The following is a 210080-nucleotide window of genomic DNA, read 5'->3' as shown; positions in this document are numbered from 1 at the left end:
CTCATATTATGTTTGGGCAGCTTACAGCCCAGCGGTATGAATATTGATTTCTCTAATTTCAAGTATTGAATTGAATTGAATTTATTTGTCATTCAGACCTTTCGGTCTGAACAAAATTTTGTTTCCCTGCAGTCATACATATAATAAAAAATGACAAAAACACACAATCAACACAAGTTTAACATCCACCACAGTGAGTTCACCAAACACCTCCTCACTGTGATGGAAGGCAAAATCTTAAAGTCTCTGTCTATTCCCTCTTGGTTCTCCCTCTGCGCCGAGGCGATCCAGGCTGGCATTCCGTCTCTTTCTATCACTCCCCCACCCAAGTAGCGCCAGCTTCTCGTTTTCACCCAAAAAACAGCTAACAATGGCCTGCTAACTTTATCATCGTTACTGTTTTGCAAATCTTTGTTTGTTCTCTCCACATCATCATCCATCGCTCATTTCCCTTATTCCTAACTAGTCTGAAGAAGGGTCTCGACCCGAAACGTCACCCATTCCTTCTCTCCAGAGATGCTGCTTGTCCCGCAGAGTTACTCCAGCTTTTTGTGTCTATCTTTGGTTTATACCAGCATCTGCAGTTCCTTCTTACACATTTAGTTCAGTTCAGTTTAAAGATACAGCGTGGAGACAGGCCCTTCGACCCATCAAGTCCGCGCTGACCGCGATCACCCGTATACTAGTTCTATCCTGCACATTAGGGACAATCTACAGAGGCCGATTAAACTACGATCCTGCAAGTCTTTGCAGTGTGGGAGGAAACCGGAGCACCCGGAGGAAACCCACGTGGTCACGGGAAGAACGTACAGACAGCACCCGCAGTCAGGATCGAACCAGGGTCTCTGGCGCTATGAGGCAGCAATTCTACCGCTGCGCCACCGTGCTTTTATAAAGCTAAAGGGGAATTTAAAAGAACAATTCTGAGGACGTGTCAGAGATTTTCACAAGCTACAAGGTATCATTCTCACGGTGTAGATTCAGGGCACAGGCCAATCATCTAGCCGAGAGCACATAGTATTATCAGTGCTGATTAAAATTCAACCATTAAATATGCAGCGGCACAGTTAATTAATGGCAAATCTGGTGCTAATGATGTGTCTATCAGCACTTACTGAACTGATACTCCTAATCAACCTCAATCAAAAATAAAACACTTCTGATTTATAATTGACTGCACCAAGAGGCAGTAAAATATTCTGGAGGAAGATTGTATTGTTTAATGCAGAGGCAATATATATTCCCAAAGTACATCTCTTTGTTAAATGGAGATGGGGCTATGGGGAGGAAATTATACCAAGCCAATTAACCTACAAATCTGTATGTCTTTGGAGTGTGGGAGGAAACCGGACACCCCGGAGAAAACCCACCCGGGTCACAGGGAGAACGTGCAAACTCTGCGCAGACAGCGCCTGTCAACTTAACTGAAAGCACGTACCACCATCTATATTACTAAATCTCCGATCTTGACCGCTTTTGGCCGACTGTGCTGCGATTTCCGAGAGAACGCCGCCACCTACGGCCGTCATTTTTGGCCACCTCGCTCAGAGCCCCCCTCCGCCGTATGAGTGCGGAGGATTTTTTCCGTCGATGAAAAATGAGAGAGATATTAATGTTTTTACAAAATTCCCCATTCTCTCTGCTGCCCCCGCTGGCGGCAGGGGGAGGGACTATAAAACCAGGAAGTGTCGTACCTCACTCATTCTCTGCCAGACCCAGGAAGCGAGAGGGTCACAGCTCTCTGAGCTGCGAATAACACTGAACGCACGTCTACTCCACGGTGAGTCCCCTCGATGCGGCTGTAAAGTGGCTGCAGCCCTTTTTAAAAAGTTTGTGTTCACAAAATGAATTTTGGTTGTCGGGTGGCTGCAGCCCAATTGTTTGCCTTGGCTTGGCTTTTAAAATCGTTGCAACAGTTGGATGCCTGCCCAAGCATCCATACGGCCCACAATGTCTATACTAGCCCTCTGGAAACCAGTACCTTCGGCCCTCAACACCCATACTAGCACAATAGACAGCCCCCCCCCCCACTGGCGAGCAGTATTGTAATTGGTGGAGAGGTGGAATATTGCGTTGGTGACCAGCCCTCCCGTGTGATGCTGGGACCCAACGGGTCCCACTTAGTCTAGTATTCAAGAAAAGCTTCTTCCCTGCTGTTACCAGACTTTGAACAAACTTCTCACATGCTTAGAATATATTCCTGATATGTCTGTATTCACCGTGGTGATTTTATCCACCTTTAAACTTCAGATTTTAGAACTACAGCGGGGAAACAAGCTCTTCGGCCTAGTGGGTAAGTGCCGACCAGCGATAGCCCTGACAATTGGTTCTATCCTACATGCTAGGAACAATTTACAGAAGCCAATCAACCTACAAACCGACACATCTATGGGAAGTGGGAGGAAACCGGAGCATCCATGCGGTCACAGGGAGAACGCACTAACTCCGGCACCCGTTGTCAGGGTGATCGGTCAGGGGGGGAAAGAGAGGGAATGCAGGAGTTACTTGAAATTAGAGAAATCAACGTTCATACCGCTGGGCTGTAGGCTGCCCAAGTGTAATATAAGGTGTACTCATCCCACCTGCCCATAGGCCTCTAAACATGTCCTATCCATCTGTGGAGGGAAATGGACAGAGTCTGAAGGTAGGTCCTGACCCGAGACGTCGTCTATCCGTTTTCCACCACAGATGCTGCCTGACCCGCTGAGTTCTACCGGCATTTTGTGCCTGTAACCGAAACACAATCTGATTTGCGCAATCTATTATCACCACTTATCATGAATTCCAGCACCTGCTAAATATTGGATTATAAGCAATGAGGAATTCTGCCCCAGAGCAGAGGTTCCCATGGAGACTGACTTTGAAGTATATTCTCGGTATGGAATTTCAGACGAGCTATGACAGGTTGGAGCCACTGAGAACGGCTCTGGAGGATGTTTTGTCGTTGTTAAAGTTGATGGAGGATGAAGGATTGATACGAGGCCTGGCTCTCCAATGGGGAGCTTCTGAGGCATGTGTGTGACCCATGTCACATCTAGGCTTATTGTTTCAGACAAGATTTGTTCAATTAAAAATAAAACCATATGTAGACAAGGGGGGGGGGGAATCACACTGCCAAGGTTGGATCTGATCAGACATACGAATGATTAGTTTAGTTTAGAGATACAGCGTGGAAACAGGCCCATCTGCCCATCGAGCCCACGTTGACCAACGCCCACCCGTACACCAGGTCTATCCTACACACTAAGTTTTAATACAAACCTGAGGGGCAGCATTTTCAATCAGAGAGTCCATTACAATTTTACTGAAGCCAATTAACCTACAAACCTGTACGTCTTTGGAGTGTGGGAGGAAATCGGAACACCCAGAGAAAACTCATGTGATCATAGGGAGAACATGCAAACGTGGAAAATCGGTGGTGGACCTGCACAGCGCAGAAACAGGCCCTTCGGCCCACCATGTCCGTGCCGACCATCGATCACCCCTACACTAGTTCAATCCTACACTTTAGGGACAATTTACAGAAGCCAATTAACCAACGAACCCGCACGTCTGGAGTGTGGGAGGACACTGGAGCACCCAGCGAAAACCCACGTGGCCGCAGGGAGAACGTGCAAACTCCGTACAGACAGCACCCGAGGTCAGGATCCAACCAGGGTCACTGACGTTGTAAAGCAACAACTCTGCCGCAGCGCCTCCATGCCGTCCCGTGTCGTTGGCTGTTTTGGGCCCCGGGACCGGAAGGCAGCTCAAAAACGCGCCTTCCTTTTGCTTCCCCGGGTGTTTAGGCACTGGGAGGGAAGATTCACACTCAGGTCTTGCCATGTTTGATAGAGCACGGGCCCAGTCTATATGCTGGGGCCTCTGCTGTCTCTCTGTCTGCCACTCCCACATAACGATGCCAATGAACCGTGACGGCCTGCAGTAATCAATATTAAATGAATTTCCAGACAGTGACAGCTCGAGAGAGCTGGTGGAAATGAAGACGGCAAAGTTGAATGCAATCATCTTTCTGTCACCAAAATAAATCAGGCCACATCTTGTGGAGCGAGCAAACAGGTCTGGAGCTAAGGGGCGGTGGGACAAGTTGGGAGCGTTATTGCCTCTGCTTCAGTCCCAAAGCTCCGAGGAACGTCAGATAGGCAGCAAAGGGAGGGACAGGGATCCCATGCAGGCAGAGGAGATCAGTTTAAAGGCATCATTTTGTGGCACCATCGTTTCAAAATCGTGAGAGGAATGGATCGGGTAGTCGCACAGTTTCTCTTGCCCAGATTTGGGGGAATCGAGAACCGAGGCTGGTCTCCTGCTCAACCACGAAGACCGGGAACCAGGGAGGAGGGTGGAGGGATTTCGTTGTCTCTGTACTGTACACTGACAATGACAATTAAAATTGAATCTGAATCTGAATCTGAGGGAGTCGGCAATGGTGGCAGGCGCTGGGCAAAGGGCAGATTTCAAGAGGAGAGGAGCGATCCTCTGTATCTTTAAGATGAGTGGCGTGCCCTTGTTATGCGGCTGCAAGTAAAGCCGCTGTCCCACTGTATGAGGTAATTCACGAGTTCTCCCGGGTTTCCCCCTCCCCCCGATTCAAACTAGGAGAATGTCTGTAGCGGGTCCGTAGGAGTATGTGGATGACTCGTAGCGACTCGTAATGCTAACGGTAGGTAGTCGGGACATCCGGTAAACTCGTGACGTTTTTTCATCCCTGCAAGAAATGTCCACGAGTAAAAAAATACTCGTGATGAAAAAAATTGTTACTTTTCATACCTACCGTTAGCATTACGAGCCGCTACGAGACATCCACGAACTCCTACGGATCCGCTACGCACATTATCTGAGTTTGAATCATGGGAAAACTCGGGAGAACTCGTGAATTACCTCCTACAGTGGGACAGGGGCTTAAGAATTTCATGGCTCAGCTTTCGGTACAGATGGCAATTAAACACTTGGGTCTTAACTATTTACCCAGCGATCCTTTGGAAAACACATAAATCAGTCCAAGCATCTTTCATTACAAAAGGGTTTATTTTATTCCAAAAAGATCTGTACACAAATGCAATTCTCTTAAACATCATGGAAGATTTTCAAAGCATTGGTTGAAAAAGCATCCAATATTTTGTTTTAAAAAGTCGAAATAAAAATTCATAAATTACAAAAGAATGGTCAGACTGAGCTACAAATATTACACGTGTTACGGGACTGACAGTGACCTCCGTCAGTGAGCGCACATTCCTTATGAAGACATCTCCACCCGCCTGCTAACCCTCCCACACAAACACCTGCTGGAGGTTTATTAAACAGTGGGACGGGGAGTCTGAAAAATACTCAAATATTTTGCCGTCCACGCTGATAATCCCGACGGAAATGCAGGTGCTGGAACCGTGAGCAAAACACTAAGTGCTGGAGGAACTCAGTGGGTCAGGCAGCATCTTAGTTTAGTTCCGGGTCCACCACTGGCTATTTCTGGCAACTGGTGGTCCGGCACCTCCAGCCAATCTCGACCTCATCGGGAATTCCGCGGCCGATCTAATTTGCCACACGTGGCCGGGACTCTGGAACTCCGGCCCGGCCGGAGCCAGCAGATCCAATCCCACTTTGCAAGCCGGCATCTTGGTTGTGACCTCTGTTGGTCCGGAAAAACGGATAATCCAGAAAGGCTGTGGATCCCAAGGGTTCAGGAAAATCGGTGGTGGGCCTGCACAGCGCAGAAACAGGCCCTTCGGCCCACCGAGCCCGCGCCAACCATTGATCCCCCCCCATACACTAGTTCTATTCTACACTTTAGGGACAATTTACAGAAGCCAATTGACCAACAAACCTGGAGTGTGGGAGGAAACCGGAGAGCCCGGAGAAAACCCACGTGGTCACAGGGAGAACGTGCAAACTCTGTACCGGCAGCACCCGAGGTCAGGATGGAATCTGGGTCTGTAGCGCTGTGAGGCAGCGGATCCACTGTTGCGTCACCATGCCACCCACATCTGCGGAGGGAATGTTTTTGGTCGGGATTCAATGTCGCCTGTTCATTCCCTCCACAGATGCTGCCTGAGACGCCGAGCTCCTCCAGCACTTTGTGTTTTACGCTGATAATCCCCCACGATCGTTCCCACTCGGGAATGAATGAACGAACGACGCACCCTCTCTTTTTACAGAATGCTACAAGGAGGAAAATTAAAATAAAAGCAGCCAACTCCAACATTCAGCTGCCGGTCTGTAGCAGACAGGCCCGCTGGCCGCTGGTCCTCCCACGGCAGTCCTCCCAAGCTGCAACGCCTCCTCTCAGCGCTAGTACGCTACTGTAAAAAAAGCACCTTGACTCTGGAGCCAGGGAGTTAGCTGCCTGCATTTTACACACTGCTTCTTCGACAGCTCTGTCCCTCTGTTCATTCAAATTCTCCTTGAAACTTACAGACCATGGAGGAATACTGCGGACATGACAAGTGGCACCAACTTCAAGATCCAGTGATTTGGACCCTGTGATTCACTCTCTCTCTCTCTCTCTCTCTCTCTTTCTCACTCTCTTTCTCTCACTCACTTTCTTCAACCCTACCCCAGTTTGTTCACATTTGTGTGCTAGCTCTGTTTGCTTTACTCCCTCTCACCTCCCCCCCACTCCTCTTTGCTGTCAATACCTGCCTGGCATTTAAGCGGACATTCGAAGGGGTAACTGTTCCCTCTGCCGCTCATGTGCTTGTCTTTCCTCTCCTCTCCACTCCCTTTCCCTGCCCCTCTCCCTTCTCCTTCCTCCCGAAGAGAGGAGGGGCAAGGAAGGGGTGGGGTGAGAGTGGGGGGTCTAGAGCCAGGGGTGCCAGGCTGGGTCCACGGAGGCCAGTGGGCATGGGGTGGGGTAGGAGGGGAGGGTCTTGATCCGGGGTGCCAGGCTGGGTGTTGCAGGGCAATGGGCACAGGGTGGGGTGAGGGGGGGTCTAGAGCCAGGGGTGCCAGGCTGGGTCCATGCGGCACAGATTGTCCAGGCTGTTGGCAGCAGCCACCAGCGTGCTGACCTTGCTCTCTCCGCCCTCAAACAGGGCCAGGCTGTGTAGGCGGGTGACGATGGCGGTCACTGCCTTCTGCACCAGTGACACCAGCTGCTGGCTGTCCATGTTCTCGGGCTGCCCGGCTGCCGACAGTGGTGACGACGTGTCCTCCTGCGTCTTCTTGTGCCAGGCGATGATCTCGTCACGCAGCACCGCCTTCAGGATGCCGTCCACCTGCGGCCCAGGGGAGACAGTGGGTTACACGGGGAGACAGTGTGTTACATGGGGAGGGGGAAGGAGGTGAGGGGGGAAGGAAGAGAGGGGGGAAGGAAGTGAGGGGGGAAGGAAGTGAGGGGGGAAGGAAGAGAGGGGGGGGGAAGGAAGAAAGGGGGGGGAAGGAAGTGAGGGGGGAAGGTAGTGAGGGGGGAAGGAAGTGGGGGGCCGGGAGTGGGGAGGGAAGGGAAGGAAGTGAGGGGGGAAGGAAGAGAGGGGGGAAGGAAAAGTGAGGGGGGAAGGAAGTGAGGGGGGAAGGAAGAGAGGGGGGAAGGAAGAGAGGGGGGAAGGGGGGGGAAGCAAGTGAGGAGGGCACGAGGCTTACCTTGAAGTTGGGTTGAGCAAAGCACCTAGCGACGGCGATCATGGAGGCGGTGAGGGGGCCGGAGACACCGATGGTGGTGAGGAACTCGGAGATGTTTGGCGTGAGCCGGAAGGGCACGGGGCGATTGGCGTCTAGATCACCCGTGGAGTCGTTGATGTCAAACCTGAAGTAGGCAACGTTCAGCTTCCCCGTGTCCTGCAACACATCAATGGGTCAGAACCCGCACACGCACACGGACACGCACACAGACACGCACACACAGACACGGACACGGACACAGACACGGACACGGACACAGCAAAAACAGCAAATATTGTACAGGTCCAACACCGATTCTCCGGCACCCTTGGATTCACAGCCTTGCCGGATTTTTCGTTTTGCCGGACCAAGATCACAGCCTCCGAGACCGGAATGGTCTGACTAGGCCGCCAGAGGGCCAAGATACCGGCTCGCAAAGTTAGCCTTGGACGTCAGCTATGGTAACAGTTGTGGATATGGGTCACGTGAAGGGTAGATTAGTTGAAGTTGGTATCATGTTGGGCACGGACATTGTGGGCAGAATGGCCTGCTCCTGTGCTGTACTGTTCTCTGTTCAATTTTCTTCACATAATGCTGCGTTCCTCTTTCAAATACCTCACGTCGGCGTGGCACGGTGGCGCAGCGGTAGAGTTGCTGCCTTACAGCTCCAGACACAAGGGGTTCAATCCTGACCACGGGTGCTGTCTGTACGGAGTTTGTACATTCTCCCCGTGACCGCGTGGGCTTTCTCCGGGTGCTCCACTTTCCTCCCACACAGGACGTACAGGTTTGTGGATTATTAATTAGTTTCTGTAAATTGTCCCTGGTGTGTAGGATAATGCTAATGTACGGGGTGATAGTTTGTCAGCAGGACTCAGTGGGCCGAAGGGCCTGTGTCCACGCTGTATCTCTAAAGTCTAAAGACAATGGAAGGAACTGTTCCGTAACCCTGAGCATCCTAGAGGTCCGAAACCGTCTTCTGGCTGATCGATTGGTTGTAAGTGTTTAATCGGTGGGATTCAGTGGATTAAGAGATGAAGCTGGATCACAACTGCGATTTGAAATAAAGACACCAGCTCACATTGATCACTGGAGATTTCCATCAGTTTAGTTACTTCTTATAAAATGAAAATTATTGACATTTCTGTTACAAGGAGAGGAGCGGGCAGCTAAGCATTTAGTGCACTGATCCTCCTCGATTGGATAAGCAGTGCCTTGCACTGTATTGATTAAAAAACTCGTCTGTGGTGGACTTTCAGTGTAGACTGGCAGCTACTGTAGAACAGGTGGCAGTGAATGCAGGGAGGAGTGGGATTCGGGGGCTGTGCTAATGCAGGTTCACCGTCGTTGTTATGGCACCCCTTGGTTCTGGAGCCTTTCTGGATTATCCGTTTAGCCGGACAGATGGAGATCACGGCCTCCGACAGGAGTCCAGTGGAACCGGAATGGTCCACCTCGGCCGCCGGGGCGGGGGTGGGGGCGCGCGATAACGGCGGCAAAGTTGACCATGAGAACGGACCTGCCAGCTCTGACTGGGCAAGAGTTCCAGAACCCCGGCCACAGGGGGCAAAATCCACGCGCCTATTGGCCGCGGAAGTCCCGATGAGGTTGAGATCTGTCGGGGTGGGGGGGGTGGGGTTCAAGCGCGCTCTCGTAATTTTGACCAGATTAAAGGACGTGCCAGACCACCAGTTGTGGGGAAAATCAGTGGCGGACCTGTACAATGAAACAGCCTGTGATGATAGACATACAGCTCCTTTAAACTTTCCCCCTCTCACCTTCAATATATTTCTATTCTGGGAAAGAGGTCTGACTGTCTACCCTACCTCTGCTATGGTTTCATCCCACATCCCAAAGATAGTTTAGTTTAGTTTATTGTCACGTGCACCAAGCTACAGTGAAAATGTTGTTTGTTGCGTGCTAACCCGTCAGAGGAACGACTGCACATGATTACAATCGAGCTGTCCACAGTGTAGAGAACAACGTTTAGTGCAAGATAAGGTCCAGTACAGTCAGTCCAATTAAAGATTGTTCGAGGGTCTCCAATGATGTAGATAGTAAATCAGGGCCGCTCTCTATTTGTTGATAGGATGGTTCGGGTTAATAGGCCTCTAAAGTGCCCCTAGTATATAGGATGCGAAAGCAGGTTAAATAGAGTTGGCGTGAATAGGTGATCGATGGTCGGCATGGCGGGCCGAAGGTCCTCTTTCCATGCTGAAAAATGTTCTGACTGTCTACCCTATCTGTGCCAGTAAAATCATACTAGACATCAGCACAATCGTGGAAACATAGACATAGAAAATAGGTGCAGGAGTAGGCCATTCGGCCTTTGATCGTGGGTGATCATCCAAGATCAGTACCACCTCCTCCCTTCCTGCTTTTTCCCCCCATATTCCTTGATTACATAGGTTGATGCCTAGGTACGAGTGCCACAACTGTAGTGTAAGATTAGTCGATTCATGTTTAGTTTAGTTTAGAGACACAGCATGGAAACAGGCCCGTCTGCCCACCGGGTCCGCACTGACCATCGATCACCTGCATTGTTCTACGGTCTTTGTATTGAACTGTAGGCAAGAATAAGAATTGCACTGTATCGAGGTACGTGACAATATTGCACCATTGACAAGGTGGACAAAAGTGCTGGGGAAACTCAGCGGGTGCGGCAGCATCTATGGAGCGAAGGAAATAGGCAACGTTTCGGCACGAAACGGTGCCTATTTCCTTCGCTCCATAGATGCTGCTGCACCCGCTGAGTTTCTCCAGCACTTTTGTCTACCTTCGATTCTCCAGCATCTGCAGTTCCTTCTTAAAACACCATTGACAAGGCAGTGGATATAGTAAGGAGGGACAGAAGGAACTGCAGGTGCTGGTCTACACAAAAGAACACAAAGTGCTGGAGTAACTCTGCGGCAGCATATCTAGAGAACATTGATAGGTGACATTTTGGGCCGGGACCCCTCGTTGGGGGTGGCATAGTGACACAGCGGTCGAGTTGCTGCCATACAGCGCGAGAGACCCAGGTTCGATCCTGACTACGGAGTTTGTTTCTCTCCCTGTGACCGCGTGGGTTTTCTCCGGGTGCTCCGGTTTCCTCCCACACTCCAAAGACGTGCAGGTTTGTACATTAATTGGCTTTGGTAAATTGTAAATTGGCCCTAGTGTGTGGGGATAGTGCTAGTGTAGATCACTAGTTGGCCTGTGACTCGGTGGGCCGAAGGGCCTGTTTCTGCGCTATTAAACCAAACCAAACTAAGCCAAAGCAAGGTGACATCTCGGGTGGGGACCCCTCATACCTGTGCAATCTGCAGCATCTCCGGGTTAAGGCGATTCAGGTGGAGGACAAACTCCGCGAAGCCGATGAGGGCCAGCTGAATGGTGAACATCTTGCGAAAGGTCCAGTAGTCGGTGGCGTTGGGGAATGTGTGCAGCGCCCATTCCTTCAGCATGCTCCGAGGCACCATGTTACCCTGCACCTCCTTCAGGATGTCACGCAGAACCTGCAGGCAGACAGCGGGACATGTCGTTCAGTGCGGTGGCCCCTCGCGCACAAGCAACGGACACAGAGAGACACCAGAAACTACAGATCCTAGACTCCTGAACAAAACACCGAGTGCTGGAGGAACTCAGCGGGTCAGGCAACGTCTGGGGAGGGAACGGCAGACAACCTATAGAATTAATTTACATCATTAACCTATTTCAGGGGTTTTGGGGAGAAGGCAGGGGAATGGGGTTTAGAGGGCAAGATAGATCAGCCATGGAATGGCAGAGTAGACGATGGGCCGAATGGCCAAATTCTACTCTGAGGACTTATGAATTTAGTTTAGTTTGTTGTCACGTGTACCGAAGTACAGTGAAAAGCGTTTTTGTGGCGTGCTATCCGTCAGTCAGGACATGCAGTCAGCGGAAAGACAGTACATGATTACAATCGAGCCGTCCACAGTGTACAGATACACGATAAAGGGAATAACGTTTACTGCAAGATAGTGTCCAGTGAAGTCCGATTAAAGATAGCCCGAGGGTCTCCAGTGAGGTAGATAGTAGCTCTGGACCACTCGCTAGTTGGTGATAGGATGGTTTGCTAAATAACCTTTCGGACCATCCGTTCCTTTCAATGGAGATCGTATATTACTGGTTTCCCCAGTGTATACACCGGTTTGCTTTTGTGTAGTTTTAATTATTTTTCCACACTGGTTACCCCTCCCACCCCAAACCAACTCCCCACCGATGAAGCACAAACCCCCACTCCCCGCAAAGGCACATGCACACTGGAAATGCTCACACACAGCTCTGGTTTAACAACAGCACTAAATGCCAAACAGCACGCAGTGAGACAGATGTACAATTGTACATGGGGCTTCAAGAGGCACTTTGGCCAAACCGCAAATCAGGAACAAAACACACAAGAAAAACTTAAAAAGGCACAATATTTTTGTTTTAACAGTATAGTACGCAGTTCCACTCTAAAACATATATGATCAACAGTCCAGTGATTCAAGTTTAGTTTTTATTTTAAAGATACCACATGGAAACATGCCCTTTGGCCCATCGATCACTCGCTCACGTTAGTTCAAGTCAAGTCAAGTCAAGTCAAGTCAAGTTTATTTGTCACATACACATACGAGAAGTGCAGTGAAATGAAAGTGGCAATGCTCGCGGACTTTTGTGCAAAAGACAAACAACAAAACAGCCAAACAAATTATAAACACAATCATAACACACATATTCTTTTACATAATAAATAATGGAAGGAAAAACGTTCAGTAGAGTTAGTCCCTGGTGAGATAGGCGTTTACAGTCCGAATTGCCTCTGGGAAGAAACTCCTTCTCAACCTCTCAGTTCTCACCGCATGGCAACGGAGGCGTTTGCCTGACCGTAGCAGCTGAAACAGTCCGTTGCAGGGGTGGAAGGGGTCTCCCTTGATTTTATTTGCTCTGGAGTTGCACCTCCTGTTGTATAGTTCCTGCAGGAACTTGTATAGTTCTATGTTATCTCACTTTCTCACCCACTCCTGACACACTGGGGGCAATTTTATCAAAGGCCAATTAACCTAGTCATAGAGTCACACAACGTGGAAACAGGCCCTTCGGCCCAACTTGCCCTGTGCCAACCAAGATGCCTCCACCACTTTGGGATGTGCCGTTTTCAGGCGAGATTCTCATTTGCCCCGTTGCCTGACTGCACATTTTAACTGGCCCTTCTTGTGACAAACACAGGTCCCCAGAAATGTTACAAGGTAAATACTTTTGAGAAAAAATGACAACATTCACCAACAATACTGCATGACAAAACCAGAGGACATGGACTTAAGGTGAGAGGAGCACGATTTTCACTCAGAGAGTGGTGGGTATGTGGAACGAGCAGTCAGAAAACGTAGTTGAGGTAGGTACTGTAACAGCGTTTTAGACATGGAAGATAGACCCAAAATGCTGGAATAACTCAGCGTGTCAGACAGCATCTCTGGAGAAAAAGAATAGGTGACGTTTTGGGTCGAGAACCTTCTTCAGACTGAATCAGGGAAGAGGGAAACTAGAGGGATGAAAAGGTGCAGATCAAATCAGAGCTTGGCACTGATGACAAAGGAATGGTGGAGCCCACAATGGTGCATTGTCTTACATGGACAGGACAGGAAAGGTTCAGAGGGATATGCGGCAAACACGGGCAAATGGGAATAGCTTAGATGGGACATGATGGTCAGCATGGATGAGTTGGACTGAAGGGCCTGTTTCCGTGCTCTATGACATTTCATTGGTTTTAAGCTGCGAGATCGTAATCGACCCGAGACATGAAAGGTCTGTCTTCTTTGATTAAGCGGATCGAGAACAAGATATGTTCGGTAAAACCAGCGACAGATTTTCACAAGCACGAGGTGCAAGTGGCAACGGTACATGATGACATTGGCCTGATTGGGGGCAGCACTGTGGCGCAGCGGGTAGAGCGGGCGCCTGACAGCGCCAGACACCCGGGTTCGATAGGTGCTGCCCATATGGAGTTTGTATGTTCACCCTGTGGCCATGTGGGTTATCCCCGGGTGCTCCAATCTCCTCCACACTCCAGGTTTGCAGGTTAACTGGCTTCAGTAAAAGTGTAAATTGTCCCTAGCGTGTAGGATAGTGCGAGGGCGATCGCTGGGCGGCACCGACTCGGTGGGTCGAAGGGCCTGTTTCCATGCTCTATCTCCAAAGTATAATTCTCAAAGAGCAGGGAGAACTAAATGAAACTAAATTAAACCATCACTCACTGTTCCCTGCTCCACTGTACATGAAGGTCTTCAGCCTGTGATCTACAGCATCTCCCACACCATCGATGCAGATGACAGTGATCATTGTTTTGTTCAGCATTCTCAGAGGATCGTGACTCCAAGACTCCTGAACACCTTGAAGTATGCTGTTAGATTGAACCTTGCTGCTCTTTGAGAATCATGCTTTAGACTAGAGACACAGCAGGGAAACAGGCCCTTCGGCCCACTGCGCCCACGCCGTCCATCGATCACCCGTTCACACTAGTTCTATGTTATCCCACTTTAGCACACTGGGGGGCAATTTACAGAGGGCCGATTAACTCGGAAAACCAACGCGTGTTTGAGACGTGGGAGGAAACGGGAGCACCCGGAGGAAACACAAGGTGTCACTGGGGGAACATGCAACACACACACACACCACACACACACACACACACACACACACACACACAGAGACACACACACACACAGCCCCGGAGGTCAGGATTGAACCCGGGTCTCCAGCATGGTGAGGCAGTGGCTCTGCCAGCTGTGCCGCAGTGCCGATTCAATTTAGTTTAGAGATACAGCACCCAGAGGAGACTCACGCGGTCTCAGGGAGAGCGTGCAAACCAAACACACCTGCAAACTCCACACACACACACACAGGCCCCCGCGATCAGGATTGAACCCGGGTCCCCGGCGTGGCGAGGCAGCAGCTCTACCAGCTGTGCCACAGTGCCGCCCTTCGGCGGGTGGAGAATGAACCGAGAGGGAAAGAAAGGCAGTGAAATACCACCGGCACTCACTGCTGGGGGACCTGTGACTTTGAAACCAGGGCCAGTGCTGAACACTGTGATTCATTGCCGAATATCACGAGGAATGTAATTGATGGGCTGCAAGCTACAGTCTCTCTCCACCAGGAGGAGAGGGTAATATTTCAATCAACCCATAATCTTATCACACAATTGCCAGGCATTCACTCCTCTCTGAAGGTCACTGATCAGGGCACTCCTTAATCAAGTGTGGTCCTTTGCAGTCTGATATCACGCCTGTCGTTATGTTACCCCCCACTCCCTCCCCTTCCCTCCTCTCCTCCCGCCCTCACCACCCCTCCTTTACAATCTGGTCCCATCAACATCTAACACCAAATGCCTTACAACGCCTGGATTATGTATCTATGGTTTATTATTTTTCTCATTATAGCCGTCCTTGCTCCCTGCCCCGTTGACAGACCAAGGTGCCACATTAATCAATCTGGTTGAATCATCACTTTTCAACGTGCAAGCGTAGCAATGCAACTCAAAACCTTCCATTATTCTTATTTCCATATTCAAGGTCCATTTCCCCTTCATTCAAAGTTGCTCATTCCAACTTTGATATAACCAACTTCTCCAACAGGTCGCCTGCACGGCAGCATAATAACAAAATCCTAATATCAAATAATTAGTCAGACAGCATGGAAACAGGCCCTTCGGCCCTACTTGCCCACATGCCCCATCTAAACTAGTCCCACCTGCCTGTTTTTTTGGCCCATATCCCACTAAACTTACCCTATCCACGCACCTGTCCAAATGTTTCTTAAACGCTACAATTCGTTCCCGCAATTCTTTCACAATTCCTATCCAAGTCTTTCTTTCATCACCTTAGGCTGTTAAACACAATCCAATCTTTAGCTGTAACTGTATCTACCAACTCGATATTCAGACTATTCACCTTCATTTCGACTCAGAGTCATACAGCACGGGAACAGCACCTTCGGCCCAACTTGGCCACGCCAACCAACATGTCCCATCTATACTAGTCCCACCTGCCCGTGCTTGGCCCATATCACAGTGAATGGCGGTGCTGGCTCGAAGAGCCGAATGTCCTACTCCTGCACCTATTGGCTATTGTGTGTATGTAAGTGAATTAACAATTACTTCTCTGTGAATTAACAATGACTTCTCAGACAAGACTATCCCCTGTGATGAATGTGGTACCTGATGACTGGCTTGGGTCCCTCTGGCCTGTACGGTGGCCAGCCGGTCGTAGTAACGGGATATCGGGTTGTCATGCTCAATGCCCTTCTTGGCGCAGCGCTGCTTGTAGATCTCCACGAGGGAAAGCGAAGAAGGATTGTCTTCAACCAGCCGCATCTGAGGGGAGACTGCGACCACACGTGGCACTGGGTGAGAAAACAGACAGCAGTCACAGGCTGGACACCAGGTCAAAGCAACTCTATGTGCAGCACTCACCACACTATGCACATGCACACAGCTCCACACACAAACACAGGCAACACACACACAGGCACTACCCACAAGACACACAGGCCCGCCCACCACACAAGGGGATCACACACACAGGCAGGTACCCGCCCTGACACACACATCACACACATTGAATGGCGATGCACCTCACACACACAGACCTCACACACACACAGTCTCTACACACACTACACACACACACAGTCCCACACACACACACACACACACACACACACACACACACACACACACAGATCCCCACACACACACACAGACCTACACACTCAGGCGCATCCAAACAGTCTCACACACTCACACACTCACACACACAGAGATACACACACACACACACACACACAATCACACAGACCTACACACTCAGGCGCATCCAGTCTCACACACACACACACACACAGATCCACACACACACACACACAAACTAACAATCTCACTTAATGTAAAAATGCTGCGCAATAAATAATAGCAAATCAACATCACCAAAACATTCTCTCACAGTTACTAGCTGCATCTCATTACAAGGTCATCCCCAGAATACAAATATGACAAGGTTCCTGAGATATATCATGGAAACAGGCCCTTCTGCCCACCAAGTCCATGCTGACCATCGATCACCCGTTCACATTAGTTCTTCGAATCTCACATTCTCATCCATTCCCTAGGCAGTGGGGGAATTAGCCGAGGTCGGTCAACCTACAGGGGCAGTAATGACACTGCAGGCTGCAGTACCTGTGAAGAAGAGGTGTCGCTTTGTGGTTTCCTTTCTCTTCTCCAGACAGGGGTTCAGCAGTCGTAGCAGCTGCAGAACGCGCTCCTCCCGCCGAGACTCGGTCAGGCAGGCGTCGTTCATCACCAGGTAGGGGTAGATCTTGCCGTTGTGACCGCGGATGTAGAGCCGGCGGGCCGCTGTGTTGTGTTTCTGTACAATCTCCACTCTTGGCATGAACCTGGTGCAAACAAATGGGCGATATTCAGACCAGAACATAAAGACACATTACCGTGGCAAGAAACATTTCACTGTACCTAGTTACATGTGACAATAACGCACTATTGAACCATTGAGTTCTACAGCCATCCTGTAACATTGACCAGACATTGAACATTGTGTTGGAAGGAAATGCTGGTTTATACCGAAGATACATACAAAATGCTGGGGTAAGTCCATGAGTTCTCAGAGCAGAATTAGGCCATTCAGCCCATCAAGTCTATTCTGCCATTCAATCATGGCTGATCTATCTTTCCCTCTCAACCCTATTCTCCAGCCCTTACCCTAGAACCCCTGACATCTTTACTAATCAAGAATCTGTCAATCTCCGCCTTAACAACATCCATTGACTTGGACATGAATTCCACAGATTCACCATCCACTGACTAAAGAAATTCCTCCTCATCTCCTTTCTAAAGGTACATCTTTTCATTCTGAGGCTGTGGCCTCTGGTCCTAGACTCTTGGTCACTCAGCGGGTCAGGCCGCATCTCTGGGTCTGAAGAAGGGCTCCAACCCGAAACGTCACCTATCCATGTTCTCCAGAGATGCTGCCTGACCCGCTGAGTTGCTCCGGCATTTTGTGTCGATCTTCGAGCTGTAATGTGCTGTATTTTCTTTTTGGCGATACAATACCGAAACAGGCCCTTCAGCCCATGGGGTCCACGCAGCCCATCGATCACCCGTGCACACTAGTTCTGTGTCATCTCACTTTCTCACCCTCTCCCTACACGCTCGAAAAGTGTTGTTTTTTTTTTCAAACACGGGTGAGAAGAAAGTTTTGTAAATGTAAAACGTGACAGCAAACGTTGCAAGCATTCTGTCGTCCACTCACCGTGCGATCTTAATGTAATAATGCGTCGGCTTGGGCATGAGGAACTCTCCCGGGATCTCCACGTCTGCCGTCTGTGCTGAGAAGTTACTGAGAAACCGACACTTCTCCTCAATCAGGAAGAATTTAGGGAGCTGCTTGGTTTTGGCTTCCAGGATCTTTATCCATTTCTTCAACTTGGAGATGAGATTGTGAAGCTTCATCGAACCCGGCACACTGAAGTCAAAATCTGGACAATGGAAAGGACAAGCATCAGACAGCAGCCAGATATAGCTTTAGTTTATGTTGCAAGAGCAGTATTAGGCCATTCGGCTCATCACGTCTCTACTCCGCCATTCAATCATGGCTGATCTATCTCTCCCTCGCAACCCCCTTTTCCAGCCTTCTCCCCATAACTCACGACACCCGTACTAATCAAGAATCTGTCAATCTCTGCCATAAAAATATCCATTGACTTGACCTCCACAGCCGTTTGCGGTCATGTTTAGCTTAGTTTAGTTTAGTAGGGAAACCCACCCGGTCACAGGGAGAACGTGCAAACTCCACACACAGAGCACCCGAGGTCAGGATCGAACCCGGGTTTAGTTCACTTTAGAGTTACAGCAGAGAAACAGGTTATTCGGCCCAGTGAGTCTACGCCGACCATCGATCATCTGTTCATATCAGTTCCATGCCATCCCACTCGCATCCATTCCCGACACACCAGAGGCAATTTTACAGAAGACAGTTAAGCTACAAACCCGCACATCTTCGGGATGTGGGAAACCGGAGTATCCGGAGAGGGCCCATGGGGTCGCAGGGAGTACGTGCAAACTCCACACACAGACAGCATCCGGGTTTATTTTAGTTTAGAGATACAGCATGGAAACAGGCCCTTCAGCCCACAAGGTCTATGCCGACCATCGATCACCCATTCGCACCAGTTCTACATGATCCCACTTTTGCATCCACTCCCAACACACTAGGGGAAACTTACAGACAGCCACTGTGTATCTTTAATTCTCTGGGTGGAGACATTTTTCCTCATATCAGTCCTGTATGGCCTACCCCTTATTCAACCCCCCGGTTCTGGACTCCCCAAACATCGGGAACATTTTTCCTGCATCGAACCTGTCCAATCCTTCAAGAAATGTATATGTTTCTATAAGATCCCCTCTCATCCTTCTAAGTTCCAGTGAATACAAGCCCAGTCGACCCATTCTTTCATCATATGTCATGTTAATGTGCGGGACCGCTGATCAGCACAATGGGCCGAAGGGCCTGTTTCCGCACTAAACTAAACTGGTCTAACTGTAAAGCAGGAGGGTGAAGGGTGATCTCTTGCTATACACATGATCTCTTGCCCAGAGTAGGGGAATCGAGAACCAGAGTTTTAAGGTGAGGGGGAAAAGATTCTATGGGAACCTGAGGGTTAACTTTCCCACACAAAGGGTGGTGGGTGGTGGGCGGGATGGTATGTAAGGAGCTGCTGGAGGAGGTAGTGGAGGCAGGTACTACAATAAGATTTATAATTATTTGGAAAGGTACATGGATGGGAAAGTTGTGGAGGATATGGGCCAACCATGGGCAGGTGGGACGTGTAGATGGGGCATCTTTGTCAGCATGGACAAGTTGGGCTGAAGGGCCTGGGTCCATGCTGTATGAGTCTATATCCCCTCCCTCACACTTTATATTTCACTTCTCTTCTCATCTAACACCCGTTTGTCTCCTTTTCATCTCTAGCCTTTGTTACTTACTCCATCCATCAAACCTCCCTCACGTATCCACCAATCACTTCCTAGTCTTTGTCCCGCTCCCAGACATTTTTTCCAGCTGTCTCCCTCCTACTCCCAGTGAGTCTGAAGAAGGGTCCCGACCCAAAATGGTCGCCTGTCCATTCCCCCCACAGATGCTGCCTGACCCGCTAAATTCCTCCAGCAGTTTACACCTTTGCTCAAGATTCCAGCTTCTGCAGTTTCTTGAGTCTTCGTTAATGAATCAGTGTGTTCTTGGCGTGAAGCCACATTCCTTCGATTCAACGGTCGGGCAAGATAATTAAAGCATGGATTTGCTGAACTGGAGTCCAAGGGAGGAGACAGACGGCTGGAGGCCCCATAGCAGGCTGGGATTTGTCTGGAACGGGCACCGCTCATAAGAACTGGAGCGTTGACTTTGAAAATGGCTCCAGTACACGGCGCCTCTTGCATGCGGGCTCAGCAGACTATTTCTGTACACTTGCTAATCGAGGATCGGGGGTATGGCACTACTCCGCTGGACAGGTCACAGGGAGAATGTGCAAAACTGCACACACAGACAGCACCCGAGGTCGGGATCGAACTGGGTTCTCTGGCGCTGCGAGGCAGATCTGGCCTTTGCATTTATGAGCACTAAGCACAGAAATTAAATGACCCTAAACTAGAAGGTTGACTGGTTGAAGTGTTTAGACAATGTCCCGCAGAGCTGCACGGTCACTCATCTCCTTTTTGCCAAGTCCCCTATTTCAATTTTATCTCCCTTTCTCCTGAACAATTCATCTGTATCCCTCCCTCTGGCTTTACATTTCACTTTTCCTCTTCTCTCCCTATCAAACACCTTTTTTGTCTGAAGAAGGGTCCTGACCTCAAACGTCACCGATCAGTTTGATTCAAATCAAGAGCGGACAAAAGGTCGGGCAATAAAATCCCCTAAAAGCGAACTGTGTACAGAAACAAAAGGGCAGCCCAGGCAAGTGCAGGAATTTCACAGCAAGTCGAGCAAATATTCTAACGTTAGCAAACTGTCTCCTGAACGAGATGAAGGAGGGGGGGGACAAAACATCACGATTATTTATAGTTGAAGCGCGTGTGATTTCTGAACAATCACCTCGCGTGCAAACCACTTTGCCATTATTTCTCTGCTGGATTGGCCAGCATTCATTACATTCAATCACATGGCTCAAAACTCGCTGTCATGCCATTGTTGTGCCTCGGAGAGTGCATCACGGAAAATGTGCGCCGGCTATGTAGGTCAACATCACGGTTCCTGGCTCCCCTCCAGAGAATGCGCTCAGCTCCTCCGTTTGCTCAGTCCCTGGGGTGGGAAGGGCCCCCACTCCTAGCTGACTGAGAGCATGGCAGCACACTGATTGGGGGAAGTTTCAGTTTCAAGCTACGCTCCCAGCTACGCTTGTGCTTCTAATTGCTTTTCCTCATTTTCTAGCTGTCATTTTTCATTTCTGTGCTCGTTCCTGACACTTAGGAGAAGCGTCGGCTGATAACGCACAAAGTATTACGTCTGGTACGGCTGCACACACCACCCACTGGCTCCAGTGGAAAGACTGTTCAAACAGAAACACTAACTGCGTTTTCGTTTTCATATTAGAGATAAAGCACGGATACGGATACAGATACAGCACCGAGTCCACACTGCCCGCCCATTCACACTGGTTCTACATCATCCTATTTTCCTATCTTCTACTCCCAACAACGAGGGGCAGTTTACAGAGGCCAATTACCCTCCAAAGGGCGGCACGGTGGCACAGCGAGAGAGTTGCTGGATTACAGCGCCCGATACACGGGTTTGATCCGGACCGTGGGTCTGTCTGTACTCATGGAGTTTGTACGTTTTCCCCGTGACCTGCGTGGGTTCTCCTTGGATGCTCCGGTTTCCACCCACACTCCAAAGATGCGCAGCTTTAGAGGTTAACTGGCTGCTGTAAATTGTCCGCAGCGTGTAGGATAGTGTATGGGCGATCATTGGTTGGCACTGACTCAGTGGGCCGAATGGCCTGTATCCAACTGTATCTCAAGAGTCTAAAGTTCAGGTTTGTAGGTTAATTGTAAATTGTCTCTAGTGTGTAGGATAGTGCTAGTGTACAGGCAAACATCAGTCGATGCGGACATGGTGGGCCAAAGGGCCTTTTGCCAGGCTTTGCCTCTAAACAAAATTATTTGTAATTTTTTGTCATTATAAAGAATAAAGTCTCGATATAATAAAGTATCACGAGCAAAATCTGCTTCTCTATAGAACAATAAAGCCCCATCACCGGGTTATTATTAAACCCTCCCTCTCACTTTAAGGGGTTGCTGAAGCTTTACGCAGCAGATTGGCAGAGAGTTTCTCCTGGATTCCAAAGCCTTTCATCGTGCTTTCTTTGTCAGCACTGTAAACTTAAAATGATGAGGCCGTTTCATTTAAAAATTACACGGCATGGGAATAACATTTGGAACTGGCAATTAATACTTCATCAAAGCAGCGGAGATATTACGCGAGAGACAGGAACAGAAGGGTGAGTGGATGGGATGGGATCGAGCCAGGGGTTTGTGAACTGTATCAGTAAGGCAGAGATTCACACAGCATAGAATAGCACAGGAATAACCCCTTGGGCCCACAATGTTCCTGTGCTGAACTGTCCAATGTTCTTTCTATAAGGTACGGCACAGTGGCTCAGCAGTAGAGTTGCTGCCCCACACACCAAAGACGCAGGTTCGATCCTGACTACGGGTGCTGTCTGCATGGAGTTTATACGTTCTCCCTGTGATTTCCACGTGGGTTTTCTCCGGGTGCTCCGGTTTCATCCCATGCCCCAAAGACGTACAGGTTTGTTGGTTAATTGGCTTCTGTAAATTGTCCCTCGAGTGTAGGACAGTGCTAATGTACGGGGGTGGTTGCTGGTTGGCGCGGACTCGTTGGTGCCGAAAAGCCTGTTTCCACGCTGTATCTCCAAAGTGAAGTAAAGGTAATGAAGCTGAAACGTAAATCCTCTCGTTCCCCACCGGCAACTGGTCCTGTTCAGTTTTTCCACCCATTTCTGAGCCAGAGTTTCAGCACCTGTACTTGTTTTGCTGCTGAATAAAACCGCTGAGTGCCAGGCATGTCGAGGCAGCCAGTATTGATCACCATCCAGTGATCCCGACTGGAAACCTTGCAATGTTTCATTGTCAGTGAGACATCTGATCACTTGCCAGGCTTGGTTGTGAAAGATGTCCACAGCTGGGCAGCAAAACCTCTGGGCTCATGCACAAGGAATGTTCCGGGCAAGAGGAAGGAGAGCACACGCTGAACTGCAGCAGACGTGTGCTGGAGGATGAAAACAAGTAGTCACGTCTGAACAAGGGTCTGAAGAGTCTGAAGAATGGTCTCGACCAGAAATGTCGCCTATTCCTTCTCTCCATAGATCCTACCTCACCTGCTGAGTTTCTCCAGCATTTTTTGTCTACCTTCAATTGTTCCAGCATCTGCAGTTCTTTCTTAAATATGTCTGAACAAATGTCAGAACCTAAAATACAACAGACTTTACTTTAGAGATATAACATGGAAACAGGCCCTTCGGCCCACCGAGTCCGAACTGTACACTAGCACTATTCTACAGACTAGGGACAAATTACACTTGCCTATTAACCTACAAACACACATGTCTTTAGACTGTGGGAGGAAGCTGGAGCACCCGGTGAAAACCCACGTGGTCACAGGGAGAATATACAAACACCGTACAGACAGTACCCTATAGTCAGGATCGAACTTGGTTCTGTGGAGCTGCGGAAACCGCTGTCAAAACAAGGAGGGGACCGCTGCTGACCGACGTCTCTATCCTCCAATCGACGCCCTCGATCATCAGTTCCACCCCCACCGTCTCGCGAAAAGCGGAGATTTCACCGGATTTTTAAACTCCGGTTTACAAAAACTGTGGGATGTCCCCCACCTCTCAAAACATGGAGGGGCACGTCCCCTCTGTCCCCCCCCGGGTTTTCCGCCCCTGCAAGCAGCAACTCCATCTCTGCACCACTGTGTTCCCCAGCCTCACTGTGATTTGGCCGAGAGTCTAACGCACCATTTTAAATGGACAGAATTGTGACAGGAAAGGACACAAAGTATTGAATTAACTCATCGGGTCAGTTCTGGTCGCCCCATTATTGGAAAAATATGGAGGCTTTGGAGAGAGTGTAGAAGACGTTTACCAGAATGATGCCTGATTTAGACGGTACTAGCTATAAGTAGTGGATGGACAAACTTAATAATGTCTTCTCTGGAATGCTGCAAGTCGAATGGAGACCTGAGACGTATATGAAATTATTCGAGGTACAGATAGAGTAGACAGTCAGAACCTTTTCAACTAGGGTGGAAATGTCAAAGACTTCAGTGCATAGCTTTATGGTGTTTAGTTTAGGGATAAGGTGTGGAATCTGAATCTGAATCTGAATCGGAAACAGGCCCTTCGGCCTACCGAGTGTGTGCCGTCCAGCGATCCCCGTACAAGAACACTGTCCTACACTAGGGACAATTTACAACTTTCCCAAGCGAATTAGGCTACAAATCTGTACGTCTTTGGAGTGTGGGAGGAAACCGGAGCATCCGGAGAAAACCCACGCAGTTCACGGGCAGAACGCTCCTGTGCTGGACTGTACCATGTTCTATGTCTAGAGGTGTAATGAAAAAACAGTGCTAACAAACAAACAGTTTGGATCATTGGACAGAATTAGTCTTTCAATTGCCATCTGCTTTTTGCAGAACTCGGAAAGTAACTCTATGCAATTCTAATGAGCTAATTTGCCACCATCAAACTAAAGCTTTCATGAAAAGATTAGATTAGATTAGAAGAAAATTCCTCACATAAAGGGCAGAGATGGTAGCTGGAGATAAGAGTGGAGGACTAGTAAAAACAGCAGGCCTACCCACTGCGCCAAACACGAACACTACTTGTCCTGGACCCAGCCACATCACAGCAATGGCCAAGAAACGACACCAATGCCTCTGTCCTTAGAAGGCTCAGGAGGGTCGGCATGTCCCCAACAACTCTCAGCAGCTTCTACAGATGCACCATAGGAAGCATTTTATCGGGGTGCATCACAGGTTGGTTTGGGAACAGCACCATCCAAAACCCCAAGAAATTGCAGAGACTTGTAGACACAGCCCAGACAAACTAACATCCATTCCACTGACTCCATCTACACTTCACGCTGCCTCGGCAAGGCCACCAGCACAATCAAGGACCTACCCGGCCATTCCCTCCTCTCCCCACCTCCATCAGGCAGGAGGTACAGAATTGTGAAAACGCACACCTCCAGATTCAGGGACAGCTGCTTGCCAGCTGTTATCAGGCAACTGAATCATCCTATCAACAAATAGAGAGCGGTCCTGAACTACCATATACCTCGTTGTGGTCCCTTAGACTATCTTTGATCGGACTTTACTGGCTTTATCTTGCACTAAATATTATTCACGATATTCTCTTGATCCTGTACCTGTACAGTGTGGACGGTTGGATTGTAATCATGCATTGTCCTTCCGCTGGGTAGCATGCAACAAAAGCTTTTCACTGTGCCTCGGTGCACGTGACAATAAACTATACTGACCAATATAGTAGAAACAAAGAACTGTAGATGCTGGTTTATACCAAAGATAGGCTCGATGTACTGGAGTAACTCAGTGAGTCAGGCAGCATCTCTGGGGAGGAAGGATAGGTCATGTTTCCGGTTGGGATCCTTCTTTGGTCCCGACCCGAAAGGTGACCTATCCTTTTTTCTTCAGAGATGCTGTCAGACCCTGATTTACTCCAGCACTTTGGGTCTATCTATAGACCAGTAAACATAGGCAGGTACATTGCAAAGAAATCTAGTGCAAAGAACTGCAATTTTGTTTGGAAAATGTTCAGTGGTGGAGGATAGTGCAACAGTGGTGTAGCGGGTGGAGCTGCTGCATCACATCGCCAGAGACCCCAGTTCGATCCTGACCTTAGGTGCTGTCTGCGTGGAGTTTGCATGTTCTATTGGTACATGTGATAACAAAGAAAGCATTGAGATGATGCCTGGCCCATTGACTTCCTCCCATTGCCCTCCTTTTGTAAGCTAAAGTTTCAAGAACTTTGATCCCGTTGCTGTTCAGATTGGTTGTACGCCATGACTTGTACAAAGAAAAAATGATTAGCGCTTGGAAACGAGAATCTGGGGGTGAAGGCGAATAGCAACGGATGAGGGATAGCTCAGAGGAGATGGGTCAAATGGCAGCTTCTACAGCTGTAACCTAACTAGGCATGCTCAATGCTGACAGCAGGCTTTAAGTGGGGGGTGGGGGAGCATTACAGACTTGTCAGGTTAGCTAGCATTAATATTTGGTCATCTCCAGCATCACACTGCAGGCTGAGGGTTGCTCTAATTTTGTTTTAATAATCCCATTTAAGTTAAAGCATGCAACAGTAACAAGGCAGTGAAAAGAAAAAGCTGAGCTACAAAAACAATCCAGGCTAAAAGCTTTGAAACATGCGAGTGGACTTTTATAATCAATGAGAGCTGGCTTCTGAGGGGAGCTAATGACTAAGTGGAGTTGCTGGAACAGAGAGAGACAGTGGTTGTTAATTGTTATTGTGTTTGCTGCTGCAGTCTGTGTACTGAGTTATTTTCAGAGGTAGTGTTGAGGTTCTCCTCTTTCCCATCCACTCTCTACACACTCGGGGCAATTTTACCGAGGGCCAATTAACCTGCAAACCCCATCGTCTTTGGAGATGTGGGAGGGAAGGCCGACGACGGGCCGTGGAGAACAGAGATGGACCTGGCAGCGGGGAGGATCCGAGATCGAAGAGGGACCAGGCGGGACGGTGGGAGGGCAGCAAGAATGAAGAGCGACCAGCATGACTCCGATGAGTCCTTTTGTAACTATGTCGGCTCCAGATGAAGCTGTCACCTTGTGTGTTGGATGCAGAACAAAGAATTTTACTGTACCCAGGTACACGTGATGAAACCGGAGCACCCGGATGAAACCCACGCGGTAAAAGGCGAACGTGCCAACTCCACACAGACAGCAGTCAAAGTCAAAATCAAACCGGGGTCTCTGGTGCTGTGAGGCAGCAGCTCTACCCGCTGCACTACTGTGCCGCCCCAAAATAGAATAATTACAACACTAGAATAATTCGCTACAATACAAAACTGTACCTAGGTACATGTGACAATACATCATCACTGATGGGCAGCACTGTGGCACAGTGGTAGAGTTGCTGCCCCACACAGCATCACAGACTTTCACTGCAGAGGACCCTGACTTTGTCAGTGCCACAGACTGGTCACCAATAGGACGTGGGCTCAAATGCCAGCCTCCTGTGAACAGGTCCAGCGGATAATGACTGCAAGGCAAACCCAGGCCCGCAAAAACGCAAACAGGAGTAACAGCATCTCACAGTCTGTACGGAGTTTGTACTTTCCCCCCGTGACCACGTGGGCTTTCTCCTGGTGCTCGGGTTTCCTCCCATGCTACAAAGACGTACAGGTTTGTAGATGAATTGGCTTCGGTAAAGACTGTAAATTGTCCCTGGTGTGTAGGGTAGTGCTAGTGTACGGGGTGATTGCAGGTTCCACAGCAATTTAGTTTCCCTCCACTGTCTCTCAACCTGAAATGTCACCTGTACCTTTTTCTCCAGAGATGCTCCTGACCCTCTGTGTTACTCCAGCATTTTGTGTCTATCTTCGGTGTAAACCAGCATCTGCAGTTCCTTCCTACACCTATCCATGTTGTCTGGAGGTGCTGCCTGACCCGCTGAGTTACTCCAGCCCTTTGTGTGTCCATCTCAGGAAGACATTGCCGGCCCCACATGCATACCAGCACTCTGCCAAAACACGGCGCATACACTGGTCAACGCGGCAAGCAGGCGCGTAGTCCTCACCTGTCGTGAACTGTCCCTTCAGCTTCTGGAAGACGGGGTCTTGGGCAGTGGCCTGGGCCCTCCTGGCCAGCGACTCCGATGCTGCGCTCGAGAACATGGTGGACACGTTGGAGACGTTCTCCAGGCCCACCCCAAACGTGCTCACCAGCTTCTTGACGAAGTTCAAGGTGTGCGGCGTGATCTTGGCGTCGGACACGGCTCCGCTCTTCTCGAAAGCCACGGAGTAGCACTTGGCCAGTCCTTGCTGGAGCTGCCTCAGCACCTACGCACAGAAAACACTTTCAGTGGACATTCAGGCAGAATATCAGCGGCATCTTTCCTCAGCTACCTGGGCGGCACGGTGGCGCAGCGGTAGAGTTGCTGCCTTGCAGTGCCAAAGACCAGGGTTCAATCCTGACTATGGGTGTTGCCCCTAGTGTGCAGGATAGTGTTAGTGTGTGGGTCTCTGGGGCAGTGAGGCAGCGACTCTACCACTGCGCCATCCCGTGAAACTCAGCAGTACGACAGTGAAACTAGTACGACGACAAGTGTGGGGGAGGGTCGGAGAGAGTGAGAGTGGGAGAGAGAGTTGGGTGGAGAGTGGGAGAGAGAGCGAGAGAATGAATGAGACAGATATATATTATATAATATAGGACAGACCTCTTCGTGCCAGTTTTCGCGGAACCACACCATCTGATCGACGATGCCCTCGAGGGATGAGAGGAGGGTGGGGTGCAGCTCCCGCTGCATGTGCATGATGCGACTGCAGCGCCACATGGGCGCCGTGGCCCGGATTGGCCCCGGGTCCGAGGCCGAGTGCGACTGGGTGCCCACTGAGCCCGGCTGCTGCTGGCCCGAGTCTGCAACACACAGAGAGACACGACATGTGGCACAGTACAACACGGGAACAGGACATTCAATGCTTCTTCACAAGTTTATGTTCATAAGACATTGCAGCAGAATTAGGCCATTCGGCCCAGCAAGTCTGCCATTCAATCACTGCTCATCCATCTCTCCCTCTCAACCCCAGTATCCTGCCTTTGCCCCATAACCGCTGACACCCGTACTAATCAAGAATCTGTCAATTTCTACCTTAAAAATATCCAATGACTTGGCCTCCACAGCCGCCTGTGGCAATGAATTCCACAGATTCAATACCCTCTGACTAAAGAAATTCTTCCTCGCCTCCTTTCTAAAGTTACATCCTTTTATTCTGAGGCTGTGCCCTCTGGTCCTGGACTCTCCCACTCGTGGAAACACCCTCTCCACATCCACTCTGTCCAGGCCTTTTACTAATCGGTAAGTTTTCCTCCCTCATCCTGCTAAATTGCCTTCTTTATCATCACGCATGCACAGCACAGCGAAAGCCTTTTGCACGACCCACAAATGCACAGTCGCCACAATTTTGGAAACGTTTAAAATAACAGAAAACACAAACTGTCCAAAGTCCAGTCCTAGGAGTGTCCACAATCCAGGAATCCGAGCATGTCTAGGTCCACAATGCTGATCGTGATGCCAAGATCTGTCTGCACATAATCCAAATCCCTCCATGTCCATGTGCCTATCTAAAAGCCTCTTAAACACCACCATCGCATCTGCCTCCACCCCTGGCAGTGCGTTCCACTACCCTCTGCATAATAAAACTTGCCCCACACATCTCCTTTAAACTTTACCCCTCTCAGCTGAAAGTTATTCCCTCTCGCATTTGATTTGTCCAATGTGGGGATAAAGGTTCCGTCTACCATATTCATGTCGCAAATAGGTTCTGAATGTCTACCCTATCTACGTCAAACAAAGGTTCTGACAGGAAAAATGTGCACGTCTCCGGGATGTAGCAGGAAGCTGGACCACTGGAGGAAACCCACGCAGTCACAGGGAAGACCAGCAAACTCCACACAGACAGCATCCGAGTTCAGGATCAAACCCGAGTCTCTGTCGCTGTGAGGCCGCAACACTACTGCTGTGCAACTGTGTCATCCTTCGCCGGTTTCAATGCCTCTTAAATACAGTGATTGCATCTGTTTCCCCCACCCTCTGTGTAATTAAAAAAATGTTCTCCTGAGATCTCATCCGAGCATCAGATGTGCAGCGGTAGAGCTGCTGCCTCACAGTGCCAGAGACCCGGCATCAATCCCGACTATGGGTGCTGCCTGTGCGGAGTTTGCACGGAGTCCCTAGTGTGTAGGATGCGAAACTGGGAATAACATAGAACTAGTGTAAATGGTTGATCGATGGGCTGCGTGGACTCGATGGGCTGATGGGCCTGTTTCCATGCTGTAATAGTAAATTAAACTGAACTCAACGCTCAAGATAGACACAAAATGCTGGAGTAATTCAGCTGGTCAGGCAGCATCTCCGAAGAAAAGGAATAGATGACGTTTTGGGTCGAGACCCTTCTTCAGATTGAGGCGGGAGGGGTGGGGGTGGAAGTAGAGGCATGAAAAGACACAGAACAAATCAGAGCCGGCACTGATGGTCAAGACTCCTTCCTCCCATCTTAAAACTAAACTGATCAGTAAGTATTATAGAGCACTTATCAGTAGATTTAATGTTCCTTCAATCTGGCTGGGTTTTTTTCCCAGAAAGACATCAGCCTTCCCTCCCTGCAAAGATCGTTCTCTATCGCTGACCTATTTAGCTCCATTGACACGAGAGCAACTTGCTCTCATTGCCCACGACGCCTCACTGGCAATAAAGGGCAACGCAGATTATACAAAGGAATTATTAAAAGACTTCTCTGCTTTCAGAATCCAGCTGCAGTCACTTAAGTAAATTAATCTCCATAAGATAAAAGGATGCTGAAGATCTATCTTTGGCATGTGGAGGATTAAAGTAGGGAGAGACACCTCGGGCTAAACTGTCAATCGCTCGGTGTGAATGTATAAACCAGACACAAAATATAATTTATTAACCACTTGAACTCTAGCCCAGGAAAACCACGAAAAATTGATCCTGAAGGGCGTGTTTCCATGCTGCATCTTTCCATCAGTTAATCAGTCATACATTTAGAGACACAAGGAATCTCCAATGATGGAATCTTGCGTTGAATACTAAATGCTGGAGTAACTCAGCAGGCCAGGCAGCATCTCTGGAGGACATGGGTCGGTGACGTTTTGGGTTGGTACACCTCTTCTTACCTGGGCTGAAACGTCACCTATGCATGTTCTCAAGAGATGCTGCTTGACTCACTCAACGTGGACGAAGGAATCCACGTATAGCACAACGGTCTGGAGTAACTCAGCAGGTCGGGCAGCAGAGCTGCTTAAACATGGGTAGGTGGGACGCCTCTTTACACCCAACCTGAAATGTCACTTATGCATGTTCTCCAGATGCTGCTTGACTCATTGAGTTACTCCAGTATTTTAGTGTGAACCAGCATCTGCAGTTTTCTGCTCCATTACTCCGGTCCGGACCATTCTTCAGGCTGATTGAAGTAGGGGAGGGGAGAGAAAGCCGGAATAGCTGTCTTCTCTCTCTCCCCTGTTACGATCAGTCTGGAGATAGGGCCCGATCCAAAACATCGACTATCCACATTCTCCAGAGATGTCCGGTTCTCCAGACCTGCTGAGTTACTCCAGCATTGTGAGTCTTTTTTGGAAAACCAGCATGTGCAGTTCCTCATGTCTAAAACTTGGACCTGATCCTGTCAGTGTACTAAAGGGAAGAGCAATTATGGCACTGAATGGGGATAGCGATTGCCACGAAGGGAAAGACAAAGGGAAAGGAAAGGGGATACCCCGCGGCAGTCGGAGGATCTTTCCCAATCGGATCAAATCCGGTGGGTTGGAGACCCAGGAAGAGCATATGAAGAATGACTGTGTAGGAAGGAACTGCAGATGCTGGTTTACACCGAAGATGCTGGAGTAACTGAGCGGGTACAGGCAGCATCTCTGGATAGAAGGAGTGGTTGATGTGACCGGTCGAGACCCTTCTTGTGCCTGAAGAAGGGTCTCGACCCGAAACGTCACCCATTCCTTCTATCCAGAGATGTTGCCTGTCCCCGCTCAGTTACTCCAGCTTTTTGTGGGTAAGAACGAATGTGGGGCGAGTGAGAGTTTTATGTGTGAGTGCGAGTGGCTGCGTGAGTGAAGTGAAAGCGTAAATGGGGGGGAGAGAGTGTGTAAAAAGGAATTGTCCTGGACCCACCAAGGGACGGCGGTTGCTTATATGTTTATACATTATGCTTGCATCGAAAATATCTCAGTGGGGAAATAAAAAAACCTCGCACCTGAATCATATTGAGATCTGCTTACATTTTCTTTTGGCTTACTTGTGAATACAGGGAGCATCTGCACCAACGCTGGAAACTGATCAAATAATCATTAACCCGGCATCACAGCCTGTTTCAAACGTTTCCAGAGATGAATGCCATTAATTATCAAGTTGTTGTTTCAATACGAGACCAAAGCTTTGAGACAAAAGCTGGAATTAGAATGAGCATTAGCACTGCGGGGTATATATACGATGTGATTAGACAAGCCTGAAAATGCAGCTGAAACATATTCTTCACACCTAAATCCAGAAAATTGAATTACTGTGTTGAATTTTCCAAAGGATGTAATGCAAAGGGGGAATTGAAAGACCCTGAAGGCATGGAGGTTGGGAGTAGATAGAGTGGGACTATTTCTGCTGCTGTGACCTTCATTTATGCATCTCCTCCGCTCAAGAGCAATGCTGGCTGTTGGGGAGATGGGGGGGAGGAATAAAGACCCCTGTCCTAAATGCCCAAAGGCTGTGATGGTACTCGCTCTGGAAACAACAGCGAAGAGATTAAGGCAGCTCACGTTAGCAAAAATCTTACCACTTTTGTATCGCTCACGCTGTTCGATCTTCAGGGTCAAGTAGAGCGTCCTGATTGGGAAGTAGACAGCCTGGGGAAACACTCTTCCCACCTGAGGAGATTAAAAAAAAACCCACGGAGCCGCAATTAAATCAACTAGTTCGCCACCTTCCGTGGAAATATCTTCAATATTTTCAGCGACAAGGCCGCGCTGAATTGCAACATTTCGTGCCGCACGTGATCGCAAAATGAGGCAAACCAAGCCGGATTACCGGAGAGAATCAGTCCAAAGGTCACCTCCAATCACATTGATCATTCACAGGGTACAGTGACAATGGCAACTGTCGGCCGATAAGTGACATCCTAGCAAACCCAGAGGGCCATCCATCACCAATTTCAAGAGATGGCCTGTCATTACGCTGTTTGAAGGCGGCACGGTGGCGCAGCGGTAGATCTTGGGTGAATGCACGAGGAAAATGTCCCGACGACTAGTACAATATAGGCATGGCACTGTGGCGGCAGCGGTAGGGTTGCTGCCTCACAGTGCCAGAGACCTCAGTTCGATCCTGACTACGGGTGCTGTCTGGACGGAGTTTGTACGTTCTCCCTGTGACCCCGTGGGTTTTCCCCGGCTGCTCCGGTTTCCTCCCACACTCCAAAGACCGTGCTGGTTTATAGGTTAATTGGCCTCTGTAAACTGCCCTGTCAATAGTGTGTAGGATAGAACTAGTGTGTGGGTGATTGTTGGTCAGCGCCGACTCAAACTCTTTCTGTCCACAATTCATTCCAACCCCGTTAAGATTCACACAGCCAGGAAACAGGCCCTTGGCCCAGCTTGCCTACACTGACCAACATGCCCCATCTGCACCAGCCTGCATTTGGCCCGTAGCTCTCTAAACCCATCCTATCCATGAGCCTGTCTAAATATTTCTTAAACGTTACTAAAACTGTTTCTTAGACTGGGTGGGTCGAAGGGCCTGCTTCCACACTGTGTCTCTAAAACTAAAAACTAAAACTAAATCTTTCATGTGGAAGTTATGCCTTCGATAAAAACATTACAAAACTGTACATTGTTGTGTCAGCTATTAATTGGTGAAATCGAGCCATCATATTTCCGCACAATTTACTACTTGTGTGATATCAGTACCAACACAGCAGTCATGCAGATAATTGTGAAGGAAAAACAGAAAGCCATAATGACATCAAGCAGTCCTTAAATTAGGCCACAATTCCCTGTGGACCCAACATTACGTTCTGGTTTTTACCTATTACAGAACAATCCCATACACTGCAAACACTGGAACGACAGCGCAAAATGGCCACTTAAGGTATATAAGAAAAATAACAGGCAATAATGGAGGATTTGCAATTGCTGACAAAATGCTGAATTTTGCTGATAATTTTTTTTTCATCTTTCATCCCTAGCTTCCCAGAGTGAGCACAAATGAATTGAAAGCTGCAGCATGGAAACAGTCCCACCGAGTCCACGCTGACCACCGATCACCCGTTCATGTTAGTTCTACATCATCCCACTTCCGCATCCACTCCCTACACACGAGGGGCAATTTACAGAGGCCGATTAACCTACAAACCCACGCGTCTTTGGGACGTGGGAGGAAACCCATGCGGTCACAGGGAGAATGTAAAAACTTCACACAGATCAGAAACAAGATCTGGTCTCTGGCGCTACAAGGTAGCTGCTCTGCCAGCTATACCACTGTAATGACTTACATATCTGCCAGAGGAAGAAAGTATTCATCTACTTGATCCTGCTCTGCCGTTCAACAAAGTAATATCTCATCTCGATAACCACATCTACCCTCCATACACTGTAATAACAGTCTATCTATCTCAGTTCACAAATGCCCATTTATCTTTTCTAAATGGGGGCTGGGGAAAGATGTTTTGCCTGGATTAGAGTGTATTAGCAACAAGGAGAGTGGACACAACGAACTGCAGGTACTGGTTTGTACCAAAGAAAGACACAAAGTGCAGGAGTATCTCAGCAGGCCAGGCAGCATGTCTGGGGTAAAAAGGATGAGTGACGTTTCGGGTTTGGACTCTTCTTTCCAACCCCATCCTTTTTCTCGAGAGTTGCTGCCTGTCCCCCTGAATTACTCCAGCATTTGCACAGTGCCTGAATTACTCCAGCACAGTGTCTATCTTAATTGCAAGGAGAGGTCGGACAAACTTGCGTTATTTTCTCTCGAGCATCAGAGATTGAGGGAAATGTGTATAAAATTATGAGAGGCAAAGAAAGAATAGACAGTCAGAACCTCCCCCCCCAGAGAGGATGGTGAATGCCAGGAACTTGCTGCCAGGGTTGGTGGTGGAGGCAGATACAATAAGGATGTTTACAAGGCTTTCAAGGATTAGTTTGTCTTTGTATCATGTTCTGAACGGACATTGAGGGCCGAAGGGCCTGTTCCCATGCTGTATTGTTCCACATCCTAGGCTTACGTCACCCTGCGTGTGAGACGTTTCCTGTTGTGGCAGCTCCGTGCTACAGCCACGAGAGCTGCTGCCTCAGCAAACCGAGGCTCGATCACCACCTCGGATGCTGCCTTTGTGGAGTTTGCACGTTCTCCATGTGACTGGATCGTTTTCTTCCAGGAGCTTAATCATCCAATAACCCTCACCAACCTCTACAGATGCTCCGTAGAAAGCACTTTATCGGGATGCATCACAGCATGGTTTGGGAACAGCTCAGCCCATGAAAGGCAAGAAATTGCAGCGAATGGTGGTCGCAGCCCAAACCATCACACAAAACCAACCTCCCTTCCATTGACTCCTTCTCCACTTCACGCTGCCTCGGCAAGGCCGCCAGCATAATCGAGGACTCGTCTCACCCCAGTCCTTCTCTTCTCTCCCATCAGGTAGAGGTACAGAAGTGTGAAATCGCTCACCCCCAGTTTCAGGGACAGATTCTTCCCAGCTGTTATCAGGCAACTGAACCATCCTATCACCAACTAGAGAGCCGTCCTCAGCTACTATCCACCTCATTAGAGACCCACGGACTATCTTGAATTGGACTTTACCTTGCGCAAAACATTATTCCCTTTATCCTGGTTTCTGTTTACTGTGGACGGTTTGACTGTAATCATGTTTAGTTTTTCCGCTGAATGGATAGCACTCAACAAAAAATATTTTCACTGTACCTCGGTACACATGGCAGTTATAAACTAAACCTCCCAAAGACGTGCGGGTTGGTAGGTTTACTGCAGCCAGTGCACTGGTGTTGGGAAGAATCGAGGGGGGGGGGGGGGGGAATGTGGTGCTGACAATGTAGGAGGAACGGGTGAGGCGAGGATTAGTATTTGATCACGGCAGGCACTGGAAGGGTCAACAGGCCTGTTTACATGCTCTCATCTCTCTATGAACAATTTGGCTCTGAGGTTATGCTCCTTATTTTTATGGACAGTCCCGACGGAGAAAGTACTTCAAGCAATGAATCCTTTAATCACCTTAAATGTAATTAGACAACTGTTTAATCTTTTACATTAAAGGGAATTTAAACCTAATCTAAGCTGCACAGTAGGCCAGTCAATGCAGAAAAATGGGTTCTTGGGTAGCTCCCATCTCACCAATTATTCATACAGACATCAGCACAGATGCCTATTTTGTACATTAGCCCTGTTCAAACACTCCTGTTCCTTTTTATCCCTCAAATTCACGAAAGGCTAAAATGGAAAGGAATAAATTTGACTCTTTTTCTCCAATTTCTTTTCAGTAACTTGCAGCATGTTGAGCAAATAGACTTGAATTGGAATAATGTTCATCCCCAAAACAGCAAAGCTTTCTTTGGACTTTAGAGGTACAGCGCGGAAACAGGCCCTTCGGCCCACCGAGTCCGGACCCACCACCACTATCCTTTACACACTAGGGACAATTGGCAATTTTTACCAAATCCAATTTATCTACAAACCTGTTCGATTTGGAGTGCGGGGGGAAACCGGAACACCCGGAGAAAATCCACGCGGCCACCAGGAGAACAAACTAACACTTTACAGACAGCACCCGTGGTCAGGATTGAACCGAGGTCTCTGGCGCTGTGAGGCAGCAACAGTACCGATGCGCCACCATGTCCCCCCCTTTATTGGGCTGGTCGTTGGGATGTTTTCCTCGTACATTCACTGCGAACTAATGCACCCATTTACAAACATGTACGTACTTGGCTGATGAGGTTGAGGAGCAGTTTGCCTTCTGAGCCGACCAGACAGGTCAAGAGTTGAGGGATCCATGCCAGCCACTGGATGGGAGGCACACCGATACAGTACTTGTCCACAGCGTCTGCCAACGTGTTCTTTTCATCATCAAAGCTCAGCAGCCAAAGGACCTGGGAAATGTAGGCATTAGTTAGAGGTTGGTGAAGGGTCTCGGCCCCAAACGCCACCTATTCCTTTTCTCCAGAGATACTGCCTGACCCACTGAGTTACTCCAGCACTTTGTGTCCATCTTCTGTACAAACCAGCGACCGCAGTCCCTTTCTACACACTTTCTAAAGATATAATTAGTTTAGTTTAGAGATACAGCATGGACCAAGTCCACATCAACCATCAATCACCCGCTCGCACTAGATCTGTGTTATCCCACTTTCTCATCCACTGCCTACACACTGTAGGCAGTATTACAGAGGCCAATGAACCTGCACGTCTTTTGGATGTGACAGGAAACAGGAGCACCCGGTGGAAACCCACACGATCACAGGGAGAACATGCAAACTCCACACAGACAGCACCCGAGGTCAGCATCAAACCCGGGTCGCTGGTGGTATGAGGCAGCGGATCTACCAAAAATCTTCCCACAGTTTGAAGCTGAGATCTGGAGAGAGGGTTTCCAGCCAGGTTAAGCCACATGATCAGAAGATATGGCTTGTTGTATTTAAACAAAAACTAGTTTATAGCATAGATACAAATTGCTGGAGTAACTCAGTGGGTCAGGAGGCTTCTGCGGAGACGTTTCGAAAGTAGTCTGAAGAAGGCCCCCCGACCCAAAATGTAACCAATGCACGTTCTCCAGAGATGCTGCCTGACCTGCTCAGTTACTCCTGTGTCTGGCATGGTTTATAGCGCTGAGGTTACTGGGCTTTCCATGGCCTCACCTTAGCCAGGTACTTCCTCGATTTGCTCTCGTTCTGATGGCGGCAGGCGTGCAGGTAGCAGGTGATGGCAGAGACACCGAGGTGGAGCTGCCTTTCTTTCACAAAGATGTTCTCCAGGTAATCTCCCCACATGGCCCAAGCCTTCACCAGGACATCGTGCATCTGCACAGCTGCAGAGAACGCTTTGTTGGCCTCCTCCGACCTGCGCAACAAAAACACAAGGAAAAGGAACGTTTGTAGACAAAAACAACTCAGGACACATCATACGTTTAGTTTATGTCACAGAAGGCTGTGGAGGCCAAGTCAATGGATATTATTAAGTCAATGGAGATTAATAGATTCTAAATTTGTTTGGGTGTCAGGGGATATGGGAAGAAGGCAGGAAAATTGGGGTTGCGAGGGAAAGATAGATCAGCCATAATTGAATTGGGGGGGGAATGTAAGACTTGATGGGCCGAATGGCCTAATTCTGCTCCTACAACTTAACATATGAACTTATGAGTAGAACGGAACAACAGATGCTACTTTATACCGAAGATAGACTCAAATTGCTGCTGTAACTCAGTGGGTCAGGCAGCATCGCTGGACAAAAAGGATGGGTGACGTTTTGGGTCAGGGCACTTCTTCAGACCGTTTAGTTTAGTATTATTGTCACGTGTACCGAGATACTGTGAAATGCTTTTGCTTGTGTGCTATTGAGTCATAAGGAAAGGACTACACATGAATACAATCAAGTCGAACCACAGTGCACGGATACAGGATAAATGCTGCAACATTTAAAGCAATAATATTACATTGAAGTCCGATTAAAGATTGTTCAAAGGTCTCCAGTGGGTTTCGGCCCGAAACGTTGCCCATTTCCTTCGCTCCATAGATGCTGCTGCCCCTGCTGAATTTCTCCAGCAGTTTTGTCTATCTCCAGTGAGGGAGATGGGAGGTCCAGACTGCACTCTTATTGAGGATGGTTCAGCTGCCCGATAACAGCTGAGAAGAAACTGTCCTTGAATCTGGAGTCATATATTTTCACACTTCTGTATCTCTTGACTGATGGGAGAGGGGAGAAGAGGGAGTGGTCGGTTATTATGCTGCTGGCCTTGCTGAGGCAGCGTGACGTGTAGATGGAGTCAATGGAAGGAAGGCTGGCTTGTATGATGGTCTGGACTATGTCCACAACTCTCTACAATTTCTTTGCTTAGTTTAGTTTGGAGATACGGAGCGGAAACAGGCCCTTCGGCCCACCGAGTCTGTGCCGACCATACGCTCGCACTATCCAACACACTTGGGACAATTTACAATCTTCGCCAATCGAAGCCAATTCACCTATAAATCTGCACATCTTTGGAATGTGGGAGGAAACCGGAGCAACGGGGGGAAATCCATGCGGTCACTGGGAGAACACACAGTACAAACTCTGCAGAGACAGCACCTGGAGTCAGGATCACACCTCTGGTGCAGTAAGGCAGTAACTCTACTGCTGCCCCACCATGCCACACACTTTCCTTGCGGACAGTGAATTCATTGTACTCGCTGGAAGAGAATGCCAGCATACCTAGAGTCACTGAGTTTAGCACTACCTCCCCTGTGTAGGGCTGTATTTAAGTGCAGCAAGGGAAAAAAATAAGCTTTAATTATTACTTAGCATTTTTGCCTTTGACAACATATGAGGTACATTTGAACACCAAGTTCCACCCCTTGCTGTGAGGGTGAATGAGTATTTAACGATGCAAAACTACGGAGTCTCTGCTCTGCTGAAAATAGCCACAAACAGCCTTCATATTACAGGTCTGCACTTTCAAATCAACACCTCCAATTAAGGATAAGTGCTACTCAGAAAATTGGCAACAGATCATTCTCCTCGGCGATACTGTATCATGTAGCAGCCATTTTGAAGTACATACATACATAGACAATAGGTGCAGGAGTAGGCTATTCGAGCCAGCACTGCCCTCCGTTCCTGTTCCTGCCTTCTTCCCATACCCCTTGATTCCGCCAGCCCTAAGAGCTCTATCTAACTCTCTTTTGAATGCATCCAGTGTATCGGCCTCCACTGCCTTCTGAGGCAGAGAATTCCACAAATTCACAACTCTCTGTGTGAAAAGGTTTTTCCTCATCTCCATTCGAAATGGCCTACCCCTTATTCTTAAACTGTGGCCCCCTAGTTCTGGACTCCCCCAACATCGGGAACATATTTCCTGCATCTGGCGTGTCCAATTCCACAATAATTTTATATGTTTCTATAAGATCCCCTCCCTTCTAAATTCCAGTGAATACAAGCCCAGTTTTTCATCATACGACTGCCCCGCCATCCCGGTAATTAACCTTGTGCACCTAAGCTGCACTCCCTCAATAGCAAGAATGTCCTTCCTCAAATTAGGGAGTATGCTAGCGTGCATCAGGCAGGGAATGGGGAGTTGGGGGATGACTGTTTGGGATGTATATATAAATGACTTGGACACCAATGTGATAACAAGGAACTGCAGATGCTGGTTCCCCAAAGAAAGGCACAAAATGCTGGAGTAACCAAGTGGGTCAGGAGAAGGACGTTGTTAAGCTGGAAAGAGTGCAGGGAAGATACACAAGGATGCTGATTTACGAGGATGTTGCTAGGATTCGAGGGCCTGAGCCATAAGGAGTGGTTGAGCAGGCTAGGACTCTATTCCTTGGAGCGCAGGAGGATGTGGGGGTGATCTTATAGAGGTGTATAAAATCATTAGGAATAGATTGGGTAAATGCACAGTCTTTTGCCTAGAGTAGGGGAATCGAGGACCAGAGGACACAGGCTTACGGTAGTGGGGGGGGGGAAAGATTTAATGGGAACCTGAGAGGTGACTTCTTTTTATACAAATGGTGGTGGGTGTTTGGAACGAGCTGCCGGAAGAGGTAGTTGAGGCAGGTACTAATAAACATTTAAGAAACATTTGGACAGGTACATGGATACAATAGATTTCTAGGGATATGGACCAAGTGCGGGCAGGGGGCATGTTGGTCAGTGTGGGCAAGTTGGGCTGAAGGGTCTGATTCCACCCATTTGCAGTTCTGACAGTATTGTGCCTTGGTTTTGCCTGCAAATTGTCAACATTTAAAACAAATGTACTTAATATAGCTTTCACAAAGAATTATGGAGCGTGAAGGGGTGGGAGGAAAAATCAGATAGTGAGCAACCTTTTGCACATACAAAGTGCGAAGAGTATCAACAAAGAACAGAGGCCACATTGTAATTTCTCCTTGATAGCTTGCAACTATTCACACGTAAAGGACAGCCAAAGACAAGGAAGTGCATTCCAAGCTTGGCACATCAAAGAGTTGACAGCTCGACTCCCAAGCAAGGCCAGGAATCTGAGCTGGTCGTCAAAGTGAGCTCGCTTCAGTTGGCCGAGCTTTTGTCAGCACTCAGCTGGAGTGCACAAGATGAAGGAGAGTTATAGATGCAAGTCCTCACAGTGGGGGGAGCACGAGGGAGAGGCGAGAGAAAGGATGGATGGCCCTCAACCTCTCTGCTGAGGCAGCACTCCCGTCAGAGAGCGAGGAGGGCCGTCGGCAAGCGAGGAGGGGGCCGGCCGAGAGAACAGAGGGACCCAGAGTGGGGGGCCGCCAAGAACAAAGAGGGACTCGGGAGGAAGAGGGACCATCGGGACTACATTGAATACTTTTCTAACTTTGTCCTATACGTGGCGACTCTTTGCAAACTGATGCAGTGTATGCAAAACAAGGAATTTCACTGTACCAAGTACACGTGACAATAAAGTGTTGATCGATAAATCGAAGGTGGAACATCACTACTGGGGGAAGGGCTTACAACTCATGTTCCTCACAGGATATGGGAAAGATGTGAAGCAAACTCTTGCTCCCACACTCAAGATTAACCAACAGACCTGTAGAAACAAGGAACTGCAGATGCTGGTTTATACCACAGCTAGACACAAAGTCCTGCTGTAACCTCTCTGTCCTGGGTCTCCTCCATGGCCAGAGCGAGCACCACCGGAAATCGGAGGAACAGCACCTCATATTCCGCTTGGGGAGTCTGCATCCTGGTGGCATGAACATTGAATTCCCCCAATTTTATTAGCCCTTGCTGTCACCACCCCTTCCTATCTCTCCCTCAGCCCTCGGGCTCCTCCTCCTCCCTTTTTCCTTTCTTCTCCCCGCCCCATCCCCCATCAGTCTGAAGAAGGGTTTCGGCCCGAAACGTTGCCTATTTCCTTCGCTCCATGGATGCTGCTGCACCCACTGAGTTTCTCCAGCATTTTTGTGTACCTGCAGAAACTCAACAGGTCGGGCAGCATCCTCTGGAGAAAAGTGTGGTAGGTGATGCTTCGGGTCGGAACACTTCTTCAGACATATAGAAACATAGAAAATCGGTGCAGGTAGAGGCCATTCGGCCCTTCGAGCCAGCACCGCCATTCAATATGATCATGGCTGATCATCCACAATCTAAATCGAACTGTCAAGAAAACATCCCGTGGTTTGGCCTCCAATTAGTTTAGTTTATTATTGTCACGTATATCAAGGTACAGTGAAAAGTTTCCCTAGGTACAGCAACCCTGTGAAAAAAATATGGATGATAAATTATATTGTGGTTATTAGTTTATTGAATTTTTTTTTATGATCTATTATCCATGTGTATTATGTTTACAGTCTGTAATGCTGCTGCAAGTAAGAATTTCATTGTTCCATTGTCAGTATATATGACAATTAAATACTCTTCAAGTCCCAAATACTTTATAAACAAACACTAAACAATGGAATTCTTGCCCGTGGCAATATAAATTATATAGATTACGTTGTGGCATTTTTTTTTTACTTACTTATTAATCTGAGCCAGGAACATCCCTTTCAATGCATAGAATTCTGCCGTCATCTCCTTGGTGAAATATTTCAGGTTTGTCGATTCAATCACTTCCAAACCCTGCGGAAAACAAAATTGAAGTCTGAGTGAATGATGGTAGACAAAAGTGCTGGAGAAACTCAGCGGGTCAGGCAGCATCTATGGAGCGAAGGAAATAGGCAACGTTTTGGGCCGAAACCCTCCTGAATGATATTTAGTTTTGAATTTTGGAGATACAGCACAGAAATTGGCCCTTAGGCCCATCGAGTCCATGCCGACCAGCAATCACCCGCACACAGGTGTGACACTACGGATGATTTACGGAACCCAATTAACCTACAAACCTGCATGTCTTTGGGATGTGGGAAGAACATTTTGGGAGCACCCAGGAAAAAACCCACACGGTCACAGGGAGAACGTAACGGTACAGACAGCAACCGTAGTCGGGATCGAACCCTCGACGCTATGAGGTGGCAACGCTACATCTGTGTCACTATGATCACGTGAATAGTTCAATCCTCTCCAACTACGTGAAGTACATTTCCACCCACTTCACCCAAGGATGTGGCATTTCCTGATGGATTGATGCAATGATTGGATTAACATATGATGGGCGTTCGACGGCACTGGGCGTGTACTCGCTGGAGTTTAGAAGCATGAAGGGGGACCTCATTGAAACTTACCGAATAGTGAAAGGCCAGGATAGAGTAGATGTGGAGAGGATGTTTTCACTAGTGGCTGAGTCTAGGACCAGAGGCCATAGCCTCAGAATAAAAGGACATACCTTTAGAAAGTAGATGAGGAGGAATTTATTTGAGGGTGATGAATCTGTAGAATTCATTGCCACAGAAGGCTGTGGAGCCCAAGTCAATGGATATTTTCAAGGTGGAGATCGACATATTCTTAATTAGTACTGTTGTCAGGGGTTATGGGGAGAAGGCAGGAGAATGGGGTTGAGAGGGAAATTATAGATCAGCCATGATTGAATGGCGGAGTAGATGTTGGGCCGAATGGCCTAATTCTGCTCCTAGAACTTATGAGCGTTTCCTGGGACATTAAACAAGACTTCATGGTTCAACTCCAAACTGGTGCATAATGGCAGCGAGATGAAGGAGCCAGTTATCACTCCGGCCTTTGGCCGCCCAATGCCCACCTGCATACACTCGTTCTTGCCCATCACTCCAGCCTGCTGGAGGTAGCACTTGACTTGTTGCCGGATCTTCTGGAAGCAGTCGACGATGGGCACGGTGGGGATGGTGTGGATGCGGCTGAGGATGTCCAGGGCCACGTTGACCAGGCCCTGCTTACGGGCAATCTTGCCGTACTGGATGATGGCGGAGGCCGAGGCGTGCACCCCCAGCATGGCATTGTTGGAGTTGGGGTCGTGCTGAGAGCTGTTCTCGTAAGCTGCCACGATCGCTTGGGAAAGAGAGAGAGAAAGAGAATTCAAACTGTCCATTACTTCCAAATTTGAGGTGGCAGGCTTTTTGAAATCCATTTTGAAACAAACAAACTCGACCCGAAATGTCACCCATTCCTTCTCTACAGAGATGCTGCCTGTCCCGCTGAGTCACTCCAGCTTTTTGCGTCTATCTCATGCTACAGTAGGGATTGGGAGTAGTTGGTGTGCATTTAGAACTTGCATTTGATTGAATTTTTAGTTTTAGGTTAGTTTAGAGATACATTGTGGAAACGGGCCCTTTTGGCCCACTGAACAATCACCCGTTCACACTAGTTCTATGTTACCTCACTTTGTTGTCCATTCATCGAGTTATAGTTGTACAGCGTGGAAACGGGCCCTTCAGCCCACGCTGACCAGCGTTCATGCTAGTTCTATCTTATCCCAGTTTTGCATCCTACCCACTAGGGGCAATTTACAGAAGCCAATTTGCCTGTAGAAGCAAGGAACTGCAGATGCTGGTTTATACCACAGATTGCTCCACAAAGTGCTGGAGTAACTAAGTGGATCTGGAAACATCTCTAGAGAAAATGGATGGGAGATGTTTCGGGTCGGGACCCTTCTTCAGAATGAAGGTAGGGGATGGGCAGTGGGCGGGAAGAGCTGCAGGTGAGAAAAGCCCTGGGCAGGCCACAACTGACCTTGAGCTGGGTGGTGCCCTGGTAGGCCCACTGTTGGCTGGGGAAGGTGTGATCTCAAGAGGAAAACAGACCCACATATCTTTGGAACGTGGGAGGGGAAGCGGAGCAATATGATACTCAGTTCTACTGATCTGAAACCATCTAGAACAGGTAAGTAGAACGATGAGTGTGAGGACAATTTGCCCGTCCAACCAGTTCTACTGCTCACTTAGATCACAGCCAATCTCCACCTTCCCACTTTGGATTCATAATCATAGAGTCATATATAGCATGAAAACAGTCCCTTCGGCCCAACTTGCTCATGCCAGCCAAGATGCCCCATCTACGCTAGTCCCACCTGCCCGCGTTTGGCCCGTATCCCTCTAAATCTTTCCTATCCATGGACCTGTCCAAATGTCTTTTAAATGCAGTTATAGTGCCTGCCTCAACTACCTCCTCTTGCAGCTCGTTCCATACTACTTAATACTTTGCCTGAAATAGGTCAGGCAGCATCTGTGGAGAGCCTCTTTCTCATCTTCTCCTTGCATTCGACCCACTCTTCTCCCATTTCCTTTTCTTTGTACAGAGGTACAATAGACTCCTTACAGAAAAGAATCTTTATCGTTTAGTTTAGTTCAGAGATGCAGCATGGAAACAGGCCCTTCGGCCCACCGAGTCCAAGCTAACCAAGTTACGTTCTATGTTATCCCACTTTCTCATCCATTCCCTGCACACTAGGGCTAATTTACAGAGGGCCAATTAACCTACAAACCTGTACGTCTTTAGTAAGAGTGGGGGGATATTAGAACACCCGGAGAAAACCCACGCGGTCACAGGGAGAACGTGCAAACTCCGTACAGACGGCACCCGAGATCAGAGTCGAAGCCGGATCTCCGGCACTGTGAGACAGTGGCTCTATCAGCTGCGATTTTATTTATTCATAGACAAGATGTACGTTTATCTCGCCACAGGGGCGGCACGGTGGCACAGCTGTAGAGCTGCTGCCCCACAGCGCCAGCGACCCAGGTTTGATCCCGACTACAGGTGCTGTCTGTACGGAGTCAGTACGTTCTCCCTGTGACCGCGTGGATTTTCTCCTGGTGCTCTGGTTTCCTCCCACACTCCAAAAACGTACAGGTTTCTAGGTTAATTGGCTTTGGTAAAGATTGTAAATTGTCCCAAGTGTACAGGGATCATTGGTTGGCGCAGATCCGGTAGGCCGAAGGGCCTGGTTCCGCACTGTATCTCTAAACTAAACTAAACACAAGGAACTGTAGATACAGGTGAAAAATAAAGACACAAAGTGGTGGAGTAACTCAGCGGGCCAGACAGCATCTCTGGAGAACATTCTTCAGAGACACTGCCTGGCCCGCTGAGTTACTCCAACACTAGGTGGCCATACAATGAGTTAAACACCCCGTTTCAAAGCTCCGTTGGCAGACACACTAATTACCGAACAGTTTGATCTTCTAACATATGAGCAAGGAGGAATGTTTTCACACATGGAATCATTTTAAACAGGAGCCAAGTTTTTCTTTGAAGCTGGAGCGAGTTCTGATGGTTTACGCAAACATTTCAACGATACACAAGTTCACACCCAAAGTCGCTTTGATTTTTACGAACTCATTCGTTCCCTACCTGGTTTCAGTTTTGTATCTGCTGTGGTCCGTCCCACTGCAATGAATGGAAATGCGAAAAGTAGCAAGTTTCCTGGAGTGTGCCGTGGTCAAACTCTATTCAGTTATAGCTTCTAATCTTACTGCTTTTCTAAAACAAAATCCTTTTCTATTTTTATTGCGTTAACTTCCCTCCAAAAGCTCAACTTGCAAAGTACATGTGAACATGAGAACAGGAAGATGCCATTCATTCAATCCCTCAGGAATGGTCTACATTTCCATTTGATCGAGTATTGATCTGCATCCACATGCCTTGCCCAACATATAACCCGTTCAATCCCATTTTTGAGCAGAAAAAAGGAAGTGCAGATGCTGGTTTACCAAGGAAAGATCAAAATACTGGAGTAACTCAGCAAGTCAGGCAGCATCCCTGCAGAACATGGATAGGTAATGTTTCAGGTTAAGACCCATCTTCAGACTCAGCAGGTCAGGCAGCATTTCTGGAGAACATGGGATAGATGACGTTTCGGGTTGGGACCCAACAATCAGTCTAAAGAAGGATCCTAACCCGAAATGTCCCCTATCCATGTTCTCCAGGTATGTTGCCTGACCTGCTGAGTTACTCCAGTATTTTAGTGTCAATATTTGACATTTTCAATTGACACACATCTTGAACATTCTATCATGGATTCCCATCACCTTGTGTGAAGGACGAAGTCTGTGGATCAAGTTACAATAGAACATTTGACCCTTTCCTACACCTTCTCCCACACCTCTCTGGTTCTTGTTCCTGACCTGTCTCTTAACCCTCAAAATGGCCGCCCTGCTCCCAAACAGCACCCCCATTGGTTTAGGTTTAGTTTTATTCCTGTCAGGTGTACACGCGACAACGAGCTAGAGGCAAGCTGTTAAACTGGAACGGCTGCATGGAAGATTTACGATGATATTGCCAGGACTCGAGGGCCAGAGCTCCTGGGAGAGGTCGGGCAGGCTAGGACTTTATTTTCATGGGGCACGGGAGGCTGAGGAGTGATCTTATAGAGGTGTACAAAATCATGAGAGGAATGGATAGGGGGAATGCACAGTCTTATACTCAGGGTAGGGGAATTGAGTACCAGAGGACATAGGAAGAGTAAGGCCAGAATTGATGTAGGAATTAAGAACTGGCATTTTTTAACCAATTGAAGCACAGAAACAGTCCCTTCGGCCCAACTTGTCCATGCCAACCAAGATGCTAGCTCCATTTGCCCGCACTTGGACCATATTCCTCAAAATCTTTCCTATCAATGTATCTGTACAAGTGTCTTTTAAAAGTTGTTATTGTGCCTGCTTCAACTACCTCCTCTCCCAACTCGTTCCATGTACCTGCCACCCTTTGAGTGAAAACGTTGCCCCTGGATTAACTCTTTCCCCTACCTCGGGTAAAATACTCTGAGCATTCAGCATATCAACTCTCCTCATGATTTTATACACTTAAATAAGATCACTACTCAGCCATCTGCGCTCCTAGGAATGAAGTCCTATCTTGCCCAATTTCTCCCTGTAGCTCAGGCCCTGGCAGTATCCTTGCAAATTTAGTTTTCAGCTTCTGTTTAATCTGTCGGAGGGAGATGAGGTCTTTAGACTTTAGAGATGCAGCATGGAAACAGGCCCTTCGGCCCACTGAATCCGGGCCGACCAGCGATCACTCATACACTAGCACTATCCTACACACTAGGGGCAATTATAATTTTTGCCAAAGCCAATTACCTACAAACGTGCACATTTGTGGAGTGCGAGGGGAAACCGGAGAACACGTGCACACGGTCACGAAGGGAACGTGCAAACTCCATACAGGCAGCACCCGCAGTCAGGATCGAACCCGGATCTCTGGAGCTCTGTGGCAGCAATTCTACTGGTGCGCCCCCAAGTCTTCTTTGTTCTGCACTCAGGTTTAAAAATAGGGAGTGAGCTGACCCAAATGACAAAACAGCAGTCAGCTACGCCTGACTTTCTCTGAGGCTTGCATTTGTACAATGCTTTTTATGACCTCCTGACATTTCCAAATGCTCTGTGCCGGCAGAATGCTTCGAAAGGGTGGTCTCCATTGTGTTGGAGGAAGTGCACAAAATGAATACTGCTGCAGCTATTTGTTTTGCTGGGGGCATAATTTTTCTGGCAAGCAGCACTGTACCTTGTATATTAATTTATGTGTGCTGGAACCTTGAATAACCTCCGCTCCCAATCCCTACTGCAAAGGACTTGGGCAGCTTCTGGATTGGAAAAGAGGAAGGTCTAGGTTTAAAATAGGTTTATTAATGGCACGTGGTAAGGATAGCCCAACTATTGGGCCAAGCAGATGATGGATACAGTCTGGTTCACCTAATTAAGTTAAGTTTAGTTTAGTTAGACAGCATGAAAACATACCCTTTGGCCCACTGAGTCGTGCCGATCAGCAATCACCCATATACTAGTTCTATCCTACACACTAGGGACAGTTTATAGAAGCTAATTAACCTACAAACCTGCATGTCTTTAAAATGTGGGAGGAAACCAGAGAACCTGGCGAAAACCCATGCGGCCACAGGGAGAACATGGAAACTCCACATGGACAGTACCCGTGGGTAGGATCGAACCCCGATTCTGGCGCTGCAAGGCAGCAACTCCACCTCTACACAATTATGAACAATGGACTTTCTCTGTGGAACTGATTTGCTGCAATACGGTGAACTGTATTCTGCACTCTGTATTTTTCCCTTTGTTCCATCTATTGTACTTGAGTTTGATTTGATTGTATTTATGTATATTATTATCTGATCTGTTTGGAGCAAAACAAAGCTATTCACTGTGGAGTCATACAGTATGGAAACTGGCCCCTCAGCCCAACCTGCCCATGCTGTACACGATGCCCCATCTACACTGTCCCCTCTGCCCGCATTTGGCCCATATCCCTCCAAATCTTTCCTATTCATGTACCTGTCCAAATGCCAGGTGTTATAGTGCCTGCCTCAAGCGGTTGGTTGGCAGGGGCGAGTTGGGCAGAAGGGCCACTTCCATGCTGCCTGACTCCATGACCTCCTCTGACAGATCCTTCCATACGCCCACCCTCTATTTTAATCCTTCCTCTCACTTTCCCTCCCACTTTAAATTCCCTTGGACATTCCAACTGATAAGAGCTAGATTACTCAGTGTGGACATGATCAATCACCTTCCTAGCCAGCCCCATTCTTTGTTGGCAAAAACACAAAGTGCTGGAGGAACTCAGTGGGTCAGGCGGCATCTGTGGAGGGATATGGACAGGCAACATTTCAGTTTGGGACCCTCTTCAGACTCGCTGATGGGTGGGGTAATCTTTCCACCCTCTCCTCTCTGGGAAGGAATGTTTCCTGGCACAAACAGAGTATGTCGGTTCTATTTTACCCCGTATTTACATGAAACGTTTTCCCACAATGCAGAGGCCATTCAGCCCATCGAGGCGGTGCCAGCTCTCATCGCAATACCATTTCTCCCATTCCTCATCAGGCACCGCCCTGCCTGAAGCCATTTGTGGCCAGCCCTGATTGGTCCTGGTCTTTTCTTGCCTCCAGCTCTTCACATCCCACCCCCTACTTCAAGTCTGAAGAAGGGTCCCGAACTGAAATGCCACCCTTCCTTTCTCTCCAGAGATTCAGCCTGATCCCACTGAGTAACTCCAGCACTTTGTGTCTATCCTGCTTACATCACCCTTTCACCTAGCACAGAGTCACACAGCAATGATACAGGCCGTTCGGCCCATCATGTCCATGCCGACCAAGATGCTCCCATTTGTCTATGTTGGCCCGTATGCTTCTAAACCTTTACCTGTCCAAGTGGCTTCTAAATGCTATTCTAGTACTTGCTTCAACTACCTCCTCCAGCAGCTCATTCCATATACCCACCACCCTCTGTGCGAAAACGTTGCCCCTCAGGTTCTTATTAAATCTTTCCCCCTCTCATCTTAAAATTATGTTCTCTAGTTCTTGTTTCTCCTACCCTGAGTGAATATCCAGTTCATGCATCCCACCCTCATTTGGCCTCAGGGGAGAAAAAAAATCAAATCAATTAACATTCCACATGACAGAACAACTGCGAATGTAAATATAATCTAACATTTTTACACTTCCACACAATCCACGTGTTTCCTTCATCGTGGAACATTACGGACACCCATATTACCATGAATCACCCAAGAAATAACTGAGGTGCCATACGCTAAACGCAGCAGATCCTAAAATTCTGAAATTAAAAAAATTCTGGCAGGTCAGGCAGCGGCAGTGGAGGGAGAAACCTAGTTAATGTTCCTCACTGATCCAAAATGTTATTTCTGCAGCCCCATCGCCAAGTATTGCCAGCCTACTCTGCTTGTGTGATAAATGAGATCCTCACTGCACTAATGGCATTCAACCTGTGAAAATGCAATTTACTGGGATTTTGATTGAATTGATTGAAAGATACAGCATGGAAACAGGCCCTTCGGCCCACCAAGTCCACGCTGACAATCGATCACCCCCATTCACACGAGTTCCGCTTTATCCCACTATCATCCAAGCCCGACATACTAGAGGCCGTTTACAGAGGTTGATTAACCTACAAACCCACACGTCTTTTGGGATGTGGGAGGAAACTGGAGCATCCGGAGGAAACCCACAGAGTCCGAGGGAGAACGTGCCAATCAGGTTGCTGCATCGGGCCATTAGGAAGCCATCTAGCACTGCCATTTTGATCCTTCATTCAATGAGGACTGAAGTGACCAACTTCACATACCTGACCCCCATTTATCTCATGCAGCTTGACAATATCTTTCCTAGAACATGGTGCCCAAAACTGAACACAATACTCTGGATGGTGCTTCACCAACGTCTTATATAACTGCAACATGACCTCCCAACTTCTATACTCAGCCTCTGTCCTGTTTGTGCCTAAAACATTAGGATTTAATATTTACACTGAAACCTTCCCCAACCCGTGGAAACAAGTTTTGCTCTCTCTGAATCCTGTCTGCTGTCCCCTCAACATCTCGAAAACCTCAATCAGATTATGCCTGAAGGTCCAAAATATTGGGAGATACCTTGGTAATGATGCTGCCTCCACATGAAGATGCTGCTCCAGTGAGACAGGTCGTCGGACACGATGGGCAGGCGGTTCCTCCAAGTCTTCACCACAGTCTTCATGTCGTGCAGGCTGGTGTTCCTCCCCAGATTCGCCGGCTGCAAACCGGCGTTTATTTGCGCTGCTTCCTGCAGCTCGATAATTTGCTGGGCTGCCTGCAAGATGCGCAAAATGCCACGAACGTTACGAAAGGATAAGTCACTCTGCGGGCAAGGCAGCTCACCGACACAGAGTGCCAGTGTCACTCAGCGGCTCTGGCGGCATCTCTGGAGAACATGGATTGGTGACGTTTCGGGTCAAACTAAAGAAGGGTCCCGACCCGAAACATCACCTGCCCATGTTCTTCAAAGATGCTGCCTGACTCGCAGAGTTACTCCAGCAGTTTGCGTCTTTCCTTTGAACAGCAGCCTCGTGGTTACCAAGAGCCAGAATCCACTGGATTCCATGTGGAGTTTCTCCTGCTGCTCCGGTTTCCTCCCACATCCCAAAGAAATGCACGTTTGTTGGTTAATTGGGTCTGTAAATTGGCAGGTAGACAAAAGTGCTGGAGGAACTCAGCGGGTGCAGCAGCGTCTATGGAGCGAAGGAAATAGGCAACGTTTCAGGCCAAAACCCTTCTTCAGACTGTAAATTGCCACTAGTGTGTAGGATACAACTAGCGTGAATGGAAGATCGCTGGTCAGCGTGGACTCAGTGGGCCTTTGTAAATTGCCCCTAATGTGTCGGGAGTGGATGAGAAAGTGGGATAACATAGGGTTGAAGGAAACTAGCGTTTTATGTCTTTTATTTCCAGTGGAGGGTACCAGATAGAGCGGGCCAGGCAGCATCTCTGGAGAATATGGATAGGTAGATGTTTCGGTCGGGACCCTTCTCAGACTCAGTGAGTTATTTTGGGCAGGGGATGGGGACGGTGATTCCAGCTTGTGCACAATCTGACACGTAACTGTTCATGGAACGTAGCCCTTAGGTAAGTTGAGGACTGCCTGACCATTTACAGAAGCCAATTAGCCTACGAACATTCTTTGCACCTCTTTTGAGTGCGAGAGGAAACCGGAGCAATCAGAGGAAACCCACGCGTTTATGGGGAGCGCAGTAAACTCCATCCAGACGGCACCCGTAGTCAGGATCGAACCCGGGTCTCCGGGGCAGTAAGGCAGCAGCTCTACCTGCTGCACCACCATGCGGCAGAGGGCTCTCACCTGAAGCAGCGGCGTGTGCACGTGCGAGACGATGTGCGGGAGTCTCCGCCACTCTCGGATCGCCAGGCTGCTCGCCATCTCCACCAGGCGCTCGATGAAGTTGAGCTGCTGCTCCTCGGGGTGGCAAATGGCCAGGTACCCTCGGTACATGTTTACCTTCCACGCCATCTCCTTAGGGCAACTCAGCTCCACCTAAACGGCACGGAAACAGAACAGTCACACACCACCTCTGTAAATTCTCATCATGGCGACACTTAACACCATTGCTGTACGCTGGGATCTTGGGATCCAAGTCCATAACTCTCTGAAAGTGTCAACGCAAGCAGTTAGTGTTGTAAAGAAGAAATGTGGGGTGCTTGCCTTCATCGGCTGGAGCATTGAAATATAAGAGTCAGGAAGTCAGGCTGCAACCGTGTAGGACTTTGGTTCAGCCGCATTTGGACGATTGTGTGTGGTTCTAGTAGCTCGCAATATAACTCGCAATATAGAAATGAAGTCTCTTCTCGAGGAGACAGGTCAGATTTACTAATTCTCCCCAAACAAAGAAACAGAAGAGGCATTACTGGGGCTAAAGTGCCATCATATTACAGATTTTAAATTACACCTCAGGAGAGTTTTAAATGGAAGAGAGCAGAGATAGAAAGGAAAACATAGTAAGTAGGTGCAGGAGTTGGCCATTCGGCCCTTCGAGCCTGCACCACCTTTCAATATGATCATGGCTGATCATCTAAAATCAGTGCCCTGCTTTTACTCCCAGAAATATCCATGGGCCGAGGCAGAGTTGCCTCTGAATGAGCGTCACGGAGAAAGAAGCTTCCTCGCAGTAAGTATTTAACTTTCACCAGCACCGGCACCTCGTCACAAACAAATTAGTAACGAACAGATGTTCATGCAATTATTCAAGAGCCTTCACATACATACAATCAACTCTCGGATGAGAAACTCAGTGTCAGGGAACACAATCTTCCCTCGAACTGTCTATCTCTATGTCCAGGGGAGCAGGAAAACAAACACATTGGCAGCAGGGTGTGGAGTGGTTCAGAAGGTGCCAACGGTGTTCACCACTAAAGAAAAGGAATCAATGGCCGCTCCCCAATCCAAACTCAGCTCACAACTTGGTGAGGCTGCACGTGGAGTATCCTGTTCATTGTTGCTCACCCTGCATTAGGAAAGATGCCATTTAGCAGCAAAGCGTAGGGTCTCCATCTTCACTTCACGCTGCCTCGGCAAAGCCACCAGCGCAATCAAGGAGCAGTCTCACCCCGGTCACACCCTCTTCTCGCCTCTACCATCAGGCAAGAGGTGGAGAAGCTTCAGGGAGATTCAGGGAGATTCTTCCCAGTTGTGACCAGGCAACTGAACCATCCTATCACCAACTGGAGAGTGATTCTGAGCTACTATCTACCTCATTGGAGACCATCGGACTATCTTTGATCAGACCTTACTGAACTTTATCTTGCACTCCACGTTATTCCCTTCATCATGTATTTCTACACTGCGGCTGGCTCGATTGTAATCACAAATTGTCTCTCTGCTGACTGGTTTAGCACGCAACAAAAGCTTTTCTCTGTAGGTATGACAATAAACTAGACTCAAACTCAAAAGACTATTCAAATATAAATGAGCTTTGGAATGGAACAGGTGCACTGATGTAGAACCATACAGCAATTCACGACTGAAACAGGCCCTTCGGCCCACCTTGCTCATGCTACACTGTGGAGAGCTTACCTGCACCAATGCTTCTTTCATCGCAGTCCAGTTAGACACTCTCCAGGCACACTCCAGCACTAGGTATGGATTGACGTGACCTTTGGACTGGCCATATTCCGTCAGTGCCTCCCACTGGTTTAGTTCCTTTGAGCAGCTGATCGTGACGGGAAAGGATAAAGTCAGCACCAATAATCACCCACCTCAAAAATGGTTCAACTATAATCCCAGATTCCCCAGATCACAAGTTTTAGAGATACAACATGGAAACAGGCCCTTTGGCCCACCAACACACCGACCAGCGACTACACGCTAGTTCTATGTTATCCCACTATCCCGTCCACTCCTTGCAGGCCAGCGGCAATTTACAGAGGACCGATTGACCTACAAACCCGCACGTGTTTGGGGTGGGGGAGGAAACCCAGGCAGTCACTGGGAGAACGTGCAAACTCAACACACAGACAGCAACCGAGGTCAGGATCAAATCGGGGTCTCTGGCACCGTGAGATGGCAGCTCGACCAACTGCGCCTTTACAACATGAACGAGGTGCCGTTTCGTGATCTCAGAGGGAGCCAGGGAGTAACTGAGACACCTACCGGTTCCAATGGTCTTCCCACAGCTGATACTCCGGGAATATGGCGGGCGAGGCATTGTTTCGTTCGTTCTCTTTCCTTGCCTTGTCCATGGCCTTCTCGTAGGTTTCCTGCGCCTTTCCAGATGCATGAAAAACATCCTTGGTTACAAAAGTGCCACGGATGGAACACAACATTCACAAAATCTAACCGCGTGCCACTCGGGTTGAGCTGTTCCTCCCACACAGTTCACATGCAAAGTCATCCAGGCCCTTCGGCCCCACTAATCCATGCTGACCAAGATGGCCCAACTAAGCTAGCAGCCATCTTCAGACTGAGGAAGGGACCCAAACCAAAGCGTCACCTATCCAAGTTCTCCAGAGATGTTGCCGAACCCGCTGAGTTACTCCAGCACTTTGTGATTTTCACTATCGTTCTTGATTCCCCTGGTTCTGTGCATTCACCCTATCTATCTCCTTCACGATTTAAAGATACTCCTCTATAAGATGTCCCTTCAGCCTCCGGCACATTGCCGGGTAAGTAGGTACGAGGTCAGTGTGGACAGCTGTGTTTCAGACAAGCCGACTGCTACATTCTTCTGCCAGCTGTCAGAACAAAACATTGCCTCCCTTCTCCACATGTTTAACTAGATTCATCCGTTTTTCAAGGTGTGGACTCTTGTACGTTGGTGAAACCAAACATAGACCTGGAAATCGTTTTGTTAAACACCTTCGTTCAATCCGCATGGACCTACCTGATCTCCCGGCTGCCAAACACTTAAACTCCCCTTCCCACTCCCACGCTGACCTTTCTGTCCTGCAACCCAGTGGCCAGATCAGTCCTGCTGAAGCTTGCAAACTATTAATTGAGTTTACAGATACAGCATGCAAACAGGCCCTTTGGCTCTCTGTGTCCATGCCGTTCACCCCTTCACAAAGTGGGATAACACTGAACTGGTGTTAACGGGTGAGCGATGGTCAGCATGGACTCGGTGGGCCTAAAGGCCTGCTTTCACGCTGTATTTCTAAACTAAAATAAACCACACCAACCAACTCTTACCTGCCTGCACGTGGTCCACCTGCCGCCATTCCCAATGTAAACAGAGCAAGGCAGCAATGGTTCAGTGGTGCATTATTGTCACATGTGCAAAGTGCAAGCGCACAGTGACATTATTTTCTTGCAAACAGTCCAGTAGAGTATTGCTATACCTAAGCACATTGCCAATGAGCAAATTGTACAGAAATTGTTCATCAGGTCATAAGTGATAGGAGCAGAATTAGGCCATTCGGCCCATCAAGTCTCCTCCACCATTCAATCATGGCTGATCTATCTCTCCCTGCTAACCCCATTCTCCTGCCTTCTCCCCATAACACCTGACACCCGAACTATTCAAGAGTCTGTTTATCATCTACATCAATGATTTGGATGAGAACATGCAGGGCAAGATTAGCAGGTTTGCTGATGATACAAAAGTGGGTGGTTCTGCCAATAGTGAAGATGGTCGTGAAAGATTGCAGCAGGATGTGGATCGATTGGCCAGGTGGGCTGAGGAATGGCTGATAGAATTTAATACGGAGAAATGTGAGGTGTTGCATTTTGGGACGTCGAACAAGGGCAGGGCCTACACAATGGATGGTAGGCCTCTGGGGAGTGTTGTAGAGCAGAGGGATCTAGGAGTACAGGTACATGGTTCCTTGAAGGTCAAGTCCATCCTGCATTTTAAATTCATCTCCCACCCATCCAGGAAACCTGGCATCCTGCCTGCCAGCAGCTTCCCAAAGCACTGAGGGAAAAGTGGTGGTAAAATGGCACGAAGGAATCCAAGCGTTCTATCGTTCTCAAGCAGTACTGATAAGACGTGCCTGCCTTCGGACTGATTTTCCACTTTTCTTTTGGCTGTGAAACAAACTTTCCACTACAACATTGCAATCCTAATCTGAACGCTTGATATGAAAAAAAAAAGTTGTTAATATGCATTGAGCAGGGTGTGGGAAGCATTGACTGTGAAATGAAGGCAGACTGGTAAATTGAAGCACTTGCTGCAGGTTGAATCTCAAGGCCCGTGAACGGGTTTGGAGGAGGTACCTGCTCAAAGAAGCCATGCTGCTCGTAGGCGATCGCTGTCGCTGTCTCTGGAAACTTGCACCGCTTTTGCCAGAGTCCGGCCCACATGTCCTCCTCTTGCAGCAACGAGTAGAGTTCTGCCAGCGAATCCAGAATTTCCTGAAAACAGAATTGTCGTCACTGACTCCAGCTCTGTGTAATTTTGACCCGACCCCAAGCTCCCGTTAATCGCGTAACCGTGCCCGTGCTGACCATCGAACACCCGTTCGCACCAGCTCAGTCTTATCCCATTGTGTGAAGGGCTGATCGAAGGTCGGCGTGGACTCGGTGAGCCGAAGGGCCTGTTTCCATGCTGTCTTTGTAAACTAAACTAATAGCTTGCAAGCTTCAGTAGGATTGATCTGGCCAATAAGAGCTTCATCGCATTTACCACTTAAAGCATTTAATCGGGATGCATCACAGCCTGGTTTGGGAACAGCTCCACCCGAGACTGCAAGAAATCGCTCAGAGTTGTGGACGTAGCCCAGACCATCACACAAACCAACCTCCCTTCCACTGACTCCATTTACACCTCACGCTGCCACGGCAAGGCCACCCAGGGGTGGCACAGTGGTAGAATTGCTGTTTTACAGCGCCAGAGACCCAGGTTCGATCCTGACTACGGGTGCTGAATTTGTACCTCCCTGTGACGACGTGTGTTTTCTTTAGGTGCTCTGGTTTCCTTCCTCACTCCAAAGACGTACAGGTTTGTAGGTTAATTGGCTCAGATCAGATCAAGATTGTGTTCGTGTACGGGGTGATCGCTGGTTAGTACGGAATCGGTGGGCTGAAGGGCCTGTTTGCATGCTGTGTCGTTAAAGTCTAAACCTCTAAAGTGAGATTGAGTCAATGAAAGGGAGGTCGGCTTGCATGATGGTCTGTGTTACGTCCACAACTCTTTGCAATTCCTAAGAACGACACAAAATGCTGGCGTAACTCAGCGGGAAGGCAGCATCTCTGGAGAAAAGGAATAGATGACTTTTCGGGTCGAAACCCTTCTTCAGACAAATAATTTTCTCCAGGGATCCTACCTGACCGGCTGGGGTCCAGCATATTGTGTCTATCTGTGGCGTAAACCAGCATCTGCAGTTCCATCCTACACATTTCCTCTGCAATTTCTTGCGGGTCTTGGATGGAGCCGTTCCCAAAGCGGGCTGTGATGCATCCTTTCTAGGGCACATCTGTGTTGCGAGTGGAAGGGGGAGAGCGCATCTGCTGCTCACTGATATCGCTGTCCACAGTCTCACCACAAAGGAAGTGAAAGGGCAGAATGGAGTTAAATTTTCCAGCGCGTTATGACTGAGCACTTGCTGATAACCACAAGATCTTCATGATATTATACAGCAGGAGAAACAAACGACAGCTTTTCTCCAGACTCTGTCAAGCAAAGAATAAAGTGCGCACTTGGGACTGACATCAACAGAAGGACCCACAGTGAAACATGTCAGTTGGCAGAAACTAGCAAAGCCCCGCTGTGTTTTCAGACATAAATATCCTTCCGGAGGTGCAGAACCAGCTCCTTATTTCCAGTTGCATTTTAAACAACTGAAAGAAGTGTTGAACACAAAGACGTGCAGATGTTGGAATCTGATGCATAACAATGCTTGACTCTGCATCTTCCACTTTGCTTTATCTATTGCACATGAGTTTGGCTTGATTGTGTTTACCTGATCTTTATCTGATCTGTTCAGATATCATTCAAAACAAAGCTTTGGAAAAAATTAGATATGTCTTAATTGACAAACCAGAAGTATTCATTCGAATATGGTCTCCATTTATAGATTACTTGAAGGGGTAGATTGGACCGGCACGGAGGCTGGACTGAAGCCTGAACCCAGGACTAGATGACTAGATATGTTCTCTGACCTACGGACCTATAACCCAAGTTGTATAGTTTATCCTATTTTTCTAATTTCTTTCTTTCTTTCTTTCTTTCTTTCTTTCTTTCTTTTCTATCTATAAATATAAATAAATAATTAGAGGCAATGTTAATAGGTAACCGATAAAGGAGGATCCCAGCTACTTTGGTAACTGGGTCCCTGGAAACCTGGATATTTAACATGTAACCGTTAAACAAAGTCTGTACTGGTTTGGATTATGATATGCAGATGCCTCTAATAAAAATTTATTAAAAAAACAAAACAAAAAAAAACAAAGCTTTTCACTGTACCTCGGGTTCCTCCGGGTGTTCCGGTTTCCCCCACAACCCAAATTCGTGCGGGTTTGTAGGTTTGATTAGCCCTCTGTAATATTGCCTCTCGTGTGTAGGGACTACACTGGTTTTAAGTTATCCCATTTTCACTTCCACTCTCGACACACAAGAGGCAATTTACACAGGGCCCATTAAATCTACAAACCTGCACGTCTTTGGGATCTGGGAGGAAACCGTAGCACCTGGAGGAGACCCACGTGGTCACGGGGAGAACGTGCAAACTCCACACACAGCAGGGAACCTGGATCTCTGGCGCTGTGAGGCAGCGGCTCTGCCCACTGCGTCACATCACACGTATAAGACGACTAGAAGCGCTTACCTGTGGCGGTGGAGTTATGCTCTCTTGCTCGTAGAACTCCGAAGTCTGGCGTGGTTTGATCTGAAGACTCAAGCCTTTTTCAAAGGCCTGGTGTTCCAGCATGAGTGTGGAGCGGAACCACAGGTTGTGGGTCTTGCCCAGGTACTTCAGCACACACGGCCGGATGGAAATGTGGGGAACGCACTGCGACATTGACTCCACAAAACAGTTCAGGGCACTTGGCTGGCAGTCCCTCTGTACCTGGTGGCTCCCGCTGCACAGGAAGGGGCTGATCTCTCCCGCCAGTGCCTGCAAAATTAAAATAAACACACATTTACAAAAGGACACAGAGTGCTGGAGTAACTCAGCGGGTCAGGCAGCATCTCTGGAGAACATGGTTAGGTGACACTTCAGGTCGGGAGCTTTCTTCAGTCTGAATATATCTCCTTATCTCACAGCCATTTGTCTTTTCATTTTTGCCCTTTGTCCACCCATCTACTAATCAAACCCTTACCTGTATCCACCTATCACTTATAGACACAAAATACTGAGTAATTCAGCAGGTCAGGCAGCATCGGGACCTAGCCCATCAAGTCTACACCGTCGTTCAAGCATAGCTGAACTATTTTTCCTTTTCAACCCCATTCTCCTGCCAGCTTTGAAGCCCTTACAAATCAAGAAACTATCAATTTCTACCTGAAAAATTACCCAATGACGGCCTCCACAGGCGTCTTCCACAGATTCACCACCCTCTGGCCAAAGAATTCCTTCTCATCTCCATTTTGAAGGTATGTCCTCAGAAAACGAGATGTGCCCACAAAACAGGCACTGATGCAAGGATTGCATCCCATCTCTGACGTTTGACCATACGTTTGACCAAATTTCCAACCAAGGTTGCTTCTACGAGCAAGTGGCTTGTTGGATTAGCAAGCTCCTCTTAATTTAGTTTAGCTTATTCAGTTTAGAGATACAGTGCGGAAACACAGGAGCATCACTGATGCCTCGACAAACTGTAAGATCTTGCAAGATGTAAGATGAATGCACAGGGTCTTTAACCCAGGGTACGGAAATGAAGAACCAGGGCATAGAGGTTTAAGGTGGGATCAGAAAGGAATAGGAAACCTTTTCACTCAGAGGTTGGCGGGTATACGGAACAAACTGCCAGAGGAGGTAGTTGAGGAAGGTACTATACCAGCATGTAAAGGCCGGGTAAATGGATACGAAAGCTTTAGAGGGTGAGGGGCCAAACACAGGCAATTTGGACTAGTTTAGATGGGGGCATCTTGGTCGGCATGGACGAGTTGGGCTGAAGGGCCTGTTTCTATGTGTGCGACTATGAATTTGAGCGAGTAGAGGTTTCTTTGCAACGCAAACTACCAGCAAGGATTTCTGGTGGAGTTGCTGCATTACAGTGCCAGAGACGCGGGTTCTATTCCGACTATGGAGTTTGTATGTTCTGTGTCTGCGTGGGTTTTCTCCGGGTGCTCCGGTTTCTTCCCACACTCCAAAGACATACAGGTTTGTACATTATTTGGCGACAGGAAATTGTAAATTGTCCCTTGTGTGTAGGGTAGTGCTAGTGTACGGGGCGATCGCTGGTCGGCGTGGACTGGGTGGACCGAAGTGCCTGTTTCAGCGCTGTATCTCTAAAGTCTAAAGACTCCAAAGACTGTTAAAGATTAAACAGAAGATGAAAACAAAATATACAGATTAAGACTAAGTGGGCCGAATGGCCTTATTTTGTGCTGATGAGCTTGAGAGGCACCGTGGAACAGATTTGACCTGGGCTCCACCTGCCCTGATCAGTGAATCGGTTAGCATTTTGGATCGTCTCACGATTTAATTCCCATCGATCTGCCCGCACACAACTATGAAAAGCAATGCATTCAGAAGAACAGTGAAAACCCTGATTGCGATTCGTAACACAACTGCCTTCTTCAACAAGAAAGAAAAATCAAATGCAAAATGCTTTTCAAAGAAACACTTGCACAAAATCTGTTCACTTAGAAGGCGTTTCAACTTGTCCCCAGAGCGGCCAAGTGAGCAGCATCAGTGACAAAACCCCACAACATTGATCTTGAGAGACATCTCTCTGTGGAACCGATTGCCATTGTTCAGCTTTTTCTTCCACGTACTCTCTGATGTTGTATTTGGGAACAACTTGATATCGAAGGACAAATGCAAAATCTTTCCACTACTCGGTTGAGCTGCTGAAGCAAGTTGCCCTTGAAGCCGTGGCTATTGTGGTCCGGGCCCAAGGAGGCTGAGAGAAGCCCTTCTTGTGACAATGCTTCTCTACAACACGCCCTTCAGCCCAGCTTACCCATGCCAACCAAGGTTCCCCCATCTACACTCGTCCCACCTGCCCGCATTTGGCCCACTTCCCTCTAAACCCTTCCTATCCAACTTGTTGCGACCTTGGAGTTAAGGAAAGCTGGAAAGTGTTTTGACACGATTGTATTTCAGTATTAACATAGAAAATAGGTGCAGGAGGAGGCCGTTTGGCCCTTCAAGGTACAGGTCCACCAAAGATTTTCCAGCAACTGTGTGCCAGAAAATCAGTGGTGGACCTATAATAGACAACTGTACATGGGCTTTAATTCCTTAACACAAAGGTAGATATTCAAAACTACCTAAGAAATTCCCTGCCATGTACCTATCTAAAAGCCTCTTAAACACCACTATCGTATCTGCCTCCACCATCGTCCATGGCAATGCATTCCAGGCACCCACCACTCTCTGTGCAAAAATAAATCTGCCACGCAAAGTCATAGAGTCATTCATAGATTCATAGAAAATAGGTGCAGGAGTAGGCCATTCGGCCCTTCGAGCCTGCACCGCCATTCAATATGATCATGGCTGATCATCCAACTCAGTATCCTGTACCTGCCTTCTGCCCCTGATCCCTTTAGCCACTAGGGCCACATCTAACTCCCTCTTAAATATAGCCAATGAACTGGCCTCAACTACCTTCTGTGGCAGAGAGTTCCAGCGATTCACCACTCTCTGTGTGAAAAATGCTTTTCTCATCTCGGTCCCAAAGTATTTCCCCTTTATCCTTAAACTGTGACCCTTTGTCCTGGACTTCCCCAACATCGGGAACAATCTTCCTGCATCTAGCCTGTCCAACCCCTTAAGAAATTTGTAAGTTTCTATAAGGTCCCCCCTCAATCTCCTAAATTCTAGCGAGTACAAGCCGAGTCTATCCAGTCTTTCTTCATATGAAAGTCCTGACATCCCAGGAATCAGTCTGGTGAACCTTCTCTGTACTCCCTCTATGGCAAGAATGTATTTCCTCAGATTTGGAGACCAAAACTGTACGCAATACTCCAGGTGTGGTCTCACCAAGACCCTGTACAACTGCAGTAGATCCTCCCTGCGTGGAAACAGGCCCTTCGGCCCACCAAGTCCGTTCTGATCAGCGATCACCCCGCACACTAGGGACTGGGCCACCAATGATTTTCCGACAACTGATGGTCCAGCCCCCACTTTGATTTGGACAAATCCCTCGCAGGAAGTCACCCCGACTAGTACACACCAGGGACAGTATTGGACATCTTTGAAATGTAGGAGAAAACCGGAGCAGCTAGGGAAAACCCACATGGTCACGGAGACTCCATACAGACAGCACAAACTCTCTACAGACAGCACCCGAGGTCAGGATCAAACCCTGGTCTCTGGCGCTGTAAGGAAGCTACGCTACCGCTGTGCCACTGTGGGTGAGGCAGCAACTCTGGAGAACATGGATAGGTGACGTTTCAAGTCGGGTCAGACTTCTTTAGAAAGGCCCTGACCCGAAGTGTCACCTATCCATGCTCTCCAAATATGCTGCATGACCCGCTGAGTTACTCCAGCATTTTGTGCCTTTTGTTTTGTAAACTAGCACCTGCTGTTCCTTACTTCTACCCTTTGTTCAAATGTTTCCTTGAGTTTACAGTCACAACACAACAGGTCTCCCTTACATATAAAACAATCATATTCACATCAATGCCATAACACAATTGTGGGGAGTGAGGTTTGATGACTGAAGACTCACGTGCTGTTGCCTGTCAGATAGAATCTTCCAGAGTCTGGGAAAGAGTTGAATCCAGGTCTTCTCTGCTAAAGCTGTGCTAATATGACACAGCTGTACATAGGCACTCAGCAGGGCTCCAGTCTATCAAAGGTGAAACAAGAGGAGGATGCTCAGAATTATAAAAACATGATTCCTCCCTCTCCTTTCTTAATTAAAAGCTCTATTTTCCGTAATAATCAGCCATGCAAATAAAAACAGGTCCACCACCACCGATCTTTCGTGCTAGGCCTTTGGAGCAGATTTAGTCTCTAACACGGGTCCACCACCAATTTTCCGGCAACTGATGGTCTGGCTCCCCCCCTTCAAAATACCCACCCCCGGAAGCTCCCCCGAAAATGCGCCGTCTAGGCTGAATGAGGCGGCCGATCCCGACCTCTTTGGGACTTCCACGGCCGATCAGCGAGTCAAATTTCCCACGGCAGCCGGGGCTCTGGAACCCCAGCCCAGCCGGAGCCGGCAAATCCGTTCCCCCAGCCAACCTTGCGGGCCGGTATCTCGGCTCCCCGAAGGCCGTGACCTCTGCTGGTTCTGGAACCAAGGGTGCTGGAAAATCGGTGGTGGTCATGTAATTGGAAAACTGCACCCGGCCTTTAATCCCTGAAATCAAAGGCAGATATTTAAAACTATTTGCAGTCTGGTTAAGGAATTGAAAGGCCTGGATAGGAGAGGAATGTGGAGAGGGTGGATGTGGAGAGGAAGTTTCCAGCGGTGGGAGAGTCTAGGACCAGAGGGCACAGCCTCGGAATAAAAGGACGTACCTTTTGAAAGGAGATGGGGAGGAATTTCTTCAGCCAAAGGGTGGTGAATCTGTGGAGGAAGAAACTGCAGATGCTGGTTTATACCAAGGATAGACACAAAATGCTGGATTAACTCAGCGAGTCAGGCAGCATTTCTGGGGAAAAAGAACAGGTGACGTCTCGGGTCTGAATTGAGTCTGAAGAAGGGTTTCGACCCGAAATGTCACCTATTCTTTTTCTCCAGAGATGCTGCCTGACCTGCTGGGTTGCTCCAGCATTTAGTTGTTTATCTTCGGTGAACCTGTGGCATTCATTGCCACGGATAGCCTGTGGAGGCCAAGTCATTGAGTATTTGTAAAGTGGAGATTGACAGGTTCTTTATTAGTCAGGGTGTCAAAGGTTATGGGGAGAAGGCAGGAGAATGGGTTTGAGCGGGAAAGGTCGATCATCCATGATTAGATGGCGGAGTAGACTGGGTGGACCGAATGGTTTAATTCTGCAGCCATGACTAATGAATATAGTGAAATTCTGACAAGATGGGGAATGCAGTACAGAACACCACAGGATATGTTTTTTTTTGGCCTTCCATCACAGCAATGTGATGGATGTTTATGTAAAATGTAAATTATGTTGTGTCTGGGGTCTATTTGTGTGTAATGTATGGCTGCAGAAACGGCATTTCGTTTGGACCTCCAGGGGTCCAAATGACAATTAAATAGACTATTGACTATTGACTATTGATATCCTTCTTCCCTGTGGCTAGCAAACTGTACAGCTCCTAGTCATGGGTTAGATTGGCCCCTCCCCCTTCAGTCATGGAGTAGACTGACTCTCCCCCCCCCCCCCGCCCCAATCTTTGCACATCCCAAATCCTTTCCACTCGTCACTTTAACTTCATGTTTCATGTATCTTGTGTTTTATGACTGTGGGCAGATCAATTTCACCTCCTGGGATAAATGACGTCTTATCGTATCATATTGTATTGTATCCCTTTGTTTTTAATAATACAAAATGCTTTTATTCAAAACAAACAAAAATACAGGGTAGTAATACGAACAGAGAGGGCCTATATTGGCAGTTTACAAACAAACAGTTATCAAATTAAAATATCGCCAACTTTATCAACAATACACGCGACCTCGCGCGCTTAATTGTATCCCCGCGTGTCTTGCAGCATTTCAACTCTGCTGGAACACGCCACAATCAGCGATTGGTGATACAAGCATCAACTATGCTCACTCATCATATCTACAGCTGAAAAATATGTTGTTTCTGCTTTTTAAATTTAGATCTGAATAGGCACCTGAGGGGGAATAATTTCCAGGGCTACAGGGAAAGGATGGGCTACTGCGCACAGGGCTAGCATGGGCACGACGGGCAGAATGGCCATCCTTTGTTACAAACAACATATGATGCTATATCTCGGGTAAGGTGGATTTTTATTATCAAAGTGATAGACGTTACAACAATGCCTCACGGCGCCAGAGACCTGGGTTCGATCCTGACTACGAGTGTTGTCCATGAGTGGAGTTTGCACGTTCTCCCTGTGACTGCGTGGGTTTCCTCCAGGTGCCCTGGTTTCCTCCCACATCCCAAAAACATGCGGGTTTGTAGGTTAATTGGCCCTCTGTAAATTGCCCCTCGTGTGCAGGGAATGGATGAGAAAGTGGGATAACATTGAACTGGTGTGAGCGATGGTCGGCGTAGACCACTAGATGGGGCAACTTACAGATGGGGTTGGGCCGAAGGGCCTGTTTCCGTGCCCTATCTCTAAACTAAACGAAGGTGAACGGCAACCATCAACGAAGCGCTGAGTTGCTGCTTTTGGCTTCTTCAAAATTGGTGCTCTTGCAACAACAACGTCTCGCAATTGCACCAAGTGCGGTGAAACCATGCAGGCAAAATAATCTCGAAACTCGTGATTAACTCATCAACCTTGGGTTGGGTAAAATGACACAATAAAGACTATGTAACTAAGTGAGACTGCTTCAACAGAAGCCATTAACACATCATTCATAGCCATTAATAGCTTTTATTTGCATAAGCAGGCCATCTGTGCCAATTTAATTAAGTGTACCTCTCAAATATCACTACACATGCACACATCACACGTTACCTTTTCACTCTGCACACAACAGTGGGTTGGTAAATGGAGCCTGTTGTCATAAACTTCAAATCTGTGCCAGCTCTCGACAAAAAGCTATCAAATTAGTCCGGCCTCTCCATTATTTCTCCGCACACCTTCATTTTCCATTACCTATCCAATTTCCTTTTAAAAGTTGCTATTCTAACTGATTCTAATGCCCTTTCAATAACCCTGGCTTCAAATCAAAACCGTGTCAAAGCATAAAAGGCAAGGATAGACACAAAGTGCTGGAGTAACTCAGTGCATCAGGCAGCATCTCTGGAGAAAAATGACCTGGAACTTTAATTTATAAGTTCTCGGCCAGCATCATCAAAGACCCACACCATCCTGGCCACACAGGAGCCTGAAATCTGGTACATCCAGGTTCATGAATAGCTTCTTCCCCACAGCCATCAGGCTATTAAACTCACCATCAAACAAACTCTGCACCAAATCTATAACAGCCTATTGCACTTTATCTGTTTATTTAAGTGTATATATGTAGTCTTTGCTATATAGGCACACTGGACTGTTCTGTATTTATGCTTACTATATTCTGTTGTGCTGCAGCAAGCAAGAGTTTCATTGTCCTATCTGGGACACATGACAATAAATTCTCTTGACTTGACGACTTGACTTGGAGCAGAATTAGGACGTTCAGCCCATCAAGTCTACCCCGCCATTCAATCATGGCTGACCTATCTTTTTGCCTCTCAGCACCACTCTCGTGCCTTCTCTCCATAACCCCTGACACCCTTACTAATCAACATCACCCATTCTTTTTTCTCCAGAGATACTGCCTGACCCGCTGAGTTACTCCAACACTCTGTGTCTATCTTTGGAATCAACCAGCATCCACAGTTCTTTGCTTCTACGTGAAAGACTAAGAGTTGGAAACTTCATAAAACGTGGTCTCCTGATTCAGATTGGTGAAAAAATAAATAATTCACCGCATGTTGGATTTAGTTACCCCTGTTTCTTCACATGAACATTGCATTAAAACAACTACACTGTAAATCAAACTGCACGCCATCGGTACACTGCACACAGTGAATATCAGTGATACAGGGAGTTTAAGAGGGAACTGCAGATGCTGGAGAATCGAAGGTTACACAGAAAAGCTGGAGAAACTCAGCGGGTGCAGCAGCATCTATGGAGCGAAGGAAATAGGCAACGTTTCGGGCCGAAACCCTTCTTGACTGATCAGGGGTGGGGTTGTGGTTAGCCGGAAGGAACTGGAGAGAAGGCTGGAGGGTGGACTAACAGAATTGGGAGAAGTCGATGTTCATGACGGGGGCATGATAGGCATAAAAAGCTGGAGTAACTCAATGGGTCAGACAGCATCTCCAGAGAAGAGGAATAGGTGACGTTTCAGGACGGGACCCTTCTTCAGGCTTGTGCTGGTTGAGGCACGGGACTAGTGGTGAGAGTGCAGAACCACTGATCTACATCAGAATTTACAAGGTATTCTACAGACGCTGGTTTACAAAGAAAGACATCAGTCTGAAGAAGAGTCCCAATCCAAAACGTTACCCATCCACATTCCCAGAGAATCTGTTTGACCCCCTGAGTTACTCCAGCACTTTATGTCTTTTTTTGTAAGCAGCATATGCAGTTCATTACATCTACAACAATGGACTGTCTTTGTTATTATAAGGACTTTGGGATTATTTGCTCTAGTATGGAGGTTATTAATTTATTGCATTTGATTTATTTCATATTATCTATAATGATATCATGAAAGGTTTATACAGAATGGACGAGGAAAGGATGTTTCCAGTAATGGGAGTCTTGAATCAGAGGGCATAGCCTCAGAATAAAGGGACACACCTTTAGAAAGGAGATGAGGAGGGATTTTTTTAGTTTGAGGGTGGTTACTCTGTGAAATCCATTGTCACAGACAGCAGTGGAGGCCAAGTTATTGGGTATTTTTAAAGTGCAGATTGATAGGTTCTTAGTAAGGGCATCAAAGGTTTTTGGAAGAAGGCAGGAAAATGGGGTTGAGAGAAAAATAGATCAGCCATGATTGGCTATCCTACCACAACTAGAGAGCAGTCCTGAACTGCCATCTACCTCATTGGAGACCCTCAGACTATCTTTGATCGGACTTTACTGGCTTTACCTGGCACTGAATGTTATTCCCATATCATGTGACTATATACTGTAAATGGCTCGATTGTAATCATGTACAGCTGCTCTTCGACCTACGATGGGGTTACGTTCCGATAAACCCATCGTAAACCGAAAATATCGCAAGTCGAAAACGCATTGCAAAATATTGCGATAACGTGGCCGGACGTGATGTGCGGCTCGCTGCCGTTGCCGAGTGTTTGCCGATCATAAAGTCGAAATATCGCAAGTCAAAGCATCGTAAATTGGGGAGCACCTGTATTGTCTTTCCGCTGACAGGTTAGCATTCAAAAAAGCTTTTCACTGTACCTCGATACACGTGACAATATACTAAACTCAAACTGAATGGTGGAGCAAACTCTTGGCCTACCTTTGCTCATATGTCGTGTGGTCTGTGTATTGTGTTTACAGGCCTGTTATGTTGCTGCAAATAAGAATGTCATTGTTCCGTTGTTGGTACTTAGGACAATGAGACACTCTTGCCACACTGTGCTCACCTTTACTTCCCTGAGCGAGTCGAGGAATTTATCATGCCTATTTGTCAGCATGTGCAGCTGGTTCCCCGCATCTTTCTCGGACTGCTCCTTGGTTTTTGGCGTGCTGCTCTGATCCCCAGGTGCCAACTCAATATCGATTTCCACATCCTAGATGAGAACCATTGAAGAATGGGTTAAAATTCACATTCCCACTGGAGACAAAACACCAACGCTGATTGTCACAGGTGACGTTTCACCAGGATCGGGATATCTGTGAGAACCGCTGTGCAATAATACCATTTCATATCGGAAACAATCTACCCGACGGTCTTGGATCTATGAAAAAAATATTTAGCAACAAATTGGAGGAGGGAATCCATCTATGTTTTAGGCTTTGTGCATCACCAATTCACTGTACCTTGTGACAATAAAGTACCACTGAACAACTGAATTGGTTCTCTCACTTCACCATTGACACCTTCACCTGTCTAGAACCCAAGCAATGTCTTATTGAGTATATTCTTTGCTTTAAAAAATGGATCTCATGACAGGTCCATGCCCCTTGGCTCCAGAGCCTTTCTGGATGATCCATTTTCCCAGACCAGCAGAGGTCACGGCCTTTGGGGGGGGGGGGGAAGCCGAGCTACTGGCCCGCAAGTCGTCCTCGGATGCCGAGCTATGGGAAGGTATCTGCCGGCTGCAGTCCGGTCGGAGTTCCAGAGCCCTGGTCGCGGGCGGGAAAATTCGACCTGCCGATTGGCGGGGAAGACCCACCCGATGAGGTCAAGATCAGAGAGATCGAGAAAGGGGAGACGGAAAGAATGTCAGTTGATTGTCTAAACAAAAAGATAGTCGATAGTCACAACATTTGGAGTCATAGTCATACAGTGTGGAAACAGGCCCTTCGGCCCAACTTGCCCATGCTGACCAGCATGTCCCATCTCCACTAGTCCCACTTGCCAGCATTTGGCCCATATCCCTCTAAACCTGTCCTATCCATGTAGCTGTCAATAGACAATAGGTGCAGGAGTAGGCCATTCGGCCCTTCGAGCCAGCACTGCCATCATGGCTGATCATCCACAATCAATATCCCGTTCTTTCCTTCTCACCATATCCCCTGACTCCACTATCTTGAAGAGCTTTATCTAACTCTCTCTTGAAACCATCCAGAGAATTGGCCTCCACTGCTTTCTGAGGCAGAGAATTCCACAGATGTTTCTTAAATGTTGTAATAGCACTTGCCTCAACTACTTCCTCCGGCAGCTCATTCCATACACCCACCTGTGTAAAGGTTACCCCTCAGGTTCATATTAAACATTCCCCCCCTCACCTTAAACCCATGTTCTCTGGTTCTCGATTCCCCTAACTCTGGGCAAGAAACTCTGTGCCCCGTTTGCCCCATCTATTCCCTTCATGACTTTGTACACCTCCATAACATCACCCCCTCATCCTCCTGCGCTCCAAGGAATAGAGCCTGGGAATTTATATCATACACGGAGTTTCCAACATTAAGCAACAAAAAGAAAAGATAGATTTTTTCACAAGGCCCACTCCAGTTAAGAAAGAGAAAGAGTAACTATTCAAACACTCAATTAATATGCGCTGTTTAATTAAGATATATGTTAGATATATAGAGTTAAGATAACTCTATGCCACAATATCTGTCCAACTGAATGCGGGGATGCATTTCATGTTTTGTGTGTGGTGTCCTAAGGCGTGGTGGACTGTTGATGGGTTATTTAATAAACTGGTTCTCTTAAAACAAAATCATGTTGTATTTCATTAATCAATCATTTATCTCATTTAAAAAGGAAAAGACAGTGTTCACCTTCGAGAGCGCTTGCGTTTCACAGCGTTCTCTCTCTCTCTCTCTCTCTCTCTCTCTCTGCTGCAGTGATGTGTAGTAGGCCAACCATACGAGGTTCAATTTCATCATCATAAAATGATGTTGGCTTTTTAACAGAAATTTAGCCCAGGGCTGGGTGGTCACGTGGGTCTGAAGGTCCCAATTCACAACGGAAGACCTTATTACAAGAACTGTGGTGTGCCTGAGGCAAATCAGATTTTTCTCACACTATAACATCCCCTTTCCTCCGTCACAAGGGACAGACTATCGACTGACAGTTTATTTTTCTCTGGACTAGTTTCTTTCTCTCCTTCCTTTCTCGATCTCTCCGTCGCCATCACAGGGGACAGACTAGAGCTTAGACTTTAGAGATGCAGCTCGGAAACGGGCGCTTCTGCCCACCGAGTCCACGCCGACCAGCAATCACCCCGTACACTCGTATGATCCTCCATACTACGGATAATTTAGAATGAACCTACAAATCTGTACGCCTGGAGCATGGGAGGAAACTGGAACACCCGCAGAAAACCCACGTGGTCGCAGGGAGAACGTACACACTCCGTACAGACAGCGGCAGTAGTCAGGGTTGAAGCCGAGTCTCTGCCGCTGCAAGGCAGTTATTTTACCGCTGCGCCACCGTGCCGCCCTTAACCATCCTTTGAAAAAAATCTAACACGTTACACAGTTGTGCTAAAGTGCTGTTATAAATTAAATCTATAATGCTGACTGATCACCTTGCACTGGCACAGAATGGACACACATCAGCAGGGATTTCCGAGAAGGAACAAGGTGTTAACTTCAACGTTAATTGTTGAACCAGAATCGGAGGGAAAGGCAAGTCAAATTCAGCGACAAATTACCTCCTCTTTGCTCTCGCTGTTCTCCCTCTCCCTGGGCTCCTGTTTCACGTGCGTTACCATGGCAAAGGCTGCGCGGTCATGGCTGTCAGCGAGGTTAATGACGTTGGTGATAGATGGCAGCATGGCACCTTGGCAATTGGTGCCAATGGTTGTGTTTTTCTCACACACCGCGAGCAGCAGCTGCAGGGTTGGGGTAGGAACGCAATAATCAACAGACGGGGCACGTCAGCGCGACACATCATCATTAGCCGTTCCTCCACACGTAACGTTACTTTCAGACGTTGGAGATACAGGCGGAAACAGGCCCTTCGGCGCCGACCAGCAATCACCCATACACTAGTTTGATGTTTAGAGATACAGCGTGGAAACAGGCCCTTCAGCCCACCAAGTTCGCCCCGACCAGCGATCACCCCGTATACTAGCACTAACCTACACACTAAGGGCAATTCACAATTTATAATGAAGCCAATTAACCTACAAACCTACACGTCTTTGGAGTGCGGGAGGAAATCGGAGCACCCAGAGAAAACCCACGCGGTCACGGGGAGAACGTGCAAACTCCATACAGACAGCACCCGTTGTCAGAATCAAATCCGGATCTCGGCTGCCGTAAGGCTGCAACTCTCCCGCTAGGCCACTGTGCCGCCCACATACTTTAAAGCTGTAAACATAACAAAGACATCAGTTGATGTGGAGGGGCGCACTTAGAGAAGCTAATGAAGCAACAATGTGAGGGAACTGAACTAACAAACTCTGCTGAAGTGACTACTGGCCTCGAGGGCCTGAGCTGCAGGGAGCAGTCAGGCAGATTAGGACCTAGTTCCTTGGAGAGCAGGAGGATAAGGGGTGATGTGATATAGTTGAATAAGATCATGAGGCGAATAGATTGGGTAAATGCACAGTTTTTTACCCAGAGTTCCCAAGGTGGCACGGTGGCGCATCAGTAGAGTTGCTGCCTTATAGCGCCAGAGACCTGAGTTCGATCCTGACTATGCCTGCTGTCTGTGCGGAGTTTGTACGTTCCGCCCATGACTGCATGGGTTTTCCCCGGGTGCTCCAGTTTCCTCACACATTCCAAAGACGTACAGTTTTTTAGGTTAATTTGGCTTTGGTAAATTTGTAAATTATCCCTAGTGCGTAGGATGGTGTTAGTGTACGGGGATCACCGGTCAGCGTGGACTCCACGCACGGCCTGTTTCCGCACTGTATCTCTAAACTAAACTAAGAAAGGTAGGGGAATCAAAAACGAGTGGACATAGTGTTAGGGTGAGGGGGGAAAGATTTAATAGGAACCCATGGAGCAACAATTTTTTTACACAAAGGGTGGCATGTATATCGAACAAGGTAGAATGGAGGAGGTAGTTAAGGCAAGCACTATCACAACATATAAGAAACATTTAGGCAGGTACATGGATAGGATAGGTTTGGAGGGATTAGTGCCAAACACAGGCAGGGACTAGTGTAGATGGGACATGCTGGACAACATGGGCAAGTTGGGCCGAAAGGTCCCTTTCCACGCTTGTATGACTATGATTAGATTCTAGGTTGGAGAACATAGGTTAAGGTGAGAAGGGAAAGATTTAATGGGAACCCGAGGAGCAACTTTTTCACACAGGTGGTGCGTATATGCAACGAGCTGCCAGAGGAGGTAGTTGAGGCAGGTACGATCACAACATTTAAAAGACATTTGGACAGGGAAAGTTTAGGGGGATACGGGCCAAACGCAAGCATGTAGAACTAGTGTAGATGAGGCATCTTGGTCAGCATGAAAGAGTTGGGCTAAAGGGCCTGCTTCCCTGCTGCATAACTGCGGCATGTGCAGGGAGGAGCTGCAGATGCTGGTTTAAACTAAAGATAAACACAAAAAGCTGGAGTAACTCAGCGGGACAGGCAGCATCTCTGGAGAGAAGGAATGGGTGACGTTTCGGGTCTAGACCCTACTTCAGAATGAAGAAGTTTTATGATATTCAATAGATGAGGCAGAGAAAGAGATACCCAAAGGGCAAAAGAACATTCTGTACTGAGACTGCTGTGTCTGTAAACCCTCTGAAACATTATAAGCTCTGCACAGACAGTGATTTTTGAGCAGGCCTTCGGGCTCAGTGAAACTGGAGCGATCCGCAGCAGTTAAAGACGTCTCTCACACTGGGTAAAATCGGTGCCTCAACTACATACTGCTTTGGAAATGCCAGACAGCAACATTAAAGGCAGATTATACAAAACTAAATCTACTTCAAAAAGTACAAAACCTTAACCCGAAGCAGTCGTTTCGTCAATGTGCTTATTTCGACTTCAACTCAAAATTAAAATTGCACACCTTAACAACTTATTGTATTTGTTGTTCAGTTGGTCATTCAATGTATCCCTGGGTTCTAATCTCAGTTCACACTTTGGAGCTAAAGTGCGGAAACAGGTCTTTTGGCCCAGGGAGTCGGCACCAACCAGTGATCCCCTCGTACACTAGCACTATCCTGCACACGAGCGACAATTTCACCAAAGCCAATTAACCTACAAAGCTGTATGTCTTGGGATTGTGGCGTCTGTACATAGTTTGTACGTTCCCCCCGTGACTTGGGTGGGTTTTCTCCGGGTACTCCGCTTTCCTCCCACATTCCAAAGACGTGCAGGTTTGTAGGTTAATTGGCTTTGGTGAAATTGTAAATTGTCCCCAGTGTGAAGATAGTGCTAGTGTACGGGGTGATCATTGGTCAGCGTAGTCTCAGTAGGCCAAAGGCCTGTTTCTGCACTGTATCTCTAGACTCAACTAAACTAAATCTCTGCAGTATTTTGTAATGCAAAATGACTGCGTAACTAAAAAGTCTCAAACAAATCTGCAGTGAAAGGTAAAATAACAAGGTGATGGTGATGACTAAATAGACATTCGACTAAATAGGTTTCCGCTAAATAGACACAAAAAGCTGGAGTAACTCAGCGGGACATGCAAAGGACAAAGGACAAGGACAAAAGACATTTATTGTCACATACACCAATTGGTGTAGTGAAATTTGAGTTGCCATTGCAGCATACAAATAAAATAAACACAACACTATAGAATTTAACATTAAACATAAAAATCATCCCCCCCACAGCGGGATCAACTTTCCCACTGTGAGGGAAGGCAGCAAAGTTCAGTCCACATCCTCAATGTTCCCCCTTGGTCGGGGCCTATCGAGGTCTCCGCAGTCGCCGCATTTAAAGTCAGCGCCGCTGCAGCTTGAACCTCCGCAGACCACAGCTCCACGATGTTGAAGTCGGCAGGCCCAGAGCTCCACATGGCAATCCGGGTACCTCAGTGCTGCGCCGCCGCTGAAGCTGCAGCTCGAAGCTCTGACCCGTCTCCGGCAGGAAAAGCCGCGCCAATCAAGATAGTAGGCCGCGAGGAGGGGACGAAGATGCGGCTCGGAGGAAACACGTATCCTCGACCAGGTAGGGACGGGGAAAAAACGGTTTCCCCCCCTTCGCCCCCCACCGCCCCGTCCCCCACATAAAACAGACTAAAAGGCCTCCAGAACAAAACATTTTAACAAACTAAAAATGAAAAAAAGGGTGAAAAACGAACAGCTGCAGGCGAGGCTGCCACACTATATTGGGCCACCCCTGGTTCATCTCGGCTGCATCTCTGGAGAGAAGCAATGGATGACCCGACTGGTTAGCAGACTACAAAAGCTTTTCACTGTACCTCAGTACACATGACAGTAAACTAAACTAAAGACAGTTTGTTCCTCACCTCGATGCACTGCTTGATCCAGAAGTGACTGCCCATGGCCTCCCAGTTCTGGGAGCAGGTAATGTAGAGCAGCCGGTCGTACACGCGCCGCCTCATGGAGTTGTCGAAGACCTCGAAGAACTTGGCCCGAATGTGCGGCTGGCAACATCGCAATCCAGCCAAGAACGCCGGCTCCAGCTTGGCCGTCAGTTCACTGCCGGAGAGGTTCTCATCCCTGCATGAGACCACAAGTACAGAGGACTCAATGTGTATCAGCCGATTCACCTCTACCCCATTGCCAAGATTGAACTTTGTCTCTGGAACTGATGCGCTACGATGCTGACCACTGTATTCTGCACTCTGTATCTTCCCTTTGCTCTACCTATTGTACTTAAGCTTGGCTTGAACGTATTTATGCTTGAAAGCAAATCCCGCCAGACTCAGGAAAAAGTTTCTTCCCCTCTTCCCCTCTTCCCCATCTTAGACTGCAGATCCAAACTGGATTTATTGCCTTATCCAAAGATAGCAACTATTAAAACGCAGCAGTCCTGCACCAACATAATCAAAGACTTGTCCTACCATAGTCATCCCTTCTTCTCCCTGCTCCCATCTGGCAGAATGTACAGAAACTTGAATGTTTGCACAACCAGACTCTGGAACAGCTTCTTCCCCCTTCTGTACTGTCCTTCCATAAGCCTGGGTACTGTCCAATTCACCGCTACCTCATTGCAGACATCGGACTTTGATTATGGAACTGGTGCGCTACAATGTTAATAACTATATTCTGCACTCTGTATCTTCCCCTGAGCCTATTGTACTTGAGTTTGACCTCATTGTATTTATATATCGTTTAACCTGAACGGTTTGGATAGCATGCAAAACAAAGCTTGACATTTTACACATGACAATAATAAACCTAAGCCTGAACATTGGACTTTATCTATGGAACTCATGCGCTCCAATGCTGAGAACTAGATTTTGCACTCTGTATTCAGATTCAGATTCAATTTTAATTGTCATTGTCAGTGTACAGTACAGACAACGAAATGCATTTAGCATCTCCCTGGAAGAGCGACATAGCAAACGATTTGAATAAATAATAATAAGTGTCCAGGGGGGGGGGGGGGTGGTGATTGGCAGTCACCGAGGTACGTTGTTGAGTAGAGTGACAGCCGCCGGAAAGAAGCTGTTCCTACCTTTCCACAGTGCAGAAACAGGCCCTTCGGCCCACCCACACTAACCAGCGATCCCCATACACTAGCATTATCCTACACACTAGGGAGAATTTTACCAAAGCCAATTAACCTGCAAACATACGAGTCTTTGGCATGTGGGGGGAAAACTGGAGCACCTGGAGAAAACCCACACTGTCACAGGAAGAACGTTCAAACTCCGTAGACAGTATCCATAGTCAGGATTGAACCAGGGTCTCTGGCACTAAGGCAGCATCTCTGTGCCACCCTGTACCTATTGTACTTGAGATTTGATTGTATCTATGTATGATATATCTGATCTGTTTGGGTAGCATACAAAATAAAACTTTAAAAGGCAGGAGAGGGGGGGCAGGGAGAGGGGGGGGCAGGAGAGGGGGGGGGCAGAGGGGGGGGCAGAGAGGGGGGGGGCAGGAGAGGGGGGGGGCAGGAGAGGGGGGGGCAGGAGGGCTGGGGGGGAGAGGGGGGGCAGAGGGGGGGCAGGAGGAGAGGGGGGGGAGGAGAGGAGGGGGGGGGGGCAGGAGAGGGGGGGGGAGAGGAGAGGGGGGGGCAGATGTGTATGGGTCTAACGGGCTGTTATAACTAAAGGGACAAAGTGTAGAAGGGAGGAGATATTAGAAAGATAAAGAAAAACAAGACATGTAGAACCTCTCTACAGTCAGAAAATGAAACTGGCTTTCTTTCATCACAGCATTATGTTCCGACATGTTTGATACCAGAGCACCTGGGACTTAAGAACCTTTCAAAGTTGATCAACTGATAATGTTTAAAGACATAAAACGCATCCTCCAGGAGATGTTGGGATATTTTAGTGGGCTTATCCCCCCCCCCCCCCACATATAGTGATCAGTGCATGAACTAGCTGGCACCACAGTGCACCACAAACCAGAGGCCGCACACCTGGAAGCATGCATTAGCATTTATAAAATGATTTATTTTCATTAGTTTTAAGATGGATTTCAAAAATACATTTATATTTTCTTCGGTGCCAATCTCTTTTAGTTTTTACTTTAGAAATACAGTGAGGAAACAGGCCCTTCGGCCCACTGAGATGTTAGCGTTGACTAATGATCACCCTGTGCTCCAGTGTTATCCTACGCACTGAGAACGTTTTGTTTACATTTTACAGAAACCAATTAACCTACAACCCTGCACATCTTTGCAACGTGGGAGGAAACTAGAGAGCGTTGAGAAAACCCATGCGGTCACAGGGAGAACGTACGAACTCCGTACAGACAGCACCTGTGGTCGGGATCGAATCCGGGTCTCTGCCACTGCGCCACCCAGTTGGCAGCAGAGGGCTCTCATCTGAAGCAACAGCGTGTGCCACTCACCACTCCTGACACACTCGGGACAATTTACAACTTACAGAAGCCAATTTGCCTACAAACCTGCACATCATTTGCATGTGGGAGGAAGCCGGAGGACCCAGAGGAAACCCACACAGTCACAGGGAAAACGTGCAAACTCCACACAGACAGCACCCAGAGGCAGGATCGAACCCCGGCCCCTGGCGCTGCAAGGCAGAAACTCTACCGCTGCGCCGCCCATCTCGTTCAAAAGATGACGTGCAAACACGCAATCCAGTCTGCTCGCACTTGGGTAACTTTGAGATTTATTAAATAAGTTGCTTGCTTCTGAAATATGGACCATTGTGTTCGACACAATGAGTATAGAAAACCGCACAAACCGTATTGGTTTCTCAAATGGAATAAATCTGCATGGATCTCCCGGGAGGGTAGTGCAAAGAGAAGTGTGCAAACTAATGAACTGTACATTTTGATTAATTACACCAATTACCTATAGACAAAGTTAACGAGGTCCAAGAATTGAGCATTTAACTCAAGGTCATCTGCAAAGCGTTTTTCAATGTAGGTCATCATTTTAACCAATAAAATGGACTTCTCCCTCAGTGTAGGTGTCTGCAGAGAAAAGAGAAATCATTCAGAGATTAGAGGAATTGCAAATGCTGGTTTACTAAATCAAAAGACACAAAGTTCACAAGAATTAGGCCATTGAGCCCATCAAATCTACTTTCAATCAAAGCTGATCTATTTCCCTCTCAACCCTATTCTCCTGCCTTCTCCCTGGCACCCATACCAATCAAGAATCTGCCAATCTTCACCTTAAAAATATCCATTGACTTGGCCTCCACAGCCGCCTGTGGAAATGAATTCCACAGATTCACCACCATCTGACGAAGAAAAATCCTCCCCACCTCCTTTTTTAAAGGTATGTTCATTTATTCTGAGGCTGTGCCCTCTGGTCCTAGACTCTCCCACCAGTGCTGGAGCAACTCAGTGGGTCAGGCATCATCTCGGGGAGACATAGATAGGTAAAGATTTGGGTCGGGACCATTCTTCAGACTGATTGAGGAGGTGGGGCGGGGAAGAAAGCTGAATCGGAGGACAGGCAGGACAATGCCTGGCAAGTGACAAGTAGAGATGCAAGGATCTGCACACGCAAGTTGAGAAAAAAGTGCTGGAGTAACTCAGCGGATCAGGCAGCATCTCTGGAGAGCATGGATAAGCAAGGTTTTGGCTTCTTCTTTCAGGCAGGCTGATAAATCATTCAGCCAGCCAGTGTTTCTGCATCTCTCTCTCTCCTACTCCCCACCTTCAACTCCTTCCTCTCTCCCTCTCAAATAACATTAGCCCAGTGGCAACATAATCAAAGACTTGTCTCATCCCAATCATTCCCTCTTCTCCCTGCTCCCGTCAGCCAGAAGGCACAGAAGCTTGAAACTGCACACCACCAGACTCAAGAACAGCTTCTTCCCCTCTGTTATCAGGATTCTGAATGTTCCTTCCATAAGCTAGGGTACTGTCCGATTCACCTCTACCCCATTTTGGACATTGGACTTTGTCCCTGTGACCAATGCGCTACAATGCTGAGAACTATGTTCTGCACTCTGGAACTTTTCCCGTGCTCTATCTGTTGTACTTGAGTTTGACATGATTGCATTTACGTATAGTATTAACTGAGCTGATTGGATAGCATGCAAAACAAAGCGTTTCCCTGTTCTGAAATACAACGGCACAGTGGTGCAGCTGGTAGAGTTGCTGCCTCACAGCATCAGAGGCCCGGGTTTGATCATGACCTCAGGTGCCGTCTCTGTGGAGTTTGCACGTTCTCCCTGTGACCGAATGGGTTTCCTCCTACATCCCAAAGACATGCGGGTTTGTTGGTTAGTTGGCCTCTGTAAATTGTCCCTGGTATGTAGGGTCTGAAGGAGGGTCTCGACTCGAAACGTCATCTATTCCTTTTCTCCAGAGATGCTGTATGACCCGCTGAGTAACGCCAGCTTTTTGTGTCTATCCTAGTATGTAGGGAGTGAATGGGAAAGTGGAATAACATAGAACTAGTATGAATGGGTGATCGACGGTCGGCATGGAATCGGTGGACCGAAGGGACTGTTTCCGCACTGTATCTCTAAGCTAAAGTTAGGTTTACTGTTGTCACATGTACTAAGGTCCAGTGAAAAGCTTGGTTTTCAAGTCAAACTCAACTACAATAAGTAGAGAAAAGGGGAGGATCCAGAATGCAGAATATGGTTCTCAGCATGGTAGCGCATCAGTCCCATAGACTGCTTTCAAACCAGAAAATAATTGGTTATGTTTAACGAAAAGTTAAATCCTCGTGACGGCATCATCGCAATGCCAAGAGATAATTTCTAGATCGCAAACAATGACTTAATATCACACATTTTACTTCTGTCCAGTTAATTATTCATACTGGATCAGAATCCATTCTAAAATATTAATGCACAACATATGTTGTAACCGGCAATTTGCAAATGTTAATGATCCGACTCCATCCATTTCCCATGTGCTAAGTGAAGAGATTGGTGATCACTTCTGCTGAGGTCAGGAATACTGAGTGAGTGGGAATTCACTTAGTCTACTGTTACTCAACCATGGCACAGCGGTAGAGACCTGGGTTCAATCCTGACTATGGGTACTGTCTGTACGGAGTTTGTACATTCTCCCCGTGAACTGCGTGGGTTTTCTCCAGGTGCTCCGGTCTCCTGCCACACTCCAACGACGTACAGGTTTGTAGACTGATTGTAGGCTTGGTATAATTGTAAATTGTCCCTAGTCTGTAGGGTAGTGCTAGCGTGTGGGGATCGCTGGTTGGCAAGGACTCGATGGGCCGAAGGGCCTGGCGCCGTGCTGTATCTCTAAACTAAACTAAATGCAGTATAACGGGTTGAATATTCAATCATATGATGAGGTACTGGACAACTTGAGCAAGCAGGTTGGCTTCCAACCCAATAATTTCAACACTGAATTCTCTAATTTCAATACTCCACAAACCCCTTTGTTTCCTGTTGCTCCCTCCCCCTTCCTGCCCTGGAGAATAAACAGTGGTTCTTCACTTTATCTACACCCCTCATAATTTTATAAACCTGCATAAGATCACCCCTCAGCCTCCTATACTCCAGTACAACCATTTCGCCCACTATCCTGCGCCCTTCCACCCCACCTATCCCATCCTCATCACCCCCCCTCCCCCCCCCACCTCCATTTACACCCATATCACTCCCTCTGGCTTTGTTTCATCTCTCCTTATCAAGCACCCTTTGGTCTCCGTTTCACCTCTAGCCGTTGCCACTTATTCCACCAGTCTACAAATCAAACCCCCCTCCCCCTTTACTTGTATCCACCCACATTCCTTCCTCTGGCTTCACATTTCACCTCTTCTATCCTTGTCCTTATCTCATAGCTTTAGTCTTCTCATCTCTGGTCCTTGTCTGGTCCATCTGCAAAATCAACCCCTCTCCCCTCTCACCTGTATCCACCTATCACACGCCAGGCTCGGCCCTGCCCCACTTCGATTCCAGCTTTCTCCCCCCTTTGCATTCAGTCTGAAGAAGGGTCACTTGTCCATTCCCTGCACAGATGCTGCCTAACCCGCTGAGTTCCTCCAGCATTTTGTGTTTTGCTCATGATTCTCGGCCTGTGCTGTGCTCCAGAGTGTGGTGGACACTGCCCGGTCCATCACCGGTTCTGACCTCCCCGCCATCAATGGGATCTATACGAGTCGCTGCCTTAAAAAGGCAGCCGTGATCATCAGAGGCCCACACCAGCCTGGCCACACTCTCATTTCACTCCTACCATCGGAAAGAAGGTACAGGAGTCTGAAAACCATGACCTCCGGCTTCAATGATAGCTTTTTTTCCCACAACTATCAGGCTCTTGAACACTAATGTGGGCCTTCACCTGGAGTACGCGCTGACCTCCTGTTAATCGAACTTTATCGAACTTCAATGTTGTATCCTGCACTAAATGTTGTACCTTGTATCCTTTATCTGTGCAGTGTGAATGGCTTGATTGTATTCAAGTGTGAAAACGCACACCGCAAGATTCAATATGGGCAGTCTGCACCCTAGCGGCATAAACATTGAATTCTCCAATTTCCGGTAGCCCTTGCTGTCTCCTCCCCTTCTCAGCTCTCCCTCAGCCCTCGGGGTCCTCCTCTTCCTTTTTCCTTTCTTCTCCCCACCCTCCATCAGTCTGAAGAAGGGTTTCGGCCCGAAACGTTGCCTATTTCCTTTGCTCCATATATGCTGCTGCACCCGTTGAGTTTCCCAAGCACTTTTGTCTACCTTCAAGATTCAGGGACAGTTTCTCCCTGCCATTATCAGGAAACTGAACTGTCCTCTCACCAGCTAGAGAGCGGTCCTGACCTCCCATCCACCTCATTCGAGATCTTTGAACTACCTTTAATCTGATTTTCAATGTTATATGTTGCAGTCAATGGTGTGCCCTTTATCTGAACACTGTGGGTGGCTTGTAGGGTCTTTTCGTGTATTGTCTTTTTGGTGACTAGATAACACACAAACAAAAGCTTTTGACTGTACCTTGGAACACGTGACAATAATAAACTAAACTAAACTAGTGCCTCTGTGCTGCCCATTGCTGAAGACTTGACATTCATAAGCTCTAGGAGCAGAATATAGGCCGATCGGCCCATCAAGTCTACTCCAGCATACACTCATGGCTGATCTATCTTTTCCTCTCAACCTCATTCTCCTGCCTTCTCCACATAATCCCCAAAACCCTTACTGATCAAAAATCTGTCAATCTCCACCTTACAAATGCCCATTGACTTGGCCTCCACAGCCGTCTGCAATGAATTCCACAGATTCACCACCCTCTGACAAAAGAAATTCCTCCTCATCTCCCTTTTAAAGGTATGTCCTTTTATTCTGAGGCTGTGCCCTCCAGTCCTAGACTCTCCCACTAGTGGAAATTTAACAGTCAAATGCGGGTCAGTCAACCAAAAGGCACTGCGAGACCTTCCAGAAAACACGCAAATAAGCTGATGAATTAAACCAAGGTTGAGAAGGCTTTGCCATCGCTAGGTTGGGGGAAATTACCATGCGTAGTTAATATTGCAGTAACTGAAGCAACAGTGATATTGTGAAACAGTGCCTGGAACATTAATAATGATTGGACCCGCCAGTGGTTGTGGTCACAATGCATTAGCGGATGCAAGGGCCGCATACAATAGCACAACACGGGCTCGGAGACACGCTCTGTTCTCTCATTTCCACCAGCATTATGGAACGAGTGTCCCTTTCAATAACCAGAAACTTGACTCAATTAAATATGGTCTTCTTCTTCAAGAAACATCACAAAATATAATCAAGATGTTGTGAATTATGAAACGTAACATCATCTTCCCCCAATTAAGTATTACAAAATGTGCACGAGTCATTTATAAAAAATAATTACTTAAAATTTAGGCTTCTATTTAATTATGCAGTTTTAATTAATTTTCTACACATAGACATGTAATATTTAATAAGTGTAAAGATTAATTTATATATAATCGTGCGCATTCTAGCAGAAAGTCATTTGGCGGCATTTATGTTAAAATTCCTTGACTCATTTACTTCCAGGACGTTGTTAGCGAATTCTTAAAGCCCCTTCGGTCCACTGAATCCGTGCTAACCACTGTAAGAGCAGTGTAAATGGAGCTTGGTGTTTGGCTAAAGATGTGTTTAGTTTAGAGATACCGCATGAAAATAGGCCGTTCGGCTCACTGAGCCTGCGCTGAGCAGCGCTCACCCAAAACACGACACACGGGACAATTTAGTTTTGATTGCCTCAAAGCCATGTGGTGGGGCTAAAGGGTCAGTTTCCATCATGTACGACTCAAATATTTTTCCTGTGCACATTGGGATTAAATACAATTTATGACAGAAAATAAACTTTCTTAGAAGAGTGAGTAAATTCTACGTTTTCAGTTGAGAACATATTGACTTCACGGCCTGGTTCGTCAACTTAAAAACCCAGGAATGAAGAAGAATACAGAGGGTGGTGGTCACTGCCCAGTCCATCATAAGTACTGACCTCCCCACCATCAAAGCGATCTATAGGATATCAAAATGGCAGCCAATATCATCAAAGACCCTGGCCACGCACTCATTTAGCTCCTACCATCAGGAAGAAGGTATTGGAGCCTGAAAACCTGATGAGCTTGTTCAAAAACAACTTCTTCCCAACAATCATCAGGCTCTTGAACCAATACCCAATACCAATCTCAGTAACTATGAAATTCCATGGACTGTCTTTAGTTGCACTAAGGATTTCCGTTTATGCACTAGTATTGTGATTCTTCATTTATTGATTTAAAAAAAAAATGTATCTGTCTGTATTGCGTTTAGGAGCCTGTTAAATTGCTGCAAGTAAGAATTCCAATATTCCATTGATGGTACATATTAAAGTTGAACTGTCGAGACTTCATCTAGAATCCATCTACACTTCACGCTGCCTCAACAAGGGCACCAGCATAATCATGGACCGTTCTTACCCCGGTCACTCCCTCTACTCCGCTCTCCCATCAGGCAAGAGGTACAGACGCATGAAAACGCAAACCTCCAGATTCAGGGACTGTTTTTCCCCCAGTTATTATCAGGCAACTGAAGCATCATCTCACCAACGAGAGAGCAGTCCTGACCTCCCATCCGCATCATTGGAAACCCTTAGACTGTTTTTAATCGGAAGTTACTGGCCTTCATCTAAACGTTATTCCCTATATCCTGCATTTGTGGACAGCTTGATTGTAATCGTGTATTGTTTTTGTGCTGACTGAACATCACACAACAACAATAACGTTTTTACTGTAGCTCGGTACACATGACATTAACTAGGCTTGGAAAAGTCTGTAAATGATTGTAGCCAGGCCACTCTGACTTTGACTGCAATTGTATGTAGCCCGTCTGTATTGTTCTCACCTGGTTTATTGCCATGGCAGAATTGTTCTTCACCCACTCCTCGACTATCTTCACCACAGCCCTCAAAATTTTGGCATCGGGTGACTTCTCAATGAGAGAGGTCAAGATGACTTGGATGAAGTTCTTCCGCATTTCCATGCTCATTACAGCAAGGCGGGTTTTCACGAGCTCCAGGCTTAGCATGATCAACTCAATCGTGACTGCGAGAGAGAAATACATTTCCCCGTGTTAATACCATGCAGGAAAAGTAGCACGATAGGTGTAGGAAGCCCTACTTCATGTGTGTTACCAAACGACAGGAAAATCATATAGATCGCAAAACAGTACCTTTTTGGGTGCCAGTGGGCGGCACGGTGGCGCAGCGGTAGAGTTGCTGCCTTACAGCACCAGAGACACGGGTTTGATCCTGACTATGGGTGCTGTCTGTACGGAGTTTGTACATTTTCCCTGTGACCGTGTGGGTTTTCTCCGGGACCTCCGGTTTCCTCACACGCTCAAAAGACGTACAGGTTTGTAGGTTAATTGGCTTTGGTAAAATTGTCCCTACTGTGTAAGTCTTAGCGTAGACTCAGTCGGCCGAAGGGCCTGTTTCCAAGCTGTGTCTGTAAAGTTTTCATGTCAGAAATTCCGTGCCAAACATGATGGCAAGATAATCTCCTCAGCCTCCACATGCTCCATATCCCTCCATATCCATGTGCCGATCTAAAAGCCTCTTAAACACCACATTTGTATCTGCCTCCACCACCACCTTGTTCCAGGCTCCCACCATCCGCTGTATAAAAATACTTGCAGAAACAAGGAACTGCTTTGGCTGGTATACAAAACAAGACACAGAGTGCTGGATTAACTCACTGGGTCAGGCAGCATTTCAGGAGAACTCACGCACTCACAGAGAAATTGTGCAAACTCCATGCAGACAGCACCCGTGGCCAGGATAGAACCTGGGTCTCTGGCGCTGTGAGCAAGCAAGTCCATCGCAACACTGTGCTGCCCTGACCTGTTGAGCTACTCCACCACTCTGTGTCCTGTTTTGTAAACCAGCAAAAATACTTGCCCCGCACATCTCCCTGAAGCTTTCAGCCTGAAGCTCTGCCCTCTAGCCTGACATTTCCACCCTGGGAGGGGAAAGATTCTGACCGTCTTCTCAAAGACATGTACACTTTTGACTATTGGAAATGGAACACAATATTCTGCTTGGAGCACCATCTAGTGGTGTCATGTTTAGTGTGTGGTCATTGCTTTGTACAGCAACGGGACACAGGCGTTGCGAGCAAGGGCAGTGTTTATCGTCCATCCCTAATTTCTCCCAAAAAGGTGGCATTGAGCTGCCTTCTTGAAACACACAGTCCACAGCAGTCCAGTGGTGGATGTGCTCCAAACTAAAGTTGTAGTTAGACTGTTCAATGAGAGCAGCATCGAGATTGTGTCGTTTCTAGCTGAGTTTACTGTCACGTGTACTGAGGTACAGTGAAAGCTTCCAGCTATCACTAACCAGTCAGAGGAAAGACTACACAAGATTACACTCATGTAATAGAGTCTTACCCAACTTGCCAACACCGGCCAACATGTCCCATCTACACTAGTCCCACCTGCCTGCAATTGGCCTATATCCCTCTAAACCTGTCCTATCCACGTACCTGTCTAAATGTTTCTTCACATTTGTGATAGTACCTTCAACTACCTCCTCCAGCAGCTCGTTCCATATAACACCACCCATTGTGGGAAAAAGTTATCCCTCAGGTTCCTATTAAATCTTCAGATCCCTTCAGACTCTGGGATTTGAAGAAGGCCCCACCAGTCCCATTACAGGTGCTGTCTCGCCTGCCGAGCTACTCCAGCACTTTGTGTCTTTTTTTAAAAGAAATAGGTTGCAGTTAGATGCGTAATTTAACTCTCTGTGAAGGCAGTATCGAGAGTGTGTTAATATACTAACCAATCAATATTCAGTTAACACACAACGTGCTGGAGTCACTCAGCGGGTCAGGAGACATCTGTGAAGGGAAGTTACAGGCAACGTTTCGGGTGGGAAGAAGGATCCCGATGCTGCCTAAGCCGTTGAGTTAGTCCGGCACCTTGAGTTTTGCTCAAGATTCCAGCTTCTTGTGCCTCGAATATAACTCAGTAACCAGGTGTGAAAGACAACTGCAGCTGCTATAAAACCAAAAGGTTCCAAAGCCTTTCGCCAAGAACCACGTTGCAACACAAGTTCAGGCTTATCGTGGAGCCCTGCAAACTTTATAGAGTTGAATGGAGTCTTTAAAAGCTACAATAGTGGCCAACCCAGACTACAGTGGAGCAGGCAGGATACAAAGAAGAATGACTTGGAATTTGAGACTGAGCATAATCAAGGACCAGTCTCACTCCGGTCATTCCCTCTTCTCCCCTCTCCCATCAGGCAAGAGTTTCAGTTCAGTTTAGTTTATTGTCACGTGTACTGAGGTACAGTGAAAAGCTTATTGTTGCGAGCTAACCAGTCAGCAGAAAGACAATACATGATTACAATCAATCCATTTACAGTGTACACAGTTTTAAGAGTGTGGAGCAATTATAATACGAGTTTGTAGGTCTGCTTCTGTGTCTAGGATGCAAATAGTCGCCTGTGTTGGGCACCATCTTGGATTCATGCCCGTTGGAAGAGGTACGGAAGTGTGAAAAGAACACACCTCCAGATTCAGGGACAGTTCCTTCCCAGCTATCATCAGCAACTGAACTGCCTGAAATTGTACTCATGGATGGCAATAATCTTACTGATTCAATGAACCTTGTACCTTGATACATGCAAAAACACAGCATCATTAAACATGGATAGCATAGTCAGCAAGGACGAGTTGGGCTGAAGGGCCTGTTTATGTACCGTCTGACATGCAAAGGCACAGCTAGTAGAATGCAAAGCTTTCAGTAAGACTTTAGAGATGCAGTGCGGAAACAGACCCTTTGGCCCAACGAGTCCGCGCCCACCAGCCCGATCACCCCGTACATTAGCACTATCCTTCACACAAGGGGCACCCGGAGAAAACCCACGCGGTCACAGGGAGAACGTACAAACTCCGTATAGACAGCATCCTTAATCAGGATAAACCTGGGTCTCTGGCGCAGTGAGGCAGCAGCTCTACCGCTGCGCCACCGTGCACGCCCCTTTGAAGTCATGCATTTAGGCTTTGGCATGCCAGCATCTTTTAATTGCATCTTTTATTCCATTTCCCAGGCAATTAGCATGTAAAGACACAGCACAGGGGTCGTGACAGTAAATGTCACTACCAGGTAACTTCTTAAACATCTTCAAGGTCGGAGCTGCTTCGATAATTGCAATACATGGTGAAGAAACACAAAAGCAAATTAGCACTCCTGCAAATTAAATTCCTGCCTCACACTTCTGGCCAAGAAAACACAAATTAGTGAGGAGATGGAACTGTTTTCACTCCGTGGCACGAGTGTACCATGTTGAACAGCCGTTCTTCAGACACGCCGAGCCAATTACAGAGATTGCCGCCGACCCTTAAAAAAGGATCCCGCGCTGCCTCTCATCCGTGAATGGAAGCTGCTGCCCCTCATCCACTCTTTAGACGTTAGACACCTGGCTACTGAGCTATAATGGAGACACAAGGAGCTGCCGATGCTGGTGGCCTTGCTGAGACAGAGTGGAGTGTAGATGGGAGTCAATGGAAGGGAGATAGACTCAAAAAGCTGGAGTGACTCAGCGGGAAGTCTGAATAAACGTCACCCATTCCTTCTCTCCAGCGATGCTGCCTGTCCCGCTGAGTTACTCCAGCTTTTCGTGTATCTTCCGGTTTATTCAGGTTGGTTTATTGTAGTTTAAAGATTCAACACAGAAAAAGGCCCTTCGGCCCACCAAGTCTGCGTCGCCCAGTGATCCCCACATACTAGCACTATCCTGCACACCAGGGATAATTTACAATTTTACCAAGCCAATTAGTTTACAATCCTAGATGTCTTTGGAGAGTGGGAGGAAACCTGAGCACCCAGAGAAAACCCATGCAGGTCACGGGGAGAACGTACAAACTCCATACAGACATCACCCGTAGTCAGGATCGAACCGGGGTCTCTGACGCTGAAAGGCAGCAAGTCTACTGCTGCGCCACCATGCCGCCCTTGTATATAAACTCCCTTCTGCCATCATCCTCTGCTTCCCTCCAGGATGTCAGTTAGCACTCCCTGGATCCCATGCATTCTAACCATCCAGTGCAGCCCAGGTATAGAAACTTACAAATCGTATAGAAACTTACAAACTTCTTAAGGGGTTGGACAGGCTAGATGCAGGAAGATTATTTCTGATGTTGGGGAAGTCCAGAACTAGGGGTCACAGTTTAAGGATAAGGGGGAAATCTTTTAGGACCGAGATGAGAAAATCATTTTTTACACAGAGAGCGGTGAATCTGTGGAATTCTCTGCCACAGAAGGTAGTTGAGGCCAATTCATTGGCTATATTTAAGAGGGAGTTAGATGTGGCCCTTGTGGCTAAAGGGATCAGGGAGTATGGACAGAAGGCAGGGATGGGATACGAGTTGGATGATCAGCCATGATCATATTGAATGGCTGTGCAGGCTCGAAGGGCTGAATGACCTACTCCTGCACCTATTTTCTATGTTTCTATAGTATCACGGCTCTCTCTTACTGTTTCTTAAGTATACTCCTGCATTCCCTCTGCTCCAGGGATTCATGTGATCCCAGCTGCCCATACCTGTCCCAAGCCTCTATTTTTTGACCAGAGCCTCAATTTAATTTCAGATTTTCAGAATTTCCAGTGTTCAGTTGTTCTGCTGTGGAAGAATGGCCTGGTGGGTTGGAACAGAGCAGAGAGTATGCAATGCATTAATAACACGAGGGTAGTGAGCTCCACCTGCTGGCCATTAAGAGCCCGAGAGACTGCAGATGCTAGAATCGTGAGAAAGCACAGAGTGTTTCAGGAACGGAGAGGTGCAGCAGGTAGAGCCGCTGCCACCCGGCGCCAGAGACTCGGGTTCGATCCTGACCACGGGCACTGTCTGTGTAGAATTTACACATTCTCCCTGTGACCACACGGGTTTTCTCCCTGTGCTCCGGTTTCATAAGTTCATAATTAGGGGGAGCAGAATTAGGCAATTTGGTCCATCAAGTCTACTCCGCCATTCCATCATGGCTGATTTATCTTTCCCTCTCAGCCCCGTTCTCCTGCCTTCTCCACGTAACCCCTGACACCCTCACTAATCAAGTACGGGTTTCCTCCCACGTCCCAAAGACGTGTGGGTTTGTAGGTTAACTGGCCCTGTGTTAAACTGCCCCTAATGTGTAGGAGTGGATGCGAATGTGGGATAACATAGAACTAATGTGAACTGGTGATCAAAGGTCGGCACGGACTCGGTGGGCCGAAGGGCCTGCTTCCTTCCATGCTGCACCTTTCAATCAATCAACTCAGTTGATCAGGCAGTACTGTGAAGGGAATGGCCAGAACTGGGTATATTCAAAGCAGAGTTTGAAAGATTTTTGATTAGTAAGGGTCGCAAAGGTTATGGGGAGAAGGCAGGCGAATGGGGTTGAGAGGATAAAGAGATCAGCCATGATCGAATGGCGGAGTATTCTTGATGGGCCGAATGGCTTACTTCTGCATGGGGAAGGGTACCATGATACCAGCGTGGGGAAGGGTCCACACTCCTAACACTAACATGAGCTCCTAGCTCGTAGGTTTTCAACCTGCTAACATAACAATGGAATAACTCAGTGGGCCACATGAACATGTATAGGCAACATTTTGGGTCGCGACCCTTCTTCACACTCTTAAGACTGGTAGTTACTAAGATTTTTTTTAAGTGTGCTTGATGGCAGGGCCCTGACTAGCCTCATTTATTTAATCTTGTATCACAATTAATCCCCGTTTAATGTGGGTGGCGTGCTGAATCTTTGATTTTCAAGAATCCTTGACCTATCCTAGAATTCAATTGTAATTCATCGCAGTGTCAGAGAATTAAAAAGGTCCTTCGGCCCAACTCGTCCATGCCGACCAAATTGGCCCATCTACGCAAATGTCCCATTTGCCCACGTTTGACCCCTATCCCCCTAAACCTTTCCTACCCATGAACCGATATGTCAATATGCCCGTGTTTTTAAAATGCTTTTAAAGTACCTGTCTCAACTATCTCATCTGGCAGCTTGTTCCATACACCCGCCTCCCTCCGAGTCAAAAGGTTGCCTCCCAGGTTCCCATTAAATCTCTTCCCCTCTTCCTCTGTCCTCTGGTTCTTGATTCCCCTCGGATGCAATCACTTTATCCATTCTCCTCATGATTTTATACACCTCTCTTAAGATAACTACATTAATAATTCACTGCAATTTGCCTCTGCGCAAAAGATTTAACTTTAGCTGAATATTAATTACCACAGAGGAGATTTTACAACCAAAAATTTAATGGGTTATGCATAGGTTTCTGAATCTCAGCAATGACTGAATAAAGCTCAAGGTAGCAGCAATGTTGAATCCTTGGGGCAGGGTATCTTTTGATTGCAGGGAAGGGGAAGAAATCTATGTAAAACGAGTTCTGAAGACAGCATTCGATTCAATTATTACAACACGAAATTTAAATTTAAAAGCATGTTGAATTTTCACTATCTTTGTAACATGATAGAGTGTATTTGCAATAACTGCAATTTAATTAACACTTAGGGTTGATATATCACTTGAATTTGCTCCAGGCACATTAATCTTCTTGCAAACATGGTTGAAAATCTTAAATTAACTACCTTGTTTCAGAGCTGTTTGGGAAGTTTAAACGGTGTTCATCTACCCTTCATCTCCACAAACTTTAACTTTCCACAGCCATTCATTCCTCCAATATTCAATCTTCTTGCCGGACACGCGCTCAGTCCGCCCGCCAAGGCCTGGTGGATCTCCCGGTTGCTAACCATTTTAATCTCCTTCCCATTCCCATGCCCTGGGCCTCCTCCATTGCCAGTGAGGCCACATACAAAATGGAGGATCAGCACCTCATATTCCCCTTGGTAGCTTACAACCCAACGTATGAACATTGAATTCTCCAGTTTTAAGCAATACTTCCCCAAACTCATTTTTAAAAACATTTTGCACCCCCACCTGTCTGTCAACCCCCACCTCAATGTGCTCCCATTTCTCCCACCAGGGCAGCAAAGTGGCACAGCTGGTAGAGCTGCCACCACACCGCGCCAGAGAACCGCGTTCGCTCCAGACCTCGGGTGGTGGTTATGTGGAGTTTGCACGCTCTCCCTATGAACACGTGGGTTTCCTCCGGGTGCTCCGGTTTCCTCCCACATCCCAAAGACGTGTGCGTTTGTTGGTTAATTGGCCCTCTGTAAAGTGCTCCAAGTGTGTTGGGAGTGGATGTGAAAGTGGGAGAACATAGAACTAGTGTGAATGGATGATCGATGGTCGGCGTGGACTCGACGGGCCGAAGGACCCGTTTCCATAGTGTATCTCCAAACTAAACTAATTGTACTTTAAATGCGATGGGATCGCGGCCACCATGCAGGCACAGTCACCTTTACCACGGTCAACAAGGACACGGTCACACTGCAACTCTGCTCCTCCACTAAACAATATTTTCACAGCAGGAAACCTCAACACTGGAAATTCTGAATTGAATCGAAATCAATTCAATCTCCCACTAATTCCCCTGCTCCTTCCTCCTCCTACACTCATCTTGTCACCGAGCTCCAGATAGTCATGGAATTAACATGCCAGACTCCCCATCTATCTATTTGCCAATCTGCCAAGTCATCTTAAAAACAAGCCACAAAGTACTGGAATAACTCAGCGTGTCAGGCAGGCAGCATCTCTGGAGAACATGGATAAGTGCAGTGGTGGAGTTGCTGCCTTACAGCGCCAGCAGAGCCAGAGACCTGGGTGCGATCCCGACTACGGGTGCTGTCTGTACGGAGTTATACGTTCTCCCCGTGACCACGTGGGTTTGCTCCGAGATCTTCGGTTTCCTCCCACACCAAAGACGGACAGGTTTGTAGGGTTGATTGGCTTGGTAAATTGTCCCTAGTGTGTGTAGGATAGTGTTAATGTGTGAGGATCACGGTGTGGACTCAATGGGCCAAAGGGCCTGTATCTGCACTGAATCGCTAAACTAAACTAAAGTGACGTTTCGTTTCGAGACCCTTCTTCAGAAGAACCTTCTTCTTCTGGGAACCTCAATGGAAGCACACCATGTTCCCTTCACTCCACAAATATCACCCTGACATCAGAGAGATACATTTGCCGACGTATAATGAAAGTGTGGAGCGTGCTGGCTGAGATCTATTTCAGCACTGATGTTTGAGCATTTTTCAGACGTTTTTTTGAAGTAGTGCATTGATCCAATATCAAGCCCGTCATTCTTAAACATCAATGGAGAAAAGAAGTCTTGAAATATATATTTTGAAGGGCACCTTGAAGTCTGAAATGTTTATTATCTAACTGCTACATTATCTAACTCCTACATTTTTTTCCTTCACATCTTTCCACCTGTATAAAAAAATATATTGGACCGCAAATCAAACTGACCTGCTGTTAAAAGCAAGACTGGTTATTACCAACAGGGGCACCGCACGATTGGCAGCCCCGCCAGCAGTCTGTTTGTTTTTTCGTCTTTTTTTTAATTTTTAGTGTGTGTTAAAAGTTTGTGTAAATGTTCTTCGGTTTGTTTTATGTGAGAGGAGGGGGAGGGGTCGGAGGAACATTTGTTTTCAGTTTCTTACCTTGCCGGAGATGCAATTAATTTTCAGATCGCATTCTCCGGTCGATCTGCAGCCTACCATCGATGGAGCTGGAGGCCTCCTCGGACTGACCTTGGGCCCCACCACGAGGCGTGGACTTGCATTGTAGTCGATCCCTTGCCTGGGATGGGTCCAACGCCTGCGGACTTTACATCGGGAGCTCGCAGTCACGGGAGAGGCCGTGGATGTCGGGAGCTACAACGTCGCGGAAGGTTCGACCAGCCCCGACGCGGGGTCCGATCGTCCGGCGCGGGGGAACAGACATCCCCCCGATGCAGGAGCTAATTGCCTCGTCGTGGAGGGCCCGAACGCTGCCGGCTACGAGAATCACGATCATCCCGTCAACAGAGGCCTCGAGGCCCCCGACCGCGGGAGAACAAAGGGAAGAGATTGAACTTTTTGCGCCTTCCATCACAGAGAGGAATGTGGAGGAGTCACTGTGATGGATGTTTATGTTAAAATGTGTTTCGTGTGTTCCGTTGCTTTTTATGCGTATGATTGACTTGGCAAATGAAATTCCTCGTATGTTGCAAAACATACTTGGCTAATGAAATATTATTGTGATTGTGATAGATTGTTTAGTTCAGAGCTACAGCGTGGAAACAGGCCCTTTGGCCTCCCGAGTTCACGCTGACCAGCAATCACCCTTACACTAGTTCTACCCTACACACTAGGGACAATTTACAAATGTCAATTAACCTACAAACCTGCACGTCTTTGGGATGTAGGAGGAAACCGAAGCAGCTGGAGAAAACCCACACGGTCACAGGGAGAACATGCAAACTCCGTACAGACAGCACCCGTTTGCAGAATCAAAACCTGGATTCTGGCACTGTGAGGCAGCAGCTTTTACCCGTTGCGCCACCATGCCACTCTCTGCTGTAAGCTCAGGAGCTGAATGACATTTTTATCCCATTCTCTGTGGAATTGCATTCAATTTTATTCCAACAAAGTAGCAAAATTAAAATAAAAGTGAAATGTAGCAGCATTACTAATGATAGACACAAAAACCTGGATTAACTCAGCGGTTCAGGCAGCATATCTGGAGAAAAGGAATAGGTGACGTTTCGGGTCGAGGCCCTACTTCAGACTGAGAGCCAGGTTTCTCTCCCTCTCTTATCACCTCTTCCACAGCCAACATCAGTGCCGGCTCCGATTTGTTCTGAATCTTTTCATACCTCCTGTTGCCCTCCCCACTGACTCTCAGTCTGAAGAAGGGTCTCGACCCGAAAAGTCACCTATTCCTTTTCTCCAGAGATGCCACCTGACCAGCGTTCTGTGCTTATCTTCAATGTAAACCAGCAGCTGCAGTTCCTTCCAAGGCATTACCTGTGCTAGTTTCCGATGCCCCGGGAGTGGTCTGTGGGTTGAGATGATCTCTGACCATCTTCTGGAGGGAGCGCATGAAGACAGAGATGAGGCGGTCGATGTAGCTGGGGTTGTTGCTGCAAGCCGACTTCAGGATCATCAGTGTACCTGCATGGTTTAAAGATAAAGATAAGAAGCCAAAACATTTCAGACAAGCTCAATAAAACAGGGTCCACCCACCTCACCTTCAATAGGATATGGCCCAGCGAAGCACAGTGGCGCAGCGGTAGAGTTGCTGCCTTACAGCGCAGGGACCTGGGTGCGATCCTGACTACGGCTGCTGACCGTACGGAGTTTGTACGTTCTCCCTGTGACCGCATGGGTTTTGACCGGGTGCTCTGGTTTCCGCCCACTTTCCAAAGGTGTGCAGGTTTGTAGGTTAATTGGCGACGATAAAATTGTAAATTGTCCCTAGTGTGTAGGATAGTGCTAGTGTACGGGGTGATCGCTGGTCAGCGCAGACTCGGTGGGCCGTAGGGCCTGTTTCTATGCTGCATATACTAAAGTATAAAGTTCCTAGTGTGTAGGTTAGTGCTAGTGTCCAGGGGTGATTGTTGGTCGGCACAGATTCGGTGGGCCGAAGAGCCTCGTTCTGTGTTGTATCTCTAAAGTCTAAAATTAAAGAGTCCTTCAACCAGCCAGTAAACCCCCATTAATACTTTGCAAACGACAAAGGCTGCCTTTTGTTTGTGAACGCTGGCTCTTGTGAGGCTGCATTTGGAGCACTCTTTTCAGCTCTGGTCTCCCTGCTGTAGGAAGGATGTCATTCAGCTGGAAGTGCAGGTGGAAAGATTTACAAGGATGTTTCCAGTACTCGCGGTCCTGAGCTAGGGGGGTAGGTTAGGTGGGGCATTTTGGTCGGCACAGACAAGTTGAGCTGAAGGGCCTGTTCCACACCCCCACTGTACGACAATGACATGCACTCCGCAAAAATTGCATCTCGCCTTAAAGCTTAATTAGGAGAAAGAAAGGGTTGCTGTTGCTCTGCACGACTCACCAAAGAGCTGATTGGGATTGGCATTGGTTGCTTTCTCATAGTTAGTGAGGCCTTCGTAAATGACTTTCCCCACGGCCGCGTAGAGGCATTCCAGCTCCTCGTACTTCGATGCCACGCTCGACGTGCCTGGGTGGGGTTAGCGAGGAAGGTGACACTAGCAACGTGTGGCATCAATATGGCGCCCATCCCCTTAACCTCCCGAAGGCCCCACCCCGGCCACGCTCCTTCACTCCACCATCCACATCTGCCCCTCACTCCAGCACACCGATTATCTCCCTCCCTCTCTCTTCCCGCCCACTCTCCCCTGGCCCTCTCTCCTTCGCCTCCTCTTCTCCCCGTCCGGCTCTCTGCCGCACACAACTGCCCCCGCCCCACCCCTTACACCTTCTGTCTCTCCCCTCCACACATCCAGCCATCCCACCGCGACTCTTCCTGCCCTCCAGCCCATTCTCTCCATCACTTCCAGTGCTCTCCCTCCAAACTCACCCAGCCCTCCCTCCAACCCCCATTCTATCGCACCCCCTCCCCCCTCTCCACTCCCCGATCACCTCTCTCCCCCACACCACTGGCCTTCACACAAACACCACCCTCCAGCCCTCTCTCCCCCAACTCCCCCAGTCCTCTGTCTCCCCATTGTCGCAGCTCTCACATCATCCCCACTGCTCCAGCCCCTTCTCTCTCCTCTTCAGGTCCTGTCCCTCTCCCCACATCCCCTGGCCCTCTCTTCATCTCCACACCCGCCTTCAGCACTCTTTCTCCCCAAACTACTCCGGACCGCTCACCCCCCCCATCCCCCGGCCCTCTCTCTCACCCCCCCCCCCCCATCCCCGGCCCTCTCACCCCTCACATCCCCCTCCTCCCCCCCCCCCCCCTCCCCCCCCCCCCCTCATCCCCCCTCTCCCCCCATCCCCGGCCCTCTCTCCCCCCCCCATCCCCCCGGCCCTCTCTCACCCCCCCCCCATCCCCCCGGCCCTCTCTCACCCCCCCCCCCCCCCCCGGCCCTCTCTCACCCCCCCCCCATCCCCCGGCCCTCTCTCACCCCCCCCATCCCCCCGGCCAGCTCTCTCACACCCCCCCCCCATCCCCCCCCCCCCATCCCCCAGCCCTCTCTCACCCACGTGCGACGTACTTGGCTCTGTGGGGAAGACGCTCATCAGTCGGGATAGCAGGGTGTGGACGGCCCGAAGGACTTTGTTGTTGCCGCAGGTCATGCAGGCCGCGATCCCCCGCTGCAGCGGCTTGAAGCTGCTGAGGATTGCTGGCGACTGGAGCACGGTGAGGAGGAAGCTCAGCACCTCCAGCCCCGTGCAGATGTTGGCCATGTTCGCCTGGTTGGGCTGCTCCTGAAACAGGCATGAAGTTGATTATTGTAGAAACAAAGAACTGCACATGCTGGTTCATACACAAAGTGCTGGAGTAGCTCAGCGGGTCAGGTAGCATCTCTGGGGAACATGGGTCGGGTCGATACCTTTCTTAAGGCAGCGCGTCTCCTGGGATATAGAGACGTTGGTGTGCCTTCATGATTGTCGCAACAATGTGGTTGGTCCACGAGAGATAATTGGTGATATCAGCACCAGGGAACAAAGCTTTCAGCCATTTCCACTTTACAATTAACAGTAAAGTGCCTCCTTGTGTCTCCTTAAAACTAGGTGATCGCTGGTCGGTGCGGACTCAGTGGGTGAAAGGGCCCGTTTCCATGCTGTATCTCTGAGCTAAACTAAAGTCATCAGGTCTGTGTAGATAGCAACTCTCTATCGCTCCCTAAAAGGACTTCTCTCAAATTATTTCTTTTTTTTAAATTACATGCAATTTCACCTCATCAAATGTCAATTATATGGCACTAAATGTCCTGCAAAATCAAAGCCTTCCTCATCTAACCTACGTCTGAGTCTACACTCCGCATAAAAATGCATTAAATGTTCAGTCATTTCTGCAGTGTGCATCACGCCCCTTGATTACAGCGACCACTCATGCAGGACAACTATGCAAACTGAACTAATACCATTTAGGAAATTCACTGTGTACGGCGTTTATTTCATGGCTGAGCTGAATCGAGGGGTTGACTTTAAGATTATAAAAATCAGAGCAAATCTGAAGGCAGTATCCTTATCCTGCCAGTCTGAAGAAGGCTCCAGACCCGAATCGTCACACATCCTTTCTCTCCACAGATGCTGCCTGACCCGCTGGGTTACTCTAGCGTATTGTGTCTATCTTTTCCCTCAAGTTCTTTTGGTGCGGAGGCCACGTGATTGGGTATTTTCAAAGCAGAGATCAATAGGCTTGTGATTAGTAAAGGCGTCAAAGATTATAGGGCAAAGTCAGGGAGATGGGGTTGAGACTGGGCGGCACGGTGACGCAGCGGTAGAGTTGCTGCCTTACAGTGCCAGAGACCCGGGTACGATCCTGACTACGGGTGCTGTCTGTACGGAATTTGTATGTTCTCCCTGTGACCGCGTGGGTTTCTTTGGTTGCTCCAGTTTCCTCCACACTCCAAAGATGTACAGGTTTGTAGGTCAACAGGCTTCTGTAAACTGTCCCTAGTTTGCACGATAACGCTAGTGTACGGGGTGATCGCTGGTCAGCGCGGACTCAGTGGGCTAAAGGGCCCGTTTCCACGCCCTAGCTCTAAAATCATAACTCTAAAGGAAAAGATAGATTGGCCATGATCGAATGGTAGCACAGACACAGGGGGCCGAATGGCCTAATTCTGCTCCTCTGTCGTATGAAATATCCTGCGCTGAATAGCTCATGGTTTGTGTCAGAGGAGATCAGGTAGTATCAGGGGTGCAACTGGTAGAGCTACTGCCTCATAGCTCCAACAACCCAGGTTCCATCCTCACCTCTAGTGCTGTCTGTGTGAAGTTTGAAAGTTCCTCCTGTCACTTTCCTTTGAGTTTCCTCCCACATCACAAAGAGGTGCAGGTTTGTAGATTAAATGGCTTTGGCGAAATTGTAAACTGTTCTTACTGTGTAGGATAGTGCTGGTGTACGGGGGGGGAGGGGGAGGGGGGGATCACTGGTCGGCACAAACTTGGTGGGCCGAAGGGTCTGTCCCCTTGCTGTATTTCAGTCTGGGTGTATGTTCAACTCCCTCATGCAGCCCACGGCTACAGCTACAACTGGTGACGCTGCTCCACATATCTTAGCCTGTGATCCACACTGCATCGATTTCCCACTCATTCCCAATCCAACAGAGGTTTGTAACCTTAATGTTCTTTAAAGTAATAACCCAGGTTAATTTATCTGCAGTGTTCAATATTCAGGGAGGATAATCTCTTTAGCTTTTAATCTTATAGTGCAGCAATTTGAGCTTCCATGTATCAAAACGTAGTTGCACCTATATTATTGATTGCTTGAAAAATACAGCATGCAAACAGGGCCCTTCGGCCCACCTAGTCCATGCCGACCGTCGATCACCCGTTCACACTAGTTCTATGTTATCTCACTTTCTCATCTACACTCTGCATCCTCCCTACAATTTACAGAGGCCCATTAACCTACAAACCCACACGTCTTTGGAACATGGGGAGGAAACCTGAACACCCGGAGGAAACCCACGCGGTCACAGGGAGAGTGTGTAAACTCCATACAGGCAGCAGCCGAGGTCAGGATCGAACCAGGGCCTCTAGCGCTGTGAGGCAGCAGCTCTACCAGTTGCGTCACTGTGCTCTTCCTAATGGGTAGTCCCACAAGAGAGAATATATTTAGATATTATCTATGTCAGGCTGGAATGTATCTCGGCTGCAAGATAGAATGATTAAACATACAAATAGTATGATTAAACATACAAATAGGACACAAAATTATGGAGTAACTCAGTGGGTCAGGCAGCAACTCTGGAGAAAAGGGAAAGGTGATGTTTGGGTCGAGACCCTGCTTCGGACTGAGAGTCAGGGGAGAGGGAAACTAGAGGTATGAAAAGGTTCAAAACAAATCAGAGCCGGCACCGATGACCAAGGAACGATGGAGCCCACAATGGTCCATTGTTGGCTGTGGACGAGGTGATAATGAAGGGAGCTGTGGAAGGGCTACAAATAGTACAGTATGTTGCTCCCCGAAAAGTCGCTCTCTGCAAGATTAACTGTTTGCAAAATTCATACCACTGTCATCAGCAACTTGTCAAACCACTGAAGCTTCAGTTCAGCTTTTGGCCACACGTCGGATCGAAGGGCCATCTTCAGGAGGCTGACACATCGCCTGGACAACATTTCCCCCGGTGAGCCCGCTGTGTTGGAGGAATCGTTCACCTGGGAATCAAACACCACATGTATCAGACAGAGCTGAAAGCAACTGCATCTCACATACCACTATCAACAGCGAGAGAGTGGTCCTGATCTACCATCTATCTCATTGGAGGCCCTCGGACTATCTTTAATCACTTTATCCACTGATCCCCTTTAACCTGTATCCGTACATTGTGGACAGCTCAATTGTAATCATGTATCGTCTTTCCACGGACGGGTCAGCACACAACTGAAGCTTTTCACTGTGACAATAAACCAAACTTTAACTGAGATCACGCAAAGTCTATCCTTCCTTATTACGTCGCAAGAAACTAATGCCAAATTGAATTTTTCTTTAATCCAAGGAAATGATCACAATATTTTTAGCATTGACAGCATCTGCAAGCGAAGGAGCGAGCTATTGGAGAAAATAATTACCTAGCATGATAACCAAGCAATCTTAGTTTCATTTAGAGATACAGCGGGGAAACGGGTCCTTCATGGAGAGAGTTTAGTGTCATGTGTCCCAGATAGGACAATGAAATTATTGCTTGCTGCAGCACAACAGAATATTGTAGGCATAAATACAGAACAGTTCAATATACACATATATAAGAAGATAAAGTGGAATAGGCTGTTATAGTTCAGAGTTTGTTTGATGGTGAGTTTAATAGCCTGATGTCTGTGGGGAAGAAGCTGTTCCTGAACCTGGATGTACCAGATTTCAGGCTCCTGTACCTTCTACCTGATGGCAGCAGAGAGATGAGTGTGTGGCCAGGATGGTGTGGATCCTTGATGATGCTGGCAGCCTTTTTGAGGCAGCGACTGCGATAGATCCCTTCGATGGTGGGGAGGTCAGAGCCGATGATGGACTGGGCACTGACTGGTCACAACTTTGTGCATTCGTTTCCGCTCTTGGACGTTCAAGTTGCCGAACCAAGCCATGATGCAACCAGTCAGTATGCTCTCTACTGTGCACCTGTAGAGGTTCGAGAGAGTCCTCTTTGACATACCGACTCTCCGTAATCTTCTCAGGAAGTAGAGGTGCTGATGTGCAGGGCCAGGGGTGGTGGTGGAGGCAGATACAATAGTGGCGTTTAAGAGGCTTTTAGATAGGCACATGGAACTGCAGGGAATTGAGGGATATGGATCACGTGCAGGCAGAGATCAGTTTAAATTCAGGTCATAAGATCATGTGATCGGAGCAGAATTAGGCCCTTCAGCCCATCAAGTCTACTCCGCCATTCAATCATGACTGATTTATCTCTCCCTCCTAACCCCATTCTCCTGCCTTCTCCCAATATCCCCCGACGCCCACACTAAACAAGAATCTATCTATCTCTGCTTTAAAAATATCCATTGACGGCCTCCCACAGCCTTCTGTGGCAAAGAATTTCACAGATTCACCACCCTCTGACAAAATAAATTCCTTCTCATCTCCTTCCTAAAAGAACATCCTTTAATTCTGAGGCTGTGACCTCTAGTCCTAGACTCCCCCACTAGAGGAAAAGTTAGGTGAGAGGAAAACTAGAGGTATGAAAAGGTTCGGAACAATTCAGAGCCGGCACCGATGACTCAGCAGAGGTGGAGCCCACAATGGTCCATTGTTGGCTGTGGAAGCGGTGATAATGAAGGGATACAAAGAGTGAAACTAGCAAGACGACCAGGGTGGGGGGGGGGGGGGGGTGGGAAGGACACAGAGAGAGGGAAGGCAAGGGTTACTTGAAATTAGCTAAATTAATATTCGTGTCAGCTGCCCAAGCAAAATATGAGGTGCTGTTCCACCAATTTGCGATTCCTCACTGACGTTCCCAATTGGAAGTCACTAGGAATGACAAGCAACAAATTCTCCCTACCTCCAAAGATGGGAAATTAATAATGAAGGCTTTAAATCTCTCACCCTGCTCACAGTAACCATGCATATAAATGGAATCACTCTGAAATGTTGTGGCTGCTGATATCTTCCTCACAGCTTGATCCACAAGTGGCACTTGGATGGCGGAGAAAATAATCTGGTGTTTTCGCTCTCCCTTTCTGACTGAACAACAGACTACTTTGTACACAATATCGCATCAATCTTAATTCGCAGCAGCAGCCAGGAAACTGTGGTTTAACATAGTGCTTAAAAGACGGTTCATCTTGTGGTGCCGTGCTGCTGTGAAGGGGCGCTGCTGGATTATTAATGCAGGTAATGTATATCAGTACATCGATCTTGACGACAGAGTCCTTGAGTTCCATGGCTTTCTACAAGAAAAGTACTTTACACATGCGATTACTACAATTCACCTCGACCCCATTGCTGAGACCTATATCCTGCACTTTGTACCTTCATCCTTTGTTCTATCCATTGTACATGAGTTTAACTTGATTATATCTATGTATGGAATATGGATGTGTTTCCCTTTGCTCCACCTATTTTTAGGTTAGATTTAGGGATTACAGCGGGAAAACAGGGCGATCGGCCCACCGAGTCCATGTTGACCATCAACCACCATTCACACTCGTTCTATACTTTCCCACTTTACAGAAGCCAATTAACCTACAAGCCCATACCGACATTCAATCACCCATCTACTAGTTCTGGTAGAGAATTCGGTAGAGTTGCTGCCATAAGGGCCTGACCCACTTAGGCGATTTTTTAGGTGACTACAGGTGACTAGGCTGTTGCCACATGGACACCGGGGTGTCGCCTGTATGGTCATGAATGGTCTCCATAGTCACCCAAAGAGTTGTAGTGTCTTTCTGGTTGCCACTGGGTTTTCAACTTGTTGAAAATTTTTCGCCGACAGTGGGTCGACTTCACCCGACGTAGGTGCTGTCGTAGGTTGTCGCCAGGTGATGCAAGTTGTGACCGGTGCAGACTTTGGTGAATTCCATTGGCGGCTACCTACGTAGACTACAGGTACCGGCGACTAAATTGTCTTCAGTTGTTGCCGACCGGGTCATAGCTTCGCGTAGCTTGTCGCGGGTGGACGTAGGTTGATTCGGTTGTCGTAGGTTGTCGCCTGTGTGGTCGTAGGTTGGCGTAGGTGGATGTCCTAATGGGCCGCCGGTTGTGGGTAGCTTGTTGTAGACATTGTCGTAGGGGGAGATTTTCAGAGACCTGCTACAACTATGACAGTCGGCCAAAAAATCGCCTAAGTGGGACATCCCCCCCTACGACAATGTCTACAAAAAGCTACCAGAGACCCGGGTGCAGTTGGTATGTTCTCTCCCTCTGACCGTGCGGGTTTTACCTGGGTGCTCCAGTTTCCTCCCACACTCCAAGGACGTGCAGGTTTGTAGGTTAAGTGGCTTCTGTAAATTGTCCCTAGTGTGTAGAGTAGTCCTAGTGTACGGGGTGATCGCTGGTCGGTGTGAACTCGGTGGGAGGAAGGGCCTGTTTCCACACTGTATCTCTGAACTAAACTAAACCAAAGTACTTTAGACTTGTAGTTACCATAATTCACCTCTACCCCATTGCGGACATTGGACTTTATCTCTGGAACTGATGCGCTACAATGCTGAGAACTGTATTCTGCACTCTGTGTCTTCCCCTTTTCTTTATCCATTTTTAGTTTAGTTTAGTTGGGGCACGGTCTGTATGGTGTTTGCATGTTCGCCTTGTGACTACATGGGTTTTCCCCAGGTGCTCTGGTTTCCTCCAACACTCCAAAGACGTGCCGATTTGAAAGTTAATTAGCTTCTGTAAATTGTAAATTGCACCTGGTGTGAAGGATAGTGTACAGGGTGATCGCTGGTCGGCACACACTCGGTGGGCCGAAGGGCCTGTTTCCAAGCTGTATCGCTAAAACTAAACTAAATGCCAGAGGGTCAAGAAAGGAGAAGAACTGGTGTTAGAAAAATAATTATAATCGGGTATGTAGATAGAGGTCAGCTCCAGCACTTTTTGTGTCTCTTTGGTATAAACCAGCATCCGCTGTACCTTGATTCTACTAATTATCACCCTGTAATATGTTCACATTCATTCAGGTCGTACCTCAGACCCGACAGTGCGGAACAGCTCTTAGATGAAGCTAAAAGTGGAACCACAAAGTGCAGCCATTACCTGACAAGCGATTCTGATGAGGAAATTGACGACGGTGTCAGTGTGCTGCTTGTCAATGGGCTTTGAAAGCAGGTGATCAGCTCCAGTCAGTGACTGGCTTCGGCCAAATACCTGTCAACGATAAAAGAAAATAATAGCTCGAGGCTATTTCTGCGACTAGATACAAATTTCAATGCTTAGAAAACCAAATCCATCAGTCACAACTTAGTGAAACGACCTGCAGAAAGAAGGTCTCTGCCAGTACAGTGAGATGCAGGACCCTGGGGAGTGTTGTGGAGCAGGGGGGATCCAGGAGTGCGGAGTTCCCTGAAAGTGGCGTCACAGGTAGATAGGGTGGTCAAGAAGGCTTTTGGTTCATTGACCTACATCAGACAGGGGAACATGCATAGAAGAAGGGTCCTGAACCGAAAAGTCATCCATCCTTTTTCTACAGAGATGCTGCTTGACCTATTGAGTTATTCCAGCACTTTGTGTCTATAAACCAGCATCTGCAGTTCTTTATTTCTACGCCAATGAGTACAGAAGTTGAGATGTTATGTTACAGCTGTACCAGATGCCGGTGAGGTCGCATTTGGAGTATTGTGTTCAGTTTCTGTCACCTTCTATGTTATTTAACTGGAAAGGGTGCAGAGCAGATTTAAACGGATGTTGCCAAGCCTCAAGGGCCTGAGCTACAGGGACACATTAGGCAGGCTACGACATTATTCCTTGAAGTGCAGGAGGCTGAGAGGGGATCTATAAGATGGTAAATCTTATAGATCCGTGATGGTAAACCTCTATGTGGTAAATCATGAGGGGAATAGATAGAGTGAGTACATAGTCGTTTACCTAGAGTAACTAATCATCTGTTACCAAGATGAAATCAATTTTAAGACCTGAGGGCGGCGCGGTGGCGCAGCGATAGAGTTGCTGCCTTACAGCGCCAGAGACCCAGGTTCATTCCTGATTACGGTTGCTGTCGGTACGGAGTTTGTACGTTCTCCTGCGATTGCCTGGGTTTTCCCCAGGTCTTCCGGTTTCCTCCCACACTCCAAAGATGTGCAGGTTTGTAGGCTAATTGGCTTTGGTAAGAATTGTAAATTGTCCCTGGTATGTGGGGATAGTGCAGGTGCATGGGGCGATCACTGGTTGGCATGGACTCGATGGGCCGAAGGGCCTATTTCCGCACTATCTCTGAAGTCTAAAGATGCTCGAAATATCTTCAGACTTTAGGGAGATACAGCACGGGACCAGGCCATTTGGCCCACTGTGTCTATGCCGACCGGCGATCACCCCATACCCCACACACTAGGGACGATTTACCAGTTTTACAAACCCGCACAAGTTTGGAGTGTGGTGCACCCGGAGAAAACCCATGCGGTCGCAGGGAGAATGGACAAACTCTATACAGACAGCATCCTTAGTCGGGATTGAACCTGCGTCTCTGCCGCTGCAAGGCAGCAACTATACTGCTGCGCCACCGTGCCACTCTCGTGGCCATAGGCCAATCACTGGAAATATATTATGCTGGAGTAACTCAGTGCTTTGCGTGCTTTTCGTAAACCAGCATGCATCTGTAGTCCTTGGTGTCTGCTGAAAATATATCGGCAACTAGAATTTCCCAGCGAGACCAGGGAGATGAAATGAACTTTAATACTGTTTGAAAGTCGCCATAAATGCTGTTTTGCAAAATCCAACCTAACATCCAAAGCTTCACCTGTGGAAGTTCCCCAATAATCCAAAAGTCAACATCACAGCCCAATGTGACAGGAAATGCTTGCACACATCTAATAGGACAGAAAATTGGATTCCACAACGTATTAAATCCAAGTCGCGTCTGGGCGCTACTCACATTTCCAGCATTTGTCCGGAGACGCTTCACATCCTGGGCGGAATCCATGGACAGACCACGTTTCACGTTGCCGTTGGCAGCACTGGTTCCCTCTCCACCACCATTCATGTCAGGGTCGGACTCAGGCTATGGGGGGGGGGGGGGGGGGGGGGGGGGGAGTAGGGAGAAGAGACAAAGGTCAAGATGTGTTTTAAGGTGCTGGCTCGATGGGCCGAATGGCCTCCTCCTGCACCTAATTTTTCTAAGACCATGAAACCAAAAGACATATTACCAAATGTAGACACGATGTGCTGGAGTAACTCAGCAGGTCCGGCAGAATCTCTGGAGAGCATGTATAAGATCATAACAAAGAGGAGGAGAATTTGGCCATTTGGCCCATTGAGTCGACTCCACTATTCAAACATGTACATACTCTCCAACCCCTTTCTCCCGCCTTTTCCTCATACGCTGTAACACCCGTACAAATTTCAGGGCATATTGTCATATGTCCCGAAACGAGACAATAAAATTCTTACTTGCAGCTGTTTTCTTAACACAGTACTCAGTAGATGCCACAATAAACAATAAAAACGTTGGAATAGATTTGTAAAAAATAGTGCAAAAACAAAAGCAAATCCATAGTCCCTAGTGCAACCAAGACAGTTTGTGGTTGGGGGTTTAGTTGGAGGTCGGAGTGTTCAATAGTCTGATGGTTGTTGGGAAGAAGCTGCTCCTGAACCTGGAATTTAGTTTTCAGGCTCCCAGCAAAAATATTCAATGGCTGGATGATTTTAATATCAAAAAAACGTTGCATAACAAAAGGGTGGTGGGTGCTTGGAAAGCGCTGCCAGAGGTTGTGGTGGGGCCTGATCCAATCATGGCATTTGAGGCTTTTGTACAGTCATATGGATACACAGGGAATGGATGGATATTGGCTATGCACAGGCAGACAAGAGTTGGTCATGTTCAGCACTGATATTGTGGGCCGAAGGGCCAGTTCCCATCCTGTACTATACTAATGATCTATGATCTATAGCAAGCTATATTTATATAGTGTAAAAGATAAAGTGCTGGAGGAACTCAACGGGTCAGTCAGCTTCTGGGGAGGGAATGGACAGGCAACGTTTTGTGTCATAAACCTTCTTCAGACTGACAAAAGAAACACAATTCAATACCCAAGAACACTAAATGTATGTTACTAACTGCTCTTTTTTTAAAAGCTGGAATTTAACATTATACATTGAATTGCTTTCAAAGACGGGGCCATATATGTAGCATGTTTGCTTTCTCGCCAAAGATGGACACAAAGTGCTGGAGTAACTCAGCGGATCAGGCCGCGTCTCTGGAGAACAAGGATAGGTGACATTTTGGATTGGGACCCTTCTTCAGACTGATTGTAGGGTGGAGGGGCGGGAAACTGGAACAGGACAAAGCGTGGCTCTGTATCTTCCCCATGGCTCTATCAATATTGTTCTTGAGTTCGAGTTGATTGAATCCAATATGTGACCTGTCCATTTTGGATGACCTGTTCCACTGAGTCACTCCAGCACTATGTGTCTATCTTTGGTATAAACCAGCACCTGCAGGTCCCCATTTCCACGTCCTTGCTTTCTCACCTGCTGGTCTTTGATCCGCTGCAGCTCCCACTTGATGACGACTTCCGCCAGATCGACGGCCAGCTTCCGCTGCTCGATGGTGACGCTGGGCGTGAAGCCCAGGCGCTGCATGGCGCTGACCATGTGCTGCACCAGGTGGTGTCGCACCGGGAAGTAGACCTGAACAAAGACGTCACCCTTGACACAGTCACCATCACAAACCGTGCAGCAGGCAATACACAGGGCAACAGGCTATCAGGCAACTGAACCATCCTCTCACCAACTAATGAGCGGTCCTGACCTCCCATTTACCTCATTGGAGACCCTCGGACTATCTTTAACCGGACTTTATGGACTTTATCATGCACTAAACGTTTAACCTGTATCTGTACACTGTGGACAGCTCAAATTGTAATCATGTACGGTCTTTCTGCTGACTGGATAGCAGGCAACAAAAGCCTTTCACTGTACACGTGAGAATAATTAACTAAATTAAACCACAAACAGGAGAAAGGGCTCCAAGATCTACCTCTTGGGCAGCGCAGTAGCGAGTGGTAGAGTTACTGCCTTACAGCACCAGAGACCTGGGTTCGATCCCGACCATGGGTGCTGTTGGCACAGAGTTTATTCATTCTCCCTGTGACCGTTTGGGTTTTCTCCGAGTGCTCCGGTATTCTCCCACACTCCAAAGACGTGCAGGTTTGTAAGTTAATTGGTTTCTGTAGATTGTCACTGGCATGTATGATAGAATTAGTGTATGGGTGATCATAGGTCGGCATATACTCGATTTACCAAAGGGCCTGTTTCCATGCTGTATCTCAGAACTAAACTCTCGTAGGTTACTGTTTAGTTTAGAGAGTGGAAGCAGGCCCTTCTGCCCACCAAGTCCATGCTGGCCATTGATCACCCATTCACACTTGTTCTGTAATATCTCACTTTACAGAAGCCAACCCACCTACAAATCTGCACGCCTCTGACATGCGGGAGGAAACCGGAGCACCCGGACGAAACCCACGCAGGTCACGGGGAAAACATACACACTCAAGTCAAGAGTGTTTTATTGTCATATGTCCCGATGGGACAATGAAATTCTTACTTGCTGCAGCACAACAGAATATGTGAATATGTAAACATTGTACATAATGGACGAAGGGACAATAAATAAAAAGTTAAATAAATAACAAATATAGTGCAATCCGTACGGACAGCTCCCGAGGTCAGGATCGAACCCGGGCTCCCTGGCGCTGTGACGCATGACAATGGACAATGACACCTTGGCCAGTCTTAAACAATTCATGCACTTTAATTGGATCACGTCAGAAACGCACTAGTCTTAAAATTGGCACTTACCCTGAAATGCTGAACAATCAGATGCAGGATATGGACCAACTGGGGCACCGTGTACCCCTCCTCCACGATGATTTTCCGTGTCCAATGAGTAAGCATCTGATGCCCGTCTTCCATTCGAGCGGGAACAGCCGGAGTGAGAATGGCCATCGCTTGCCTCACCACCAACCGAGCCTCCATGGCGTGGGCTTTCAACAGACTCAGGAAGACCTGTGGAACATTGCGTATGAGCCTTAGCGTAGGAATCCTCGGCCAGACAATGAGTCAGAACAAGTTTCCCTCAAATTCATCAAATAAAATTGGACACAAAATGCTGGAGTAACTCAGCGGCTCAGACAGCATCTCTGGAGGACGAGCATAAGATCATAAGCCATAGGAACAGAATTAGGCCATTCTGCCCATCGAGTCTGCTCTGCCATTCAACCATGGCTTATCTATCTTTCTCTCTCAACCTCATTCCCCTGCCTTTCCCCCCCACAACCTTTGACAATCAAGAACCTGCCAATCTCTGCTTTAAAAGTCCCCAATAACGGCGTCCACAGCTGTCTGCTGAATTCCACAGATTCATCACCCTCGGACTAAAAAAATTCCTCCTCCTCTCCATTCTCAAGGTACATCCTTTTATTCAGAAGCTGTGCCCTCTGGGCCTAGGCTCTCCCACTAGTGGAAGCATCCTCTCCACATCCATTCTATCTAGGCCTTTATTTTGGAGCATAGGAGTCCGAGGTACAAGACCCTATTAAGTTGTACAAGATCATGTACAAAAGTATATTCTTGCACTCCATATCTTCCCGTTTGCTCCATCTATTGTACTTGAATTTGTATTGTATTTAGGTACGTTATTATTTGACCTAAGAGATGCAAAATGCTGGAGTAACTCAGCGGGTCAGGCAGCATCTCTAGAGTCCCTTTTCTCCAGAGATGCTGCCTGACCTGCTGAGTTCCTCCGGCATTTTGGGTCCATCTTCGGTGTAAACCAGCATCTGCAGTTCCTTCGTACACTTATCTGACTTGATTGCATAGCATGTCACACAAACCTTTTCAGCATCCGTCGGTACACACACGGCAACAATAAACCTACCCGCAAGAAACAAACCTACCTATAAACCTACCGGCCTCTAACCCACTCCCAGATATCTGTTACAGACACAAAAAGCTGAAGCAGAACAGGCAGCATCTCTGGAGAGAACTAATGGGTGAAGTTTTGGGCCGAGACCCTTCTTCAGTCTCCAGATATCTGTTATGGCCCTGTCCCGCTGTACGAGTTCATTCCAAGAGCTGCCCGAGTTTGCCCTGAATTGAACTCGAAGATTTACGGTAATGGCCGCTCGTCAGTACTCGGGGCTCTCGTGGACATTTTTCAACATGTTGAAAAGTCTTCACGAGTCTTCCCGAGCTTACCTGCCGTTAGCAAGTCTTCCCGAGTACCTGCCGTTAGCGTTACGAGCCGCTAAGAGACGTCCCCGAGCTCCGACGTACCCACTACGTTCATTCTCCATGATTACCACGAGCTCTTGGAATGAACTCGTACCGTGGGACAGGGCCATGATTCTGTATATAAACCCTCCTGAAACTATTCCAGCCTGTAACCTACTCCCGGGGGATGTGTTATTCTATATATAAACCCTGCCAAACCCCTGGTTGAGATCCTAGCCTGTAACCCACTCATGTTAAACAACGTTTTGCACCATACCTCGGTGCACAGGGCAATAATAAACCCACCTGCAAGACGATCTTTTTATGGATGGCAAACTTGGCGATGATGTGTGCGAGCAGCAGATGGCCGCTGTACTTGCAGGCCGGGTCCACGCAAGTCTTGGAGAGCAGGCAGGGCCAGGCGAAGGTCATCAGGCGCCTCAGCTTGCTGTTGCGGCTCTTGTTGTTGTCGTGGATGTGGTGAGGGGCGTGCTCCACCAGCAGCGTGGCGAACTGCAGCAGGTAAATCCTCAGCGCGTCCAGCATCTCCGCGTGCTTCTCCGGGTCCAGCACCTGGGGGCGGGCGGGGAGAACATCGACACATTCACCGACTGACGGATCATAGGGAAGGGGCGGGCACGGTGGCGCAGCGGCAAAGTTGCCACCCTATAGGGCCAGAGACCAGGGTTCGATCCTGACTGATGGATCATAGGGAGGGGCAGCACGGTGGCGCAGCAGTAGAGTTGCCATCACTTTACAGCCTTACAGCGCTTGAGACCCGGGTTCGATCCTGACTACAGGTGCTGTTTGTACGGAGTTTGTACGTTCTCACTGTGACCATGTGGGTAGTCTCCTGGTGCTCCGGTTTCCTCCCACACTCCAAAGGCATGCAGGTTTGTAGGTTAATTGGCTTCAGTAAAATTGTTAATTGGCCCCAGTGTGTAGGATAGTGCTAGTGTACAGGGTCAGCATGGACAAAGGCCCGTTGCCGCGCTATATGACTTTATGACTCTATGCTCGACCATCTTACCTTGGTGATGAAAACACTGGTGATACTTTCTGGGTTGTCTCCCTCAGGGTTCGGAGGCCCCAACAGTTGCTCCCCTTCTCCTTTATCAAAACTGGATTGGAATGCAGGGATCAAGATATGCTGCAAAGCCTGGAGAGGTACAACAGTAAAAATAGTCAGTACATATCCGCAGATCTGCACCATTGCATCATCTGTTTCGCAGCAGAAGAGTTGTGGATTTACAGCGCTAGAGACCTGGGTTCGATCCCGACTACGGGTGCTGTCTGTACAGAGTTTGTTCCTTCTCCCCGTGACTGCATGGGTTTTCTACGGGTGCTCCAGTTTCCTCGCACGCTCCAAAGACGTGTGGATTTGTAGGTTAATTGGCTTCTGTAAATTGTCCCTAGTGTGAAGGATAGAGTGTGCGGGTGATTGTGGGTCAGCATAGACTCAGTGGACCGAAGGGCCTGTTTCCATGCTGTATCTGTAAACTAAACTAAATGAAACTAATGCAAGTTGGAGACTTAAATATGCATGCACAATATGTCCGAAGAAGGGTCTCGACCCGAAACGTCACCCATTCCTTCGCTCCATAGAAGCTGCCTCACCCGCTGAGTTTCACCAGCATTTTTATCTACCTTCGACCTTTCCAGCATCTGCAGTTCCTTCTTAAACAATACGCATGAATGCACTTAATGAGGTCATTCGACTTTGTTCACATCCCAGCCTTTTAAAAAAAATGCAAGATATACATTTGTGGCTTTGTTTGGTCTACACTGTCATCCGATCATGGCTGATCTATTTTTCCCTCAATCCCATTTCCCCTGCCTTCCCTCCACAGACATTTGCGGCAACGAATTCCACAGATTCATCACCCTCCGGTTAAAGAAATTCCTCATCATCTTTATTCTAAAGGGTACGTTCTTTTATTCTGCGGCTGTGCCCTCTGGTCCTGGACTCTCCCACTCGTGGCGACATCCTCTCCACATCCACTCCATCTCGGCCAATGTTTCAGATCAGGACACTTCTTCAGGCCAGCATTCGCACTTCCTTATGCTCGGCATATACCTCATTTATCTGCATTTTAATTGCACTTAAAACTTTATTACTGATTTGATGTGCAAAGATATCCTCAGGAAATGTTCTTTCTTCTCACATTTTACAGCAAACTAATTAACCCTGATTGAAAAGGTCATTGTGTGCTACCACAGTGAAATCTGGGGACACTGATATCATACCAGAGGACACAGATTTAAAAGCCAATGGCAAAAGATATTCATAACATTGTAACACATAGAAACGGGCGCTTTTAGCTCAACTCATCCATGCCGACCATTTCTTTCGACTACACTCTGGACGATACAGGCCCTTCGGCCCACCGAGTCAGCGCCAACCAGGGGTTACCCCAGACACTAACACTGTCCTACACACTGGGGACAAATTACAATTTACAGAAGCCAATTAACCTACCAATCTGAGGTACACAAAAATGCTGGAGAAACTCAGCGGGTGCAGCAGTATCTTTGGAGCGAAGGAAATAGGCAACGTTTCGGGCTGAAACCCTTCTTCAGACCCTTCTTCTGACCCTTTGATTTTCCAGCATCTGCAGTTCCTTCTTAAACCTACCAATCTGTACGTTTTCAGGATGTGGGAGGAAACCAGAGAACCTGGAGAAAACCCATGGGGTCACCGGGAGAACATACAAACTCCTTACAGGCAGCACCCGTGGTCAGGATGGAGCCCAGGTCTCTGGCAACTACGCCACTGCATTCTACTCTGATATGGATCCAACAAATGGGCAGACTTTGACTTCAGTCTGAATCTAAATACATCGTTCCACTCGGTTCCACTTGGACTCGGTGGGCTGAAGGGCCTGTTTCCGCGCTGTATCTCAAAACTAAATTGAAAATAAGTACAGTTTCGACAGCACCGCAGGCAATAGTCACCTTCGCCTTGAGTTCATCTCCAAAGTTTGGGTCGTAAAACTCCACGAATCGGAAGAAAAGGGCGCGTTTCTGCGACACGCTGTAGTTTCTTGGGGATCTCTTCCTCCATGTACTCCTTGAGGAAGGTCATGTTGCTGAGGAAACGTCCGGTGAAGGCCCGCAGCAGCTGAAACAGCAGCTCGATCTCCGCAAAGTTACGTCTGGAGGGGAGGTGGATAGCAATCAATAAACTGGTCAATTTATCAGAAACAAACAACTACAGGTCCTGGTTCAGGCCAAAGACAAACACTAAGTGCTGGCGTAACTCAGCGGGTCATGTAACGCAGCAAGGGTGACGTTTCGGTTCCAACCATCTGACAACCAAGCCCCTCCCACGCCTGTGTTCACCTATTACCTGCTACGCTTTGTCTGCCCCCCTGCCCCCCCCCCCCCCCCCCCCAGCCTGTTGCCCCGCCCCCCCCCCTCTTCCAGCTTTCTGTTGCCCCCCCCCCCCCCCCCTATAATCAGTCCGATCAAGGTTCCCGATCACCTTTAGACTTTACAGATACAATGGGAAACTGGCCCTTCGGCCCACCAAGTCCGCACTATCCCATACACTTCGGGCAATTTATATATTTTAGCAAAGCCAATTAACCTACAACCTGTACGTCTTTGGAGTGTGGATGGAAACCAAAGTACCTGGAAATGGTCACAGAAAGAATGTACGAGATCCTTATCATGGCACCTTACAAAATGCATTACAATAGATCCACTCTTCATAATCCTTACTCCAACGGCACTAATGTTATTCACGCTGTTCCCTGTATCTGTACACTGTGGGTGGCTTGATTGTAATCATGTAGTCTCTCCGCAGACTGGTTAGTAAGCAACAAAGGCTTTTCACTGTATCCTTCACTGCTGCCATGTAGATAGGACTTTTTGGTGAATGTTTGTAACTGTCGGCGCCAGAAACGTGGCGATACGTGTAATGCTGCCTCGGTGAAGTCTGCTGTATGACCGTACCAGGTTGTATGTGTAACAAAGCATCTCACTGTCCCTAGGTACATGTGACTATAATGTACGACTGAATCATTGACTTGACCGTGACAATAAAACTGAACTCAAACTCTGTACACGTGCCAATAAATAAACTAAACATCTCAACATTAGGAGCAAACAGATGACTCTCTTTTGAGAAGCAGCGCGTCTCGTACTTGCAGTAATTCAGCAGGCAGAAGGCGAGGAGTTTGGGCTCCTTCCAGTGTGTGGCCACCATGCTCTCCTTGCGATGCCTCTCCTGGAAGGCCTCGCTCACCCACACCCGTCGCAGGTGGCTAACCAGCTGCTGCTGGCCGGACAGCCAGTGGCCATCGTTCTTCACGATGATGCTGATGATCTGTGGGACAAAGCAAGGCGCCGGTCAGAGGGCTGGCAGCACCGACGCACAGGAACCAAGCGCAGAACCCATCGAGGTTAACCAGAGAGAGGAAGAGAGGTTCATATGTTATAGGAGTAGAATTAGGCTTTCGATTTAGCACCATTCGCAGTGAGCTATCATTACACGAAAGGTCATACTTTATGCTCAGTAGCATGATAACTCTGCCGCCTCCGACTTGCATTAAATTATGTTCGTACGTTATAGGACCAGTATTATGCCATTCGGCCCATCATGTCTACCCCGCCATTCAATCATGGCTGGTCTCTCAATCCCTGCCCCACCCAAGTCACACCAGCTTTCCTTTCTCACCTAGCAAATGGCTAATGACGGCCCGTTTCCTTTATAATTGTTCCATCTCTCCATATTGTTCTCTGTATCTCTCGTTTCCCTTTCCCGTGACTTTCAGTCTGAAGAAGGGTCTCGACCTGAAGCGTCACCCATTCCTTCTCTCCAGAAATGATACCTGTGCTTCTGAGTTACTTCAGCATTTTGTGTCTATCTACGGTTTAAACCAGCATCTTCAGTTTCTTCTGACACATGGCTAATCTGTCTTTCCCTCCCAACCCCATTCTTCTGCTTTCTCCCCATAACCCCTGACACCCATTCTAATCAAGAATGTCAATCTCTGCCTTAAAAATATCCAATGACATAGTCTCCACTGTCGCCTGTGGCAATGAATTCCACCGATTCACCACCTTCTGACTAAAGAAATTCGTCCTCATCTCCTTTCTAAAGGTAATTCCTTACATTCTGAGGCTGTGGCCTCTGGTTCTAGACTCTCCCACTAGTGGAAACATTTATAAAACTGGAAGAGCAACATAGTTCAACGTAGCAAGCACATATCAGGGCGGATGCAGGGAGACGGCAGCAGACCGAGGAGGGTGTGAGCACCTTGATGGCTTGGAACTGGAGGTCGAGGCGGATGGTGCTGGAACTGGGGGAGCCGGGCCTGACGGCATTCTGTGCTCCGGGGAACAGCAGGTTGACGAAGCGCCCTGGCGTGGCGGCCAGGACATCGCGCAGCGGCTTGGCGTCTTTGTGCTTCAGAAAACTCTGCAAATATGGAAACATGAGAAGAAATTATTTGAATCTGAAAGAATGAAAGATTGAATCATTGAAAGACAGCCAAGAACAAAGGGGGGGTGAGCCACGTGCGGCGGCAGGCAGAAGGTACGACAGTTCTGTGAACTTTTATAACTTTGTCTGCACCAGAATCGAGACGCCTCTTTGTGTACTGACCGGGAGAGGTCTGCTGTATAATTTTATCAGGTTGTATGCAAATTACAGCTTGGAAACAGGCCCTTCGGCCCACGCCGACCACCGATCACCCGTTCATACTAGTTCACGTTAGAGAAACAGAGTGGAAACAGGCCCGTGGGCCCACCAATCGCCCTTACACTGGTTCTATCCCACACACTAGGGACAATTTACAGAAGCCAATTAGTGTGGGAGGAAACTGGAGCAACAGGAGAAAACCCACGTGATCACAGGGAGAACGTACAAACTCCGTATGGACAGCACCCGTAGTCAGGATTGAACCTGGGTCTCTGGTGCTATGAGGAAGCAACTTTACCACTGTGCCGCCACAATAGTACTTCTATTCTACTCAACAACATACCTCGGTGACTGCCAATCACCACCCCCCCCCCCCCCCGGACACTTATTTTTATTTATTCAAATCGTTTGCTATGTCGCTCTTCCAGGGAGATGCTAAATGCATTTTGTTGTCTCTGTACTGTACACTGACAAGGACAATTAAAATTGAATCTGAATCTATGTTATCCCAATATCTCATCCACTCCCCACACACGGAGGACAAGTTACAGAGGCCGACTGGCCTACAAAAACCAGCATGTCTTCGGGGTGCGGGAGGAAGCCCATGCAGTCACAGGGAAAACGTGCAAACTTCACACAGACAGCCTCCGAGGCCAGGATCCAAGCAAGATCTCTAGCGCTGTGAGGCGACAGCTCCACCAGCTGTGCCACCCTTGAAAACGCACAACTCCATAAGCGGTGGCGGAGTACTGCAGGGATGGGTGCTGGTTACTAGCAGTCCACAATCTCTATCAGTGACCCAGGGAAAACATAAATGTGCTGGAGGAACTCAGCGGGTCAGGCAGCATCCATGGAGGAAATGGACATACGGCTTTACCAGAGCGGGGTGGTGCAGCGGCAGAGCCGCTACCTTACGCCCCGTCCGTCCCACTTAGGAGACCGAAACAGCAACCTCTGGTGACCTTGCCCGCCATCCAAGGTTTCCATGAGGTCACCGGAGGTTTTGGTCACTCTCCCTAATGGTCTAAAGTGGTTTCCGCGTGGTCGAGGCTTCATCTAGGTTGCTGCTATTTTTTTCATCATGATTAAAACCGGCCTCGACTAAAAATAGGTTGCAGTTTTAAAAATCGATGATTTTTTAGTCGCAGGTCTAGTCGAAGCCGATTTCCTTCATAGTCGAGGAAGGTTTTCAACATTTGCGTGGGAGGTGGTAGGAGGTTGCAGGTCACCTCGACGTTGATTTCTTTTCTGGGTGGCGGGCAAGGTCACCAGAGGTTGCTGTTTAGGTCTCCTAAGTGGGACAGGAGCTTTACAGCGCCAGGAACCGTGTTCAATCCTAACTGCGGGAGTTTGTACATTCTCCTTGGGTTTTCTCCGGGTGTTCCGGTCTTCTCCAAACTCCAAAGACGTACGGGTTTGTAGGTTAGTTGGCTTCTGTAAATTGTTCCTGGTGTTAGTGATTGCTGTCGAAGTCGAAGCAAACTCGGTGGGCCCAAGGGTATGTTTCCTCGCTGCGTCTCTAAAGTCTAAAGAGAGTGACTTGGAGAAGCACGACGACAGAGGGTTATTGAACATTACCATAAACATTCTGCTCCATTGAGGGTCGTTCAACGTGGCTTCCATCATGAACAGCTCAACGGTCTGTGCTGGGTAACGTGTCAAAAACTTTATCAGGGGTTCACGGAATGGACTTCCAGCCTGAGAAAAAGGTGACAATAATCAGGCTTTAAGTTAGAACATTGAACAGTACAATAGGGGCAGCACAGTGGCGCAGTGGTAGAGTTAATGCCTCACAGCGCCAGAGACTCGGGTTCGATCCTGACCACAGGTGCTGTCTATACGGAGTTTGCATGTTCCCCACATGACCTGTGTGGATTTTCTCCGGGTGCTCTGGTTTTTCATCTACTCTCCAAAGGCATATAGGTTTGTAGGTTAATTGGCTTGGTATAATTGTAAATTGTCTCGTGTGTGTGTGGGATGGTGTTAGTGTACGGGGATTGCTGGTCGGTGCGGACTCGGTGATCTGGAGGGCCTTTTTTCCACGCTGTATCTCCAAACTAAACTGAACTGAGAAACAGGCCCTTTGGCCCACAATGTCAGTGCCAAGACAGTGTGCGCTTAATTATTTGTTAACCAAATGTTCCTGAGAGTGTAAGTGCAATACTGTTGATTAAAGATAGTCACTGCTTTCTGGTCTCTGATATTTCGGCAGAGCCCCCCCCCCACTTCTATTTCTCTTCCACATCTCAGAGAATCATAATACTAATCTCCTCTACATGCACGTTATCCATATCCCTCCATTCCCAGCATTTCCATGGCCCTATCTAAAAGCCTCCTAAACACCGTTGTCGAATCTGCCTCCAGCACCACCCCTGGCAGTGCATTCCAGGCACCCACCAGTGTTAAAAAGCTTGCCCCACACATCTACTTTAAACTTTGCATCTAGTCTTTGACATTTTCACCTTGGGGGGGAAAAGGTTCTGACTGTCTACCCTGCCCTATAAAGACCAAATCCAATTGTCCAGCTAATGCAGCAGGCCCTTCGGCCCACCGAGTCCACACCAAGCAACGATCACCCGTTCACACTAGTTCTATGTTGTCCTATGTTCCCATCCACTCCCTGCACAGAAGATGCAAATTATCAAGGCTGATTAAACTAAAAACTGCACGTCTTTTGGTTGTGGCAGTATACCTGGTGAAAGCTCACGGGTTACAGGGAGAACGTGCAACCTCCTCACACAGACAGCACCGAGGTCAGGATCGAACCCGGGACGTTGTGCGGAGCAGCTCTACCAGCTGAACCACTGTGCCGCCATTTAACCTGCAAACCCGCGCATGTTTGGGACATGGATGGAAACCGGAGCACCTGGAGGAAACCCACGCAGTCACAGGGAAAATGTGTAGGGGCACGTTCGTTACCTCGATGAGCATGGCCCTCTCGGTTTTCATCACCACCTCCAGCAGGGGCTTCACCAGCGTCTGGGGAGCTGCCGGTATCAGGTGAAACAGATTAATGATGGCCGAGCAGATCTTCATTTCCTGTGAACACAAAAATTAGGAAAAAATAGATGAGAAAAGGGCTGGAGGCACAAGGAATGCAGATGCAGATTAAAACTTGTCGGCGTAACTGCAGCGGGTCCGGCAGCATATCTGGAGAATATAGAGAGGTGACGTTTTGGATCAGGACCTTTCTTCAGACTGATAGTGGGGAGAGAAAAGCTGGAGGAGATGAGGGGCAGGACAAAGCCAGGCCAGTAATAGGTGGATACAGGTGAGGAGGGAGAATGTTTGGATAAAGGCTGGAGATGAAAAGACAAAAGGTGTGAGATAAGGTGATAGGAGGCAAGAATTGTGAAGCTAGAGGAAGGAATACAGATGGAAGGGGAGGGGTTACGAGAGAAATGCAAATCTTCTTCTTCACGAGATGGTTTGAGAGCTATTTGTTGTCGGGTTATTTTATTTAAACAAGTTCTCAGCAGGTTGGAGGGCAAGAATAAAGGGCCGTACTTGTGGCATGGCAAGATCCCATGAATGGGAGCGATTGGTTAGTTTTGGCAGTGATCAGGTAGATGCACCAAGTCTCTTGCCCAGAGTAGGGGAATCGAGGACCAGAGGAGATAGGTTCAAGGTGAAGGGGAAAAGATTTAATAGGAATCCAAGGGGAAACTTTTTCACACAAAGGGTGGTGGGTGTATTGGAACAAGTTGCCAGAGGAGGTAGTTGAGGCTGGGACTATCCCATCGTTTAAGAAACAGTTAGAAGGGTACATGGATAGGACAGGTTTGGAGGGATGTGGACCAAGCACATGCAAGTGGGACTAGTGTAGCTGGGCCATTGTTGGCCGGTGTGGGCAAGTTGGGCTGAATGGCCTCTTTCCACACTCCATGGTTCTATGATGGCAGAGGAGCGGTTGCTTTGACCAAGGGGACAGGCAAGGTATTCCTCAAAGCATCATTGCTGGATCTTTTACATCCACTTAATTTCAGTTCCAAAGATTAATTTCTCCCACATCGGCTCAAGGGAGGGATGTGGAGAATGTGAGCATCTGAGGGAGGGTGAGAATGGAGGAGGAACTCATCTAAAAAGCAAGTTTTTAGCATTGTCAGCACTTTTCTCTGCCTCTCTCCGTTTTGAAATATTACATCTGTCAAGGGACTTTCATTCCTTGAATTAGAAACCTTCAAATCATTCTTCAGGAACGGATCATTTGCAAATTTCTCACGTTAATTGTTCTAAAAAGTCAAAGGGCTCAAAATTAGTCAGAAGTTTAGCATTTAATTAAGGCATCCTTGAAATATTAAAACACAGAGGTTTTGCCAATTATAATCCCTCGTTACAACTTTCTCAAGGTTGTCTGTCATTAAGAAAGAACCGTCAACTCTACAAGCTTCATTATACTGCACCCATTAGACTTCAGAGACACAGTGTGGAAACAGACCCTTCGGCCCACCAAGTCCGTGCCGACCAGCGATCACCCCGCACACGAGCACTATCCTACACACTAGGGACAATTTACAATTTACAGAATCCAATTAACCTACAAACTTGCATGTCTTTGGAGTGTGGGAGGAAATTGGGGCACCCGGAGAAAACCCACGTGGTCACAGGGAGAACGTACAATCTCCATACAGACAGCACCCGTAGTCAAGATGGAGCCCGGGTCTCTGGTGCTGCGAGGCAGCAGCTCCACCGCTGCGCCATCGTGCTACCCGTTAATCACAGATAGTCACAATAGATGCCGGTGAGCGGGCTGGGATCTCACCTCCCGCACCCTCACAGACGCTCTTGAATCGGTTGCGGGAGTCGCCCTGTGGCACAAAGATTGTGCGATGGCCATGGGAAGCGAAGGACAGCACGTTCACTGGTCGGTTCTGACGCATCGGAGTTGGCCGCTGGAGGCCCTGCTGCAGCCTGGGGCTCGGTTGGCTCAGGTGCCGCTCCAAGAGGCGGAGCACACGGATCGGACCAGACGCGGCACGGAGCTGTGTGGTGGAGGACACCGACAACATTGTCTGGCCAGGCCGACCACTGCAACTCCGACCCAATGCCATCGCCAGGACAACAAGCCTTACGGCCAAGTTAAGGCTCTAAGTTTTTTTTTAACTTTGGACTTGAAGGGTACAAGATGGCGCCTTGAACTGTGGCATCTCTTGTGAAATGAAGACTGACAAAAAGTGCTGGATTAACTCAGCCAGGAAGCATCTCTGGAGAAAAGGAACAGGCGTACTTGTTTATATTTGTTCATACTTGTGCACTGACTCAGTGTGGTCCACTCTCTCTAGGATTGGGCAAATACACAGAATCTTTTACCCAGAGTAGAGGAAGCAAGAACCAGAGGATGTAGGTTTACGGTGAGGGAGAGGGGTAAGATTTAATAGGAGCCTGAGGGGCAACTTTTATTTTTTTTACCCAAGCGGTGGTAGGTATATGGAACGAGCTGCCAGAGTAGGTAGTTGAGGCAGGTTTAAAAGGCATTTGGACAGGTACATGGATAGGATAGGTTTAGAGGGATATGGGCCAATCATAGGCAGGTGGGACTAGTGAGGATGGGGCTTGGTGAGACGGCGTGGGCAAGACGGGCCAAAGGGCCTGTTTCCACACTGTATAACTCTATGACTCTACACTCTCACACTTAGTATGATTGTGCCTAATGTACAGCAGGATTGTCTCTGAACTGTATCCAACATTTTATTTCCCTGTTCTTAGTTACACGTGAGAACAAAGTACCATTGAACCATTGATGGATTGTCTTCAGCATCATTTGTTCAAACAGGCACCAGAGGTTTGTGACTGGTTTGGAAGTCGATGTATCCCATAATGGACTTTGTTACGAGACTTACGTTGCCATCGCTTCTCTGCCCTCCTTTGTGTGTGAGCACCACCACCTCCATCCACTTGCGCAGATGTTGCTGTTGTTGAAAACAAAAGCGTTACCCATTAGAATAGTTTTACACACTGAATTCATTAGCTCCTTTAATAAAACACAGAACCCAGGCTGCACAGTGGTAGAGCTGCTGCCTCACAGCGCCAGAGACCCGGGTTCGATCCTGACCTCAGATGCTGTCTGTACGGAGTTTGCATGTTCTCCTCCTGACCACACGGGTTTCCCCTGGGTATCTCCCACATTCCAAAGATGTGCAGGTTTGTAGGTTAATTGGCTTGTGTAAATTGTCCCTGGTGTGCAGGATAGAACTAGTGTTTGTGTGGTCACTAGTTGGCACAGTGGGCCGAAGGGCCTGTTTCAATGCTGTATCGCTAAAACAAATAAACTAGAACTAGCATAGAAACAGGCTCATCTGTCCACAATGTACGTGCCGGACACGATGCCAAGTTAAACTAATCTCCTCTGCATGCACATGACTCTTATTCCTCCATTCCTGCATTTCACAAAAGCCTCTTAAACGCTACTATCCTACCTGACCCACCATCAGTCCCGGCAACGCGTTCCAGGCACCCACCACTCAGACTGTAAAAATACTTGCCCCGCCGTACATTTGCTTTAAACATTTGCCCCCATCTAGTATTCATTACCCTCTACTCTTGACATTTCCACCCTAGCAAAAAGGTTCTGACTCTCTACCCTGTCTATACCTCTCAAAATGAATCGACTGGCATTAAAATGGTATTTGCAATTCTAGGACGCCTTGCTTCATCTGATGAGTGACTGAATTGTGGAAATGAAATTTTTTTAAATCCCAGATCCAAAACGCCTGACCCGCTGAGTTACTCCAGCACTTTGTGTCTTTTTAAGTTAAAAGACCGGCTCACTTGCAGGATTCATTTTATAATGCCGTGATTGAAAAAAAATCAGATCGCCGAATTCTTAAGTTACTTAGGTGCAATAATTCCTGGAGGAACAGACCAGAGGTTGAAAGTTTAAATCCCAGCATGGGAATTTCTGTATTTGAAATCAGTTAGTTAAATAATTAAATAAATGCAATTGGAGTCAGTGAAATAATCATAATGCACTCGGATTATTGAAAAAAAGAGCAATATTAATTGAATTTGAGAGCAGAACCCAGACCAGACCTACAAGTGACTCCAGTCCTGCACCAAAATAATTGATCAAAAGTGCTGAGTAACTCAGCGGGTCAGGTAGCATCTCTGGCGAACAGGGATAGGTGATATTTCGGGTCGGGACCCCTCTTCTTCCTGACTCCAAATGTCACCTATCCATTTTCTCCAGAGATGCTGTTTGGCCCACCAGTATTTTGAGCCTACCTTTGGCCTATTATTACATTTATGTGTTCATACCGTTGGGTTGTAAGCTACCCAAGCAGAATATGAGCAGAATTTGGTTACAGGGAGTTTGGAAACAGCAAAGACATCTTGTTTGAAAAGCTGAGACATTGGATGCCCTTTCTAAATTTACATTTTTCCTCGCCAAATTTTAAGCCATTGTGTACAATTGTCCTTCACAACAGAATCATTCGCTAGGTTGATTATCACAGAGGCTTTCACTACAGTTCAGGGTCATCTCATTAATTTCTATAAGCAAGATAATTATATATCACAAAAGTACAGCCACAGAGGAGATTAAGATGAACAGAATGATACAATGCATCTCACCAGGTTCAGAAAGTTTAATTAAACTGGCAAAATGTATAACTTGCATCCCTTCAATTATTTCAAAGAAGTTCAACCTGAATGCATTGGATCACTGCTGCTGAAAAACCCTACCATACCAGTTTTAAAATCAATACACAGGCAGCAATTAATAACCCAACCATAGTGCCCAAGTTATCAACACTCAGCCAGCAGATGACTAACATCTGAAGAAGGGTTCCGACCCAAAACGTCACCTTTCTTTTTCCTCAGAGATGCTGCCTGACCTGCTGAGTTACTTGCTCCAGCACTGTGTGCCTATCTTCAGTATCAACCAGCATCCGCAGTTCCTTCCTACGCATTCCTTAACATTTATGAGGATATTTTCAATAGTCCTCTCGTCCCCATCTTTGCTCAGGCCCTTTTGGTCCCCATTATTTATGAAGTGTCCGTATGCCAAATCTCCCCTGTCATTGCAGTTCCGGCATTTTTCCAGAAACAAGGAACCCCAGATGCTGGTTTATACCAAAGACAGACACAAAATGTTGGAGCAACTCAGCGGGTCAAGCAGCATCTCTGGAGAAAAAGAAGAGGTGACGTTCCGGGTCAGGAGTTACTCTGCACTTTGTCTGCATTTTCTGTTCTTGTTCTAGGTTTTTGTAAGTGTCCACACCAGGAGCAGAAAATTGATTAAGTTATCCGTCGTTCTATTGCGCAGCTAAATCAAACTCTGGCACTCAAATAGTTGAACACTTTTCTTCATCCGACATCGAAAATAAGCTGTAAAATCACCACACATTTTTCACTCAATTGAATAGAACGAACAACTTACCCAATAATTATACATTATTCTCAGTGGCTGGTTTGGGCAATTTTCCAATTTATAATTATTTCCAATTTAGAAATTGCTGACCAATTATGATGGAATATTCAGCAGCATTATCCATATCATTCCATTTAGCACTACCCTCAGCAAGCTATAATTACACGAAAGATCATACTTTATTCTTAATATTATGGTATCTCTGGCGCTTCCTCCCTGCATTCAATTATATGTTTTAGTTTTTACAGATACAGCATGAAGCCGGGCCCTTCAGCCCACCGAGTCCACGCTGACCATTGATCCCGTGTCACGTTTGTTCAACGTTATCTCAATTTCGCATCCACTCCCTGCGTGCAAGGCGCAATTTACAGAGGCCAATTCACCTACAAACCTGTACGCCTTTTGGATGTGGGAGGAAACTATTCTACCAACAGCCAGAGAGCAGTTCTGAACTGCTATCTACCTTATTGGAGACCCTCGGACTACCTTTAATCACTTTACTGGACTTGATCTTGCACTAAACATTATTCCCTTTATCATGTATCTGTACTCTGTGGACAGCTCGATTCATGCATAGTCTTTTCACTGACTGGTTAGCATGCAACAAAAAAGCTTTTCACTGTACCTCGGTACCCGGAGGAAACCCAAGAGATCACAGGGAGGACATGCAAACTCCACACAGCAGCACCCAGAGGTCGGGATCAAATCCGGGTCTCTGGTGCTGAGGCAGCGGCTCCACCCGCTGCGCCACTGTGACCGCCATAAAGTCAGGGAGGCCAGGAGCGAACGTGTGCAGGTTTAAATTCTATCCTGACCACAAGCAAGTGTGAAGGCAGGTTTACAAGCCGGATAGTGTTTGTATTTCCGAGACTGGGGCAGTGAGAAGAGGGAATGGGTCATTTAAGGTTTAAAGAGAGACAAACCTACACGTCTTTGGGATGTGGGAGGAAATGTGTAGGGAGTGGATGAGAAAGTGGGGGAATCGAGAACCAGTGTGAACGGATGCTTGATCGTCCGTGTGGACTTGATGGGCCAAAAGGCCTGTTTCCGTGCTGTTTCTTTAAACTAAACTAAAACTCAAAAGTGTTAATTACCAATATCCACTATCTCTGTCCATGTCACTGTACAAATCGTTCTTCCATTATTTACTCCTATTAATAGTTTGCTTCATTTTAGTTTAGTTTAGTTTAGTATTACAGCGTGGAAACAGGCCTTTCGGCCCACCAAGTCCATGCCGACCCCTGTACACTAGCACAGTCCTACACACTAGGGACAATTTACAAATCTTACCAAAGACAATTCACCTACAAACCTGAACGTCTTTGGAGTGTGGAAGGCAACTGGAGCACCCAGGGAAAACCCACGCGGTCACAGGGAGAACGTACAAACTCGGTACAGACAGCACCCGTAAGGCAGGATGGAACCACTGTCTCTGGTGTTGTAAGGCAGCAGCTCTACCGGTGTGCTGCCCCATCTTCAACGTGTTGTGCTTTGTAATGCTGCAGCCACTGGTGTGACGTGGTTGCAGCGGGTCAGTGTCCTTTAAAATCAGTAACCATTTACTGGAAATATCAAAGCTTTAGCTGCGCATAAGCAATGAAGACCAAGCGACCACAGACTTGCCCAGTCAATCGTAACGTGTTTGAAATTTTTCAGCTGGGGAACTAGCTGAGGGTTTTTGATGCCTTCCAGTCCTAATATAACCAGACTGACGATCTAGCTGGTTGCTTGTCCAGAGAGGAATAGTGTCAGGAAATCAGGAAAACTCACTGCCACTACAATTAGTGCATGACAGATCACCCAGTGCCTTGAATGCCAATTGAATGGACGGATGCCCCTGACGTTCTCAGCAGCTCGCGGTGGGCAACTTTACTCCGAGGGCAATGTTACAGAGGGCTGATTAACCTACAGACCTTCACGTCTGTGGGATGTGGGAGGAGACCAAAGAAAACCATCACAGTCACAGGGAAAACATGGAATCTCCGCACATAGACAGCGCCCCAGGTCAGGATTGAACCCTGGTCTCCAGCGGTGCGGGGCAGCAGCTGCACCATTTGCCACTGCACTATCATTCGAATACTTACTTTAGTTTAGATTAGAGATACAGCGTGGAAACAGGTCTTTCGGCCCACTGAGTCCATGCCAACCAGCGATCATCCAAACACTAGTTCTATCCTACAGACCAGGGACAGTTTACACAGGCCAATTAACCTACAAACCTGCACATCTTTGGGGTGTGGGAGGAAACCAGAGCACCCGGAGAAAACCCACGTGGTCACAGTGAGAACATACAAACTCAGTCTCTCATTCTGACGACGGGTCTTGACCCGAAAAGTCACCTATTCCTTTTCTCCAGAGATGCTGCCTGACCCGCTGACTTACTCCAGCACTCCATCTATCTGCGGTACAAACTGCACACACAGTCAGCATCCGAGGTCAGGATTAAACCCAGGTCTCCAGCACCATGAGGCAGTGGCTCTACCATGTGCCACTCTGCCACCCTTCCAATTCTGTTCATTAATCAGATTGATCATCGACTTACCATCATCTGGTCACAAAATTTGTCGTTAAAGGAGTTGGGGAAAAGCCTTGTGACGGACGTGAGGCGGTTGACAACGTTCAGGGTCAGGCTGCGATAGTCACCCAGCATCATCAGCAGTGGCCGCATGTGCGTGTGGATCTGATCCACTTCTATTGTGGCTCCCTCCAAAAACTAGCAGCACAAACACAAAAGGGAAAAATAATCCGCACACAATTATAACCATGGACAATCATAATTATCACGATGGCTGGTGCACAGTGAGAATGTTCAATTCTGGTGCTTAAACTAAACAGAATCCCTGTGCAAAATACAACGTGCTGTGGAGCAACTCACTGAGTGTTTCTTGTGTAAACCAGCATGTGGAGGGGGGATTGGGTGGGGGTTTGAACCAAGACAGTTTCCATACTGTATCTCTAAACTAAATTAAACAAGCCCTGCGACTCACCGAGTCCATGCCAACCATTGATCACCCATTCACACTCACTATCACACTACACGCTAGAGGCAATTTACTGCTCTCTAGCTGCTGGCAGGATGGTTCATTTGCCTGTTGACAGCATTGTAGACTCTCAGACCATCTTTGATAGGCCTTTACTAGACTTATCTCGCATTAAACGGCACTCACGCTATTTCCTTTGTCATGTATCTGTACAACGTGGACGGCTTGATGGTAATCATGTATTGTCTTTCCGTTGACTGGATCGCACGCAACAGACTTTTTCCACTGTGCCTCGGAACACATGACAATAAACTCAAACTCACTTGCCTGGCTTTGTCCCACTCACACCTCCCCTTTCCAGCTTACCACCCTAATACAATCAGCCTGAAGGGTCCCGACCTAAAACGTCACCTGTCCATCCCCTCCACAGGTGCTGCCTGACCCACTCAGCTCCTCCAGCACTTGGTGTTTTGCTCAAGACCCCCGCGCCTGCAGTTCCTTGTGTCTCCAGTACAGGTGAGACTGACCTTCCTCATACAGGCCTCTCCCGCCTCCTGCAGTTCATTGTTGGTCGAGTTCAGCGCCTTGAACAGCGCAGCGATGATTTTTTCTCGGGACTGAGGCAGGTAATTGCAGGCGGCCAGGGCATCTGTACAAAGGAGAACGACAGAGCAGTTATAACGTCAATGCTCCACCCGCAAGGCAAAATAAACTGATGACACATTCTGAAGGCCACTCTCAAAAGATATTTGGCATTGGTTTGTTATTGTCACGTGTACTGAGAAACAGTAAAAACCTTTTGCTCGTGTATTTAGTTTAGTTTAGAGGCACAGTGCGGAAACAGGCCCTTCAGCCACTGAGTCCATGCCGACCAGCAATCACCCCTTACACTAACACCATCCTACATACTACAAGCCATTTTACAACTTTTACCAAAGTCAATTAACCTACAAAGTTGCATGTCTTTGGAGTGTGGGGGGAGAAACTGAAGCACCCGGAGAAAACCCACATGGTCATGGGGAGAACGTGAAAACTCCGTACAGACAGCACCTATAGTCAGGATCGAACCAGGACGTCTGGCGCTGTAAGGCAGCAGCTCTACCGCTGCGCCACCATGCCACCCTTCTGGTCTTCCCATCACAGGAAGGATGTGGAGACTGAGGAGAGATGTGCGGACGAGTTTTACTAGAATGCTGCCCGGATTTCCTTGTGTTCCCATGGTTTTCAAGGGAAATTGGACACTTGGTTCGGAAAAAGAGAGAGATCTACAATAATTATAGGCAGCATGGAGTAAATGAGGTGCTTGAGGAGTATAAAGAATGTAAAAAGAATCTTAAGAAAGAAATTAGAAAAGCTAAAGATATGAGGTTGCTTTGGCAAGTAAGGTGAAAGTAAATCCAAAGGATTTCTACAGCTATATTAATAGCAAAAGGATAACGAGGGATAAAATTGGTTCATTAGAGAGTCAGAGTGGACAGCTATCTGCAGAGCCAAAAGAGATGGGGGAGATATTGAACAATTTATTTTCTTCGGTATTCACCAAGAAGAAGGATATTGAATTATGTGAGGTAAAGGAAACAAGTAGAGTAGCTATGGATACTATGAGATTCAAAGAAGAGGAAGTACTGACACTTTTGAAAAATATAAAAGTGGATAAGTCTCCGGGTCCAGACAGGATATTCCCTAGGACATTGAGGGAAGTTAGTGTAGAAATAGCAGGGGCTATGACAGAAATATTTCAAATGTCATTAGAAACGGGAATAGTGCCGGAGGATTGGCGTACTGCGCATGTTGTTCCATTGTTTAAAAAGGGTTCTAAGAGTAAACCTTGCAATTATAGACCTGTTAGTTTGACTTCAGTGGTGGGCAAATTAATGGAAAGGATACTTCGAGATAATATATATAAACATCTGGATAAACAGGGTCTGATTAGGAACAGTCAACGGATTTGTGCCTGGAGGGTCATGTTTGACTAATCTTGAATTCTTTTTTAAGAGGTTACTCGGGAAATTGATGAGGGTAAAGCAGTGGATGTTGTGTATATGGACTTCAGTAAGGCCTTTGACAAGGTTCCTCATGGAAGGTTGGTTAAGAAGGTTCAATTGTTGGGTATTAATGGTGGAGTAGCAAGATGGATTCAACAGTGGCTGAATGGGAGATGCCAGAGAGTAATGGTGGATGGCTGTTTGTCAGGTTGGAGGCCAGTGACGAGTGGGGTGCCACAGGGATCTGTGTTGAGTCCACTGTTGTTTGTCATGTACATCAATGATCTGGATGATGGTGTGGTAAATTGGATTAGTAAGTATGCAGATGATACTAAGATAGGTGGTGTTGTGGATAATGAAGTAGATTTTCAAAGTCTACAGAGAGATTTAGGCCAGTTGGAAGAGTGGGCTGAAAGATGGCAGATGGAGTTTAATGCTGATAAGTGTGAGGTGCTACATCTTGGCAGGACAAATCAAAATAGGACGTACATGGTAAATGGTTGCGAATTGAGGAATGCAGTTTGAACAGAGGGATCTAGGAATAACTGTGCACAGTTCCCTGAAAGTGGAATCTCATGTACATAGGGTGGTAAATAAAGCTTTTGGTGTGCTGGCCTTTATAAATTAGAGCATTGAGTATAGAAGTTGGGATGTAATGTTAAAATTGTACAAGGCATTGGTGAGGCCAATTCTGGAGTATGGTGTACAATTGTGGTCGCCTAATTATAGGAAGGATGCCAACTAAATAGAGAGAGTACAGAGGAGATTTACTAGAATGTTGCCTGGGTTTCAGCAACTAAGTTACAGAGAAAGGTTGAACAAGTTAGGTCTTTATTCTTTGGAGCGCAGAAGGTTAAGGGGGGGACTTGATAGAGGTCTTTAAAATGATGAGAGGGATAGACAGAGTTGACGTGGATAAGCTTTTCCCACTGAGAGTAGGGAAGATTCAAACAAGAGGACATGACGTGAGAATTAAGGGACAGAAGTTTAGGGGTAACATGAGGGGGAACTTCTTTACTCAGAGAGTGGTAGCTGTGTGGAATGTGCTTCCAGTGGAGGTGGTGGAGGCAGGTTCGATTTTATCATTTAAAAATAAATTGGATAGTTATATGGACGGGAAAGGAATGGAGGGTTATGGTCTGAGTGCAGGTAGATGGGACTAGGGGAGAATACGTGTTCGGCACAGACTAGAAGGGCCGAGATGGCCTGTTTCCGTGCTGTAATTGTTATATGGTTATATGGATTAGAAGGCATTAGTTATAAGAAGAGACACAAAGTGCTGGAGTAACTCAGCAGGTCAGGCAGCATCAGGCAGAGAGGCTGCCTGATCCGCTGAGTTACTCCAGCATCTTGTGTCTATCTTCAGCATACACCAGCATCTGCAGTTCCTTCCAACACAGTTATAAGGAGAGGTTGGACAGACTTGGATGAGAGAAGGCATGCAAGTTGCTTTGAGAAGATGCTCTTGTTTCACTTACTTAGGGCAGCAATGCGTAAAGGCACGAGTGAAGGCAGGCTTTTGTAGCAGGGCAGTTTCATGAGTGCGATGTCTTCAGCCTCACACAGATTCAGCAGCTGGAACAAGATAAAAGCACTCAGCAAATCCATTCCCATCACATACTAAATGGAAGCAATCAACTGATGGACACTTGTTACTGATGACAGCTTTGTACCCATGCAAACACTGGAACCAAGAGAAATTGCAAACGCGTACATTTTTTTAGTTTCGGTTAGAGATGCAGGATGGCGACAGGCTCTTCGGCCCACCGAGTCCATGCTGGCCATTGTTCACCCGTTCGTTCTCACTAGTTCTATGTTATCCCACCCTCTCATCCACTCCCTACACACTAGGGGCAATTTGCAGAGGCCAAATAACCCACAAACCCACAAGTCTCTGGGAGCAACCAGAGGAAACCAACATAGTCGTAGGGAAAACGTGCAAACTTCACATGGACAGCACGCGAGGTAGGTGGGAGAGTCGAGGGCCAGAGTTCATAGCCTCAGAATTAAAGGGCGCTCTTTTAGAAAGGAGGTGAGGAGGAATTTCTTTAGTCAGAGGGTAGTTAATCTGTGGAACTCATTGCCAGGGAGGGCGGTGTATAAGCCAAGTCGGTGGATATTTATGGCAGAGATAGACAAATTCTTAATTAGAACGGGTGTCAAGGGTGATTGGGAGAAGGCAGGAAAATGGGATTAGGAGGCAGAGATCAGCCATGATTGAATGGCGGAGTACACTCAATAGGCCAAATGGTCCAATTCTACTCCTATAACTTGTGAACCCAGGCTGAGAGGCAGCGGCACTACTCAAGGTGCTGGAGAAATTCAGCAAGTGTGGCAGCGTCTGAAGAAGAAATGAACGGGCAATGTTTCAGGCCAGGTCACTTCTTCAGACTCTGGAGAAGGCTCCTGACCTAAAAAACATTGTCTGTCCATTCCCTCCTCAGATGCTACAAGACCCGCTGAGTTCCTCCAGCACTTTGTGTTTTGTGTATCGTTCTGGCACATAAACCTTGCTGTAAATGCTTCTTATAATCGCCACTACTTTTAAACCAACACTTTATTTACAGCAGATCATGAAATAGAGCTGGAAAACAATGTTACGTACTTGACTCTTTCAGGGGAAAAGGCGAAACTGCTGCATTGTCAAAGGGAACCAGTTGGGAGGTTAATAATGACCAACAAGGTCATTTCCATTCCAGACTGGATCATTTATATTCTTGGGATAGACAACGCTCTTCAAAATCAGTGTTGTGTGTTTCATCATTCGTCCATTATTGGGCACAGTGGCAACCAAGTTGAACCTACCAAGCTCCCACATGCAACACCAAGGTAGCTACTGGTACATTGAAGATAGACACAAAAATGCTGGAGTGACCCTGGGGGTAATGCAGCATCACTGGAGAAAAGGAACAGGTAACATTTTGAGTTGAGACCCTTTTTGTGACAGTTTGTATGCTTGGGTGGTGCACAGTGGCTCAGCAGTAGAGTAGCTGCCTTAGAGCGCCGGATTCGATCTTCACTACGGGTACTGTCTGTGCGGAGTTCGCACATTCCCCCGGGAATGCTTGGGTTTCCACCCACACTCCAAAGACGAGCAGTTTTGTAGGTTAATTGGCTTCGGTAAATTGTAAATTGTCCGTGATTTGTGGGATGTGCGGGGTGATCGCTGGTCGGCACGGCCTCGGTGGGCGGGAGTGTGTGTTGGATAGAGGAAATTTGGATAGGCACAAGGATAGGTAGGGAATGGAGGGATATGGATCACGTGACGGCAAATGTGAGCATCTGGAACACCAGAGGCTGAAGGGACGAGTGTGTAAAACAGTGAGAGGCATAGATAGGGTAGACAGACGCAACCTTTTCCCCCAGAGTGGAAATGCCAAAGACTAGAGGGCACGGCTTTACGGTGAGACATCAGTAGGGAAGAGAAGAGGATGGAGGGATGCTCGGGCGCGGTATTGTGGGGGGGATGATGGGGGCTGAGAGCCGAAGGGGGGGGTGAGCGGTACTGTAAGGGTGATGGGTAGGAGAGGTAGCAAGGATGGAATGGGCGATAGAGCTTTAGTTTCAAGTTTAATTTGAAAGAGGGTCAGATAGCACAGCGCTCCCTCAGGCTTCTCTCCTTGTGCGAATACACGACTTAGAGATCTGTACCAACTGTCCTGTCTCCTGACTGATGCGCAGAAATGTTGACACACTAATATTCTGGTGAATCGAATTGCCCGAGACAAGTATCTGCTTGAAGTAAACGGTTCTGTCTTGCCGCTGATTGCTGTGTGCATGGACAGCCTTGAAATTAAAATGCCTGTCACAGCGCTGTAGATAGAAACCCAGCAAGGCTGAACTTATTAAAAAGGAAACTTCAGGAGCCGACTCATCAGTCAAAGTTAATGGGATTGTCTTTTTGGACCGAGGCATAGTGTGGAAATAGGCCCTTCGGCCCAACTTGCACACACCGACCGACATGCCCCATCTGCCTGCATTTGACCCATACCCCTCTAAACCTGTCCTTTCCATGTACCTGTCTAAATGCTTCTTAAAAGTCGGGATGGTACCTGCCTCACTTACGTCCTCCAGCAGCTCGTTGCATACACCCACCACTCCCTGTGTAAAAATGTTACTCCTCAGGTTCCTATTAAATATTTTTCCCTCTTCGCCTTAAACTTATGTCTTCTGGTTCTCGATGACCTTACTCTGGGCAAGAGACTCTGTGTGTGTTACCCAATCTAAACCTCTCATGATTTTGTTCACCTCTATAAGGCCACCCCTCATCCTCCTACGCCCCAAAGAATAAAGTCCCAGGCAGCCCAACCTCTCCCTGTAGCTCAGGACCTCGGGTCCTGGCAACATCCTTGTGAATCTACTTGTTGGGCAGTAACTTCCAATTATATCACAGTAGCTTCAGAAATGTTCATGAAGGTGCAATGCTCAGCTAAATGACTGCAGAAAAAACATCAAGATCGAACAGTACAGCACAGGAACGTGATCCCAAAAGAAGCTAATCTCATCTTCCTGCAGGTGATCCATTCCCTGCACATCCATTTACCCATCTCAAAGCCTCAAATGCCACAAGCGTATATGCCTCCACCATGATCCCAGGCACCCACCACCCTCTGTGTACAAAAAACAAATGCTGAGTAACTCAGCAGGCCAGACACCATCTCTGGAGAGAAGGAATGGATGACATTTCAGGTCAGAACCCTTCTTCCACTTTCTGCTGACTGGATGGCACGCAACTAAAAGCTTTTCACTGCAACTTGGTACACATGCCAATAAGTTTAGTTGAAATGATTTAGCTTAGTGATACAGCGTGGAAACAGCTCCCCCGCGCCAACCAGTGATCCCCGCACACTGGCACTACCCTACACACTAACGACAATTTAGAATTTTTACTGAAGCCAATTAACCTACAAACCTGCACGTCTTTGGAGTGTGGGAAGAAACCCCGAGTAAACCCACGCAGTCGCAGGGAGAACATATAAACTCCATACAGACAGCACCCGTGGTCAGGATCCAACCCGGGTCTCTGGCGCTGTGAGGCAGCAACTCTATTGCTGCGGCACGATGCTGCCCCTAAACTAAAACCAAACTCCTCAAAGGGAAGCAGCGAGCCGCTACCATCCATGGCCTACCTCGGTATAAAAGACTTTGTGCTCCACGACGTTTAAGTCCATGGTGAAGAGTCTGGGCTGGAGCGTGGTGCAAAATGTATTCCCTTCCATCAGGCCGATCTGAGCGTTTGCCGGCTGGTGTCGCAGCAAGTGCTTCTTGGGTGGAACCATGTCTTGTAGGACCTGGCGACACAAGGAAAAGTCCAGGATCACATCAGCATTGGACGCACAGGACCGTTCCACACGGACACTCACATAGTTACACAGTAATCACAAAAACTTTAAGCAACATACCACTGTAATTTAACACATTCATGGAAACTGGGTTCGCCAAAGGCTGGTGAACAAAAATCTTCACTATCCACCTGTTATATTAGCAAGTTTATAATCACACGTCACAGAGGTCAGTAATGGTAAAGCATTCTAATGACAAGGTCGATTCAGAATGCTTTGACAAGTCAGAGTCATCGAATACAGAAACAGGCCCTTCAGCCCAACTTGCCCATGCTGATCAAAATGCCCGATCTAGGTTAGCATCCCTCAAAACCTTTCCTATCCACGTACTTGTTCAAATGTTCTTTGAATGTTGCTACTAATTAGGCTGGAGAACCTGTTTCCATTCTGTATCTCTGAACTAAACTCAACGGCTTGTTCCGCAAAAACATTGGCGCCTGGTTCACATTTTGGGGGTGGGAGGGGAGGGTTTTTCTTTTGGAGATAAAGTGTAAACAGGCCCTCCGTGCCGACCAGTGATCGCCTATATACTAGTTCTATCCTAAAATCTATCCACGCTAAAGGACAATTTACAGAAACCAATTAACCTACAAACCCACATGTCTTTGGAGTGTGGGTGGAAACCGGAGCACCCGGAGGAAACCCAGTCACAGGTAGAACATGCAAACTCCACACAGACATCACACAAAGTCAGGATGGAACCCTGACCCTGGTTCTCTGGTGCTGTGAGGCAGCAGCTCTACCAGCTGTGCCTCCCTAGTACATGAGACTTAAACACTTATGCCACTAGATTGAACCTACCAGCCGCGCCACTGCAACGGCCCAGTCCGTGACAATTGAACACTGATGACTCCGGGTTGAACCTCACCTCTTTGTGGGGCTCCATGATTTCCGTCACGCTTCTCCCCGTCACCTGGGCGAGCACCTGCAACGCGTGCATGGCCTGCTTCCGCACGGTGGAGTTTGGGGACGTGACCTCACGCACCAGGTCGTGGGTCACGTGGTGGAAGGACTTCTCCTGAGCCATCAGCAGCTCTTCCAACTTCTCCTCTTCCTTCAGGGGGGTGGCACAGCGAACCAGCAGCTGTTCCAGGGTGGTCTTGGCCATGGCAACGGCACCGTTGGAAACCTGAGTGGAGCAGAATTACCCCGTCAGGAAGTCACAGAATCAGAGTCACACAGCACAGAAACAGGCCTTTCTGCCAAACAAGTGCATGCCGACCAAGATGCCCCATCTAAGCTAATCCCCTTTAGTCATAGAGGCATAAAGAGACACATCCCACTAAACCTATCCTATCCATGTACCTTTTTTGTGTACATAGACGCTGCTGCACCCGCTGAGTTTCTCCAGCTTTTTTGTGTATTATCCATGTACCTGTCCACATTTAAATGTTGTGATAGTCCAGCAGCTCCATATACATACCAGCCTTTGTGTAAAAAAAGTTGTCCCTCGGGTCCCAATTCAAGAATGGCTGTCAGAAATGAATTTCTATCCCAGATTCCCGCTGTTTAGTTTTAGTTTTAGTTTAGATTTAAAGCAACCAATTTCAAAAGTATGCAATGATTGATTGCAAGATACAGCAAGGAAACAGGCCCTCAAGCCTACGGAGTCCATGCCGACCATCGATCACCCGTTCACACTAGTTCTATGTTATCTCGCTTTCTCATCTGCACCCTACACAATCGGGGTAAATTATAAATCGGGGCAATTAACCTACAAACACCCATGTCTTTCGGATGTTGGAGGAAACCAGAGCACCTGGAGAAAACCCACGGCTGCCACACAGGGAGAACGTGCAAACTCCATACAGACAAGCACCCGAGGTCAGGATCGAACCAGGGTCTTTGGCTCTACCCGCTGTGCCGCCTTGTGCCTAGTGCAGCCCTCACGACTTGTGACCCCCCACATAATGTACGGTACCTCTCCGGTCAGGTCCATCATGACAAAGAGCAGAGCCTTCAGGAAGGTTTGCTGATTCTGCAGGACCCAGATCAAAGGCAGGCGCTCCATTAGAAACTTGATGGAGACGACACCTCCGAGTTTGGCGTACCACGCTTGTTCATAGCAGCAGGCGCAGAGACGCTCCACGATGTAGGAGAATAACGGCAGCAGGCAGGCCTGGAGGAACAGTACAAAGCGTCACGTCAGAGGTTTCGAACCCATTCTGTCAGCCTGTCGAATGAGATGTTAAGCCATTACCCAACACCAACCCCCCCCCCCACTCTTCCCTCTGTCCCACCTGGATGCCCATCCAGATCCCCCCCCCCCCCCCAACCTGCCCTCCCCCCTCCCTCCCCCTCCCCCGTCCCCATGGACGAGATGGACAAAGTGCTGGAGTAACTCAATGGGGACAGGCAGCATCTCTGGAGAAAAAGGATGGATGACATTTCGGATCAGGACCAGTCTTCAGACCCGAACCTTTACCCATACGTTTTTCTCCAGAGATGCTGCCTAACCTGCTGAGTTACTCCAGCACTTTGTGTCTATCTTTGGCATTAACCAGCATCTGCAGTTCCTTCTTACACAATCAATAAAATGGGAAGATAGACACAAAGTGCTGGAGTAACTCAGTGGGTCAGGCAGCTTCTCTGGAGAACACGGAGAGGTGACAATTCAGATCGGGACCCTTCTTCAGACCTAAAGCGTCACCCATCCTTTTTCCCCAGTGATGCTGCCTGACCCACTGAGTTACTCCAGCACTTTGTGTCTATCTTTGGTATAAACCAGCACCTGCAGTTCTTTGTTTCTACTAACCATGGCTGGTCTGCCATAGGCCTCATCTTCTGCGCCAGTTTCCCCATAAACCCTCAATTGATTGATTGAAAGATACAGCAAGGAAACAGACCCTTTCAGTCCGTGCCGACCATCGATCAACCGTTCACGTCAGTTCTACGTTATCCCACTTTTGCATCTGCTCCCTGCACACTAGGGGGACATTTTACAGACCAATTCACCCATAACCCAGCAGGCAGATACACTACTGGCATTTTAAGAGACTATTGGATGGGCACATAGCTGTGCAGGGAGTAGATCATGTGCAAGTAGATATGCGCCTTGGCAACAAGTCCAACACAGACAATGTGGGCAGAAAGGCCTGTTGCTCTGTTGTATTGTTCTGAGGTCCATGTTCTACATTCTGCACCACAAGCTGTATCCTAAGATAATCTAACACCACACACCGGGCGGACACAGTGGCACAGCAGGTAGAGCTGCTATCTCACAACACCAGAGACCCCTGCTTCAATCTGGCCCTCGGAAGCTTTCTGCGTGGAGTTTGCACGTTCTTCTTGAGACCCTGTGGGTGTCTTGCAGGTGCTCTGGTTTCCTCCCAGATCCCAAAGACGTGCAGGTCTGTTGGTTAATATTCCTTTGTTAAATTCCCCCTGGTTTGTCGGGAGTGGATGAGTAAGTGGGATAGCATCAAACTAAGTGCCAGCAGATAGGAATTAGGTCATGGCATCATGTTGGACAGCACAGTGGCAAAGCAGTAGAGTTGCTGCCTTACAGTGCCAGAGATCTGGGTTCAATCCTGACCTCGGGTGCTATCTGCACATTCTCCCTGTGACTGTGTGGGGTTTTCTCCAGGTGCTCCAGTTTCCTGCCACACTCTAAAGTCTAAAGTAAACTAGTCTGAAGTAAAGTGAAAGGGTGATCAAATGGTCGGTGTGGACTTGTGCCGAAGGGCCTGTTTCCATGCTGTATTTCTAAGTTCTAACCTTGTATTCAAAAAGACAAAACCACTCACCCGCTCCTTCAAGCCCAAGATGATGCTTGCCACGTCAAAGATAACAGCCAGCGCCACCTCTCCTATTTTACAGAGTTCCTTCTCCTCGTATGCCATGCAGATGGCAATGGCATCAATAAGGACGAGGGGGTCCATCCCCTTTGACCCGTTCTCCTCACTGTGGAACATGGCGGTGCTCGGCTGGCTTCCCACTTGGTAACACTGCAGCAGGAATGGGCCTGGGTGCAAACAAGCAAACGACTCATATAATCACAACACACTGGAAAATCACAAAGGACAAACCACAGGACAATGGGAGACACAGTGGCGCAGAGGTAGAGCTCCTGCCTTAAGGGCCTGTCCCACTTTCACAACTTAATTCGAATCCTCTGCCGACCTAAAAAAAAAATCAAGATCGTGGTAATCTACGAACTCCAACGACTACGTTCACAAACTCCTATGAGTATGTCTACGAATTCCCATGACTATTTCAGTGCCCTCCTTACGAGTAAAAAGTAGCAATTTCTTTCATGCCAACTTTTTTTTACTCGTGGACATTTTTTACCATGCTGGACAAAGTGTCCCGACTTACCTGATGCCACAACTACCTACGGCAAGCATAACGGGCCCCTACAATATATCTAGGAACTACTATGGACTCGTTATGAACATTTTGCGAGTTTGAATCAAGGGAAAAACTCGGGAGAATCCGTGAAATTATGATGGGTGTGTGCGTGTGTGCGTGTGTGTGTGTGTGTGTGTGTGTGTGTGCATAAGATCATAATGGCTTGGATTATGGTAGATACAAAAAAAATTAGATTTTTCCCAATAGCAGATGATTGAAATAAGAGAAGGGGAGGGAGAAGAGGAGAGAAAAGAGGGGGGAGTGAGAGGGTGGAGGAGGGGGAGAGAAACAGGGAGACAGGGAGACAGGGAGACAGGGAGACAGGGAGACAGGGAGACAGGGAGACAGGGAGACAGGGAGACAGGGAGACAGGGAGACAGGGAGACAGGGAGACAGGGAGACAGGGAGACAGGGAGACAGGGAGACAGGGAGACAGGGAGACAGGGAGACAGGGAGACAGGGAGACAGAGAGACAGAGAGACAGAGAGACAGAGAGACAGAGAGACAGAGAGACAGAGAGACAGAGAGACAGAGAGACAGAGAGACAGAGAGACAGTGCCAGAGAGATTCCAAAACAGAAAGTGAGTGAGGAGTGTATTGCTACATATGATTCAGAGAACAGTACAACACAGGAAGAGCCCCTTCGGCCGACAATAACAATTTCCTGTATTTTTGTTTCTTTCCCCCTGCAAGGGCAGCTGTCAGAAACGCGGGGCAGCTGCCAGCGATGTCCACCACCAGAGGGCATCAGGGACTCACCGCACTGCTGGGCTACGGCCACCATGGTGTAGTGGCGGATGAGGCTGGCCACGAAAGGCAGAGCGCTGGGCCGCAGGTCCTTGATGACAGCCGACATGAAGGCCCCGGTCAGCGCTTGCTCGAAGGTTTTACGAGCGGGCGTGTCCTGTGCCTTGTAACGGTGCGAAATAATCACACTGGGAATCACCTTCTCCGTGAAGCTACGGGACAAAACACAATTAAAACGGCGCACCATTAATAAGCCAGCTGTAACAGTCACGGTATAGAAGCATTTCTTTTACATTTTGATAAGAGCTGACCCGATTCAATCACTCCATTTTAACACTGTCAGCGACTGACTACAAAGAAGATGGATGGTTCAATTTCATCGCGGGGATTCAGGGCCAGCCGCTGAAAGCGCAAGGCAAGTGGCTCTCCAAAATATACATGCACTGACAAGCAAATGTGATCATTGAGTGACATTTCAATATTTACAGTGGGCGCCTGTTCAAGTCTTTTCATTTGGATTCGAAAGACTGAAATATTAATCAATCTGGCGGACATAAACAACGATTACTCCGAGCTGCAGAAAAACTCAGATTGCTGCCCTTAACACTTGACACGTTTCAGCATCACTTTTGTTTATTTCCTGACCACATTATAATCCCTTTCACTCAAGCATTTGGACAGAGAGCATTGATAAACTGGTGGGCCACACAGCGTCCTGGCTGAGTACTGCTACATCCTTACAGACGGACACCGCTCCCACTCTTCAAAGACACAGCGCGGAAACAGGCCCTTCCGTCCAAACGAATCCGCGCCGACCAGCGATCACCCCGTACACTAGCACTATCCTACACACTAGGGAAAATGTACAATTTAAAGCCAATTAACCTACAAACCTGTACCTCTGAGAGTGTGGGAAGAAAGTGGAGCACCCGGAGAAAACCCACATGGTCACAGGGAGAACTTGCAAACTCCATACAGACAGCACCAGATTGAACCAGGGCCTCTGGCGCTGTTAGGCAGCAACTCTAACATTGTGCCACCGTACCTCCTTAGCCATGTGCAGAAGCAGGCATGAGCACCTGCCACGCAAGCACACACACGCACGGGTTCGATCCTGACCAAGGGCCCAGTCTGTGTGGAGTTTTCACATTCTCCCTGTGACTGCGTGGGTTTCCTCCAGGTCCTCTGGTTTCCTCCCTCCCAAAGACCTGCGGGTTTGTAGGTTAATTGGCCCTCTGTAAAATTGCCGCTGGTGTGTAGTGGATGGGCAGGGAGGAGGCTGATCTTACAGAGGTGCTTAAAATCGTGAGGGGAATAGATAGGGTGAATGCACAGTCTTTTACTAGAGTAGCGGAATCGAGAACCAGAGGACATAGGTTTAAGGTGAGGAGGAAAAGATGCAATAGAAACCCGAGGGACAGCTTTTTCACACAGAGGGTGGTGGGTATATGGAACGAGTTGCCAGAAGAGGAAGTTGAGGCAGGTACTATAACAATATTTAAAAGACACTTGGACAGGAACATGGATAAGAAAGATTTAGTGGGATATGGGCCAAATGCAGACAAATGGGATAGGCTTATACGGGGTATCTTGATCAGTATGGATGAGTTGGGCCGAAAGGTCTGTTTGCATCCACTTAGTGTACAGTGCACACGTACTTTGGGTGGGCAAGTAGTTGGTACAGTGAATGTTTGTTGTCGTCCAAGCTCATCATTGCCACTAAGAAGCACTTGATGACTTCCCAGGCCTGGCGACGATAATATGGCTCCGTGTTTGCACTCTTCAGGCAGTCCAACGCCGTCTCAATCGCCTAGAACCAAAAGCAAATTACATTATAATCAAAACACATTATAGAATATACCACAGCACAGCCTGGGAACAGGCCCTTTCGCCCACAACGTCTGTGCCGAGCACGATGCCGTTAAACGGCCTGCACCTGATCCATATCCCTCCATTCTCTGCACTTCCACGTGCCTATCCAAAGGTCCCCTAAACGACAACATCGCATCTGCCTCCACCACTACCCATGGCAGCGCATGCCAGGAATCCGCCCCTGGGTAACCCGCACATCTCCTTTAAATATTCCCCCTCTGATCTTAAGGCCGTGCGCTTTAGTCTTTGTCATTTCCAATGCAGGAAGAAGGTTTTGACTGTGAAAGGGATTTGAGAGAATAAAACTTTTCACACAGGGGTCAAAGTCTGAAAGAGTCGTGGAGATAGAAGACCTCCAAATGGTTGAGCACTTGAAGCGCCACAACCCAATGGCTTCGGGAAAATATCTTAAAAGTAGGGCAAAACACAAAGTACTGGAGGAACTCAGTGGGTCAGGCAGCATCTGCGGAGGGAATGGACGTGTGACGTTTCGGATCGGGGCTTTCAGGCTCTCGCTCCCTGTGACCATGTGGGTTTTCTCCGGGTGCTCCGGTTTCCTCCCACATAGCAAAGACGTTCAAGTTTGTAGGTTAATTGGCTTTGATAAGTTGTAAAATTATCCCTAGTGTACTGGCCTCTGTAAATTGCCCCGAGATTTTGGGAGTAGATAACATAGAACTAGTTTGACCAGGCGATCGATAGTCGGCATGGACTCAGCCAAAGGACCTGTGTCCAAGTTGTATCTCTAAACTAAACTAAGTGCCACACAATGCTGCAAATCTGCAGAATTCCACCATGTTAATGCAAAGACAACTTGTGCGGTGGGGTTTGTGGGGGGAGGGGGAAGCAGAAAAATATACATAAATAACTGCATCTTTTAAAAGATTAATAAATTAACACCAGCTCAGGCACAGGAGAAATTCACGCTTTGTCAAATCCAGAGATAGGTTTGCAATTATGGGGATAGACACCAAACTAACTGGGGATAAACACCAAAAATTGGAGTAACTCAGCGGGTCAGGCAGCATCTTTCGAGAAAATGGGATAGGTGAGGTTTTGGATCAAGAACCTTCTTCAATCTGAGAGTCAGTGGAGAGGGAACAGAGAGATATGAAAAGTTACGTAGAAAAAATGGATGAAAGATATGCAAAAAGACAGATCAAAGCCAGCATCGATGATCAAAGTAAGGTGGAGCCCACAATGGTCCATTGTTGGCTATGAGGAAGGTGATAACAACGGGTAGATACAAATAGTGAAAATCAGCAGGACAACAGTGAAACTAGTACGATGACTAGGGTGGAGGAGGGACGGAAAGAGAGGGGATGCAAGGGTCACTTGAAGTTGGAGAAGTCACACCGCAGGGTTGTAAGCTGCCCAAGTGGAATTATGAGGTGCTGTTCCTCCAATTTGCACATGGCCCGTCCTGGGCCTCCACTACTGTCAGAGCCAAGCCAAATGTCACTGGTCTTGTGTCGATCTTCGATGTAAAACAGCATCTGCAGTTCCTTCCTACACAACTAAGCAGGGTGTTCCCAGCACGGCACAGTTGCTGGGAACTTTTGTACATACTCATAGCTTCCGAAACAAAACGGATTAACCGAGAGAGCCACCCTCTGACGATCATGAGGGTGAGGAGACAGCGGGGTGGAGGTGGGGAGCTGAATATTAAACAGTGAGTGACATCCAGGAAGCTGTGAAACGCTGGATGAGCAGGTCTATTGATTAATGATGGGCTTAACAAAATAGTGAGGGATAACTTGTTCAGGAAATCAGGGAGTAGCAGCGGTTTGGGTGGAGACCCGAAATGAAGGCAGGAAGTCAGGTCTGAATGATGGCATCCACATACGACTGATATTGATAAGAAAGAAAAGATAAGGAAGATAAATTTAATGAGAGCTGGTCAGAAGGATGCGTCAAAAAAATAATCATGGGAGATTTTAAACTACATCTGGGAACAAATCATAGAGTGCAAACAAAGAACTGTAGATGTCGGTAAATACATGAAAGGGCATAAAGTGGTGGAGTAACTCAGCGGGTCAGGTACCATCTCTGAAGAACATGGATAGGTGACATTATGCAATCCTTCTTCAGACTGATTGTGGTTGAGGGGGAAAGAAAGCTGGAAGAGAGGAGGGGCAGGACAAAGCCTGGCAAGTGATAGGTGGAAATACAAGGAACTGCAGATGCTGCTTTAGGAAAACAAAGACACAAAAGTGCTGGAGTAACTCAGCAGGTTAGGTAGCACCTCTGGAGAACATAGATATGTAACGTTTTGGGTCACGACTCTTCTTCAGAAGAGTCTCTGACCCAAATTCTGAAGAAGTCTCGACCCGGAGTGTCACCTGTCCATGTTCTCCAGAGATGCTGCCTGACCCGCTGAGTTACTCCAGCACTTCGTGGAAATGGTCCTACTTGGTTAAGGAACCAAAATAAAGGAGGAATGATTTGTTTCCGCGCTATATCTCTAAAGTCTAAAGATATCAGGAAATATCCGAAATTATTCAAAATATCTGGAAATATCCAGAATAAATACATTCCGCAGCAATAGATTCAGGAACTGGTTCAGACCCATGGCCACAGACGGAGGCCAAGTCTATAGATATTATTAAGGTAGAGATTGACATATTCTTGATTACAAAGGGTGTCAGGGGAGAAGGCAGGAGAATAGGGTTGCGAGGGGGAAAGATAGGTCAGCCATGATTGAATGGCAGAGTAGACTTGAAGGGCCGAATGGCCGCATTCTGCTCTCAGAACATATGCACAGCTCTCAGTCACTGAGTGTTGCAGTCACTGGCGAAATGCACATACTGACAAACGCAGGTTAAATAGCCAGGGAGACACAGACAAGAGTGTGGGCCAGTCTCACCTTCTCCATTGGAAGTTGGATTGAAGCCTTGCAGTCGGAGAACTCGGCCGTGATGCTGGGCCCTTGGACCTCGGTGACGATGTACTGCAGTTTCTGCGATTCTTTCAGCATCTTCCGATTGCTGCCGCCAAACTTGCCCAGCACGCGGTAGGCCACGTGGGAGATGCTGTCGGCCGGGTTGCGTAGGGTGCGCCATAGAGCCTTTCACAAAACAACAAGTGTCTCAAGCGTTGAAACGTACCATTAGACGCACAGATTTGCAGATGAATTGGCTTGGCATAAATGTAAATTGCGCCTAATGTGTGTGTGGGGTAGTGTTAATGTGCGGGGACCACAGCTCCGTGGGCCGAAGTGCCTGTTTCCGCGCTGTATCTCTAATCTAAACTAGTTTCTGTCGCCACTTGTGGACTCCGGCATTGGGTTGGAGCACATTCAAGGGAGGCGGCGGCTGGAGGCCCTGCAGCAGCCTGGAACGGCAGCCGCTCACAAGAAGTGTTGGAGGAATAATCGGTAAGAAAGAACTGCAGATGGTAGAAAATCGAAGGGAGACAAAAAAAGCTGGAGAAACTCAGCGGGTCGCCTTTGCTCCATAGATGCTGCCTCACCCGCTGAGTTTCTTCCGCTTTTTTGTCTACCTTGGAGGAATAATCAGAACTTCTGTACTGGCAGTACCCATAGTCGGGGTCGAACCCGGGTCTCTGTCACTGTAAGGCAGCAATTCTACCGCTGCCCCATCGTGCCGCCCATATTATATACTGAGCTTTTTTATTGTTTATTATGGTGTTTGCAGAGTACTATGTCTACATATCTGTGGTACTGCTGTAAGCAAGAACTTAATTGTTTCATTTCGGGACAAATACATTCAGTCGGATGCATTCCACTGAAGTTTGAAACAAACCGCACGCAATAGCTACTATCTTCTCATCCAGTGATCGGTTATTCACTTGAGGAAAGGTTTGATTGTGTTACCCAACGGATGTGAAGGGTGAGGAGCGAGGTCGGCTGCGGGAGGCGCCCTCCGGGGAGCAAAGGTGGACGGGCGAGGAGAGGGACGTCGGTTCGCTGGTTGATCCACACGTTCAAGGAAGGCGATGGTTGGAGGCCCCGCTGCAGCCTGGGGCTCGTCTGGATCGGGAGCCGCTCACAGGAATGAGAGCACGGACTGGACTTTAAAAATGGCATCAAAACCTGGTACCGCTTGCATGTGGGACCAGTGGACTATTTCTGCATAATCGGGAATGTGCTTAGGTATGGCAATACTCTACTGGACTGTTTGTAAAAGGAGAATTTCACTGTGCATTTGTCCATGTGTATTGTGAGCAGTTTTGGGTCCCGTATCAGAGGAAGGATGTGCTGTCGTAGGAGAGGGTCCAGAGGAGGTTTATGAGTGTGATCCCAGGAATGATTGGGTTAACATATGATGAGCGTTTGACGGCACTGGGCCTGCACTCGCTGGGGTTTAGAAGGATGAGGTGGACCTCATTGAAACCTGTCAAATAGTGAAAGGCCTGGATAGAGTGGATGTTTCCACTCATGGGAGAGGTTATAGACTCAGAATAAAAGGATGTACTCATTACAAAGTAGATGAGGAGGAATTTCTTTAACCAGAGAGTGTTGAATCTGTGGAATTTGTTGCCTGGGAAGTCGGTGGAGGCAAGTCAATGGATATTTTTAAGGTGGAGATTGATATATTCTTGAGTAGTACGGTGTCAGGGGTTGTGGGAAGAGGGCAGGAGTGTAGGGTTGAGAGGGAAAGATAGATCAGCCAAGATTGAATGGCGGAATAGACTCGATGGGTCGAATGGCCTAATTCTGCACCTAAAAATGATGAACTTCTGAACACGTGATGGTAAAGCACCATTGAACCATTGAAGGAGAGAAGAAGGCGTTTTACCTGCATGAGTTCAGCCCGCACGGGCTGGATGTGGTCGTACAAAAAGTCAGGCTGTAGGTTGTCGACGCACAGTTCCAGGGTGCGCAGGCCCTGACTGACCAGAGTCTGGGAGCCATTGAGCGCAGACACCAACGGGTCCATCAGCATCGGCAGGTAGGGCAAGAGGGAGCTGAGGCGGACGGGCACCGTTAAACACAGCTCCACAAAGAGATCCTTCATGTGCTGCTTATGCAGGCCGCTCTGCAGCATGTTGAGCCCTGCAACAAGAGCAGTGTGTGTAGAGCAGACAGCACATCTACAACCCTGTCCCCCCCCCCCTCCCCCTCCGTTATTTACAACTGCAACCAAGTTACTTTCCAGCACATGTCAGGTTCTTGAACCAACCCAGAATACATTGCGCCTACGTTTGAAGTAAACCGATCGAACGAGGGGTTATTTCATCGGCTGGACAGTACGAAGCGAATGCGGTTGTGTCCGTACCTTGCAGCAGGTTAGGCAGCAAAGGTAGAAACTCCTGATACAGGAGGTCATGGCTGCCACCTCCAATGGATCGGAAGAGGGCTCGAAGCAAGAGAAAGTAGTTGTATGGTTCCTTGGCAGTTTGAGCAAGCTCCATTGAACTGTTCACAATCTTGTGCAGGTGTGGCTATGATAAGAGGAAACAATTTACATTCGGTTTAGTTTAATTGTCATGTGTACCGAGGCCCAGTGAAAAGCTTTTTGTTCCGTGCAAATAGTCAGCGTTCAACTCGGACACATTGTATAGATACAGGATAAAGGGAACAAGGTTGGCTGCAAGATAACGTCCAGTAAGGTCTACTTAAAGGTGGTCTACGGAGTTTCCAATAAGGTGGATGGGAAGTCAGGACAGCTGCTCTCTAGTTGGTGATAGGATGGTTCAGTTGCCTGATATCAGCCAACAAGATACGGCCCTTGACCCTTCTTCACCAGCCTGATAAAGGCTCCTGATCCTAAACTGTGGAGGCCAAGTCACTGAGTATTTTTAAGGCAGAGAATAACAGATTCTTGATTGGCAAGGGTTGTGGGGAGAAGGCAGGGGAATGGGGTTGAGAGAGAAAGATAGATCAGCCCTGACAGAATGGCGCAGTAGACTCGATGGACCAAATGACCTAATTCTGCTCCTTTGATTCATGAAACATTGCCTGTCTGTTCCCTCCCCAGATGCTGCCTGACCCGCTGAGTTCCTCCAGCACTTTGTGCTACCTACCATTATTGAGCCTACTTCACACATAAGTGATACTTCAATAGAAGAATTAGATATCCTTTGCAAAATTAAGTTAAAGCTCATATGCTGTGCTATTCACCTGAGGGACTATTACGTGGTCAATTTCAAAAGGCTTAAGCAGTCATTCCCCAAACTATTGAAACAACATTAACATACAGACGACTGAAACCAAACATTTAAATTTCTGTTACACCTCATTAAATTCACTCAACCTTGAATTTCCTGACAGCGAGAACAAAGGGCAGCTGTTTCTCTAATATAATATTTTAAAGTGACCTTCATAGGTATAAAATTATATATTAAACCATTAATCATCAAGAAAAGGCACATTTCAAAACAGTCACATCATTTCAATCAGTCAAGAGTCTAATGTGGGTTTTTTTCCTACTCATACAAACAAATTCTAAAATACCGTACAAGGAATTTGAACTACAAGAAACATTTAACCTAATTACATGAGAGGAAAAAAGGCGGAAACTAGAAAGCAGCCAGGCTTTACCGAAGTGCCTGCAACCGACTGTTTTCGTGGTGAGTGGAGAGTCTGGAACGCATTGCCGAGGGAGGTGGTGGAGCAGATTCTATTGTTGCGCGCAAAGAGGAGATGGAAAAGCAACCGATAGTAAGAATTGGCAAACTGGTCTGAATAAGGGCCCCGACCCAAAACGTCACCTATCCCTTTTCTCCAGAGCTGCTGGATGACATTTCAGGTCGAGACTCTTCAGACTCATGGGTGACCTGAAACGTCACCCATCCCTTCTCTCCAGAGATGCTGCCTGTTCCGCTGAGTTACTGCAGCATTTTGTGTCCGTCTTCGGTGTGAACCAGCATCTGCAGTTCCTTCCCACACACTCCCCAGAGATGCTGCCTGACCTGCTGAGCTACTCCAGCATTTTGTGTCCACCTCTGCTAACTGGCATAGGGACAGAACAGTGGCGCTGCGGTGGAGTTGCTGCCTTACAGCGCCAGATAAATAACTACGGGTGCTGTTTGTGCAAGAGTTTGTATGTTCTCCTTGGGACCACGTGGGTTTTCTCCAGGTGCTCCGGCCTCCCTCCACACTCCAGAGAGGTGCAGGTAAATGTCCCTAGTGTGTAGGGTAGTGGGGTGATCGCTGGTTGGCGTGGACTTGGTGGGCTGCGAGTCCTGTTTCCGCGCTGTACCTCTAAGGTCTAAAGCATTGCAGACGTCACAAAAGCGACTGTATTTTAATATGGGGGCTAACCTGGTGCAGTGTATACGCCACACGTCGCGCAAGACCATACGATCGCCGACACTCACCTTCAGCATCTGTTCATTTTCGGCAGCAAACAGAGACACCGAGCCGAACACCAGCTTGAAGAGCTTGAGGTAGAGGTTGGACAGCTCCACGTTTGAGCCCATCTCCGGGAGTCGGTCGAGGAGATACTCCACCAGGATGGTGGCAAAGAGAGCCGACGTGGACAGGTTGGCCAAGAAAGAGTTGGCCACAATCTGTAGGAACAAGGCAATTCACACAGCAGTGCGGTGAGACATGGGACTTCAGGGAGGTCGCACCTGATCTAATGGGTCAAAAACCCCAAATGTCATAGACAATAGACAATAGGTGCAGGAGTAGGCCATTTAGCCCTTCGAGCCAGCACTGACATTCAATGTGATCATGGCTGATCATCCCCAATCAGTACCCCGTTCCTGCTTCTCCCCATAATCCCCTGACTCCGCTATTTTTAAGAGCTCTCTCTTGAAAGCATCTAGAGAACCTGCCTCCACTGCCCTCTGAGGCAGAGAATGCCACAGACATCTTGCGACTTTAGAGATATAGTATGGAAACGTGCCCTACGGCCCACCGAGTCCGTGCCGACCAACAATCCCCCCCGCACACTAGCACTATCCTAAACACTAGGGAAAATGTACTAGTTTACCAAAGCCAATTAATCTATAAACCTGCACGAGTTCGGAGTGTGAGAGGAGACCTGGAGCACGCGGAGCAAACCAATGTGACCACAGGGAGAATGTACACACTCCGCACAGACACCTCCCATAGGCAGGATCAGACCCGGGTCCCTGACGCTGTAGGCAGCAGCTCCACCACTGCGCCGCAAGACCCACTATCTCCACAGATGCTGCCTGACCCTCACAATAAAATCATCCAGCATTTTATACAAGTCCACCGCCGACCTTCTGGCACCTTCTGACCGTCCATAGCCTTTCTGGATTATCCATTTTGCCGAAGTAACAGAGGCTACAGACTCTGGAGACGAGTCCAACGGCACCGGAGCCTTGGACACCGAGGAGCTGAGATACCACCCCGCAAAGTCGGGACAGAGCTCCAGAGGGGACAATCAACCCGCCGGTTGGCTGTGGAAATCCCGACAAGGTCGAAATTGGCCGCCTCACCCGGCCTAGGCTCCACATTATTGAGGGGACATCCGGAGAGGAGACCAATTCTCATAATTGATTAAAGGACGTGCCAGACCACCAGTTGCCGGCAAATCGGTGGCGGACCTGGATCTCCATTAGATTCCAGGACATAATGAATTTGAGTCTGAATTTGAATCAAATGAGTCTGATAAAGATTCCTGACCCCGGAAACACCACCTATCCATGTTCTCCACAGACGCTGCCTGACCCACTGAGTTACTCCAGCACTTTGTGTCTTTTTTTATGAAGTAGTTTCTCTAGTTCCTTGCTTCTCTCATACATTTTGATTGAGCTTAAATATTTATCGCTTTATATGGCTGTAGTCTACATCACTTAAAGACTAATCTTTTATTTAGATAATGACCAAGTTTATACATCACCTGAAGTGCATAGTTCTTGGAGATCCTTTCCACCATATACGGGACGGTTGTCTGAAATATCTCTTTAAATGTCAAAGGATTCATCATGGTGAAAACGCCAGCAAAATGCTCCAAAACTTCCTTCTCCTCCTTCATCCTCACAGTCTGGCAATTGGCCACTCGAATGTACGTTTGGCCATTCCCAGCAATCTGGACCTAAAAATTAAATTAACACCATTGTATCAAACAGCAAAAGGCTTGTGCTAATTGCAAATGGATTCTGCAAATTTCATTCATTCAATAAACAAAGAAGGTGGAATAGTACAGCACAGGAACAGGCCCTTCGGCCCACAACGTCTGTGCCAAACATGACACCAGCGTCAATTAATCTTATGGGATCCATATCCCTCCAATCCCTGCATATTCACAAATTGTGAAAGGCTTGAATAGAGTGGATGTGGAGAGGAGGCTTCCACTAGTGGGAAAGTCTAAGACCTGAGAGCACAATAAAAGGGCCTTTAGAAAGGAGATGAAGAGGAAATTTCTTTAGTCAGAGGGTGTGAATCTGTGGAATTCATTGCCACGGACGGCTGTGAAGGCCGTCAATGGATATTTTTAAGGCGGAGATTGACAGGTTCTTGATTAATAAGGGTGTCAGGGGTTATGGGGAGAAGACAAGAGAATGGGGTTGAAAAGGGAAAGGTACATCAGCCACCATTGAATGGCGGAGTTGGCTTGATTGGCCGAATGGTCTGATTCTACTCCTATAAAACGTATGAACCTCCGGCGTTCCAGATAAAACAATCTATGTTTGTCCATCTTCTCCTTGTTGCCAAGAACTTCTAGTTCAGGCAGCATTCTGGTGCACCTCCTCTGCACCCTCTCCAAAGCCTCCACATCCTTCCTGTAATGGGGCGACCAGAACTGTACACAACAACCCAAATGCGTAGGATTTGGAATTGGAAAGTCAATCACAGAGCTAATGAAACCCTTTGATTTTTTTTCTTCAAACATCGGTCTTGTTGACATTCTTTCCGCTTGGCCCACGTGGCTCCAGACTCACAATAACATTCCTCGGAAATAACTCCGACAAGACACTGGGTTCAAAAACATTGCCGGTCATGCCCCGCAGGAACTAAACCCCAATAAAACAATGAAAGAAAGACAGAACAATAAGGAAGGTACACACAAAATGCTGGAGTAACTCAGCGGGACGGGCAGCATCTCTGGAGAGAAGGAATGGGTGACATTTCTGGTCGAGACCCTTGGAAGAAGGATATTACAGTACTATATAATGTTCCCATGTAGGGATAGTGGTGTTTAGGATGCTTTAAACCCACATTACAGGAAGCATGGTGAGGCTTTGGAGAGGGTGATGAAAAGGCTCACCACAGTGCCGTCTGGATGCGAGGGTATTAGCTACAAGGAAATGGGGGGATGGCTGAAGAAGAGTCCCCACCCAAAATCACACCATTCCTTTTTCTCCAGAGACGCTGCCTGACCCGCTGCGTTACTCCAGCACTTTGTGTCTATCTCTGGTATAAACCTGCACCTGTAGTTCTGTTTCCAGCTGTAAGGAAGGGTTGTTTCTCTGGGATCCCAGGGGGTGAGGGGAGTCCTGATAGAAGTGTATAAAATGTTGTGAAGCATAACACAATTATGAGAGATAAGATTGGGAGAACCTTCTTTCCCCGGGGGGGGGGATATTAAAAGATTAGAGAGCAGAGCATTAAGGTGAGAGAGGGGAAAATGTAAAAGGAGATAAGCTGGGCGTTTTATTTACGTAGAGCAAGGCAAGTGTACGGAACGCACTGCCAGGGGTGGTGATGGAGATGGATGTGAAAGTGGATTTAAACTGAGCTTTAGATAGACACACGGATATGCAGGCAAAGGAGATTAGTTTTACTTAGCATCATAAGTAGGAAAGAACTGCAGATGCTGGTTTAAATCGAAGATAGACACAACATGCTGGAGTAACTCAGTGGGACAGGCAACATCTCTGGAGAGAAGTAATGGGTGACGTTTCGGGTCGAGACCCTTCTTCAGACTGATGTCAGGGGAGTGGGCGAGACAGAGATAGAATAACTTCAAATAGCTCCATAGATGCTGCCTCACCCGCTGAGTTTCTCCAGCTTTTTGTCTACCTTCGATTTTTCCAGCATCTGCAGTTCTTTCTTAAATTTCAAATAGCCCTCGCTTTCCCTCTCTCTCCAACCCCTCCCCAGTTCTCCCACCAGTCTGACGGCCTCCGACTATATTCTATCTCTGTCCCGCCCACACCCCTGACATCAGTCTGAAGAAGGGTCTTGACCCGAAACGTCACTCATTCCTTCTCTCCAGAGATGCTGCCTGTCCCGCTGAGTTACTCCAGCATGTCGTGTCTTATTTGGCATTATGTTCAGCAAGGTCACTATGGGCCTGTTTCTGTGCCGTACTGTTCTGTGTACCAATACTATACCTGGTATATATCCAAAGCCTGCATGGCATATTTAACCAGCTTGATATAAATCTGTGTTTCTTTGGGCTGTAACTGTTTGTTGGGAATGAACGAAGCCTCTGCAAAAGAGAAGAAACACAAAATCAGACAATGGCCAACTAGAGGGGCACAGTGGTGCAGTGGTAGAGTTGCTGCCTCACTGCGCCAGAGACCCCGGTTAGATCCTGACCACGGGTGCTATCTGTACCGCGTGGGTTTTCTCCGGGTGTTCGGGTTTCCTCCCACATCCCAGACGAGCAGGTTTTGAGGTTAATTGTCTTCTGCAAATTGTCTCCAGTCGAGAGATATAATTAGCGTATCAGTGGGAGGCGCAGACTAGGTGGGGGTATGAACGGCTTGTTTCCACGCTGTATCTCTAAACTAAGCTGAACATGGATAGGATGGGTTTCGAGGGACAAAGGTTAAAAGCAGGCGGGTGGGACTAGTGTAGATGGGGCGTGGGCAAGTTGGGCCGAAGAGCCTGTTCTCACGCTGTGAAAAGTCTACGGCTTGTGACGTTATGACGTGGCAGCGGTCGGTGCGTTACCTCCGGGCGACTTGCACGAGGTGATGCCCCAGGTGATTGTCTTTACGCCGCAAACCAGCGTCTTCACCAAGCTGCGGCAGTCGGACACCTGGAAGGTCTGCTTCTCCTCCTTGTCCTTGTCCGTGTGTTTGTCCAAGGCGGGGGCCTGGAGAGTGGGCGTGGCCGGGGCGGAGGGAGGCACGGACGACGTGGGAGTGGCCTGGGCGGCGGCGGAGGCCACGGGGGCATCGGCGGCCATCAGCTCCGACTGCGGCTTGCACTTCTTGAAGATGGTGGACAGCTGGTAGCGGGAGATGGTGTGGAACTTCAGCACAAATACCTGCGACACAAAGCAGACGTACGGAGGTTAAAACTCACTGCCCTTCCCCAGAGGGCCGTGAATCAGTGGGATTCATCGCCAGGCGGCTGCTGGGGCCAAGTCAATGGAGAGTTTTAAGGCGGAGATTGACAAGATTGTTGATCGACACGGGTGTCGGGGGGTTATGGGGAGAAGGCAGGAGAATGGGTTCAAGAAGGAACTGCAGACGCTGGAAAATCGAAGGTCGACAAAAGTGCTGGAGAAACTCAGCGGGTGCAGCAGCATCTATGGAGCGAGGGAAATAGGCAACGTTTCGGGACGAAACGTTGCCTATTTCCTTCGCTTCATAGATGCTGCTGCACCCGCTGGGTTTCTCCAGCCCTTTTGTCTACCTGGGCAGGAGAATGGGGTTGAGAGGGGGTGATAGATCAGCCATGTATTCAAGAGAGAGCTAGATTTCGCTCTAATGGGGCCAACAGAATCAAGGGATATGGGAAGAAAGCAGGAAGGGGGTGCTGATTTTGGATGATCAGCCACGATCATATGGAATGGCAGTGCTGGCTCGAAGGGCCGAATGGCCTACTCCTGCACCGATTTTCTTTGTTTCTTTGATTGAATGGCGGAGTATTTGTGCGTCCAGTGGCCTCATTCTGCTGCTGGAACTTTATGACCGTCGTTGAAGGTTAGAGGCGCAGCAAGCGGCGGCAAGAAAGGACGTGTTACACGATCGCCATCTAGTACCTCCAGCATCCTCATCAGAATGTCCCTGCCGTTGCCGTTCTCCTGCTCACTCTTGGATCGGATGCAGTCCACCAGGTTTAGCAGCAGCTTGCACGACATGGTCTGGATGCTGCTGGGCAAGGATTCGTCGTCGATGTTCTTGGCAAACAGCTGGACGGCGAGGGCCAGATCGTTGAGCGGGAGGTGCTGGCGGACGTGATGCACCAGGTCCGCCAGGGTGCTGTAGGCCAGGGGTCTGGTGAATGAAGGCGAGAGGGACGCAAATTAGGTCGGACGCTCCTCAAGGGGTCACAGAACCGCTGCCTCGTGGCTCCAGCAACCCGCACCCAACCCCGACCTCCAGTGACGTTTGTCCAGTTAACTACTCTAACTGACTTTTAGTTCCAGTGCTACACATGTGGGTTTAAACTAAATAGCGAAGGGGGGGAGGGGTTGACAAATTGGGAGTATAAAGATGGAGTTAAAGGGGAAGTGAGCACAGGAAAAGTTACAAAAGACTCCCAAATTGATGGGACGGAGAGTTTGAGAAGGGATAAGAGAGTAAGGGTCAGGGCCAATAGAGCGAGAGGGTTTGCATACTCTGGAATTTAGAAGGATGAGAGGGGATTTCTTATTGAAACATATAAGATTATTAAGGGATCGGCAGGAAACATGTTCCCAATGTTGGGGGAGTCCAGAACCAAGGGCCACAGTTTAAGAATAAGGGGTAGGCCATTTAGAACAGAGATGAGGAACAACTTTGTCACCCAGACAGTTGTGAATCTGTGGAATTCTCTGCCTCAAAAGGCAGTGGAGGCCGATTGTCTGGATGCTTTCAAGAGGGAGTTAGATAGAGCTCTTACAGATTGCGGAGTCAAGGGATATGGAGAGGGCAGGAACGGGGTACTGATTATGGATGATCAGCCATGATCACAGTGAATGGGTGTGCTGGCTCGAGGGGCCAAATGGCCTACTCCTGCACGTATTGTCTATTGTTTGCATTTCTTCCCCACAACCCACAAACCTGCATGTCTCTGGGATGTGGGAGGAAACCGGTGCACCCAGAGCAAACCCACGCAGTTACAGGGAGAACGTGCAAACTCCATATAGACAGTACCCATAGTCAGGATCGAACTTGGGTGTCTAGGCTGCAAGCAGCAGCTCTGCCGCTGCCCCACCGTACCACCTTATACTTTGGGGAAACAAGGAACTGCCCGCTAACCCTGGCTGAATTTTAATGCCTTTCAATGCATTAAAGCCATCAGTAGCCACGTCAGTAGGTGGCAATAATTCAGCTCCATGTGCAGGCAATCTTTAATTAAACATCCCGATATATTTGCAGCATCACAAACATCGACTTACCTCAGTGTCTCGCGGGCTGTGTATCCCGAGCCTATTAGCACAGATTCATCAAACAACTTATCCATGCATGGAATGAATTCTATAAAACAAAGTATTGGTATTATGCAGAGAGCCACCGCCAGTCTCTCGCTAATGCAAACATAAAACAAATTAAAGATCATCAACTCGTCCCCTGTGAAACATTAACAAAATTAGACCACGCGAGCCTGTTTATATTGCTGCTTCTGTCCAGCATGGTAAATACCCAGTTTCACAAAGTAAACACCAACTACTGTGCTGGCTGATAATTAGGAGTTTCTAACCTAGAAGTGAGGGTGTTCACTGTTCACAAAAGGGGAAATAAATTAACTTAGGAGCAGCTGGTGGAGCCCATGCACACTTCTACACGATCGCACTTTGACATCCACTCCATTTACAGGTGGCCAACTAACCTACAAATCCACACGTCTTTGGGATGTGGGGGCAGAAACTGAGCACCCGGAGGAAACCCAAGGAGAACAGGGAGAACATGCAAACTACACACAGACAGCACCCGAGGTCAGGATGGAATCCGGGTCTCTGCACTGAGGCAGCATCTGGACCTTTTGCAATAATAATAAACCAAGACAACTTTGTATGGACCAGCACGGATAGTGAAAGCCAAATAGTCTCTTTACGGCCAATTTGTTGCCTGGTGCGGAAGATGATTAGGACAGTGGTGAGAAACTAACATGTAATCGACATGGGCCTGAGCTATAGGGAGCAGTTGAGCAGGCTAGGGCTATAAGATCGCCCCTCATCCTCCTGCACTCCCAAGGAATAGAGGTGTAGAAAATCATGAGAGGAATAAATAGGGTAAATGCACAGTCTCTTGCCTAGAGCAGGGGAATCGAGAACCAGAGGACAAAGGTTTAAGGAGGGGAAAGATTCAATAGGAACCAGAAGTGTAACATTATTTGTTACACAAAGGGTGGTGGGTGTATGGAACGAGCTGCCGGAGGAGCTAGTTGAGGCAGCTACTATCGTAACAGTTAAGAAACATTTGGACAGGATAGGACAGGTGTTGAGGGATATGGGCCAAACGCAGGCAGGTGGGACTAGTGAAGATGGGACATGTTGGTCGGCGTCAAGTTGGGCCACACTGTGTGACTCTGGCTCCAACACCATAGGCTGGTACAATTTTATGATTAGCTAACGTTATTTTTTTTCTTGTCCATAATAAGACTTTTCACATTGACACAGCTCAAAAAAAAGAATAAACTGGGGACTACATACGGTTGCGAAGGTCAGTGGTTAGGATGTGTTTGGCTGCGATCAAAAGTTCCTTCCGTAGATGGGCGGTTTCAGAAGGGCAGTTAGATAACAACTGAAGCATTCCTTTCACCATCTGTTGCGAATATTTTCCCACCAACTCCTGTGGAAGAAAAGAAAGAGGCAGAATCGCTTAGAGAATCTCTCCCACCTTTCAACTCAAGCCTTAACTTCAAAAGCAAGAGGGCGTACCTGATAGATTCTTATGATATAAGCGAGAAAGGACAACGTTTTAATCTGTGCAGCAATGAAGTCAGCGTATAGTTCCTTGTTGTAAAGTTTATTTAGTCTACAATAAGAAAAAAAATACATCTGTTAAAAAGATCACATTTAGATATTCAAATTTAGATTTTTTTTTTGTGTGTGAAATAAGACGAGGGGCAATCCATCCAGAGCAGCAGAAAGTATTTAAATTATATCTTCTCCACCAAACCTCCATAAATGGCAATCTACCTGCTGTATTATCTTCCACAAACATTTGCCACTGCTTAGAGTCCCAGAAAGCTGCTATTTCATCTGACCGTTATTGTAGGTATAGATGTGACATTTATATAGCCATGAAGCCGTCGATTCATGCAGCTCAGAAAAACTTTCTTCGGTCGAACTCATCCATGCCGACCAAGATGCCCCGCCTAAGCTCGTCCCATTTGCCCGTGTCCCTCCAAATCTTTCCTTTCCAAGTGTCCTTTAAATGCTCCTATAGTACCTGCCTCAACTACCTCCTAATGCAGCTGGTTCTATATACCCACCCTGAGTGAAATATGTAATCTACTATTTTTACATTCCACTTTTGTACTTATTTATAATGGTGCTAACGTGCAAAACAAAGAATTTGTTCTAGGAGTGCAGGTACGTAGGATTCCTGAAAGAGGCATCACAGGTAGACAGGGTTTCGGGACGAAACGTTGCCTATTTCCGTCGCTCCATAGATGCTGCCGCACCCGCTGAGTTTCTCCAGCAATTTTGTCTACCTAGGGTTGTGAAAAAGACTTCCGGCACATTGGCCTTCATCAGTCAGACTAATGAGTTGAGAGGTCATGTTACAGTTGTATGATATTGGTGAGAGCACATTTAGAATATCGTGTTCTGTTCTGGGCACCATGTTATAGGAAAGATATTGTCAAGCTTTACAAGGATGTTACCAGGAGCGCAGGAGGACGCGGGGTGATCTTATAGAGGTGTACAAAATCATGAGAGGAATAGATCAAGTGAACGCACAGTCTTTTACCTGGAGTCGGGGAATGGAGAACCAGAGGATATAGTGGAACGAGCTGCCAGAGAAGGTAATTGAGTCAGGTGCTATCATCTTTTTCTTCTTGCTTATGGCGTGCACAGCCTAAAGTTGGAGGACAACTTGTTCTATTTGATCTAATTGATTGTGCACGCCGGGTTGATTGCATTCGTTGAAATAGGGCGGACCACTTAAAGGTTGCAATCTCCCACCCAAGCAGGGACTATCATAACGTTAAAGAGAACTGGATGGGTGCCTGGACAGGACAGGTTTAGAGGGTTTTGGGCCAAGCGCGGGCGGGTGGGGCTAGTACAGATGTGGCCTGTTGGTCGGCATGGGCAAGATGGGCCGAAGGGCCTGTTTCCACACTGTATGACTAAGATAACCATCCATATCCCTCCGTGTCCAATTTGATTAAATGCTGGATTATTTTATATTACATGCCATCAATACTCCTCACTATTTTATCAGGCTGTTTGCTCCACAACTTTTTTTAAATTATAGGAAACAGATGATTTGAGACTAAATGGAAATGTGGACAGGAGTGTTGCTTCCTGTGGCTAACAGCACCACCTAGAGGAACCTGCTTACCTTGCCTGCGGTGTCACTTGCAACATGATCGTGTTCATAATCAAAGGGACAAATTCCGATACGACGTTGTGGATACTCTGCTTGTACAGCTGAAATGAAGCAAGAGCATCACGATAGTTTAGGCCAATGCATGGAATTAATAGGACAGATTTGTTTCTTTAATATTAGCCATCGCGAAAGAGGGGGGCAGGGAGGAGGAGAGAGGGGAGGGAGGGGAAAGGAAGGGTGGAGGGGAGAAATAGGTGCAAATCCAGGTGAAGCACAGGCAGGGAGGAAATTAAAGACACTTAACGGGAAACTAGCGTAGCTACCTGATACATGAGGACCACAATGATGGGCAGTTCAGCCAGCACCTTGAGGGACAGGGATCCTCTGGGAATTATGGTATGCTGAAAGATAAATATTTTATATAAAGATATGGCATCACATTACTAAAAACAGATGATAAAAAGACAAAAGATGCAGGAGTTCGCCATTCGGCCCTTCGAGCCAGCACCGCCATTCACTGTGATCATGGCTGATCATTCAATCAGTACCCCGTTCCTGCCTTCTCCCCTGACTCCGCTATCTTTAAGAGCTCTATCTAACTCGCTCTTGAAAGCATCCAGAGAAATGGCCTCCACTGCCTTTTCAGACATTCCACAGATTCACAACCCTCTATGAGAAAAAGTTTTTCCTCACCTCCGTTCTAAATGACTGACCCCTTATTCTTAACATCTTACACTGGACAGTATAGAGATTCAGTGTGGAAACAGGCCCTTCGGCCCACTGAGTCCACACCGACCAATCGTTCACACTCGTTCTGTTATCCCACTTCGTACCCTCTCCCTACAGAAGCCAATTAACTTACAAACCCGTATGTCTTTGGATGTGAGAGGAAACCAGACCTTCCAAAAGAAAACCCACGTGGTCACAGGGAGAGCGTGCAAACGCCACACACAGACAACACCCGAGGTCAGGATTGAACGCGGGTCTCTGGCACTGTGAGGCAGCAGCTCTACCTGCTGCACCACTAGGCTTTTGCAAAGTAAGAATTTAACTGTTCTGTTTCAATACATAGTAAATTCAACACTCTTGCCTCTTGATCTCATACAAGAGTCTAGAATGGAGTGCCTCATAAAATGTTCATAGTTACATGTTATGTTATTTAATCACTATTCGGATAGGGTGCAGCTGGAGCACGCAGAGGAAACCCACACGGTCATCCACACGGTAGAATGTGCAAACTCCACACAGACAGCACCCGAGGTCAGGATCGAACTCTGGTCGCTGGTGCTGTGAGGCAGCGGATCTACCAGCCACGCCACTGTGCCGCCCTAAAATAACAATTTCAGCTAAAATGGAGTTATCAGCTAAATTAGCAGCACTGCATTTTGATCCCTTCGTAAACAAGATTTGATGGCAGTCTCCCATAGATGACCTTGCATCTGTGCACAATGCCTGAGAAAGTCTGACACCATCCCATGGGGAAGTGTAGTGTTGTTGAGCAAAACACAACAGCAATAGTTGGGTAGACAACCTGTGCCCCCACGTGCGAATCGCGCAGAAAGGTTGCAGGCAAGGGGGGCTTATGATTGGCTCGGGTAGCGGGCAGTGGCGCGGTCTGCTCTGATAAGAAATGCCATTAAGGCTGATGTCGGGCGCTCTTACAGGGAGAGAGCCCCAGCCGTGGACCGTGTCGCGAACGGTGCCAGGAGTTCAAGAACGGGAACATCCTGCGGCGTCCTCCGATGTGTACTCGGGGTTTGCAAGTGCGGACGGGGATGCATGAATCTATGTGCCTTACTTGGTAGTGTAATAACATACCTCGCGAATCAAACTCTGTTGGCTGAATCCAGCGATTTATCAAGCACAACGCTCACCTATATGTATTACACAGAATATGCAAGCATAGTACTCTGTAAACAATATCACAAACAAAAGCTCAAAATGTGTGTGTGTGTGTGTGTGTGTGTGTGTGTGTGTGTGTGTGTGTGTGTGTGTGTGTGTGTGTGTGTGTGTGTGTGTGTGTGTGTGTGTGTGTGTGTGTGTGTGTGTGTGTATATAAGAGAACTTCTTTCATTTATTACAGTTTACAGAGTACTATATTTACATATTCTGTCATGCTGCTGCAAGTAAGATTTTCATTGTTCTGTTTGGGACATCTGACAATAAAACACTCTGTGGACACTTGAGCCAGTAAATGGGGGGGACAGAGTCGACCCGAGTTGGCCTCGTCAGCAAAATGAAGGACAGTGCATGTTTTGCCGGGTTGACTTACTGTTCTTGATTCACTGTCCTCTCGCTCGGGGTTGGTTTTGACGGCGACCTGAGTGATCATTCCCACCATCTCTGGGGAAGGGACCGTGTTGTCGGCGATGGCTTGGGGCTTCTCAAAGTATCGCGTCTGGAAAGGAGGAAGGAAAATGAACAATGATAACACCCCCCCACCCGGCACCAACTCTCACCAACTTTGACAGACGCAGCATAGAAAGCATTTTATCGGGATGCATCACAGCACGGTTTGAGAATAGCCCCATCGCAGACCGCAAGAAACTGCACAGAATTGTGGACACAGCCAAGACCATCGCGCAAACCAACCTCCCTTCTGTTGAAGACAGACAAAAAGTGCTGGAGTAACTCTGCGGGTTAGGCAGCATCTCTGGAGAGAAGGAATGGGTCACTTCCATCAGGCAAGCGGTACACATGTATGAAAACGCACACCTCCAGATTCAGGGACAGGTTCTTCCCAGCTGTTATCAGGCAACTGAACCGTCCTATCTGCGACTCGAGTGGTCCTGACCTACCATCTGCCGGATTGGAGACCCTCGGACTATCTTTAATCGGATTTTACCCGGCACTAAACATTATTCCATTTATCCTGTATTTGTACACTATGGGAAGCTTGATTGTAATCATGCATAGTCGTTCTGCTGACTGATCAGCACACAACAAAAAAGCTTTTCACTGTGCCTCGCTATACGTGACAATAAACTAAAACAAAAGTACATTTTATTCCTAAGAACCACTCAGAACGTAATTTTGCAGAACGTAATTCTCAACACAATACGTACCACTACTTTAGGGAGATCATTGTAAATCTGCTTCACAAAGTCAAGGAAGTGGTGAATCTGTACAGGAAAAAAAACATACATTGCCTCAGAAAATGGAGACACGAGGAACTGCAGAGGCTGGCTTACATAAAAGACACCAAGTGCTGGAGTAACTAAGCGGGTCAGATGCTGACTGATCTGTTGAGTTACTCCAGCTGACAAAAAAAAAAATCTGTGAATATTTCGTATCTGGATTCTTCAAAAATGTCCGAGAAACTAAAATGAATCAGAAATCCTCCAATCACAAGAATGTGATAAAGGTACATGTTAAGCATGGAAAGAGATTTATAAATCTATTCTGAAACAAATGGGGGCACGGGAAACTGTGCATAGCTAGGGTAGATGGTCAGTGGTGGTGGGAGTGTGGCCCACGATACGATAGTGACCTTTGCAGTCAGAAACAGGGGAGTTGATCATGGGGAACAAGGATATGGCGGACCAATTGAATAACTACTTTGGTTCCGTCTTCACTAAGGAAGACATAAATAATTTGCCGGAAATAGCAGGGGACCGCGGGTCAAAGGAGTTGGGAGGAATTGAGTGAAATCCAGGTTAGCCGGGGAAGTGGTGTTGGGTAAATTGAATGGATTAAAGGCCGATAAATCCCCAGGGCCAGATAGGCTGCATCCCAGAGTACTTAAGGAAGTAGCTCCAGAAATAGTGGATGCATTAGTAATAATCTTTCAAAACTCTTTAGATTCTGGAGTAGTTCCTGAAGATTGGCGGGTAGCAAACGTAACCCCACTTTTTAAGAAGGGAGGGAGAGAAAAAATGGGGAATTACAGACCAGTTAGTCTAACATCGGTAGTGGGGAAACTGCTAGAGTCAGTTATTAAAGATGGGATAGCAGCACATTTGGAAAGTGGTGAAATCATTGGACAAAGTCAGCATGGATTTACGAAAGGTAAATCATGTCTGACGAATCTTATAGAATTTTTCGAGGATGTAACTAGTAGCGTGGATAGGGGAGAACCAGTGGATGTGGTGTATCTGGACTTCCAGAAGGCTTTCGACAAGGTCCCACATAAGAAATTAGTATACAAACTTAAAGCACAAGGCATTGGGGTTCAGTATTGATGTGGATAGAGAACTGGCTGGCAAACAGGAAGCAAAGAGTAGGAGTAAACGGGTCCTTTTCACAATGGCAGGCAGTGACTAGTGGGGTACCCCAAGGCTCAGTACTGGGACCCCAGCTATTTACAATATATATTAATGATCTGGATGAGGGAATTGAAGGCAATATCTCCAAGTTTGCGGATGACACTAAGCTGGGGGGCAGTGTTAGCTGTGAGGAGGATGCTAGGAGACTGCAGGGTGACTTGGATAGGCTGGGTGAGTGGGCAAATGTTTGGCAGATGCAGTATAATGTGGATAAATGTGAGGTTATCCATTTTGGTGGCAAAAACAGGAAAGCAGACTATTATCTAAATGGTGGCCGATTGGGAAAGGGGGAGATGCAGCGAGACCTGGGTGTCATGGTACACCAGTCATTGAAGGTAGGCATGCAGGTGCAGCAGGCAGTAAAGAAAGCGAATGGTATGTTAGCTTTCATTGCAAAAGGATTTGAGTATAGGAGCAGAGAGGGTTCTACTGCAGTTGTACAGGGTCTTGGTGAGACCACACCTGGAGTATTGCGTACAGTTTTGGTCTCCAAATCTGAGGAAGGACATTATTGCCATAGAGGGAGTGCAGAGACGGTTCACCAGACTGATTCCTGGGATGTCAGGACTGTCTTATGAAGAAAGACTGGATAGACTTGGTTTTATACTCTCTAGAATTTAGAAGATTGAGAGGGGATCTTATAGAAACTTACAAAATTCTTAAGGGGTTGGACAGGCTAGATGCAGGAAGATTGTTCCCGATGTTGGGGAAGTCCAGGACAAGGGGTCACAGCTTAAGGATAAAGGGGAAATCCTTTAAAACCGAGATGAGAAGAACTTTTTTTTCACGCAGAGAGTGGTGAATCTCTGGAACTCTCTGCCACAGAGGGTAGTTGAGGCCAGTTCATTGGCTATATTTAAGAGGGAGTTAGATGTGGCCCTTGTGGCTAAGGGGATCAGGGGGTATGGAGAGAAGGCAGGTACGGAATACTGAGTTGGATGATCAGCCATGATCATATTGAATGGCGGTGCAGGCTCGAAGGGCCGAATGGCCTACTCCTGCACCTAATTTCTATGTTTCTATGTTTCTATGTTTAAGAGGCTTTTAGATGATCGCCTGAATATGGAGGGGATGGAGGGGATGGATTACGTGCAAGCAGAGGAGATAACTTTAACTTGGCATCACAGAGAATGTGGACAGAAGGACCTGTTCCTGTGCTCTAGTGTTCCATGGTCTATGTAAAACTGGGATCACATGGTGGTTGAATTACTGACCTAATATTAAGTGACTGGGATAACATTGATAAGGTACTGATCTGGGCAGATAAATGAAGCCCTGATTAATTTAATTTAAAGACGAGTCTTTTAATTTAAAGATGCTGTGAAACCACCATAGCCACAGTGACTATGAAACCACCAGATCATAACAAGCTATTTGGGGAAGGAAATGTGTAGTCCAGGCCCAACATATCTGAGGAAGGATGTGGTCCAACATATCTGAGGAAGGAAGACATTGGAGAGGGTCCAGAGGTTTACCAGGATGATTCACATATGATACACGATTAATAGCATCGGGCCTGTACCCACTGGAGTTTAGAAAGATGATGGGGGGGGGGGACCTCATTGAAACTTACCGAAAAGTAAAAGGCCAGGATAGAGAGGATGTAGGGAGAATGTTTCCATTAGGGGGAGAGAGTTTAGGACTAGAGACCATAAACTCCGAATAAAAGGACGTACCTTTAAAAAGGAGATGAGGAGGAATTTGTTTAGTCAGAAGGTGGTGAATCTGTGGAATTCATTGCCACAGACGACTGTGGAGGCCAAGTCATTGGATATTTTTTAAGGCGGAGGTTGACAGATTCCCAGGCTGTCAGGGGTTATGGGGAGAAGTTTAGAGAATTGGGTTGAGAGGGGAAGATAGATCAGCCATGATAGAACGGCTTGATGGGCCGAATGGCCTAATTCTGCTCATAGAACGTATGCAACTGGCAGGCAGATGACTTGAGACAGCCTTCTGAAATTGTACAGTAAAGCATCCTGATCAAGAGTAGGGGACAGAAACCATACACTGGTCTGGACTGCAACTTGAAAAACTTTTTTATTAAAAAATTAACATTTAAAAAAATTGGAAGTTCAGAATAAGGGCTCAAAACACAACCCAAAACAAAACACAAGGTTTTGGTCTTTAAAGGAAAGGCACTTACCTCCTGCGTTATCGGCGGCCTGAACTGTTTGTGCAATTCAATGATGATACGGAGGCAAATGAGGACATTCTCTTCATTCTCAACCTAAACCACGGTAACAAGTTATACATTTATCCATCAACAGGGTGCACTACTTTTACTATCCGATCCCTGCTATCCTTCTGGTTTATGTTTGTCACATGTACCATGTTACAGCGAACATGCTATCCAATCTGACCAGATAATGCCATACATAAACACAATCAAGTCAAACTCAAGACCAATAGGTAGAGTAAAGGAGAAGATGTAGTGGTTCTCAGCAATGTAGCGCATCAGTTCCATAGACAAGGTCCAATGTCCGCATTGGGGTAGTTTTTTTTTAAAAAGAAATACAGTGCGGAAAAAGGCCCTTTGGCCCACCAAGTCTACACCACCCAGCGATCACCTATACATTAGCACTATCCTACACACACTAGGGACAATTTACAATCATCACCAAAGCCAATTAACCTACAGACCTGTATGTCTTTGGAGTGTGGGAGGAAACCGGAGCACCCGGAGAAAACCCGTGTGGTCACGGGAAGAATGTACAAAGTCCGTACGGACAGCATCCGTTGATAGGATCAAACCCGGGTCTCTGGTGCTGTGAGGCTGCGGCTAGCACTACTTCACCATAGTTCCAAAGACGATGTCCAATGACAGAGGTGCATCGGACAGTACCCGAGCTTGTGGAAGGGCTGTTCTGAAGCCTGATAACAGAGGGGAAGAAGCTGCCGGACGGGAGCAGGGAGAAGGAATGACTGGGGTAGGACAAGTCTTTGATTGTGTTGGCTGGCTTCCCGATGTAGCATCAAGTCATGGTCTGTGTGAAAGGGCGCTGTAGTGTCAAAGGTGGCCGCTAGAGTCCCGGAGTTCGGTCGGTCGAGGACATGCCGCTGAGAACAAAGAGGGACCCGGTGGGGGGGGAAGGGGGGGTGGGGATGCGCCGAGAACAAAGGACCCTGTGTTTTAACATATAAAACAAACTTGGTAGTCTTCATTCACCAATGCTGCTCAGCCCCATATGTATCTCTCCATCTATCTATAACTATAAAGAGCTAATGCTTCAATGCTGGCTGTAGTACAAACTCACTCGCAAAATTCATATATTAACAGTTGAAAAGACGCAAAGAAAAGATTGAAAACTCACTTCCAAAAAGCGAAACATCACAGACAAGATGTTTTTTGTGTGGGATCGCAAATGCTCATTTGTTGGAATTCTGTGAATAATTTCAAGGACGAGTTTTCGAACTTGCTGCAAATATACAATTTGTGCAATAAAAATTAAAAGCTCGCCAATCAATCTTATTATACAAGTAGCAGATTGCTCTGGATGTGGACTTTGGGAAAAGGGCTGCCTGAAACAAATTCTGAACAAATTATGGAGAAATTATGGTTTGGCACTTTCAAGAACGCAAATATGATACTTGAAATGGGATATTCATAGATCGTAGAACAGTACAGCACAGGAACTGGCCCTTCGGCCCACAATGTCTATGCCGAGCACGATGCCAAAACCATCTCTTACCTCACTGCACATAATCCATATCCCTCCATATCCATGCGCCCAACTAAAAGCCTCTTAAACACCACTATCGTATCTGCCTCCACCACCACCCCCGGCAGCTCATTCCAGGCACCCACCACTCTTTCAACAACTTTAACTTTCAAAAGGATTAAATGTAGGGGATGAAAAAATAGGTGGATGAAAAATAGAGGATCTGTTTTAGTTTGGAGATACAGCACGGAAACAGGCCCTTCGGCCCACCAAGTCCGCGCCGGCCAGCGATCACCCCGTACACTTGTTCTATCCTGCGCACGAGGGACAATTTACAGAGGGCCAATTAACCTACAAACCCGCACGTCTTTGGAATGTGGGATGAAAGCCAAGGCGGTCGCAGGAGAACGTGCAATCTCCACGCAGACAGCACCCCTGGTCAGGATCGAACCCAGGTCTCTGGCACCGTGAGGCAGCAGCTCTACCGCTGTGCCATCATGCCACCCCAATTATACGTACACACTTTGTGTCTTTGACGAAAAAAGCAATATTGAATTAACTGAAAAGAATTGATGCCAATTTTTTGACCGGTTAAGCCAAAGATGTTACTGGACAAAGCAGATCCTGGGATTCACGTCGGCAACACACCTGAGCAGACTTTTCCTGAAGGAACTGCACCTCTCCGTCTTGCAGGAATGTGAGAAAGCGAGGAATGATGTGTTCCAGGAATGTGGAGTACTGCGGTGAAGTGGTGACATTCTGAAAAAACAACGGAAGCACAGATTTTTTAAATATTCAGTTTGGCTTCATTCAGTGATACAGCGTGGAAAGAGCCCTTCGGCCCACCGTGTCCGTGCTGACCAACGATCACCCCGTACACTGGCACTATCCTACACACTAGGGACAATTCACAATTTTTTTACCGAAGCAAATTAATGTACAAACCAGTACGTCACTGGAGTGTGGGAGGAAACTGGAGCACCTGGAGGAAACCCACGTGGTCACAATGTCAATGCTGAACAGCAACATGTTGCCAAATTAATCTAATCTCCTCTGCCTGCACATGGTCCATATCCCTCCATTCCCTGCACATCCTGGTGCCTTTCTAAAAGTCTACTAAATGCCACCATCGTATGTGTTTCCATCACCACCCATATGAATGAATGAATAAGTTTATTGGCCAAGTATTCACATACAAGGAATTTGCCTTGGTGCTATGCCCACAAGTGACAATATGACATACAGTGACAGTTACGAATGACACCTAAAACAAGGGCAGCAGAGTGGCGCAGAGGGAGAGTTGCTGCCTTACTGCGCCAGAGACCCAAGTTCAATCCTGACCACGGGTGCTGTCTATACATCGTTTGTACATTCTCCCTGTGACCATGTGGGTTTTCTCCAGTTTCCTCCCACACTCCAAAGACATGCAGGTGTGTAGGTTAATAGGCTTCTGTAAAATTAGGCCCGGGTGTGTAGGATAGAACCAGTGTGAACTGGTGATGGTTGGTCAGTGGGGACACGGTGGGCCGAAGGGCCTGTTTCCAAGATGCATCTCTGAACCGAGCTAAACTTTTAATGCACGTTCATCAGAAGAAAACTTTGTCAAGAATCGCACAAACATATAACATATAACAATTACAGCACGGAAACAGGCCATCTCGGCCCCACAAGTTCGTGCCGAACAAAGAAAACATTTAAATTCATGCAGAACATTCTATTTGGGAACTTACTTCAAAGTTTTCACTGACTTCCTGCATCATTTTTAGTTTAGTTTCGTCAGCTGCAGAGAGAGAAAATATATTCCTTTAGGTCGGAAACAAGACGTCGCCTACTTTACTTTACTTTACTATCCCACAGAAGCAATCAGATCTTATCAGTTTTACTAACATCGCCCATCATAGAAAGTAGCATCACAGTCATACTGTTTCACAGGCTCACACACACTCGCGCACATACATACACGCACCCGCGCGCACTCACACATGCGCGCACACTAACGTAAACACATGCAGCCACTTTCTAAATAGTCTCAAGGGCTCCAGCAATTTGTCTCCATCATTTTGCTTCTGTTTAAATTCTGAATCAATCCATCAATTATGATAAAAGGCAAGAGGCAATGGCAATAAACTTGAAAACAATCAGCAGCTTCCTGAGCGTCAACATTTCGGTTTCCCCGGTGTGAATCAGACACATCTTCAATACTGAAGAAACGAGCAAATGCAGAAGATAGACACAAAGTCCTGAAGTAACTCAGCAGGTCAGGCAGCATCTCTGTAGGACGTGGATAGGTGACATTTTGTGTTGGGATCCTTCTTCAGCCCGATTGTAGAAGGGGCGGGGGAGACAGCTGGAAAAGAGAGGTGGGGGAAGGTGGGGGGAGGGTGAGACCAATCACCTACTTGCCCCGCCCCCACCTCTTTTCCAGCATTCTTCCCCCTACTACATCTAGTCTGAAGAATGGTCCTGAAATGGCCTGTTCATGTCTTCCATAGATGCTGCCTGACCCGCTGAGTTAGCTTGGCGTCACGAGTGCTGAGATACAGTGAAAAGCTTTTTGTTGCGTGCTATCTGGTCAACGGAAGGACTATACAATGATTACAATCAAGCCACTCACAGTGAACGGGTAAAAGAACGGAACGACTGTAATGAATGATTGCAGATCCACTTTTGGGACCGGCACAGTCACTGGCCTCAGTGCCATCTTGGGTGCTACACACCTTGAGTTACTCCAGCATTATGTGCTTTCCTGCGTTTTTAATTCTGTTACTCAGTTCCCATTTGTTGGTGTGAAAGGTGGTGGGATAGTGAACTTCATAAATGGGGGGACAGCATTTCAGTCGTCCCTGGGTTCCCCCTCTGCTGGAGTATCACGTTGCATGATAGATATCGCGCGTTAGACAGGACGTCACGTCCCTATTGAATATTTGGAGGTGTTAATGGAATAGTCCCAGTGTTGGTGAACTTCACAGACACAGAGAGGCCGGGCGAGGAGAGGGACGTGAGTTCGCGGACCGATCCGGTCGAAGGCGACAGAGGAAGGAACCTGGTGCTCTCCTGGATCAGGGACTGCTCCAGTAGACGAGAGCGCGGGCGGGCCAGAATTTGGAAATGACAGCAAAACATGACGGCGCCCGCATGTGTAAATATTCAAAAAGAAATTCACTGTGCCATTGCACATGTGACAAGTAGACCACCACCAAAGGCTGCTCCTCCTGGGATCCCAGAGCTGAGAGAATTAATAAAGGTACAATAAACCCTCGTTAATACGGACCTCTTTATAATGGATTTTGGTTATAGTGGACTATGTCTTTAAGAACACAGGCTGCAGGTTACACTGTGGAGGCAATTGAAATTGACAAGGCCATTGAAATTGACAAGGCATTGAAACCGACAAGGCCATTGAAATTGACAAGGCCATTGAAATTGACAAGGCCACTGAAATTGACAACGCATTGAAATTGACAACCTCTCCTGGACTGCAACCTTGACATTGAGGAGAGGCTTGTGTACTCCTGTGATCCTGAGACCTATGCCGGATGGGGTTTCATATCCCTGGCAGGTTCAACCAAACCGGACAGGTCTCGGGTGAGGAGGCAGACGAAGCAGTCTCTGGTCCTCCAGGTTGGGGGTTGGGCATGAGGTTAACTACCCCACCCTGGAAAAAAGTGTGAGTTATAAAAACTTTGACGAATGAAAACCAAATTACACACTTGGTTGAAGAAGGTGCCCCAGTGAAGAGGAACATGACGCTTCCCAGCCAAACCCGCAAGGGCGCTGGGAAGCTGACACACCTTCTGACGCCACGGAAATCCATCCTCGTGGGGACATGGAACATCCGAACCATGTTCCAGGCTGGCAACGCTGCCACAATTGCCAGCAAAATGGTGCTTTACAATCTCCTAGTCCTGGGCTTGGCTGATGGACACAGTCAGGGGAGATCAAATTGGTCAGTAGGCAGTCCATCATCTACTCCGGACAGGAAAATGGAGTTGGATTGGACACACCCTCTGGAAACCTGCCACAAACATCACCCGGCAAGCCCTGAAATGGAACCCCCAAAAGGAAAAGAGGTCACCCCAGGAACAGCTGGAGAAGAGGTGTCCTGACAGAAATGTCTGAGAGTGGGCTCAACTGGGGAGATTTCGAAAGAACTGCCAAGAATCGAGTGAGGTGGAGGACATTTGTCAATGGCCTATGCTCCCTAGAGGAGCAAAGGGCTTAAGAAGAAGCAGAAGAAGATTGAAATTGACAAGGCATTGAAATTGACAGGTACTTCCTTCTACTTCCTGGGAAGATTACGGAGATTCAGCACGTTCAAGAGGATTCTCCTAAACTTCTACAGGTGCACGGTAGAGAGCATTCTGACTGGTTGCATTGTGGCCTGGTTCGGCAACTTGAACATCCAGGAGCGAAAAAGAATGCAGAAATTTGCGACCACTGCCCAGTCCATCACCAGCTTTGACCTCCCCACCGTCGAAGGGATCTATCGTAGTCGTTGCTTCAAAAAGGCAGCCAAAATCATCAATGACCCACACCATCCTGGCCACACACTCATCTCACCATTGACATTAGGAGGAAGGTACAGGAGTCTGAAAACTGTAACGTCCAGGTTCAGGAATAGCTTCTTCCCTACAGCCATCAGGCTATCAAACACAACAATGAATAAGCTCTGAACTGTAAAAGACTATATTATTGCACTATATTTGTTAATTATTGAACTTTTTTTTTTCTCTTCCCCAGTTATGTACCATGTTTACATATTCTGTTGTGCTGCAGCAAGTAAGAATTTCATTGTCCCATCCGGGACATATGACAATAAAACACTCTTGACTTGACAAGGCATTGAAATTGACAAGGAACTGAAATTGACAAGAAATCCCTTCGATGGATGCTTAACTCCATTAAACAATGTAACAATGGGAGGTACACAAAATTGCTGGAGAAACTATCTCCTCAATGTAATAATGGGGTTGGGCGTGACAATTAAACAGCCAGCCTTACATATTTTCGCTTGCAGTAATAAATATAAATTTTTAGTTAAGAACTTTGTACGCTCGGCAGGTTAGTGAAGGAGAAACAGAGATAACGTTTATGTTTGATGTCCGTTCACCCATAACTCTGGTCGGGCAGTTGGTTGTGGGAATCTCACTTGGAGTTGGAATCTTTGAAAGTGGGAATCGGCAGCGGTGGTTTTTGCCGCTCCCCACCATCTGCAGTTTGTGGAGTCTAACTGAGATACAAATCAGTTGCAGTATAAATCCGTCTGAAAGGTCTCGACCTGAAACATCACCTATTCCTTTTCTCCAAAGATGCCGCCTGACCCACTGAGTTACTCCAGCATTTTGTGTCTATCTTTGGTGTAAACCAGCATCTGCAGTTCCTTCTTACACAGTATAAACTAGCATTAGATCAAAGACGGAATGGCCTCTCGCCGTCCTCCCCACCTTAGACGGGGCAGACGCAAGACAAAAATTAGAACTTACGGGTGTTGCTGTCAGTCAGGGCAGCCACAAACTGCAGGTATTTCTTCATGAGTGTGGTCTGGTCCACCACCGCTCCTGGAGTTGCTACAAATGCCATCCCTTCCACGTGTGTCACCAGCTGGGTTCAGCGTCAGCTCCGTCACTGCGCCAGGTCCGCTTCTAAGGGAGGACAAAAGAGCATAAATGCTGGAGAGAAAAAAACCCTCCTTCAGCCCACCGTGTCCATGCTGACTATCGATCAACCCGTTTAAGCTAGTTCTATGTTATGCCACTGTCATCTGCACTTCCTCAAGAGTCAAGACTATTAAGGAGGCACAGTGGTAGAGTTGCTCCGTCATAGCGCCAGGTACCCGGCTTTAATCCTGACCACGGATCTGGTGGGTTTCCTTCAGGTGCTCCAGTTTCCTCCCATATTTTACAGAAGTGCAGGTTTGTAATGGGCTGTTAATTGGCTTCTGAAAATTGTCTCTAGTGTGTCGGATGGAACTAGTGTTTGGGTGATCTTTGGTCGGTGTGGACTCGGTGAGTCGAAACGCCTGTTTCCACGCTGTTGAAGCAGGTTCTATAACAGCATTTAAAAGACATTTGAACAGGTACATGGATAGGAACAGTTTAGAGGGCCAAACACGGGTAAATGGAACTAGCTTAGATGGGTTGGCGTGGGCAGGTCAACCTGAAAGACCTGCTTCCATGTTGTATGACGCTGACTATCATAACATTCCCCCTCTTGCCTTCGTCCCTCCATCCCCTTCTTCCCGTCCCACTCCACACTCTCCCCTCCATCTCCTGTGGTCCCCACTCCCTCCCCTCTGTCCTCCACACTATTTCCCTCTCCCCTTTACCCCCTCACTCCTCCCTCCCCTCCACCCTTCCGTCTCCTGCACCACGTCTACCCCTTCCCCTCCAAGGCCACTCTTCCCTCTCCCTTACCCTCCTCCCCCACTCCTCTTCCTCCAATATTCCCCATTTATCCCCCTCCCTCTCCCCCTCCTACCCTCCCGCCACCCTATACCCCCTCCCCTCCTCCCTTTCCACACATGCCCCCTTCAATCCACTCCCCCCCCACTCCTACCCTCCCCCCCCCTCCATCACCACTCTCCTCCCCCCCCTTTTCCACACATGCCTCCCCTCCCACCCCCTCCCCACCTCCCCTCCCCCCCACAACCCCACTCCACCCCCCCGCCCCTCCTAAGCTTGTCCCCACCACCCCTCTCCTCACCCAACCCTCCACTCCCCCACTCCCTCCCCTCCTCCCAACTCCACTCCACCTCCCTCCCCTACTCAGCCTGGGTGCACCCACCCCTCTCCTCCCCACCCTCCCCTCAACCCCCCCAACCTCCCCCCCCTCCCCTCACCCCTCTCCTCCCCACCCCTCTCCTCACCCCCCCTCTCCTCACCCACCCCTCTCCCCCCACCCCTCCCCCTCCACTCTCCACCTCCCTCCCCTACTCAGCCTGGGTGCACCCACCCCTCTCCCCTCCCCCCCACCCCCCCCTCCCCCACCCCTCCCCTCTCACCCCTCTCTCTCTCACCACATCCCCGCGCTCCGCCACCCGCCCGCCGGCCCCTTTCACCGCTCCCGCCGCCTCCGCGCCCGCCTCACACCCGGGCTCTCCTCCCTCCCTCCCCACGGCATCTACCCCGGGCCCTCCGTCCTACCTCCATCCACCGAGTCTCTCCAACTCCCCCGCGGGCCCAGAGCGGACCCTCGCCCGCCTCCCGGGTCCAAAAACTCCCGGAACTCCTTCCGCCGGCGGAGGAGCAAACGCGCGGCCCGGCGGCGCTCAGACCATCGAAAACGATGGTCTTCCTCGGCGTCATCAGGCCGCGACCGCCCTCAATGGAACAAGAGGAAACTTTATTTACAATCTGCTCAGGGCAACCAGAGCCTTGGCTGAAACCCTCACAATAGTTCACCCAGAGGATGAAACTTGCTCATAAAAACATTGTTAAAGTTTCAAGCCATCTTAATACCACTCTGTCTGTACACAAATATCAATGGCCTCTCCTTGAAACCTCCCCAGGGTCAGTCAGCTGTGGGGGGAAAAAAACAAGTACGGAAGTTTAGTATATTATCACTTCTTTCAGTTTTGTTTTAGATTAGAGATACAGCGCGGAAACAGGCCCTTAGACCCCACCAACACCGTGCTGACCAGCGATCACCCTGTACACCCGCACTATCCTGCACACTCAAGACAATCTACATTTGTACCAAGCCAATACCCTACACACCTGCAAGTCTTTGGTGTGTGGGAGGAAACCGGAGCACCCGGGGGAAACCCACACAGTCCGTACAGACAGCACCCGTGATCAGGGTCGAACACGGGTCTCTGGCGCTGTGAGGCAGCAACTCTACCGCTGCTCCACCCTCACTGTAACGAGGTACAGTGTAAAGTTTTTTTGTTGCGTGGTATCCAGTCAGCAGAAAGACTGTGAGAAGGAACTGCGGAAGCTGGTTTATACCCAAGATAGACTTGTATGCTGGGTCGGAATCCTTCTTCAGACTGAAATGGACCATAAAAAAGGGTTCGGAACTGAAACATCACCTATCCCTTTTCTCCAGAGATGCTGCCTGACCCGCTGTTACTCCAGCATTTTGTGTCCGCCAGCGAAAAGACTATACATGATTACAATCAAGCCATCGACAATGTACAGATAAAGGATAAAGGGAATAACGTTTAGTGCAAGATAAAGTCCGATTAGAGATATTCCGAAGGTCTATCTATTGAGATAGATGGTAGGTCAGTACTACTCTCTAGTTGGTGAGAGGATCTAATTTGTAAGGGAACAAAACATTTTTCAGTTTTTCAAAGCTACCAATGTGCATCTTTAATCTCCCCCTATTCCGTTCTGAGGTACCCACCTGCTTCAAGAAGACCACCATCATCCCAGCGCCAAAGAAAAGCTAGACCTCATGCCTAAACGACGACTGTCCAGTGGCCTTGACATCCACCATCATAACATGTTCTGAGAGGCCAGTTATGGAATGCATTAAATCCAGTCCACCCAGCGGTCTTGACTCACTGCAGTTCTTCTACCACCACAACAGGTCCACGGGTGATAACATCGGCATAGCCCTACACTCATCCCCAGAGCACCTGGATAAGAAAGACACCTACGTCATACTCCAATTCATAGACTACAGCTCTGCCTTTAATACCATTATACCATCTAAGCTGGTCACCAAACGCCCAGGACTTGGTCAGCACTTATCTCTGCACTGGATCCTCCACTTCCTGACCAACAGACCCCAATCAGTGAGGATAGGGGACAAATCATCTGCAAGGATACACTCGCAGCCCCCTTCTTTACTCCTTGTACACCCACGACTGTGCAGCCATGTACTGTACAAATCTAATTCAATTTTCAAGTTTGCAGACGATGCCACCATTGTGGGCCGGACATCAAATAATAATGAGAAGGAGTACAGGAAGTAGATCGAGATCCTCATGGCCTTTCTCTCAAAGTCAGCAAGACAAGGAGATAATGATCAACTTCAGGACTTCTAGCGACACATACCCCAGTTTGCAATGACGGCGCTGAAGTAGAGATGGTTGAAAACTACAAATTCCTAGGAGGCGATATCACCAACTACTTCTCCTGGACCACCCACATTAAAGCAACGACCAAGAAAGTACACCAACGCCTCTACGTCCTTAGAAGGCTTAGGAAGCTCGGCATCGACATCCTACCACAACCAGAGAGTGGTGCTGAACTACCATCTACCTCTTTGGTGACCCTCGGAATATCCGTGAACGAACTTTGCGGGCTTTACCTTGCACTAAACATTATTCCCTTATCATGTATCTATACATTGCAAATGGCTCAATTGTAATCATGTACTATTGTATTCCTGATGGTAGACGCAAAATGCTGGAGTAACTCAGCGGGACAGGCAGCATCTCTAGAGAGAAGGAATGGGTGACGTTTCGGGTCGAGACCCTTCTTCAGACTGAATGTCTGATGACTGGAAAGCATGCAACAAAAGCTTTACAATGTACCTCAGTACACATGACAATAAACTAAACTAAACTAAACATATATATTACTTGGAGACACAAGAGCGTACAGATGCTGTAATCTTGAGCAAAAAGAAAATAGAGGAACTCAGCAGGTCTGGCAGCTGTATAGTCCTTTTTCCTCGTGTTTTTCTCTATATGCATCATGGAAACAGTCCCTTCGGCACAACTTGCCCATACCGAGCAACATGCCTTGTCTATTCTAGTCCCACCTGCCTGCATTTGGCCCATATCCCTACAAATCTATCGTATCCATGTACCTGTCTAAGTGTTTCTCAAATGTTGCAAGAGTTCCTGCCTCAACTGCCTTTCGGGCAGCTCCTCTCATGATTATGTACACCTCACATTCTGCTTGGGTAGCTTGCAACCCAACTTTGGGATGTGGAAAGAGATCGGAGCAAACTGGGGAACCCCATGAGAACGTGCAAACTCCACATTGACAGCACCTGTGCTTGGGATCGAACCCCGGTCTCTGGTGCTGTGAGGCAGCGGATTTATGATCCGCAAGAGAAGGCAAAAGGTCGATGGTGGGGCAGAGGATGCCTAGGCTGGTAGGACATTGCCTACAGGGATTGTAGGACAGTTTAGGGTTAGTAGTTTAGTTTAGAGATACAGCATGGAAACAGGACCTTGGCCCACCGAGTCTGCACCGACCAGCGATCCCCGCACACTAACACTATCCTACACACACTCGGGGCAATTTACTTTTATAGCAAACCAATTAATCTACAAACCTGAACGTCTTTGGAGTGTGGGAGGAAACCGAATACCTTGGAGAAAACCCATGCAGATCACGGGGAGAACGTACAAACTCCGTACAGAGAGCGCCCATAGTCAGGATTGAACCCGGGTCTCTGACATTGCAAGGCAGCAACTCTACCACTGTGCCACCATGACGCTGGGTATTAGCAGAGCCAGACCCAAAATGCTGGTGTAACTCAGGCAGGACAGGCAGCATCTCTGGATAGAAGGAATGGGTGACATTTCGGGTTGAGACCCTTCTTCAGACTGGGAGTCAGGGAAGTTGGAGACACAGAAATATGGAAGGGTAAGATGCTTTGTGTACTTCGTTATCACATTCCCCTAGCTAACAATAATCTATTCTACATTTTCCTTGAACTACATCCCCTTTGATGTCTCATTCTCACACCTTACCCTTCCATATCTCTGTTTCCCCTCTCCCTTGATGTCTCATCCCATCCCGAGACATCACCCATTCTTTCTATCCAGAGCTGCTGCCTGCCTGGCTGAGTTATTCCTGCATTTTGTGTCTATCTTCGCGTAAACCAACATTTGCAGGTCCTTCCTGCACAGTAGCAGAGCCAGAGTGGCCAGAAAGTGGCCAACTCACACCCTGTTGACAGCACCAAGTACCAGGATCAGGTGCCATAGCTTTAGGGCAGCAGTGTCGACAGTGCCCTTGGGACAAGGTCAACAACAGCAACTTGTGTTTGTACGGCAACTCTGTCGTGAGCAAATATCTCAAGGGGGTTCACCTGAGCTATGGCAGATGCACCAAACCATGCAAGGCTACAGAAGATAGATACACAGTGCTGGAGTAACTCAGCGGGCCAGGCAGCATCTCTGGAGAGAAGGAATGGGTGACGTTTCGGGTCAAGACCCTTCTTCAGACATGTTTCAGGTCGAGACCCTTCTTCAGATTGCTCGACTGGAAACGTTACCCATTCCTTTTCTCCAGAGATGCGGCCTGACCCACTGAGTTACTCCAGCATCTCGTGTTGATCTTCAGAGACACAACGTGCTTTGGATTGATTTGGAGAAGAGATGGAGAGAAATCTCTCTCTGCATGGTTTTGGTGAGATCTCATTAAGAATGCAGAATACAATTTGATCTTCTTTCAGAACATTCAGATTGTACAAAAAATGAGACACACAGTGCCAGAGTAACTCAGCGGGTCAGGCAGCATCTCTGGAGAACGTTTATTGTCACGTGTACCGAGGTACAGTAAAAAGCTTCTGTTGCGTGATAACCAGTCAGCGGAAAGGCAATACATGATTACAATTGAGCCAGTTACAGTGTATAGATACATGATAAGGGACTAATGCTTAGTGCAAGGTAAAGCCAGTAAAGTCCGATCAAGGATGGTCCGAGGGTCTCCAATGAGGGTCCCGGGAACATGACCCACTAAATCCGCGTCAACCATCCATCACCCCTAAACTAGTTCTATCCCACACACACTAGGGGACAATCTTACAGAAACCAATTAACCTACAAACCCGCACGTCTTTGGGATGTGGGAGGAAACCAGAGCACCCGGAAGAAACCCACAAGTCACATGTAGAACGTGCAAACTCCACACAGACAAGGTCAGGATTGAACTCGGGTGTCTGGTGCTGAGAGGCATCGGCTCTACCAGCCACTGTGACTTGTATGGACTGTCTTTGGTTGCAATAAGGGCATTATGGGTTTTTTTGTTGCACATTGTAGTTATTGATTTATTGTAGGTGTGATCATTATATAGTCTCTGTGTTATTGTGTTCACAGTTCCGCTCCTGTAAATACGAATTTCCCCGATCGGTGCATGTGACAATGAAACACTCTTGTCTTTTGGAAAAGGATAAACTTCCCCTTTTGCTTCCAGCACAAGGATTGTGTGAGTGGATTGGGAGACGGGTGACTGACGCGTCGGCGGCAGGCAGGTTTGGCGTTGACAGAGAGCGGGGGGGGGAGTTTAAACCGACTTTAGAAACTCTCGGTCTACAAAACCATGGCTACCGAACGTCTCCTTCTCCTGCTCATGAACACAGCGGCGATCGCAGGTGAGTGAGGCGAGGGCGAGAGAGACAGGGGGCGAGAGGCGGGGCGCTGAGAAAGTAACCGCACGCGTTATTTATTAACAAGGGATCCATTAGGAGGCGGATGAGTTATAATCTGTGCAAACTCTGGGGGGGGGGGACAAGGAACTGCAGGTGCTGCTTTACAAAACAAAAAGACACAAGGTGCTGGAGTAACTCAGCGGGGCAGGCAGCATCTCTGGAGGAAAAGGATGGGTGACGTTTCGGGTCGGGACCCTTCTTCAGACTGGAATTGGGAGTAGGGTCCCCAACACGAAATGTCATCTATCCACGTCCTCCAGAGATGCTGCCCTGACCTGTTGAGTTACTCCAGCACTTTGAGTCTATCTTCTTGCATTTGCTCGTTTCTTCAGCATTGAAGATCCGGGGAAACGGAGATGCTGAGACTTTTAGGAAGCTGCTGATTGTTTTTAAGTTTAACCCACCTGCCATTTATCACAAATTGATTCGGAATCTAAACAGAAGCAAAATGATGGAGACAGATTGCTGGAGCCCTTGAGAAAGTGGCTGTCTGTGTTTAACCAAGGAGACAAAAAAAATACATCAGGTGCTGGAGTAACGCAGCGTAACAGGCAGCAACTCTGGAGAACATGGACAGGTGACGTTTCGATCCCAGGTATTACTTATCCATGTCCTCCAGAGATGCTGCCTGACCTGCTGAGTTCCCCCGGCACTCTGTGTATTTTTTTTTGGGGGGGGGGGGGGGGGGGGGGGGAATTAGCATCCGCAATTCCTTGTTTTCTCCATCAATCTGGCAATCAGCGTTGTTTTTAAAAGAATCCTGATCTGAGATTAACCAACCTAGTTTTAAAAGTTGATGCAAGGAACTGCAGATGCTAGTTTACATTTAAAAAAAGACACAAAGTGCTGGAGTAACTCAACAGGTCAGGGATCATCTCTAGACTTTGCATTCTGCTATGGATTTTAATTCCAGCTGCGTGTTTTTGTAGCGAATGCCTTTGAAAGTTGAGTTTAGTTGATGTAAATTAACGGTGTTAAAGTACTGTAGCTGTAACCGAGGTAGAGCGAGAAGCGGAAGGTACACAAAAATGCTGGAGAAACTCAGCGGGTGCAGCAGCATCTATGGAGCGAAGGAAATAGGCAACGTTTCGGGACGCTCCATAGATGCTGCTGCACCCGCTGAGTTTCTCCAGCATTTTTGTGTAGCTTAGAGTGAGAAGCGTTTCTGTTGAGTGTTAGCCAGTCAGCGGAATTACCATACACGAGCCGTTCACAATAGAGTCAATGCAGGGGAGGATAAACACAACGTGCTGGAGTAACTCAGCGGGTCAGGCAGCATCCCGAGAGAACATGAATAAGTGATGTTTCAGGTCGAGACCCTTCTTCAGATAGAAACATAGAAAATAGGTGCAGGAGTAGGCCATTCGGACCTTCGAGCCTGCACCGTCATTCAATATGATCATGGCTGATCATCCAACTCAGTATCCTGTACCTGCCTTCTCTCCATACCCCCTGATCCCTTTAGCCACAAGGGCCACATCTAACTCCTTCTTAAATATAGCCAATGAACTGGCCTCAACTAACTTCTGTGGCAGAGAATTCCAGAGATTCACCACTCTCTGTGTGAAAAAATTGAAGAGGTCTCAACCCGAAACGTCTCCAGAGATGCTGCCTGACCCACTGAGTTACTCCATCCAGCACGTTGTGTTTATCTTCGGTGTTAACCAGCATCTGCAGTTCCTTCCTACACAAGGGGAGGGAGGATGGGTTTTGCGTGATGGTCTGGGCTGTTTCCACAAATCTCTGCCATTTGTCATTTACCCCGTGTTTTTGTTTCTTGCTCGTGTTTTATTCCAGCGGTGGGGTCCTCGCCCTATTACCTGTTAGTCAGCAGCAATGGTCCCATCACCACAGGTGCCCGGGGATCAGTGGAGGCCAGTCTGGTGCCCGGAGCTGGGATGGAGGCGGCTTTCCTGCCCCCCACCGACTATCTCTCCTTCCACTGGGAGGTGCAGAGGCCGCTGTCCGTGGTGCGTCGGTGGCGGCGGGGAGCTCTGATCAGTTCCCTCATCGTCCGCAGCCACGTCCCGGGGGTGTACAGACTCCGCGCCTGGGTGAGGAGAGTGGACTGCCTGAGATGTCTACCCCTGGCCCACACTGTCACCACCCTGCATGTTACAGGTGAGACCCAGGACTCGAGGGCCTGCGCCACGGGCGGTAGTGGAGGCAGACCCGATAGTGGCGACTAAAAGGCCTTTAGACTGACGCAAAACGCTGGAGTAACTCAGCGGGACAGGCAGCATCTCTGGAGAGAAGGAACGGGTGACGTTTCGGGTCGAGACCCTTCTTCAGACTCAATATTTAGATATAGACACGTGGATATTGAGGTATGGGATATTGAGATAGTCACAGGAGCAGGGGAAAAAAGTGCAGAGAAGATTTTAAAGGATGTTGCCATGACCTGAGGGCCTGAGCTAGGGGGAGAGGTTGAGCAGGCTACGGACTTTATTCCTTGGAGCACAGGAGGATGAGGGGTGAGCTTATAGAGGTGTATAAGATCATTAGAGAATTAGAACGGGTAAATGCATACTCTTTTACCCAGAAGGGGAATCTAGATCCACGGGACAGTTTAAAGTTAGAGGGAAAAGATTTAATAGGAACCTGAGGGGTAACCTTTTTTACACAAAGGGTGGTGTGTATATTGAACCAGCTGCTAGAGGAGATATTTGAGGCAGGTACAACAATAGCAACATTTAATAGACATTTGGATATTACATGGATAGGACATTTTTCGAGGGATATGGGCCAAACACATGCAGGTGGGACTAGCGTAGATGGGGCATCTTGGCCGGCATGGGCAAGATGGGCTGAAGGGCCTGCTGTGTGAGCTTCCCCAACGCCTGGTCCGTGGAGAATATACGCCTGCTTGTCAGACCACAGACTTTGGGAACTTTAAACACAAGGCATAAAGGCATTAAAATAATGACAGAAAATGCTGGAGTAACTCAGTGGGTCAGGCAGCATCTCTGGAGGAAATGGATAGGTGACCATTCACACTAGTTCTATGTTGTCCCATGTTCTCATCCACAGCTTGGCCTGTTTTTTTCAACACGTCATAATTGTAAATCATCGAGGAATCATAGTGAATACTTTATTGATTAAGCAATCAATCAATTAATTAATTATTTCATTGTTAATTGATTACTTATTCGTTATTAATCGGCCATGCAATGGCAAATTCTATTTATTTGATGGTTAATTGTCTGAATTATAATTTATCATTATAAAAATATTATAGTCTTATTAAGGACATTTAATGATCAACTATTCAAATAATCAATGAATCAATTCATCAGGCGGTCAGTTAGTTAATTATAATATTAGTGATTCATTATTTGATTAATTGTTTAATTATTAAGTTTATTGACTAATCACTCAATTACACAATTAAGTTTTAAGTATTCATTAAAAGTTAATTGTGCAGTTATTCGTTGTAGGTTATTGGTGAATTTTTTATAACTCGGTTGAATTTTGGGTGTAATTTTCTTTCCCCACCCCACAGACTCTGTAATAGGGACCTTGTCACTGACGCAACTGAATAGGAGTGTCACTTCTACAAACATCGGGTATGAACTGGCCACAAATACCCCAACAAAAATCTCATTCATCCTCTACGACCCCAGCAGATACTTCAGCTCCTCTTTCTTCCGCTTCCGTTGGCACTTTGGAGACGGGTAAGTGCATGTTCCCGTAAAGAGTGAAGCCTAATGGATGCTGATTGGAGGGAATTGTGGGGGGCGCAGTGGCCTAGCGGGAGAGTTGCTGCCTTACAGCGCCAAAGACCCCAGTTCGATCCTGACTACGGGTGCTGTCTGTACGGAGTTTGCATGTTCTCCCTGTGACCGCGTGGGTTTTCTCCGGATGCTCCAATTTCCTCCCACATCTCAAAGACGTGTGGATTTGTGGGTTAATTAGCTTTTTAAAAATTGTTCACAGAGTGTAGGATAGATCTAGTATATGGGTGATTGTTGGCCAGTGCAGACTTGGTGAGCCTGTTTCCATGCTGTATCTGTAAATTAAACTAAACTAAGCTCGTGAGATCTTTCAAAGGGCTAGCACAAGCCGTGTGGGCTGAATGGTCTTATGCTCACTGATATGACTAATTGAACCCGAATGCTGATTGCCTAAAATTAACATGACAGACCCAGGAAAGAAAGATTAATGCATGTGTTTTTATCCTTCGACTTTGTAAAGGGAGAGGAGAATCACAAATGATTCCTACGCATTCCACATCTACCCGAGGGCAGGGATATACCAGGCTCAAGTTGAAGTCTACGTATACCTCAGCCATTCCCAATGGAAGAGTGGGACTTTTGGAGCCACGTTGAACCTTCTGGGTAATGTAGACTCAAGGACCTGCAGATGCTGGTTTACAAAAAAAAGACTCAAAGTGTTGGAGTAACTCAGCAGGTCAGGCAGCATCTCTGGAGAACATGGATAGATGATGTTTCATCTCGCGATCTGAAGGCAAAAGTCCGACGAAGGGTCTCAACCAAAAACATCACCGATCGATGTTCTCCACGGATGCTGCCTGACCCGCTGAGTTCCTCCAGCACTGAACTGCAACCTAGGGTCCCAGTCCTTATGTGAAGCCATGCCAATTGATCGAAAGGCACAGGATGGAAAGAGTTTGGGTTTAGAGGCAGGTTGTGGTTCAGATGGAGAAGCAATCACGTGTGGAGTTTGTACATTCTCCCTGTGACTCCCTGTGTCAGTTTTCCCCGGCTGCTCCCATTTCCTCCAAAGATGAGTGGGTTTGTAGGTTAATTGGCCTTCTGTAAATTGCCCCCAATGTGTAGGGAGTGAATGAGAAATCGGGACAACATAGAACTGGTGCGAGTGGGTGATCGCTAGACAGCGCGGGGACAGTGGGCTGTAGGGTCTAATTCCACACTGTATCTCTAAACTCAACCCATCCTACTTTACTCCCATTTTATTCTCCCCAGATCCTCATCAACTCCACACAGACGTTCCCAACAATGGGCCTTTGTGGGCTCCACCCTTCCTTGGCCATCTGTTGCCGGCCCTGCTTTGTTCTGGCCTTTCTCTTCCTCCGGTTCCCTCCCCTCTACTTTCAGCCTGAAGAAGGATCCCAGCCAGAAACGTCACTCATTCATTTCCTCCAGAGATGCTGCCTGACCCGCTCTAACATACTCCAGCACTCTGTGTGTCTCTCTACCTGACTGTAGGTTCAATTAACTTGGGAGGACTCCGGGGAATCTGGAGGGTTTGGAGCGGATTAGTGATGTGAATTTGTAGCTTGACTTACCCAACGAGATGACTCATTCTCGCATCTACTTCAATCCAGATCCGATCAACGCCATAGAGGTGAAGAATGCAGACGGCGAGCATCCAAAAGACATCATGGACTTCCATCTGCATGTAAACGGCAGGTGAGAAACAAGATCGAGGGCAGGGATTTAGCCGAGATCCATCGGCCCGCCGAGAATGAAGGGGGACCCAGCGGGGGGAGGGGGCGCTGAAAATGATGGGGGAACCTTGATTAGACCGGGTGTCAGGGGATAGAAGGCAGGAGAATGGAGTTAGGAGAGAGAGATAGATCCGCTATGATAGAATGGTGGAGTAAACTTGATGGGCCGAATGGCCTAATCCTGTTCCCATCACATGAACTAATGGACCCAGCCGGGGGGGTGGTGGGGGGGGGGGGGGGGAGGGAGGGGGGGGTGGCAGCAGCCATGTACAGCAACAGGCAGAAGATAGGACTGTTCAGTGAACCTTTTGTAACATTGTCAGCACCAGAAACGTGGTGAGTCTTTGTGTACTGTCTAGGCGAGGTCTGCTGTATGATTTTACCAGGTTGTATGTAAAATAAGGCATTTCACCATAACTAGATACATGTGATAATAACATATCACGGAATCATTGACTCATGTTGGCGGCTTCATATACCTCAGGCACTCCCAGCGGGAGACTGGGATCTTTGGGGCCACGTTGAACTTGTTGGCTAATGTGGATGCTTCTTTAGAAAGGAGATGAGGAGGAATTTCTTCAGCCACAGGGTGGTGAAACTGTGGAATTCATTGCCACAGATGGCTGTGGAGACCAAGTCAAAGGGTATTTTTAAAGCGGAATTGACAGGATCTTGATTATAAGGGTGGCAGGGGTTATGGGGAGAAGGCAGGAGAGGGAAAGATAGATCAGCCATGATTGAACGGCGGAGTAGACTCGATGGGCCAAACGGCCCAATTCTGCTCCTGTGTTTTATGGACTTCTGTGCAATCCTTTTCCAGCCCACCGCTGACCATCTGCTGGTCAGTCTCTCCGAACTGTATCCGTGCAGTTGGTCACGCATGCCACACGGTGCTACTGGAGAGGTCACGGGACTGTCACGTGAGATACCCCATGAGCGAAGCGGAACCTTACACACTCAACGTACGGGCTGAGAACGGGGTGAGCTCCCTGCAGACCTGCTACAAGATAACTCCGTGGCGTAAGGGTGAGTGCAGAGGGTAGGATGCGGAACCATTGGCGGAGACGCTCCCCGACAGACGTAAGAGTTGCATAAGTCAGGTGTTACATGTCAGAAACGGAAGTGCTAACGCTCGCTCGTCAATCCACAGTAAACCCTCGTTATAATGGACCATGGGTGGGGGGCAGAGACTGGTGTCCGTTATTGCTGACCGTCCACTATAACAGAGTCAGGGATTAACACTGTATAAGCAGTAGAAACAAACAACTGCAGTTGCTGGTTAATACACAAAAGGACGCAAAGTGCTGGAGTAACTCGGAGGGTCGGGCAGCATTAATGGAGAACATGGATAGGTGACTTTTCGGGTTGAGACCCTTCTTCAGACTCGGTCCGGAACTGGGTCTGGAATCCAGGTGAGTGGATGGCCCCAGCCTGCTGGCAGCAGGGGGCGAGGCCAGAGTCAGTGGAGGTGATAGTCGTGGCCCACGGGCAGCCGGAGTGCGGGAGAGGGTCGCTGGTGAGGGGCGCTGGTGAGGGCAGCAGGTGCGGCTGGAGGCCACCAGGGAGACGGTGTGGCCAGAGGTAAACTTATGAAATGTGTATCTCAAATATTTGGTGTTAGAGCAGTTATGTGGACATTAACATAGGAACATAGAAACATAGAAATTAGGTGCAGGAGTAGGCCATTCGGCCCTTCGAGCCTGCACCGCCATTCAATATGATCATGGCTGATCATCCAACTCAGTATCCCGTACCTGCCTTCTCTCCATACCCCCTGATCCCCTTAGCCACAAGGGCCACATCTAACTCCCTCTTAAATATAGCCAATGAACTGGCCTCAACTACCCTCTGTGGCAGAGAGTTCCAGAGATTCACCACTCTCTGCGTGAAAAAAGTTCTTCTCATCTCGGTTTTAAAGGATTTCCCCTTTATCCTTAAATTACTTGTTAAATAATCGGTTGTTGTTGACTATAATACATTAGCTAGTCGAATGTTGCGGGGGAATTCTGTGCAAATTCATTGCCTCAGATGTCAGTGGAGGCCAAGTGATTGGGTATCTTTAACGCTGAGATTGACAGGTTTTTGATTAGTAAGGGTGTCAAAGGTTACGAGGAGAAGGCAGGAGAATGGGGTTGAGAGGGAAAGATAGATCAGCCATGATTGAAGGGCAGAGCAGACTCGATGGGCCAAATGGCCTGGTTATGCTCCTGTATCTTACGAACTGGTGACACCGAGGAGTGGATAAAAGGTGAAATAACTGTGTGTGGTGGTGATTTGGGCAGGGCAGCACTTAGAACATATGAATGAAGGACCGTTCAGAAGTCTGACCACAGAGGGGAAGAAGCTGTTTCTGAGTCTGGTGGTGCGCTGGTTCAAGCTTCTGTCAGGCGGGAGCAGAGAGAAGGAGGAAAGACTGAGGCGGGGCAAGTCTTTGATTATCTTGGTGCAGGATTGCTGCATTATAATAGTTGCTCTCGTTTAGATAAGACAATAAACAAGAGATATAGACAGTGATGTAGAGAGATGCAGAACAAATGAATGAAAGATATGCAAGCAAGTATTCACTGTCTATATCTCTCGTTTCCCTTTCCCCTGACTAGTCTGAAGAAGGGTCTCAACCCGAAACGTCACCCATTCCTTCTCTCCAGAGATGCTGCCTGTCCTGTTGAGTTACTCAAGCATTTTGTGTCCATCTTTGGTTTAAACTAGCATCTGCAGTTCCTTCCTACACTTACCTCCTCTGGCAGCTCGTTCCATATAGTCACCCTCTGAGTGAACTATTGAGGCTGAGAGTGGAATAGAACCGTACAGGATAGGAACAGGCCCTTCGGCCCACAATGTCTGTGCTGAACAAGATGACAAGACCGTCTCTTATCTGCCTGCGTATAATCCAAATCCTTCCATTCCCTGCACATCCAAAACTCTCTTCAATGCAGAATGGCCCAGCGGCTAGACAGAGCCTCTGCATCACAGGCAGACCAAACCAAATGGGATTAACGCAGCATTAGTGCGGGATGGGTGGCTGGGAGCCAGAATGGACTCGATGGGCCTAACGTCCTCTTCCTGTGCCGTGTGAGCCCGTGAGCTGAGCGGTGGCACCTGATCCGTGTCAGCAGCCAAGCGTGTGGAGGTGTCACGTCACTGCCAGCTGCATGTGCCCTCTCTCCACACGCAAGCACCTGCTGAGTCACGCGTGTGACGTGATGCTCTCTGCCGCTTTCACTTCTGCTTTGCCACTTCCCCATCATGGGACATCGAACAATGCAGCTCAGGAACAGGCCCTTCGGCCCACTATGTCCATGCTGAACACAAAGACAGGTTAAATTAGTAGAGTCACACAGCACGGAAACAGCCTCTTTAGCCCAACTCACCCATGCCAACCAACATGCTCCGTTTCAGCTAGTCCCATTTGCCCACGTTTGACCCATGTCCCTCTAAACCTTTCATGTCCATGTACCTGTCCGAAATGCCGTGATAGTGCCTGCCTCAACTATCCCCTCTGGCAGTTCGTTCCATACACCCAAGTGAAAAAGTTGTCCCTCAGGTCCCTATTAAACCTTTCCCTTCTCCCCTTAAACCTAGCTCTTAATTCTTAAATCTGGTTCTTAATTCCCCAACTCTGGGAAAAGACTGCGCATTCATCCAATCTATTCTACTCATGATTTTGCACACCTCTATAAGATTACCCGTCAGCCTCCTGTGCTCCACGGAATAAAGTCCCAGCCTCCCCAACCCCTCTCTATAGCTCAAGTGGTGGTGGTGCTGGCTCGAAGGGCCGAATGGCCTACTCCTACACCTATTGTCTATAAGCCCACGAGTCACGTCAACATCCTTGTAAATGTAAACTGCACATATGTCTCTATGTCCATGACCCTATCTAAATTCTTTCTAAATGCCACCATCGTATCGGCCTCCACCACTACCCCTGGCAGCGTATTCCTGGCACTCCCTGGCCCTCTGTGTAAAAAACATCTCAATCCGCACATCTCCTTTGAACTTTGCCTCTCTCTCATTAAAGCTTTGCCCTATAGTCTAAGAATTACACAACTCATTTGATTTTGCACCGGCGATTTAGCACGGAAACAGACCCTTCGACACACCAAGTCCACACTGACCAGCGATCACCCTGTACACTGGCACTATCCTACATACTAGGGACAATTTTCCATTTTTACCTTAGCCAATTAACCTACAAATCTGTACGTCTTTGGAGAGTGGGAGGAAACCGGAGCTCACGGAGAAAACCCACGAGGTCATCGGGAGAATGTACAATTTCCATACAGACAGCACCCGTGGTCAGGATCGAACCAGGGTCTCTGGCGCTGTAAGGTAGAATCTCGACCGGTGAGCCACTGTGTCCACACTTATTTCTAAATTGAGATTGGAACTCATCAGATAAGGAGCCACTAAATTGAGAAGGGTGTGGACTAAAAGGAATGGAAGATATCGAGTGGTTTACAATGATCCAGCGCCAGAGACCCGGGTTCGATCCTGGCTACAAGCGTTGTCTATACGGAGTTTGTACATTCTCCCCGTGACCGCATGGGTGTTCTCCGGATGGTCCAGTTTCATCCCACATTCAAAAGATGTACAGGTTCGTAGATTAATTGGTTTTGGCAAAGATTCTAAACTGTTCCTCATGTGTAGGATAGTGATATTGTACGGGGTGATCGCTGGCTGGCGTGGATTCGGTTGGCCGAAGGGTCTGTTTCCCCACTGTATCTCCCAACTAAACTAAACTAAATATCACAATAATAAACTAAACCAAACTAGGGAGTAGATTCCAAAATGGGATAACATGGAACTAATGTGGACAGGTGATCGATGGTCGGCGAGTGGTCGATGGGCCGAAGGGCCTGTTTCCACGCTGTATCTTTCAATCAATCAATCAATCAATAAAATGGGTGCTTGATGGTCAGCACGAACTCGATGGGCTGAAGGGCCTGACTCTGTGTTGGACGCCTGTGCTGACTGTCCCACTCTGTTCCCCCCCATCAGGCATTCACCCGGTGTGGTTCATCATCCCCGGTGTTACCCTGCTCACCATCGTCCTACTCATCATCTTGTCCACCACCATGAGGAGCAGCAGATCCCAGAAGGACTTGGTTGAGGTAAGTCCAAGCCCGCTGGCCATGCTGAGTAACTCCAATCATTCCCTCTCCCCCTCGCTTCCGTCCGGCAGAAGAACGCGCACCACCAGACTCAGGAACAGCTTCTTCCCCTCTGGAAATCGGAGCACCCTAGTGTTCATGGGGAGAACATACAAACTCACAAGTGCAGACTGCACCCGTAGTCAGGTTCGAACCTGGGTCCCTGATGCTGTGAGGCATCAACTCTACCGCTGCGCCACTGTGCTGCTCTGCCCGAGATGGCAAGAAACCGCAGAGTTGTGGATGTAACCCACCCAGTTCATCACACGGAACAAACTCCCCACCATTGACTCCATCTACACTTCACGCTGCCTCAGAAAAGCAGCCAACACCACCAAAGGCTTGACCCACCCTGGTCGTTTCTTCCTCTCCCGCTACCGTCCGGCAGAAGATACAGAAGCTTGAACGCGCGCCCCACCAGACTCAGGAACAGCTTCTACCCCTCTGTTATCAGGCTTGAACGGTCCTCCTATAAGCCAGGGCACTGTCCGATTCACCTCCACTCCATTGCGGACATTGGACTTTGTCCCTGGAACTGACGTGCTACAATGCTGAGAACTATATTCTGCACTCTGTGTCTTCCCCTTTTGTCTACCTGTTGTACTTGAGTTTGACTTTGTATTTATGTGTAATATTATCTGACCTAATTGGAATAACGTGCAAAACAAAGCATTTCACTGTACCTCGGGACAATAGCCAATAGACAACAGGTGCAGGAGTAGGCCATTCGGCCCTTCGAGCGAGCACCGCCATGCAATGTGATCATGGCTGATCATCCACAATCAGTACCCCATTCCTGCTTTCTCCACATATCACATGACTGCTATATTTAAGAGCTCTACCTAACTCTATCATTAGTACACATGACAACAATAAACATAATTATTGGACAGTGCAAGTTGCTCCTAGAATGTTGGTGGGTGGTAGAATCTTGGGTGGAGGATAAAATGAGATGAGTGTAACTGAGTGAGTTATTGCTAGTACGGACTCACTGGGCTGAAGGGCCTGTTTCTGTGCTATAGGATTTTGTGTAGTTTTGTTTTGCTTCAAGATGCAGCGTGGAAATAGGCCCTTGGGTTCACCGAGTCTGTGCTGACCAGCGGTCACCTGTACATTAGTTCTATCCCACACACTAGGAACAACTTATAGAGGTCAATTTACCAACAACCCTGCATGTCTTTGGAGTGTGTGTGTTGGGGGGGAACTGCACACCTTCCCCTTTGCTCTATCAGTTTGTAACTTGATTTTGACCTGATTGTATTTACGTCCAGTATTATCTGATGTAATAGTTTGTAGGTTAATTGGCTTCTGTAAATTGTCTGTATGGTTTAGGATAGAACTAGTGTGAATGGATGATCCTTGGTTGGTGCAGACTCGGTGGGTCGAAGGGCCTGTTTCCACGCTGTATCTCTAAAACTAAAACTAAATTCAATGGAGAAAATAAATGAATGCCTGCCTCGTGTAGTTTCCTGAGTGTGCCACCGGATGGCAGTGCTGGCCACACAATAGATGACTGGCATAAAATTGACACAAAGTGCTGGAGTAACAGCGGGTCAGGCAGCATCTCTGGCGGGGTGGCACAGTGAAAAACGGTAGAGTTGCTGCTTTACAGCGCCAGAGACCTGGGTTCAATCCCCACTACGGGTGCTGTCTGTATGGAGTTTGCACGTTCTCCATGTGCCCGCGCTTTCTTTTCTCCGGATGCTCCGGTTTCCTTCCACACTCCAAAGACGTACAGGTTTGTAGGTTCATTGGATTTGATAAATTGTAAAATTGTCCCTAGTGTGTAGGATAGGTGTCATAGCCTCAGAATTAAAGGACGTTCTTTTAGGAAGGAGGTGAGGAGAAATGTATTTATTCAGAGGGTGGTGAATCTGTGGAATTCCTTGCCACAGAAGGCTGTCGAGGCCAAGTCAGTGGATATTTTTGATTCAGAGATGGCTAGATTTTTGATTAGTACAGGTGTCAGGGGTTATGGGGAGAAGGCAGCAGATTGGGGTTAGGAGGGAGAAATGGATCAGTCATGAATGAATGGCATAGTAGACTTGATGGGCCGAACAGCCTAATTCAACTCCTGTCCCGTATGACCTTATGATAGTGCTGGTGTATGGGGTGATGGCTGGTCGGCATGGACTCGGTGGGCTGAAGGGCCTGTTTCCACACCGTGTTGCTACAGTCGCCAGTGTGAGGCTGTGAGGTGCCGCTGTTTGAAGCTGTTCTAACACCTGCTCTGCTTGTGTTTTCACAGGTGGCGGATTTTGACTTCTCTCCATCCGGGGTGAAGTCGTCAGGGTGGGGACGAGGGGAGATCTTTCCCTTGTGCTGCGGCCCCAGCCAGTCCCAGGCTCGTCAGTCCCACAGTCGCACCACCAGGGAAGGCCGCTCCCTCCTGCACTGCAGCGGCCCCCCGCCCCTGGATTACCGCACCTGGGAACACCTGCACCCCGCCGACCCCGGTTCCAATCCCGCCACCTGCTCAGTGGCGCAGCGGTAGAGTTGCTGCCTCACAGCGCCAGTCGCGGGGCCAATCCTGGCGACGGGTGCTGTCTGTACGGAGATTGTACGTTCTCCCTGTGACTGCGTGGGTTTTTCCGTGTGTCATAGAGTCATACAGTGTGGAAACAGGCCCTTCGGCCCAACTTGCTCACACTGGCCAACATTTCCATCCAGACTAGTCCCACATGCCTGCATCTGGCCCATATCCTTCGAAACCTGTCCTATCCACATACAGTACCTGTCTGACTGTTTCTTAAACATTGCAGTAGTATCAGCCTCGACTACCTCCTCCAGCATCTCGTTCCACCACCTGCTGATGGAAAAAGTTACCCCTCAGTTTCCTATTAAATCTCTCCCCCCTCACCTTAAACCTATCTCCTCTGGTTTTCGCTTCCTGTTTCCTCTCACACTCCAAAGACGTGCAGGTTTGTAGGTTAATTGGTTTCGTAAATTGTCCCTAATATGTGGGATAGAACTAGTGTACGGGTGGTGACTGGTCAGCAGGGACTCAATGGGCCAAAGGGCCTGTTTCCACACTGTATCTAAACTAGAACTAAAAACATTGTCTACTTACACAGCGCCTATACCAGTACAAATTCAAAGCCAGGGGGTAATCGGTGACACCGCTGGTAGAGCTGCTACAGTGCCTCACCGTGCTAGTGATCCCAGGTTCTATCCTGCCCTTGGGTGCAGTCTGTGTGGAGTTTGCACGTTCTCCCAGTTATCATGTGGGTTCCTCCGGGTGCTCCAGTTTCCTCCCACATCCCAAAGACATGCGGGTTTGTAGGTTAATTGGCCCTCTGTAAATTGCCCCCTAGTGTGTAGGAGTGGATGAGAAAATGGGATAATGTAGAACTGGTGTGGCCAGGGTGGTGTGCGTGCGGGCAGTTGTTGGGAAGAAGCTGTTCTTGAACCTGGAGGTCATGGTTCTCAGTCCTTCTCCCTTCTGTACCTTCCTCCCAATAGTGGGAGTGAGATGAGAGCGTGGCCAGGATGGTGTGGATGCTGGCTGTTTGCAGGAGGAACGTACATGATGTCACCTTTCATTGTTATTTTTACATTATTGTGTTCTACCAAATAAATAAATATGTATAAAACTTAACAAATCCAATAAACGCATTTCTTAACATCTACAAGTATTTCTTGAGGGGGTTACGCTTCAAGTTTAGATAGGTAGATCTTTTTGAGCTAAGGGCATATGGTGGTACAGCTGCTGCCTTACAGCGCCAGAGACCCGGGTTTGATCCTGACCTCGGTTGCTGTCTGTGTGTGGAGGCTGCACGTTCTCCCCAAGACGGCACGGGTTTCGTCCCACACTGCAAAGACGTGCGGGTATGTAGGTTAATTGCTCCTCTGTAAATTGTCCCTAGTCTATCGTGGACCGAGTCCACGCCAACCATCGATTAACTCTTCATACTAGATCTGTGATTTTGCCCACTTTCTCACCCACACAATACACAACAGGGGTAGTTTACAGAAGACAGCTAACCTATAAACCCGCAGGTCTTTGGGATGCGGGAGGAAACTGGAGCGACCAGAGGAAACCCACGCAGTTATAGGGAGAACGTGCAAGCTCCACACAGACAGCATCCGAGGTTCGGATCAAACACGGGTCTCTGGCGCTGTGTAGCAGTATTTTCATGGGCGAATCCCATCTTCGGAACTATCCAGGAATTCCGGGATCTCGAGCTGCTTTCTGAAGGGAGAAGATGGTGAGGGTAGACACAGAATGCTGGTGTAAATCAGCGGGTCAGGCAGCATCACTGGAGAACATGGTGATGTTTCGGGTCAGGAACCTTCCTCAGACTGCAGGAGATGGCGAGGACAGGTTTTGCAGTTTGCTGAAACGTTCTGAGTCCAGTGATCTCATTGACACTGCAGTAAACAAACAGAGACACTCATTGTTGCTTGCAATGAATCACTCCTGTCAGCACTAGGACACTCTGAACCTGAGGGAAGGAGCTCACGAGGCTGCACACCTTGTTAAATGTGTCCTAACCTTCAGCAGATTGATCTTCAGCCTCGCTGCTTTATGTAGCTCAGCACTTGTTCCCGAAGGTCAGAGGATTGATTTTGAAGCAAGGACTTGGATCTCTACAGCCTAGCGCCATCAACACTGAATTCAACCATCTCGGAAAAATCAGCCTTCGATCATGCGTACATCTCGTCGTAGAACAGATAGCTGCACAGCTGAAACGGGGAACACCGCAGTTCCTCCCACACACTGGCAGATCCCAAAACAACATGTGGGTTTGTAGGTCAAGTGTAAAGCCTCTGTAAATTGCCACTGGTGTGTAGGGGTGTGGATGAGGAAGTGGGATAATGTAGAACCAAGTGTGAATGGGTGATCGATGGTCAGCATGGACTCGGTGGGCCGAAGGGCCTGTTTCCATGATGTATCTCTAAACTAAACTGAACTCTGGGTTGCCAGTTCGATAACATAATCACTATATTCTGGAGAAACCAGATGCTGGTTTATACCAAAGATAGATACAAAGTGCTGGAGTGTCTCAGCGGGTCAGGCAGCATCTATTGAGAAAAAGGATGGTGATGTTTTGGGTCAATGATTCATGATATGTTATCACATAACCCCAGGTACAGTGAAGTGCTTTGTTTTGCATGCAAGCCAGAACAATCATACAGCAGACGCCACCCAGGCAGTAACATCATACACGCAAAGAGTTGCCATGTTTCTGGTGCCGAGAAAGTTACAAAAAATGAATTGAACAGTTTTAACTTGTGCTGGTGGCAGCAAACCAGGCCTCCCGTCACACACGGCTGCAGGCAGCTCCCTCGCCGAATCCCCCCTTCGTTCTCAGTGGATTCATTGCCCCAGTAAATTGTCCCTAGTGTGTAGGACGTGGATGAGAAAGTGGGATAACATTGATAACCAGTGTGAATGGGTGATCGATGGTCGGCATGGGTTTGGTGGGCCGAAGGGCCTGTTTCCATGCTGTATCTCTAAAATAATCTAAACCAGACTAAACCGAATTCATAACACGACAGGATACTTGGCCTTGGTCCTGATTTTGCAGCCATGATATTTGTTTGTTCCTAGCACAGACTCCTGAGTACACTGCGTCTAGTCTGATAATCATCCAGCCAGCCAGAGACTTTATCAGCATCTATATTGTTAATCCCACTATATAACGTTATACTCAATGTCATCAATCCAGCTCCTGTCCTCAATGTCCTTTGATGCAAAAAGTACACTCTAAAAATAACCAGGAACTACGGTGCAGAAAAGTCAAACGTTATTGGGTTCTGTACGGATAAGACTTGGCCGTGGAGAGATTCAGCACGGAGACAGGTCCTCCAGTCAGCCATGTCCACGTGACCATCCATCACCCATTTACACCAACGCTCCCACAACATTTCCAATCAACTACCGACCAGGATTCCACCACTCACCTACACACCAGGGGCAGCATGGTGGCGCAGTGGTAGAGTCGCTGCCTCACAGCACCAGTGACCCAGCTTCGATCCTGACTACGGATGCTGTCTGTGTGGAGTTTGCAGGTTCTCGCTGTGTCCGCGTGGGCTTTCTCTCCGGGTGCTCCAGTTTCCTCCCACACTCCAGGTTTGTAGGTTAATTGGCTTTGTTAAAGATTGTAAATTGTCCCTAGTGTGTAGGACAGTGCTAGTGTATGGGGTGATCCCTGGTTGACGTGGACTCGGTGGGCCGAAGGTCCTGTTTCCGCGCTGTATCTCTAAACTAAACTAAACACCAGGGGGCAATTCAAACTAGCGACCTGCGTATTCTAGGATGTTCGCGGCCACAGCAGCTCTACCAGTGGCCCAGCAGGTAGAGCTGCTGCCTCACAGCACCACAGATCAAGGAGTCACCAGTGAGTTTACAAGGATGAGGGGGCACCTCATTGAAACTTACCAAATGGTGAAAGGCCAGGATAGAGTGGATGTTTCCACCAGTGGGGGAGTCTAGGACCAGTGGCCATAGCCTCAGGATCAAAGGATGTACTTTAAAAAAGGTGAAGAGGAATTTCTCGAGTCAGAGGGTGGTGAATCTGTGGAATTCATCGCCACAGACAGCTGTGGAGGCCAAGTCAATGTATATTTTTAAGGTGGAGATTGACAGATTCTTGATTAATATGGTGTCAGGGGTTATGGGGAGAAGGCAGCAGAATGGGGTTGAGAAGGAAAGATAGATCACCCATGTGTTTAAGAGGGAACTGCAGATGCTGGAGAATCGAATGTTACACAAAAAAGCTGGAGAAACTCAGCGGGTGCAGCAGCATCTATGGAGCGAAGGAAATAGGCAACGTTTTGGGCCGAAACCCTTCTTCAGACTGTAAAATGACATTCCATGTTAGCTGGTTGAGCATTCAATTGAACTAATTTATTTATCTTAAAAACCTACAGTTCAATCAATGAACGAGTAAGACGCGCCCCAGTTTGATGCATTCAGATATATCAATTTATTCCTTTAATACATCAACGCGAGGCGAGATTTTCCAATGGGACCCTGCCTCGGGGTTTCGGCCCGAAACGTAGCCTATTTCCTTCGCTCCATAGATGCTGCTGCACCCGCTGAGTTTCTCCAGCTTTTTTGTGTAACCATAGATCACCCATGATTGAATGGCGGAGTAGACTTGATGGGCCGAATGGCCTCATTCTGCTCCTACAACCTATTAACTTATGAACTTATGAGTTAGCACGTTCTCCCTGTGACCGCGTGGGTTTTCTTTGGGTGCCTTGGTTTCCTCCCACACTCCTAAGATGCAGAGATTTGTAGGTTAATTGGCTTTGGTAAAATTGTAAATTGTGAATGAAGCGGATGTTATTGACGCACCACGACCACAGTAGTAAACCCCAACTCTCAGCCTGTGAGGAAGGGCTTCAACACTGCTGGCTGAGCCATCTTTGCAAATGTATTCAGTTCAGGCTGTGCAAAGGTGCAACATTTCCCTCACACAAGTGATTAAACTGTGCAGTCTGAGCAATAAATCCCATTTAATCACTAAATCGCAGTTCGTCACCTAATTCATCACTGAGGTGGGAGAACAGTATTATTGTCAGCTGCAAAAAGGTCGATTTTCTCTGGAAAATTACCCTGTCAGGTCACTCCTTTACAAATCTCTAATTGGATCAAAAAAACCCTTCCAGCTCCAGAATGTTCCGTTTTCCTTTCGACGATAATTGGGGTGAGTTTTAACCCCGGCCAAGAGGGGCGGAGAGGACCTTGGACTTCAGTCTTGAGAGATACAGCATGTAAACAGGTCCACCGAGTCCGCGCCGACCAGCGACTACCCGTACACTAGCACTATCCCACACACCAAGGACAATTTACAATCTTAACTAAGCCAATTAACCAACAAACCTGTGCCCCTTTGGGATGTGGGAGGAAACCGGAGCACCCGGAGAAAGCCCACCTGGTCACAGGGAGAACGTACAAACTCTGCACAGACAGCAACTATTGTCTGGATCAAACCTGGGTCTCTGGCGCTGTGAGGTAGCACCACTACCACTGCGCCACTGTATCGCCTTGTTACCTGGAGTTGGTACTGATGTTGCAACAGTCACTGACTTAGAAAGCCACAAGGTGTTGGAGTAACTAAACGGGTCAGGCAGCATCTCTGGGAAGCATGGATCGGTGACGTCCATGGTCGTGCAAGAGGTGGCCACTGGTGTTCCGTTGCTTAGATAAGATTAGGGTTGTGTGGAGATACCAGGTGGTTGGAGGAATGTGGCCGTACCTGAACCCGCTGGTGTGGGACTTCAGGCTTCTGTAGCTCCTGTCTGATAGGTAGCAACGAGAAGGGGGCACAGCCTGGATGGATGAATGAATGAATGAATGAATGAATGAATGAATGAATGATTGAAAGATTGATTTGAATGAATGAATAAATGAATGAAAGAATGATGAATGAAAGTATGAATGATTGAATGAAAGAATGAATGAATGACACTTTATTGTTACATGTACCTAGATACAGTGAAACACTGTTTTACATACAACCTAAGCAGTACACAAATGTTGCCACATGGTGGCATTGACGAAGTTACAAAGGTACTGAACAGTCCTGTCTACTGCCTGCTCTCGGCAGCAGCACCCTCACCCCCAGTTCCCTCTTCATTCACAGTGTACCTGCCTCCACCACCGCCCCAGGCAGCCCATTCCAGGCCCTCACTGCCCTCTGTGTGAAAATATTTGCCCCGGCACTCCTCCGTTAAACTTTCCCCCCCTCACCTTGAAGCTAACCCCTGTAGTGTTAGACATGTCCACACTAGGGAGAAGGTTCTGACTGTCTACCCTATCTATGCCTCTCATCATTTTATATACTTCTATCAAATCTCCCTTCAACCTCCAATATTCCAGAGAAAACAATCCATGGTTTTTCCAACCTCTCCTAGCCAAAAACACACCCAAACTCTTTGCTTGTGGCCTGACTCGGGCAGTGGAGGAGACCCTGGACAGAAAGGTCAGCGTGGGAATGGGAAGGGGAGTTGAAATGGTTAGCAGCCGGGAGATCCCACAGGCCGAGGTGGACCGAGCGCAAGTGCTCAGCGAAACGGTCACCGAGCTCACCTTCCTTGTTCCTCGGTTTTGCTGATGTTGAGCAAGAGTTTTGTTGTTGTGGCAACTAATTTGCTCTGTTAGACTTTGAGAGGAATGTGCTTGATTGATTCTTGGTAGTCCTCGGGTCTTAGGTGAGCTCGCTTTGGGAATACGGTGTAATTATGTACAGGATAATACAGAATTCCAAGGACGTCTTCAATTGCATATCAGACATGTTCCTGTTAGTTACATTTCACCGCCTTGCTTGGAGCTCCCACAGCCAAATCCAGCTCTGAGGTATTTGTGATTGGGAGCTTTAGTCTGCAAGTGAGTCTCAAATGACTGCTGGCTGAGTGCTGGGAATACAAAGATCTGACTGAGGCTGCTATTTATTCCTGAGATCGCCCCTCACAAGCAAGACTGGCATTGGCGCTTATTCATTGTTCCTAGGTTTAGATTTCTTGTTGTCACATGTACCGGGATACAATGAAAAGCTTTTGTTCCATGCTAACCAGTCAGTGGAAAGACAATGCATGATTACAACCGAGCCATCCACAGTGTGCAGATACATGATAAAGGGAATAGCGTTTAGCACAAGATAAAATCCAGTAAAGTCCGATTCAAGATAGTCCGAGAGTCTTCAATGAGGTAGATGGTAGCTTAGGATCAGTGTCCAGTTGTTGATAGGATGGTTCAGTTGCCTGATAACAGCTGGGAAGAAACTGTCCCTGAATCTGGGGGTGTGCATTTTCACGAGTTTGTATGTTCTCCCTGTGACCGCGTTGGGTTTTCTCCAGATTCACCGGTTTCCTTCCACATTCCAAAGTCGTGCAGGTTTGTAGGATGATTGGCTTTGGTAATATCTGTCCCTAGCGTGTAGGATAGTGCGGGGGTCGCTGGTCGGCACGGACTCGGTGGGCCGAAGGGCCTGTTTCCGCGCTGTATCTCTGAACCAAACTAAATTACTTCTCTGGAAGATGTTATTGAACAGAATTCCCAGTTGAAAGAATTTTTAAACAGCTGGCAATCACCGCAGGAGGGACATGCGCACCAGGAAGATGTGATGCAGCTGCTGAATTAAAGAGGCCCTTGCATTTTTAATAACCCCATTAAGCGAAATGAAAAAAAAAATTAGCTTTGAAATGTAGTTTCTTTATAAAAGCACACAGGCTCTGGAAACCAAATGATCTCGGGACTGCAATAAAATAAAAAACATTATTCGTATAATGGATCGGACAACTCCACTCAGAAACAGTCACCGGTGACTTATCTTATACATTCTACCTCCTGCAGAGGAGCGATGGTATACTTTTCTTTTCTCTCAATTGCACATCCGCGACGTGCTTTTACTGTTTCCATTTAAAAACTCAACTACTTGTATCTTCCCCATAGAGTCATATGGCCCAGCTTGCCCATGCTGACCTACGCTGATGGGAATTGGCGCAGAACAAAATTGGGATAAGTGTAGGATTGGTGTAACTAGCTGGATGATGAGCATGTAGACTAGGTTGCCTCAAGGCCTTGTTTCCGTGCTGTCTCTCTCTACCATCTACGCTAGTCCCACCTGCCTGCGTTTGGCCCAGATCCTTCTAAACCTTCCTGTCCATGTACCTGTCCAAATGTCTTGTATATTACCAGCTTCAGCTACCTCCTCTGGCAGCTCATTATATATGGGAGAAGGCAGGCACGGGTTATTGATTGGGGACGATCAGCCATGATCGCAATGAATGGCGGTGCTGGTTTGAAGGGCTGAATGGCCTCATCCTGCACCTATTTTCTATGTTTCTATATCCACTGTCCTCTGTGTAGTAAAAGTCGCCCCTCATTTTCTTATAAAATTGTCCCGTTCTTCACTTAAACCTTAAACTTCAATTAAACTTTTAAAATGTCCGTAATTTGAGGTTCCCCTACACTGGGTAAAAGACTGTGGATTAACCCAGTCTATTCCCCTCATCATCTTATTCAGCTCTACAAGATCTCTCCCGAATGGTGGTTTAAAAACGAGAAGCTCTTCATTCATTCTCTGACTGGAATCTGCACGATGGTTAGCATGGACATGATGGGCCGAAGGGCCTGTTTTTGTACTCTATCTCTCTCCGTGTAGGAAGGACCTGCAGATGCCGGTTTACGTCCAAAATAGACACAAAATGCTGGAGGAACTCAACTGGTCAGGCAGCATCTCTGGAGAAAAGGAATAGGTGACGTTTTGGGTTAAAAATCCTCATACACAGGAGGAACAGCTCCTCATATTTCGCTTGGGCAGCTTACTACCCAGTGGTATGAATATAGATTTCTTTAATTTTAAGCAACCCTTGCATTTGCTCTCTCTCTCCATCCCTCCCCCACCCGAGTCATCCTGCTAGTTCCACTGTTTGCATCCATCCATTATCACCTCTTCCACAGCCAACAATGAAGCATTGTGGGCTCCACATTTCATTGATCATCGGTGCTGGCTCGGATTTGTTCTGAACCGTTTCATACCTCTAGTTTCCCTCACCCCTGACTCTCAGTCTGAAGAGGGTCTCAACCTGAAATGTCACCTATTCCTTTTCTCCAGAGAGGCTTCCTGATCCATTGAGTTACTCCGGCATTTTGTGTTTATTTTCGGTGTAAGCCGGCATCTGCAGTTCCTTTCTACACATCCTACCAGCTATCCATGTTCTCCAGAGATGCTGCCTGTCCCGCTGAGTTACTCCAGCACCATGTGTCTTTTCAATGATATTGGGGTTTTTTTTTTACTTCCTGAGAAGTCAGCTTATGGACACTTCTCAGAAACCTGTAGCTAGACACAAAATGCCAGAGTAACTCGGTGGGTCAGGCAGCATCTCTGGAGAAAAGGAATAGGTGACGTTTCAGGTCGAGACCCCTCATGGCAATGTATTCTGATTACTTTGATCAAAGATCCTGAAGCGAGCAAGATAGATCACTCGATGAAAAAGACGTAGTACGGTCATGGGCAGATTCATGGGTAATTTTCGGCCCCATTTCCGTAACCGGCTTCCGTCTCCGCACCATAGATCCCGTAACGGAGCAAAGATATTAGTGCGGAGAGGGAAGCCGGTTACGGAAACATCCTCGTAAAAATAAAAGTTCTTTGGTAAAAATCTTCTCATTTTCAGAATTATAATTTAGTAACACAAACTGTTCTCCCACAACGTTGATTACACTGTGAGTCAGGTCGGGTCGGGTTGGGTTACTGAAATGGATGAAAAAAAGGCCCACGTACCGCTCCTTTGCGTACTACATGTCAGCCCATTGCATTTAGCAGGAGTGGTCTATCTTGCTCCGCAATAGGGTCTTTGACTTTGATGACACCATCGGTTGCTTTGAGGACTATGAGTGCAACATTACTCTGGAGCCAGCAGTGTAACCAGTTTTCCATGCTGCATGGGGAATTCCACTCGAACTGAAATACAAACTCAAAGCTGAGTTGGACACAATGGAAAAGTTGTCAAACCAACAGATTGGGTCAGCTCCTCCATTGTGAAGGAAAAGCCCAGTGGCAGACTGAGGATATGCCTTCAGGTCGAGACTCTTCCTCACACCCCATCTCACCCTCAGGAACTTGTAGTTTGGTTTTGAACTAGAGATACTGCACGGAAACTTGCCCCTCAGCCCAGCGATCTCTGCACATTAACACTATCCTACAACCACCAGAAACAATTTACAATGTTTACCAAGCCAGTTAACCTATAAACCAGCATGTCTAGGCAGTGTGGGATGAAACCGGAGCTCCCGGAGAAAACCCACGCAGTCACAGGGAGAATATATAAACTCCGTACAGACAGCACCGTAGTCAGGATTGAACCTGAGTTTCACGCGCAGTGAGCCAGTAACTCTTCCGCTGCGACTCTGTGCCACCATGGATGCGATGGGCCAAAGGGCCTGTTTCTGTACTCTCTCACCCTCTGACTATGCTGTGGGTTTATGCGCTCCGCATATCTGTGATTGTTCTGTCAGCTGCTCAGTGGAAACTCGTTGAGGTCAGATGTGCCTCTAATCCCTACCTGCAGTCGAGAGCACCATCCACGTCAAACCGCGCGTCACAAGGCTTCAGCAAGCTACTGCCGCCTGTAAAAATAACCCTTTGACTTCTCCTGCGGTGGCACTTATCAGTCACAGCACCTGGAAAGCTTCACATTGTCTGCAGCAAGCCGTAGGTTTAATCGGCAATGAGCAGACCCATTCTAAATCATAGCACAGAGACTGATCACTCATTATCTTTCACATGCTCTTTGCAAATCCTAATTGAATCCAAATTCTTTATTTTCCTCTCACCTTTACAAAAGCTTATCAGGGTTTTTACCGAACCCGAGTTACAATGGGAAAACAGAGGAGCATAATTACAGTCGGTGTTTGGCCATCAAGAAAGGAGGCAAGACCAACCATCTTTAGTCAGAGGGTGGTGAATCAGTGGAATTCATTGCCACAGACAGCCGGCTGTGGGGGCCAAGTCATTGGGTATTTTTAAGGCAGCGATTGTCTGATACTTTATTAGCAAGGGTGTCATGGGGTGGATGAGAAAGTGTGCAGGCAGTGGATGAGAAAATGTAGAACTAGTGGGAACGGTGATGACTGGTCGGTGTGGAGTCAGGTGGGCCGAGGGGGGCTGTTTTCACGCTGTATCTCTAAACTAAAACCCTTGTGCCAGTATCTCAGGGAAAGAAAGGGAACAATTAAAATCTATGCCAAATGGAGCACTAGAATCCACGAGCGCATAAATTAGTTTCCACTGTACGACTGGAGGGGGATTGCAGATGTGGCTGACTCTCTGAACTACTTTGAGCTGGAGTGAGGTAATATTTATAAGGCCCCCTAATGATTCCACACAGAGCTGGAGCCAACAGCTACTTCCTTCACTACATTAACCATCTGCTGCTTTTGGTATTAAAAATAAAGCTAATATTTGTGCAACCTTGCTGGCAATGTGGGGAAGCCTCGCGGCCAATGAGCCACTGAGGTGGCACAGCAAGATCCCACCAGCAACAATGAAGACTGGCTAATTTGGTTTATAAGCGACATTGGTTGACTAGACTTTATCCTGCATTAAACGTTAAGGGCCTGTCCTACGAGCATGCGACTCCATGCGGCAAGCGCGACCTAACGTGGTCGCTTGAGCCGTACGGCCTCGCGGGGCCGGTCCCACTTCGATCGCTGGAGCCGAATGGAGTTGTGCGGAGCTGGTCCCGACATTGCACGAGGCTCCGAAAAACTGACTGTGAACAAAAGTTCCGCGCGGCAACGGCCTGCCGGCCCGCAGCCGCCTCGCCGCCGTACGCACCGCCTTGATGGGCGTGCGCAGCGTCTCGACGCCGTACGCAGCTTCTTGATGCCGTACGTCACGCGCGAATTTCCCGCGGACATCGGACTTCACGTCACTCACTCGACCTCCCCACGGCCCCCGCTTCCAGTTTGGTCGTGCTTGCCGCATGCAGGTCGCATGCTCGTGAGACAGGCCCTTTAGTCCCGTTATCCTGTATCTGTACACTGTGGACGTTAATCACGTATAGTCCTTCCGCTGACTGGATAGCTAGCACGTGATAAATAAAAGCTTTTCACTGTACGTGTGACAATAATAAACTAAACTGAACTGCAAGACCATGTGTGAACCAAGGCCCAAAATCCATCTGTAATTACCCTCCACTGCTCTTGTTTCTGGCAATAGTGTTTGGCTTCAAGTGGGAGAGGTTGCTGTGATTTGCTCCGTGACTTCAGCTTCTTCGACCCTTTATTTAAACAGTATTGTTAGGATATTGGCAGTGTTTGTTTTCTGTGCAGTAAACTGTCTGGAGCCCAGAAATACACACTGTCCTGTATCAATGAATGGGCTGAGATTTAGACTTTTCTTTAGTCTTTTATACTTCAGAGACACAGCATGGAAACAGGCCCTTCGGCCCATCGAGTTCACGCCAACCAGCAATCAACTGTAGAATTGCGTACCCTACACGCTAGGGACAATTTTTACAATTTACAGAAGCCAATTAACCTGCAAACCTGCACATCTTTGGAATGTGGGAGAAACCGGAAGAAAACCCACGCAGTCACAGGGAGAACGTACAAGCTCCGTACAAACAGATCCCATAGTCTGGATCAAACAAGGTCTCCGGTGCTGGGAAGCAGCAACTCTACCGCTGCACCGCCCATCACTAACTCAAATGGTGATGCAAATTCAAAACGTTAGTGTAAGCTCATTTTACTAACAGCACATGTTTTTGTGCTGGGTTATTTGCTCTGCCTGTGCCAATGGCTGCACCTCCTACCTTCCCCAGAAGATTGCAAATGGCCTAAAGTTCTATTATTTAATAATGTTGTATTCTCTGGAGAGTGCTGGAGATTGTTATCCATCACAGGGAAGAACACACTAAATAAATAACACATTTCCTGGCTGTTGCATCTAAGTTTGCTACAGCTTGTTCTCTCCCCAGCCCCCCCGAGTTTGTCAATCTTTCTGTCCCTCTCTGAATCCACTTTGTCATTATTTGCTTGCATCTCTTCCTCTAATCACATCTCAAGCTGCTTCTCGGAGCCTCTTGACTACCTTTTGCCATCTGCTTGCTTTATCTTGCTTTCGTTTAGCACAGTGGGGAAACAGGTTCTTCAGCCCACCGAGTCCATGCCGACCAGCGATACCCACTCTAGTGGCAATTTACAACCTTTACCAAAGCCAATTAACCTACCATCCTGAACATCTTCTGCGTGTGGGAGAGGAGCCCGGAGCCCCTGGAGAAAACTCACGCAGGTAAAGCGGAGAGCGTACAAACTCCGGACAGACAGCAGCAACTGTGAGGCAGCAACTGTACCACTGCGTCTCTGCTCTGCCACGATGTCCTTTTCTGAAGAGTCTGCAATGGTGTGTAGACAGACGTGCCGCATGAATGATGCATCTCGACCTCCTCCTGTGATTCTATGCCGTCAATGAAACCAGCCTCCAGCCAAATCATTCACTCTGCATGATATCAAGAGATAGCCGGGAGCAGAGGAGGCTACAAGAGCCGGCAACATCGCAGCTGCAGGAGCGCAGGCATGCACTTCCAGCTGTAACGTTGCCGCTGTACAAGACGTCAGTGAGGCCGCATTTGGAGCATTGAGTACTGAGTATGGGAAATTATGATACAGCTGTACAAGACGCTAGTGAGGCCACACTAGGAGTATTGTGTCCAGTTTTGGTCACCCTGTTATAGCAGGGTTGTCAGTAAGCAGGAAGGAGAGCAGAGAAGATTTACAAGGATGCTGCCAGGACTCGAGGTCCTCAGTTTTAGGGAGAGGCTGGTCAGGCCGCTGATCCTCACCTATCCATGTTCTCCACAGATGCTGCCCAACCCGCTCAGTTACTCCAGCACTTTGTATTTTTTTGTTTAGTTTAGTTTAGTTTACAGAGATACAGCACGGAAACAGGCCCTTCGTCCCACGGAGTCCGCACTGACCATCGATCACCCGTACACTAGTTTTAACCGACACACAAGGGACAATTTACAGAAGCCAATTAACCTACAAATCTGTATGTCTTTGGAGAGTGGGAGGAAACCGGAGCACCTGGAGGAAACCCATGTGGTCACGGGGAGAATGTACAAAGTCTGTACAGACAGCGCCCGTAGTCAGGGTCGAATCCGGGTCTCTGGGGATGTAAGGCATCGACTCTACCACTACGCCACTGTTATGCCTGCTTTGGTAAACCAGCATCTGCAAGTCCTTGTATCTGCACTGTATTCTTCTATGTTCTACTATTAAGAAGGAAGTGGAAAGAAAGGGGTAAAAATAATTCTTTATCAGGTATTCTAGCAACTGGAACTCAACAGCGAGAGACAGGGGAAGCGTGTATCAGAGGCTGCTAGAATTTGAGGAGAAGATGGAAGGTTGAATGATGTGCAAATGGGCAGGTTGCAACTCACCCTCCACTGCTTTATGGGAGTTCAATTAAAATTCTGATCAAAAGCAATCCGGATAATTAATAATGGAAGTAAATTTCACAAGTTCAATTTTTCCTTAATGTAGCCGTTGGAATTAATTTTAAAGTTTAATCAGACATGAGTTATGACTGAACCAGAATGGATTCGGAGGAACCTTTGCAGTGTTATCGGTTTCAGGTGTATGCCCCTTTCCCGGGACACTTCTACAGCTGCACCATAGAGAGAATACTGTCGACTTGCATCACAGCTTGGTTTGGCAACAACTCTGCCCAAGAATGCAAAAAGTTGCAGAGAGTCATAGATGTAGCCCAGCCCATCACACAGACCAGACCCCCACCATTGACTCCGTCTACACTTCATGCTGCCTCGGAAAAGCAGCCAACATAGACAATAGAACAGTGCAGCACAAGAACAGGCCCTTCAGCCCACAATGTCTGTATTGAACATAATGCCAAGACCATCACTTATCCACCAGCACACACCCATATCTCTCCATTCCTACATATCCATATTCCTATCCAAAAGTGTTTGAAATGCTTATACCTTTGCTTCAACCACCACTCCTGGCAGTGCATTCCAGGCACTCACCATTCCCACTATCAAAAAAACTACCCCTTACATCTCCTTTACATTTCACCCCACTCACATTAAAGCTATGTCTAGTATTTGAGCATAATCAAAGACTTGTCCCACCCCGGTCATTCCTTCTTCTCTCCGCGCCCATCGGGCAGAAGGTACAGAAGCTTGAAAGTGCGCACCACCAGATTCAGGAACTGCTTCTTCTCCTCTTATCAGGCTTCTAATGGTCCTTCCTTAAGCTAGGGTATTGTCTACCCCATTGTGGACATTGACCCTCGAGTCCTGTCAACATCCTTGTAAATTTCTCCAGGCCCACTGAGTTCCGGCAGCACTTTGCGTTTTGCTGGTGTGGGTCTTTGATGATGTTGGCTGCCTTCGTGAGGCAGCAAGTCGTGTAGATCCCTTCAATGGAGGGGAGCCTCGCTGGGATAGTACTCATTCCTAAAGTTAAGGTTAACATTTAGTTTAGTTTATAGATACAGCGCGGAAACAGGACCTTCGGCCCACCAGCTCCACGCCGACCAATGGACAATTTACAATTTTTACTGAAGCCAATTAACCTACAAACCAGCATGTCTTTGCAGTGTGGGAGGAAACCAGAGCACCCGGAGAAAACCCACGCGGTCACGGGGAGAACGTGCAAACTCCGTACATACAGCACCAGCAGTCAGGATCGAACCCGGGGCTCTGGCACGGTAAGGCAGCAACTCCAACATGCCGCCCTTAAATGGGAATAATGAAGTTAAACATGAAAAAGCAAAATAGCTTGTTTAAGAAGGAACTGCAGATGCTGGAAAATTTAAGGTAGACAAAAGTGCAGGAGAAACACAGCGGGTGCAGCTGCATCTATGGAGCGAAGGAAATTGGCAACGTTTTCAGGCCGAAACCCTTCTTCAAACTGGGGAAGGGTTTCTGCCCGAAACGTTGCCTATTTCCTTCGCTCCATAGATACTGCCGCACCCGCTGAGTTTCTCCAGCACTTTTGTCTACCTAAAGCAAAATAGCTTGCCGTGTCAGCCAGTTTTACAGCATTGCAATTTTTTTTCAATTAAGGCTACAGTCTGCACCTCTATTTTAAGTCTTCCATTTATCCTGTTCAACTGAAAACCAAGTCCAGAATCTGAAAGGCTTCACATCCAAATATAACCTTAGGGTCATCAATTAGCTCCTTGCTTTCTCACTGTTCAGCTGTTTCAGAAATAGAGCTACATTGGACCTTGTTGTAATTGATAGAAGATCATTCCATCAATTAACAGCCCTTGGGAAATCAGTTCGATTCTCAGCTCTCAATTACAATGGCAGTTGGCTGTTTCTAAGGAATTTGGACTCTGCAACTGGAAGTAAAACGTGGAACAGCAGTTAAACACGTGACAAACCTTTCTTGGACCACCCTCCGAAAACTGGGATAGACACAAAGTGCTGGAGTAACTCAGCGGGTCAGGCAGTATCTCTGGAGAACATGGATTAGTTTAGTTTGGAGATTCGGCCCATTGAGTTCGCACCGACCAGTGATCCCCGCACATTAACATTATCCTACAGACACTCGGGACATTTTACTGAGCCAATTAACGTACAAACCTGTACGTCTTTGGAGTGTGGGAAGAAACCCGCACAGGTCACGGGGAGAATGTACAAACTCCGTATAGACACCATCTGTAGTCAGGATCGAACCCGGGTATCTGGTGCTGTGAGGCAGCAGCTCTACCCTCTGTACCTACTCTGGTGGACAGCATGCAAAACAAAATCTTTCACTGTGCCATGCCAACGCGATGGGAGATGATTCCAGTCGGGGCCCTTATTCAGACTGCAAATTTGGAGGGTGGAGTGGATTAGCTGGAGGTGAGAAAAGACCAGGAGATAGCCAGCAACAAAGGACCCAGGCAGGGTGGAGCGCCTGTAAACCCATTGTTGCGTTTCATTTAGTTTATTGTCATGTATACCGAGGTACAGTGAAAAGTTTTTGTTGCGTGCTAACCAGTCAGTGGAAGGCCAATACATGATTACAATGGAGCCATCCACAGTGTACAGATACAGGATTAAGTCCAGTAAAGTCCAATCAAAGATAGTCAAAGGGTCGCCAATGAGGAACACTGAATCAGTACAATGTGATCAATTATATCGGCACATTAGGAGGTTGCACTGTTGCACAACTGGTAGACATGCTGCCTTCCAGCACCAGACTTGGGTTCGATCCTGGCCTCAGATGCTGTATGTGTGCAGTTTGCACATGTTCCCTGTGACTGCATGGGTTTTCTCCTGGTGCTCTGGTTTCTCCCACATCCCAAAAGACGTGCTGGTTTGTAGGTTAATTGGCCTCTGTAAAGAAAATTGCCCCTAATGTGTAGGGAGTGGATGAGAAAGTGGGATAACTTAGAACTGATGTGAATGGGTGGGCTGAAGGGCCTGCTTCCATTGTTGTATCTCTAAAGTAACCACCTTAGTCGGATTATGAGGTCATTACTTGGACTGGGTTGGGTGCGAGTTAATCTCAATGCCAAACTGCACAAGAAGACACTGCATAAGAATCCCTTGCTTTGTGACTAACATGGTTTTCCGACCCTAGTTCAATACAAATCAACATTTCATTTACCAAACGTTTCTAGGGCCAGAGACCTGGGTTCGATCCTGACCTCGGGTGCTGTCCGTACGGAGTTTGTATGTTCTCCCTGTGACCGCGTGGGTTTTCTCTGGGTGCTCCTGTTTCCTCCCACACTCCAAAAACGTTCTGGTTCGTTGATTAATCGGCTTCTGTGAATTGTCCCGAGTGTGTAGGGTAGAACTAGTGTACGGGTGATCGCTGGTCGGTATGGACTCGTTGGTCGGAAGGGCCTGTTTCCACGAAATTCCTCCTCATCTCCTTTCTAAAGGCGTGTCCTTTGTCCTGTGGTTGTACCCTCTGGTCCTGTGCTGTACAGTTCTATGTTCTCAGGACTGAGAGCGTCAGGAGATGAACCCCACTGTAGTCATGGGGTGAGATAAAACACCCTTATTTGATCATGGCCATGTAACACACAAGTTAATTGAAGCAGATTTATGTTAAACAGCAGCATACTGAGTCATATCGTTAAGATATGGCACTTAATCTTTAGAACTGTACTAAAACATGGGTTAAAAGTAAAAAAAAAACACTTCAAACTGTTTGATTTATTATTTATTTTATGGA

At 47.8% G+C, this 210080-nt stretch overlaps 2 protein-coding genes across 2 annotated transcripts; one reads left to right on the top strand and one right to left on the bottom strand.

The window, feature by feature from the left end:
* Positions 1–5006: 5006 nt before the first annotated feature.
* On the bottom strand, positions 5007–173788 carry trrap (transformation/transcription domain-associated protein). Its single transcript, XM_055651623.1, is given in 73 exon segments — positions 5007–7208; positions 7573–7767; positions 10884–11087; positions 15791–15975; positions 16808–17025; positions 17898–18123; positions 27502–27763; positions 28141–28340; positions 32282–32372; positions 36432–36596; positions 37362–37563; positions 42167–42267; positions 43340–43605; positions 45904–45939; positions 50947–51142; positions 52187–52378; positions 53915–54050; positions 54491–54603; positions 56552–56689; positions 59101–59388; positions 63116–63235; positions 68644–68790; positions 71329–71508; positions 75056–75269; positions 78046–78167; positions 84491–84690; positions 94543–94689; positions 95579–95704; positions 96708–96921; positions 99679–99825; positions 103850–103960; positions 105681–105806; positions 107276–107434; positions 108605–108811; positions 110324–110590; positions 111048–111176; positions 112973–113059; positions 113061–113172; positions 114166–114347; positions 115281–115442; positions 117243–117362; positions 118584–118703; positions 121505–121573; positions 126575–126745; positions 127541–127662; positions 130477–130573; positions 134128–134289; positions 135209–135469; positions 136262–136459; positions 138087–138304; positions 139450–139649; positions 141096–141247; positions 144176–144376; positions 146070–146326; positions 146550–146715; positions 148594–148785; positions 150093–150287; positions 152530–152627; positions 153095–153413; positions 154134–154368; positions 155475–155553; positions 156729–156867; positions 156957–157053; positions 158587–158675; positions 158898–158975; positions 160847–160972; positions 161640–161696; positions 164983–165066; positions 166151–166255; positions 167147–167257; positions 168229–168278; positions 171982–172140; positions 173641–173788. Coding segments are annotated over 72 exon segments (11523 nt in total). The 5' UTR covers positions 172079–172140; positions 173641–173788; the 3' UTR covers positions 5007–6923.
* A 4861-nt stretch (positions 173789–178649) lies between these two features.
* Positions 178650–195200, top strand: tmem130 (transmembrane protein 130). Its single transcript, XM_055651622.1, has 8 exons — positions 178650–178780; positions 180635–180958; positions 182340–182511; positions 183032–183174; positions 184146–184230; positions 185089–185294; positions 189267–189379; positions 191667–195200. Exons 1-8 carry the CDS (start codon positions 178729–178731, stop codon positions 191910–191912), a joined length of 1341 nt encoding a protein of 446 aa, XP_055507597.1. The 5' UTR covers positions 178650–178728; the 3' UTR covers positions 191913–195200.
* Positions 195201–210080: the final 14880 nt, after the last annotated feature.

Source organism: Leucoraja erinacea, chromosome 20 (genome assembly GCF_028641065.1).
Source record: "Leucoraja erinacea ecotype New England chromosome 20, Leri_hhj_1, whole genome shotgun sequence".
Classification (NCBI taxonomy): domain Eukaryota; kingdom Metazoa; phylum Chordata; class Chondrichthyes; order Rajiformes; family Rajidae; genus Leucoraja; species Leucoraja erinaceus.
This window is presented reverse-complemented; position numbering and strand designations above follow the sequence as displayed.

Bases quoted from the DNA above. Each gene is read 5' to 3' on its own strand.
- tmem130 (XM_055651622.1), top strand. From the start codon at position 178,729: ATGGCTACCGAACGTCTCCTTCTCCTGCTCATGAACACAGCGGCGATC. The intron at 184,231-185,088 runs GTGAGAAACAAG...ATCCTTTTCCAG, and splicing joins CATCTGCATGTAAACGGCAG to CCCACCGCTGACCATCTGCT. The intron at 185,295-189,266 runs GTGAGTGCAGAG...CCCCCCCATCAG, and splicing joins GATAACTCCGTGGCGTAAGG to GCATTCACCCGGTGTGGTTC.